This window comes from Salvelinus fontinalis, chromosome 25 (assembly GCF_029448725.1).
Source record: "Salvelinus fontinalis isolate EN_2023a chromosome 25, ASM2944872v1, whole genome shotgun sequence".
Lineage (NCBI taxonomy): Eukaryota > Metazoa > Chordata > Actinopteri > Salmoniformes > Salmonidae > Salvelinus > Salvelinus fontinalis.
In genome coordinates this window covers 28769988-29058345 of record NC_074689.1, presented here as the reverse complement: position 1 = coordinate 29058345, position 288358 = coordinate 28769988, and the positions used below count along the sequence as shown (strand labels likewise).

Here is a 288358-nt window from a genome sequence, read left to right as displayed (position 1 = left end):
TTGAAGAGGGGGATGATCGCGGCAGCTTTCCAATCTTTGGGAATCTCAGACGACACGAAAGAGAGGTTGAACAGGTTAGTAATAGGGGTTGCAACAATTTCTGCAAATAATTTGAATGATGTGGGCAGGACAACCTAAGCCAGTCCTTCTCAAATAGTGGGGTGCGCCCCCCTGGGGGGGCTCGGAGCTATGCCAGGCGGGGCGCGTGTGACCCCGGGGAACATGTCTTTTTTTGCCGCAGGGAGTAGGGTTTTTTTGCACCGAACAAGAGCACATGAGATATGAAGTGCAGACAACAAACCCTTAAGAGACACCATGGAAAAATATTTAACAGGGATGAAAAGAAAGGCGGAGAGAGACGAAGATAATGAGACAAACGTAAGTCTCCCGAAAGCTAAGACGAGGAAATATGACGACGCGTATGTAGCGCTTGGCTTCACTGTGACTACGGTGGGAGACGAGGAAAGACGGTGTGTTTACTGTGTCTAAAAATGTTGGCAGCGGACAGCATGAAGCCAAATAAATTAAGGTGTCACTTAAAGACATTACACCCCAATCCCGCTGATAAGCCGCTTGAGTTTTTTCAGCGAAAACGTGCAGAATATTGCCAACAATCGTCCCACTTTGTGAATGCTACTTCAGTAAACCAGCGAGCACTGTTAGCATCATATAAGGTGGCGTACCAAATTGCTCAGTGCAAAAAAAAACACTCCATAGCAGAGGAGCTGATACTACCTGCATCATTAGACATGGTCTCTGTCATGCTGGATGACGCAAGTGCTGCAAAAATAAAAACTATCTGTCTGTCCAATGACACTGTCGCCAGACGTATAAATGACATTGCTAATGATCTTAAAGAACAGCTGGTAGATAAACTCAAAGACAAACGTTTTGCCTTACAGTTCGTTGAAGCAACTGACAGCAACAAGGACTGTTTGTTTATCGCTTATGTACGTTTTGACATGACAAACTCCCTGTGTGAGGATCTACTTTTTTGTAAATATGTCAGAGACAGAGCCACAGCTGAAGAGCTATTCAAAATGCTGGACTGCTTCCTGACTGAGAATGGGCTAAAGTGGGAGAACTGCATTGGTGTTTGCAGTGATGGTGCACAGAGCATGGCAGGGATGAGAAAAGGACTTCGGGCACTCATCAAGAAGGCCTCACCTAATGCTGAGTGGTCTTGTATGTGTTCCATTTCCTAATAATTGCTCCCACAGTTGATTTCTTCAAACCAAGCTGCTTACCTATTGCAGATTCAGTCTTCCCAGCCTGGTGCAGGTCTATAATTTTGTTTCTGGTGTCCTTTGACAGCTCTTTGGTCTTGGCCATAGTGGAGTTTGGAGTGTGACTGTTTGAGGTTGTGGACAGGTGTCTTTAATACTGATAACAAGTTCAAACAGGTGCCATTAATACAGGTAACGAGTGGAGGACAGAGGAGCCTCTTAAAGAAGAAGTTACAGGTCTGTGAGAGCCAGAAATCTTGCTTGTTTGTAGATGACCAAATACTTATTTTCCACCATAATTTGCAAATAAATTCATAAAAAATCCTACAATGTGATTTTCTGGAGAAAAAAATTCTCATTTTGTCTGTCATAGTTGAAGTGTACCTATGATGAAAATTACAGGCCTCTCTCATCTTTTTAAGTGGGAGAACTCACACAATTGGTGGCTGACTAAATACTTTTTTGCCCCACTGTATGACCTCGCAGAAAAATTTTGTGATGAGAACTTCCTGGCAAAACTGGCCTACCCGAGTGACATAATTGGAAACCTAAATTAACTAAATCTACAGTTTCAAGGGAAAGATAAACACCTCCCTCAGGTCACAGACAAGATCAGCTCTTTCACTCGAAAGCTTGCAATGTGGGGCAGGCGACTTGATGAAGGAAATACTGATTCATTCGAGAACCTGCATGAATTTGTTGACACTACTGACTATGATGCCACCTCAGTGATTCCATATATTAAGGAGCATATTTCATCACTGATGGGATTCTTTAAAAAGTACTTCCCTGAAAACAGTTCCCAATATGACTGGGTGAGAGATCCTTTCAATTCACCAGCTCCAACTGGTTTCAGCTCTGCAGAGGAGGACCAGTTCAATGATATGACGTCTGACTCCACATTGAGACTGAGGTTCACATCACAGACACTGTGAATTCTGGCTGAGTGTAGAGGCAGTATCCACTCTTAGGGCAGAGGGCCATGGGCATTCTTCTTCCTTTTGCAACATCTTATCTTTGTGAGACTGGCTTCTCTGCTGTTGCTGCACTGAAGACCAAGTACAGGTCCCAGCTAAACATTGAGCAGGAGCTGAGAGTTGCAGTATCATGCTTCAAACCCCGCTTCGAAAAGCTGTGCTCTGCAAAACGTGCTCATTGTAGCCATTTATCCTGACTTCCTCATTTTGATTTTTTAAAAATCAGCACAAATTGTTTTATTCATTTTTGTTTTATAGGTCAAAGTGTTTCATATATTGTGCTCCCGAGTTAATGTTGCTGATCAATTTGAATTTATTATTATTTATTGATTATATTTTATTTTTCAGTATCAAATTGTCACGATTGTCTACTTCGTCCTCTGCCTCAGAAGAGGAGAGGCGAGAAGGATCAGAGGACCAATGCGCAGCGTGATAGTTTTCTGACATAATGATATTTATTAAAGTAAAACGAAACACGAAAACACTATAACAGACTACAAAACAAATAAACGATGTAGACAGACCTGACTTGAGAACTTACAAACTATGAAGAACACACGAACAGGAACAGACTACATAAACGAACGAACAAACCGAAACAGTCCCGTGTGGTGCAACATACAGAGACACGGAAGACAACCACCCACAACAAACAATGTGAAACAACCTCCCTATATATGGTTCTCAATCAGAGGAAAACGTAAAACACCTGCCTCTGATTGAGAGCCATACAAGGTCAATTAAACCTGACACTTAACATAGAACAAACAACACAGACTGCCCACCCAGCTCACGTCCTGACCCACTAAACACAACTATACAAAAGGAAAACAACGTCAGGAACGTGACACAAATGGTAAAAAAATAATTACAGTTTAAATAAGGCTTGAATTTTTTATTTTTTTTCAGGCAAATTGATGCACTTTAAGTCTTTTCTGTTACAGACTAAAAAACAATGTTAATAAAGTTATTCTTTGTTGTAAGTTGATCTATATTTCTTTCTTTTTTCTTTTTTGTTTTCTTTAATGTTAATAAGGATACAATGTTATGCAGAGGTGTACTTATAACAATTTTATAGACAAATTATACTATTTACAGTCGCGGCGGAGAGTTGGGGGCGAGAAATGTTTACTTCTCCCTGGGGGGGGGGGGCGTAACAGAAAATAATTGAGAAGCACTGATTTAAGCCAATCACCTCCTGCTGCAGAGCCTTTTTAACTTTGGTATGGATATTGACCCTCCCCAGCATATTCAGTCCTCCAAAGTTGGTATTGGTGTTGTCGGCAGAGAATGCCACAACTTTGTTTTGCAGGTTACATTTTGGGATGACCACCAGGATCTCAGCTGCAATTTCCTCTGCTGTTTCTCCTTTCAAGTCAACAAAATCAAGCAGTTTTGTTTCCACAGATGTGCTGCCATCATATATCTTACTCACTATGGCGTCACATTTTGTTCTAGCACATGTAAACTTTGGCTCATAAACCTTCCGTGTCAGTTGTGCTGTGCAGTCCATAGATCTGTAACTATGATTGTGTCGCATAGTGTGGTATGGAAAGACACCCTCCTGCACAGCTAAATCATTGTAACGGTCGTCTAGTGGTGTTATGCTGATGAAGGAGGACCCAAAAGCGACGAAATAGAAACAGAGTCTTTATTCCAGTCTTAGACAAAAACGATACTCCTGATATATCTAAGGTAAAAACAAAACAGGAAAACTGAAATCCTCTCGTCAGTAGAGATGAACGACTGGAGACGCGACCACTAGACACCTGCTCACACGCAGCATCTGATGAAGGCAAAAACACGATAGGGCGGAACAAGGACACAGAACAGCAAACATCAAACAAGAATCCGACAAAGACAGAAGCAGAAAACAGAGGGAGAAATAGGGACTCAAATCAGAGGGCAAAATAGGGGACAGGTGTGAAAGAGTAAATGAGGTCGTTAGGAGAAAGAGAAACAGCTGGGAGCAGGAACGGAACGATAGAGAGAGAGCGGGGGAGGGAGAGAGGGAGGAGGAGAGAGAGGAATAGAAAGAGGGAAAGAACCTAATAAGACCAGCAGAGGGAAGCACAGGGACAAGACATGAAGATCAAAGACAAAACATGACAGTACCCCCCCACTCACCAAGCGCCTCCTGGCGCACTCGAGGAGGAACCCTGGCGGCGACGAAGGAAATCATCAATCAACGAACGGTCCAGCACGTCCCGAGATGGAACCCAACTCCTCTCCTCAGGACCGAAACCCTCCCCATCCACTAAGTACTGTTGACCACGTCCCTGAGAACGCATGTCCATGATCCTCCGTTCCTTGTAAATAGGTGCGCCCTCGACAAGGACGGGAGGGGGGGAGGGAAGACGAACGGGGGCGCGAAGAAAAGGCTTGACACAAGAGACATGGAAGACAGGGTGGACGCGACGAAGATGTCGCGGAAGAAGCAGTCGCACAGCGACTGGATTAACGACCTGAGAGACACGAAACGGACCAATGAACCGCGGAGTCAACTTGCGAGAAGCTGTCGTAAGGGAAAGGTTACGAGTGGAAAGCCACACTCTCTGACCGCGACAATACCTAGGACTCTTAATCCTACGTTTATTGGCGGCTCTCACAGTCCTCCCCGCAGACGAAGGCAGACCGGTACTAAAGTCTAAGGCGATCTGAGACCATGGTCGAGAAGGAATGGGAAGCGGTCTAAGACGACCGGCATGAGGAGAGTTACCTGACTTAGTCTGCGCGCAGTCCGGACAAGCAGCCACGAAACGGCGCGTGTCCCGCTCCTGAGTAGGCCACCAAAACCGCTGGCGAATAGAAGCAAGCGTACCCCGAACGCCGGGGTGACCAGCTAACTTGGCAGAATGAGCCCACTGAAGAACAGCCAGACGAATAGAGACAGGAACGAACAGAAGGTTACTAGGACAAGCGCGCGGCGACGCAGTGTGAGTGAGTGCTTGCTTTACCTGTCTCTCAATTCCCCAGACAGTCAACCCGACAACACGCCCTTCAGGGAGAATCCCCTCGGGTTCCGATGGCGACAATCGATGAGAAAAGTAAGCGCAGGGATGGACCTTATCGTCAGACTGGAAGCGCTGGGACAGAATGGCTCCCACGCCCACCTCTGAAGCGTCAACCTCGACAATGAATTGTTTAGTGACGTCAGGAGTAACAAGGATAGGGGCGGATGTAACACGCTTCTTGAGGAGATCAAAAGCTCCCTGGGCGGAACCAGACCACTTAAAGCAAGACTTGACAGAAGTCAGAGCTGTGAGAGGAGCAGCCACTTGACCGAAATTACGAATGAAACGCCGATAGAAATTAGCGAAACCGAGAAAGCGCTGTAACTCGACACGTGACTTAGGAACAGGCCAATCGCTGACATCCTGGACCTTAGCGGGATCCATCTGAATGCCTTCAGCAGACAGATAATCATCGAGAGCCTTACGTTCGGAAGCCGACAGAGAGAATAATCTACCCCGAGGAGAAGTGGTCCCCGGATGGAGATCAATACAACAATCATACGACCGGTGAGGAGGAAGAGAGTTGGCTCTGGACGGACTGAAGACCGTGCGCAGATCATGATGTTCCTCCGGCACTCCTGTCACATCACCAGGCTCCTCCTGAGTAGAGGGGACAGAAGAAACAGGAGGAATAGCAGACATTAAACACTTCACATGACAAGAAACGTTCCAGGATAGGATAGAATTACTAGACCAATTAATAGAAGGATTATGACATACTAGCCAGGGATGACCCAAAACAACAGGTGTAACAGGTGAACAAAAAATCAAAAAAGAAATGGTCTCACTGTGGTTACCAGATACTGTGAGGGTTAAAGGTAGTGTCTCATATCTGATACTGGGGAGAGAACTACCATCTAAGGCGAACATGGGTGTGATCCTCCCTAACTCTCTGAGAGGAATGTCATGTTTCCGAGCCCATGCTTCGTCCATAAAACAACCCTCAGCCCCAGAGTCTATCAAGGCACTGCAGGAAGCAGCCGACCCGGTCCAGCGTAGATGGACCGACAAGGTAGTACAGGAACTTGATGGAGAGACCTGAGTAGTAGCGCTCACCAGTAGCCCTCCGCTTACTGATGATCTCTGACCTTTAACTGGACATGACATGACAAAATGTCCAGCAGAACCGCAATAGAAGCAAAGGCGGTTGGTGATTCTCCGTTCCCTCTCCTTAGTCGAGATGTGAACACCTCCCAGCTGCATGGGCTCAGTCTCTGAGCCGATGGAAGGAGATGGTCGAGATGCGGAGAAGGGAAGCCCCGCTGACGCGAGCTCTCTTCCCCGAGCTCGGTGACGAAGATCTACCCGTCGTTCTATGCGGATGGCGAGTGCAATCAACGAGTCCACGCTGGAAGGAACCTCCCGGGAGAGAATCTCATCCTTAACCTCAGCGTGGAGTCCCTCCAGAAAACGAGCGAGCAACGCCGGCTCGTTCCAGTCACTGGATGCAGCAAGAGTACGAAACTCTATAGAGTAATCCGTTATGGATCGATCACCTTGACATAGGGAAGCCAGACCCCTGGAAGCCTCCTTCCCAAAAACTGAACGATCAAAGACCCGTATCATCTCCTCCTTAAAGTTCTGATAAACGTCAGAACACTCAGCCCTTGCCTCCCAGATAGCTGTGCCCCACTCCCGAGCCCGCCCAGTAAGGAGTGATATGACGTAAGCGATCCGAGCTCTCTCTCCAGAGTATGTGTTGGGCTGGAGAGAGAACACAATATCACACTGGGTGAGAAAGGAGCGACACTCAGTGGGCTGTCCAGAGTAACATGGTGGATTATTAACCCTGGGTTCCGGAGACTCGGAAGACCAGGAAGTAGCTTGTGGTACGAGACGAAGACTCTGAAACTGTCCTGAGAGATCGGAAACCTGAGCGGCCAGGGTCTCAACGGCCTGACGAGCAGCAGACAATTCCTGCTCGTGTCTGCCGAGCATTGCTCCCTGGAACTTGACGGTAGTGTAGAGAGAATCCGTAGTCGCTGGGTCCATTCTTGGTCGGATTCTTCTGTTATGCTGATGAAGGAGGACCCAAAAGCGACGAAATAGAAACAGAGTCTTTATTCCAGTCTTAGACAAAAACGATACTCCTGATATATCTAAGGTAAAAACAAAACAGGAAAACTGAAATCCTCTCGTCAGTAGAGATGAACGACTGGAGACGCGACCACTAGACACCTGCTCACACGCAGCATCTGATGAAGGCAAAAACACGATAGGGCGGAACAAGGACACAGAACAGCAAACATCAAACAAGAATCCGACAAAGACAGAAGCAGAAAACAGAGGGAGAAATAGGGACTCAAATCAGAGGGCAAAATAGGGGACAGGTGTGAAAGAGTAAATGAGGTCGTTAGGAGAAAGAGAAACAGCTGGGAGCAGGAACGGAACGATAGAGAGAGAGCGGGGGAGGGAGAGAGGGAGGAGGAGAGAGAGGAATAGAAAGAGGGAAAGAACCTAATAAGACCAGCAGAGGGAAGCACAGGGACAAGACATGAAGATCAAAGACAAAACATGACAAGTGGTGAATAAGCGGACCAAGGCGCAGCGGGTGATGAAGATATAATGAATATTTATTAATAGAACGACGAAACACGAAAACTCAAACAAACTACAAAACAAATAAACGACGTAGACTGACCTAAAACATGAGAACTTACAAATACACGAAGAACGCACGAACAGGTACAGACTACAAACAAACGCTACAGTCCCGTGTGGTACGAACATACATACAGACACGGAAAACAATCACCCACAAACAAACAGTGAGAACAGCCTACCTTAATATGGTTCTCAATCAGAGGAAACGTCAAACACCTGCCTTTAATTGAGAACCATATCAGGCAACACATGAACCCCAACATAGAAACACAATACATAGAATGCCCACCCCAACTCACGCCCTGACCAACTAAACACATACAAAAACAAGAGAAAACAGGTCAGGAACGTGACAATCATATTCTTCTTGGGAACGCTCTACCTTCTTGAAGAATGTGGTGACCGAGGGCATACAAACACGGCCAATCAGAGGCTTTATGCTTTTTCGTCTGTTGATGTTTTACCACTGCCGTTCTTCCCCCGCTGCCAATTGTAAAAAGAGGAATTACAAAGATTGCTGTGAACCATTCTATCATCTTGACCTGAGCGTATAAATCCATATTCTCTCATGTGGCCATTAAAATGGCATTTTCCGTTTCTTGGAAAGAGGCATTGTACCTCCTCTGTCTGCTCTTCTTCACTCTCCTTGTGTCACTCTTCTTACTCTCTTAACTTTTTCTTCTCCAATCTCTCTCCTCTTTTCTTCACTCGTCTTCCTTCTCTTTCTTCCTTTCCTTCTCTTCACCTTTCCACCTCACTCTTCCACACTCTCCTCGCTTCACTCTTTTTACTCCCTTAATCTTTCCTTCTCCTTCTCCAATCTTAAATAATAAATAGTACACTATTAGATAAAATACTTTGGTTAACAGATTCCCATTGCTTGCCTCATTTTTGTATTTTATCTCAAAAACATTGTTTGGAACAATAAATTGGCGGGCTCTGTAATCATATCTTTATCGTTCCTCTATCTCATTCATTCATCCAGTCTTCCTCCTCTCCTTCCTCTCCACTCTAACAGAAAACATTAACATAATGTTATCCATGAAAATTTCAAAATATATTTTCACACTACTTATTACAATGCCAAACCATTAAAATTGTAATCTACAAATAAATATTCTCAATTAATTGTGCATTCATTTAATATAATAATATTTTCAAAATAGCCCATCCAACGCATGTGAACGTTTTTTAACCTAGCTACCACGACAGTAGCTAGCTAGCTAGATAACTAACTTAGTCGACATAGCTAACGTTAGATAGCATAACATATTTAAAACCTTTTAGAGCAGATAACCTATCTATATAATAAATTGTGACATAACATTGCTAGCTAGTATCTCAAACGATTGTAACTTACCTGGCTTGAAAAGACGTTTGTTTTGATGTTGTGGATTCACTTTGACACTTACTAGCTTCTGGCCATGTTTCCGCAGCAGTTTTCTCTAAAACTAGCGCAAGCAAGTAGTTAGTAGAAGAAGAGTGAATGAAGCTGCTTTAACAAGCAGCCCCCTCTGTTGGCCAAAACAAGCACAACGCGATAGTGAAGTCAACCGGTAGGCTCTGCTGCCTGGTCTTTCTTGCCATGTAAAATATGATTTCACTCTGTGGTCTGTTTTTAATGCACAGTTAAAAATGGGAACATTTCCGGGGACAGCTACAGTTGGGGACAGGGGGCGTCGGGGACAAAACGGGGACGTCTGGTCACCCTACCTAAAACATGTCTGTCAGATTTGTCTAAAATCCTGAATTAAACAAAAATGAGCAGGGTCAGCTATAACATAAGGACCCCTTATTCATGTCCTCATTACATGTATTGCAACAAGACCTCATGGTCTGCAAAGTTCTCTACTTCCTGATAGATTTAAACACACCATATTGGACTCGCCATGGTCACAACCTCAAATTGTCAACACCATCTGTCTGAGATTAAAATAAACTAAATTGCTTCACTTGAGTGAAGAACATTTTATTTTTGTCAAACTCCAGCACATTTTGTCTAACGTCAACTCCGTAAGTGTTGAAGATCTGATAGAATGCTTGTTTTTATTGGGGATTTTCTATATTTTACACATGTTTGTTTTGAACTTCTATTGTTAGAGGAAAACATGTCTGTTTTGAGTATCTGTTGTCAACTCTGTAAGTAGCTTGTCACCTCCGTCACCAATATTCTGAAAAAATGTTGTAACTGTTCTGCAACATATGCTTAATCAATTAAAGGGGCAATCAGCAGTTGCTGCATTCATTTTTGGACTTTTAATATGTACTCATTGATTCTTGAAGAATATTACTTTTAAATGCCTCGTGAGTTTAGTTCAACTGTTGTACCCTGTCAGAACCCAAAATATAAGCTTGTTTTCCTCCAATGTTTGTAAACAAAGTATGTAAAGAAATGCTATATACCCACAAAACATGGTTAAAACTATACTTTTGATATCATGGATGGTCAATCCTTGCATTCATAGCGGTGTTATTAAATTTGAAAGGGAAACAATTTCTCCAGCCTCATCCCTCAGCTTTTTACCGAACCAGGGGTGGGGAGACCGCTGTGTTATTGTATCTACTGCTGATTTACGCTTCAAACTATTTGCTGTGCAAGACCTAAGGGATAATGTTTGCTTTATAAATGTTTTATCTTCTAAATCGATGAAAACATGTCAAAATGCTAACGTAATTAGCTCTGGAGCATGTAATTGTGCTATAAAACATAAATAAGTTGAGATTTGTATTACATATTTCAGTAATCTGTTAGAATTAAACAATCAAGGCCTTTCAAAAGTTGTTGGAAAATAATTTAAAAAATGAAATGTGTTTTATAGTGTCTGACGAGTTTACATAACTCCAGTGGGTTGCGTTTTATGAAGAAATGAATAAATAGGTTGTTCCTTTGCATGGTGGGATAGCTCTTTGGTCTATCAAAGTATACATTTCAAATTATGTTAATATTAAGACATATTTTTGGGGGGGAAAGTTGACATGGAAAGTTTTTCAAGAATCCCTGAGCTCCTAAACATCCATTTTCTCTGTCCCTTAATGAATAATGTTGCTACTGTTTACTATCTGTGACTTTATTCCTAGTTATATGTACATATCTACATCAATTATCTTGTACCCCTGCACATCGACTTGGTACTGGTACCAGTACTGTTACTCATTGTGTATATGTTATTATTTTAATGTTGTGTTGAACTGCTTTGTTAATGTTGTTTTATTGTCACTATTTCCTTTGAGGGGCTACATTTTCTTTTTCACTCTGCGTTGTTGAGAAAGGGCTCGTAAGTAAGCATTTCACGGTAAAGTCTACACCTGTTGTATTCGGCACATTTGATTTGATTTGTTAGACCTTGTGACCAGATTTAAATTAAATCATCCAAGCAAGAAACATAGCAGACAGAATCACTCTGGCCTTCGCCATTGGTCATCTAGGCTCATTACACCCCTGCTTACTGTGGCAAAGTAATTAAGTAAAAATACTTTAAAGTACTGCTTTAGTAGTTATTTGTGGTGTTTACTTTACTATTTGTATTTTTTACTTCACTATATTCCTAAAGAAAAAGCTACTTTTTACTCCAAATGTTTTCCCTAATACCCAAAAGTACTCGTTACATGTTGACTGCTTAGCAGGACAGGAAATTGTCCAATTCACACACTTATCAAGAGAACATCCCTGGTCATCCCTGCTGCCTATGGTCTGGTTTACTCACTAAGAAACAAATAGTTTGTTTGAAAATGATGTCTTAGTGTTGAGGTGTGCCGCTGGATATCCATACATTTAAAAAACGACAATTGTGCCGTCTGGTTTGCTTAATATAAGGAATTTTAAATGATTCATACTTTTACTCTTGATACTGAAGTATATTTTAGCAATTACATATTACTTTTGATACTTAAGTATATTTAAAACCAAATACTTTTAGACTTTCACCCAGTAAAGTACTACTTGAGTAACTTTCACCTCTACTTGAGTCATTTTCTATTAAGGTATCTTTAGTTTTACTCAAGTATGACAATTGGGTACTTTTTCCACCACTAAGCTAACTAACACTTTGGCTTAATGAATAATGAGTTAAGGAGTTAATGAATGACTTGCTGTCGGTTGAGAACAGGGCTGTACAGTGTTTTCTGCAAGAAGTCAGGAAACCTTTTGAGAATGTTAAGCAAGTGCACAGTCCTGTTGGGTTTGAACAAGCGGCAGTGGAAACGGAGAGGGAATTGGGATTATGACGGTCTCCCTGTCCCTGCGGAGCGAGTCAAACAGATGGCAACAGCTGGCCAGGTTTAACCTGGGGGTGAAATCTGCTTGAGTTGAGCTCCACATGAGGTACCGCTGAGAGCATACCAAGGTCACACTCAATCACCCAGTATATATCATTACTCTCTACAGAGAGCATTATTGTATTAACAATGTATTAAAGAACTGACGCAAGACACGAGACAGCACCACATTAGCCATGCTCTTGGAATACTGGTTGCGTGTTGATGTGTTTGAACATACAGTAGAGCAAACCACTGTGGGTAATCTCTAGGTGAAATGAACAGTCCTAACACAGTACTTTCTGGTGTAAACATGATTTTGATAACATGTATGTTTACGTTGTATGTTTATCATATGTAGTGATTAAGGGATCCATTGGACTGTTGAAACATTACTTGAATGTGTTTCCTTCGTGCTCACTTACCTCACAATTTCAGTTCCATCTTTCAAGGATCCTGTTTTTGTTACCAAACCACCTAGCCTACATTATGTGTATCCACTATATATAAGGTATTACTTTCGGGGATTCAAGCTTAACGTCGGAGACCTGTTTACAGCTGAAGCGTATATATCTCAGGAGCCACATAGGAGCATGAACATGTGTCCACAAACACAACCAGGTGCACTTGTCACTATAACTTACCTTAAACCCAGACATCATGAATTAACTGAATAACAAGTCTTTCTGATGATATACTGTAGACGCTGTTGGGTTGTTTCATGTTTGAATCACAATGAATAAGTCAGAGCTCAGCTGGTGGCTGTGTCTGGAGAGAACTCCAAAGAAAGACTCCATCAAAACATTGCAATGAAAGATGAGTCGATTTGGCAGAGAAAGAGAGGCTGAGGAAATAGCTGGAGGATTGGCCGTAGAGTATTGTGCATTTTTTGGTTTACTCAAGAAATGAGTAAACCTTGTGCTTCTCATCACCTTTAAAATGTGTAAGTTGCACAAGACCATACATTCGCAACTGCCAATTACAGTGTGACAAATGGGGACAGAATTTAATTGACAGAGCTATTCATTTATGTGAGATAAAACAGGCTTACATTGTATAGAGCTCTGAGATCAAAAGACCACCTCAAAACTAAGACTGTTGTTATATAACTCAAACTATTTCTCTCTTTTGTTTCCCGTAATGAGTGAACCATGGAGTGATCTCTTGCAAACCATTCAATTAATTGACTCAAACACATCAAACCAACTGAGTGATATTTATATAGTTGAGCATTATAAGTATTTATTTACAAAACAATAGTTTTGTGAGGTGATATAAGGTGTTAGCGCCAAAACTTTTCACTGATCCGTGAGTGGATGTTGAATTAATATTGCCTCCCGAGTGGCACAGCGGTCTAAGGCACGGCATCTGTGCAAGAGGAATCACTACAGTCTCTGATTCAAATCCAGGCTGTATCACATCCGGACGTGATCGGAAATCCCATAGGGCGATGCACAATTGGCCCAGTGTCGTCCGGGTTTGGCCCAGGGTAGGCCGTCATTGTAAATAAGAATTTGTTCTTAACTGACTTGCCTAGTTAAATAATGCTTACATAAAAATAATAAAAAAAATGGAATGGAATTCAAAAATTAGCTATCAAAGATTAGGCTCTGTCTCCATCTGCTGGTTATAAACTGCCAATCCACTACTCCCCTTGTGTTGATATTGAATCGCATTTTCTTTTTTAGTAGGTTTAAGTAAAACTGAGCCAACACATATAATGCTGTATTTCTTGTAATAAGCATGTATAAACATTAAGGTTCATATTATAATCTATTTCTATGTTGTAATTTTTCAATGTTTATAATGGATTAAAAAAAGAAACGTCCCTTTTTCAGGACCCTGTCTTTCAAAATAATTTGAAAAAATCCAAATAACTTCACAGATCTTCATTGTAAAGGGTTTAAACACTGTTTCCCATGCTTGTTCATTGAACCATAAACAATGAATGAACATGCACCTGTGGAACGGTCGTTAAGACACTAACAGCTTACAGACAGTAGGCAATTAAGGTCACAGTTATGAAAACTTAGGACACTAAAGAGGCCTTTCTACTGACTCTGAAAAACACCAAAATAAAGATGCCCAGAGTCCCTGCTCATCTGCGTGAACGTGCCTTAGGCATGCTGCAAGGAGGCATGAGGACTGCAGATGTGGCCAGGGCAATAAATTGCAATATCCGTACTGTGAGACGCCATAAGACAGCGCTACAGAGAGACAGGACGATCTACTGATCGTCCTCGCAGTGGCAGACCACGTGTAACAACACCTGCACAGGACCGGTACATTCGAACGTCACACCTGCGGGACAGGTACAGGATGGCAATAACAACTGCCCGAGTTACACCAGGAACGCACAATCCCTCCATCAGTGCTCAGACTGTCCGCAATAGGCTGAGAGAGGCTGGACTTAGGGCTTGTGGGTCTGTTGTAAGGCAGGTCCTCATCAGACATCACTGGCAACAACGTCGCCTATGGGCACAAACCAATCGTTGCTGGACCAGACAGGACTGGCAAAAAGTGCTCTTCACTGACAAGTCGCGGTTTTGTCTCACCAGGGGTGATGTTCGGATTCGCGTTTATCGTCGAAGGAATGAGCATCACACTGCGTTACACCGTTACACCGATGCCTGTACTCTGGAGCGGGATCGATTTGGATGTGGAGGGTTCGTCGTGAGCTGGGGCAGTGTTTCACAGCATAATCAGACTGAGCTTGTTGTCATTGCAGGCAATCTCAACGCTGTGCGTTACAGCGAAGACATCCTCCTCCCTCATGTGGTACCCTTCCTGCATTCTCATTATGACATGACCCTCCAGCATGACAATGCCACCAGCCATATTGGTCATTCTGTGCATGATTTCCTGCAAGACAGGAATGTCAGTGTTCTGCCATGGCCAGCGAAGAACCCGGATCTCAATCCCATTGAGCACGTCTGGGACCTGTTGGATCGGAGGGTGAGGGCTAGGGCCATTCCCCCCAGAAATGTCCGGGAACTTGCAGGTGCCTTGGTGGAAGAGTGGGGTAACATCTCACAGCAAGAACTGGCACATCTGGTACAGTCCATGAGGAGGAGATGCACTGCAGTACTTAATGCAGCTGGTGACCACACCAGATACTGACTGTTACTTTGATTTTTACACCCCCTTTGTTCAGGGACACATTATTCCATTTCTGTTAGTCACATGTCTGTGGAACTTGTTCAGTTTATGTCTCAGTTGTTGAATCTTGTTATGTTCATACAAATATTTACACATGTTAGGTTTTCTGAAAATAAACGCAGTTGACAGTGAGAGGACGTTTATTTTTTGGCTGAGTTCATAACCGCCTAAACTGTATCTTATGTATCATCATCATCATCATCATCTTCTTCCTGCTGTGTGCTTTCCCTCAAGGCTTTATGAAGTCTGATCCAGAAGACCTCCTGGTCATGATCCTTCTTGGGCAACAACGAGTATGTTTTCCGACGCACCATCTTGCGTAACTGAGTGTAAGGGGAGAGACAGTCTGTCATCTCTTCGAGAAACATCAACAGAAGAACATCGTTCCCCTCACACAGAAATCTCAGACTGGCCAACTGGAGGTCCAGAATGCACCACTCGCTGGGGAGAAATTCTCGGGTCACCACGCAGGGCGTGCTTCGGGCGTTGTAGATGGCTGCTTCAATCTTCTCTAGGATAGCCGTGCCCGGGCGGAAATTGCAGTGGTGCAGGTACAGTCAGAATGGAGCTGATCCCAAAATAGTCCCTTCTAGACAAGCTACCAGCTCCCTCATCACCCACGACTCATCCTTGGAGCTGTAGGAGATGAAGGCGTCGTACTGGTAGTCACCTTTCCCTGCTGCCTTACGCCTCGAAGGCGAGTCTGCAGGAGGAGCAGGTAACTGATGTCAAATTTGGTATTGTGCCAAATCTCCACCAGGGCCATGGTAGTGTACTTTGTTTGTTTGTTCTTGTACATAACTGTTCTGTACTTTGTCATGTATTTGTATGTTTTATGTGGACCCCAGGAAGAGTAGCTGCTGCATGTGCAGTATCTAATGGACGCCAGGAAGAGTAGCTGCTCCATGTACAGTATCTAATGGACCCCAGGAAGAGTAGCTGCTGCATGTACAGTATCTAATGGACCCCAGGGAGAGTAGCTGCTGCATGTACAGTATCTAATGGACCCCAGGAAGAGTAGCTGCTGCATGTACAGTATCTAATGGACCCCAGGAAGAGTAGCTGCTGCATGTACAGTATCTAATGGACCCCAGGAAGAGTAGCTGCTGCATGTACAGTATCTAATGGACCCCAGGAAGAGTAGCTGCTGCATGTACAGTATCTAATGGACCCCAGGAAGAGTAGCTGCTGCATGTGCAGTATCTAATGGACCCCAGGAAGAGTAGCTGCTGCATGTGCAGTATCTAATGGACCCCAGGAAGAGTAGCTGCTGCATGTACAGTATCTAATGGACCCCAGGAAGAGTAGCTGCTGCATGGACAGTATCTAATGGACCCCAGGAAGAGTAGCTGCTGCATGTACAGTATCTAATGGACCCCAGGAAGAGTAGCTGCTGCATGTACAGTATCTAATGGACCCCAGGAAGAGTAGCTGCTGCATGTACAGTATCTAATGGACCCCAGGAAGAGTAGCTGCTGCATGTACAGTATCTAATGGACCCCAGGAAGAGTAGCTGCTGCATGTACAGTATCTAATGGACCCCAGGAAGAGTAGCTGCTGCATGTACAGTATCTAATGGACCCCAGGAAGAGTAGCTGCTGCATGGACAGTATCTAATGGACCCCAGGAAGAGTAGCTGCTGCATGTACAGTATCTAATGGATCCCAGGAAGAGTAGCTGCTGCATGTACAGTATCTAATGGACCCCAGGAAGAGTAGCTGCTGCATGTACAGTATCTAATGGACCCCAGGAAGAGTAGCTGCTGCGTGTGCAGTATCTAATGGACCCCAGGAAGAGTAGCTGCTGCATGTACAGTATCTAATGGACCCCAGGAAGAGTAGCTGCTGCGTGTACAGTATCTAATGGACCCCAGGAAGAGTAGCTGCTGCATGTACAGTATCTAATGGACCCCAGGAAGAGTAGCTGCTGCATGTACAGTATCTAATGGACCCCAGGAAGAGTAGCTGCTGCATGTACAGTATCTAATGGACCCCAGGAAGAGTAGCTGCTGCATGTACAGTATCTAATGGACCCCAGGAAGAGTAGCTGCTGCATGTACAGTATCTAATGGACCCCAGGAAGAGTAGCTGCTGCATGTGCAGTATCTAATGGACCCCAGGAAGAGTAGCTGCTGCGTGGGCAGTATCTAATGGACCCCAGGAAGAGTAGCTGCTGCGTGTACAGTATCTAATGGACCCCAGGAAGAGTAGCTGCTGCATGTACAGTATCTAATGGACCCCAGGAAGAGTAGCTGCTGCATGTGCAGTATCTAATGGACCCCAGGAAGAGTAGCTGCTGCGTGTACAGTATCTAATGGACCCCAGGAAGAGTAGCTGCTGCATGTACAGTATCTAATGGACCCCAGGAAGAGTAGCTGCTGCGTGTGCAGTATCTAATGGACCCCAGGAAGAGTAGCTGCTGCATGTGCAGTATCTAATGGACCCCAGGAAGAGTAGCTGCTGCATGTGCAGTATCTAATGGACCCCAGGAAGAGTAGCTGCTGCATGTACAGTATCTAATGGACCCCAGGAAGAGTAGCTGCTGCATGTACAGTATCTAATGGACCCCAGGAAGAGTAGCTGCTGCATGTGCAGTATCTAATGGACCCCAGGAAGAGTAGCTGCTGCATGTGCAGTATCTAATGGACCCCAGGAAGAGTAGCTGCTGCATGTGCAGTATCTAATGGACCCCAGGAAGAGTAGCTGCTGCATGTACAGTATCTAATGAACCCCAGGAAGAGTAGCTGCTGCATGTGCAGTATCTAATGGACCCCAGGAAGAGTAGCTGCTGCATGTACAGTATCTAATGGACCCCAGGAAGAGTAGCTGCTGCATGTACAGTATCTAATGGACCCCAGGAAGAGTAGCTGCTGCATGTACAGTATCTAATGGACCCCAGGAAGAGTAGCTGCTGCATGTACAGTATCTAATGGACCCCAGGAAGAGTAGCTGCTGCATGTGCAGTATCTAATGGACCCCAGGAAGAGTAGCTGCTGCGTGGGCAGTATCTAATGGACCCCAGGAAGAGTAGCTGCTGCGTGTACAGTATCTAATGGACCCCAGGAAGAGTAGCTGCTGCATGTACAGTATCTAATGGACCCCAGGAAGAGTAGCTGCTGCATGTGCAGTATCTAATGGACCCCAGGAAGAGTAGCTGCTGCGTGTACAGTATCTAATGGACCCCAGGAAGAGTAGCTGCTGCATGTACAGTATCTAATGGACCCCAGGAAGAGTAGCTGCTGCGTGTGCAGTATCTAATGGACCCCAGGAAGAGTAGCTGCTGCATGTGCAGTATCTAATGGACCCCAGGAAGAGTAGCTGCTGCATGTGCAGTATCTAATGGACCCCAGGAAGAGTAGCTGCTGCATGTACAGTATCTAATGGACCCCAGGAAGAGTAGCTGCTGCATGTACAGTATCTAATGGACCCCAGGAAGAGTAGCTGCTGCATGTGCAGTATCTAATGGACCCCAGGAAGAGTAGCTGCTGCATGTGCAGTATCTAATGGACCCCAGGAAGAGTAGCTGCTGCATGTGCAGTATCTAATGGACCCCAGGAAGAGTAGCTGCTGCATGTACAGTATCTAATGAACCCCAGGAAGAGTAGCTGCTGCATGTGCAGTATCTAATGGACCCCAGGAAGAGTAGCTGCTGCATGTACAGTATCTAATGGACCCCAGGAAGAGTAGCTGCTGCATGTGCAGTATCTAATGGACCCCAGGAAGAGTAGCTGCTGCATGTACAGTATCTAATGGACCCCAGGAAGAGTAGCTGCTGCATGTACAGTATCTAATGGATCCCAGGAAGAGTAGCTGCTGCATGTACAGTATCTAATGGACCCCAGGAAGAGTAGCTGCTGCATGTACAGTATCTAATGGACCCCAGGAAGAGTAGCTGCTGCATGTACAGTATCTAATGGACCCCAGGAAGAGTAGCTGCTGCGTGTGCAGTATCTAATGAACCCCAGGAAGAGTAGCTGCTGCATGTACAGTATCTAATGGACCCCAGGAAGAGTAGCTGCTGCATGTACAGTATCTAATGGACCCCAGGAAGAGTAGCTGCTGCATGTACAGTATCTAATGGACCCCAGGAAGAGTAGCTGCTGCATGTGCAGTATCTAATGGACCCCAGGAAGAGTAGCTGCTGCATGTACAGTATCTAATGAACCCCAGGAAGAGTAGCTGCTGCATGTACAGTATCTAATGGACCCCAGGAAGAGTAGCTGCTGCATGTACAGTATCTAATGGACCCCAGGAAGAGTAACTGCTGCATGTGCAGTAGCTAATGGGGATCATAATAAACTAAACTAAACATACTTTAGTATGGTCATATTAATGACTGGGGTGCCGTCCTTATCAAAATGGAGGCAGTTGTTATACAACACCAGTTGTTTCAGATTCACAAGACCTTGTCGAATTGCAGGAGTCAGTCTTTTGATATGGTTCCTAAATATATCCAGATAATCAAGGTTTTGCAGGTCCCGGAAGGATCCTTCCTCAATGTATATGATATTGTTGAGGCCAAGGTCCAACTTCAGAAGTCTCCTGAAAGATTGATTGGTGATGTATCTCATGACGTTACATTGCATGGAAAACTTTTAGGTTCTGTAGGTCACTGAAAGTATTTAGAATGAATTCACTTCCGATAATGGACGTCAAAAGGTTTCTTAAAAGGAGGAACCAGCTATGTTCACAATGTTTTGACTTTGCCTGACACCCCTTAAATCCAGCTGAACCTGATGATGATGAGCAGCATGAAGAAGAGACAGGATCTTGTCATACTTTCTTTCACAGCCAACTGCACCTAAATAAGGAAATACAGAAACGTAACACAAGCTAGTGATCTGTAAAAACAAGAAGATTAGTAAAACAATATTGGTACAATGTTTAAGCTAAAGACCAGTACCATCTAGTATACACATGCAACTGAAATAAGATCTAAATTGAGATTCAATGAGACAGAGACAGATCATTCAAATTCTAAGGTGGTAACATTTTCATAAGTGGTAACTTCATTGTAACATCCAGACAGGTGATCAGAAGGCTATGTGTTGGTAAATAACCCTATTTGCGATTATAACTTACCAGAACATGACGTTCTGGACACTGAGGTGGTGGAGGGGTTCGGCATCCCTCAAGCGGAAAAGGGCGGCAGGTAGCCTAGCAGTTAAGAGCATTGGGCCGGTAACATAAACGTCTCTGCTTCGAATCCCTGTGCTGACTAGGGCAAAAATTTGTCGATATGCACTTGAGCAAGGCACTTAACCCTAATTGCTCCTGTAAGTTGCTCTGTATAAGAGCAGCTGCTAAATGACTCAAATGTAAAGTAGATCCAGGGTAGGAGGTGTCCAAGCCTGCAGGACAGCCATGAGGATGCAGTAGGGAATGAGAGAACAAGACTGAGAAAGAGCTAAGCCCGACAACTGCACCGACCATTCAATTTCATTAAAACCTCCACTTGTTAGTATATGCAAAGGTACATTGGCAGTCAATACATGCACAAATGAGTCATACAGGCATGAAGCTATGAACACAGACAAATAGCAGGTCACAACCTTAAAACCTTGATGCAGAACAGAATTTCGCCCATTCAATAATTATGTTTGAGAAACGTTTCTAGCCCTAAAAGCCGAGTGACTTGAATTCTCCATCTCAGAATGTTATGTGGGGTCTCTTAAAGAAAATACAGTGACACATTGTGTTGTTGTTTTGGCTCAGTACTCCAGCACTTTGGATTTGAAATGATACAAGTGCAGACCGTCAGCTTTGAGGGTATTTTCATCCATATCAGGTAAACCGTTTAGAAATTACAGCATTTTTTGTACCTAGTCCCCCACCAACAGTTCTGACTGTCTGCCTGGTGGCCCGACCTGCCATAATGTGCTCCCCCCCCCCCCCCCCCCCCCCTCTCTCCATCCCTCTCTAGCTCGCTATGAAAGATGCAAGTGTTTGTGATCTCAGAAGTACAGCAACTACTCTAAGTACAGTCTCCTCCGTTAAAAAATTACTGAATCTAAGGAATCGAATCTTGACACCTAGAAATGGGAGTTGACACAGGGAGTCGATGTGCAAGGAGTCAAGGAATCCATTTTTTTGGAATCGACTCTCTATCAGTTGGAAAAATGGAAGAGAAAGTCAAGCGACAGCAGCAAAGTCATGTATGGCAATACTTTCAGAAGTTAAATGAGAAGTTGGTGAAATGCAAACTTTGCATGGTGGAATGAAGGTGCAGTAATGGTAGTACAGGTGCCATCTGAAAGAGACGCACCACGGAAAAAAAAAAGGCATTTTAAACATTAAAATATGTTTTCGCTCCATTTGTCACATCCCTACTATCAATCAAGTTAGAGTAGCTAGCTTGTCTAACTGCACCACATGGCCAAAGGTATGTGGACACATGCTCGTTGAACATCTCATTCCAAAATTCTGGGCATTAATATGAGGTTGGTCCCCCTTTACTGCTATAACAGCCTCCACTCTTCTGGGAAGGCTTTCCACTAGATGTTGGAACATTGCTGTGGGAACTTGCTTCCATTCTTTTTCCTGCAATTCCTCCAGATTGCAGGAAAAAGCTGTTTCAGGTGTTTGAAAAAAGCAAAATTCCTCCAGCCATCCTTAGATTTTTGGGGTGCATGACACCACTGCCCAGTAGACTACACTGCTGCAGGTATAGAAGTTACCTAAGTTATGGTACAGAAGTTGTGTGTGTGAGTAGCGACCCTCTGGTCTGGTGTATGTTGTGGTAAATATATTCATCCCATTATTATCTGCCTTTACGACCAGCAATTATTGCCCCTCGGGGATAAATACAGTTGATTGAATGAAATGTAATAGATAGTCCTGTGCAAAGGCCCTCAAAAGATGTACATATGTACAGTACATCTTACAAGAGCAGATACTGGACATGAACAAACATCCAAACATCATAGAGAAACCTCAACGGCAGCAGTACTGCTAAGCTCATGTATAGGAAAAGAAAGTAAGTGTGTAGCATAGGCAGGTTGTCTCTTCCCTCTAGTCAATAACTCGAAGCTGGAGGGCGTTCTCCTTCACTGGGCCCACCAAATTGAACAGGTGCTGACAGGGGGCGAGCAAATGAGGAAAGAGGACGATGATATAGGGCCCTCTGCTGAGCTGGAGCATTGGAGCAGCCGCATGACCACTTTTAACAGGTACCCATGCTCACTTGTCATGCCACCCACCAGAAGAATCCCCCCTTTTTCTGACAAGCTGCTCAGCTCCGCACTCAGTCTGTCTCAATACATAACCTTGAACACTCAAACATGTGTTCCAATGAATTCCAATAACCAACAATGCAGTTCAAGAATTACAGTTAAGAAAATATTTACTAAATATTTACTCAAATCAAATCAAAAAGTAACACAAGAAAATTACATAGCAGTAACGAGGCTTTATAGAGGGGGTACTGGTACAGAGTGAATGTGCGGGGGTACGGGTTAGTCGATATATATAATATATATGTTGTTTGGTTGAATCCACACTAGTCTATATCAAATATGTTATATGTTTTCTCAGCCTTATGGATGAGATCAAACTGCTTTTTGTGAAGAAAGTTATTGGAGTGCTGCAGGTGGCCAAGTCAAAGACACACATGACATGGACAGAGTTGGTCAGTTTCACCATCTCTCAAATGTTTCATATGAGGAGTCAAGCATTCATTATCAGTTGCATTCAGTCAATTTTAACACAGATATTTTGAATTCAAGCAGTAACCGAATGAAGTTTTAAACTTGACACTAACCTTTCGGATTGCAGTCTGTCCACACGTTTGTTTTCACCCATTAATGGTAATAAATTATGCTACAGAGTACAGTGAGTTTCACTGTAACTTTTTCACAGTTCAGTGGTGTTGTGTGTGAGCAAAATGAATCCATATAGAAATGTAACCTAAATCTGATCTGCTGTTGTGGCAAGTTAAGCAAAAGACAATGTGAAATACCTCCACACATTGAAGAAGTTATATGGCCCACTTGGAAAGTGTAAGAACATTGACATGACATCAGGGTGGGAATATGCAATAGGTTTATGAAAATACTGCCACATAATCTTCCAAGACTAGACATTCTAAGTCTTCTAAGACTAGACATTCTACGTCTTCTAAGACTAGACATTCTAAGTCGTCCAAGACTAGACATTCTACGTCTTCTAAGACTAGACATTATAAGGCTTCTAAGACTAGACATTCTAAGTCGTCCAAGACTAGACATTCTACGTCTTCTAAGACTAGACATTATAAGGCTTCTAAGACTTGACATTCAAAGGCTTCTACGACTAGACATTCTAAGGCTTCTAAGACTAGACTTTCTAAGTCTGCTAAGACTAGACAGTCTAAGTCTACTAAGACTAGACATTCTAAGGCTTCTAAGACTAGACATTATAAGGCTTCTATGACTAGACTTTCTAAGGCTTATCACTTTAGCCATTGGGTATAGTGCTATTGCAAAGTGCAAACAGTATTCACAGCCTAAACTTATGTAGTGTAAGTGTGTATGCAAATCCTTGAAACTGTGCATGCCACAAACTAACATAAGCAATAAGACAGCACTGCTAAAACACTGCACCTATCTATGTGGGTACATAGGTATTAGGAACACATTGTAAAGCGGGATCAACCAATTTGACAAGACATGTCACCGTGTATGACCTCTTCTAGACGAGCATGTTGGAACACATCCCCAGGCTGAGGAACAGCCTCCATATGATCCACAGCAGCTCCCAGCACTATAAGACCTCAGAGAGAATGACCTCTGTCTTCGTCAAGGTCAACAACCAGACTATCACACCCTGCAAGCCCTACCTATGCCAGGACGTGGCCAAGGTCTGGGATAATGACAGGTATTTATCCTAATATTAAAATATACAGTATGTGATCCCTGCAGGAATTGAACCCACAACCTTCGAGTTGCTAGCAGCCAATGAGACACACAGCTGGCTTTCTTCCACCGTGGTCCAAAATGAACAATGCTCTGCATTGAACAATGGACGATGCTCTACATTTCTTTAGCAGTTTTATTTCATGGTCGTCACAGAAACATGAGTGGGCATTATTAATGCCTTCAGTCTGTATGATCAGATTTATAACATTAACATAAAAAAATGTCCCCTGTAATGCAATTGAGTATTATATATACACAGTATGTGATAATTATACCAAATTATACACAGAAATATACCACATACTGTATGTCACAATGTGTGACAAATGAAACCCTGAATGAAAAATATTGATTTATTTCGCAATCTAACAAACTGCAGCTATGAAAACATTTCAACCTATTTCCATAAAGTAAGCAAGCCTCTGAGATCGATGTAGGGATGTTGGCCATTTTTCTGCACAGTCATGGTATTCAAGCAATGTAATAAGTCACCCAATAACTTCTTGCGGAAAGTGGTCCTACCTTCCAACTCAGACTTTGTAAACTGCAGTACCGTGCACAAAGATTTCAGGACTACTCTACTCTGCAAGATGTTGCTTCATTCATATGTACATTTGTCTAGAGGACATTCAAATGAAAGTTAATTATACATTTTAGCTTCTTTAATAAAAAAAGTTTTAATTGCACCTTTATTGAAAGATACACTATGCAGAAATCGATCCGCCATTTCCTGTTTGCAAAAATGCGTAATTTCAGTTTATGTGACAAAACAAGCAAGCTTAGTGTAGAGTATCAATGTACAATCTAAACCACTGGGAAATGTATTTTCCTTTACCAAAAAGTTTGTATTTTCAGCTGTTTGAAGCTAGTGTACAAAACTGAAAATAAAAGACAGATCTATGGCTTCTTAGGCGAGATTTCAATGAGAATGATAGCTCTAGAACTCACATTTCTATGTGAATTTGGTCAAAAAGGGGTCGCCCAAAAAGTTACATATTGCAGCTTTAACTAGGCAAGTCATTTTATCTTCCAACTAGTCGACATGACTGACATGGTGATTGCTGTAGTTGTTATGGTGACTAACATGGTGATTGTGTCACGTTCCTGACCTATTTCTGTTAGTTTGTTGTATGTGTTAGTTGGTCAGGACGTGAGTTTGGGTGGGCATTCTATGTTGTCTGTTTCTATGTTGGTTTAAGGGTTGCCTGGTATGGCTCTCAATTAGAGGCAGGTGTTTGGCGTTCCTCTAATTGAGAGTCATATTTAGGTAGGTTGTTTCACAGTGTTCATTGTGGGTGGTTGTCTCCTGTGTCAGTGTTTGTCGCACCATATGGGACTGTTCGGTATGTTTGTACATCGTCATTTTTGTGTAGTCTATTTTTCCCTGTTCATGCGTTCTTCGTGTTTTATTGTAAGTTCGTATGTCTAGGTTTGTCTACACATTCGTTTTGTTATTTTGTTAGTTAATTCAAGTCTAGTTCGTTTTCTGTCTTAGTTATTTTGTCGTGTCTTAATTAAATCATGTCATTTCACAACGCTGCGCCTTGGTTCAATCACTACTCCTCCTCTTCGGATGAAGAGGAGGATTACCGTTACAGATTGCTGTAGTTGTTATGGTGACTGACATGGTGATTGCTGTAGTTGTTATGGTGACTGACATGGTGATTGCTGTAGTTGTTATGGTGACTGACATGGTGATTGCTGTAGTTGTTATGGTGACTGACATGGTGATTGCTGTAGTTGTTATGGTGACTGACATGGGGATTGCTGTAGTTGTTATGGTGACTGACATGGTGATTGCTGTAGTTGTTATGGTGACTGACATGGTGATTCCTGTAGTTATGGTGACTGTCATGGTGATTGCTGTAAGGTTACTGTATATGTTTTTATAAAACTGTGCTAAAGTAAAGCAAAACTACAACTGGGCCAAGCAACTATTGTTGGCCCATATTATAGTATAATTACGTGGCATGTCTGTGGCATAAGTCTGTGGCATGTCTCCTTTCAGAAACAAGCTGTTGAGAGGAGTGCATACAGCTCAACCAGAGGGGTTTACTACAAAGAAAAATATATTATTTAGCCAGCTAACTTTGATTAAAATAAACTATAGATTTTCTGGTTCATGCTAAACTTAGATATGTGTTTTTGGTTGTTGAGTCAATTATACCATGCCTATTTCAAGGTATTATCAACAAACAAATATTTCTGAATATTTAGGCAAGTTAACTGGCTAATTCACTGAGGATGCTTTGTACAGTAGTATACCTCTCAGGAGTATTAGCTATGCTTCCAGAGGATGCGGGAGAAACTTCGAGACAAGCCCAACGACAAGCAGTTTGAGTTCAGGTAAACAAAACTAAAAACGAGTCTAGCTGGAGAAACCTGACCTAAGTCAAGTATACACTGTCAAATACTTAAGTTGCACTTCATTTCATTTGCTCTATACAATGAAACCAAAATAGGATTAGTCCCAAAAGTGCAAACACAAATGTATTCAAGTATTTTAAAGTACGGACAGGCTAATGACCTCTGTGTCACTGTCTGCAGTGAAAATGACATCTTTGGAATGTTAGACACATTCTGCAAGCGTCTGGAGAAGATTGCAGACCTGGCTTCCATTTTGAAAGACCTTGCATCTCTGCACATGAAAGTGGAGGGCATTGAGAAGATCTTTGTTCGCTATCAGACCATTGTGACCGTCACCAAGTCCAAGACCTACAGATGTAGTATCTTAATTTGATCACCCTGCTTAATGAAGAATATAGTGTTTTTGAGTTTTAAAAAGGCTTCTGAAGTTTGTAATTTCAGACTTGAAAAATGCATTAACCCTGACAAAAACGTGCATTAATTATAATCCAAATAATAATTCACATTTCCTGTTGCTGCAGGACTATTTTCCTGCTGTAACAAACTGGTGCAAATTAAAATCCTACATCTGTAGTCTATGAATTCTTTGAATGCTACTGATCCTCCTGTTTTCTCAGTAACTACAGAGTTCAAGTTCCAGATCCAAGGCCTCTTTCAGTCTCCCCAGTCATCGCTAGTGACCTAGTGACCATTTTTATTTGGACCATAGAGATTCTGATGTACAGTTTCTAGAGATTGATCATGACTGGTTATGTTGCATCTACTGCTGTACGTAACCCATTGTTATAACTGGCAAAGCAGCATTTTACATGTTTCAGTTATGATTTCTCCCGTTTGACCTCACTGAATTATTTCTCGACCATCAGGCTGTGCGAATGCTTGACCTCTAAGTTTGAGAATGGAGTTGGTAAGCAGCTGGACCTCACAGACAAATACATGGCAGCACTGCAACGCTATAGCCGGGACCTGGAGCTTGTCAAAAGTAAAAAAGTTAAGTAAAATACTTTAGAAAAATACCAGCTAATCAGCAGTTGTGTTCCATCCATAATACATTGTGTCATTCTAAGCAGTATGCTAGTGTAGATATTGGTACAGAGACTCATACGTCTCTGTTTGGCTTGAGATGAGGAAGGGGATCAGAAGCTATAAACAGATGGCCACCGTTCTTCTTGAGGTCAAGCTCCTGTACCGCAGAGGCTGGAGCCAAGCCATGGAGATGGCCTGTCACGGCCAGAATGCGTCGCTGCTCGTCAGACACTCATTTACTCGTTTTTACATTTACCCGACGCTCTTATCCAGAGCGACTTACAGTAGTTTTTGAACGGACATACAACCCTGGAGTTGGAAGAGCCATACTTTACCAACTGAGCCACATGGGTTAAAATAGGGGCTGTGTTTCATGTAGGCTTATCCTGGCGTGATGTTTTGATAACCATGTAAATCTCTCTCGGACAAGGTGACTTTATTATATTCAGCTCTATTTACTCTCAGATTTGAAAATGCTGATTAGCATCAAAGTAGACATGTCACGTTCGCTGTCCTCAAACTCCCTGTCATAAATGAACCAAGGTGCAGCATGGTAGGCGTACATCTTCTTGTCGCCGGAGGAACCGGACCGTAGATCGTCGCAGGAGGCTCTGGACTGAGAACCCCTGCTGAAGGCTCTGGATTGCCGCCCATCGCTGGAGGCTCCGGACCGTCTCAGGAGGTTCCGGACCTTCTCAGGAGGTTCTGGACTGTGAAACGTCGCTGGAAGCTCTGGACTGGGAACTGTCGCCGAAAGCTCTGGACTGGGAACTGTCGCCGGAAGCTCTGGACTGGGAACTGTCGCCGGAAGCTCTGGACTGGGAACTGTCGCCAGAAGCTCTGGACTGGGAACTGTCATCGGAAGCTCCGGACTGTGGAGGCGCACTGGAGGCCTGATGCGTGGCACCGTGCTGATGACACGCACCTCAGGGCGTGTGAGGGGAAGAGGCACAGGACGTACTGGACTGTGGAGGCGCACTGGAGGCCTGATGCGTGAAACAGGTGCACATGACACCGGGCTGGTGTCACACTCCTCAGTACGCCCGCTCTGCAGCACTCTCAACGCCAGCACCTCTCTCCGGAATCTTGCTTCGAGCTCCTCACTCGACTCCCTGACTGGCTCTGGTTCACCCCTCGGTTCCGCCGACCACTCTGTGTGCCCCCCCCAAAACATTTTTGGGACTGCCTCTCGGGCCTCCGTCGTGGTTGCGACTCCCGGAGTCGTCGTTGACCCTCCTTCGCTGCCTTCGCCTGCTTCCATGGCAGGGTCTTGTCCCCTGCCATAATCTCCTCCCATGTCCATGATGTCCTCCACTCGCTTTTCTCCCGAGCCCAGGATCCCTGCTCCTCATGAACCAAGGTGCAGCGTGGTAGGCGTACATATTATTTTATTTAAATGAACACCAAACAAAAACAACAAAATACTGTGTGCACACAGGCAACTATCTGTAGTTGCCTGTGTGCACACAGCTGTCTCTGACAACAGGTAGTTGTTACTGTAGGGCTTGACCAAAGGCCTACACACCTATTAGCTCTCCTGGAGTTGCTGCCTGCATCAGTGATTACGGTGGCAGATAGCCTAGCGCTTAGAGCATTGGGCCAGTAACCGAAAGGTCGCTGGTTCGAATACCTGAGCCGGCAAGGTGAAAAATCTGACGGCGTGACCTTGAGCAAGGCAATTAACCCTAGTTTGCTCCAGGGGCACCGTACTACTGAGACTGTAAAACAATAAATTTCACTGCACCTATACGGTGTATAGGACAATAAAAATATATATTTTATCAGTGACCTATTATCTATCAGTGATTATGATGAAACCAAACCCCTCCCCCACTCCAATGGAGTGTCACATCAGGCAGGTCCTACAGGCCTTGGCATCCACTGCCCTGCTAGTGCTGCCCGAAGATATGCCCATTTCATCCCAGACCATCCAGTGCCAAGCTGAGGACACAGTGAGGTCTGCTGGGTAGACACTGAGCATGTGAGTGCTGACTGAGCTCCACAAGTCACACAAAAAGGTCATATCCGCCTTGGTCACGGTTATGATTGACGCATCATTTGTTTGTGAAATCTTACAATCATTACATGGTTTGATATGGACTGGCAAAAGTGTCCAAAAGATTCATTGTCTCTTTATTTACCTTTACCAACAACCGTATCATTAATCAAATCATCAGGGTGTCATGTACTGCATACCATTGTTCTTTATTCTGTCCATACTGTTTACTTCATGTCTGAAATATATTTTCAAATAGCTGAACTGGAACAACAAACCACATCAGACAAGCTTTGTTTGAAAGGTTCTCCCACTTCAGATTTTTTTTTGACATATGTGAGGTTATCAGGGTTGGACTCAATTCTGTTTGGCTCAATCAAACCAAGACATGCAACAATTAAATTAAATTATACACATTGGCAACAGTTAGTTGCTTATGAGTACCACAACCACCCTAAATTGAAGTATTTTTTTCCAAGAATAATTTATATTTTCATAGCTCCAAGGTCATCCATTGATTCTGAGACAAACTTAGTGTGGTGAGCTCCAAGTACCCGTCGTACTTTTACCTGAGTCAACCACAGGTCCAGGTTCCTTTGCTCAAGGCCTCTATTCAGCTGGCCATTCCCATCATTGTCCTCAGGCACCAGTCTGAAAGACATCAAGGTACATCTTCACACATTTAAAGAGAGAGTTCACTCCAAAATCAACTTTCTACAATCTCCATCACAAGCATCTCCAGGTAGGATTCCTGAATTGTATTACTATCGGGTTTTTTCATTGTAATTACTCATTCCTTAAATATTGTTAAATATAATAATTTAAGAAGTGATCCAAATTGGGGTCTTTCTTTGTGCCACTCCATTGATTCCATTCAAGCCATTACAATGAGCCCATCCTCCTATAGCTCCCCCCTACCAGCCTCCTCTGTCATCAATAGTATTCACTGTGCAAACACTAGTCTGCACCATGAAAATTGGAAATTAGTATTGAATAGTTGTCTGTGGTTTTTACCTGTATTTTCAATATTCCAACAGGGCGATAATGTCCAAAGGTAAACAGTGAAAGAGGAAAAGACAGTGTGTCTCTAGGCCTACTTTAGTTCTTCCCTAATCTTGGTTACCCAGAAGCAAAATGATCTTGTGAAGGTTTGTTATTTCCTGTTTTATTCTGGGGGGGGGAATGCCGTTAACAATTGTGATTACCTTTGTACAAAGGAAGGAAACAAAGTCTCCTTCCTCGTGAATGGAAACTCTTTGGCCGTTTCATCTGTCCACGAGAAATTAGTTCTTCCCAGGACCCAGAGGAGCAGGTGAAAGCCTTCTTGGACACCAGTCCATCCCTCCCAGAGTTCACCACTCAAAATGTCTCCTACTCTGTAGGTGACATTCTCTCATTGTTTGAAAATCCCAAATTGTAGTCCCATTTAAAAATGTATTAAATGTTTGTATTTAAAATAAAAATGAATACATTTACCGCAGCAATGAGACTTGTATTGGCAACATCAGAGGAAAGAGATGAGAGCTTCTGCCTGTTTTAGTGTGACCTCTGACCCCTATCACAGTAATCCAGTAATAGTACCTCTACAGTATTACTTCAGGAGCTATGTTCTTTGTATGACTAGTCTTCCTCTGCTCACCTTATGCAGAAACTGGAGGCTCAGATTGAAGACTTGCCAGCCTTCTGCACCATGGGTTCAGTCCTGTTCCACAGACCACCTAATAAAGCTCTCCCTGACTCAGGAGTGTTGTGCCTGGACGCTGTGGAGCTGAGCTGAACAGCCAGGCCTCAGCCAACATATACTCCTTTGTGGACAGCTTAACCAAGAGGTTCCAGAGGCCTATCGATGACCTGGAGGATGTTTCCGAGAAGTAAGAAAGGCAGAGATCCGGATAGATGCCACCATCGGCCCCCTGGAGGAGTTGTTCTCCCTGCTCAACTGTAACAGGTAGATCTTCAGCGAAGGTCGACGGGCTGATGTACGCCTGGAAGAACCTTAATGCACTGGTGGGTGGAAAATTAAACCTCATTGGACAGGAAAAGGCGCAACGCTCGCTCATCATTAAAAAATATTTGTTTTATTAGGCAAGTTTAAAAGATTGATGTTTCGGCCTTCTTCAGAATAATCACTAAGGGAATGGACAAGTTCATATAGGGCATGGAGAAGACAATTAGGGAGAAAGCACCACCAGCTGAAGAGAGCTAATGAGAAACAGTGTGGTAGACCATACATGGTGGTACTGATGGTGTGGGGTACTATGGCCAATGTCTCCATCTAGTGATGAAATACAGAAGTGAACCAGTAAAAATCAATTGGAAAACTGGGCAAGCTTTTTTCAACTAGAGTAGGTGTAAATGGTATACAACCATTACTATATAATACATGTTGAAAATGTTGGGTATTTAAGCAGTAAGGCACAAGAGGGTGTGGTATATGATCAACGATGCAATCCCAGAGGTGCCTTATTGCTATTATAAACTGGTTCCCAGCGTAATTAGGGTTATGTTTTGTCATACCCATGGTATACGGTCTGATATACTATGACTGTTAGCCAATCAGGATTCAAGGCTCGAACCACCCAATTTATAATGGAAAATAAACAACTGGGCCAAGCAAATCTACAAAACATCAACAGCTTGAACAACAGTTAGTGAGCTCCCTCGCTCTTTGAGGTGGAGGGCCACTGGGCTATTGGGGTCAGCATGTCGAATGGCACTTCGCTGTTCACACATTCTAGTGTGCAACTAACTTGAGGTCTCTCTTACGTAAAATAAGCCCCACGGGCAGCAAATCACATTGCGAGAATTACAATCGATGGTACTTTAGATGTGTATGTCACGGCCCAAGCTGGGGTGCTAAAAACTTTTCATACATTTGGTGTACTAGCTTTGAGTACAATTTCCACAGTTAAACCTGCCATCAACTGTACGTCACATGTAAGTCATACGTCACATTTTCTCGCCTGATATTTCATTGTTCTTCGATTCACTTGTCATGTGTGAAGTGTGGTTATCTTGTAGCCTACCGAGGCAAAATATACAAAAATGTCTCAGGAATTTGACGAAGTTCAAGACTAACATACTGTATATACTGTAGAGTGTATTAGTTGTTGTAACCAACCAATACATATATTCTATACATTTTGCAGCAGAGGGCAGCAAATAACTGAGTATGTGATGGACATATCCTTCCTGCTCTCGCTCAAATTTATGCCAAGATAGTGGATAAAGGAAGATGTCCAACAACAACAAAAAAATCAGAGTTCCGGTCTGCTTAAAGGGTGGCTCTCCCATAGGCACTAATGCATTAGCAACTGTGACAATCTGCTTAGTTCATTGAATGTATATGAACCAGAAAAAAGGATGGAGTTAAATATCTGACTTCCACTCCTGTATCTGTTTGAGCTGTGCTCTGTATCTGAAACCAAAACAATGACTAAGACTCAACCTGTCATGAAGGCAGACCTACTGTCAGTGGTGGAGGCCTTCCAAACTCTGTCCAGACCTACTACTCTGACTATGACAAAAGGTATGGTACAGTAAGCATTCTTATTGAAAATGGGGCGGCAGGTAGCCTAGTGGTTATAGTGTTGGGCCAGTAACCGAAAGGTCGCTGGATTGAATCCCTGAGCTGACAAGGTAAAAAAAATTAAAAAAATAATCATTCTGCCCCTGAACAAGGCAGTTAACCCACTGTTCCCCAGTAGGCTGTCATTTTAAATAAGAATTTATTCTTAACTGACTTGCCTGGTTAAATGCAAAACATCTAAAAATAAAAGTCCACCCCAAAATCGACCTGTCCTGAAGCCACTCCTGCGTTGTCTTGGCTGTGTGCTTGGGGTCGTTGTCCTGTTGGAAGGCGACCCTTCGCCCCAGTCTGAGGTCTTGAGCACTCATCAAGGATCTCTCTGTACTTTGCGCCGTTCATCTTTCCCTCGATCCTGTCCCTGCCGCTGAAAAACATATCCACAGCATGATGCTGTCACCAACATACTTCACTGTAGGGATAGTATTGGCCAGGCGATGAGTGGTTCCTGGTTTCCTCCGAATGTGAAGCTTGGGATTCAGGCCAAATAGTTCAATCTTGGTTTCATCAGACAAGAGAATCTTGTTTCTCATGGTCTGAGTGTCCTTTAGCCTTTTGGCAAACTCCAAGCGGGCTGTCATGTGCCTTTTACTGAGGAGTGGCTTCCGTCTGGCCACTCTGTCCTGATTGATGTCCTGATTGGTGGAGTGCTGCAGAGATGGTTGTCCTTCTGGAAGGTTCTCCCATCTCCACAGAGGAACTCTGGAATTCTGTAGGAATGACCATCGGGTTCTTGGAGTGCTGCAGAGATGGTTGTCCTTCTGGAAGGTTCTCCCATCTCCACAGAGGAACTCTGGAATTCTGTAGGAATGACCATCGGGTTCTTGGAGTGCTGCAGAGATGGTTGTCCTTCTTGAAGGTTCTCCCATCTCCACAGAGGAACTCTGGAGCTCTGTCAGAATGACCATCGGGTTCTTGGTCTCCTCCCTGACCAAGGCCCTTCTCCCCCGATTGCTCAGTTTACTTTACTTTACTGACTTTATTGTCCCCATGGTGAAATTTTGTTGCAGTGTCATGTACACGTTTTAAAGTTGTGTTTAAACACAAAACAAATTGACAATACAACTTTCATAACAGTTACATACCAATAAAAAGAGACTAGCCTGCTGGCCTTACTGGGTCAATAGGAACATTAGCCTGCTGGCCTTACTGAGTCAATAGGAACATTAGCCTGCTGGCCTTACTGAGTCAATAGGAACATTATCCTGCTGGCCTTACTGAGTCAATAGGAACATTATCCTGCTGGCCTTACTGGGTCAATAGGAACATTAGCCTGCTGGCCTTACTGGGTCAATAGGAACATTGGCCCGAGCTATTTAGGAGGGATATCACACCTGGCACAAATGACTGTCTAGTTGTGTTTTTCCTGCTGAGGGGTGCCCTATACCTGCGCCCTGAGGGGAGTAGTTCAAAGTACAGGGGGTGGGGCTTGGGTCTAAAATAATTTTGTGAGCCTTGCGGAGGGCTCTGACCTTAAAGATCTCATCCAGGCCTGTCTGTTTGACTCCAAGTACCTTTCTTGCTGTGGTGATAATCCTTCTCAGCATATTTCTCTGGCTGACAGTGGCATTGCCAAACCAACAAACAATACAAAAAGTTAAAATACTCTCAATGAAAGATTTAATAGTCAGTATAGTACAGTCAACATTAAAAGATCCCAGCTTTTTGAGAAAGTACAATCTCTGTTGACTCTTTTTGTATATCAGGTCTGTAAATTTACTCCACTGAAGCTTATTGTCCAAGAGGACACCCAGATATTTGTATTCCTCTGCAATCTATATGTTCTGACCTCTGATAGATGTTGCAGAGGTAGGTGTTGTACGCTTCCTGAAGTCTATGCACATCTCTTTGGTCTTGTTAGTATTGAGGACCAAGTGTGATTCGTCACACCACTCTACAAAGTCATATAGGACCAGGCCATGATGTTCCTCGTCATTATGCAACAGGCTGATCAAGGCAGTGTCATCAGCGAACTTAACTAGGTGTCTGTCAGTATGGGAACTAGTACAACTATTAGTGTACAAGATGTACAGGAGTGGGGACAAAACACGTCCCTGAGGAGAGCCTGTGTTGGTGGTGCGTATGTCCCACACGTGCAGACCTACTTTGACCCGCTGTGACCGCTGGCTCAGGAAGTTCAACAGCCACAAAACCAGCCCCATATCTAAGGTGAAGTCCCGAATGGAGTCTGTGTGCCAGAACATAAGGCTGGATTGTGTTGAAGAAAAGTCAAACAAACAAAACTCTGACATGTGATTTGGCACCCTCTAGATGTCTATAGACCATGTTGAAGAGAGTAAGAATGGCATCATCAACTCCTCCGCTCGGCTGATAGGCAAACTGAAACGGGTCGAGAAGCTTCTGGATGGCACTGAGAACATGACTTTTCACAATTTTCTCAAGGCATTTCATTCCTAAGGATGTCAAGGCGACAGGACGGTAGTCATTCAGCACAGAGGGATTAGATGCTTTAGGAATGGGTATAATTGTTTCATTTTTCCACAATACTGGCATGTGTTGCTGGTCGAGTGAGGATTGGAAAATGTCTGTTAAAACACCAGCCAATTGTTCACTTATTTTGTCTGGACCTGGGCTTTTGTGTGTGTTATATCCCCTAAACAACTTCAAAACATCGGTCTGTTTAACAACAACCTTCTCAAAAATGTGTATTGTTGCTTCCATTTGTTTTACCTCCAACACAAAGTTGTCTGATTCAAATCTTGAGAAGAAAACATTCAGTTCATTAGCCATGTTCTGTCCCTCATGTCTCCCAAGGTCAGCACTGGTTTTTCCCCTGCCTATGTGGGGGGCACTAGCCATGGATTTAATCCCTTGCCAGGCCACCCTTGAGTTTCCTGAGGAGAGGGTCCTCTCCACCCTTTGCTTGTGTGCCTCCTTTTCCACCAGTATCTGTCTTTTGATCTCACATTGTACATCTCTTAAAGCCTGTCTAGTACCCTCAGCATAAACTGCCAGCTCTAGGAAGAGTCTTGGTGGTTCCAAACTTCTTCCATTTAAGAATGACGGAGGCCACTGTGTTCTTGGGGACCTTCAATGCTGCAGAACTGTTTTGGTTCTTTAGTGGACAACTAACCGATACAGCATTTATTTTCCACGCAAAGCTTTAGCTGAAAATGTTCTGGGTGGCACAAGGTAACAATGTTTAGCGTCTTCCTTCAACAGTATGACCAGAGCCATCTGTACTGTGGATCTGAGTATGACGTCTGGGTATGACTTCTGGGTATGACGTCTGAGTATGACGTCTGAGTATGACGTCTGGGTATGACGTCTGGGTATGACGTCTGTGTATGACGTCTGAGTATGACGTCTGGGTATGACGTCTGGGTATGACGTCTGGGTATGACGCCTGGGTATGACGTCTGGGTATGACGTACTAACCCCATGAAGACACTCTTTCTAAAATGTCTCACCAACACAGAAGAGGTTGGTGGCACCTTAATTGGGGAAGACAGGCTTGTGGTAATAGCTGGAGCGGAATAAGTGGAATGGTATCAAATACATCAAACGTATGGTTTCCGTTCCAGCCATTATTATGAACCGTCCTCCCCTCAGCAGCCTCCACTACACCTACAGTGTGGCTATAACAAGTTTCGAAGTAAAGCCCCTCTGCAGGTCATAGTTAGCCTTGGCCTTAAATATAACCATGTCATTCACTGTCTGTCAGTGTGTGAGGCTTCAAGACAGGTTCCACCCTGTATCTTAACTCCTATAATGGCTCTAGAGTTTCTTCCTAACTGTTTGCAGTTATCGGCACACATTCACTAGGGAACACACACACACACACACACACACACACACACACACACACACACACACACTGAGGGGATTAAAAAGTCTGTCATTCACAGGCAGTGAAATATGGATGACGAGGGAATGCCCCGGCATGTAAGACTGTGTGGCAGTGTGAAATAGAAACAGATGTACCAGTGAAGTCAAGGAACCTGATGTCACAGCCCTTTGTCCCATCAACTCTCAGAGGAACATGGTGTTTTTGGAGTCACATAACCACATGTGATCTGATATGACTGACTGACTTTCTTCTGTCCAATCTGTCATGAGCTTTTTAATAGATGTTTATCAAATGAACGTCCTTATTTTAGACCAGGGTTATTCAACTACCGGCCCTCAAGGGCTGAATAGACTTCAATTTTTCGACCTGGAAGTCTATTGTTAGATTGGTCAATGTCACTGATAGGCCAGAGAGTCAACACTGAATCAGTGTCTGATTTATAGGGGAAGAATGAACATCTGATTGTGTTCCTGTCCTCCAGGCCTGGAGTAGAATAGCCCTGAATTTAAACCAGAATATAATTTAAACCTAATTGATGTCAATTACTACCAATACATGTGTGTACTCTTGTACCGTCATGGCATCAGGACTCTATCACTGAGGAGGTAACTGTTCTCACCGTACCTGGACTAGAGGATTACAACCTGGAGGCAGCCAAGAAGATATTGGCATGTGGTTCGCCTCTGCTCCTGGACTGAAGCTATGAAGGACTTATTTTTAATTAACAAAGAGGTCATCCCTTTGAAGGTACACTACTCTGCAACCATGCACCCTTGGATGAAGGGAATATACAGTGGGGTCCAAAATTATTCACACCCTTGGTAAAGATGAGCAAAAATTACATAAAATAAATAATTCAAAGACTGAGATATATTGTACACTCAAAACATTTGGGAAATGATATTCCTTTATTCTAATACAATTATTTTTATTCTCAAAAAGGTAGTCGTCAAGATTATTGACACCTCTTTTTTTAATACCTTTCACTACCTCACCTTGCAAGGATAACAGCACTGAGCCTTTTTCTAAAATGTTTTATGAGTTGGAGAACACATTGGGATGAATCGTAGACCATTCCTCAATGGAGAATCCTCCCAGATCCTTGATATCCTTCATCTGCGCTTACAGACTACCCTTTACAATTCAAACCACAGGTTTTCAATGGGTTTCAAGAGACCGATATGGCCATTGCAAAATGTTGGATTTGTTGGCAATTAGCCATTTCTATGTGGATTTTGATATGTGCTTGGGGGTTATTGTCTTGTTGCAGGATCCACTTGAGGCCAAGTTAAAGACTCCTGGCAGAGGAAACCAGGTTTTTGGCAAAAATATCCTGGTACTGGGTACATTTCATGATGCCATTGATCTTAACAAGGGCCCCAGGACCAGTGAAAGCAAAATGGCCCCCTCTCTATCAGGAGCTGGAGTCAGAGCATGTGAAGCACTTGGAGGAAGTGACGTCCAACAAAATGAAGATGCAGGAGGATAGCCTCCTGTATAGACTGACCAGCACTGAGGGCCCTATAGGTGAAGGACAAGCCCCTCATCGAGGTCCTAATGGTCAGCAAGACCACAGCAGAGGAACTATGTTACAGGTACTGTTGCAGAGCTATTTGGGTTGTTAATTGGATTCGTTCTGACATTTGATTTTTTTCAAATGTATTTATTAAATTATAATTATTTGTGTACTTGTTTGTCATTTTACTGCATTGCTAGGGCAGGTTACATGTGTGTGTGTCTCCCTTCAGTCAAAATCTTTCAAGTAATGAGAAAATATCAAATCAAGCTACAATGTCAGATTTCCATTTACAGGTCCACATTTCCTTCCTATTCTGTCATATGATAAGTATGATACTAAAGGCTGCTTTGAAAGAGCATGACATTTTAAAATACATTTTTAGGCATCCCAATATGTTTTTCAACTAAGATTCGTGAAGACACAATAATCCAACAATGTACTTGAATTGTTCCAATGAGTGAGAAATGAACAGTGGCCGCTGAGAGGTAAATATCAACCTGGCCAAGGAGCAGTACTGTCCAGTGGCCACACGGGGCAGCATCCTCTACTTCCTCAAAGTGGAGATGAGCCTGGTCAACATCACATCATGTACCTGACCTCCCTATGTCAGTTTCTGGTCAACATCATGTATCAGACCTCCCTACGCCAGTTTCTGGTCAACATCATGTATCAGACCTCACTACGCCAGTTCCTGGTCAACATCATGTATCAGACCTCACTACGCCAGTTCCTGGTCAACATCATGTATCAGACCTCACTACGCCAGTTCCTGGTCAACATCATGTATCAGACCTCACTACGCCAGTTCCTGGTCAACATCATGTATCAGACCTCACTACGCCAGTTCCTGGTCAACATCATGTATCAGACCTCACTACGCCAGTTCCTGGTCAACATCATGTATCAGACCTCACTACGCCAGTTCCTGGTCAACATCATGTACCAGACCTCACTACGCCAGTTCCTGGTCAACATCATGTATCAGACCTCACTACGCCAGTTCCTGGTCAACATCATGTATCAGACCTCACTACGCCAGTTCCTGGTCAACATCATGTATCAGACCTCCCTATGCCAGTTCCTGGTCAACATCATGTATCAGACCTCACTACGCCAGTTCCTGGTCAACATCATGTATCAGACCTCACTACGCCAGTTCCTGGTCAACATCATGTATCAGACCTCACTACGCCAGTCCCTGGGCATCTTCGACTCTTCCATGGAGAAATCCACCAAGTCCCAGATCACCTCCAATAGGATCCTCAACATCATTGAGTTTATGAACTACTTGGAATTTCGATATACAGCTAAAGGCCTGTACGAGGACCACAAGTTCACCCTGCTGCTTGCCCTGAGGACTGACCTGCAGGCCAGGAACATCTCCCACAGCGACATTTATCAAACGTTCATCCACTAACCTTCATATTTGCAGACCTATATCACATTGACATCAGAGTTCTTACCTGCTGATGTGTTATGAATGGGGCTGATGTTTTCTACTTCCCAGACATCCAGCGTGGAAATGATTCCTGATAGATAAATACAGCAAACACTTTTGAACATCCCATTTGAATCGCTGTGGAGTCCATTTTGTAGAACCTGTTGATACAGTGGCATTTCCATAACGGAAACGAGTTTAATCCCAACCTGACTACTACCATATGTTTAGGATAAACTGTGGGGCCGAACTTTAACCAGGTCACCTATCTATGATTTTAAACAAGACAATTTCAACTTAACCCTTCAATTAACATATCATATCGATATCAGTATCGATATCAGTTAGTGTCTTTTGGAGACAATTGACTTGTCAAGAATGAAGTCTATCCCTTTGCTTTTATCACCCAAGTAGGGTAGTGATCTCATAGTGTCTCACATGCGACTTGGCCCACCCGCAAGGGGTGTAACTGAATATCTCAGACCTAGTTCAGCTTACGTCCCACTGCTGACTTTATGCATCCAGATCTATTTTAGCCCCCCGAATTTCCCTTCACACACACCAATGGCATTAGGACTTTGACTGCCATAATGTGCACCAGGTTGTGTTGCACTTCTTTTATTTATTTATTTATTTAAATGGAGGGGGGGAGGGTAGATCAGCTTTAATATTGCAGATAGATTGTAGTTTCTATCAATGTAGTTGTCTGCATGAATTCCAAACTCGTATATATTTATTTTATATATATTTTCCATTATTTGATATTATTATTATTATTATTTTCCCCTAACACCCCTCCCCCAATTGGAGTAAACTAATGGACAACAACACTAATGCTTCTACTTCCAGCTTAAACATACTATATACATTTCACAGACACAGTATATTTTACATGAGTTATTTTGTTGTTTTCAGTCCCACCGGTCAGCTCCACTAAATCCCTCCCATCTATCTCTGAATACCATCCATTTTTGATTTCTACTTAGTGATGAGGATGGTTAGCCGCCATACTTCCATCTCGTAATGAACCCACTATTTTCTCAGTAAATTCCCTATGAGTTGACTTCATCACACTCAGCCCCAATTTGTTACAAATTAGCAATGAATCGTTATATGGGAAACTTCATAATTCTCAGTATCTCTACTGTGTTTGTTACAGTTATTCAACAAAATAATTATTGACCCAGTAGTAGTAGGCATATTCACTGTGCAGAGAAGCATTACAGAAGATGCTATTACTTAAATTATACCACAGCATTGTTGAATACTCTGATTGGCTAGAAGGGCATACTAGAATAAGCATTAAAACCATATAGTTGGAAGAGATATCGGGACACCTTGCAATCATGATGCGATATGCACCTACACATGCAGCACGTACTTGTTACAAAGTTACAGAAAGCTAATCCAACAACCACACAAACTGAAATACATTGTAAACGCAGGCCCAACGAGGAAAAACGTAGCTATCAATCCCTTTGGATGAGTCTGGACTTCAGACCTTCTCACATCCCTGAGGTGTGTGTAATTCCCTGGCGATGCACAGTATATCGAGTGTTGATGCTTATGCAATGTACAGAACCTCAGGGTTTATACTTTACATGCACTACATGACCAAAAGTATGTGGATTAATATGGAGTTTGTCCCCCCTTTGCTGCTATAACAGGCGCCACTCTTCTGGGAAGGCTTTTCACTAGATGTTGGAACATTGCTGCAGGGACTTGCTTCTATTCAGCCACAAGAGCATTAGTGAGGTCGGGCACTGATGTTGGGCGATTAGGCCTGGCTCTCAGTCGGCGTTCCAATTCATCCCAAAGGTGTTTGATGGGGTTGAGGTCAGGACTATGTGCAGGCCTAACCCAGATTTGTCTGTTGGACTGCCAGATAGGAAAGCCTGAATCATCACTCCAGAGAACGCGTTTCCACTGCTTCAGTGTCCAATGGCGCCAGCTTTACACCACTCCAGCCGACACTTGGCATTGCGCATGGTGATCTTAGGCTTGAGTCCGGCTGCTCGGCCATAGAAGCCCACTTCACGAAGCTCCCGACGAACAGTTCTTGTTGCAACAGAGGATAGATCGGCAGTCCCGTTCTGTGAGCTTGTGTGGTCTACCACTCCGCGGCTGAGCCATTGTGTTGCTTCTAGACCTTTCCACTTCACAATAACAGCACCCACAGTTGACATGGGCAGCTCAGAAATTTGACAAACTGACTTGTTGGAAGGGTGGCGTCCTAAGTTGAAAGTCACTGAGCTCTTCAGTAAGGCCATTCTACTGCCAATGTTTGTCTATGGAGATTGCAAGGCTGTGTGCTCGATTTTATACATCTGTGAGCAACAGGTGTGGCTAAAATAGCTAAATCCACTATTTTGAAGAGGTGTCCACATACTTTTGTGTGTGTGTATATATAGTGTATATGTATAACTAGTTAGACAAATGGAATGCATCTCCTCCTCCCCGAGGAGGTACTTCCCTCGACCTGAACTATATGGAGCCCAAGCCGAACACAGGATGCAGGACATGACGTAGCTCGGCCTGGTCCATCTGTCCAGCGTGCCCCCCTTCACCAAGCTGCTGACCCAGGTCACCCACAATGACCGCTCCTGGAGGGCCTGGTTCGACGAGCCCACCCCCGAGGACGCCCTGGTACCTGACGGGTAGAAGACCATGCTGGACACCTTCAGGAAGTTATTGTTGATCCAGAGCTGATGCCCCGACCGTACCATCACACAGGTGGGTGAGCCTACCTGTTGTTATTTATGCCACACTTCCGAATTGAGTCAGAGTCTGCTTAATCAACATTTCCTGTGCTATCGGCAACAATCTATTTCAGTTTCAACAGAAGATTCTTATGTGAATGTGAAAAAGTTTCATTATCTATGTCTTCTGGTATAATATGTACATTTGCATATCTGTTTATTTCCGAGGTACTAGTTTGTATCTACCCCTCAAATCAAATGTAATTATTTCACTATATCAGCCAAGCTTGAACACATCTTTATGAATATTTCTTTGAGTCTAAATGGTGCCTTTAATCTTTTGTCGCAGCTACTGTGCCTCAGAAATAAACATTCACGAAATTATACCAATCAGTGACTAATTAGCTCTTATTTAAATCTAAATAAAGCCGATTGCTGAGTGATGTCATTTGAAAGGCCCATTTACTCGGTAACCATGGAAACTCTGGAGAGAGAGAGAGAAAGGCACAGGTGCACTGTAATCTTTTACAAATGCATCGTTACAGACAAGCACCTCCCATTTCGGTTCCAACTTGGGAGGGAACTATAAAAAGCTTCTCTGAAATGAGCGAACAGCTGACAGCCCACATAGCCAGAGATTACCAGTTCAAATCCCCCATCTCTCCTCAACCAAACCATTGGCAAGTTACACAAACCTGACTGTGTAGTGGAGTGGGTCCAAGTGCTTTAAACACTGAGCAAATGTTATGTGTCGGAAGAAATAACAACCGTTTGATGATACGATGTGCTGTATTGTGTAATCATAATTTGAGGTCAGGTTGATTATCTTTTCGAAAAACTATTAAATATGTATCAGTTTTGTCAACAGCATATGCTCCTTCCTGAACTGAAATGAATAGACATAACAGCAAGGTAAGGGTGGGGTGGTACTTTCCCACTTTTGGATAGCCAGAGGAACTAAGGCACTGAATTCCCATGTCAAATCTGATCTGAGCCCTCCACTTTCGAAATGCCACTTACGTAATGAGGGGAGGCAGCTTATTACATTTTGACACACAGGACAGGTGGAAGCTGAGCTTGAGGCCCTTTGCCAAACATCCTCTAAAGTAGGACTAATCCACAAACCTGAACCCTTTTCACACTACTGAGCCAAACCAGGCTAAGCCCAGCAGAGCTGTACTGGGCTGGCCTGGTCACTCAGCCACCACAGTTTATGGATCCATGCTGAAAAGAACAATGTGAAAATAAAATAGCTGAGCCAGTGCAGTATTGTCCATTTCTGCCCCCTACGGTGTTAATCAGGCACTGCATGCTCCTGAAACTGGGATGAAGTTCCCTCACAGTGTGGGTGCTGTAAACAAGCTGATTTTTAAATATATGTTTCATAGATTTAGTTAATGTTCTCCACACAGTTTATTCTCTTTTAGTCAGTGTTGAATTCTGTGGCTTCCCCCTTTGACAACACCTGTCTGTGTCTATTCTGCCAGCGCAAAGCGTCACGTTTCCAATCCTCTATATTTATAGAACACGACTCACACTACTGCACCCTATGCTCCTAGGCTGCAAATCCTCTGTGTTGCAGGCTGCAGATCCTCTGTGTTGCAGGCTGCAGATCCTCTGTGTTGCAGGCTGCAGATCCTCTGTGTTGCAGGCTGCAGATCCTCTGTGTTGCAGGCTGCAGATCCTCTGTGTTGCAGGCTGCAGATCATCTGTGCAACACGGCAGTTATTTTTCTTTAAGTTACTATTTACTATTGACCTTATCACCCTGAAATATCAACTTTTCACAAATAAAAACAGGTGGATTCAAACATGAAGATTTTTATTTCACTATTCTCTGTCATCTTAGACTATGTTAATGTTTTATGTCTACAGTTGAAGTCGGAAGTTTACATACACTTAGGTTGGAGTCATTAAAACTTGTTTTTCAACCACTCCACAAATTTCTTGTTAACAAACTATAGTTTTGGCAAGTCGGTTATCTACTTTGTGCATGATACAAGTAATTTTACCAACAATTGTTTACAGACAGATTATTTCACTTACAATTGTAACGATTTTCGTCGTCGGATGAAGAGTAGTCGAACCAAAGCGCAGCGTGGTAAGTGTTCATGTTATATTTTTATTAAAACAGAACACTAAATAAAAATAACAAAGAGAATGAACGAAAACGAAACAGTCCTGTAAGATGCAGCAACACAAAACAGAAAACAACTACCCACAAAACACAGGTGGGAAAAGGCTCCCTAAGTATGGTTCTCAATCAGAGACAACGATAGACAGCTGCCTATGATTGAGAACCACACCCGGCCAAACACATAGAAATAGAAAATATAGAACAAAAACATAGAATGCCCACCCCAACTCACCACCTGACCAACCAAAATAGACATAAAAAGGATCTCTAAGGTCAGGGCGTGACAGTAGCCCCCCCCCCCCCCCCCCCCCCCCAACGGTGCGGACTCCGGCCGCAAAAAGTAAACCTATAGGGGAGGGTCTGGGTGGGCATCTATCCGCGGTGGCGGCTCTGGTGTCCCGCTCCACCTTAAGCTTGGCCCACTTATGTGGCGCCTCTGAAGCGGGGACCCTCGCCACCGCAGCGGGCTCCGGACAGGAGGAAGAACCTGGCAGCCCTGGACAGGAGGGAGACCCTGGCAGCTCCGGACAGGAGGGAGACTCTGGCAGCTCCGAACAGGAGGAAGACTCTGGCAGCTGTGGATCAATAACAAATACAAATAACCCATATCATACCCCTATATCATAATCCATATCATACCCCATATCCCATATCCCCAATGACTGTTGTTTCTTTCATAACAATAACTCTCTTTCCATCTACTGTTCCTGTTTCCCTTTTATCTGGTTATTCCTACTGCTCTGCCTCTGCCTCTCTTTCCCCTCTGCAGGACAGGGAACCTTCTGAAAATCACTACTGTAGGTCTACTATGAAAGACTAAGTTGTACACCCTGTATGAATAAATAGATGAATGAATGAATAATTCACACATTTATAAATTACTTAAGAAATGAATTGATCAGTCAATCCATCTGTCAATCTAATGTGTGTTGGGTTTTATCCTTGCATGAGAGGTGTAAGTTTGGCCCCCTGGGCTGGAACATCTTCTATAAGTCCATCCAGACAGACTTCACTTCCAGCATGCAGTTTGTCCAGAACCACCTGGACGAGATGGGTGTGAAGCGTGGCGTCAACTGGAGCTGCCTGCGCTTTATTCTGGCCAATGTCCAATATGGTGGCCACGTCACAGACAACCTGGACAAACACCTTCACCCACGTGTGGTTCTGCGAGAGCACATTCGCCGACAAGTTCCGTTTCTACAAGGGTTATACTATACCCAAAGCCAAGAATGTGCTGGATTAGCGGCTCCACATTGAGACCCTGCTGCTGGTCAACAGGGAGGGGGAGCGGAGGGGAGGGGGAGTGGAAGGGACAGGGAGGGACAGTGGGGGAGGGGGAGTGGAAGAGACAGTGAGGGAGGGACAGTGGGGGAGGGGAGACTATAGAGGCCACTGTGTCAGAAGCTGGTCAACGAGATGCTGGACAAACTGCCAGCGGACTGTTCCACATGAGGCACCCAACCAGACATGGACAAGATTGGTAGTGTCAATCAAGGGTTGAGGTCAACAAACTATATTTATTGGCATTGTAAAGATCCCATATGTACCACAGATCAACTGAACAGCTGCATCAATAATAAGGTCCCCTGTACTTTGTTCTTCAGGTGACAGCTCATCTTCATGAACATCTTTCTGTGGCAGGACCTTGACCGCATGCAGCAAATCATAGTCTGAGTACCCTCACTGATCTGACACCGGCCATCGATGGTAAGTCTCTGAAAAACACATACAGTAATACAGAGATAATATAAAAAAGGAAATCTGTAATAAAAACAATTTTTCACACTGTACTGTGTAACTAACATTAGACAATATTTTCCTCTAGTCATCATGTTTTACCAACTGAATCCTTTGAGTCGCGTTTCAGTAGGTTTCAGGAAAAAAAACTTACCTGAGTACCATTAGAGATCATTATCATGTCTGAGGATTTGAGTGATGCCCCGGACAGCATGTATGATGCCCACATCCACAAGCTGGGTCAGAAGATCAGATGAGACTTGGCAATGTGGGCTTCTGGTTCATCAAGCTACTGGAGAGGAACCAGCAGTTCCCTACCTGGATCTCCACTGGACGGTTCCACCAGTTCTGGCCTACCGGTCCTGGCTCACTGGCTTCTTTAATCCACAGGTGAGGAATAAACGTTTATACAACGGGTGGGTCTAATCCTGAATGCTGATTGGTTAAAACTGTATTCCAGACAGTGTCTATTTCACAAGTTACCACCGTCTAAATCTGTGACGTTATAATACCTATTTACTCTGTTCCATCTGACTGTCTCGTCAGCCCAGCCAGGCAATTTATAAACTTGATCTCCACTATAAAAACCATCGAGATATTATCTCACATTTCTTATAGACTAACATTTAGTTTTCAACAGCAGAGATTTGTATAAACCTTGCCGTCTGTCTCTTCGACATTTGCAACATTGTTTCAATATTCAAATTCGATCTCCAGATGTCCCATAGTAATGAACATATCGGGAGTTGGGATGAGACAGACAGGGAGGCAGCTTTTCTCAGCCAGTTGAAATCATGAATCAGCATCATTTTTAAGGATATTTATGAAGAAATAGGGTTTTCTGACTGCCATGAGGCAGGAGAACACGAAGGTTTGTCATAGGGCTTTCTGACTGCCATGAGGCATGAGACCATGAGGGTTTGCCATAGGGCTTGCTGACTGCCATGAGGCATGAGACCACAAGGATGATCCTGGCCAAAGGCTGGGCCCTGAACACTGTTGTCCTGGAAAACGATGTCGCCTGGAGGATGAGGAAGGATGTCACGGCGCCGCCACCAGACAAAATGGGTGGAGTCTTCATCTACTGACTCTTCTTGGACAGGGGAGGGTGGGACCGGAAAAAGTCTAACTCACGAGTCGCCTTTGAAAGGTTACAAGAAACATCTAATCTTTCAATGGAAATGCTTATACACATTTTTGTTTTTCATTTATTAAACATATACTGAAATTATCTATCTTGGCTGACGATGCCAGGGTCAGCAAGGGATGAGCCTGTATCCCTGTCCCATGTATAAGAAACCTAGACATACAGACCTGATCTTCCTCTTAAGTCCCCTGACCACTGGATGCTGAGGGGAGTGGCTCTGCTCTGTGACTGAAAATGAGTGTGAATTTCACTTCAAAGTGGTAGCTTTTTTAGTTTGCACAAGTTATGGGTGGTGTGTGTGTGTGTGTGTGTGTGTGTGTGTGTGTGTGTCTCAACCACATACTGAGTACGATAATGACAATGTGTGTGTTTATCTCATTCCAAGTGATTTGTCAGAATTATACTCTATTGACGTACAAATGAATTGATTCATCAATAACAATATCATTTTGTGCAGCCAATTTACAATCATTTGCATTTTTATTAAACATATTTTCAAAGAATACCGGAAGATGGAAACAATGCAGTGGTCTTATAGAAAGGACTGTTTTTGAGTAACTCATCATCCCACCCTGGTGTTGTATCTGCTCAAGTGCTGTAGAAAAGATTGTTGTTTGATAGTCAACCTGTCATTCCTAACACCCGTATCCTAGACATCCACATAAATCAACCCCTCTATGACACGTGATGCTCTCAAAAAGCATTTCAATAGCATCATCTGGCATCATAGTAACAACTTTAGAACCTTTTTTTGGTCCCTCTTTATTTGAAGTGCATTTTATGAAGGCTTCATAAAGCCTTCATATAGGATTCATAAGAGCTACATAGATGCTTCACAAATCCTCATGCTCTATAAAGATTCATAATGTGTTATAACTGTGTAACAATCATCAATTTATTTGTTCACGTTTATTAATCTTTCATAGAGCATGAAATACGGTTACAGATTATTTGTGACCCATTTATGCCGTTCTAATGAAGACTTCATCAGATGCACTTCAAATAAAGCAGGGCCCATTTTTTAAATCATTTTGTAATAAAGCATAACATAGCAAACAAGGATGCCATTTCTTTATTTTTTGATTTTACAGTGCTATACTTTATGACGGGGTCATTGCAATTAACAAAGTGTGGTTGTCAAGTTGTTACAACACATTTATGGTAACTTAAAAAAGCTTTTGACTTCATGTAAAAAATGGCAACTATCTTGAGATATGTTGTGCTACAGCAAAACAGTTAGTCGAGTATTGCACCTATTATAGACCTTTTTAAACAGGAGAAAAGAACTGTGTTCATTAATATAGAAACAAAATCTACAATTAACAAGGTTATTGGACAATTGAATAAGATGATAACATGCACAATGTGTTACCTCTCCTTAGCAGCAGAGAGGCTTCATACATATTATATATTCCATGACATTCACTCTAGAGAATTACTCTCAACTTAAACTTAAAATAATATCTGTAAACATGCAAAATCACTCACTCTGTTGAAGCAAACAACTCTCAATAAAATGTCCTAGTAATGGCTTTATATAATAAACTACACTAGATGTGGAGCAGATGCATATATTTATGAATCTGCTTATGTCCATTTGGCCATTTGTATAACTAATATTTTTTTTTTACAATAAAAATGTAATATCCATAGATATTTGACATAATGCACATTAGTTTCTTCACCTACCAATTTGTCCATTCAATTATATATGCTATTTATATATGCTATTTATATATGCTTTACTCCTCAGACACCAGCTGATTGAGTTTTTATCTGCAAAAATTGCACAAGAAATTCTATTTAGACCAATTGAGACCAAATGCTCATCATTCTTCACTTACCTTTGCACAAAGACACTTTCCAGTCAAGTTAATGTTTTGTGTATGAAACATTAACCTTAATCAAACCATACCAAATTCCATTTCAACTTCCATCACTTCAATAGTTTAGCCTTAACATCCCATATTCAGCCTTTCAACATGCAAATTAAAGACAATTGAATGTCTTATGTATTATAATATGTTCTAAGTCTGTAGAAAATGTCCAATCGCACAAATTTGCTGTAATTCTTGTCAGTTTATTTGTTTTGCATGCTTGTGTTAAATGTAAGAAAAAATGACAAAAAAGATAGAAGTATATCTATATAAATCATTGAATTTCCAAAACAAAGACGACTTCAAAATGTTGTGTGGATTATATAACCTCATTGTGTTGAAACCCTAACTGCCGTGTTTATGGGACTATCGTTCACAGGACAATCCTTCAAAAAGAAAAAAATATGAAAAGAAAAACACACGTTGTTGTTTTCCATTTCATTGAACGCTGGTTTAGGAGAGCTGTTTAATATCATGCATTGGCACCTCCTCCTCTACGCCATCCTCAGCGAGCTTAGGGCTGATGGATTTGTTGCCCTTGGGGGGCGGGACGGGTGTGGCGTCCTCGGTGACCCCCACAGCTCCCTCCTGGCCCTCCGCCACAGTCCTCTCCTTCTTTAGTTTGGCTGGCACATGGCTGGCAATGGATTCCTTGAGCCGCGAGCCGGACTGCTTGAGCCTCTCCCCAGACTGGCGGATCTTCTGCCGACGCTCGGTTGATACGATGCGCTCACCCATCTGGCCAACCTTGCTGCTCATGTTCTCTTTCGTCTTTGTCATGTTCACGCGAGAGAAGGTGGACTTGAAGCTCTCCATGCGGGTTAGGCCTGATTTCTTTATCTTAGCGGCCGTGGACGAGGCTTCCTCCACCACCATGTACTCATCATCAGACTCAGGGGGGAGCTCAAAGTGGTCTGGCTCCACTTCGGCCACAGACGGTTTGGGCTCTTTGGGATCCTTGGTTTCTTTGGGTTCCTTTCCGGCTGACACAGCTGACACCTCACTGTCCCCCTGTAATGAGAACAGAAACCAGATCAAGTGTCATAAAACGAACTCAAAAGAATCAAATGGATTTACAAAAGCACTTGTGAGTCTGCCTGCTAGAACACATCTGTAATATCAAGTGGTAGCATTTGATCAGGTCTGAATAATGTCTGAGCACTGACAGAAGCATTGCAATAGTATTGAGCTGTAACACTTAGAAAATAAAGACCTCAAATAAAAGTCTGGATAGATGTTTGGAGGAGAATGGCAGCCATAATATTTCTGTCTGTGTCTTATTTGTATGATCTAAATCATGTTAAATAAAGTATCTCACGCCTTGACAATCCTGAGAAGGAGAGACCAATTGTTTTCGCTTAATGCCGCGGTTGCCATAACCCAGTTAAGACATTAGTTAATGGGTTAATGTTTCGTGTTTGAAATAAGAGCAGCCATTATGAAGACATTGCCAAGAATCATAAATCATTCTATTTTATGAATGACCAAAGAGTGCAGCTACAGTGCCCTCAGAAAGTATTCATACCCCTTGACTTATTCCACATTTTGTTGGGTTACAGCCTGAATTCAAAATGGATTCAATATTTATTTTTTCACCCATCCACACACAATACTCCATAATGACAAAGTGAAAACATGTTTTTAGAAATGGGTTTTTGGAAAGTCCTACAGAAGGACTTTGTAAAGTTGAAAATTAAATACAGAAATACATAATTTACATAAGAATTCACACCCCTGAGTCAATATATGTTGTTGATTATTGCTAGACAACCATTTTCAAGTCTTGCCATACATTTTTAAGCAGATTTAAGTCAAAACTGTAACTCGGCCATTCTTGGTAAGCAATTCCAGTGTAGATTTGGCCTTGTGTTTTAGGTTATTGTCCTGAAAAGTGAATTAACCTCCCAGTGTCTGGTAGAAAGCAGACTGAATTAGGTTTTCCTCCTGGATTTTGCCTGTGCTTTCTGTTTCTTTTTTATCCTGAAAAACTCCTGAGTACAAGCATACCATAACATGATGCTGCCACCACTATGCTTGGAAATATGGAGAGTGGTACCCAAATCTATTGGATTTGCCCCAAACACAACACTTTGTATTCAGGACAAAAAGTTAATTGCTTTGCCACATTTTTAGCAGTATTACTTTAGTGTCTTTTTGCAAGCAGGATGCATGTTTTATAATATTGTTATTTACAGGCTTCCTTCTTTTCACTCTGTCAATTAGATTAGTATTGTGAAGTAACTACAATGTTGTTGATCCATCCTCAGTTTTCTCCTATAACAGCCATTAAACTCTGTAACAGTTTTAAAATCACTGTTGGCCTCATGGTGAAATCCATGAGTGGTTTCCTTCCTGTCCAGAAGGACGCCTGTATCTTTGTAGCGACTGGGTGTGTTATACATAATCCAAATTGTAATTAATAACTTGATCATACTCAAAGGGATATTCAGTGTCTGCTGTAAGGTGCCCTTCTTTGCGTGGCATTGGAAAACCTCTTTGGTTTTTGTGGTTGAATCTGTGTTTGAAATTCACTGCTCGACTGAGGGACCTTACAAATAATTGTATGTGTGAAGTACAGAGATGAGGTAGTCATTCAAAAATCATGTTAAACACCATTATTGCGCACAGAGTGAATCCATGCAACTTATTATGTGACTTGTTAGGCAAATCTTTACTCCTGAACTGATTTAGGCTTGCCATAATGAAGGGGTTGAATACTTATTGACTCAAGACATTTCAGCTTTTCACTTTAATACATTTGTAAACATTTAGAAAAACAAAATTCCTTTTTAACGTGATGGGGTATTGTGTGTAGGCCGGTGATTTAAAAAAAATCTTAATTTAGTTTAAATTCAAGCTGTAACACAACAAAATGTGTGTCACGGTCCTGACCTGTTTTCTGTTAGTTTGTGTATGTGTTAGCTGGTCAGGACGTGAGTTTGGGTGGGCAGTCTATGTTTTCTGTTTCTATGTTGGTTTAAGGGTGACCTGATATGGCTCTCAATTAGAGGCAGGTGGTTTTCATTTCCTCTGATTGAGAGCCATATTAAGGTAGGTGTTTTCACACTGTTTGTTTGTGGGTGGTTGTCTCCTGTGTCAGTATGTATGTTCGTGCCACACGGGACTGTAGCGTTTGTTTGTAGTTCGTGTCCAGGTCTGTTTTCATCGTTTATTTGTTTTGTAGTTGATTCAAGTATAGTTCGTTTTCTGGCTACATCGTGTTTGTTGTTTTGTCGTGTCTTAAATAAATCATGTCATCATACCTCGCTGCACATTGGTCTTCAGATCCCTCTCTCCTCTCCTCGTCTGAGGAGGAGGAGGATTTAGAGTATCGTTACAGAACCACCCACCAAATTACCAGAACCAAGCAGCGGGGAAGAGGACAGCAACCGCAGAAATCCCAGGACTTGTGGACTTGGGAGGAAGAGTTGAACGGAGAAGGACCCTGGGCACAGGCTGGGGAGTATCGCCGCCCCAAAGCTGAGCTGGAGGAAGCGAAAGCTGAGCGGCGGCGATATGAGGAGGCAGCACGACAGCGGGACAGGTACGAGAGGCAACCCCAGAATTTTTTTGGTGGGGGGCTAGAGAGGAGTGTGGCTAAGCCAGGTAGCAGACCTGAGCACACTCCTCGGGCTTATTATAAGCAACTCGTCACTGGTCAGGCACCGTGTTATGCGGTTAAGCGCACGGTGTCGCCAGTGCGTGCCCATAGCCTGGTGCGCTATAGGGCAGCCCCCCGTAAGTGTCAAGTGAGTGTGGGCATCCAGCCGGGGCGTATTGTGCCTGCTCAGCGCGTCTGGTCTCCGGTACGCAGTTTCGGTCCAGGGTATCCTGCGCCGGCTCTGCGTGCTGTGTCTCCGGGCGCTGGGAGGGTGCAGTGCGTCCTATGCCTACGCTCCGCTCTTACCGGGCAAATGTGGGAGTGGAGCCTAAGGGAGAAGTGCGCGTAGTAGGCACTAGATCTCCAGTGCTCATCCACAGCCCGGTTCAACCTGTGCCTGCAATCTGGAGGGTACGGGCTGGAGTAGTATGCCAGCCTGGGGGAGTGGTGCCAAGGCTGCGCACCAGAGCTCCAGTGCTCCCCCACAGCCCGGTCCTTCAGGTGCCTTTTAACATCAAGCCTCCTGTAGGTCTCTCCAGCCTGGTGGGTCCTGTGGCAGCCCCACGCACCAGGCTGTCTCTCCGTCTCCTCCCTACAGGTGTGCCCGTCTGCCCAGCGGCGCCTGAACTGCCCGTCTGCCCAGCGGCGCCTGAACTGCCCGTCTGCCCAGCGGCGCCTGAACTGCCCGTCTGCCCAGCGGCGCCTGAACTGCCCGTCTGCCCAGCGGCGCCTGAACTGCCCGTCTGCCCAGCGGCGCCTGAACTGCCCGTCTGCCCAGCGGCGCCTGAACTGCCCGTCTGCCATGAGCCTGCAAAGCTGCCCGTCTGCCATGAGCCTGCAAAGCCGTCCGCCAGACCGGATCAGCCAGAGCCGTCCGCCAGACCGGATCAGCCAGAGCCGTCCGCCAGACCGGATCAGCCAGAGCCGTCCGCCAGACCGGATCAGCCAGAGCCTTCCGCCAGACCGGATCAGCCAGAGCCTTCCGCCAGACCGGATCAGCCAGAGCCTTCCGCCAGACCGGATCAGCCAGAGCCTTCCGCCAGACCGGATCAGCCAGAGCCTTCCGCCAGACCGGATCAGCCAGAGCCTTCCGCCAGACCGGATCAGCCTTCAGAGCCGTCCAGCCAGGACCAGCCTTCAGAGCCGTCCAGCCAGGACCAGCCAGAGCCGTCATCCAGCCAGGATCCGCCAGCCAGCCAGGATCCGCCAGCCAGTCCGGTGTTGTCCCTCAGTCCGGAGCTGCCGTCCCTCAGTCCGGGGCGGTCCCTAAATCCAGCGGGACCCATGTCTAGGGTTCCCAGTCCAAGGTCGGTGGCGAGGGTCGCCACCTTGAGGAAGACACAGAAGCGGGGATTTATTATGGTGGGATTGGGACAGCGTCCGGAGCCGGAGCCACCACCGTGGTCAGATGCCCACCCAGACCCTCCCCTAGACTTTTGGTGGTGCGTTCGGAGTACGCACCTTGAGGGGGGGGTTATGTCACGGTCCTGACCTGTTTTCTGTTAGTTTGTGTATGTGTTAGCTGGTCAGGACGTGAGTTTGGGTGGGCAGTCTATGTTTTCTGTTTCTATGTTGGTTTAAGGGTGACCTGATATGGCTCTCAATTAGAGGCAGGTGGTTTTCATTTCCTCTGATTGAGAGCCATATTAAGGTAGGTGTTTTCACACTGTTTGTTTGTGGGTGGTTGTCTCCTGTGTCAGTATGTATGTTCGTGCCACACGGGACTGTAGCGTTTGTTTGTAGTTCGTGTCCAGGTCTGTTTTCATCGTTTATTTGTTTTGTAGTTGATTCAAGTATAGTTCGTTTTCTGGCTACATCGTGTTTGTTGTTTTGTCGTGTCTTAAATAAATCATGTCATCATACCTCGCTGCACATTGGTCTTCAGATCCCTCTCTCCTCTCCTCGTCTGAGGAGGAGGAGGATTTAGAGTATCGTTACAATGTGGAATAAGTCAAGGGGTGAGAATACTTTCTGTAAAAAATAAATAAATGAGTCTAGCTAATTATGCATGTAATTCGCATGCAAATACATGCGTATATTGTTCTCACTGAATAAATTTGGGAGTTTAAAGGTGAACTGGGGACTATTAATAATACTCACACTGGCTGATATAGCTCAGCTATAGGCGGTAGAAAGCTAAACATATCACATCATAGCTTTTGCAACTTTTTACAGTGTGTAAGTAGCTTTAAGCAAGCTGTATCCGTTTCAAAGAGCAGCTTTATCAGTCAGGTAACTTGATGTCTAATATAATACAACAAATAAGTAAAAAAAATATACAAATGATTGGTTAAAAGTATCATGCTAAATCCTTACAAGTATTCAAGTTCCATTTATGGTTGACGAAGTTTGCTTGCAGAGCCTAATTCAGAGTTGCAGGGCTGTTCCAATATAGCTACGATATAATCACTATTAATGTACTGTATCATTTATATGCGTCTTGCATATTATGTGAAACCTGATGGTATCACCTTATTTTGCAGTCCCCTAGTAACCTGGTATTTGACTTAAAACCACAGGGTAACAGCTTACATATTTATTGCTACCAAGAACCATTGTCACCAAACTAGATACATGTTTTGAAGTAACTATTCGAAATTTCAATTTTTTTGTAACTTCACATAAAAAACACAGATAAATACCAGTAGTAATATTAAATAAATCGTGACATTTTCTATAAGGTCTTTTAGTACCAAGTGGTGTTAAAATGTTAGACAATTGATCCAGTCATCTTAGGTAGCTTTAATTACAGCATGACATTCCTTTTTCATAGAAGGGAGAGTATGAATTGAATCAGTTCATTTGATGCTGACTTCAAAGCATGTGCTTGATTCAACATTAGTATGTGACCCATGCCAAACTACATATTTTTCAGTGATTATGCGGCTGCCAGTGAATCCAGTTTGTCTATGGAAAAAGCATGTTGTTCTTTATATTATTTGACCTTCCCCTCTTATTAAAAAAAAATGGCTGCCAAAATCCACTACACCCCCATCCCTGGCTGCTTCATCCAAATCGTATCGTCATTGGCTATTTGCCACATAGTTTCTTGTTCTTGAGTGCAGCATCTAACCTTTCAGTAGACTGCAGTATATCTTGCGTGCTGTCAAGGCAACTTAGACCCTGAAAAACTCTGGTCAATGGTGGGCTTGCAGCTGTTAACTTTGAAGGCCAAAGTAAAATTAAGCCGGTACCATTCTGTCATCTAAAAATAGTCCATGCGTTGAATTCACTATAACACCCTCAATTTTATCAGATGCTTTCACCCCTCCTGTCTGTTATTTCTGTCGGCAAAATCTTAACTAAAATCCACAAGTTTTTAACAATTTACCACATCCTTCTACAACTATTGAGAGAATGATCCTCAAATAACCGATAATGAAGCCAGTTAGTGGATAAAGATGATAATGATTACCACCACTTGCTTCTCACACCATGCTTTTTGCACCAATGAAATTGGCTGGATGGGATTACCTGGTAGATAACAACCCGGAACTTGTTCTTGGCCAACAGTTCCTCCTGGGTGGTTTCCACCTTCTTGACGCGGATGTTCTGATTCTCTACCCGTACACGGACATCCTTGATGTGGCAGCTGACCTTGCGCGTCTTCTCCAGCAGCTTGTCCACTGTGCTGCTGGTGGCGGCATGGTTTACCGTCAGCTTCACCACGTCCTCCTGGATGGTCTTGACACTGTTCTCCAGCTCGAGCTGCCTCTCCTCCATACGCGTCTGGCACATCTGCACATTGTCGATGATGCCCGCCACACGCTCCAATAGCGCCATGATGGTCGCAGCATCATCCCCCACAGCCAGACCTAGTTTATCAGCCATGGTTGGTGTCTTCAACCACCGCGTCTCGGATCCAAAGGGAAAAGGTTGAGGTTAGAAATCCTATTTTTTCTTAGTGGTCAGTAGAAACCACAGAAAGGGTAACCAGGCCTCTAGGTAGCTTCAACCTGAGACTTGTCAGACCAGCAGGTGTTGGGTAGGGTTGGGTTGCTGGATCATTGGGCCATGGAGGGCAGCAGACACCTTGGCCAAAGAGACTCACCCTGCAACTGGTGCCTCACCCAGATCCAATGCACAAGAACATGGAGGCTCCACCTCTCTAGGGTGTGGGCAGCTCAGATACGAGAGGGCCGACACCGTCAGGCAGGGCTCAGAGTGAGAGAGTGACAGAGCGAGACATGGGGCCGACTTGTCATGCGTTCACCCCAGCTAAAAATACTGAGCGTAAAGTGACTCCTCTACATTTTTTGAAGATGTGTGGCTGGGATCATGGAAACCCCCTGTTCATTCTACTTTCATCTTCTCTAAGCGAGTTATAATTTTTCTGTTGCACCATTGGACAAAAATATACAAGCTACTGCTCTGAACGCCTACAGCACAATCAGGAACATGTCTTTAATTGGAAAAACCTCTCAATGGAGCTACCATTAAATACAGTAGACTTTTTATGCTAAGGTACACTAAGGTACATAACTGTTGCCCCAGTTAACATTGGTATCCAGAGGTCTATGCTGTCCCCTGGGCAGACCCCTCTGAGATCTATGCTTACCCCCCAGCAGACCAATTAGATCAGGGGTTGGGCATGCGTTCCAAGAAGTATGCTAGTATGGATGTTGGAACGTAGCCCAGGGCTCATGCACACTATGGGAGTGACATCACATGTGTGACCTTGTGGTACTGGATACAGACATAAAACATGAATCCAGCAAGATTACAGGCCTAAGAGTTCAATAATTGCTTATTCCCTTGTGTAATGTGTTTTGTATCTCTGTACTGCCTTTTATTATTAGAATGCATTCCAAGGGTATCTTTGGTTTGTAATTTGGTTTAAGAAGAGATACATAATTTTGTCTCTGCATCACTAAAGTGAATTTCTCTGATGAGGTGCTAAGCTCTTCTTCTACCCTTCTTTATTTTTAGGCCAGTCCGAGGGGACTTCCATGATTTGAGTATCTCAGTATAGCATTGGTAATATAACTCAAGTTAATCATCGTAAGATTATTATTGGTGCAAAGAATTTGACTCAATTCAGCTTGTCAGTAGTCAGAATCATCAGTAGGAAATGAGGTAAACTAATCAGTTACTTATTGATACATTAAGTTAGAAAAGGTGCTGGCAGGTAGCTTAGCAGTTAAGAGCGTTTGGCCAGTAACTGAAAGACTGCTGGTTCGAATCCCTCTGCCAGCAAGGTGAAAAATCTGTCAATGTGCCCCTTGAGCAAGGCACTTAACCCTAATTGCTCCTGTCAGTTACTCTGGATGATCTGCTAAATGACTAAAATGCTGGGAAATCAACAGATTCTAAGAAGTTGTGGATCCCTGCTGTAGATTGTGACTTTTTCTCTGCACACTGATTGGATATTGCAAACAATCAGTCACCTGAAATAGGATCGATATCTATTTCATGTGATACATTACAACTGAGTTGCAAGCAGATTGCAGGCAATTGTTGAGAGTGACACACCGAACGTGCAACCCAGGTGCAACTTTGTTTAATTAAACAAAGGATGTGTGTCGAATGAGTTTTCCTTCATTTAAATAGGTACATTGATTGAGAACGCATTCTCATTTACAACAACGGGATACGGCAGGGCAGAAGTGAACATTATCACTATTTATTTTCCAAAATACCGAAAGGTCGGGCTGGCTGAGTAGGCCCCCATAACTTAGCAACCTGTGCAAGGCATTCCTTCCATACAGGGAGGGGCTAGGCACCTTCATGGGGACTGGGTAGTGGGAAGGGGGCTGTCCAACTCCTAAAATGATGCCACCAGCTGCTGTCTATAATTAAACACTGGGTATATCTATAATTGCCCCGTCATAGCGGAGAGCAGGCTTACTTCATCCATATGAAATCTTCATCCATACGAAAGTTACTCACTCACTCACTCACTCACTCACTCACATAACCCAGTGTATATAATATCCCCAAATACCATCATCCATCTCATCTCATATCCTCGTGTTGTGCTCCTCCCAAGATCTCTTAAACGAAAGATTACACACCCGTTTTAAGCTAACACGGTTTTGAACTCCTCACATACTACGATAGGAACAGAGTCCTTGAAGGATTGGCTAATCCTGCCAAGTATCTGTAAATGTAATGTATGCCGAGAAGTGTGTCTGCTGTTAGCATGACTATCAGAGATACTTTTGTACCCATCAGCTTCGGACTTATCAGCTTCATACCAGTGAGCTTCGTACCAATCAGCTTTGTGACCATCAGCTTCGTACCCATCAGCTTCGTACCCATCCGTGTTGATTCCAAAAAATGATGCGTTGATTATATGAAAGGGTAATACACTTAACTTAATACTGTATATAACATAAATAATTATATTCGTTAAGTTCAATTTTTTTTATATACAACTGTCATTTAAAAATCTCTTAGATTTGAACATTGTCACCTTTTAAAAGTCACCCTAATCCTATTCATTAACATGGAATGTTTAGAGATATGTTGACAGTTATGGTCCAAGAGAGATACAGTGCCTTTGGAAAATATTCAAATCAAGTTTTATTAATCACATGCGCCGAATACAACAGGTGTAGGTAGACCTTATAGTGAAAGGCTTACTTACGAGCCCCTAACCGACAGTGCAGGTTCAAAAAATACAGATAAGAAATAAAAGTAACAAGTAATTAAAGAGGAGCAGCAAAAAATAACAACATATGCAGGGGGGTGCCGGTACAGAGTCAATGTGCGGGGGCACCGGTTAGTTGAGGTATTATGTACATGTAGGTAGAGTTAATTAAAGTGACTATGCATAAATGACAATAGAAAGTGGCAGTGGTGTGGAGAAGGCAGGGGGGGGGGGAAATGTGAATAGTCTGGGTAGCCATTTGACTGGATGTCCAGGAGTCTTATGGCTTGGGGTAGAAGCTGTTTAGAAGCCTCTTGGACCTAGACTTGGCGCTCCGGTACTGCTTGCCGTGTGGTAGCAGAGAGAACAGTCTATGACTAGGGTGGCTGGAGTCTTTGACAATTTTCAGGGCCTTCCTCTGACACCGCCTGGTATAGAGGTCCTGGATGGTAGGAAGCTTGGCCCAAGTCATGTACTAGGCCGTACGCACTACTCTCTGTAGTGCCTTGCGGTCGGAGGCAGAGCAGTTGCCATACCAGGTAGTGATGCAACCAGTCAGGATGCTCTTGATGGTGCAGCTGTAGAACCTTTTGAGGATCTGAGGACCCATGCCAAATATTTTCAGTCTCCTGAGGGGGAATAGGTTTTGTCGTGCCCGCTTCACGACTGTCATGGTGTGCTTGGACCATGTTAATTTGTTGGTGATGTGGACACCAAGGAACTTGAAGCTCTCAACCTGCTCCACTGCAGCCCCGTTGATGAGAATGGGGGTGTGCTCGGTCCTCTTTTTCCAGTAGTCCACAATCATCTCCTTTGTTTTGATCACGTTGAGGGAGAGGTTGTTGTCCTGGCACCACACTGCCAGGTCTCTGACCTACTCCCTATAGGCTGTCTCATTGTTGTCGGTGATCAGACCTACCACTTTTGTGTCATCAGCAAATTTAATGATGGTGTTGGAGTCGTTCCTGGCCGTGCAGTCATGAGTGAACAGGGAGTACATGAGGGGGCTAAGCACGCACCCCTGAGGGGCCCCTGTGTTGAGGATCAGTGTGGCGGATGTGTTGTTACCAACCCTTACCACTTGGGGGTGGCCCGTCAGGAAGTCCAGAACCCAATTGCAGAGGGAGGTGTTTAGTCCCAGGGTCCTTAGCTTAGTGATGAGCTTTGAGGGTACTATGGTTTTGAACGCTGAGCTGTAGTCAATGAATAGCATTCTCACATAGGTGTTCCTTCTGCCCAGGTGGGAAAGGGCAGTGTGGAGTGTAATAGAGACTGCATCATCTGTGGATCTGTTGGGGCGGTATACAAATTGGAGTGAGTCTAGGATTTCTGGGATGATGGTGTTGATGTGAGCCATCCCCAGCGTTTCAAAGCACTTCATGGCTACAGACTTGAGTGCTATGGGTCGGTAGTCATTTAGGCAGGTTACCTTAGTGTTCTTGGGCACAGGCACTATGGTGGTCTGCTTAAACCATGTTGGTATTACAGACTAGGATAGGGAGAGGTTGAAAATGTGAGTGAAGACACTTGTTAGTTGGTCAGCGTATGCTCGCAGTACACGTCCTGGTAATCTGTCTGGCCCTGCGGCCTTGTGAATGTTTACCTCTCTAAAGGTCTTACTCATATCGGCTGTGGAGAGCGCAATCACACAGTCGTCCAGAACAGCTGGGGCTCTCATGCATGTCTCAGTATGATTTGTCTCGAAGCGAGCATAGAAGTAGTTTAGCTCGTCCGGTAGGCTTGTGTCATTGGGCAACTCTTGGCTGTGCTTCCCTTTGTAGTCTGTAATGGTTTGCAGGACCTGCCACATCCGAAGAGCGTCAGAGTCGTTGTAGTAAGACTCGATCTTAGTCTTGTATTGACGCTTTGCCTGTTTGATGGTTTGTCGGAAGGCATAGCGGGATTTCTTTAAAGCTTCCAGGTTAGAGTCCCACTCCTTGAAAGCGGCAGCTCTAGCCTTTAGCTCAGTGCGGATGCTGCCTGTAATCCATGGTTTCTGGGGTATGTACTTACGGTCACTGTGGGGACGACGTCATAGATGCACTTATTGATGAATCCAATGACAGATGTGGTGTACTCCTCAATGCCATTGGAGGAATCCCAGAAAATATTCCAGTCTGTGCTAGAAAAAACAGTCCTGTAGCTTAGCATCTGCTTCATCTGACCACTTTTTATTGATCTAGTCACTGGTGCTTCCTGCTTTAAGTTTTGCTTGTAAGCAGGAATCAGGAGGATAGAATGATGGTCAGATTTGCCAAATGGAGGGCGAGGGAGAGCTTTGTATGCGTCTCTGTGTGTGGAGGTCCAGAGTTCTTTTTCCTCTGGTTGCACATTTAAGGTAAATGAGGTAAAACTGATTTAAGTTTCCTTGCATTAAAGTCCCCGGCTACTAGGAGCGTTTGGGTGAGCGTTTTCTTGTTTGCTTGTGGCAGAATACACCTCATTCAATGCTATATTGGTGCCATCCTCTGACTGTGGTGGTATGTGAACAGCTACAAAGAATATGGTTGTGAACTCTCTCGGTAGGTAATGTGGTCTGCAGCTTATCATGAGAAACTCTACCTCAGGCGAGCAATGGCTTGAAACTTCCTTAGATATCGTGCACCAGCTGTTGTTTACAAAAATACATAGACCTCCGCCCCTTGTCTCACCAAACGCCGCTGTTCTATCCTGCCGGTACATTGTATAACCAGCCAGCTGTCTGTTGATATTGTTGTCCTTCAGTCACGACTCCGTGAAGCATAAGATGTTACAGTTTTTAATGTCCCGTTGGTAGTTTAATCTTCCCAATAACTCGTCCATTTTATTGTCCAAAGATTGCATGTTTGCGAGCAGAATTGAGGGGAGTGGGGGTTTATTCGATCGCCGCCTACTCCTCAGAAGGAAGCCCGCACTTCGGGCCTCTCTTTCTCCGCCTCCTCTTCACGCAAATCACTGGGGTCGGGGCCTGTTTCTGAGGGAGCCGTATATCCTCTGCCTCGGGCTCGTCAGAGTCGTGAAAGAAGAAAAATTATTCTGCTAGTCCGTGGTGAGTATTCGCAGTCCTGATGTCTAGAAGTTATTTTTGGTCATAAGAGATGGTAGCGGCAACATTATTTACAAAAATAGTAAAAAAATAAGTTACAACCAACGCAGATAAACAAACATAAAAACACAATCGGTAGGGGGTACGTAAAACGTCTGCCTTCTGCTCCGGTGTCATTTTACTACCCCTTGTCAGACCCCTTGTCTTTTTCCACATTTTGTTATGTTTCAGCCTTATTCTAAAATGGATTTAAAAATAAGAATCCTCAGCAATCTATACACAATACCGCATAATGACAAAATTAAAACAGGTGTTAAGACATTTTTGCTATTTAAAAAAAAACATAAATACCTTACTTACATAAGTATTCAGACCCTTTGTTATGAGACTCGAAATTGAGCTCAGATGCCCCCTGTTTCCATTGATTGTCCTTGAGCTGTTTCTACACCTTTATTAGAGTCCACCTGTGGTAAATTCAATTGATTGAGCATGATTTGGAAAGGCACACACCTGTCTATCTAAGGTCCCAGAGTTGACAGTGAATGTCAGAGCAAAAAACAAGCCATGAGGTCAAAGGAATTGTCCATAGAGGTCTGAGACAGGATTGTGTCGAGGCACAGAACCTGGGGAAGGGTACCAAAAAATGCCTGCAGCATTGAAGGTCTCCAAGAACACAGTGGCCTCCATCATTCTTGAATGGAAGAAGTTTGAAACCACCAAGACTCTTCCTAGAGCTGGCCGCCCGGCCAAACTGAGCAATCGGGGGAGAAGGGCCTTGATCAGGGAGGTGACCAAGAACCGGATGTTCACTCTGACAGAGCTCTATAGTTCCTCTGTGGAGATGGGAGAATGTTCCATAAGGACAAGCATCTCTGCAGCACTCCACCAATCAGACCTTAATGTTAGTGGTCAGATGGAAGCCACTCCTCAGTAAAAGGCACATGACAGCCCACTTGGAGTTTGCCAAAAGGCACCTAAAGACTATCAGACCATGAGAAACAAGATTCTCTGGTCTGATGAAATCAAGATTGAACTCTTTGGCCTGAACGCCAAGCATCACTTCTGGAGGACACCTGGCACCATACCTACCGTGAAGCATGGTGGTGGCAGCATCATGCTGTGGGGATGTTTTTCTGAAGGCAGGGACATGGAGATTAGTCAGGAGAGATTCTTGATGAAAACCTGCTCCAGACTGCTCAGGATCTCACACTGGGGCGAAGGTTCAACTTCCAACAGGACAACGACCCTAAGCACACACCCAAGACAACACAGGATTGGCTTCGGGATAAGTCTCTGAATGTCCTTGAGTGGCCTAGCCAGAGCCCGGACTTGAACCTGATCAAAATTCTCTGGAGAGACCTGAAAATAGCTGTGCAGCAACGCTCCCCATCCAATCTGACAGAGCATGAGAGGATCTGCAGAGAAGAATGTGAGAAACTTCCCGAATACAGGTATGCCAAGCTTTTAGCATCATACCCAAGAAGAATCGAGTCTGTATCGCTGCCAAAGGTGCGTCTACAAAGTATTGAGCAAATGAACTGAATACTTATGTAAATGTGATATATTCGTTTTTAGATTTAATAAATTAGCAAAAATTTATAAAATCCTGGTTTTACTTTGTCTTTATGGGGTTTTGTGGGTAGATTGATGAGACGGAAAAATACAATTTAATAAATTTTAGAATAAGGCTGTAATGTAACAAAATATGGAAAAGGTCAAGGGGTCTGAATACTTTCGGAAGGCACTGTATGACAGAGACACTGTACAATAAGTGGCTTTGTCTACCTCTGCTGGGTTCTTGTGTTTACTGTGGTTCTAATGTTGAGGTCACAAATGTTATGGCTTTTTACAATACCAAGTAACCAGTGTTGGGGAGTAGTGAACTACATGTAGTTCAACTAGTAATTTAACTACATTTTGCAGTAGCTTGAGGGTAGTTTAACTCAATTAAAATCTTGGTAGTGGTTTCAGTAGTTAATTACTTATTTTGCGGTGTAGCTATCTACTGGAACTACATATTTTCTTTTGCAAAAAATAAAATAGAAATGGGTTAAGTAGACTAGAATTTCCCTTAATTCTCAGCAGCCGACCTGCCGAATCACAGTTTCAGCAGCAGACCTGCCGAATCAGTTTCAGCAGCAGACCTGCCAAATCAGTTTCAGCAGCAGACCTGCCGAATCAGTTTCAGCAGCAGACCTGCCGAATTCTTACTTGAATCATAGTTTTGGTATTTAATAGGTGAAATGGGCAAAAAAAACTGCAGAGTGATCTGTTATTGCAATTTGCAGTCTATGACATTTCAGATTTCGATGTGATAATTTATCACATAGTAGTTTGGATGTAGTGAACTACTTTTTCAAAGTAAAGTTAGTTAAGTCAACTATGTTGAGCTTTAGGCTAGCTTAACTTCTTCCAGTGTGAAGTCATTGGTAGCTTGGTAAACTATATGTTTCTTAAGGGGAGCTTTAGGCTAGCCTGTCTAGCCCCGGGGTTCCGCTAGAAAACAAAATAATAATTACAGGATAAGCTATTTCTCATATATCTCAGATAGGACCCTTGGATCTTTCTTACTTTTTAACTCCACATTGTTGGGAAAGGGCTTGTAAGTAAGCACTCCCACATTCCACTGAATATTTTTGAGAAATATTTAACTTTCACACATTAACAAGTCCAATACAGCAAATGAAAGATAAACATCTTGTGAATCCAGTCAACATGTCCGATTTTTAAAATGTTTTACAGCGAAAACACCACGCATATTTATGTTAGCTCACCACCAAATACAAAAAAGCACAGACATTTTTCACAGCACAGGTAGCATGCACAAAACCAACCAAACTAACCAAGAACCAACCAAACTCGGGAACAATCGTTGTTTGGTTTTAGAATGGCATTTTTCCCTCTCGAATGAGCAAGCAAAACTATCCAAGTGGCGCTAGGCTCTCCTTCGTCACCAAACGCAAAGAACGCAACACGTCTAAACTCCCGAAAAATTTCAATAATCTAATAAAACTATATTGAAAAAACATACTTTACGATGATATCTTCACATTTATCAAATAAAATCAAAGCCGGAGATATAAGACGTCTATAACGATTGCTTTTCAGAAGCCAATACTGGTGACCTTTATGTGCTTCCTGAACAAACGAATTCTGGGGTCATGTCATTCCAAGCTGTCTCTTTTGACCATAGAAAGAGATTGAGACCCCATTTCAACTCTCACAGCCTATTGACATCTAGTGGAAGGCGTATGAAGTGCATGTATAGTCATAAATCTCAAGCAAAATGATAGGGAGGGCCTGGAACAGAGCCTCGATTTGAGATTTTTCATTTTCTGACAGGAAGTTTGCTGCAAAATGAGTTCTGTTTTACTCACAGATATAATTCAAACGGTTTTAGAAACTTGAGTGTGTTTTCTATCCAATAGTAATACTAATATGCATATTGTACGAGCAAGAATAGAGTACGAGGCCGTTTAAATTGGGCACGATTTTCCCCCAAAGTGTAAATAGCGCCCTCTATCCTCAACAGGCTAGCTTAACTTCTTCCAGTGTAAAGTCATTGGTAGCTTGGTAAACAATATTTTTCTTACGGGGAGCTTTAGGCTAGCTTAACTTCTTCCAGTGTGAAGTCATTGGTAGCTTGGTAAACTATATTTTCAGAGTAGCTTACCCAGCACTGCAAGTAACCCAATAACCAGTGTAGTTCTCAGAATCAGAATAACATTGTGTGTATTATGTAATATGCACATATGTAATAATATTGTGTTATGTACTGTATCTGAAAAATGAGTTGGGTTTGACATTAACCCATTATTACTGTAACAATATTACAATCTCACAATAACATTACATGAATATAACTACAGACTTATTCTGGTTCTGTAATTGAACTATTTGTACTCATATGAAGACAACATGAGTGTTTGGAACACAGATATTTTAATACCACAAACGACATCACTAAACACATTTTCACAGCTCATGCAATATACAGAATCTACAATCAAATATGTTTACAACTATTTCATTAACAATAATACAAACAACATCAGAACATCAAAAACGACAAATTATATATAAAAACATTTAAATTAGTACCTAGTGGGAAAAAGTGTTCCATCCCCGGAATGGTATATTGAAAAGTAACCAAAACAAACTGTACACATCAGCTTATACCTCATTTATAGAAAACTGCATTTGGTATATCGTTGAATTTTGTAAAAACAAAACATAAACAAAGAAGTAAAATGTACTGAGAGAAAGTCACTAAAGCTGAAGCTAGGTGTCCAAGGTTTGTGTGCCTAAAGCTACCACCACCATCACCTAGCAAACAATGGATGATCAGATAAAAATAGCTGTCCTTTTTCTGCCCGTTGAAAAAAATTATAATGCAGCAGTCTGACAAAAAAAGCAGCAATAGCTACATATGTCCATAGGGGGGAGAAAAATAAGGCCCCATTATAAAAAAAATTATAAATGTCCATTCAAAATAAAGGAGGCACAAAACAACAGATATCAAAATGCGATCCATGAGGTGCAATCCAAAATGCATTAAAATAAAAAAATAACAAACAGCTACATCATCCTGGATGAAGTCCCAGAGGGAAAATGTCCCAGAGGGAAAATGTCCCAGAGGGAAAATGTCCCAGGTGTTGCGTTTATCTTCGTCCCCTCTGGTTTTTGGGACACCTCCTATTTTAAAAAGGGGAAAAAATGAATAAAACAAACTCTACATTTTGACTGCCCCTCAAAGTACAGCATTCTGAACTGTAGAACTTAAAGACATATGGAATGAATTACAAAATTAGCATAGTATGTATGCATACACTTTTGTCAAGTGACACACATTTGGCGTAGCATCTTCCAAAAGACTTTCAAAATCCTGCTACTGTATGTTGTTTACGAAAATGACATAAGCAGATGACATGTTTCTGTCTTTTATAAGCCTATCAGAAATGTGCTAATAAGATCACATAGGTCACTTTGGAGAACACACCCACCTTGTGAAACACATGACAACGGCGACGATGATGGCGATCTGTACGGCTCCGATGATGGCCGCTATGAGAACGTAGTGGAGTTTCTGTCCACTGGGAACCACGTACAGGATGTTGAAGTCTTGGATCTCCTCACACTGCTGGCCAGTGTAGCCTGAATCACACCTGAGAAGTCAACCAACCAGGTAGCACTTAATTTCATGATACAGAAATTACCAGGTGTTCACTAAGAAATGACACACACACAGTAATTATGTATGAATTAAGAAAAAAAGACACACAGAACACATCGTTGCTGTCAGATGAAAACATCATCTTCAAAACAGAAAAAACTGTCATATTTTCCCATTAACAAACATACAATTTTCAAACATAAGACACTATTTTGAATAAATGTTTACATTTGTAAAAATTTAGTTACAAGGTTTTCATTCGACAGCGACGATATGCAGGTAAGTAAAAAAAAAAAAAGGACACCACATTATCTTACCGGCATGTGGGGATGCTATACTTGATTTCACATTGGCCGTGTTCACAGAAGTTGGCGTAGTCCTCTGTGCAGGGGGTGGGGATCTCTCCATAAGCTCTATCCTCCCCTATGTCTGCCGTGTCTTTAAAGGTATAAAGAAAATCGCGGTCATTGATATTGTTTATATACATTTTAATGAGTGAGCTAGGCCTTGTCATCATTTGCAAATCAAATATAACTGAAATGTATCGTCGAGCAGAAATATTATAATATTAACAGCATAACATCACTATTCCCATATAGACAACATGAACCATGGTCTGAGAGATAAATCAACTACCGTAACAACATTATAACAGAGTGTGGTAAATGGGAGCAACCTTACCAAAAAGATCAGTCTTGCTTTTGCTACCATCGTCTTTGTCTTTTTTCTGCCCTTTTTCTGAAAACAAGACACATATTTGTGAGTGCAACACAGACATTGCCCAGTATTGCAACAAGGCCCTTTATCTACTTCCCCTTTAAGGGATAGCAGCATTTTAAATGTGAAATAATTCATTAGGCTACCTTAAAAATTATTTTTCTACTGTAAGAAGTTGAAGAGAAATTGAATTTGAGTGACTCAGGGAATCAGTGTTCCAGCTCTATGTTCTTGGAGTTGGAGAACCGTAATCATAAGGATTATACGACTGATCGTAAGAGGCCTGAAAACTGCCCCCACAATATTTTTATGGTCTCATCCCATTACTCAGTGCTGGCTTGATAGAGATAGTAATTTACATACATTTCAGCTCCACCTCAAGAAAAGAATATAAATACTATTTTGACTCTAATATAGTACATGTCCAACATTTGCAATTGCAGTAAGCTAGCATCATCATAAAAATACATTTGGTTGATCAACAAACCAGTTATATGATGTGGATTTTGTACAAGTAAGATACCTACCATTTCTATAACAAACTAATAACCTACAGTACTGTTTAGGATGCTCATTGACAATAAGACGACCATAGACAATGTGAGGGGTATGGCGGGTTTCTATTTTGGCCAGTTGCCGTAGGAGGCTGCTGGTAACTCTGGCAGACAGTTATTGTAATGCATGGAATCATTTGCAATGCTCATTTGCATTACCAAATGAAACAAATGACAGATAAGTGGTGAGTGGCTGGGTTTAACTTGAGGGGAATTTGGCCTGTTGAGATGTAGGGTGACACGGGCATGCTTCAGCTTCACTGCATTTAATGGCCCTCCTGCAACAATTGGCCAACTGCACCATCAGCAGAAATGCCTCGCAACTGATTTAAGAAGAGATAGACACGTACTGTACATAGGGGTCACATGACAAATGTTGTTAAAACACATATCAGGCTATGCACAACAATTACTATCTGGGAATGAATGTAATAACACCATGGTTGCCAATAATATCCCCATGGTTGTATACACCGTGAAATCCCACTATAGGAATACTATAGGAATATTGGAACAGCCATAACTAGTTATTAGGTTTCCACAGTGGGACGCATTCTATTCAAGTTTAGATTCATTCCATATGTGGGACAAAACAGTTCATTATTTGTGTAATTTGATATTTTAGATCTAGATTTTGAGACAAATTTCAAATAGGGCCATTTTTTGTTTGGTATGGCATCGCACTCAGATAAAGAACTACATCGGAAAAATGGCTTTAAACTGATTTTCTAATAAGAATGGAGGAACATTTTTGTAGTTCTCTGACCAGCTGGTTGCCCACATAATTATGTGCCCCAAATCCCAACTGTGTGAGATTTGGGTTCATGTTCGCATTGTAACATTAGTGTACAGAAGAAAGAACAATCTCAGGTCTTTTGATTTGAATCTCAAGCAAAAATATCCAAGATGGCGTAGCAGTGTAGACGTCTTTGTCCTGTCGTGTCCCGTGTCCCTTGTATATATCTTTTTACATCTTTTTCTTCGCATATCTTTTAAAAATACTTTCTTAAACCTCAACTTCTAAATACTCTCCTGCAACCCGCCTCACCCAATGTGGCGTGGATCTGCTTTTTTCTAAAGTATTTCTATTTACTTCTGATCTGGAATCCATCTACTGAAGATAGCCAGCTAACTGCCTACCAGCTATCAGTTAGCAAACCATTGCTAGCGGTCATCAGCTAACCTTTAGCTCGGAAAGCTCTCGCTAGTTCGAACAACGTGACTAAAACCAGAGCATAACGGACCTATTTCTCTCCATATCCCCGGATTCCTACCGCAAACTCTGAACATTTTCATCTGGATCTTCGCAACTAGCTAACCACAATCCCGGGTGACCACTCCTGGCTAGCGTTTCCATCCCGGAGCAAGCACCAATTAGCCTGAAGCTAGCCCGGCTAGGGCTCCTGTGCTACCACTGAAGCCCACTCCTGGGCTACAATATCCGGACCCCTTTACTGCCGGTACGGAGCACGGAACCCCGCCGATCCTCTACGACTGGAATACCGACATAATCTGCCCGAGGACTCCAACAGGCCCCTCAGGCGTGACGCCCGCTGAAGGCCCATTCTGCTAACCTACTAGGCCTGTTAGCTACCTAGAGCTACCTGGAACCCTACTAATTCCACGACTGGTCTATCGACGTCACCGCACGAAGAGGCAAAAACAGACTCCCCTCCCCATCGCGACGTCCCCCAAAGGCTAACTTGCCTGCCCCGGTCTGCTAACTGCTAGCTTATCTTGCAGCTAGCGCAGCCAGGAAGCTAGCACCAGTTAGCAAACACAATTCTACAATTCACAACCTCTCTTTCGCCATCGCTATCCGGCTTGGATTCTCTGTCGACACGACCGCGTCTGGTCTGCAGACGTGCCCTCAACCGGTGCCCTCAACCGGCCTCCGTCTGAGCAGACCACCCCCCGGGCTACTAACTTTAAACGCGTGCTAGCTTAGTGGAGGCCTCACTGCTCCATCTACGGCTGCCCCCTGGACACTATGATCACTTGGCTACATAGCTGATGCCTGCTTGACTGTCCATTAATTCATGGTACTCCATTCTGTTTATTTGTGTTTTATCTGTCGGCTCTGTGCCTTAACTCAGGATCTGTGTGTAGTTAATCCGACCCTCTCTGCCCAGTCGTCGCCATTTTTACCTTCTGTTGCTGTGCTAGCTGACTAGCTGCTGTTATCTCACCTGTTGTTTTAGCTAGCTCTCCCAATCATGACCTGCAATCACTTTATGCCTTATTGTATGTCTCTCTCAAATATCAATATGCCTTGCATACTGTTGTTCAGGCTAGTTATCATTGTTTTGGTTTGCAATGGACCCCGTAGTTCCACTCTCCGTACCTCTGATACCTCCTTTGTCCCACCCCCCACACATGCGGTGACCTCACCCATTGAGACCAGCATGTCCAGAGATACAACCTCTCTTATCATCACCCAGTGCCTGGGCTTGCCTCCGCTGTACCCGTGCCCCACCATACCCTGGTCTGCACATTATGCCCAGAATCTATTCTACCACGCCCATAAATCTGCTCCTTTTATTCCTTGTCCCCAACGCTCTAGGCGACCAGTTTTGATAGCCTTTAGCCGCACCCTCATCCTACTACTCCTCTGTTCCTCGGGTGATGTGGAGGTAAACCCAGGCCCTACATGTACCCAGTCACCCTCATTTGTTGACTTCTGTGATCGAAAAAGCCTTGGCCTCATGCATGTCAACATCAGAAGCCTCCTCCCTAAGTTTGCCTTACTCACCGCTTTAGCACACTCTGCCAACCCTGATGTCCTTGCCGTGTCTGAATCCTGGCTTAGGAAGGCCACCAAAAACTCTGAGATTTCCATACCCAACTATAACACTTTCCGTCAAGATAGAACTGCCAAAGGGGGAGGAGTTGCAATCTACTGCAGAGATAGCCTGCAAAGTTCTGTCATACTTTCCAAGTCTATGCCCAAACAGTTCGAACTTCTAATTTTAAAAATGTATCTCTCCAGAAATAAGTCTCTCACTGTTGCCGCCTGCTACCGACCCCCCTCAGCTCCCAGCTGTGCCCTGGACACCATCTGTGAATTGATCGCTCCCCATCTAGCTTCAGAGTTTGTTCTGTTAGGTGACCTAAACTGGGATATGCTTAACACCCCGGCAGTCCTACAATCTAAGCTTGATGCCCTCAATCTCACACAAATCATCAAGGAACCCACCAGGTACAACCCTAAATCCGTAAACATGGGCACCCTAATAGACATTATCCTGATCAACTTGCCCTCCAAATACACCTCTGCTGTCTTCAATCAAGATCTCAGCGATCACTGCCTCATTGCCTGTATCCGCCACGGGTCCACGGTCAAACGACCACCCCTCATCACTGTCAAACGCTCCCTAAAACACTTCTGCGAGCAGGCCTTTCTAATCGACCTGGCCCGGGTACCCTGGAAGGATATTGACCTCATCCCGTCAGTTGAGGATGCCTGGTCATTCTTTAAAAGTTACTTCCTCACCATATTAGACAAGCATGCTCCGTTCAAAAAATGCAGAACCAAGAACAGATATAGCCCTTGGTTCACTCCAGACCTGACTGCCCTCGACCAGCACAAAAACATCCTGTGGCGAACTGCAATAGCATCGAAGAGCTCCCGCGATATGCAACTGTTCAGGGAAGTCAGGAACCAATACACGCAGTCAGTCAGGAAAGCAAAGGCCAGCTTTTTCAAGCAGAAATTTGCATCCTGTAGCTCTAACTCCAAAAAGTTCTGGGATACTGTAAAGTCCATGGAAAACAAGAGCACCTCCTCCCAGCTGCCCACTGCACTGAGGCTAGGTAACACGGTCACCACTGATAAGTCCGTGATAATCGAAAACTTCAACAAACATTTCTCAATGGCTGGCCATGCCTTCCACCTGGCGACTCCAACCTTGGCCAACAGCCCCGCCCCCCCCGCTGCTACTCGCCCAAGCCTCCCCAGCTTCTCCTTTACCCATATCCAGATAGCAGATGTTCTGAAAGAGCTGGAAAACCTGGACCCATACAAATCAGCTGGGCTTGACAATCTGACCCCCTATTTCTGAAACTGTCCGCCGCCATTGTCGCACCCCCTATTACCAGCCTGTTCAACCTCTCCTTCGTATCATCTGAGATCCCCAAGGATTGGAAAGCTGCCGCTGTCATCCCCCTCTTCAAAGGGGGAGACACCCTGGACCCAAACTGTTACAGACCTATATCCATTCTGCCCTGCCTAGCTAAGGTCTTCGAAAGCCAAGTCAACAAACAGATCACTGACCATCTCGAATCCCACCGTACCTTCTCCGCTGTGCAATCCGGTTTCCGAGCCGGTCACGGGTGCACCTCAGCCACGCTCAAGGTACTAAACGATATCATAACCGCCATCGATAAAAGACATTACTGTGCAGCAGTCTTCATCGACCTGGCCAAGGCTTTCGACTCTGTCAATCACCATATTCTTATCGGCAGACTCAATAGCCTCGGTTTTTCTAATGACTGCCTTGCCTGGTTCACCAACTACTTTGCAGACAGAGTTCAGTGTGTCAAATCGGAGGGCATGTTGTCCGGTCCTCTGGCAGTCTCTATGGGGGTACCACAGGGTTCAATTCTCGGGCCGACTCTTTTCTCTGTATACATCAATGATGTTGCTCTTGCTGCGGGCGATTCCCTGATCCACCTCTACGCAGACGACACCATTCTGTATACTTCCGGCCCTTCCCTGGACACTGTGCTATCTAACCTCCAAACGAGCTTCAATGCCATACAACACTCCTTCCGTGGCCTCCAACTGCTCTTAAACGCTAGTAAAACCAAATGCATGCTTTTCAACCGTTCGCTGCCTGCACCCGCACGCCCGACTAGCATCACCACCCTGGACGGTTCCGACCTAGAATATGTGGACATCTATAAGTACCTAGGTGTCTGGCTAGACTGCAAACTCTCCTTCCAGACTCATATCAAACATCTCCAATCCAAAATCAAATCTAGAGTCGGCTTTCTATTCCGGAACAAAGCCTCCTTCACTCACGCCGCCAAACTTACCCTAGTAAAACTGACTATCCTACCGATCCTCGACTTCGGCGATGTCATCTACAAAATAGCTTCCAATACTCTACTCAGCAAACTGGATGCAGTTTATCACAGTGCCATCCGTTTTGTTACTAAAGCACCTTATACGACCCACCACTGCGACCTGTATGCCCTAGTCGGCTGGCCCTCGCTACATGTTCGTCGTCAGACCCACTGGCTCCAGGTCATCTATAAGGCTATGCTAGGTAAAGTGCCGCCTTATCTCAGTTCACTGGTCACGATGGCTACACCCACCCGTAGCACGCGCTCCAGCAGGTGTATCTCACTGATCATCCCTAAAGCCAAAACCTCATTTGGACGCCTTTCCTTCCAGTTCTCTGCTGCCTGCGACTGGAACGAATTGCAAAAATCTCTGAAGTTGGAGACTTTTATCTCCCTCAACAACTTTAAAAATCTGCTATCCGAGCAGCTAACCGATCGCTGCAGCTGTACATAGTCCATCTGTAAACTACCCACCCTTTTTTTACCTACCTCACCCCCATACTGCTTTTATTTATTTACTTTTCTGCTCTTTTGCACACCAGTATCTCTTCTTGCACATGATCATCTGATGATTTATCACTCCAGTGTTAATCTGCTAAATTGTAATTATTCGATTTATTGCCTACCTCATGCCTTTTGCACACATTGTATATAGATTCTCTTTTTTCTACCATGTTATTGACTTGTTTATTGTTTACTCCATGTGTAACTCTGTGTTGTTGTCTGTTCACACTGCTATGCTTTATCTTGGCAAAGTCGCAGTTGCAAATGAGAACTTGTTCTCAACTAGCCTACCTGGTTAAATAAAGGTGAAATAAAAATTAAATTAAATTGTATAAAGCTGTTGTAAGTAGGGGTGAACCTAATAGACTTAGCTATTACCATGTATAAAGCTGTTGTAAGTAGGGGTGAACCTAATAGACTTAGCTATCACCATGTATAAAGCTGTTATAAGTAGGGGTGAACCTAATAGACTTAGCTATCACCATGTATAAAGCTGTTATAAGTAGTGTAGTGTTAGCTAGCTCCATAGTTGTCTCTGCTGTCTTTGTATCTAAGATAATTGTGTAGTTTAGAGTAATTATCGAGGTTACCTAGCCAGTTATCGAGGTTACCCAGCCAGCTACACTTCAAACAAAGTCAACAACGCAGCCACTGCTAGCTAGCCTACTTCACCAGCCAGCAGTACTGTATCATTTTAATCATTTTAGTCAATAAGATTTTTTTGCAACGTAACCTTAACTTTCTGAACATTCGAGACGTGTAGTCCACTTGTCATTCCAATCTCCTTTGCATTAGCGTAGCCTCTTCTGTAGCCTGTCAACTATGTGTCTGTCTATCCCTGTTCTCTCCTCTCTGCACAGACCATACAAACGCTTCACACCGCGTGGCCGCTGCCCCTCTAACCTGGTGGTCCCAGCGCGCATGACCCACGTGGAGTTCCAGGTCTCCGGCAGCCTCTGGAACTGCCGATCTGCGGCCAACAAGGCAGAGTTCATCTCAGCCTATGCTTCCCTCCAGTCCCTCGACTTCTTGGCACTGACGGAAACATGGATTACCACTGATAACACTGCTACTCCTACTGCTCTCTCCTCGTCTGCCCACGTGTTCTCGCACACCCCGAGAGCTTCTGGTCAGCGGGGTGGTGGCACTGGGATCCTCATCTCTCCCAAGTGGTCATTCTCTCTTTCTCCCCTTACCCATCTGTCTATCGCCTCCTTTGAATTCCATGCTGTCACAGTTACCAGCCCTTTCAAGCTTAACATCCTTATCATTTATCGCCCTCCAGGTTCCCTCTGAGAGTTCATCAATGAGCTTGATGCCTTGATAAGCTCCTTTCCTGAGGATGGCTCACCTCTCACAGTTCTGGGTGACTTTAACCTCCCCACGTCTACCTTTGACTCATTCCCCTCTGCCTCCTTCTTTCCACTCCTCTCCTCTTTTGACCTCACCCTCTCACCTTCCCCCCCTACTCACAAGGCAGGCAATACACTTGACCTCATCTTTACTAGATGCTGTTCTTCCACTAATCTCATTGCAACTCCCCTCCAAGTCTCCGACCACTACCTTATATCCTTTTCCCTCTCGCTCTCATCCAACACTTCCCACTCTGCCCCTACTCGGATGGTATCGCGCCGTCCCAACCTTCGCTCTCTCTCCCCCGCTACTCTCTCCTCTTCCATCCTATCATCTCTTCCCTCTGCTCAAACCTTCTCCAACCTATCTCCTGATTCTGCCTCCTCAACCCTCCTCTCCTCCCTTTCTGCATCCTTTGACTCTCTATGTCCCCTATCCTCCAGGCCGGCTCGGTCCTCCCCTCCTGCTCCGTGGCTCGACGACTCATTGCGAGCTCACAGAACAGGGCTCCGGGCAGCCGAGCGGAAATGGAGGAAAACTCGCCTCCCTACGGACCTGGCATCCTTTCACTCCCTCCTCTCTACATTTTCCTCTTCTGTCTCTGCTGCTAAAGCCACTTTCTACCACTCTAAATTCCAAGCATCTGCCTCTAACCCTAGGAAGCTCTTTGCCACCTTCTCCTCCCTCCTGAATCCCCCCCCCCTCCTCCCTCTGTGCGGATGACTTCATCAACAATTTTGTAAAGAAGGTCGACGACATTCGTTCCTCGTTTGCTAAGTCAAACGACACCGCTGGTTCTGCTCACACTGCCCTACCCTGTGCTTTGACCTCTTTCTCCCCTCTCTCTCCAGTTGAAATCTCGCGTCTTGTGACGGCCGGCCGCCCAACAACCTGCCCGCTTGACCCTATCCCCTCCTCTCTTCTCCAGACCATTTCCGGAGACCTTCTCCCTTACCTCACCTCGCTCATCAACTCATCCTTGACCGCTGGCTACGTCCCTTCCGTCTTCAAGAGAGCGAGAGTTGCACCCCTTCTGAAAAAACCTACACTCGATCCCTCCGATGTTAACAACTACAGACCAGTATCCCTTCTTTCTTTTCTCTCCAAAACTCATGAACGTGCCGTCCTTGGCCAGCTCTCCTGCTATCTCTCTCAGAATGACCTTCTTGATCCAAATCAGTCAGGTTTCAAGACTAGTCATTCAACTGAGACTGCTCTTCTCTGTGTCACGGAGGCGCTCCGCACTGCTAAAGCTAACTTGGCTCTGTCATATCCTCACATGGTCTCTCCTATCATTGCTATGCAGACGACACACAATTAATCTTCTCCTTTCCCCCTTCTGATAACCAGGTGGCGAATCGCATTTCTGCATGCCTGGCAGACATATCAGTGTGGATGACGGATCACCACCTCAAGCTGAACCTCGGCAAGACGAAGCTGCTCTTCCTCCTGGGGAAGGACTGCCCGTTCCATGATCTCGCCATCACGGTTGACAACTCCATTGTGTCCTCCTCCCAGAGTGCTAAGAACCTTGGCGTGATCCTGGACAACACCCTGTCGTTCTCAACTAACATCAAGGCGGTGACCCGTTCCTGTAGGTTCATGCTCTACATCATTCGCAGAGTACGACCCTGCCTCACACAGGAAGCGGCGCAGGTCCTAATCCAGGCACTTGTCATCTCCCGTCTGGATTACTGCAACTCGCTGTTGGCTGGGCTCCCTGCCTGTGCCATTAAACCCCTACAACTCATCCAGAACGCCGCAGCCCGTCTGGTGTTCAACCTTCCCAAGTTCTCTCACGTCACCCCGCTCCTCCGCTCTCTCCACTGGCTTCCAGTTGAAGCTCGCATCCGCTACAAGACCATGGTGCTTGCCTACGGAGCTGTGAGGGAAACGGCACCCCCGTACCTTCAGGCTCTGATCAAGGCCCTACACCCAAACAAGGGCACTCCGTTCATCCACCTCTGGCCTGCTCGCCTCCCTACCTCTGAGGAAGTACAGTTCCCGCTCAGCCCAGTCAAAACTGTTCGCTGCTCTGGCACCCCAATGGTGGAACAAACACCCTCACGACGCCAGGTCAGCGGAGTCAATCACCACCTTCCGGAGACACCTGAAACCCCACCTCTTTAAGGAATACCTAGGATAGGACAAAGTAATCCTTCTAACCCCCCCCCCCTCCCCCTTAAAAGATTTAGATGCACTATTGTAAAGCGGTTGTTCCACTGGATATCATAAGGTGAATGCACCAATTTGTAAGTCGCTCTGGATAAGAGCGTCTGCTAAATGACTTAAATGTAAAATGTAAATGTAAGTAGGGGTGAACCTAATAGACTTAGCTATCACCATGTATAAAGCTGTTGTAAGTAGGGGTGAACCTAATTGACTTAGCTATCACCATGTATAAAGCTGTTGTAAGTAGGGGTGAACCTAATAGACTTAGCTATCACCGTGTATAAAGCTGTTATAAGTAGGGGTGAACCTAATTGACTTAGCTATCACCGTGTATAAAGCTGTTGTAAGTAGGGGTGAACCTAATAGACTTAGCTATCACCGTGTATAAAGCTGTTATAAGTAGGGGTGAACCTAATTGACTTAGCTATCACCGTGTATAAAGCTGTTATAAGTAGGGGTGAACCTAATAGACTTAGCTATCACCGTGTATAAAGCTGTTATAAGTAGGGGTGAACCTAATACACTTAGCTATCACCGTGTATAAAGCTGTTATAAGTAGGGGTGAACCTAATACACTTAGCTATCACCGTGTATAAAGCTGTTATAAGTAGGGGTGAACCTAATACACTTAGCTATCACCGTGTATAAAGCTGTTATAAGTAGGGGTGAACCTAATACACTTAGCTATCACCGTGTATAAAGCTGTTATAAGTAGGGGTGAACCTAATACACTTAGCTATCACCGTGTATAAAGCTGTTATAAGTAGGGGTGAACCTAATAGACTTAGCTATCACCGTGTATAAAGCTGTTATAAGTAGGGGTGAACCTAATAGACTTAGCTATCACCGTGTATAAAGCTGTTATAAGTAGGGGTGAACCTAATAGACTTAGCTATCACCATGTATAAAGCTGTTATAAGTAGGGATAAACTGTCGTGTAAATTCTAATTAATGAAGAGAGACATTGTTATTTCTTCAAACAATCAAACATTATTTTTGTTAAGAATTGCAATAATGGAGCTGGTCGACCCTACACTCTGAGGTGGAAGGTGAGAGCTCAAATGACACAAGAAGTGCAGGAACCTTATATAATCAGACTGTCTTATGCAAGCATATACAAAACACGTGATCTGTGTGTACATGTGTGGAGAAACAAGAAATCACTCTAGACATAGTTCCTCATAAATAAGCCAGCAAGCACCTTTTGTTGTCTGCCCAGATGATAGATGGTTTCACACATACACACCTACACATACACAAGCATGAACCTTTCGCTCAGCAACAGGCTAATACCAGGACAACAGCTTTATCAAGTGGTGTGCGGGATACAACACTTTGCTCTGCTTTCAGAGATTAACAGGAACCAGTTCATTCTCTTCTGACTAATAGGAAACCATATGTCACGCCGGTCAGCTCTTGGCTGTGCACACAGAACGAACCACAGGGACCTACTTCCCTAGTCAGGTTCCTATACTGAACACACAAGACAGGGTGAAACAGGCCGATATTAGTGCACACACATCTCTATCTTATGTGATCAAGTTTCTTTAACAATCTCAAACGTAATGCCTTAAGCAATTCAGTTTAAGGAAAGATATTTGAGTATACAAGCATCAGCAAGGTTTAACAGAAATTTCTCTCCCAGAACCTAATAGACTTAGCTATCCCCATGTGTAAAGCTGTTGTAAGTAGGGGTGAACCTAATAGACTTAGCCATCACCGTATACTGTAGTTTAGCATAGTGCACGGTCATAGTGAGAATCGATCAAATAATTGGAGTGGGGATCATATTTGAATTGCCCTTCCTGTGTTCACAACAGAGGCATCAGAGTTTGACATTAACTAGCCATCATATAGTTCACTGGCTGTGTAGAGTGATGCAGGGGAAAGTCCTGACTTGGAAGGAGGGATGTTTATATTAACACACTACGCATCAGGAATATCAGGACTGGCAACAGAAACACAGGGGAGGATATCTAGGACATTGTATTCAACATGAAGGCATTATATCATCGACACAAAAAATTGTGATTTGTTCTCTTTCCTTGAGACTGTGAAAAATAAATGAAATCCATCGAAAGCCCAATGTTTTTCCCCCCTGAAATAATCCTCTTTATAACACAATACAATATAATAATGCAATGTAATGCAATGCAGGGTAAATGCAGTATATTGGACATAAAATTACATGTTTCTAAATTATATTTTAAGATGAAAATGTGGCATTACCTGGACATCTCCCCAGATGCTTCACGTCAATCTTCACCTGCTTCAAGCATGATGCCTCTCTTACGTGACAGGGGGCACTGTAGGAGTTTCCGTCTGTTCCACACACCGGGTTGTCATTATGGCCACTGCAGTCAATGTTGCACATGCACCTGGGTGTCGAAGAAAACATTTATATAAACATCTGTTTAATGAACACTGTATGAACACTGTATTAACACTGCATTAACACTGTATGAACACTGTATTAACACTGCATGAACACTGTATGAACACTGTATTAACACTGTATGAACACTGTATGAACACTGTATGAACACTGTATGAACACTGTATGAACACTGCATTAACACTGCATGAACACTGTATGAACACTGCATTAACACTGCATGAACACTGTATGAACACTGCATTAACACTGTATGAACACTGTATGGACACTGTATTAACACTGTATTAACACTGTATGAACACTGTATGAACACTGCATTAACACTGCATTAACACTGTATGAACACTGTATGAACACTGTATGAACACTGTATTAACACTGTATGAACACTGCATGAACACTGCATGAACACTGCATGAACACTGTATGAACACTGTATGAACACTGTATGAACACTGTATGAACACTGTATGAACACTGTATTAACACTGTATGAACACTGTATTAACACTGTATGAACACTGTATGAACACTGCATTAACACTGCATGAACACTGTATGAACACTGCATTAACACTGTATGAACACTGTATTAACACTGTATGAACACTGTATGAACACTGTATGAACACTGTATGAACACTGTATGAACACTGTATTAACACTGTATGAACACTGTATGAACACTGTATTAACACTGTATGAACACTGCAACATTAAAAGCTCTAAACATACACCATCAATCAAACGGAATGGAATGTGACAACCCAGGACCCCAGTATATGGAGAAAATAACAGAAGATTTGAAAGGAGGACTAGCGGTCGCTAAGGATTCCGATAATTGGGACCCAAATAAAGAAGTCCCCCTTTCAGAAACGACTGGTTTCACAATAACATTCCTTTAAAACCAAGACGTTTTTCCAACAACTTTAGCATCCCACCAACTTTTTTCCACCTTTTCTTTATATCTGAACAGTGTTGCCGGTATCAAAGCCCAAACTTTTATTTCCGCAAACCGACCTAGCCATGATTGCGATAATGTTCTGCCTATGGCTTAGTATGAAATGTAGCCGTAATGCTGAGGCGGCATTGGCGCGCACTATGCTCTGGTTGCTAGGCAGCGCCCGTTACTACTATCCTCCTGGCAGTTGTAAACTTTGCGAGGCATGTCACCACACACACTGTTTTTTTAACCACAACTGGATGGATCCATAAATAATTACTGTGGGAATAAATATTACTGAATGACGAAAATACTGGAATAAAGTAAGCTAATGCAACTGAAGGCATCAAATTATTGGTTACAGGAACTCCAAAAGTCATCTAATTGTTAGAATACATTTGAAGCAATAGCAACTATTTCAGCAGCGTTTTGTGCTGCTTTGAGACAAGTGTGGAGATCAATCAATGTCATAATATTCTCCGTTTGGATATTAGTTAGGCAACAATTAGGCTGTGGAAATGTTAGCTAAATTGAGGTGAGTGCTGCTCATGATCACCTTGTCTAGTTGGTTCATTCATTAGCACTGGTCAGAACATTTTGCCAGCATGTTATGTAACTTAACAAGTGGATCATTTTTCTCTTCACTCACAGTCGCTTAGTGGCCTAGGCCTTCTCCTGACCAAAGTCCTGTGACTTGTCTAAATCAATCAATGTGATTTTGCTTCACTGAATATCCATCTGTCTGTATATTTGGTTAATTCTCTGGCTGGGTAGATAAGTGGAGGTGGTATAGCTCATCTATCACTGATCAGAAACATTTAGCATGCTGTAATGTAGCCTAAATCAACTGTAGGTCTATCACTGACAGAAACATTTAGCATGCTGTAATGTAGCCTAAATCAACTGTAGGTCTATCACTGATCAGAAACATTTAGCATGCTGTAATGTAGCCTAAATCAACTGTAGGTCTATCACTGATCAGAAACATTTAGCATGCTGTAATGTAGCCTAAATCAACTGTAGGTCTATCACTGATCAGAAACATTTAGCATGCTGTAATGTAGCCTAAATCAACTGTAGGTCTATCACTGATCAGAAACATTTAGCATGCTGTAATGTAGCCTAAATCAACTGTAGGTCTATCACTGATCAGAAACACTTAGCATGCTGTAATGTAGCCTAAATCAACTGTAGGTCTATTATTTTGCTCCAGCAACTCCAAAAGCCTGCAGAGTTTGTGAAATATAAACATGAAATTCACATGCTTTTGAAAATATACAATAGATAGATATTATTTTGGTATGGTGATGAAGATACTCTAAATGTAAGACACTACACCTGCTCCCTAACAAAGCGGAGTGAGGCCAGGAAAAATACAAAACGTGGATAATAAAAGCATGGGTTCGCTTTCAAAAGATCACCTTTTTTTATTTGACAGCAGTTCCACACGCTGCTGTTGTGTGATGCAAGTTGTATGGGGAAAGTATTATTTGTATTGTATTCTGTTATATTTCATTATATTCTTAGCCTACTGTAAAATATATGTGTGTTTACTGTGATCAGGGTAGTCTTGTCTGTTGACTGAACTAAATAACTTGATTTCATGTGCATGGCACAGCCATGTATCCTATAGGATGCACAGGCAAGTATTATAATTCAACTCAAAATATGCCATTCTAATCTTATAAAAACACATTTTATTAGTCTTATAATGTTTCTTAGGACCTGCCTAAAACATAATGGATTTCTTTGTGATGGTGAAAGCTTTTCCTGGAAAGGATGTGGCAAAAATGGACCTGTATGAATTAGGATCTAAAAAACATAGCCTGATTTATTTTATAGGCAACATACCGTGAAGTCTTTCTGTAAAGGGTATAATTCCAGAAGAAAGTACTCACAAGATATCCTCAGAGTCCACATCGCATTCTGCTCCAAACTTGCAGGTGCCACATTTTGTAGGCTTTTTCCCTCTGCCTGTGCCTGATCCTTCATCATCTGTAGTAAAGGAGTATAACAAAAATGTGCTGTTAGCTGTCAACAAAGTTAATATTGTTCCATTAGTGTTTGGATTTGCAAAGCTTTTCTTTTAGCAAGCTCTTTCTGTAACATTGTAACATGGGTTGGCAAGTCCAACTTATTAAAGTGAAGCAAGACCAAGTTACAGCACTATACCTCCGTCACCCGATCCGGAACTGCCATCTGTGAGTTAGAGCATAGAAAATGAGTTAGTTTCAGCTTAATCTAAATGAGTAATAAGGCAATGACTAGGGACAGTTTAGAGAGAGGAAAAAGTGATTGGTCTGCTGCATCCTGACACTCACCTGTAGAGCAGGCCCCTTCAGAGACCTGAGATATGGACTTCTGCTGCTTGCACGCTGCTCTCCTCATGAAGCACTCATTCTGGAAGGTGTCTCCGTTGGACCCACAAACAGAGATGTACTTCTTAGAGCACTGGAATACAACGGGTAATGGTAGGATTTTAGAGTTACTGAACCATCGTAGCCTAGACCTAACCATTTCTGAGGACAGGAACCTGAAAGCGCATATAACATTATTAATGCCTATAGACTTCAGAAATTATTTATAAGCAAATGCCATGCTAACGGATGGCTAAGGGTTGTGCCACATTTGGATAAACCATTCCTGCTTGCTTTCTTGCTCATAGTGATGGCAGTCTTATTTCACAACAGAGAACATGATAACATTTTTCCCACTGTGTTACTTACATGGAACTGGCAGACACATTTCAGGTCAGCCCCGTTCTCTCGACAGGTTCCCCCGTAACGACATGTTGCAGCATCACACACTCTCAGGTCACTCTTCTTCTCAGATGCATCTGTAAAACAGAAAGGTGTTCTTGTCAGCAAGGCAGTGAAATACCATTGTTTTACAAAGAAATGAAGTAGAGATATATTTTCCAGTTTACAATAAAACCATCTAAATATTTTTGACAATGTATCTAGTGTAGGCTACTAGTATCCATGTGATATAGCTTTTCTATCTTTGAGAATAACATATGAATAATTGAGCCTAAGCTCTATTTTTACTAAGAGTATATGAAATAGTGTGAAACCCTGTATAGCTATGCTTGTATAATTCATGTTCCAAAACACACCCTCAACTTCCCACTCAAATTTGTACACAAACACAGTATTTTCCCTCATTTGTATCTTACCTTAAATACAGTTAGCCTGGAATCCAAATCAATATGCTTTGTTTCACCATGAAACAGAGTAAATCAGTTAGGATTCCAGGCTAAAATCCAGTATGAACCAAAGTTAATTAACTCCTGGCAACTCAAGAGTTCACGGACACTCCTTCCAGTAATGACTTTCATCATTTGTATAAGCTCCAAAGCCAATAACAAGCTTCCTCTTTAGCCAGGAATACACTTGAACATCTCTCATACTGGGCAGTATTATTCAGAGGAAGAAAGAAAAATCAATGGCACTAAAAGAGCGAAGATGCGGGTCGCTTAGCAGCACGTAGCCACCGGACTGCTTCACCACAACACATCAATAGTAGTAATCTCATCACTTCGTCAATGAGTCTAATAATGAGAGATCTGGTACAGAGAGAGCTTAGCTACACATTGAGAAAGACAGTGCAATGTGCATTGTGCTACTGTCTCTGCCCAGTATAACTGGACTGAGAAATTTAGCCACTAGTCATTCGGACCATTCGGCCTTCATTTACAAATGCCTTGGCATTACATGATCACGGGAGTCCAAAGCCAAGTACGATCAACAGGGACCTAGATAGTTGACCAGAAATGATTGGAGGAGAAGGCAATGTGAGAATCTTTAATCAGGAGCTGAAGCACATTATGTGTAAGAAGCATCACTGATAGGATTGATGAGGATTTCAGGTAGACACGGTAGGCTTACCAGCACAGAGCCAGGTATGCCATCACAATGTGTACGGAATTATGTGTTATGTAATCCTGATATTTAGTGAAAACAAAGCCAGTGCTGTACAACCCGTAGGCGTTCAGTAAACTGTTTAATTCCCCCTGTTGACATGCACTTGCAGTATATTTCGTTTTTTCCCTAGCTTTGATAACTACAGCAGGAGTGGGAAATGATTGTTGTACTAGAACAACTCTAGGTTCATGGACCACCCTGAGGGAGAGTGTTTGACTCCGGAGGAAAGGTAAACACAGAGTTGTAATGGAGGAGTGAGAAGGCCTTCCCAGCCTTCCAGGCAGGTTGGACTGCAGCCATTTACATCCTCCTGGGGTCAACAGCATTATCTCCTAGCCTTCCTATCAACTAGCAGCACATTGGGAAAAACCCTGGCCTGTGAGATTTAGAGGGTGGTGGGGGGGAGACGGAGGGAGGGAGAGAGATGCGGAGAGAGAGGAAGAGAAACATAGGAGAGAGGGAAAGAAAGAGAGAGAAAATGAGAGGTGATGGGAATGGAGGAATCATACTGCACTGAGGTTTGACCTGAAGTTCCCTTCTGTTCTCGTTGCCAGTCCCCATGAGAGAGAACCATTTTCAACACACATGATCTGCAATAGGAGCTTTATGTTATCTTATTCCCAAGAGTCTTATTACCAAGACCTTCTCTGTTAGAGAAGGTCTAAAAACAGGAAGGCAATAGTATGCTGCTAATCCAATAGCTTGAGACAGGTAAACGTGCCACAGGGGCTAATAACCCAACCTTTGAACAAATGGGAGGCAAAGTAGTTCCAGGCCAAAGATTATCATCAGCCATTCCTAACAATTAGCTCCTCTTCTCAATAGACCAGTCTGTTACTGATAGGCAGTCCTGTGTAGCTCAGTTGGTAGACTATGTCACTTGCAACTACAGGGTTGTGGGGGACCAGTACAAAGAAAGAATGAAAATGTATGCTCTCACTACTAGAGGTCGATCGATTAGGATTTTTCAACGCCGATACTGATACCGATTATTGGAGGACCAAAAAAAAGCTGTTACCGATTAATCTGCCGATTTTTAACATTTATTTGTAATAATGACAATTACAACAATACTGAATGAACACTTATTTTAACTTAATATGTGATATCAATAAAAATCTATTTAGCCTCAAATAAATAATGAAACATGTTAAATTTGGTTTAAATAATGCAAAAACAAAGTGTTGGAGAAAAAAGTAAAAGTGCAATATGTGCCATGTAAGAAAGCTAACGTTAAAGTTCCTTGCTCAGAACATGAGAACATATGAAAGCTGGTGGTTCCTTTTAACACCAGTCTTCAATATTCCCAGGTAAGAAGTTTTAGGTTGTAGTTATTATAGGAATTATAGCACTATTTCTCTGTATACGATATGTATTTCATATACCTTTGACTATTAGATGTTCTTATAGGCACTTTAGTATTGCCAGTGTAACAGTATAGCTTCCGTCCCTCTCCTCGCTCCAACCTGGGCTCGAACCAGGAACACATCGACAACAGCCACCCTCGAAGCAGCGTTACCCATGCAGAGCAAGGGGAACAACTACTCCAAGTCTCAGAGCGAGTGACGCTTGAAACGCTATTAGCGTGCACCCCGCTAACTAGCTAGCCATTTCACATCAGTTACACCAGCCTAATCTCGGGAGTTGATAGGCTTGAAGTCATAAACAGCGCAATGCTTGAAGCATTGCGAAGAGCTGCTGGCAAAACGCCCAAAAGTGCTGTTTGAATGAATGCTTACGATCCTGCTGGTGCCTACCAGACTGCTCTATAAAATCATTTAATTATAACATAATAACACACAGAAATACGATCCATAGGTCATTAATATGGTCGAATCCGGAAACTATCATCTCGAAAACAAAACATTTATTCTTTCAGTGAAATACGGAACCGTTCCGTATTTTATCTAACGGGTGGCATCCATAAGTCTAAATATTCCTGTTACATTGCACAACCTTCAATGTTATGTCATAATTACGTTAAATTCTGGCAAATTAGTTCGCAACGAGCCAGGCGGCCCAAACTGTTGCATATACCCTGACTCTGCGTGCAATGAATGCAAGAGAAGTGAAACAATTTCACCTGGTTAATATTGCCTGCTAACCTGGATTTCTTTTAGCTAAATATGCAGGTTTAAAAATATATACTTCTGTGTATTGATTTTAAGAAAGGCATTGATGTTTATGGTTAGTTACAGTCGTGCAACGATTGTGCTTTTTTCGCAAATGCGCTTTTGTTAAATCATCCCCCGTTTGGCGAAGTTGGCTGTCTTTGTTAGGAAGAAATAGTCTTCACACAGTTCGCAACGAGCCAGGCAGCCCAAACTGCTGCATATACCCTGACTCTGTTGCAAGAGAAGTGACACAATTTCCATAGTTTAAAGAAATTCATGTTAGCAGGCAATATTAACTAAATATGCAGGTTTAAAAATATATACTTGTGTATTGATTTTAAGAAAGGCATTGATGTTTATGGTTAGGTACACGTTGGAGCAACGACAGTCCTTTTTCGCGAATGCGCACCGCATCGATTATATGCAACGCAGGACACGCTAGATAAACTAGTAATATCATCAACCATGTGTAGTTAACTAGTGATTATGATTGATTGATTGATTTTTATAAGATAAGTTTAATGCTAGCTAGCAACTTATCTTGGCTTCTTACTGCATTCGCATAACAGGCAGGCTCCTCGTGGAGTGCAATGTAAGGCAGGTGGTTAGAGCGTTGGACTAGTTAACCTTAAGGTTGCAAGATTGAATCCCCGAGCTGACATGGTAAAAATCTGTCGTTCTGCCCCTGAACAAGGCAGTTAACCCACTGTTCCTAGGCTGTCATTGAAAATAAGAATGTGTTCTTAACTGACTTGCCTAGTTAAATAAAGGTTAAAAAACATTTTAAAAATACAAAAACAAAAATGTTGAAATCGGCCCTAATTAATCGGCCATTCCGATTAATCGGTCGACCTCTACTCACTACTGTAAAATGCTCTGGATAAGAGCGTCTGCTAAATTACTCAAATGTAAAAATGTTACTCAACCAATGGTCCCAGTCTCTGTTATAAAGGCAGCTATCCCCCATCTCAGTCACCCTGTACATAAAGGACTATTGACCAAACAGCTAATTTCCTCATTAAAGTCACGCCCTGGGGGTCCTGAAGCTAGACGCTTTAAATACGGGTCCTGACCTAAAACTCCTCTGTAATCAAGAAATAGCACCACTGTATAGGATCAGACGTCTTCAAAACACTGTAGTAGTCAGAGAGCATTTACAAGCATTTCACCACACCCGCAATAACATCTGCTACACACGTGTATGTGACCAATAACATCTTGTTTTATTTGAGCAGGACCAGGCCTAGAATTCAGTCAAACAATATTGATCTTGACCAGCACTATAGAAGCATTAGTAATGTAAGTATGGTAATTATTGCTGTTTTACCAATATTTGTTCTTCAGAGACATTTTAGTCATTTAGCAGATGCTCTTATCCAGAGCGACTTACAGTAGTGAGTGCATACCTTTTATTTTCACTGGTCCCCTGTGGGAATCAAACGTACAACCCTGCTGTTGCAAGCACCATGCTCTACCAACTCGGCTACAGCAGAGCAGCAGTGCAGGTTCACAACAACCGCGCTTCCACTGAATTCAACCCAATCAATGCATGCTTTGACAAATCAAATCTGTGTTTCTCAGTGAAAGTGGGGAAATGCCACAGTATTTAAAGGGACAGTTAACTCCAAAATGTACATTTTGCCAGACATTTTTTTTTAGAAGTAGTCTAATGTCAGGTCAAGCTTAATCCACGTCCCACATTATCAGTTGTGTGACCTAGATCCAGCTAAATGCCTCAACCTGATAAACACACCGGCAGGAAATATGGTGCTTGTATTTTCCATTCAATTCTGAAAGGAATTTTACCCTTTATATCTGGGAGATTTATGGTTGCTAAGGTCACATCTGCTATGGGGTTTTCTGAGCCTGATCAGCACCCAATTATAGGTTGTTTTCATGAGCAGTGAAGAACAACCAGTACCACGGGGAAAAGGAATGGCTCTGTTTATTGAAGGAAGTGAATCGGGTGAGTAGCGAAAGTAAACAAATAGCTTAACACGAGGAAAACAACGACTATTGGTTTTATCAGGAAAGCTATGCCGACATGCTCTTCTTTATAAATCGGAATGCTTTGAAATGAAAAGTAAAACCCTAGGTTACTTAACGAATAGCATACATATAGGCCTCCTTTTAAAACAGACGCTATGGGAACAATCAGGGCAATTGGGATTAGGTAGAGGGTGGAAATATATCCACATTGTGTTTCCATTCATCTCTAATGTCATCAAGCATAGGCCAAATCATAGGTCAAATCTGGTTCCTCTCTAGATTTCTTCCTAGGCCACTTTAATAAATGGAACACTAGTCACTTTAATAATGCCACTTGAATAATGTTTACATATCTTGCATTACTCATCTCATTATATACTGTATTTTGTACCATCTATTGCATCTTAGCCTATGCCGCTCTGTCATTGCTCATCTATATATTTATATATTCTTATTCCATTCCTTTACTTAGATTTGTGTGTATTAGGTATCTGTTGTGGAATTGTTAGATATTACTTGCTAGATATTGCTGCACTGTCGGAACTAGAAGCACAAGCATTTCGCTACACTCCCAATAACATGTGCTAACCATGTGTATGTGACCAATAACATTTGATTTGATTTTGATTTGATTTAGGTTCCTGGATTTTCTAGGGAGTTTTTCCTAGCCACCATGCTTCTACATCTGCATTGCTTGCTGTCTGGGGTTTTAGGCTGGGTTTCTGTATAAGCACTTTGTGACATCTGATGATGTAAAAAGAGCTTTATAAATAAATGTGATTGATTGAAAGTCACACTGAATGTTGTCTTCCATCCAGATCATCCTGATGGTGGAACCACACACCCCAATTTGACCAATGGTGACACTGTATACAAACAAAAGTCATTACTCCTAACCAGGAAACTGAGCACTGGCAGTTTCCATTTAATAATGAAACACAACCAAAGAGAGCAGGACAATCCAGGGTGGGGTTCACAGAAGGAAATTATTTCCCTGCATGCACCTCACCAGAGGGGACAGATCGAGGCATCCCCCAAATACACATAGGCCTATCCAATCTAATTTCTCAAAAAACATGCATTGATCCACAGTGATTCCGCGTATGAAGCAGGGCCACTCAGTGCCGCATTTCCGACTAATTCAGACTAAGTGAGCATGATGTTCTTTGTCTGCTGGTCAAGGATGCCCAATTACCGAGCAGCGTTAATTCAGCAAGGAGGATAACCTACCTCCAGGGTCCTATGTAGCAAAAACACCAAGTGTTTGACAAACCCAAATTATTTCCCTATAAGAACTTGCTTTGTCAAAGTGAACTGATAAAGTAAATGTGTTGATACTCACCTAGGCAGCCCTTGCCTTTTCCTGAGACACATTCGCTGCTCTGAGAGTATGAAGCTCGTGCTCCATGCAGTGTAGAGACGGCCAAAAGGCAGAGGACCAAGGAGAGAAAACGGCCTGCGGAGGGTCCGTGAGATGAGAGGGGATATCCTCTGGACATGATGCTTACAATGCTGTGTAGAATGGACACACTGTCGTTTCCTATGTTTCCTAACCTATGCTTTTTTCAAATTGCAGAAATATTCCAACGAATCCACCAGATGTGTATGGACACCCAACGAACAAAACGCGATGTTATTTGCAAACGGTTTCACCCACGGCTAAAAAAAGGTTTCATCTCCAACGCAGAAAGGGGATTTTCTCCCAGGATAGCCATAGAAAAAACACCATTATCTCGGACTTTAGCACACAAATTGCATAAACCAAATGTCGGGTTGACTCTACTGGTCGCTCGACTGACCGTCGTACAGATAGGGTGTGCGATCATGGACTATTTTGACTGTCGCCTTTACCTTTGACGTGCCTGCCTTTCTCTAGTTTATCCCAGCGGAAAATATCCTTGGTTAAAATGTCCCTCCTTCATCAACACAATCCCAGCAAAGGCGAAAATACCCAGACAATGTCCCAATTTACCCAGACAATGTCCTAGTGAGGTTTTGTGTATCACCGTCAACAAAGGACTTCGGTGAAGCTTGGGGATCACATGACACGAGACCACCCCCATCATTGAAGCACGCTTTGCGATGGAGGGGCAATATAACCCCTTATAAATAAAATATGTGTGGGGAGGGGATTCCGATTGTACCCTGGTAGGACACGTTATAACACGACAGTTACTAATCCTGTATAAAGCCTACCACCTATGAGACCAGGCGGAGGTTACAGCCTAAATCTAAACTGTATTTTGTAACATGGAAATTAAGACAATTAAGCCTAAAGAAATTAGAATTATTACAATTATTTTTTCTTAAAAATAAAAAAAAATCTTCAAATGCAGGCCTTATGTGCTCTTTTACACAGATCAGAAAAGAAGGGGTAGCCTATATCTGGCAGATGGAGAATACGGATATAGATTTTACCAATCCATGTTCATGATTATTTCCAAGTCATGTTATTCTTAATTAACAAATTATATCCCAGATTCACAATTATACCATTTCTAAAAAGCTTTACATTCTAAACACTGATTATTATGACACTGTCTTTATATTAAACACACTGATTATTATGGTACTGTCTTTATATTAAAAACACTGATTATTATGGCACTGTCTTTATATTAAAAACACTGATTATTATGGCACTGTCTTTCAGTAGCAGTTTGCCTCAAGAGTAGCCTCACTAGAGGCTTATAACATGATTTTGACCATGGTTTATAACATGGCTTATAACATGGTTTATAACATGGCTTATAACATGGCTTATAACATGGTTTATAACATGGTTTATAACATGGTTTATAACATGGCTTATAACATGGCTTATAACATGGTTTATAACATGGCTTATAACATGGTTTATAACATGGCTTATAACATGGCTTATAACATGGTTTATAACGTGGTTTATAACATGGCTTATAACATGGTTTATAACGTGGTTTATAACATGGCTTACTTATTCAATGGCTTATTAAATGGCTAATCTCTATGGCTCACTCAGCCCTTATACGGCACAGTATATCATGTGGTGTTGGTGAGTACCACAGCAGCAGTGTCATTATTGATCCTGATGACGCAACCGCTCTTTCCATTTCATGTTTGGACTGCCCTTCAAAAGAAACATTGAAGGGTAGTCTAGCCTGTTTCAGAATTGTGATGTGCTTGCTGTGAATGTTCTTATTCCAAGAGCACAACACATGGTTTTGTTATAGTATTACCTAAGGCAAATCAGGACAAGTTTGACCAAAATATGGATTCCTTTTTTCGGAGTGAAGAGATGTGTCTTGTCCAGCTGTTTTTCCAAACTGAGTCAGCTCACAACTGCATCAATGAGCTAGGGCATCTAGGACTGGTGCAATTTAAAGATGTGAGTAAAAACAACTGCATCAATGAGCTAGGGCATCTAGGACTGGTGCAATTTAAAGAAGTGAGTCAAAACAACCACGTTTCCAGGAAAACGTATGGAAATGTGGTACGTACTATAGTAACTAAACTATGTTAACGGAAAGTTCTTTACATTTGAGGCTACTCGTCTAACCCTTTTATAGTATGACTTTTTCAATATTTTTCAAGTATTGGGTATTAGTAGAAGTTAACAAAATAAACACAGACCTTTGTAGTTGAAATAGCCCGTATTAAACCGAGCACAGTATGGCTAAAGGTATGAAGGTCAAATCCATTTAATTGCATGCCAGTCTAATACATATTGATTCCACCATGTACACTGGCTTAATATTGACACGTTGCTGTAAGTTGACATAATATAGAGTCATTAACACTGTTAGTTGAAATAATATAGAGTCATTAACACTGTTAGTTGAAATAATATAGAGTCATTAACACTGTTAGTTGAAATAATATAGAGTCATTAACACTGTAAGTTGAAATAATATAGAGTCATTAACACTGTAAGTTGAAATAATATAGAGTCATTAACACTGTACGGTAAGTTGTAATAATATAGAGTCATTAACACTGTAAGTTGAAATAATATAGAGTCATTAACACTGTAAGTTGAAATAATATAGAGTCATTAACACTGTAAGTTGAAATAATATAGAGTCATTAACACTGTAAGTTGTAATAATATAGAGTCATTAACACTGTAAGTTGAAATAATATAGAATCATTAAAGGAAAAAGTTGAACCCATCCAAATTCTTGTGCGTTCTAATGACAAATAACATGTGAAACATGGAGATACTGTGTTTTACATGTGTAGGTCTATTGATTCCCCCTCTCACATTAAGGTTAATATATTTTGCCTGTAAAAAGACTTCACAAAAATATTTCATTATGTTTGTGCACAAACCAACAATTACACGTTCACCATGCAAAAACAAACGGTTACTTTTACGCATACTTACTTTAATGCAATTACATAACTGATCGTATTAGAACGCGATTGATAATTTATGTGGTGGGAGGGGAGGCTGAGTTTAGATCTGTAGATGAGAACTTCAATTCAGTTTGGTTACAGTACTTAGTTCAGTGTGAGTTTTTGTTTTCTATTGAAGGTAAACACTTCACACAGAATATGAGAAAATAGTTTACACTGAAATCATTATGTGAACTGCAACTGAGGCTACTAACACCTAACACATGTCAACCAATTTAAGTATATATTTTCATATGTTTTAGCTAAATCCTGGAACAGTCGCCTTTCAGCGCAGATTTGTGAAGGAGGTGAAGAAATGTGAGGAGATGGAGAGAATTCTTCGTAAGTATGTGGTTTTTAAAGGAAGATTTAAATAGGAGTCTGGACAAATGCCCCTTCTAAATAAATACCTAGAAAATCCCCTCTCTAAACATTGGGCTCATTTCTACTAGGGTTCTTGGAAAATGAGGTTGTCAAATCAAACATCCCCATCCCAGCAGACTTTACCAGTGAGACAATACCTTTTCCACGAGATGTTCTGGATTTAGAGGTAAGACGCTTGCTCTCATAGTTGGTCGGCTTCTTTCCCAGCTGTGTCATCATTAGTTTGATGTAACTTGTTTATACCAAGTTAGGCCAATGACAACCATTTAATACAATAAACTCATTTTGCAATCCGCCTTTCTCCATGTATGTTAAAGTCTAGCTTAATTCATGTTATGGTATGGGAGGAAGGTTAGTGTTAGGACATAGACAAACGCACTACCAGGATGCACTTCCACACTTCATCCCCAGGTGGCAGCAGCAACCAGGTCACGGTCTGTGCTCTACCAGGAAGCCTTGATAAGCACTACAGGTGGTGCCAATCAGGATTGATTGGCAATGCGTGACGAGAGGCCTCTCGGCTTGTTTGGAGTTGTTTTGTGTTGGTTCACCTCTTTAGTTTAGGCATGCCTCTTTGTAGTTTTCTTTTTGTATATATTTACTTTGGGTCACCACTTTGAACGGATATTAATCTGGTTGGACTGGCCAATGATGGGAGTCATGGCTGAGCTGGCCCTGGACCTCAGGTAAGGTGACTGTCTTCTGGGCACAAGCACTGAACACCTGGTCGCGTATGCTTATGTCTCACATTTATGCACACATCAAATCAGGTTACAGACCATGTAGCTAGGCCTAAGACCCCTAGACATAACGAGTCAGGTTACAGACCATGTAGCTAGGCCTAAGACCCCTAGACATAACGAGTCAGGTTACAGATCATGTAGCTGTACCTAAGACCCCTAGACATAATGAGTCAGGTTACAGACCATGTAGCTGTACCTAAGACCCCTAGACATAACGAGTCAGGTTACAGACCATGTAGCTAGGCCTAAGACCCTTAGACATAACGAGTCAGGTTACAGATCATGTAGCTAGGCCTAAGACCCCTAGACATAACGAGTCAGGTTACAGATCATGTAGCTAGGCCTAAGACCCTTAGACATAACGAGTCAGGTTACAGACCATGTAGCTAGGCCTAAGACCCCTAGACATAACGAGTCAGGTTACAGATCATGTAGCTAGGCCTAAGACCCCTAGACATAACGAGTCAGGTTACAGACCATGTAGCAAGGCCTAAGACCCCTAGACATAACGAGTCAGGTTACAGATCATGTAGCTAGGCCTAAGACCCCTAGACATAACGAGTCAGGTTACAGATCATGTAGCTAGGCCTAAGACCCCTAGACATAACGAGTCAGGTTACAGACCATGTAGCTGGGCCTAAGACCCCTAGACATAATGAGTGCAGCAAACCCAGTAGGCTAGTTATGTTAATGTAACTGGTTTATACCAAGTTAGTCCAATGACTACCGTTTAACACAATAAACTCATGTTGGGATCCCCTTTTTCTCCATGTATGTTACAGTCTATCTTTGATAAACTGGAGCAGGAGCTGAAGGAGATCAACTCGAACCGAGACACCCTCAGGCAGAACTTCACTCAACTAATGGAGATCAACCATCTCCTGCAGATGACTGATGACTTTTTTGAGGAGGTAAATGACTGACTGCATTTGACTTATGTCCTCCTAACAAATACTGGGATGGAAAGAAGAATGTTATAAAGAATGATAGCATAAACAGTCCTGTTTCTTCTCATGTTGTACCTATAGGCTGAGTCCCAGCTTTCCATCTCTGAGCTTCCTTCTGAAGACTCGGTGTACTCTTCCAGGGTGACAAGCCGACGCACCAGTTACACCAGCACCAACGGACCCCTGAAACTTGGGTGAATTATTAGCCCAAGTTAGGCTAACCACAAAAAAAACACTGGAATTGGTTTAAAGTAGGGGTCACCACCATTTTCAGGTTGCTATCAGGTTGTAGAGACATCAGATAACCAAGTAAAGTATTTGATGCCTTCCTCTTCTATCCCCATGGCAGGTTTGTTGCAGGAGTCATCAAGCATGAACGTTTCCCTGCCTTCGAAAAGATCCTGTGGCGACTGTTTCATGGAAACTTTGTCCTCCGCCATGCTGAAATCAAGCCCCATGAGGAGGAGAACATGGCTGTAAGGAAATGGTTCACTAAAAAGCACATGTTCAAACATAAGGATCTCCTCTATTTAAAGGCAAACAACCATTAAACAAAAAGGTTGTTCATTAGCTTATAATTGCAGATGCGTGTTGAGTAACCAAACATTGTTTTATGCTCACAGGAGGATCCAGTGAAGAAGGATGTGTTCGTAGTATTTGTCCAAGGAGACCAGATCAGAGGAAAGATCAGAAAGCTATGTGATGGGTGAGTGAAAAGATCCCTTGAGTATGTCAAAAGCCTTGAAAATAAGTAAATTAGCAAAAAATATTAATATTATGTTCTACTTCAGGTTTCATGCCAGCATGTATCCATGTCCCAACAATGCGTACGCAAGAAAGGAAATGAGAACAAACGCCAACACACGCATCGAAGACCTTCGATTGGTAAAAGTTCATTATAGAATCCTTTGACAATGAAGTTGCTCCCGAACGGCACAGCAGTCTAAGGCATCACTACAGACCCTGGTTCGATTCCAGGCTGTATCACAACCGTCCGTGATAGGGCAGCACACAATTGGCCCAGCGTCGTTAGGGTTTGGCCGGGTTAGGCCATCATTGTAAATAAAAATGTGTTCTTAATTGACTTACCTAGTTAAATAAAGGTACGCATGCTAATACATACAGGTGAAGTGGGAAGTTTACATACACTACATTACATACACTTAGGTTGGAGTCATTAAAACTCGCTTTTCAACCACTCCACAAATTTCTTGTTAACAAACTATAGTTTTGGCAAGTCGGTTAGGACTACTTTGTGCATGACACAAGTAATGTTTCCAACATTTGTTTACAGACAGATTATTTCACTTAAAATTCACAGTATCACAATTCCAGTGGGTCAGGAGTTTACATACACTAAGTTGACTGTGCCTTTAAACAGCTTGGAAAAAGCCATAAAATGACGTCATGGCTTTAGAAGCTTCTGATAAGCTAATTGACATCATTTGAGTCAATTGGAGGTGTACCTGAGGATGTATTTCAAGGCCTACCTTCAAACTCAGTGTCTCTTTGCTTGACATCGTGGGAAAATCAAACCAAGACCTCAGAAAAAAAATTGTAGACCTCCACAAGTCTGGTTCATCCTTGGGAGCAATTTCTAAACACCTGAATGTACCACGTTCATCTGTACAAACAATAGTATGCAAGTATAAACACCATGGGACCACGCAGCCGTCAAAAGTTCTGTCTCCTAGAGATTAACGTACTTTGGTGCGAAAAGTGCAAATCAATCCTAGAACAACAGCAAGTACCTTGTGAAGATGCTGGAGGAAACGGGTACAAAAGTATCTATATCCACAGTAAAACAAGACCTATATCGACATAACCTGAAAGGCCGCTCAGCAAGGAAGAAGCCACTGCTCCAAAACGGCCATAAAAAAGCCAGACTACAGTTTGCAACTGCACATGGGGACAACAATCATAATTTTTGGAGAAATGTCCACTGGTTTGATGAAACAAAAATAGAACTGTTTGGCCATAATGGCCATCGTTATGTTTGGAGGAAAAAGGGGGAGGCTTGTGAGCTGAAGAACCCATCCCAACCGTGAAGCATGGGGGTGGCAGCATCATGTTGTGGGGGTGCTTTTCTGCAGGAGGGACAGGTGCACTTCACAAAATAGATGGCATCATGAGAGAGGAAAATTATGAGGATATATTGAAGCAACATCTCAAGACATCAGTCAGGAAGTTAAAGCTTGGTCGCAAATGGGTCTTCCAAATGGACAATGACCTCAAGCATACTTCCAAAGTTGTGGCAAAATAGCTTAAGGGAAACAAAATCAAGGTATTAGAGTGGCCATCACAAAGCCCTGACCTCAATCCTATGGAAAATTTGTGGGCAGAACTGAAAAAGCGTGTGCGAGCAAGGAGGCCTACAAACTTGCCTCAGTTACACCAGCTCTGTCCGGAGGAATGTGCCAAAATTAACCCAACTTATTGTGGAAGGCTACCCGAAACGTTTGACCCAAGTTAAACAAAGGCTAAGCTACCAAGTACTAATTGAGTGTATGTAAACTTTCACTGGGAATGTGATGAAAGAAATACATCTGAAATAAATAATTCTCTCTACTATTATTCTGACATTTCACATTCTTAAAATAAAGTGGTGATCCTAACTGGAATTTTTACTCGGATTAAATGTCAGGAATTGTGGAAAAACTGAGTTTAAATGTATTTGGATAAGGTGTACGTAAACTTTCGACTTCAACTGTACATTAAATGTCAGTAATATGTCAGGACTTTCGCTATCCTGCTTTAATTAGTCCTAATGTAATGTCACAGATGGAAGTAGAACAATATTTTAAATAAGAGGTTAGAGGGATTGAAGAAAACAAAACACTTTTCTTTCTGGTCATTAATCTTCTGTCAGGTCCTGAAGAGGACAGAGGAGTTCCGTGCGACTGTCCTGACTGCAGCAGCAGCCAACCTCCAGGAGTGGACCACTAAAGTAAAGAAGATGAAGGCCATCTATTACACATTGAACCTGTGTAACATAGACATCACACAGAAGCTGATTGTTGCTGAGATTTGGTGTCCAGTGTCTGACCTAAACTCTGTGCACACTGCACTGATACATGGATCAGTAAGTCTCCCAAACTTGCTTAAATGACTCAGCATTCAGGGTGTACATGCAGATTTTTTTTAAATGAACTGAGTGTGTTTATCTTTCTGTGTGTTGGTGCTCTTTTAACATTAGGAGCAGAGCGGCTCCAGTCTTAGCCCCGTCGTGAACAGAATCCAAACCCAGCAGACACCCCCAACATTCAACAGGGTTAACTCATTTACCTCAGGTTTCCAGAGCATCATTGATGCCTATGGGGTCGGCAACTATCAGGAAATAAACCCAGGTAACAACACTATCTCCTGTGTGCGCTTGATTTACATTGGAGTGTGCACTTTGGGGACTTCCATTTGATCACCCTGTTGCAGGAGAACATTCCTGCAATGCAGGAACTGTAAAACTTGTAGTGTATTTGAGGATTAAAAGGCTTCTGAAGTTTGTAATTTCCACATAAAAATTTCAGACTTGATTTTCCTTCTTGAAAAATGTATCTACCTCTACAAACATTTTCATTCGTTACAATCCACATTTCCTGTTGCTGCAGGATTATTTTCCTGCTGTAGCAAATTAAGATCCTACGTGTGTATTTAGAAGTATTTGACATTTTTTTAAATTAGGCAAGTCAGTTAAGAACAAATTCTTATTTACAATGACGGCCTACCCAGGCCAAACCCTCCACTAACCCGGACGACGCTGGGCGAATTGTGCGCCGCCCTATGGGACTCCCGATCACGGCCGGTTGTGATACAGCTTGGGATTGAACCCGGTCTGTAGTGATGCCTCTAGCACTGTAATGCAGTGCCTTAGACCGCTGCGCCACTCAGGATCCCTTAATGACACAATGTGACTGACCCAGATCTGATTAGCCTTTGTTTGTTTCCTTTTTAAGCTGTTGGTAATATTGTAAAGAATAAGAGAAGTCCCTCAAGTCGTTTTGGCAGAGATCACAACTATTGAAATCCTGTTCGAATGTGATATCTTTTCAGCTCCATACACCATGGTGACCTTCCCCTTCCTGTTTGCGGTCATGTTTGGAGACTGTGGTCACGGTCTCGTCATGACTCTGCTCGCTTTATGGCTGATCCTACACCAAGAACACTTCAGGAAGCTGAAGAACGAGGTATGAAAAGCACTCTGTCAGAGGATGGTCTGAGCCCTGAGGATGAATAGTATATGTCAAGTCAATTGTGTTGTTTAAGTGCCACTAGTGAAAAGTCAACTTTTGAAGCTGTAAATGTGATGTTGTACAAAATGTTAGTGGAAACATTTTTTTTTTTTTTTTAAATGAGGGTGTTACATTGAAAGACAATGCGGTGTATTGTTTTGACTGTAACGTTAGTTACTCGTCCCTGCAGCTGATTGACATGCTGGTGGATGGACGCTACATTATATTCCTGATGGGCCTCTTCTCCATATACACTGGCCTCATCTACAACGACTGCTTCTCCAAGTCCTTCAACATCTTTGGATCCTCGTGGAGCGTCCGACCCATGTTCCATCCACACGGACCGTGGACGTGAGTTTCCTCCTTTATTAAAGCTGTAATAGTATTGTAACAAATGAGATGGAATAAGAATGTAAATTGTTTGTTTTGTTCTTTCTCCCCAGTAATGACACGTTGCATGACTCTGGCCATCTTCATCTGGACCCCCTGGTGTCTGGAGTCTACTCTGGCAATCCCTACCCATTTGGTGTTGACCCGGTTAGTGTGTGCAAACTCTTCTAACCCCACATAGATTTGAGGGCAAAGTGTCAAATATATTTATCTCTATTTGCAGTTGTGAAAAAAAGTGAACAGCATTGTGTTACTGTTCATATCATGTCATGAAAAGTGCTTTTCTCTGCTACTCAGTAAGGTGGGCTTTCCTTCAGTGTATTTTAATCTGGGTTTTGTTTCTTTTGTGCATTTTATTTTATTGTGTATTATAAATGCTTGAGTATTAAGTTATTAACCAGCTGGGATGCAGTTACTTAACTTTTTTAATTAAAGATGATCTTATATACAATGTAACCTGATCCAACTTTTTCTATTTCAAACTGATGTCTGATACAGATTTGGAATATTGCATCGAATAAGCTGTCGTTCCTGAACTCTTACAAGATGAAGATGTCTGTTATCATGGGAGTGGCCCACATGCTCTTTGGAGTCACTCTGAGTCTGGTGAACTACATGTAAGTAAAGTGCTTTCCAGACAGGAAGCGAAACTCCCCAAGTTCGCCAAAATAGAGCAGATTCCTATTTTCTCCGCCAGGTGGCTTTCACGAGCACCGCCGACTACTCCTCCTGGATATAATTCCACCCCCGCCTAGCTCCTTTGAAAGTGAATAGGAAACTCTGTCGCCGCTTCCTGTTTGGCAAGCCCTTAATACTAACACAGAGGCAGGAATATCACTGTGATAATTACATGTAAGAGTAACAGGGTAATAAAGAAAAGTACATGTATTTTTGCCAGGAGAACTACAGTACTTACAAAAACACTGTACAGCATTGTTAAAGATAAACCAGTACACTGTCACTTAAAATGTAGTGCCAACTGATTGCCTCCAACTGTATCGTTTCATTGCAGATTCTTCAGAAACTTAAAGGATGTTGCGTTGCAGTTCATTCCAGAGGTGATTTTCATGCTCTCTCTGTTTGGATACCTGATCTTCCTCATCCTCTACAAGTGGTGTGTAGTGATGAAGTCTGAATCTGCTCCTAGCATCCTGCTCCTCTTCATCAACATGATACTCTTTGACTACAGCTCTGAGGGCACTGTACTTTACAGAACACAGGTACAATGGGTTTCTTCAACCTAAAATGTCATGGGTTCTTAAAATATAATTTGCCGGTTCATTTCCCAGATTGGAACACATATACATACTCAAATGTATGCACTCACTGTGCTTTAAGACCTTTGGATAGAATACTCTGCTAAGTGACATAATGTAATCATGTTTTTCATCCAAGGAAAACACAGAAATTGTTTCAATTTAATGTATGCATTTGGACACAAAAAAATGATAGATGCCCAGACGCAACATAAACCTGGCTATGCATTAAGTTCCAAGCAAAAACTGTAATTTTCTCATTTCTAAACATTTTATTATACAGAGACCTGTGCAAATATTTCTGGTGGTTGTTGCTGTGCTTATGGTGCCTTGGCTACTGTTTGCCAAGCCCCTGCTCTTGTATAGAAAACACAAGCTATCAAAGCTGGTAAGTCAACTAGATTAGAATAATGCATTTTAAAAGTAGACGTTTGTGATCAAAAGTATTGGATTGACAAGGCTGTTTTTTTATGTCAATGTGTACACTGTAAGTGACTGTTCTTGCTTATATAACTGCATTAAAATACATATTTTTATGAAAATTAATATAATGATTCCAACAGAAGCCCTCAACAAACAAGCTTCCCATGCAGGTTTTTGGGATCTCCAACCAAGAGGCTTCAGATAGCAGGAAAGAGAAGGTAAGTCACTTCTAAAACAAGTGTTTATAAATAAATATACATGGTCAGAAAATATGTTCTGTAATTTATCATAGTTATGTGTTTTGCAAATGCCATTAAATGTTAAAAATATAACTTTATTGTATTAAATAGCAATAATAAGAAATATTGTAAAAAATAAATAGAAAAAGAGCCAGAATCTCAATTGGTGGGAATGAAATGGAACAAGTCACATCCACTAGTGTTCTAAGGGATGAAAAGGGATCCTGGAAAGATCATACTCAATTTGTCTGCAGCAAAGTGATGAAAACTGTAGGTATCATCAGAAAGATTAGTGGTTTGGTTAATCAGGCTTGCTTCCTAAGTCTATACTATAGCTTAATTTACCCATATCTCATTTCCTGTAATATTAGGCCATTACATATGCCTCCTACCCAGACAAATTACTCATCATGCAAAATACAAGACTAGCCGCCTCCTCTAGTTACCTCGCTCCATCTGCACCGTAGTTAAATAAACTCGATATCGTGTCTATTTACAACATTAATGTACACCAGTTATTAACTTTCATCTACAACTACTCATACCTTCCAGACAGTTTACCTTTCAATGGATTCTTCCAGGTTCATTCTGAAATCCATCTATATAACACAAGACACTGCGATAACCTTCACCTTCCCTACTGCTACATCTCCAATAGTCAATTTTCTATCAGATACAGAGGTACCATACTCAAGCAAAGAAAGGGGGTCAGCCTGATGAACCAAACTACCCAATAATCCCCTCTGTAGCCTAACTCTCTCACTCTCTCTCACACACACACACACACACACACACACACACACACACACACACACACACACACACACACACACACACACACACACACACACACGCAGTGTTTCTTGTATACTGACTACATTATGTATAATTAATATGCTGTTTAACTAATTTCAAGAAATGTTTGTTTTTGTACTTATATTTGTGGTGTGGTTTTCATATCAGCACTTGTGGGCTTCCAACCTCACCTGCACACTATTTTTACCAGGTTTTTATCTCTACTGTTTTGTCTTTCACTTTTCTTTGGTGTGAAAAAAGCCTTTTCTCATTGCAGGTCAGTATGGCTGACATTTTCGTGTACCAGGGCATCCACACCATCGAGTACTGCCTGGGCTGCATCTCCAACACAGCCTCCTACCTCCGCCTGTGGGCTCTCAGTCTAGCTCATGCTGGTAGTGTATTATTCTGCACAACACAATAAAAGCTATATCCATGTGGCTGTTATGGCTATGACCTTGCCTCCGCTTGACTTTCTGGTCCCCATAGTGAAAAGGATGACATAAGATGGTGTATAGAGTAAACTTCAATAGCAATCATTCCAGGATTTAAAATAAATAAATAGTTACATTTAAGTCATTCAGCAGATGCTCTTAAGTGCCCTGCTCAAGGGCCATTAACAGGCTATTCAACTAATCGGTTCTGGGATTCAAACCAGTGACCTTTCGGTTACTGGCCCAATGCTCCGAACTGCTAGGCTACCTGCCGTCACCTGTTATGTTCAAATTCATTTAACTGTATTCTATGTTCCTGTGTATGTTGTCTGTGTAGAGCTGTCTGAGGTGCTGTGGAAGATGGTTCTGCAGGTGGCTCTGAGGGTCACCTCGGGGATGGGTTCTGTTCTGCTGGCAGTGACCTTTGCTGCCTTCGCTGTCCTCACAGTCACCATTCTCCTGGTCATGGAGGGTCTCTCTGCCTTCCTCCACGCCCTACGGCTGCACTGGTAGGGACAAGCGATACAAACACACATGCAAATGCGCACAATCACACATACACACCTGATATAGCCTTTGGATTCTGCAGCACTACATCCACGTATAGACCTTGAGCTTATTGACACAACTGAAGCAGCAATGATGTAAAGAATATAACAAGTGAATTACACTTGAGTGATATTTCCAAAGGTTATGTTTTTCTGTCTCATTTGTCTTTTACAGGGTTGAATTCCAAAACAAGTTCTACAAAGGATCTGGGTACAAGTTCACACCGCTTTCCTTCGACAGGATGAGAGACATGCAGTGATTTCAGATAGAGAAACGTGTTATTGCTACGAGTCCGTTCTCATATTCATTTATTGTTTATGTTGATATGTCTTTGTGTTAGTCATTGATCACATTAAGTTGTTTTCGGTATGTAGATCGTACTCTATAACTGTCGCCATGGAATGAAAAATCTGTGCAAGCAAGGTGCAGCATTTGCCACAAGATGGCAGCACACAATTATTAGTCAGTCATGGTTCTAAAAGTAGGCTACATTCAGCAACATAAGAATTGCCAAAAGAACACAAATACAAGGAGATTTAGATGAGCATCTACTTCCGGAAATGTCTAAAGAGTTGAATTAGATTAAAAAAACAATGAACAACATTTAGATCCAACAATAGTGTACAAAACATTAAGGACACCTTTCTAATATTGAGTTGCACCCTGACCCTTTTCGTCGGGGCATGGACTATACAAGGCCTCAAAAGCATTCCACAGGGATGCTGGCCCATGTTGACTCCACTGCTTCCCACAGTTGTGTCAAGTTGGATGGATGTCCTCTGGGTGGTGGACCATTCTTGATACACATGGGGAAACTGTTGAGTGTTAAACCCAGCAGCGTTATAGTTCTTGACACAAACCGGTGAGCCTGGCACTTACTACCGTACGCCATTCAAAGGCACTTCAATATTTCTTCTTTCCCATTCACCCTCTGAATGGCACACATACACAATCCATGTCTCAATTGTCTCAAGGCTTAAAAATCCTTCTTTAACCTGTCTCATCTACACTGATTGAAGTGGAATTAACAAGTGACATCAATAAGGGATCATAGCTTTCACATGGATTTACCTGGTCAGTCTATGTCATTGGAAAGAGCAGGTGTTCTTAATGTTTTGTACGCTCAGTTTATATCTGTGAAATGTCTTGGGATAGAGCAGGGAAATGTTATTCTGTTGTGATTGTCTGTAGGGATTCTTCTTGTACATGCTTAGTGCATTGAAATTCAAATCCCAAACCAATCAGTGTATCTGTTGCCTTGCAAGAGGTTTCATATTAAGAGTGTAATAATAGTGTATATCTTTGGGTTCAAGGGAAGTTGAACCCAATCCCTTCAGCTAAATAAATACTTTCTTGTATAAACTAATTGGTCCTAATAGGCCAAAGATTAAATTAGAGAGAGTAGATTTATCTATAGATTTGGTGGATAGATTAGTTAGTTGTGGATGTGCTACATTTGATCAATATCTTGTCCACCGTGCTTCTACACCTGCATTGCTTGCTGTTTGGGGTTTTAGGCTGGGTTTCTGTACAGCACTTCGAGATATTAGCTGATGTACGAAGGGCTATATAAAATAAACTTGATTTGAAGAAAGAACTGCATCATTACCTAAACATCAACATTAGAATGCTCCCTTGAAGGAACCACCATGGACTGCAGGCTAAATCTGCAGAGATATTTAGGCTAGTTGTTAAAGTAAAAACATTCAGTGTGAAAAGCAGTGTAAAAAAAACACCTTTTGCAGTGAAGAGAAACACATACGGTTTCAGCTCACTTCATTGCCTTTCAACCGCTTCAGGAAAGGCGATTCCCTGGTTACCTTGAAGAATAACAGTTGACCTACATGGCCACTGAGATTGCCAATAACAATTGTCAGCTACATAAAACATTTTAAAGAATCAAGTCGCACATTCATATTCATAGCTCAAAAAGGATGGTCACAACAAATACATTAACGACCATCTAAAGGCGGACCAAGTGCATTCAGCTATCAGTGACCAAGTCTATAACACAGCTGTGAAACCATACTGGACACAGTGGGTATCCTGGCACTTTCCCATCCTTATGTATGCCACAGTTTATTCTAAGCATTGCAGTATATGGCTGTGTTCCTTTGTCTTTGCAAAAAAGAGGAGGGTTGTGACTATGACGGTGATCTCAGAGACTGACTGCACAAGCGCTTCAGATGTTAATTAGACATTTATAAATCGTATTTTATTTCTATGGTACCAGGTGATCTTGTGCCAATACCTAGGAGTTCTGTCAACATGACTATAACACACAGCTTATTATTATTACTACACAACATTAAGTGTTGAGGTCAGTTCCATCCATTTACAAGCAATGTTCCCTCTACTTTTTTTTGGCCACTGAGCGAATGTCAGGTCTGCTGAGCGCAAACTTGAACATTGTGAAAATTCTGTGCAACTTCCGGCTCTCGTTTACTGTGAACACTGAGGCTGTAGCTGCTTTAAGTTACAGTTTTACAGTGAACACTGAGGCTGTGTCCGCTTTAAGTTACAGTTTTACTGTGAACACTGAGGCTGTAGCTGCTTTAAGTTACAGTTTTACTGTGAACACTGAGGCTGTAGCTGCTTTAAGTTACAGTTTTACTGTGAACACTGAGGCTGTACCCGCTTTAAGTTACTGTTTTACTGTGAACACTGAGGCTGTACCCGCTTTAAGTTACAGTTTTACTGTGAACACTGAGGCTGTACCCGCTTTAAGTTACTGTTTTACTGTGAACACTGAGGCTGTACCAGCTTTAAGTTACAGTTTTACTGTGAACACTGAGGCTGTAGCCGCTGTAAGTTACAGTTTTACTGTGAACATTGAGGCTGTAGCCGCTTTAAGTTAGTTTTACTGTGAACACTGAGGCTGTACCAGCTTTAAGTTATAGTTTTAAAAGTGGCCAAGTAGGCTATTTAGTCTATTTGATCATAATGCAGATCTACCAGAGTGGCCTACAATAAAAAAAAACAATGGAGAAAAACTCATCTCATAACATTTTAACATGGAAATAGCTGTTTTATCATTCAGCCTACAGTAGCAGCCAATGTGTGGTGTTCAATGTAGGTCTACATTCCATGAGACTTTTGAGAGAAAAAAAACATGCAGGGTTTGACATGAACCTGTTTATCCACTCGTCCTTCAGACAAGGTGACTGAAAATGTTTGATGCAAGAAACCACTTTATAAAATGTATTATTATTCCCATACCATTATTACAGAGAATCAGACAAATTATGCTATGCTCTGCCTATTGGCTACTTAGCGTATTCAAGACTGTCTCAAAATACCATACTGCCCCTTTAAGACAAAAAAAAGCTCTTTATCTGTAACCAGACTGGCTTTTCAAAGATGTCTAGAAATGTACATGTTTTGTAAATGGCACAGATCCATATATGGCAATGGTCTATTTGCATATAGGCCTACTGCAGCTCTGATTGGCTATGGTGCACTGGTCTGTGTAGAATATGGGACTTAAGTCGTGCCTGTCAATGCAATAGTATTCTACTTCAATGTGCTCTGCTCACAAGAAAATCTCAGCGCGCAGTTTAGAGGGAACATTGTTTACAAGTATTCAATGTAATAATATACGTATAATATTTTGTTTTATCTTTATGGAGTGTGCCATGGCCTGCCAGTTCTGGGTGTTTACTTAGCTCTGTCAAAACTGGAGAATAGATGACTGCCGGCTTTACCAACAACAACAAATTGTGCATTTGCCGTAAGTGCAAGTAGTGAGATGCAGGTGAAAGCAGGTTAATTGAATTGGGCTTTAAAAATTGTGTATTGAGTGTGAGAGCATGTGCCAACTCTTGGCCCTCATTCTTTATTCTCCTCCACTTTTCCCACTTACTTTTCCCACTTGTGCTTCATGCATGATCAAATCTCACTGAGGGGTCTCAACTTGAATGTTTTTGCACAGGTTTGAGTGAGTGAGTGAGTGTGTGCATGCGTGCGTGCGTGCGTGCGTGCATGCACACACACCAACGCCAGCGTGACAGTACCCTTACATGTTACTCTTGTTATTCTTTTTTTTTAAATAAAGAGCATGTACTCAGCCCTATAGGTGTGGATCAAGCTGATGTGCCTCAGAACCAGTTTATGTACTCAGCCCTATAGGTGTGGATCAAGCTGATGTGCCTCAGAACCAGTTTATGTACTCAGCCCTATAGGTGTAGATCAATCTGATGTGCCTCAGAACCAGTTCATGTACTCAGCCCTATAAGTGTGGATCAAGCTGATGTGCCTCAGAACCAGTTTATGTACTCAGCCCTATAGGTGTGGATCAAGCTGATGTGCCTCAGAACCAGTTTATGTACTCAGCCCTATAAGTGTGGATCAATCTGATGTGCCTCAGAACCAGTTTATGTACTCAGCCCTATAGGTGTGGATCAAGCTGATGTGCCTCAGAACCAGTTCATGTACTCAGCCCTATAGGTGTGGATCAATCTGATGTGCCTCAGAACCAGTTTATGTACTCAGCCCTATAAGTGTGGATCAAGCTGATGTGCCTCAGAACCAGTTTATGTACTCAGCCCTATAGGTGTGGATCCAGCTGATGTGCCTCAGAACCAGTTTATGTACTCAGCCCTATAGGTGTGGATCAAGCTGATGTGCCTCAGAACCAGTTTATGTACTCAGCCCTATAGGTGTGGATCAAGCTGATGTGCCTCAGAACCAGTTTATGTACTCAGCCCTATAAGTGTGGATCAAGCTGATGTGCCTCAGAACCAGTTTATGTACTCAGCCCTATAGGTGTGGATCAAGCTGATGTGCCTCAGAACCAGTTTATGTACTCAGGACTATAAGTGTGGATCAATCTAATGTGCCTCAGAACCAGTTCATATACTCAGCCCTATAAGTGTGGATCAATCTGATGTGCCTCAGAACCAGTTCATGTACTCAGCCCTATAAGTGTGGATCAATATGATGTGCCTCAGAACCAGTTTATGTACTCAGCCCTATAGGTGTGGATCAAGCTGATGTGCCTCAGAACCAGTTTATGTACTCAGCCCTATAGGTGTGGATCAAGCTGATGTGCCTCAGAACCAGTTCATGTACTCAGCCCTATAAGTGTGGATCAATATGATGTGCCTCAGAACCAGTTCATGTACTCAGCCCTATAAGTGTGGATCAATATGATGTGCCTCAGAACCAGTTCATGTACTCAGCCCTATAAGTGTGGATCAATATGATGTGCCTCAGAACCAGTTTATGTACTCAGCCCTATAAGTGTGGATCAATCTGATGTGCCTCAGAACCAGTTTATGTACTCAGCCCTATAGGTGTGGATCAAGCTGATGTGCCTCAGAACCAGTTTATGTACTCATCCCTATAAGTGTGGATCAATATGATGTGCCTCAAAACCAGTTTATGTACTCAGCCGGGTTTGGGTTAATTCCACAAATTCAATTCTAATTAAATTCCCTCTCCCTGTAAATTCCATTTAATTCAATTCAAATTCCAGGTCAGTCTTTGAATTCAGATATAATTCAACTTCTCAACTCTAATGTTAGGTAAATTCCGAGAATGTAACTCGTAATTAAATATTATCCCTTACAATTCCACAAATTCCAATTTGAATTTAACTCCCTCAGGCTTTCCGACTGATCATGTCACTGTTCAGATAGCCTAGCTACAGTATCCTGGAAATATAGAAATACAAGTTGAAATGATACTAGGTGTATTAATTCCATTAACTGAGACATTTACAATTCCAATTCCATAACTTCAAGAATGTTGAAAATAGAATGGAATTCAATGTAAATTCTGCACTTCATGAATAAATTGAAGAATTGTATTTGAAATGAATATGGAATTGACCCCCAACCCTGGCATTCAGCCCTGTAGGTGTGGATTCATCTGATGTGTGAAAGAGGTCTTGAAGACAAACTCGTCTTCCAGCATTGACCCAGTGTTTGCTCTGACTGACAGGATATTTCCAGGTGAATACCATGATTCACTCATTCCCTGAAAAAAGATTAACTGTCATTTTCTGTTGTAAAGTGTTAAGTACAGAGGCATGTTTGGGCACCGCTTTGTGAGTTTCTAAAGGAAAAAGTGTATTTAAGGACAAATGTTGTTTCGCAATGTCCATAAGAAGAAGAACTTCTGAGATGTGTTGTATGGTGTATCATATTACAGCAGGTCACATACTGCAACACATTTTGAACAAACAGGTCATCCCAACTGGTCAACTGGGGACTTTATTTTCCACTGGACTTCTCTTACCTTATCATACACTGCAGGTTGTGATTTGAACAAAACAATTGCATGAAAACATTCCGACAGAGTAGTTCATTAATTTTGCTCTTAGGCATCCCGTTGGATACTCACACTGGTTAGAACACGAGGTAAACCTGTTAGCATTATGATTCAGATGACCTTGGTTGGACAGTTTTTGTTTCTTAGCAATGTGGGATTATGTGTCCTTTACTACAGCCATTTCCCAGCAACTATAAGACAAGTAAATAAAATGTAAGACAGAAATATTTAAATAAGTTATCTGCACATTTCTTGGACATATTCTGTTTTAAATTGTCAATAAAGTGGATATTTCAGCCCAGATTTTCCGTCTGCAGGTCTTGAGTTTTTGCTTCCGCTCAGTGGTTAAGAAGGCACTTCCAAATTAATTTAATTCACTGTCACCTAAATGTACGAAAATAAGAAAGGTAACCCATTTGCCATAATGCTTTGTGTACTCAGAAATGCATAGTTCGCAAAGTAATTTGTTGCATATTGAAAGCTTTTTTAAACTCGAACAAACATAGTTTAATAATGCATTGTGCTTTGAAGGTCCAGTGAGTGCATCATGTTTACAACACAGTAGACCTCAAACTATATTTTATGTAAAGTCTGATTTATGAATAGTTTGTGATAACAGAGTGGCTTTTACATCAAATTATATTTGAAAAGATTTGGCATGGGCATGGGCCCTCGGATCCTCAAAAAGTTCAAAAAGTTCTCCAGCTGCACCATCAAGAGCAACTTGACTCGCTGCATCACCGCTTGGTATGGCAAATGCACCACCCTCGACCACAAAATGCTACAGAGGGTGGTGCGGACAGCCCAGTACATCACTGGGACCGAGCTCCCTGCCATCCAGGACCTCTATATCAGGCGGTGTCAGAGGAAGGCCTGAAAAATTGCCAAAGACTTCTGCTACAATCCAGCAAACAAACATACGCAAACACACACACATACTTTCATACTTATCATTGGCTGATGCTACTCGGTTCTTTATTTTACTATTATTATTATTATCTATCCTGATGCCAAATCAAGTTACCCTGCCTTTATGTACAATAATCAAAAATATAAATGCAAAATGTAAAGTGTTGGCCCCATGTTTCATGAGCTGAAATAGAAGATCCCAGAAATGTTACATACGCACAAAACGCTGATTTATCTCAAATATTGAGCACAAATTTGTTTGATAGTGATTTCTCCTTTGACAAGATAATCTATCAACCTGACAGGTGGGGCTTGTCCTGAAGCTGATTAAACAGCCTGGTTATTACACAGGTGCGCCTTGTGCTGGAGACTGTAAAGGGCTACTCTAAAATGTGCCCCACGGTGGCAGTGGGGTTATGGTATGGGCAGGCATAAGCTACAGACAATGAACACAATTGTATTTTATCGACGGCAATTTGAATGCACAGAGAAACTGTGACGAGATCCTGATGCCCATTGTCATGCCATTCATCTGCCGTCATCACCTCATGTTTCAGCATGATAATGCACGGCCCCATGCCGCAAGGATCTTCTGTACAAATTTCCTGGAAGCTGAAAATGTCCCAGTTCTTCCATGGCCTGCATACTCACCAGACATGTCACCCATTGAGCATGTTTGTGATATTCTGGATTGACTTGTAAGACAGCGTGTTCCAGTTCCCGCCAATTTGCAGCAACTTCACACGGCCATTGAAGAGGAGTGGGACAACATTCCACAGGCCACAATCAACAGCCTGATCAACTCTTGCAAAGGAGATGTATCACACAGCATGAGGCAAATCGTGGCCACACAAGATTCCGAATGGTTTTCTGATCCACACCCTTACCTTTTCTTTAAGGTATCTGTGACCAACAGATGCATATCTGTATTCCCAGTCATGTGAAATCCATAGATTAGGGCCTAATTTATTTATTTCAATGGACTGATTTCCTCATATGAACTGTAACTTTAAAATTGTTGCATTTCTATTTTTGTTCAGAATACATAGTATATTTACCTCAAATACCTGGTACCCCTGGACAGAGATATGGTACTGGTACTCTGTGTATATAGCTTCATTATTTGTGTATATTATTACTCTTGCGTTATTTATATATTTGTAATAATTGTGTTATCATTGGGAAGGGCTCATAAGCAATAATTTCACAGTAAAGTCTAAACCTGTTGTATTCAGTGAATGTGACAAATAAAATATGATTTGATATGATTTCAAAAAACATAAAACACTATCAAATCTAAAATCTTGCCTTTACACAAGTTTCAAGGAAAAGTGACAAGACCGGATGTGAATCACTGCTATACTCATAAATCTTAATGTTCTAACTGTGCTGTACAGTAACTCGATTCAACAAGGGCCCTTTACCATTGTAGCGCTAATATCTACTGGGAGGGGATTAGGTAATTTGCTTTGGCTGAGAATCACGTCCCACTTGTTTTTGTGACAACACTAAACTACAATGTGTTCAGACCTGTATAACCATAATCAAATGCATGATCGACAATAAACGCATATAATGCCCTAGTAGGGGGTGTATGTTGCCGCAATGTTATTTTTTTAATTTATGTAATGTTTTTAATCACTGTGTTGCATTTAGGGCTTTGTATATACTTGCTCTGTGGTTGCACCATCAGCCTGCCATTTCCTGAATCTCAAACAAATTGTCCAGAACAAGTGAATAGTATGCCCAACTGTTTTCATAACATTTGTCATTGATGTGCAATCTGAGTACAGTATTCAATGGTATGTCTGATACATCCGATTTGTTGTGTCATCCAAATCAAGTGATCCCTTGATTGAGGAAATTGTTTCATGGAGACTGGTGCTGTGTGGGTTTATATCAAAACTGCAATTGTATTGCTCTGCCATTTAAAATCCTGGTTCACACCTACCAAGCTATGCACAGACAGTACCTGTCTGACCTCATCCTACCCTCCTGCCCCACCCATCACTCCTCCAGGTCAGTCTCCCTTCAGCAGACTCACAGCAAACTAAAAACTATGGGTGACAGGGCTTTGAGATGTGTGGCTCCTCGGCTGTGGAACGCACTTATAGCCACTGTCAGGGCTGCAGAGTCTCTGGCCTCGTTTAAGACAAAAGCTAAAGACAAAGCTGTCCAGAAAAGCTTTCAAGGTCCTATGTTAATTTAGTTCTCCTGTCCACCGGATCTGACAACACCTGTATATAGCTTTGATTGTTGTCTATTTACAATGTTCTGTGTTTTGGATTGTTCTTATTATTATAATTGTCTTTCTGATTTTCTTCAGAACCTTGGGTGTGAGCGAATTTCTTTACAAATGAAATGTGTTATTATTATTATTATTATTAGTTTAGAATAATACTTAGAGATGTATGATCTTAATTTGAACCAGTTTGCTACAGCAGGAAAATAATCCTGCAGCAACAGGAAATGTGAATTATAATTAATGGACATTTTTTGTAAGGGTTGATACATTTTTTGTTAGGGCAAATCATGTCTGGCATTTTAAAGGGGAAATTACAAACTGTAGATGCCTTTTTAAACCTCGTTTCCTGACGTGCAGGAAAATTCTCAGCAATTTGACAGGGAGAGTACAGATGTGCGAAGGTAGACTACAGTAGCTGAGAGGAGAATTTAAACTAATCCTACCTGCCTGGAGCAGGAGGAGGGTGGCACTTGTGGTTTATTTGAAGTTACCTGCAGCATTTGTGATTCATGATGGCTTGTCAAATCTAGAGGTCTTCACCAGGTTTGCCTTGTCAGGATCTTATTATTTTACCATATGCAAATGAACAACCTGGTCTCAGAGCATTTTGAAGGATTCTGTACGTAAATCAGAGACACTCCATTTAGTATTATATGCTACGTTTCATATGGTATGTATTCATTTGTGGATGTCCATCGCACGAGTTACAATTCATATTATATGTTACGAATTTGTCAAATGTACAATATATTAAACATTTGCAAAAAGTACAATATTTTAAGAATTCTGCCTAGGTGGCGAATGTAGCTTGCTAATGTTAGCTAGGCTAGGGGTTAAGGTTAGGTTAGGGCTAAGTTTAGGAGTTAAATTGAAGGGTTAAGGGTAGGGTTTGGGTAAGGGTTAGCTAAAAAGGCTATGGTTAGGGGAAGGGGGAAGGGTTAGCTAACATGTTAAGTAGTTGCAAAGTAGCTAAAATGTAGTAAGTAGTTGAAAAGTTGCTAAAATGCTACAGTTGTCCGTGATGAGATTCGAACGCGCAACCTTTGGGATGCTAGATCTTCACGTTATATCCCATCACTTAAGTTACCATCTATCGTATGTAACCATACCAAACAGTATTATACTAATTTAAGTGTCCCGGAATTACATTTACTATGTTACATCTAGTCTATGAGACCAGGCTGAAATGAAATACAGAGTTCGTTGACCTGCTCAACAACAGATCCTGCCACTCACCATAGAAGGGCATGTTGTGATAGCCTGAGTCTGCATTTCACATCTGATCACCTGACGATGCACATTTTAAGGAATAAGACGGTGTTTACTGACATTCCATTGTGAGTGAGCTGAAATGTCATAATAACATAATAACAACAACAAACATCTTCAACAAATAAACTGGTGTCTTATACAATAGCTTGCATTAAAGTAGCCTGGGCATACCTAGTCTACTTTACAATACGAACATAAACAACCGAAACAACGTGTTATTTGAAGGTTTAAATATTTGAGGCAAAGCCTATGACTGTGAAAGGCAATGCTTGAAATAACTATCGACTTACCTGCATTGCTGTCGAACGATCCTCCTTCCGAATGACGTCAAAACAGTTGAAAGTTGCTCCGACTGCTATTCTAGAGAAAAAAGAGAGGACCCTTCGCAGGGAAAAGAGAGAGTGCCAGCGCAACTAAGTCCCACGCAAACAGGCTACACCTATTACCTCCCCCTGGACGTAAAACGGGGTTAGATACATCACACAAACTTAGTATTGTTCGTCCAAGACTATGGACAAGTTTCTCCTGCAATTTCATTGAATTTAACACATTTTGGAAACAATGCGACCTGGAACTGGAATAGTTATTGCTGCCTTGTTCAGCCTGGGCTGCAGCATGACACTGACAGCGGACAAGAAAGGTAAGTGTGAGACCGACTTTATCACGTATATGCTTGTGGGGAATTTGGTAAAAATGGGAAATTAGTAGGGAATAGTAGGCTAGTCTAGGCTAATTACTTGAACGAAATGATGGACAACTATGAATGACAATTCTTGTGGATATAACACGGTATAACATATACATGTTTTAGGAGACATCGACAGCATGTTGCCTAATACTGAAGAAGTTTCACATGATTTCAAAAGCAACTCTCTCTATGGATCAGTAGAAAAGGGTACACATTAGTATGTATGGCTGATACACTTAAATAAATTGCATTTAAAAAAAAACTTTTTTAAATGAATAGTATAGTATTGACATATGCAAGCTATTTAGCCTACCTTTCTGAACACCTTTCAGATATTTACATAGAGCTCTACAATGTTGTTCCTGTCACTGCATTACTGTCTTAAAGTAATTGTCCAGTGTTTCCAGATTTTTATTAAATATGACCTATAATTAATAAGAATATGAGTGAAATAGTTTTCCTTCCCCCAAAATGTAATTAAGTATGTTAAAAAGCATGTTTTCTGATGTTGGAATGGTGTGGGCGTATACGTCATTAAAAATATGTATGCAAGTAGACTGCTGATTGGCCAGCTCGTCCTCCTAAGGAGGATGACATCAACCTCTATCAGGAAATAGCAAGCATTTTTAAATAGTCTGTTTGAGATACAAGTTTGAGGTGGGTTTTTTGAATGGTTTTTCTCTCCAATTTATGATGAGTCAACAACATTATTAGTTAACAAAATATGAACTTTTTAGATTTTCACTGGACAGTTAATTTAAGTCCATTTCTAAGCAAAATAATAATTGTCATATTCTGAACAGAAACACAATAAATTAAGCAAAAGTTGTATCACACAGTGGTAAAATGCTTCACTCCTTACACATCAAACATTACACCTAAAACTTCAAATTAAAATGCAACAGTCATCTTTATTTATTTTTTACCCAGTGGCAGATAGCCTAGCGGTTAAGAGCGTTGGGCCAGTAACCAAAAAGTAGACTTAGAGCCGACAAGGTGAAAAATCTGTTGATGAGCCCTTGAGCAAAGCACTTAACCCTATTTTCTCCTGTAAGTCGCTCTGTATAAGAGTGTCTGCTAAATGACTAAAATGTAAATGTAAAAATGGACATAAGTAACCCACAAGGAGTTGCAAAGCTGCTGTGAGACTGTCCAACCCTGCTCCTTGTCTAAACTGTCTTGGCACATTAGCCACCCCTGGGAAAGAGGAGACAAAATCTGGTACGGTGGTGTGCCAAAGTTTGTCTCCAGTCCAGATGGTGGTCATGACAGACAGCTGTCCCCTATGGAGCAGGGACTGCCCCATGTCCCCCTGGCTCCCCTGTGGACCTCCACTTGCAGTAGGAGACCCTCTAATCTGGCCATAGTGTTAGCTGTCTGTCAAAACACAGCAGATTGTTTGCTAGCAGGTTGTGGATATGTGTGATCTGGTTGGGTTTTTGTTTGGGGGTGTTGGGCAAAAGGCAGTGACACATTTCCATTCTAAACAAAATGGATGGAGCATGTTAGTATATATTCTATTCTATTTTACATTTCTTGATTTAATGTGCCGTCATACGGATAGTGTTAAAAGACCACTGGTTAAAAATAGCAACATTAGACATATTTAGCAGTCATTTATAAACTGTGATATAGAAGAAAGAACATATTCTGCCGGGAAGAATTCACAGTTGTGTTTGATGGAAATGTAGGGACTTGGAAATTCTACAGTGAGCCATTATAAAGTCTGATTTATTTAATAATCTATTGAGCACCAGGGAAGAAAGATTTTCCTTTTTAGTTACTAAAATGGATGCAAATTGAGCTATATAATGCTGACATGATTTTCTTATATGTTTCTGTAATTAAAAGACCTCTCATCATGAGAGAAAATAATTGAGTTATTGTTCTTCTTTGAGTCAGAATAGCTGACTGTACCTTTTCTTTGTCTGGCCTGACACAACAGCTTCAACAAAAGGTATATCTTGGAAGGACCCTTGCTTAATGCCCACACCCAAATTATCCTGGTTTGTGTGTGTGTGTGTGTGTGTGTTTTATGTGTGTTTTGTGTGTGTTTTGTGTGTGTGTGTGTGTGTGTGTGTGTGTGTGTGTGTGTGTGTGTGTGTGTGTGTGTGTGTGTGTGTGTGTGTGTGTGTGTGTGTGTGTGTGTGTGTGTGTGTGTGTATGCCAATTAGTGTTAATCTTTAGTACATTGTCTGAATTTATAAGACTGTTCCTGTGTCATAAACTTGACTCCTTAGTAATGTTCCCTCTGTTTCCACTATAACACAGACTTTTAAGAAGACATGTACAGAATTAGCATAGTTAATAATAAGGATCATTATATGTCAGTGTAATTGTGGTCCGTTCTCAATATCTTTTAAGAATTCAATAACTGAGTGATAATAGCAGTGTAACAATGTCCTTGATAAAATGAACACAGTTATTTAATGCAAGTAAATAGATGGAAGGGAAATGTGCATAGAGTTGATTGGAAGACCCATCTCAAATTGATGTAAGGAATGTCTTGTTCATATGACACTGGTTCAGTTTATACCAGGGATGCTGAAGTAACATTTGCTGTTGTTTTGATTCAATGAATGTTATTGTTCTCTAAATCTCTTGCCAGACTCTCAATGGCAGCTGTCAGCATTTAATCGTAATTTTATTGTGATAAGGGACATCATGGGTTTTGTTTTGTTACGCCACTCCGCCTGTGGCCTCGAACAGTTTTAAATACAGTCAAATCAGCCAGCCATACAGAGCTCATCAGACCTATACACATTAGAATTACAGTCCTGCAAAGCTGTAGGAGGTCTTTAATGAGTCACACAGTCAATGTACCAGCTTTTAATCCATTGACAGAACTTCCAGGCAGTCGCAAACATTCCAGGTCTTTAAGAACCCTGCGGAGCATACTGTAATGGTGTGGTATTATGGCTCACTACAGGTCTCACCTATTGTACAGGGGAAGAGTTAAAACAGCACACCAGAGGGCACACAACTGATTTTGAATGATTTTATAGAATGAGAAGGTAAGGTGGAACTCGTTCCGACAGTTTGTGACGTCAGTAATTGGGTTTAAAATGGCCTTCAAGTGGACATCCTCTATATATCCTGTCTGTATGTCAAGTCTTTGTGTCTGGTTCGGGTGTTCATAAAAACACCTACAGTATCAAGTATCTCAGTTTGAAATGCAATGCTAAGACACTAAACTCTTGCCTTAATTGTGACCTTGCCTACTTGCGTATCAACAACACAAAGTTCTCACAAAACATTTGAACGAAAGCACTCCATTTGAGAAAAAGAAACATTTCTTTCTTTCTTCCTCAAGATTAGAAAATCAGTTAAAGGAAAACTCCAAAAGATAGTTTTTGGGTGGAGTTTTCCTTTAAGTTCGTCTGCCTCACCTGTTCCAAAAACGTGTGGCGTCATGTTCTGGACTGCATTTCCCGAGGCTCCATTTATGACAGTATTTCTACCCATCAAACTGTGCACTCTAACCCTAACTGGAATGCTTGTAACGCCTCTGTTTCAAATCATGAAAGTATGGGCTCTATTCAATCTGGATTGCTGAAGTGTAATAGAAATGTGAAGGTGTTTTCTGATTGAGCCGAGATGTGCGTTTACCGTGAATGCAGTCTCCGCTAAAAAAAACATTGCCTTTAAATTTCAATCATGCTGCAACGTTGTACTTCAGTGATACAGACTGAATCGAGGCCTAAGTATCGAAGTACATTGAAAGGTTTGAAAGGAATTTCAATCAACTTTTGTTTTTTTAAAAGCTCGATGAGTGAAAGATTTTGATTGGTATGAATGTCATTGACATTTTCTTTTATATGTTCTTTAGACCCCTATCTAAAGGACACCTTATCAGTTCGACTGGGGGAACCTTAATGCTAGAATCCTTAAACAATTACAAAGTGCCTCTGTTAACGTAAAAAGCTGAGGGACGGGCCTGGTGAAAATGTAACCACTCTCAAATTAAGACAGAGCTATGGATGCAAGGACTGACCATCCATGATATCAAAATTATAGTTTTAACCATGTTTGGATGCTATGCAGTGTTTGTTAACATTTACATTGTTTACAACCATTGGAGTAAACAAGCTTATATTTTGAGTTCTCATGGGCTTCGACCATTGAACTAAGCAAATGAGGCATCTATAAGTTATATTCTTCAAGAATCAATAGGTATACAGTGTATAATTCATTTCTAAGACCTCCCTCCACAAAGAGTTACAGAAAGAGGTCCCAGATATACGACACTATATGACAGTAAATTGAACAGCATCCAAGCTGGTCAACAAATAACTTAAATATTTGTTTTTCCTCTTCCATGACTTGGCTTTTATTGTTTTAGTGTTGTTTAGCATCGATTTCAATAATCTGCCTAAATACTTCAGTGTCAACAGCATTAGTTCTAATCAGCTATGTCTATGGCACAACAAGGGCACTGTCCAGCATTGGCATTTGGCTCTAGGGTCTGTCAAAATACTGTCTTCTCAAGCATACGTCGGCTATTCCCAGAACTACAAGTCCTCTCCAACCCAGAAGCCAAGCTTTCTCATTGACGTTTTCACAAGACTAAATCGATCTTTTGAGATAATTCACGTAAATCACTATTTACTGGAAATTGATTAGAAATCAATCCAAACACTAACATTTAATATTTGATGCCACATACAATTTCAAGAACAATGTAAATACAGAACGTGTTAGCCATTTAGGCATCATCTGTTATTGAGTGTGTGGAGAGTGAACAATGTTCCATTGATTTCAAGCCTGATTATCCAAATGTATCACCCAGGGGGAGGTCACTTGGGAGTTTGTCCACTCTGTAACACTTATCGGTGTTAGTCCAATATCTCACTAATCACAGCTGATCTGTTGGCTGAATTGCAATGGACTTATTTTGCTTGAAAATTACTGGACTCGTTATTGAAACAGCTCTGAAGTCTTAAGTCTTCAGAACAAAATTATACAATAAAGATGAAATTATGTTTACTGTAAAATTAAGAGTTTAATCATTTAGATTTAAAAAAAAAATTATACCCAACTGAAGAAAAAAAACAAGTGCGAACTCTGCACCTGGTGCAAACACTTCTAGATATAGGTCTATCTATTTGTACATTAGCAGACATAAATTTTTGTGTTGTCCCCTGTGCTTGATCTCATTATTTTAATTTGGCACATCATCAGAAAAGTAATTTATGGGACAGATCATGCTGCATTAGTTTTGTTTGGGAAAATACCACCCATTTCCCAGGAGAAGTACCGTATCCCTTAATAAACCAATGTCTCTGTTTAAAAAGATCATGGTCAGGCTAATATTTAACACGTTTGTTGATGTTGTACTTATGTCCAGAAATAACTACAGACATTGGTGTGTTAAAGTAGAACAGGAGTGTTCAACCCTCCTCCTGGAGAGCTGCTGGGTCTGCAGGCTTTTCCCCCAGTCCTGCTTTACACTCTGGAAAAGCTTTTTCCCCAGTCCTGCTTTACACTCAGGAAAGGCTTTTCCCCAGTCCTGCTTTACACTCAGGAAAGGCTTTTTCCCCAGTCCTGCTTTACACTCAGGAAAGGCTTTTTCCCCAGTCCTGCTTTACACTCAGGAAAGGCTTTTTCCCCAGTCCTGCTTTACATTCAGGAAAGGCTTTTTCCCCAGTCCTGCTTTACACTCAGGAAAGGTTTTTTCCCCAGTCCTGCTTTACACTCAGGAAAGGCTTTTTCCCCAGTCCTGCTTTACACTCAGGAAAGGCTTTTTCCCCAGTCCTGCTTTACACTCAGGAAAGGCTTTTTCCCCAGTCCTGCTTTACACTCAGGAAAGGCTTTTTCCCCAGTCCTGCTTTATACTCAGGAAAGGCTTTTTCCCCAGTCCTGCTTTACACTCAGGAAAGGCTTTTTCCCCAGTCCTGCTTTACACTCTGGAAAGGCTTTTTCCCCAGTCCTGCTTTACACTCTGGAAAGGCTTTTTCCCCAGTCCTGCTTTACACTCTGGAAAGGCTTTTTCCCCAGTAATGCTTTACACTCAGGAAAGGCTTTTTCCCCAGTCCTGCTTTACACTCAGGAAAGGCTTTTTCCCCAGTAATGCTTTACACTCAGGAAAGGCTTTTTCCCCAGTCCTGCTTTACACTCAGGAAAGCCTTTTTCCCCAGTCCTGCTTTACATTCAGGAAAGGCTTTTCCCCCAGTCCTGCTTTACTGTAAAGGCAGTCATTGTTGTTCTCCCCCTTAGACGAGAAGGAGCATGGATAGGACCAAGATGCGGATTGAGGGAAATAAGCCATCTTTTAATGAAAAACAGCAAACAAGACACTACAAACTACAAAACAACAAACGTGACTAACCTTCAACTGTCCTGTAAGGACACAGGAACAAACACCCACAAAACACCAGTGAAACCCTGGCTGCCTTTGTATGACTCTCAATTAGAGACAAACAATACACACCTGTCTCTAATTGAGAATCATACCAGGCCGAACACAAAACCCCACATAGAAATACAAACATAGACAAACCCACCCAACTCACGCCCTGACCAAATAAAATGAATACAAAACAAAGGAAAACAGGTCAGGAACGTGACATTTACATTCAGGAAAGGCTTTTCCCCAGTCCTGCTTTACACTCAGGAAAGGCTTTTTCCCCAGTCCTGCTTTACACTCTGGAAAGGCTTTTCCCCAGTAATGCTTTACACTCAGGAAAGGCTTTTTCCCCAGTCCTGCTTTACACTCAGGATAGGCTTTTTCCCCAGTCCTGCTTTACACTCTGGAAAGGCTTTTTCCCCAGTCCTGCTTTACACTCAAGAGAGGCTTTTTCCCCAGTCCTGCTTTACACTCAGGAAAGGCTTTTTCCCCAATCCTGCTTTACACTCAGGAAAGGCTTTTTCCCCAGTCCTGCTTTACACTCAGGAGAGGCTTTTTCCCCAGTAATGCTTTATACTCAGGAAAGGCTTTTTCCCCAGTCCTGCTTTACACTCTGGAAAGGCTTTTTCCCCAGTCCTGCTTTACACTCTGGAAAGGCTTTTTCCCCAGTAATGCTTTACACTCTGGAATTTTACTAATCAAGATACGAAGCTGATACTGGTGTGTTAGGACAGGGCTGGAGCAAAAACCTGCCTATCCAGTAGTTCTCCAGGAAGAGTGTTGGCCGCCCCTGGAGTAGAGATTCTCACTTGGCTTGAGTTTCAAGTATACTGTCATAACTTTGGTGATATATAGTTGTTTTCTTCAAATTGTCTGAATCCTGTCAGTATCAAAACAGGTTTAACTAAAATATACACTGTGTACACTGTGAATGTAGGGTCCTTTTTGAGATGTAATAGGAATTTTAGAAAACACTTAGTAGTATGTAGTAACAAATATGTAGTAACAAATAAACCATTATGCTATCTTATTTCATCTGAAAGGTGTTTCTGTACATGTATGTTCCACCTCCTTGTTAACTGCACTATTTCATTTAAAGCAGTCCTAATGTCATTTTCAAAGAAAAAGAATATAAAGCTGCAGGTACACCTTTCTGTCTCTGTTGGCAACATTTACTTAAAGGGGAACTTCTTTGTACTTAAAGTGGAACTGCTCAGTGAATAATATTCTTGTCTCTCGCTACGTACTCTGGGAGAGACAGGGAGACATCTAAAGCCTGATCTCAAAATCTCGAGTCCAAAGTGTTGTGAAATACTGGCTTGTGGGGGAAAACAAAAATCCTGTCGCTGGGTTGATTCTTCTTATGTGGTGTTGTTTTCATATGTAAATTATTCAGACCAGTCAGTCATGGTGATTAAATGCGAGACATTCACCCAGGAGAGAACAGATTTTGTGTTCCTATTGAGATAAGAAGCTACAAAGCCCTTCTATTCGTTAAGAGAGTGACATACCCCTCTTGCTGTTTCAGCACAGGTGTCAGAAAGCAGATTACAGTTTTTTTTGTGAAAGACTCAATTTAGACCCAATTCTTAGAATGAATCTGGATCTTAGATTACTATTGCGTAGTGAAACACACCTTATTTTTCACAAAAGACAGGAAATGAATCCAAAATAAAGTCAGAAGGGAGACAGCATGGATTATATGACAGTGAGTCTGTGAAGGAGTGAATGCATTTGTGACTTACTAGATGTGTGACAGAGTAAGCTAATTTGTTTGAAGATCTAATTAATTATGTTTCCTCAAACCAATTCCCTGCCATTTTACTCGTATGTTTGTTTCCTCCCATTTAAATCTTCCTTCCTGCTTTGACAAACAAGGCCTGTTTTTTTAATCCTCGTTGTCATGCCATGTTGAAACATCAGGGTCACCTGCCTCTGCCTCAGTTCAGTGTTGACTTTGACAGATTTCACCTTCCAGTCTTCACTGAGGTCATTTCCAGCAAAACCCAAATCAAACATCCCTGAACTGCCATAGCACGGGTGGGTCAAAGAACATGTACTGTACATAACAAGTGATAGATGGGTCACTTGACTCCTGTGCTTGATGTGGGAGGAGGAGAAAAACACTTTAGAATTTCTGCTCTGCTCTAGATCAGAATCAATAACGTTCTTGTGATGCTAAGTGGTGGGCTTCAATCTAAATTGTAAATAACATACTTTAAATCGTAAATCTGTTTACATACTGTAAATCGTAAACCCCATAGGGTTTGTTTGACCGATGTTGGACTTCATGAAAGTGATGTTCTGTATTTTAAAGTGATTTGCCAGGTTGCTAATATACATGTGTCATCAATTGTAGGGTCTGACTAGGGCATAGACACTAGACTGCAGCTTTGTTATTTTTACACTGATCCGAATGGTTGTGAATTGATGACCCACACTTGAGGTGAGGGATGTGCCAACAAGTGAAAAGTTGCCTTTTCTTGCAGGAAACGACCGATTCATTTGTGTTTATGTATGCATTGTGCATTGGTACAATAGTCATGCAACTTTACAGCATCAGTATTTCGACATTCGTTCCCGTTACAGAGATAATCTGGAATTGGTACATCCATTTCTGGCTTTAGGGGAATGCAGTTAAATGGTAGAGGAACAGGTTATAGATTATGCCTTAAAACTGATTATTGTAATCAAGTCAAATTAGCGTCACAGGAAAATGATTTCTCCTGATTATTTAATTTAGAAAGATAGTAGCGTGCTATGTAGGCCTGTGCATACTAACATGTTAACTTTGGTATTACTTGGATGCGTGCCAGGCACTAGCCAGGGCACTTGACTCTTTCTGCATTCAACAAAGTTAGCCATATCAATGCCTTGCCAATGCAAGACAACAACTAGTTAGCTAAAGCCAAAACAGACTGGCACCCAAGCTAGCCAAACACACCCCTATAATTCAACAGATGGTAAAAAAAACTCTAAAAAGACATTCGGAATTGGTACCACCCTCTATTCTTGCTGATACCACGTTCCCATAATAGACACAGAGAGAGTGATATATAAAGACCGTGGTGAAAGAAAAAGAGTGTTAAAGATAAAACCAAGGATTGAACGGCCAAACACAAAAAACGCGGTCGACAGCCTTTTGAATGAGGGTAAACAACAGAAAGTCCAAGTTCTCTGGCCTTGACAGGGGAACACAGGGGATAAATCTGTTGGCCAATTAACTGAGCCGTGTGCTGCTACTTCAAATGCAGTCCACTGCCTGCCACTGAGATTTACACGCTTTTCATCTGCGGGCTTTAGGGGAGAAAGAGTTCGATTTTAATCAGTCCACAGCATATTTATATTAGTGCCTCGTGGGATTGTTTATGCAAAATAAAAAAATAAACAGATCCTTTCAACACCTTTCATGCGCTGTCCACACAGCACCGGACCTGGGTTCTAGTAGTGTAAATACTTTTAAATAGTTTTAGCTGTGCTTGACTGAGCATACCTGGCACAACTGAACCAATGGAATAGCCCCAAAAGTGCCAACACAACCCATCATGCTCTCAAGGCAGGTTCAAGCAAACACTCAAAATATTTGAAAGATTTTAAGCACTATTTGAATCCAGGTCTGTTGTGCATACTCACTCAGCACGGTGGTTTGCGCTAACGTTATTATACCAGAGATAGCCAGGCTATCGGCCCATTCTCCTTAGAAGACCACCGATTAAACTACAGTAAAAATAGCACTTGAGGAGTGATTAAATTGTGTTCAGCTGTTGAATGCGGAATGAGGCAGCCGTCAGTTTGTTGTTTTATAAAGTTTTGAAAGTGTCTGAAAAAGTGTTGTATTGTAAACGTTTGGTTACTAGCTAGCTACCTTTTGATTTGGATCCCGTGACGCGGTTGGCATCAGTTGCTGGGACTGCTGCTATCTGTCCAGGGATCCTGCTGACCGAGGGTCTTTTGATGAGCTGCTATCAAGCTAGCGGGGTTTCCTTGAGGGCTTGAACGCAGCCCGCGACGTGGTTAGCCCTTGTGGCTGGAACCGTGGATTGTCCTGTGCTTGGGGCTGTCTACATCCCTACAGTTTGTTGCTGTTTCCATCTTCCCTTTGACCTGCCCTGTCCGGAATTGCGGGGTGTAACAGCATAGCCTACGTTGCTACCATTATAAAAACCAAATCCAGTGGGAGTATCGTTGAGGACAGTGGGGTCTCTATCACAGGTGAAAGATATTTTAAACAAACTAAAAGAGTTCTACAAGCAGTTGTTACAGCAATAAGAAAATAGCTTGTTGTGTTGTGTCCAAATACTGGTAGAGTCAACTAATAAAAGGATGGACGACCTGACCAGAGAGGTCCAGGACCTGAAGAACAGTTTGCAGTTCCCCAGGGTCAGCTCCATGAGTTTAAACAGGAGAACGAAGTTGACAGCAATCTGTAAGTCATTGAGTGAGGAGATTAGTTCTGTATGTGAATTCACGATATAGTTTCATATAAATTCCAAATAGTTTGCATAGTCAACTTACGCACAGCTCTAACACACACACTTACCCCACCAGACATGCCACCAGGGGTCTTTTCATAGTCCCCAAATCCAGAACAAATTCAAGAAAGCGTACAGTATTATATAGACATTATTGCATGGAACTCCATTCCATCTCATATTGCTCAAATGAACAGCAAACCTGGTTTAAAAAAATAGATAAAGCAACACCTCTCCCCTATTTGACCTAGATATTTTGTGTGTATGTATCCTTTATCTAACTAGGCGAGTCAGTTAAGAACAAATTATTATTTACAATGACAGCCTACCCCAGACAACACTGGGCCAATTGTGCACTGCCCTATGGGACTCCAAGTCACAGCCAGATGTGATACAGCCTGGACTTGAACCAAGGACGGTAGTGACACCTCTTTCACTGAGATGCAGTGTCTTAGACCACTGCACCACTCAGGAGCCTGAGTGATATGTAGGCTATGTGTACCGTTTTTAAATGTATATAGTTCTGCCCTGGAGCTGTTCTTGTCTATAAATGCTCTGTATTATGTAATGTTTCATGTTCTGTGGCTTTCACAAAAGCTAATGGGGATCCTAATAAAATACCCCAAAAAACGGTCACGGTCAGTAACACCCCAACGACCGGGTGTTACTATAACAGGGTTAAAAACAAGAATTTTGCAGGAATTGAATGCAACGTAACTGTATTATTGAGTCAATGAGGGGGGGGCTAATGGCTTTTATGCACTTTCCTTCGAATAAATGTATAACACCAATAGAATGGATTCACCTCAATACCACATACATTTGCATCAGCAATTGCTCCATAACCAATCATCCAGGTTCACAGTGGAAGAGATCTTTTAAAGAAGAGTCTTTTAAATCTCTCTGTAACCAATCTTGGGAAGGTAAACGCTGATTATGGTGAGCACGTCATGTATCTGCCCCATTTCTAATGCCCACTCTGTTAAGTCAACATAGCGTTTATTTACTCAGATTGCCCTAGACCTACACACTGATTTTATGGTCTGCATGATGTGAAATATCTAGTCATCTATAACTGTAAAAGTGAATGTAGAAACCCATGCCTCTAAAGAATGTGAGGGAAACCGCAGGGGAAGCGGCTTGTTCAGTCAGATCCCGCTGCTCAGGTATCATTTTGTAGGTTCAAACATTCAGATAGGCAAGTACATGCACTCAGGCCAGGGTGGAGCAGGCTTTTGCTCCAACCAAACAGTCACACAGCTGATTCAGCTAATTCACTTCCTTTCACTAACTATTTAACAGATTTGTTGTATCAGGTGTGTTACTGCTTTGACTAGAGGGAAAGCCTGCAGCCATACCGGCCCTCTGCGGATAAGAGTTTTGGGACTATTCCATTGGTTCCATTGCACCAGGCAAGCTCAATCAAGCTCAGCTAAAGTATTTGAAAGATTTGCTTGATTTGAACACAGGTCGAAATTAAATTAACTCGACACAGATTAGGTAATTAGTATTAACGTAATTCGGTGGATGCCGATAAGACCTTCACTAGTGCTGTAAGTCAGTAGGTGCAGATTCTAGACTCTTAATGTAATTCTTAAGGCAGGCTGTCCAGAGTCGCAGCAGGGCAATTGAGGCTATTTTTAATAGATTACGTTAGGGATATACTGTGGCAGGAGATGGGGTCAAGCATTCGCTATTATTAAATGAGATAGTTTGGTGCAATAAGGCAGCCCCAGCCAACTGGGGTGGCAGGTAGCCTAGGGGTTGGAGTGTTGGGCCAATAACCGAAAGGTTACTGGATCGAATCCCGAGCTGACAAAGTAATAATCTGTTGCTCTGCCCCTGAACAAGGCAGTTAACCCACTGTTCCCCGGTAGACCGTCATTGGAAATAATAATTTGTTCTTAACTGACTTGCCAAGTTAAAATATGAAAAATAATATGAGAATAGACTTAACACCATGGAGCTGAAGGGCAGACTGTATCATACACTATGACCACTGTTACTGTAATATACAGCCTACTTGCATCTTTAACTTAGGACCACCAAAGCTATCCAAACACCAGGTTCATGGTACAACACAAGAAGAAGTGTTATCGTCAATGTCCTACTGTCATTCTCTTAGGGCCCGATTCAGAGTTGCAATATACATGTGCAACTCAGACTTATTGTCAATTGGAAGACATAATTTAAGATGCCCTTAGATTGATACATGCCACAGGTGTGGGCATGTTGTGGTATGTATCAAGTATGGTGGTTGTGTTGTTTTTGTGGTGTGTCTGTTTATTTCACTTTCATATCTGCTTTGTTGTTTGTACTTACATAAAAGATTAAAATAGAGATGTTCAAGATGCCCTTAGCCATTTAGACAGCAGGACTGAGGGCAATTCAGCAAGATAGGACATTTTCAGCAGGAGCAATGAATGAAACAGGAAGGGACATTACTTTCCTTCTTTCTCCTCCCTCCTTCAGCCAGCAGTCTGAGAGACTGTTTAGAGACATCAGTGGTGAGTGGGCAGGCCAACCCATTTTCTGTGTGAATTGAAGGAGTGCGACTATGTGTTTCTGCAAGAGAGAGTGTCCTCTTGGGGTCAAGCATTCGCTATGACCCCCCACTCACTCCTCGTTCCCCCATCCCTCCCGCTCTACCATTGCGCAGAGGATACATGGCACAGACTCAGGAAATTCCACACTTCTCTGTGAGGAGGGAGCGGAGAGGCAGGAGCACAGGAGTGGGCAGAGGAGAACTCTGGAGGAGGAGAGAGGTCATCTGTGGACTGTATACGAATGGAAAGTATGACTTATAGTTTGTCTTGGTTCCCACTCTGCTACCCATAGTAGCTCAGAACTTGTATGGCAGCCTTACATTGCAACACATATTCTCACACAGAGGACTTCTTCCGGCAGTGAATATACAGTCTACAGTCTACACCCCCCCACCCCCCACCCCTCACATTGTATAGTGTTACAAAGTGGGATTCAAACTTTTTTTGTCATCTACACAAAATACCTCGGTCAAAGTGGAAGAAAAAGTATATATATATTTTTTAAAGATAATACACCTAATATACCTTGTTAAGATAAGTATTCACCCCCCTGAATCAATACATGTTAGAATCACCTTTGGCAGCGATTACAGCTGTGAGTCTTCTTGGCTACATCTTATAAGAGCTTTGCCCACCTGTATTGTGCAATATTTGCCCATTATTCTTTTTAAAAATCTTCAAGCTCTTTCAAGGTGTTGGGGATCATGCCTAGACAACAATTTTCAGGTCTTGCCATAGATTTTCATGCAGACTTAAACTGCCTTGTTGCGTACTGTACATATGCATATTTTGGAATATTTTGTTGATCCATCCTCAGCTTTCTTTGCACTTAGTGAGACTCTCATCTGTTTTTCAACAGGAAAATGACCCAAAACCCACTTCCAGGCTGTGTAAGGAGAGTGATGGAGTGCTGCATCAGATGACCTGGCCTCCACAATCACCCGACCTCAACCCAATTGAGATGGTTTGGGATGAGTTGGACCGCAAAGTGAAGAAAAAGCAGCCAAAAAGTGCTCAACATGTGGGAACTCCTTCAAGACTGTTGGAAAAGCATTCCACATGAAGCTGGTTGAGAGATTGCTAAGAGTGTGCAAAGCTGTCATCAAGGCAAAGTGTGGCTACTTTGAAGAACGGAAAATATAAAATATATTTTGATTTGCTTAACACTTTTTTGGTGACTACATGATTCCATATGTGTTTTTTCATAGTGTTGATGTCTTCACTATAATTATACAATGTAGAAAATAGTAAAAAAATAAAGAAAATCCCTTGAATGAGTAGGTGTGTCCAAACTTTTGACTGGTACTGTATACACTTTTACAGTATTTTGTGTAGATCAATGACCAAAAATTACAATTGAATCTATTTCAATCCCACTTTTTAATGCACCAAAATGTTAAAACAGTTCAAGGGGGTGTAGACATTCTATAGGCACTGTATGTGATGGGTCCCATAGCACTTGAACAGAAGGAAACTTGCTCACTCTCGAAACTATTCTAGTGTCTCATTTGGCCTTTCAGAGTCATCCAGCTGCAGCCTGTAACATATCATATTTGGAAATTGAATATAAACTCTAGGTCTATATTTCCAGCTAAGACAAATTAACTGCAATGCCTCATACAGCAAACATTGAACTTGCAATGTCAGCTAAATGAACTCATACGGTGGGTGTACAGAAGAAATAAAACGATTGAGATTGCAAAATCTCTCTCATATAGACCCCACCCAGTACAACACACACAGGAACTTCTTCCTATGCAGTCTGGCATGGCCTTGCAGTGGAGGCTTTCCAAGTCAAACAATCAACTAAAACCTGTTCTTCAGAAACAAAGCAGGAGGATCACAGAGAGCTAAACCAGAGAAGATAGCACGCTTTACATCACTGGAATCCAAAGTCATATTAGCAGTCTAATTTATCTTCTCATGCCCCATCTCTTTCACTTAAGGTTTTTAACTAATTGCTCTAATAGTCAACTGTGAACTACAGTCATTGAAAAAAATAGCCCTTGCACACCTACTTTGTGTATGTTTGAAAAAGAAGAAACCAGCATACTGGTGTTCTTGAATACTTCACAATTTTATTCAAATTGGAGCATATAAGATGGCCAGTGTGCTACGAGCAGCAGCAGAGTGCAGGGGAGAGTTTTTGTGAAAGGGAGGATGAGTTCAACACACTGGTGTGATTGAAGGAGTGGGAAGGGAGGATGAGTTCAGTGGTGTAAACTACTTAAGTAAAAATACTTTAAAGTACTACTTAAGGAGTTTTTTGGGGTGTCTGTACTTTACTTTACTATTTATATTTTACTTCACTACATTCCTAAAGAAAATAATGTACTTTTTACTCCATACATTTTCCCTGACACCCAAAAATACTTGTTACATTTTGAATGCTTAACAGGACAGGAAAATGGTCCAATTCACACACTTATCAAGAGAACATCCCTGTCATCTCTACTACCTCTGATCTGGTGGACTCACTAAACACAAATGCTTTGTTTGTAAATTATGTCTGAGTGTCTAAGACTATCAGTAAAATAAATTTAAAAAATGAAAATAGTGCCATCTGCTTTGCCTAATTCAAGGAATTTGAAAGGATTTATACTTTTACTTTTGATACTTAAGTATATTTTTGAAATTACATTTACTTTTGATCCTTAAGTATATTTAAAATTAAATACTTTTAGACTTTTAGTCAAGTAGTATATTACTGGGTGACTTTCACTCTTACAGGGGGGAGGGTACTGGAACAGGAGGGAGGGTACTGGAACGGGGCGGTGGGTACTGGAACAGGAGGGAGACTACTGGAACAGGAGGGAGGGTACTGGAACAGGAGGGGGGGTACTGGAACGGGGCGGTGGGTACTGGAACAGGAGAGGGGGGATACAGAGCAGGAGGGGGTGAGATACTGGAACAGGAGGGGGTGAGATACTGGAACAGGAGAGGGGGGATACAGAGCAGGAGGGGGTGAGATACTGGAACAGGAGGGAGGGTACTGGAACGGGGCGGTGGGTACTGGAAACGGAGAGGGGGGATACAGAACAGGAGGGGGTGAGATACTGGAACAGGAGGGGGTGAGATACTGGAACAGGAGGGAGGGTACTGGAACAGGAGAGGGGGGATACAGAGCAGGAGGGGGTGAGATACTGGAACAGGAGGGAGGGTACTGGAAACAGAGAGGGGGGATACAGAACAGGAGGGGGTGAGATACTGGAACAGGAGGGAGGGTACTGGAAACAGAGAGGGGGGATACAGAACAGGAGGGGGTGAGATACTGGAACAGGAGGGAGGGTACTGGAACAGGAGAGGGGGGATACAGAACAGGAGGGGGTGAGATACTGGAACAGGAGGGAGGGTACTGGAAACAGAGAGGGGGGATACAGAGCAGGAGGGGGTGAGATACTGGAACAGGAGGGGGGTACTGGAAACAGAGAGGGGGGATACAGAACAGGAGGGGGTGAGATACTGGAACAGGAGGGGGGGTACTGGAACGGGGCGGTGGGTACTGGAACAGGAGAGGGGGGATACAGAACAGGAGGGGGGTACTGGAAACAGAGAGGGGGGATACGGAACAGGAGGGGGTGAGATACTGGAACAGGAGGGGGGTACTGGAAACAGAGAGGGGGGATACGGAACAGGAGGGGGTGAGATACTGGAACAGGAGGGGGGGTACTGGAACGGGGCGGTGGGTACTGGAACAGGAGAGGGGGGATACAGAACAGGAGGGGGGTACTGGAAACAGAGAGGGGGGATACGGAACAGGAGGGGGTGAGATACTGGAACAGGAGGGGGGTACTGGAACGGGGCGGTGGGTACTGGAACAGAGGGGGAACTGGAAAGGGGGTGATACTGGAACAGGAGAGGGGGGATACAGAGCAGGAGGGGGTGAGATACTGGAACAGGAGGGGGAGATATACTAGAACAGTAGGGGGAGGGATACTGGACCAGTAGGGGTGAGGGATACTGGAACAGTAGGGGGAGGGATACTGGAACAGTAGGGGGAGGGATACTGGAACAGTAGGGGGAGGGATACTGGAACAGTAGGGGGAGGGATACTGGACCAGTAGGGGGAGGGATACTGGAACAGTAGGGGGAGGGATACTGGACCAGTAAGGGGAGGGATACTGGACCAGTAAGGGGAGGGATACTGGAACAGTAGGGGGAGGGATACTGGAACAGTAGGGGGAGGGATACTGGACCAGTAGGGGGAGGGATACTGGACCAGTAGGAGGAGGGATACTGGAACAGGAAGGGGAGGGTACTGTAACAGAAAGGGGGATGGATACTGGAACAGTAGGAGTGAGGGATACTGGAACAGTAGGGGGAGGGATACTGGAACAGTAGGGGGAGGGATACTGGAACAGTAGGGGGAGGGATACTGGAACAGTAGGGGGAGGGATACTGGAACAGGAAGGGGAGGGTACTGGAACAGAAAGGGGGATGGATACTGGAACAGTAGGGGGAGGGATACTGGACCAGTAGGGGGAGGGATACTGGAACAGTAGGGGGAGGGATACTGGAACAGTAGGGGGAGGGATACTGGACCAGTAGGGGGAGGGATACTGGAACAGTAGGGGGAGGGATACTGGAACAGTAGGAGGAGGGATACTGGAACAGGAAGGGGAGGGTACTGTAACAGAAAGGGGGATGGATACTGGACCAGTAGGGGGAGGGATACTGGAACAGTAGGGGGAGGGATACTGGACCAGTAGGGGGAGGGATACTGGAACAGTAGGGGGAGGGATACTGGAACAGTAGGGGGAGGGATACTGGAACAGTAGGGGGAGGGATACTGGACCAGTAGGGGGAGGGATACTGGAACAGTAGGGGGAGGGATACTGGACCAGTAGGGGGAGGGATACTGGAACAGTAGGGGGAGGGATACTGGACCAGTAGGGGGAGGGATACTGGAACAGTAGGGGGAGGGATACTGGAACAGGAAGGGGAGGGTACTGGAACAGAAAGAGGGGGTGTACTGTAACAGAAACGGGGGGTACTGGAACAGTAGGGGGGTACTTAGTGGTTAGGGTGAGGGAGCCATACATACACACTCGTATGTTGATTTAGTCAAGAAGCGAGGATGGTCTACGATTTTACTTATAATGTTATAATGTTTGTTCTAAGCCTAGGGGCTTGTAATTTTTTAAGTTAAAAGCGGTTTCTTGAAGAAGAACTTGCCTGTCTACCGCAAACCACAGCATGACTCACTGAAAAGCTTTCTCACAAGCTGCGTAAACAGCTAATATGAACCACAAGTATATCAGACTTATTAAATGATTTGTTTGGCTACATCCCCATGATCATGCTGTGAGCCCTGTTGTCTTATCCCAAGATAAATTACACAGGAACTGGCTATTCCCTAACCTGCTGCTTCACCTCTCACTGACTACAGCATCTGTCTCTAAAACTGTGCGTGTGTGTATCTGTGTGTGTCTGTGTATGTGCGTGTGCGTCTTCATTCAACTCATGATATCCTAGTACATGCTGCCTAACTCTACGTACCAGCGACAACCACTCCCCAAAGCACACACTACTATCTGAGAGACCTATGGATTGGTGAACATTTCCCCTTGGTTGTTGTGTAGCCTGCAGCTGTGTAAAGGTTAACGATGTGTCAACCTTTCATCTCCTCAGAACCTGTCCAACCTGTTGTGGAGATGTTCATATCTCACTTACACTGAGCGTACAAAACATTAATGACACCTGCTCTTTCCATGACATAAACTGACCAGGTGAATCCAGGTGAAAACTATGATCGGTTATTGATGTCACTTGTTAAATCCACTTCAATCAGTGTAGATGAAGGGCAGGAGACAGGTTAAAGAAGGATTTACAAGCCTTGAGACAATTGAGACATGGATTGTGTATGTGTGCCATTCAGAGGGTGAATGGGAAAGACAAAAGATTTAAGTGCCTTTGAACAGTGTATGGTAGTAAGTGCCAGGTGCAACGGTTTGTGTCTAGAACTGTAACGCTGATGTGTTTTTTACGCTCAGCAGTTTCCCGTGTGTATCAAGAATGGTCCATCACCCAAAGGACATCCATCCAACTTGACACAAATGTGGGAAGCATTGGAGTCAACATGGGCCAGCAGTCCTGTGGAACGCTTTCAACACCTTGTAGATGAATGTTTGTACACTCAGTGTATATCAGAGCTGACAGTCAGTCACCTGCACCTCAACACGATTAACTATGCCCACAGTAGGTTGGGTTTCCATGTTAATGTTCAGTGGGAACCTGTTTGGAATGTACGGTTCCCACTGAATGATGTCTCTCGTCCAGAAGTGAAACTCTGTTTCGTTCATTATGTAAATGACTTACTCATACAGCCAACATTCAAGCCAAAATTGGACGTAAACGATGAGCAACTAAACTTTCATAGTGAAATACATTTTCCCTTTAGCTGTGTCGTCCTGTGGTTTCAGTGTGTCAGGGGATCAGCAACAGGTTGACGCTGCTGGGGACTGTAGACGACCACTACAACAACCTGGTGAGGATGTACAGCAACTGTACCGTGGTCCTGGAGAACCTAGAGCTCACCTACATCCAGGACTACCACGACCTGTCCTTCCTCAAGGTGAGGAGATGGAGGGTTCAATTATAACACATTGTTTGCAGTGGCTTCCTATCCACCATTCTTATGTCCTAGCTCCTCTCCCCTTGCAGATCTAAAATGACGAGAGAAAATTGTGTATCAGTCATTTCAGTCCCTTTCTTGCCATGGCATCTAGCTCCTAGTTGAATGCACTGGCTGTAAATAACTCCGGATAAGAGTCTGCTAAATGACTACAATGTCAATGTAATGGTCCGAATAAAGCTTTTCTCTCATTTGTGCCTTTACTAACACCAACTGAACAATGATGGTATTGCAAACCTGGCATTACCTTCAGGGGCAACATGTATTCTGGAGATGGCTGCACTACTACTAGACCAAACTTTAACATCCTGTTAGCAATTATTTTCATTATTTCTATGGTGTTTTGCCCTCCAGTCCATTCAGGAGGTTGGAGGCTATGTTCTGATCGCCGTCAACAAGGCAGCCATCATCCCACTGGAGAACCTGCGTCTGATCCGAGGACACTCCCTCTACGACAACAAGTATGCCCTGGCTGTCATGTCAAACTACGAGAAGAACCACTCCTCTGTGACCCTTAACTACACACGGGGCCTGAGGGAGCTGATGCTGAGAGGACTGACAGGTTAGTGGGTGACTAGGGGGTCCACTTCAGTGACTGTATCCAGGATTCTGTCCACATCTGAGTGGGTCAAATACATTATATCATGTTATTTAAAGTACTTTGAAGTATTTGAGGTGCGCGTGATTTAGTGTGGAGTTAGAACTTTTGGGTCTATCCCATTGGTTCCATTGCACAGGCCAGAAAAATGACAACCTGAATGACAACCTTATCTCTGTACTCCACACATACAATTATTGGTAACACTTTACTTGACACCCAGTATCATAACACGTTACCCCACACATCAAGCAGTCCCAAAGTCGAGCAGTAAATTTCAACCACAGATTCAACCACAAAGACCAGGGATGTTGTTCAATGCCTCACAAAGAAGGGCACCTATTGGTAGATGAGTAAAAATAAAAGCAGACATTGAATATCCCTTTGACCATGGTGGTTATTAATGACATTTTGGATGGTGTATCAATACATCCAGTAACTACAAAGATACAAGCGTCTTTCCTCTTCTAAGTTGCTAGAGAGGAAGGAAACTGCTCAGGGATTTCACCATGAGGCCAATGATGACTTTAAAACAGTTACAGAGTTTCATGTGATAGGAGAAAACTGATGATGGATCAACAACATTGTAGTTACTTCACAATACTAACCTAATTGACAGGATGAAAAGGAAGCCTGTACAGAATAAAAATATTCCAAAACATACATCCTGTTTGCAACAAGGCACTAAAGTAACACTGCAAAAAAAAAAAAAAGTTTTTGTCCTAAATACAAAGTGTTATGTTTGGGGCAAATCCAATACAACACATTACTGAGTACCACTTTCCATATTTTCAAGAATAGTGCTGGCTGCATCATGTTATGGGTATGCTTGTAATCGTTAACGACTATGGAGTTTTTCAGGATAAAAAAAAACAAATGGAGCAAAGCACAGGCAAAATCCTAGAGGAAAACTTTCCACCAGACACTGGGTGACAAATTAACCTTTCATCAGGACCATAACCTAAACCACAAGGCCAAATCTACATTTGGGTTGCTTACCAAGAAGGCAGTGGATGTTCCTGAGAGGCCGAGTTACAATACTGACTTAAATCTACTTCAAAATCTATGGCAAGACCTGAAAATTGTTGTGTAGCAATGATCAACAACCAATTTGACAGAGCTTGAAGAATTTTTTAAAGAATAATGGCCAAAAGTTGCACAATCCAGATGTGGAAAGCTCTTAGAGTCTTGCCCAGAAAGACTCACAGCTGTAATCACTGCCAAAGGTGTTTCTACAAAGTATTAATTCAGGGGTGTGAATACTTATTCAAATTAGATATTTCTGTATTTCATTTGAAATAAATTGAAGAAAAAAATCTAAAAACATGTTTTCACTTTGTTGTTATGGGGTATTGTGTGTAGATGGGTGAGACAAAAAAAATCTGTTTTAAATTCAGGCTGTAACACAACAAAATGTGGAATAAATCAAAGGGTATGAATACTTTCTGAAGGCACCGGATCTGTCCTTCTATTTTGCACAGACATTCTCAAGGGAGGGGTAAAAATTGCCCACAATCCTTTGCTGTGTAATGTGGAGACCATCCAATGGTGGGACATGGTAAACAAGGCCGACAACCCCAGTATGGAGTTCAAACTGGAGAGCTATGGCCGTTACTGTAAGTATGCTAGCTTAATTTAAAAACAGAAACACTGTAAAGTAATGAATCCTTTTCTCAGTTGTGTTCAGTGGAATAATTTAGGGTTGTTGTTTTTCATTTGAAGCTTCTGTAATATTTATGTACAGTATGTTGCACAACTACTATGATTATTCCATATGATACAGATTTTGGGTTTGCATGGACAGGTTTTGCCATGTGTTACACTTGAGCAATAAGGCCCAATGGGGTGTTGGTATATGGCCAATATACCACGGCTAAGTGATGTTCTTAGCCACGACGCAACGTGGAGTGCCTGGACACAGCCCTTAGCCGTGGTATATTGACCATATATCACAACCCCGAGGTGCCTTATTGCTATTATAAACTGGTTACCAACATAAATAGAACAGTAAACAAGTGTTTGTGCATCATACCCGTGGTATATTGTCTGATATACACATGGCTGAAATGCCGTTTCATTCAATCAGCTTCCAGGATCCAAACTACCTGGTTAATAATAGTTTTCTATGAATGAGATCATTCAGAAGTTAAGCAGTGTTTTTCCCACCTGACAGGTGGCAAGTGTGACCCTGGATGCTACAATGGATCATGCTGGACACCAGGACCAGAGAACTGTCAAACATGTAAGAATACACTCTTCTCTACCTGAAATTAGCATGAGAGTAGTCACACAAAAACCTCACATGCTATTTCTCAACATTTTGTTGATGTTGAAAGTATTTTGTTGGTTGCTCATTTTCTCCCACAGACCCTTGCTCTCAGTGAAGGGGGTGTTCTGTTGACTGACTGGTCCTTATCTCTCTGTCTTCATCTCTCTGTCTATCCTCAGTTACCAAGCTGAAGTGTGCAGAGCAGTGCTCTGGAAGGTGTAGGGGTCCTAAACCAAGTGACTGCTGTAACGAACACTGTGCTGCAGGCTGCACCGGCCCTAGGCCTACAGAGTGCCTGGTGAGGGACTCTTCTGACTCCAATTAATTGATCATTTGCAAAAGTTATAATCACATAGGAAACACATCTAAAAGACAACAGGCAGACGACCCACTCCTGGGCTGCTCCACATTAGAAAACAGATATGGTTGACAATATTGCACACTTATTGTGATCCTAGTCTTTCATTCTTGTATTCAAAGGCCTGCAGAGACTTCCAGGATGATGGCACATGTAAGGATGCCTGCCCTCCTACCATGATCTACAATCCCAACACCCACCAGCTGGCTTCCAACCCTAACGCCAAGTACACGTTCGGGGCCACTTGTGTGAAGACCTGCCCACGTAAGGCCAATAGTGTCCATCTGTATGATCCATTATTAATACAGATGCACTCAGGGGTCTGCTCAGAAAGGTGCAATGTTACTGATCGCCCAGATAGAAATGTAAAGAACAGAGGCTTGTCTGTCAGGTAGAATTGGAAATTGTGCTAGATTTGTTACTTTCCTTTCTGCAATTTTCAGAACGTTTCACCTCACTTAATACAGCCCAGTTATCTAGACAACTCCACTGTACCTACATAGTGAAGAGACTTTTGCCTATAATTGGTTGGAGTGGTGAAGGTGTCTTTGGGTGACCCCTGACCTGTCCTGTGATTGGTTGTCTCTTGCAGATAACTATGTGGTGACGGACCACGGGGCATGTGTCCGAACATGCAGTGGCAACACACACGAGGTGGAGGAGAATGGTGTCAGGAGGTGCAAGAAGTGTGACGGAATCTGTCCAAAAGGTGAAGGGGGAGTGGTGACCAGTCAAACTGGGCAGTTTTGAGGCCCACCTGTTTAGCTAAAACCATTTTTTTTGTTTTTGCCTGTTTTGCATGTTATTTTGGCATTAATACGTGTGAAATATCAGTTTGCAAACATTGTAAAAACAAAACAAACAAAAAACACAATTGAGTTAATAAAGCCGCATACAAACTTGGTCGCTTTTTTGCTTTCTTGAGTAAGGGAGCTTCAAAATGCAGGTGTTTCAGCCTAGCTCAGTGCTTTCTGTGGTGGTTGGGCAGCCAGCGGAAAATACGGAGCATAGGTGTTAAGAATGTTCTTTAGTTGCGTCGTTATTGGCTGTGTTCTGTCACTCATGGGGACACCACGTCCCTGCGAAATCTACGGCTTGAGCTTGAAAATTCAAGCCCCTTGGGTGCTACAATAGAATTACATTAGAAGTGCCCATCCAAGAAGGCTCAAGGTCATTGGCCACAGATAAAATGATGTCAAATCACGTTGTATCTACAGTAGCTTTGATTGGATCTTAGCTAGAAAGCTAGCAGTCATCATCATGAATCAAGTCGACAATCTACTGGCAAATTATTTTCAAGCCTTGTGATATGAAGAGAAATAATGAAGAGAAATTATAGATAAAACGTATCGGTGCTCATTAGCCATTGGACATAAACATTACACAGCAGGTTGGAAATCGCAAATTTAACAACGAGTGGTTTGAAAGGAATCAGTGGCTAGCTGCAAGCATTGCAAAGCAATCACTAGCCTGCTATTCAGTGGAGTGGGTGTGTGGTCCAAGTCTGGGTTTAAGGGTCTCTTTTCCAAGCTTAAAAGGATAAACATTCAACATTAGCCATGCTGTCAATCCAGCATGACTTCTGCCGCGCTCAAAACAACTGGAAACTCGGAACTGGGAAATCTCAGACTTCAGTGAGTTCAAGACAACTGGGAACTCGGAAAAAAATTTGCTCCGACTGGGATTTTTTTTTTTGAACGGTCATCCAACTCAGAATTGCAAGTCGGGAACTCTGACCTCTTTCTAGAGCTCCAACCTGAAGATCACTGACATCATCATGATTCGACCTTGTTTTTTTCCCGAGGCTCCAGTTGTCTTGAAAGCACTATAAATCCAGAGAATGCCAGACTTCGATGACAAAGTTTGATGACAAAATTTGTCCAGGAAGGACGGCCGCGCTACCTGCCTGTTCAAGTGAGCACAAGGTGAGTCCAAAAATGTTGTGTATGCTGCTGCATAAATTATGTAATATGCCAGTAAGATATGTATACTGTAGCTAAGAAAGTAAAACTAAGTGTATGTTATGTAGTAAGCTGTTTGTAGCCCATGTGCCTCACCCTACTAATTTGGTCAATTTTTCCCCTCATAATTTAGCCTACTGTTCTGACTTGGTGGTGCACATGTAGCCTATAGCCTGTTTTAGAGAAATGTCATCATCGAATATTGTAAGAGCTTTCATTGTCTGCTTATATGCCCCCCTTTATTTATCTGACTTGCTGTATAGGGAGAATAATGTAAGAATGGCTCATGTTCTGAATTCTGTCGCTGTACATTTCAAAGTGCTGAACAAATGGTTATACTGACTACGTCCGTCCTAGCTCACGCATTAATGTCTTAATCGAAATTACGGATTGCATATTATCCGCTCGTCGTTCCCTTATGCCATAGTTTGCACATCTCAATTGTCAGTAGAAACCACATTTGTTTAAGCAAGTCAGCCATATCAGCTATGTTTTTTTAAAGGCAGTAAATGAGGCTGAATGAACTGTTTCGCTGCCAGGCAAGGCTCCGCTGATAGCCAGGTGTAGTAGTGGTAAGGTGTTGGGACTGCTGTTGGGACTCTGTTGTTGGGACAGCTTTATGTAGGCCCTAACAGTTTGTGGGCACCGTTTGTCACTGTTATAGTGCAATTAATGTATTGTTTAGAGTTGTGTTGTGTAGTGGCTTTGCTAGCATGCATTAAAAAAAATGGTGGGAAGTTTGCTCCACCAAGATTTACATGCTAAAATTGCCCCTGTAAAGGGGTCTGAATATTGCAAATGTAACTCTTTGTCCGTGGTAAGCTGGACAACATAATTGTACATTCTTTTCAACTTTGCTAGCCGTGTGGTTTTTAAACCTCATAATGTTGCATTAGATCGTCAATGATTTTAATGTTTTGGTGTTCTTCTCGTCTAGTGTGCAATGGACTTGGAATGGGGCCGCTTACTGCCGTCTTGTCAATCAACGCCTCTAACATTGATTCTTTCAAAAACTGCACCAAAATCAATGGCGATGTTTCAATAATTGGAACCTCTTTGAATGGGTAAGGAATAACAATAGCATTGTACAGCGTCCATGGGCTGTCCTAATATGGACACTGTAGCACTGAAACAAAATGCAATTTGCCATGTGTTCATTCAAATTAATTCAACTTTAAATGAGTGTTTGAACTACTTGTCTAAGATATGTGTCTTTGTAATTGCTTCTCTCAGTGATAGGTACACATTCACACCAAAAATGGACCCTGCCAAACTGGATTATTTCAGAACTGTGAAGGAAATTTCAGGTAGAACAAAGTTTAACTTATCTTCAATTGCTATGTAATTCAGCTGAGGGTAACCAAAGCAAAGATAATGCTTGATTAAATGTATTTTTGTTACTTCCCTAAAGGGTTTCTGCTCATACAAGCTTGGCCAAAGCACCTTGATTCTCTCAGTGCATTTGAAAACCTGGAGATTATCAGGGGAAGGACCAAACAGTTGTAAGTGTATCTCTGTCTAACGCTCTGCTATTGTAATGGCTATGAAACATGGTTTTTGGTGTGTTTTGTCAGTGGAGTACCGTTCATGATAGAAAGTAAATACTCAATAACCTAGGAGGTCAACCCTGGGCTGGGTTGAGAAACTCTGCTGTATGATATTATAGCAATGTCACAGAAACATTGTTCAATGTTACGTATGGGCTACAGTAGCAGTAAGCTAACATTACCTTCCCTCTTCCCATAGTGGTCAGGTGAGTTTTGCTGCCCTCAACGTGGCCCATCTGAAGTATCTAGGCCTCCGCTCCCTACGAGAGATCAGCGATGGCAACATTGTGGTGAAGAACAACCCCCACCTCTGCTACACCAACGGAGGCCACTGGAATGGCCTGTTCAGACTGGACAAACAGTTCGCAAGGGTGGACAACAACGCCAACATCAGCACATGTGGTAAGCAAGGACAAGCATCAAGTATAAACTCTGATCAACGCCTTTGCAACCACTGCTTTTCAAAAAAAAAAAAAAAAGGTTAACAATGGCCAAATGCTAACATTCATCCCAACAGCCATATACACATAGGCCACAGGTAGTTGCAGTTAGCTTAGCTACATAACATTGCCATTATTGGATATAAGCAATGTGGTTGTGGCTCTACTTCCACCCTCTGGTAGGTTAGATAGATTTTGAGCACTCAGCTTAGACCTAGCATATCCATTCAGATTTAACCTAGTCTAGTGGGTTGGGTCTAGGACAGGACTGTTTAATTCCGGTCCTGGAGGGCCGAAAGCGAAACACTTCAGTTTTTTGTTTCTACCTGGCAGTTAATTGCACTCACCTGATGTCCCAGGTCTGGAGAGGATATAAACCAAAAGTGTTTTGTCCCTCGAGGACCGACATTGAACAGTCCTGGTCTAGGAGTTGTTTCTGGATGGAGCCTATAGTCTTCCCCTCTCTTCCCTACAGCCCAGCTGAACAGTACCTGTGATGACATGTGCACTAAGGAGGGCTGCTGGGGGCCCGGTCCAACCATGTGTTTAACCTGCCTGTACTACGCCCGTAGGGGCCGCTGTGTGGGGGCCTGTCACGTACTGGAGGGGTGAGTTAACCCAACGACACCAAGGGCAATACTACTGATACTGCTCATATGTTGACTATATCTACTCGAGATGGAGGGTTGTGCTGTGTCAATGTTTTGATCGTTTTTCCTCGCCTTTCTCTTGCCTTTTCAGGGCGCCAAGAGAGTATGTGTTGAACAACATGTGCCTAGAGTGTGACCGAGAGTGTATGGTGAAGAATGGAACCGGAAGCTGCTTTGGATCTGTATGCTCCTTTAACTTTATATTCATCTGAATTGTCTCATCTAATTTAATTATTTTGACATTCAGGTGTGATAGCTATTGAGTTGTGTAACAAATTCTGAAAATTTGATGAGAATTCTGTGTGATTTGGCAAATATTGCAAAGTCAGCTGTATTTTCACTCAAGACAACAATTAGATCAACACTTCTAACCTCTGACCCTCCACTCTGAAGGGCCCTGACAAGTGTGTGGAGTGCACCCACGTCAAAGATGGCCCCCACTGTGTCTATCGGTGCCCACGTGGCGTTCTCGGGGACGTGGACAGGCCCATCTGGAAATACGCTGACAAGAACAGAGAATGTCAGCTCTGCCATGAGAACTGCACCGACGGGTAAGGCACAGTCTACACAGCGATCTCTAACTCCTCGTTGTAAAGGCAATGTCAGCCCTTTTTGAATGATTGTCTATTCAGAAACTATGATGAGTGTTTACCATGGTCAGGATTGTGTGAAGTAGTCACTCTGAGAATAGTATTCCCTCCTTTCTTTCTATAGATGCTCTGGACCTGGACTGAATGGCTGCAATGCCAGAGGGTGAGCGAGATCTTTCAAATAAAGCAACATGAAACCAGTTCGATTACAGATCTGTTTGTGCTGTTTGGTGTGACAATGACTATAGTAATAAACACAAACACATCTGGGATCAGGTTAACGCCGAAACCATATCATAGTGAAAGATCAAGATAGATCAAGTGCTAAGTGATCTAGGTTGATGTAACCTTATATAAGTCCATAAGTCCATAGGCAACAAAAGAAAGATCAATCAATCAACCAATCAAATGTATTTTATGAAGCCTTTTATACATCAGCAGTTGTCACAAAGTGTTTGATATCAGATGTTTTTATTAAGAAGCTAGCAGGAAACTCACCTCTTGTGTTGTTGCTGCTTTCCCAGTGGTCCCGTGCCGTCGGCGGTGGCTGCCAGTGTGGTGGGAGGCCTCCTGGTGTTTGTGGTCCTGGCCTTGGGTGTGTTCGTGCTAGTCCGCAGACGTCACATCGTCAGAAAGAGGACGCTGCGCCGCCTGCTGCAGGAAAGAGAGGTAACAGACAGAGACCACACTGCCAGAGGGAGGACACAAACTGTACTGTTCACAAACTGTATACTTGGGCATGCATCAGACATGGACACATATAGACTTAGTCACAGACGTGACACGCTCATGTTGATCATTCAACAAAAGGGGCCAACATACACGTTAACACCTTTACAGGGTCGCAATGACGTACAGTAGGTAGATAATTACACTTGCTTTGTTGTTGGTCCCATAGTTGGTTGAACCCCTGACCCCAAGTGGAGAGGCACCCAACCAGGCCCTGCTCCGCATTCTGAAGGAGACCGAGTTTAAGAAGATCAAAGTGTTGGGATCAGGGGCCTTTGGAACTGTCTTTAAGGTAAGCAGAGTGATCAATGCTTTTTTAATGGAGGTGGTTCAGACCGTGAATGAGTAATCTTACATGAGACCTGAAGACTTGCGTTCGCTCTCAACATGGTTGGGCTCAATTCAGAATTGAATTGAGAATGCCTCATAATTTCCAATTCAGTTCTTGAACTTGAATTGAAGTAGTAAACAGGATACAGAATTGTAATTCAAATTTGTATTAAAGGAAATATAATTTAATTCAGTGAATTTAAATTAAATGTAAATGCCTCTTCTATTCTATATGATGTGTAGTCTATACAAATATACAAACAATTGTATATAAAACATCAAATGTCATTATACACAATACCAGTCAAAAGTTTGGACACACCTACTCATTCAAGGGTTTTTCTTTATTTTTACTATTTTCTTCATTGTAGAATAACTAAAAAAAGTGTTAACAAAATCAAAATATATTTTATATTTCGAGATTATTCAAAGTAGCCACCCTTTGCCTTGACGACAGCTTTGCACACGCTTGGAATTCTCTCAACCAGCTTCATAAGGTAGTCAACTGGAATTTATTTCAATTAACAGGTGTGCCTTGTTAAAAGTTAATTTGTGGAGTTTAATTCCATCTTAATGCGTTTGAGCCAATCAGTTGTGTTGTGACAAGGTAGGGGTGGTATACAGAAGATAGCCCTATTTGATAAAAGACCAAGTCCATATTATGGCAAGAACAGCTCAAATAAGCAAAAAGAAATTACAGCCCATCATTACTTTACGACATGAAGGTCAGTCAATCCAAAAATTTCAAAAACTTTTAAAGTTTCTTTAAGTGCAGTTGCAAAAACCATCAAGCACTATGATAAAACTGGCTCTCATGAGGACCACCACAGGAAAGGAAGACCCAGAGTTACCTCTGCTGCAGAGGATAAGTTCGTTAAAGGTAACTGCACCTCAGATTGCAGACCAAATAAATGCTTCACAGAGTTCAAGGAACAGACACATCTCAAAATCAGCTGTTCAGAGGAGACCGCGTGAATCAGGTCTTCATGGTTGAATTGCTGCAAAGAAACCACTACTAAAGGACACCAGTAATAAGGAGATACTTGCTTGGGCCAAGAAACACAAGCAATGGACATTAGAACGATGGAAATCTGTCCTTTGGTCTGATGAGTGGAAATTTGAGATTTGTGGTTCCTCTGTGGAGATGGAAGAACATTCAAGAAGGACAATCATCTCTGCAGCACTCCACCAATCAGGCCTTTATAGTAGAGTGGCCAGATGGAAGCCACTCCTCATTAGGCACATGACAGCCCGCTTGAAGTTTGCCAAAAGGCACCTAAAGACTCTCAAACCATGAGAAACAAGATTCTCTGGTCTGATGAAACCAAGACTGAACTCTTTGGCCTGAATTCCAAGCATCACGTCTGAAGGAAACCTGGCCCCATCCCTACGGTGAAGCATGGTGGTGGCAGCATGTGGGGATGTTTTTCAGAGGCAGGGACTGAGAGACTAGTCAGGATCAAGGGAAAGATGAACAGAGCAAAGTACAGAGATATCCTTGATGAACACCTGCTCCAGAGCGCTCAGGACCTCAGGCTGGGGTGAAGATTCACCTTCCAACAGGACAACGACCCTAAGCACAAAGCCAATACAATGCAGGAGTGGCTTCAATTCAATTCTCTGAACGTCCTTGAGTGGCCCAGTCAGAGCCCGGACTTGAACCCAATCGAACATCTCTGGAAAGACCTGAAAATAGCTGTGTAGCGACACTTCATCCTACCTGACAAAGCTTGAGAGGATCTGCAGGAAATGATTGGAGAAATTCTCCAAATACAGGTGTGCCAAGCTTGTAGCATCCTACCCAAGAAGACTCGAGGCTGTAATCGCTGCCAAAGATGCTTCAACAAAGTACTGAGTAAACGGTCAGAATACTTATGTAAATGTAATATTTCAGTTTTTTATTTGTATAAATTTGCAAAATGTCTAAACCTGTTTTTGCTTTGTCATTATGGGGTATTGTGTATAGATTGATGAAGATTATTATTATTTTTTAAATCCATTTTAGAATAAGGCTGGAACGTTACAAAATGTGGAAAAGGGGGACTGAATACTTTCCGAATGCACTGTACATATAAAATATTGTTGAAACCATTTATTTACAGGAAAAACTCTTCAATGAATGATCAAGGAAAACAAAACCTGGATGTGAATATTCTACGTTATTATATTTCATTAATCACTTAAAATTGGTTAAATATTGGGAAAATACAACATTCCCAGAATGCATTAGTTTAATCCTCAAATTGATCCAGAGGCTTAGAAAAGGAGCCAAACAAATGAAATGGTTCGTGGAAATATAATTGGCTATTCTATACGCTAAGGTTAAAAGAGTATACTGTATGTGAACATTGTTTCCAGAGAAAAGTATCGCGATACTCATTAGTATCGTGGCAAGGAAACAAAACATGAAGTGGATTTAACTTCTTTAGGAGAACAGGCCTAATTATTATTAAACCTTTATTTCAACAAGGACCAGGAACAAGGAACAGACCAAGGTCTCTTTTACAGCTGGGCCCTGCGTCTACATGTTTACACATACACTTTAGGTACAATGATTCAAAAACTACACAAGTCAAACAAAACGATCACAGATAACACAAAAAAGTACAGCAACAGATTACATTTTCACACAGGTTATTCATGTTGGAAACAAACATCATTATGTTGTCATCCAGAGTCAAGTTTCTTTTCCAAGCTAGAGCACACAATATTTTACAAACAGCAGATTCTTAAAGGAACAAAGAGTTTGGTCTGCTTTGTGATTACATTTTTGGCATGGAAAAAATATTGCGCTACTGGTATCGTTCCAGACCTAATAAACGTGTGTTTTTTCTCCCCAGGGCGTGTGGATTCCTGAGGGAGAAAACGTGAAGATCCCTGTTGCCATTAAGGTGTTGAGAGAGGCCACATCTCCCAAAGCCAACAAGGAGATTCTAGACGTGAGTCAATTGTTTGTATAGTAGATATCCTGAATGAAGCCCAAGCGGTCAATGTTCCCTTTTAACTGCAGTTGGGCTGCGCTTTTCAGCAGATTGCCATATCATATTAATGTGGTTCCTTCCTGAGATGTTAAACACTTCTTCAGGCGTTGTGAGATCTGAAGATGACCCCCCTTCCCCATGTTTTCTGTCTTCAGGAGGCCTATGTGATGGCCAGTGTGGAGCACCCCCACGTATGTCGTCTGCTGGGCATCTGCCTGACGTCCACGGTGCAGCTCATCACCCAGATCATGCCCTATGGCTGCCTGCTGGACTATGTCAAGGAGAACAAGGACCTCATCGGCTCCCAGTGCCTACTCAACTGGTGTGTACAGATCGCAAAGGTGAGCAAACAGGAAATAACTGCTGTGTTAACTTACATTTGTGTCTTATTTCTGTATACAAGTATACTGTACCCATTACTTCTGGGGAAACAGAACCTTCTACAAATCCTTAGCAAGCCTCTGTCAAAGATGTAGCTACATTGTCAGTCAGTCTGGATCTGACTAACGCGACAAGTTGTTTGTAACTTATTTTGTACATAATGTTGCTGCTACCGTCTCTTATGATCGAAAATAACTCCTGGACATCAGAACTGGGATTATTCACCACGGACTGGAAGAAGCTTTTTCCTTTAACGAGTCCGACAAGAAAGATATACTGCTCTCCCAGGAACAGACCCAGATCCCCATCACTAGGGTACCTGGAGCGGCAGATTATTATATATATACAGTATATATATATTTACTTTTTACCTTGTCAGCTCGGGGATTCGATCTTGCAGCCTTTCGGGTTACTAGTCCAACGCTCTAACCACTAGGCTACCTGGGACTGCAGGTAGCTAGTAACTGGAAGGTTGCAAGATCGAATCCCCGAGCTGACGAGGTTTAAAAAATAATTATTTCAATTAAAAAAAAAAAAATCTCATCTTTTTAAGTGGGAGAACTTGCACAATTGGTGGCTGACTAAATACTTTTTTGCCCCACTGTATATAATAATAATCTGTCTTTCTGCCCCTGAACAAGGCAGTTAACCTACTGTTCCTAGGCCATCATTGAAAATAAGAATTTGTTCATAACTGACTTGCCTAGTTAAATAAAGGTTAAAAAAAATGTAATTGCATGAAGAAAAGACGGAGGAAAAGAGGACGCAGATCAGGCTGCCTTTTGAGAATCCATAGGCGAGCGTGTAAACTCTCATTGCCATCAATTCTACTTGCTAACATGCAATAATTGGAAAATAAAATGGAAGACCTACGATTACGATTATCCTACCAACGGGACATTAAGAACTGTAATATCCTATGTTTCACCGAGTTGTGGCTGAACGACGACACGGACAATATAGAACTGGAGGGATTTTCATTGCACCGGCAGAACAGAGAAGCTACGTCTGGTAAGACGAGGGGTGGGGGTGTGTGTCTTTTTGTCAGTAACAGCTGGTGCGCGATGTCTAATATTAAAGAAGCCTCGAGGTATTTCTCGCATGAGGTAGAGTACCTTATGATAAGCTGTAGACCACACTATCTACCAAGAGTTCTCATCTATATTATTTACCACCACAGACCGATGCTGGCACTAAGAGCGCACTCAATCAACTCTATAAGGCCATAAGCAAACAAGAAAATGGGCTCCTAGTGGCCGGGGACTTTAAAACAAGCAAACTTAAATACGTTTGACCAAATATGTGCAACCAGAGGGAAAAAGAACTCTAGACCGCCTTTACTCCACACAAAGAGATGCATACAAAGCTCTACCCCGCCCTCCATTTAGCAAATCCAACCATAATTCTATCCTCCTGATTCCTGCTTACAAGCAAAAACTAAAGCAGGAAGTACCAGTGATTCGCTTAATACGGAAGTGGTCAGATGGCGCGGATGCTACGCTACAGGACTGTTTTGCTAGCACAGACTGGAATATGTTCCGGGATTCATCCAATGGCTTTGAGGAGTATACCACCTCAGTCATCGGCTTCATCAATAAGTGCATCAACGACGTCATCCCCACAGTGACCGTACGTACATATCCCAACCAGAAGCCATGGATTATAGGCAACATCCACATTGAGCTAAAGGCTAGAGCTGCCGCTTTCAAGGAGCAGGACACTAATCCGGACGCCTATAAGAAATCCCGCTATGCCCTCAGACAAACCATCAAACAAGGAAAGCATCAATACAGGATTAAGATTGAATCCTACTACACCGGCTCTGACACTCATCGGATGTGGCAGGGCTTGAAAACTATTACGGACTACAAAGGGAAACCCAGACGCGAGCTGCCCAGTGACGCGAGACTACCAAACGAGCTAAATGCCTTTTATGCTCGCTTCGAGGCAAGCAACACTGCAGCATGCACAAGAGCACCAGCTCTGGATGACTGTGTGATAACGCTCTCCGCAGCCGATGTGAGCAAGACCTTTAAATAGGTCAACATTCACAAAGCTGCGGGGCCAGATGGATTACCAGGACATGTACTCAAAGCATGTGTGGACCAACTGGCAAATCTCTTCACTGACATTTTCAACATGTCCCTGACTGAGTCTTTAATACCTACATGTTTCAAGCAGACCACCATAGTCCCTGTGCCCAAAGAAGCGAAGGTAACCTGCCTAAATGATTACCGCCCCGCAGCACTCACGTCGGTAGCGATGAAGTGCTTTGAAAGGCTGGTCATGGCTCACATTAACAGCATCCTCCCGGATACCCTAGACCCACTCCAATTCGCATACCGCCCCCAACAGATCCACAGATGACGCAATCTCAATCACACTCCATACTGCCCTTTCCCACCTGGACAAAAGGAACACCTATGTTCAAGACCATAGTGCCCACGAAGCTCATCACTAAGCTAAGGACACTGTGACTAAACACCTCCCTCTGCAACTGGATCCTGGACTTACTGACGGGCTGCCCCCAGGTGGTAAGGTTAGGCAACTACACGTCTACCACACTGATCCTCAACACTGGGGCCCCTCATGGGTGTGTCCTTAGTCCCCTCCTGTACTCCCTGTTCACCCACGACTGCGTGGCCAAACACAACTCCAACACCATCATTAAGTTTGCTGACGACACAAGAGTGGTAGGCCTGATCACCGACAACGATGAGACAGCCTATAGGGAGGAGGTCAGAGAACTGGCAGTGTGGTGCCAGGACAACAAACTCTCCCTCAATGTGAGCAAGACAAAGGAGCTGTTCATGGACTACAGGAAAAGGAGGGCCGAACAGGTCCCCATTAACATCAACAGGGCTGTAGTGGAGCGGTTCGAGAGTTTCAAGTTCCATGATATTCACATCACCAACGATCTATCATGGTCCAAACACACCAAGACAGTCATAAAGAGGGCATGACAAAACCTTTTCCCCCACAAGAGACTGAAAAGATTTGGCATGGGTTCGCAGATCCTCAAAAAGTTCTACAGCTGCACCATCGAGAGCATCCTGACCGGTAGCATCACTGCCTGGTATGGCAACTGCTTGGCATCTGACCGTAAGGCGCTACAGAGGGTAGTGCGTACGGCCCAGCACATCACTGGGGCCAAGCTGCCTGCAATCCAAGACCTATATAATAGGTGGTGTCAGAGGAAAGCCCATAGAATTGTCAGAAACTCCAGACACCCAAGTCTTAGACCCCCCCCCCCCCTCCAAATTTGTTTTGTACACTGCTGCTATTCGCTGTTTATTATCTATGCATAGTCACTTCATACCTACCTACATGTACAAATTACCTGAAATTGCAAAATCTGGACCCCTACAAATCAGCCGGGCAAGACAATCTGGACCCTCTCTTTCTAAAATTATCTGCTGAAATTGTTGCAACCCCTATTACTAGCCTGTTCAACCTCTTTTTCGTATCATCTGAGATTCCCAAAGATTGGAAAGCTGCCGCGGTCATCCCCCTCCTTAAAGGGGGAGACACTCTAGAACCAAACTGCATTTCTGATAGAGTTCAGTGTGTCAAATCGGGGGGGGGGGGGCTGTTGTCCGGACCTCTGGCAGTCTCTATGGGGGTGCCACAGGGTTCAATTCTCGGGCCGACTCACTTCTCTGTATACATCAATGATGTCGCTCTTGCTGCTGGTGATTCTCTGATCCACCTCTATGCAGACGACACCATTCTGTATACTTCTGGCCCTTCTTTGGACACTAACCTTCAGATGAGCTTCAATGCCATTCAACTCTCCTTCCGGGGCCTCCAACTGCTCTTAAATGCAAGTAAAACTAAATGCAACCGAACCGAACTTCAACCGATCGCTGCCCGCACCTGCCCGCCCGTCCGTCCAGCATCCCTACTATGGCCGGTTCTGACTTAGAATATGTGGACAACTACAAATACCTAGGTGTCTGGTTAGATTGTAAACTCTCCTTCCAGACCCACATTAAGCATCTCCAATCCAAAATTAAATCTAAAATCGGCTTCCTATTTCGCAACAAAGCATCCTTCACTCATGCTGCCAAACATACCCTCGTAAAACTGACCATCCTACCGATCCTCGACGATGTCATTTACAAAATAGCCTCCAACACTCTACTCAACAAATTGGATGCAGTCTATCACAGTGCCATCCATTTTGTCACCAAAGCCCGCTTCATACTCATCGCCATACCCACTGGCTCCAGGTAATCTACAAGTCTCTGCTAGGTAAAACCCGCCTTATCTCAGCTCACTGGTCACCATAGCAGCATCCACCCGTAGCACACGCTCCAGCAGGTATATCTCACTGGTCACTCCCAAAGCCAATTCTTCATTTGGCCGCCTTTCCTTCCAGTTCTCTGCTGCCAATGACTGGAACGAACTGCAAAAATCACTGAAGCTGGAGACTCAAATCTCCCTCACTAGCTTTAAGCACCAGCTGTCAGAGCAGCTCACAGATCACTGCACCTGTGCATAGCCCATCTGTAAATAGCCCATCCAACTACCTCATCCCCATACTGTATTTATTTTTTTATCTTGCTCCTTTGCACCCCAGTATCTCTACTTGCACATTGATCTTCTGCACATCTACCATTCCAGTGTTTAATTGCTATATTGTAATTACTTTGCCACCATGGCCTATTTATTGCCTTACATCCCTTATCCTACCTCATTTTCACACACTGTATACAGACTTTTTCTTTTTCTACTGTATTATTGACGGTATGTTTGTTTATTCCATGTGTAACTCTGTGTTGTTGTATGTGTCGAACTGCTTTGCTTCATCTGGTCAGGTCGCAGTTGTAAATGAGAACTTGTTCTCAACTAGCCCACCTGGTTAAATAAAGGTGAAATAAAAAAATAAACATAAAAACCTCTAACCTGTAAATAGCCTCCACACTGACTTGGTACCGGTACCCCTGTAAATAGCCTCCACACTGACTTGGTACCGGTACCCCTGTAAATAGCCTCCACACTGACTCGGTACCGGTACCCCTGTAAATAGCCTCCACACTGACTCGGTACCGGTACCCCTGTAAATAGCCTCCACACTGACTCGGTACCGGTACCCCTGTAAATAGCCTCCACACTGACTCGGTACCGGTACCCCTGTAAATAGCCTCCACACTGACTCGGTACCGGTACCCCTGTAAATAGCCTCCACACTGACTCGGTACCGGTACCCCTGTAAATAGCCTCGTTATTGTTATTTTATTGTGTTACTTTTTATTATACTTTACTTTAGTTTATTTGGTAAATATTTTCTTAACTCTTCCTGAACTGCACTGTTGGCTAAGGGCTTATAAGTAAGCATTTCACGGTAAGGTCTACCCTTGTTGTATTCGGCACATGTGACAAATAAAGTTTGATTTGATTTGCTAGATTATTACAAATGGGAGCAAACTTTGCTTTCTTTGATACTCGCTCTGCCTTCCCACTATTTCAGGTGTAGTTAGGAATGGATGTTTAATCTGAAAGATTAGCTTAACCTCCCCCCACACACACACCCATCAACCTCCCAGGCCTGAGCAGCAGTCTCTTCCCAGCCTTAGTTGGGACCTTGCCTCTAGCTATACTTAGTCTATTTGTACAGTAAGCCTGCTGAGGGCTAATTATTGAATACACAGAGGTGTCTATCTGTTCGCAGCTTGTCTTATTGATTCTATGGAAATATGGCTCAAAGCAGGCATAAAAAGCTACAAAGGCTGTATTTGATAAATATTAGTGAATTAGGCATCTGAAGCTGTTTATTCCCCCCTCAAAGTAGACCTCCATGGAAGGTTATGTGTTGGGAGGTTATATGTTAAAGTTCCTGGTCAAAAGGGCTTTGTTTGTACAAATGCTTACCTCTGGATAAAAACTCATTTGCCTCATTTTGATAATGATAACCAGCGGTGGAATTTGGGGTGAAATACACTATATATACAAAAGTATGTGAACACCCCTTCAAATGAATGGATTTGGCTATTTCAGCCAAACCCGTTGCTGACAGGTATATAAAATCAAGCATACAGCCATGCAATCTCCATAAACAAACATTGGCAGTAGAATGGCCTTACTGAAGAGCTCAGTGACTTTCAACCTGGCACTGTCATAGGGTGCCACCTTTCCAACAAGTCAGTTCGTCAAATTTCTGCCCTGCTAGAGCTTCCCTGGTCAACTGAAAGTGCTGTTATTGTGAAGGGTGAAACGTCTAGGAGCAACAATGGCTCAGTCGCAAAATGGTACACGACACAGGCTCACAGAATGGGACCGCCGAGTGCTGAAGCGCTTAGCACGTAAAAATAATTTGTCCTCGGTTGCAACACTCACTACAGAGTTCCAAACTGCCTCTGGAAGCAACGTCAGCACAAGAACGGTTCGTCGGGAGCTTCATGAAATGGCTTTTGCATGGCCGAGCAGCCGCACATAAGCCTAAGATCACCATGTGCAATGCCAAGCGTTGGCTGGAGTGGTGTAAAGCTGGCCGCCATTGGACTCTGGAGCAGTGGAAACACGTTCTCTGTTGTGATGAATCACTCTTCCCCATCTGGCAGTCCGACGGACAAATCTGGGTTTGGCGGATGGCAGGAGAATGGTACCTGCCCCAATTCATAGTGCCAACTGAAAAGTTTGAAGGAGGAATAATGGCCTGGGGCCCTTAGTTCCAGAGAAGGAAAATCTTAACGCTACAGCATACAATGACATTCTGTGCTTCCAACTTTGTGGCAACAGTTTGGGGAAGGCCCTTTCCTGTTTCAGCATGACAATGCCCCCATGCACAAATCGAGGTCCACACAGAAATGCTTTGTTTGAGATCGGTGTGGAAGAACTTGACTGGCCTGCACAGAGCCCTGACCTCAACCCCATTGAACACCTTTGGGATGAATTGGAATGGCGATTGAGAGTCAGGCCTAATCGTCAAACATCAGTGCTATTGTGGCTGAATGGCAGCAAGACCCCGCAGCAACGTTCCAATATCTAGTGGAATCCCTTACCAGAAGAGTGGAGGCTGTTATAGCAGCAATCGGGGGACTAACTCCATATTAATACCCATGATTCGGCGAGCAGGTGTCCACATACATTTGGTCATGTAGTGTATCTGTGAATTCACCACTGTAAAATCAATAGGAATTCAGATCAAAAAAACATTTTACATGGCAAAATGATTTTCTCTTTGCACCTACATATCACCCCCAATTCTACTACTGATAATAATAATGGGTTGAATTTATACAATGCTTTACATTGTATGGAGGGAAACAAATGACCTCATCTACTACCACTGTGTATGTAGTGTCCATATCAGGACAGCCTCAGAGTCACAAGGAGTCTTTTGGATGTTGTCTGCAGGGTATGAACTACCTGGAGGAGCGTCACCTGGTGCACCGTGACCTGGCGGCCAGGAACGTTCTGGTGAAGACGCCTCACCATGTGAAGATCACAGACTTTGGACTGGCCAAGCTGCTCACCGCCGACGAGAAGGAGTACCACGCTGATGGGGGAAAGGTTGGAGCAGCCGACACCGCTCACCATTCCAATAGTCACATATATTTTTGTACAACACATTTAATTTCCCTACTGGAACAATAAACATTTAATTCAGTTAAACTTGTACTGGATGTTCAATGGATTTAACTGTATGAATAAAGTGAGTGAAAATACTCACTCAACCATGGCTGACCAATAATCTTTACTGCTAGGTGCCCATAAAGTGGATGGCACTGGAGTCCATCCTTCACTGGACCTATACCCATCAGAGCGATGTGTGGAGCTACGGTAAGTCCAACTGGACAAACAGTACAGCACGTATTTGAGGAAATAGTCAAATAAAGTGAACTTCTGAACAACTGCAGCTTCTGAAAGGTTTCCTGATGATGTTCCTGTAATGACAAACAAGGTGTGACATTGTGGGAGCTGATGACATTTGGGTCGAAGCCCTACGATGGCATCCCGGCCAGGGAGATCGCTGGAGTCCTGGAGAAAGGAGAGCGCCTACCTCAGCCCCCCATCTGTACCATAGACGTCTACATGATCATGGTCAAATGTGAGTGATGTGCGCCATAGATATATATGTATTGCACACACACACAAGGGGTTTGATGCCAGTCTTATTTTCCTTCAGGCTGGATGATCGATGCAGACAGCAGACCACGGTTCAGGGAGCTCATCTCGGAGTTCTCCAAAATGGCCCGGGATCCATCTCGCTATCTGGTCATTCAGGTAATTGAAAATATTATTATTATTATTATTCTATTAGATAGTTGCATCAACTCTTATTTCTTTGATGGGACATTACAGACGAGGTATTTGAACCCATGATTGTGACTAATTCACTTTCTGATAAAGGCAGTTGATGGCCGAAACGTTTTTACATAAGCAAAAATAAAATAAAGCTTTTAATTGAGAATGGCATCTATTTTATATCTAATTCACTTTAAATGTACATTTCAGGGAGATGATTGCATGTACCTGCCCAGTCCCACGGACTCTAAGTTCTACCGTAGCCTGATCAGTACATCAGAGGACATGGAGGATGTGGTAGATGCCGAGGAGTATCTTCTCCCCGACAAGACCACCCAGCACCACAACTCAGGGGTAAACACACACGTGCAAACAGACACACACACACACACACACACACACACACACACACACACACACACACACACACACACACACACACACACGGCTGATGTTTGAATTTTCGATCTGCTCACCACAGAATGGCCATCTGATGAGAGAGAACAGTGTGATCCTTCGCTACATCACAGACCCCACCCTCGGTGGTTCTCTAGAGAAAGACATCACAGACCCCACCCACGGTGGTTCTCTAAAGAAGGACATCACAGTCCCCACCCACGGTGGTTCTCTAGAGCAAGATCTCTCTGCTCTTCCAGGTACAGTACAAACTGTATCCATGGCGAGTTATTGACTTAACGTTCAACTTACAATAACACAAATGCATTGAGAGCGTAACAGTTCAGCAGCATGCATCATCACTGCTCTCTACTGTAAGCCTGGGTATTAACTTTTTTCTTACCGTATTCTAGAGTACATGAACCAGAACACCAAGCTCTCTGATGTCTTCAACCCCAACTATGAGGACCCCAGCGAGCCAGCCTGGGCTACTCGGACCTCCTCTGGGTACGACCCAGACAACAAGTTCTTCAACTCCCTGCCGCGCGTGCCGGAGGGACCCGAGTATCTCAACATGGCCCGCAGTACCCTCCCTCGCTCTGTATGTGAGAGCATGGACAACCCAGACTACCAGGAGGACTTCCTGCCTCAAGCCACCCCCACCAGTAGTCACTTCCTGCCCGCAGCAGAGAACCTGGAGTACCTTGGATTGAGCGCTGCTGTACACACCCCTGTACGCTAGAGGACTCCCCCACAGAACACAGGGGACAGTGAGGAAACTTGGATGGAGACAGATGTGGGACATCGGTGAGGTTTTGGAGGAATTTCTCATGTGGTTGTCCCTTTATTTCTGGAGGGAATAGGCTTCATGGAGATGTCAGCCATGAACTGATGCTCCTGGAAAACATGTTCTCTATTTCAAATCCATGGATCAACCATCCATTTAGATGACTTTGAGTGACTTTCCGATCAGAAGAATGAGCCAAAGCCTTGACATAACAATTATGTCATGCAAATAAATTTTACAGTCCGGGTCGAGTGTGTGGAACAGTTTTTTTGTTTTATTTGTCTTGCCATGAAATGTGAAGAGGACGGAGTAGACACAGACCGCTAAGGCTGGACACTGATGGACCGTGTGCTTACATTGTATTGTGGACATCATTCTTTACAGCTCTGTTCTCTGGTTGTACACACTTGAATGCCAAGACTCAATTTGGTGTAACAAGCTACCGGTAACTAACAGGGTCAATCCAAAGGCTTTTAGAAAATGACACAGATGTACAGATTGTGTAGATCAATGCGTCTCGCACAAGACAGTAAATAACTATTTAATCTAGGTTATTTGGGTTTCACGCTGTCTTGGAAAGATAAGACTTACCTCTTACTAGTATTAATCATTTAAATTAGGCCGTAGTAACCATAAAGACCTACATTTATGGCTCAATTCAATCTGGATCGCTGAAGCGTTACTGATTGCGGAATAGAAATGTAAAGGTCATTTCAAATCAAGCTGACATCTGCAGTGTTTACTGTGAATGCAGGGGACATTGCCTTTAAAATGTCAAATCACCCAATAAACGCTGAACTCCAGCGATGCAGATTGAATAGAGCCCAACATATGTGATAGTAACTTTGTTTTCTGATGAGAATCGTCATTGCCGTGGTGACAATATAAAGTAATACAATACTGAACAGGTACTTCACTGGAAGAGTACAAATATATACTATAAAGTACCATAACTACACAAATGTACAGCCAATGTTAACATATTGAATCTCTTTCGGGTTAAGGTGTTGATGCTGTATCTAGAGGTTATATTCTGCTACCATCAGTGTTCTCTCTTTACTTTCCTTAGATACTGAGGCTGATGGGGAAAGAAGCTCACCAAACAGTGTATGGTATTGAATGGTTGTTGCAGACGTTTAAGCTGAATTTAAATTGTTGTCTATAGCTGTTTATTACTATTGAAATGTTGGTGTCAGTCACAAGCCTGGGCTGACAATTCAATTTTGATTGTCTTTCTTGGACTTGCAATAATTGGGTCAGATATTCAAAAGAGCAATGTAATTAAATGTTTACACATAGTGACCTAGTAAAATGCCCTTTCCAGATTTTAAGCACAAATAATTGTCAACGTATTCTCCACTTAAAATGGCGTTGAATAGGTGTTAAATAATGTATATGTACTTTTGAATGTGCACTAGTTTACTTCCATCATTGTCAATAATGGATAAAACCTACTACTGTGAACTAAAGTATGTTAAGTGTTGGTTTTAGATTCACAATAGCTCACTGGCAATGAAGATACATCATTTGGGGAAAAATATGACTTATGCGGGTTGTTTGAAATGGAACATTGAACCCTAAAAATGTACAAATGCTAGAAATGTTTACAATACATAAAGCATACAGCATTATAAGGGTCTAGTTGAGGACGAGAACGTCAAGTGTGTCATATAGACTCTTCGCTCTTGTTAACAATAGATGTAGTCACAATGTTTGTGAAATTCCTTAATGACTAACAAAACCAAAATGTGATACATTGGTGGTTGTTTTAACAACCTATGATTCTGTCGATCTCTGAATTGCACATCCACATGCAAATTCACTTTCTGTTCATATGGTATGAAGGTACAATACCAAATCAAATGTATTTCACTAGAAGTTAGTCTTAAGCAATGTTAGGTTAGATACTTGTACGTAAATGAGCATTTCCTGGAAATCCCTTCACCGTGACTGTTATTGGTTCAAAAAAGGCAATGGAAACAGAGGCGGCTCATGCCCTGTTTTTGTGATTGTGTATGATAGTGGTTAGAAGTCTAATGCATGCAAGTAGAAGAAAGTTGGCAATTCAACTCAATCAAGCAGTTGGTAATTGTGAGACTACTACACTCTCTTTGAGCCAAAAGTGTTTGACACGTTACCATGACATTCTTCCTGTGTTTGTATACTGTATCTAGTAGTATTGTGTTTAGGAGATCACTTTCAAATTGTGCACTTCACACATTAAAAAAATGACACCGTTCCACTATGTCCTAGATGCTACGATGCTGTAAAATAAAGTTTAATCTACACTGTATGGGTTATTTATCAGGTTTTCCATCTGTAATAGAAGCTGACATGATCATTTATCAAACCATAAGCCAAGTTTGTGTTGATTAGGCAGAGGGACTACCTTGACTTGTCCAATAAGAAACACTCGTTTTCCTTTTCCGTTGCGTGCCCTAATGAACATGACCCAGGGCTAGTCAAAAGGACATTTTGTCAAGCAGAATAAAGCATGACATTTAATACAAAATTGATTGTTAGAGTATGTACAAATGACTTTATTAGCATGATTTCAACAATTTACAATAAGTTAAACAGGCTGTGGGATAAGATGAAATGTCACAGCTCAAACTGTTGCTTGCTTCATGAGTGCTTGCTCCCCGAAAACTTGCTTGAAGTATACCACGTGTTCCTCACAGTGCTCACCTAAAGGCCAATCAAAACAGAGTATTGGGTCAAAGGTCAGTCAATACACACCAGTGGCAGTTGGGTGGGAAGTGATTTATTAGCAGTTCATTCAATAATTTGTTATTTATTCCAAGTTTTACTTATTACCTACATGTTGGTTGTGTTTTTAGCATTGGTACCGACTGGGTCCTTATTAATTTATACTTTTAAAATGTATTTTTATTGGATTTTTAGACAGGTCTATGCTTTGCTCTGTCATGGATTTCAGTTTGCGTTGATAATGTTGGCGTCTATCAAAACCTGAAACCTATAGGAAACAGGTTCACAATCATTGATACTCTCCTACGTTGCAAAGAAACCATGCAACTAGGATAAATGTATTCATATGGATAAAAAAGCAATAGGAGCACACAACAGCAGGCGAAGCCAAATAAACTGCTTCAGCACCTTTCAGCATATGCCTGTCGTTCCTGGCTTAATAGAGTTATTATTTGGGTCAAGGTAATCTAATAGACAAATCACACAGAGGTTACACATTCATTATTGAAAACTATGGCGTTATCAACATTTCTACAACATTCTAGAGTCAATGTGTGAATTCTTTCTACGGTCATTACAAAGGAGTTAGTCAGACCAGAGCCATGGAAATACAGGAATTTAGTGTCACCCTACGCAGAGCCATTCCTTCCACCTATCGGTGCAGACAAGTCACGCTATTGGTCAAGCCACCAGACCTAAGACAATGTGGCTCTTGAGTAAGTGATCTCCATGGTGATAAGTAGCACACTACATAGGGAATAGGGAGCCATTTCAGCTGAAGCCCTAGTGTAGAGGTGTCACCTCACCTGGGTTGAAGCTGGGGCTGCCTCTCAGGCGCAGGTTCCTCTGCTCAAAGAACCGGAAGATGGTGTAGAAGAGCATCTGGTCGGCCGTCTGGAGCGCCGCGTCCAGGAACTTGCGAGCGGAGATGTTGTCGTTGCCTCCCACGCTGCGGATGAAGCGCAGAGCACCCAGCACCTGCTGTTTGGACAGGAGTACTTCCACGATCTCATCGTTGGCCGTGGACAGTCTCTGTCACACACACAGATAGATGTAGGACGTTACAGATCAGCATGTTAAACATGTCTATATGAGTACCAGGATTTATTGTTATAAGTTAGCCATGAATGAAGTTCACATGAAGGCTCCTTTCTTTCTATAATTAGTTGACAGGATTCTCTGTAAAAACAACCAATTCTACAAAGGACTTTGGGGATGTCCTGTGTGATAACCGATAGCTGTTTAAAATAGTCTGCATGTGTGTGTGACGCGTGCATCATACCTTTAACATGTCCAGGGAGAGCTGGTGTGCAGCGGGGTAAGTGCCTTCTAGAGACAGCAGCAAACAGGCCTTAAGACAATACAGACACTACAGATGTTCATTTCACAACCAATCAAAATAAAGATCATACAGTAGAACTGATCCAAGGTCTGCTCAACCAATGTAACAGAGAGTAAATAATCAACCAGCGCTACAGTAGCCTGGTGCCTTTCACTTCCAACAAACAGTTAGCTGGTGAGAAATGGGATCACAGGAAGGAGGTTCCCACGCATGATGTTGGATTAAATATTACATAGGAATTCACTTTCAAAGACCGGGGTAAAACGCATATGTCAAAAGGATTTTATATTGTTTCCATTGGAACAGGCAAATCTTATGACGTGCAGCTGAAGATAAGTATTTGACCTAGATATTTTCTGAAGCATTGCATCTTTAGAAGTAACAGCCTGCTAGCCCTTTGTGTTAAGAACTTTACCCCCAACTCCTCTGAATACCCAAAACCTACAGGATCAAACTACCATGAAATAGTTGCACTTTGTTTATAATAATTGAGCACTCACCAGAGGTTTAGAGTCACTGAGGACGTGGTACTGGAGGAACTGATGAAGCATGTAGAAGAGGCTGTGATGAACCAATGTCTTAATGACCAGCTCATACAGGTAATGCTGGAGGAGAAACAGAGGAGAGGAAAGTGGACCTTATATTTCAAACAACTCAACATCACAGTTCCCAATTGAAAGGTAATTTGATGACAATATGGCACAATAAATATGCAGAATCTACAGGAACCCAAAGCATACTAATGTAGCACTGACAACATGTTACAAGATGAAACAGTGTCATGCCACCATTATGCATAAAACAACACAAAACTCTGTTCTGATAGAGTCTCCCGAAAATACTTTTCTGCAAAGAGTACCTACCTGCACAGTGATCTGGACCTGGTTGAGTGAGCGGATGTACTCCATCAGCACAGCAATGATGAATTTGTGAGATACGTCCTGTTGGAGGGGTGAAACAATATAATGTTCAGTCATCTAACAGGCAATTCAGAAAAAATTACTTTCAATTCAAATAAGGCACCAGCACTACAGTAGCCTTGTACCTTTCACTTCCAACAAACAGTTAGCTGCTGAGAAATGGGATCACAGGAAGGAGGTTACGTCACCTTTTTCTCTGTGAAGGAGGACAGGACGTGTGTGTACATGTCGGACTGGTCGATAACCGCCTGCGTCCGGACAGGCCTCTCCCGAGCAGCGCTGCCTCGGCTGGGACCAGACTCCATAGCCTGAAAAAGATCAACAGGTACCAACTAGGGCTGTGGCGGTCACAACATTTTGTCAGCCTAAGATTATCAAGCCAATAACTCTGGTCTCATGGTAATTAACAGATTTAGCACCTCCTGGCTCCCACACGTAGCCTACAAGCCACTGATGCAGACCTTTGTAACATAAATCCATGTAATATTGCCTACACATTCACAATAAATCGTATTTATTTTAGACAGGTCTAAAACATATGAAGAAAATGTAGTCTATTTCAGAAGAACAGAACAGCATACTCTGTCCTTAGATCTGGCTAAGTCATATGGCTGTGGGCTACACTAGTTCATTTAGTAGACAATATTTGCTTATATTTCTGTGGCATTATTTTATAGTATGAAGAATACAATTGAACAAAGCTGAATAAAATAGAAAGGATATTTTCTCCAAATTATTTGAGTGCACACATGCGAATATTCTGTGTTGAGCGGTTAACAAGGACACATGTACTCCTATATGTTAAATTTAGAGTTATTTATGTAACTTTAGTTGTTCTACAAACGTTGGGCTATATGTTTTGATTTTTAATACATTGAAGGCTGCATGATACGACGATGATGATGATTTGAAAAAAAGTCACTTGAAAAGGCATGAGCTCTGCTTAGTTTTTTTTTGTGCAGGCTGTACACACTTCATCAGTTTCTCATTCACAATTTGACATGCACTTGAATTTCCCGGCGGCATCCCCTTTGTGTGTCCGTAATGCCCCCTAAAAAAAATCCATGCCTTTTGCAGCCAGTTGCCGTTGTGCCCTTGGGGTAAATATAATAATTATAATTCCCTTCTCCCGGAGTGCTGGGGGCTCCAAAGCACCTCTCACTCACATGGCTCTCCATCATGTGATCGGGTCTTTCTCACAGGCTAAAAGTGAGGACAGACGCTTTGAGGACGCAACTGTGCGCGTCCTTATCCAATTCCGAGGTGCATATTTAAGATATTGGAAGAAATGGCCGCATTTACTTTTCATCAGCCAACAAGATGAGTAGGCCTAACGAACAGCAAAAGCACTAGCCTATGTCAATCTACTATCTCCCATAGTACAAAGGTTGACCTATTATATTCTGTGCGAGAAATAAATATTCCAAACATAGTCTGGAACAGTTGTGGGATGCAATAGATCCCAAATTAATACAACCACTAGTATCAAAAACCTTTTTTACACAATGTGGCTCACGTAACAGATTAGAAAATTTAGCTTAAAATTGAATAAACTATTAGGCTATTTCTTCACATTATAAGCGCAGAAATGCGTACACGGCAGTAGGGTATAAGCGCGAATGTTCCATTAGCGGGAAAACACCATTATCAAAAGTGACCGCAAATGCGATTATGCATGTAATGCTTTAATTATAAAGGTACATTTATGGGGAAAACTATCTTCCCCAAACTTGAAACTCACACGATGCTTATATATGCCAGTTAAGCTCTACAGCCCTTGTAAAAGAGGATCAAATGTGCTTAATTTGAAGATGTTATTTGGCCACTTTAGTTGTGATATAAACCTTATCAAAACATATAGGCCTATAGGCTAGGCTACATGAGGTGTGCGACTATGATTAGAAAAAGTCGGGGTGGGGGGGGGGAAAGCTTTGTTTCTTGCTTCACGCTGGGAATCATTCACAAGTGATAATATATAATTCACAAGCTATATGCTAATATTGTCACCAATCAGACTATTCTTGATTTAATCTCGTCTTTACATATACTAAATAATATATATATGTTTTAAATTTGTTTTGATTTAGAATGGATCATTATCATGCACCTGTCTCAATATACTCCTGTTGTAAAGAGAAGCAATGTGCTTAATGTAAGGAAAGTTGAGAAATAAATATATTAGGTCTAGCCTATAGAAAGCTGATGGCCTCTATTAAAAAGAGGAGGATCCCATCACTCTGTTTTCTTCTGCAATTGCACAGCCTATAGAAATGTTGTGCAACATAAGCTCCTGGGCTCTCATGAAGTGTTTGATTAGATTTTCGATCAGAGTGATTAGAGGGACAATAGAGTGCTGAGTACCAGAGAGTTAGCAAGTTTGGTAGGCTACTAATGACCATCAGTAGCAGAGCTTGGAGAAGCCTAATTACCGTGACTAAACTTAGTCACATGGAATTTGACTGCCGGTATGGCGATAATAGGGTAGGGTAACAGCCCTAGTAACAACAAAGTCAAGTAACTGCAACAAACAGTGTATGGGCTACTGTCCTGATAATAGATTTGAGTTGTCCATATTACGGATTCAGTTGATTATATCCTCTTCATCCTTTTTGTTATTCAAGTTACAAGATCAAAGTGGTTAGACGGATCTACTAGTAAGATACCACTACTGTCCTAAATAACTTTTCACTTGTGTCACTTGACTTTGTTTCCAACATTAGGGCTGTTTTCCTAAAGAAGTCCTAAAGTGTTTGTTTTGTTTCCTCGATACTGGTATGGTCCTGACCCTAGTAGGCAGTACTCACCACAGTGTAGGTCTGCTCTGCCTCCAGGTACTCTTTGAAGACTTGGTTGAGTTTGTCGAACACTGTGGCCACCACTGGTAAGCTCCCCTTGTCTTCCCCGTTGAGCACTGAAACACACAGAGAAAGAGAGGCCTTGAGTGAACATGTTCACTATGGTTCAGGCTTCTCTAATCGTCTATTCTACAACCTTGTTATATTAGTGTGCTTCCTTCAGCGACGAACACAGTCTCCCCTATCTGTTTCACAAGGCAGTCTTACTTTGTGAGCACACGGACAGGATGACCATCTTGCAGTCTCGTCTGCGCAGGAGGAAATCGATCAGCTTGCCCTTGTCCTGCAGGAGGTTGACGGTGGGCGGCAGCTTTACCTGCAGATACCACTGATATCCTGAAACAGTGGGGGAACACACAGAACAGGTCAGACACCCTGAAACAGAGGGGGAACACACAGAACAGGTCAGACACCCTGAAACAAACAGAGGGGGAACACACAGAACAGGTCAGACACCCTGAAACAAACAGAGGGGGAACACACAGAACAGGTCAGACACCCTGAAACAAACAGAGGGGGAACACACAGAACAGGTCAGACACCCTGAAACAAACAGAGGGGGAACACACAGAACAGGTCAGACACCCTGAAACAAACAGAGGGGGAACACACAGAACAGGTCAGACACCCTGAAACAAACAGAGGGGGAACACACAGAACAGGTCAGACACCCTGAAACAAACAGAGGGGGAACACACAGAACAGGTCAGACACCCTGAAACAAACAGAGGGGGAACACACAGAACAGGTCAGACACCCTGAAACAAACAGAGGGGGAACACACAGAACAGGTCAGACACCCTGAAACAAACAGAGGGGGAACACACAGAACAGGTCAGACACCCTGAAACAAACAGAGGGGGAACACACAGAACAGGTCAGACACCCTGAAACAAACAGAGGGGGAACACACAGAACAGGTCAGACACCCTGAAACAAACAGAGGGGGAACACACAGAACAGGTCAGACACCCTGAAACAAACAGAGGGGGAACACACAGAACAGGTCAGACACCCTGAAACAAACAGAGGGGGAACACACAGAACAGGTCAGACACCCTGAAACAAACAGAGGGGGAACACACAGAACAGGTCAGACACCCTGAAACAAACAGAGGGGGAACACACAGAACAGGTCAGACACCCTGAAACAAACAGAGGGGGAACACACAGAACAGGTCAGACACCCTGAAACAAACAGAGGGGGAACACACAGAACAGGTCAGACACCCTGAAACAAACAGAGGGGGAACACACAGAACAGGTCAGACACCCTGAAACAAACAGAGGGGGAACACACAGAACAGGTCAGACACCCTGAAACAAACAGAGGGGGAACACACAGAACAGGTCAGACACCCTGAAACAGAGGGGGAACACACAGAACAGGTCAGACACCCTGAAACAGAGGGGGAACACACAGAACAGGACAGACACCCTGAAACAGAGGGGGAACACACAGAACAGGACAGACACCCTGAAACAGAGGGGGAACACACAGAACAGGACAGACACCCTGAAACAGAGGGGGAACACACAGAACAGGTCAGACACCCTGAAACAGAGGGGGAACACACAGAACAGGTCAGACACCCTGAAACAAACAGAGGGGGAACACACAGAACAGGTCAGACACCCTGAAACAAACAGAGGGGGAACACACAGAACAGGTCAGACACCCTGAAACAAACAGAGGGGGAACACACAGAACAGGTCAGACACCCTGAAACAAACAGAGGGGGAACACACAGAACAGGTCAGACACCCTGAAACAAACAGAGGGGGAACACACAGAACAGGTCAGACACCCTGAAACAAACAGAGGGGGAACACACAGAACAGGTCAGACACCCTGAAACAAACAGAGGGGGAACACACAGAACAGGTCAGACACCCTGAAACAAACAGAGGGGGAACACACAGAACAGGTCAGACACCCTGAAACAAACAGAGGGGGAACACACAGAACAGGTCAGACACCCTGAAACAAACAGAGGGGGAACACACAGAACAGGTCAGACACCCTGAAACAAACAGAGGGGGAACACACAGAACAGGTCAGACACCCTGAAACAAACAGAGGGGGAACACACAGAACAGGTCAGACACCCTGAAACAAACAGAGGGGGAACACACAGAACAGGTCAGACACCCTGAAACAAACAGAGGGGGAACACACAGAACAGGTCAGACACCCTGAAACAAACAGAGGGGGAACACACAGAACAGGTCAGACACCCTGAAACAAACAGAGGGGGAACACACAGAACAGGTCAGACACCCTGAAACAAACAGAGGGGGAACACACAGAACAGGTCAGACACCCTGAAACAAACAGAGGGGGAACACACAGAACAGGTCAGACACCCTGAAACAAACAGAGGGGGAACACACAGAACAGGTCAGACACCCTGAAACAAACAGAGGGGGAACACACAGAACAGGTCAGACACCCTGAAACAAACAGAGGGGGAACACACAGAACAGGTCAGACACCCTGAAACAAACAGAGGGGGAACACACAGAACAGGTCAGACACCCTGAAACAAACAGAGGGGGAACACACAGAACAGGTCAGACACCCTGAAACAAACAGAGGGGGAACACACAGAACAGGTCAGACACCCTGAAACAAACAGAGGGGGAACACACAGAACAGGTCAGACACCCTGAAACAAACAGAGGGGGAACACACAGAACAGGTCAGACACCCTGAAACAGAGGGGGAACACACAGAACAGGTCAGACACCCTGAAACAGAGGGGGAACACACAGAACAGGTCAGACACCCTGAAACAGAGGGGGAACACACAGAACAGGACAGACACCCTGAAACAGAGGGGGAACACACAGAACAGGACAGACACCCTGAAACAGAGGGGGAACACACAGAACAGGTCAGACACCCTGAAACAGAGGGGGAACACACAGAACAGGTCAGACACCCTGAAACAAACAGAGGGGGAACACACAGAACAGGTCAGACACCCTGAAACAAACAGAGGGGGAACACACAGAACAGGTCAGACACCCTGAAACAAACAGAGGGGGAACACACAGAACAGGTCAGACACCCTGAAACAGAGGGGGAACACACAGAACAGGTCAGACACCCTGAAACAGAGGGGGAACACACAGAACAGGTCAGACACTCTGAAACAGAGGGGGAACACACAGAACAGGTCAGACACCCTGAAACAAACAGAGGGGGAACACACAGAACAGGTCAGACACCCTGAAACAGAGGGGGAACACACAGAACAGGTCAGACACCCTGAAACAAACAGAACAGGTCAGACACCCTGAAACAGAGGGGGAACACACAGAACAGGACAGACACCCTGAAACAGAGGGGGAACACACAGAACAGGACAGACACCCTGAAACAGAGGGGGAACACACAGAACAGGTCAGACACCCTGAAACAAACAGAGGGGGAACACACAGAACAGGTCAGACACCCTGAAACAAACAGAGGGGGAACACACAGAACAGGTCAGACACCCTGAAACAAACAGAGGGGGAACACACAGAACAGGTCAGACACCCTGAAACAAACAGAGGGGGAACACACAGAACAGGTCAGACACCCTGAAACAAACAGAGGGGGAACACACAGAACAGGTCAGACACCCTGAAACAAACAGAGGGGGAACACACAGAACAGGTCAGACACCCTGAAACAAACAGAGGGGGAACACACAGAACAGGTCAGACACCCTGAAACAAACAGAGGGGGAACACACAGAACAGGTCAGACACCCTGAAACAAACAGAGGGGGAACACACAGAACAGGTCAGACACCCTGAAACAAACAGAGGGGGAACACACAGAACAGGTCAGACACCCTGAAACAAACAGAGGGGGAACACACAGAACAGGTCAGACACCCTGAAACAAACAGAGGGGGAACACACAGAACAGGTCAGACACCCTGAAACAAACAGAGGGGGAACACACAGAACAGGTCAGACACCCTGAAACAAACAGAGGGGGAACACACAGAACAGGTCAGACACCCTGAAACAAACAGAGGGGGAACACACAGAACAGGTCAGACACCCTGAAACAAACAGAGGGGGAACACACAGAACAGGTCAGACACCCTGAAACAAACAGAGGGGGAACACACAGAACAGGTCAGACACCCTGAAACAAACAGAGGGGGAACACACAGAACAGGTCAGACACCCTGAAACAAACAGAGGGGGAACACACAGAACAGGTCAGACACCCTGAAACAAACAGAGGGGGAACACACAGAACAGGTCAGACACCCTGAAACAAACAGAGGGGGAACACACAGAACAGGTCAGACACCCTGAAACAAACAGAGGGGGAACACACAGAACAGGTCAGACACCCTGAAACAAACAGAGGGGGAACACACAGAACAGGTCAGACACCCTGAAACAAACAGAGGGGGAACACACAGAACAGGTCAGACACCCTGAAACAGAGGGGGAACACACAGAACAGGTCAGACACCCTGAAACAGAGGGGGAACACACAGAACAGGTCAGACACCCTGAAACAGAGGGGGAACACACAGAACAGGTCAGACACCCTGAAACAGAGGGGGAACACACAGAACAGGTCAGACACCCTGAAACAGAGGGGGAACACACAGAACAGGACAGACACCCTGAAACAGAGGGGGAACACACAGAACAGGACAGACACCCTGAAACAGAGGGGGAACACACAGAACAGGTCAGACACCCTGAAACAGAGGGGGAACACACAGAACAGGTCAGACACCCTGAAACAGAGGGGGAACACACAGAACAGGTCAGACACCCTGAAACAAACAGAGGGGGAACACACAGAACAGGTCAGACACCCTGAAACAAACAGAGGGGGAACACACAGAACAGGTCAGACACCCTGAAACAAACAGAGGGGGAACACACAGAACAGGTCAGACACCCTGAAACAAACAGAGGGGGAACACACAGAACAGGTCAGACACCCTGAAACAAACAGAGGGGGAACACACAGAACAGGTCAGACACCCTGAAACAAACAGAGGGGGAACACACAGAACAGGTCAGACACCCTGAAACAAACAGAGGGGGAACACACAGAACAGGTCAGACACCCTGAAACAAACAGAGGGGGAACACACAGAACAGGTCAGACACCCTGAAACAAACAGAGGGGGAACACACAGAACAGGTCAGACACCCTGAAACAAACAGAGGGGGAACACACAGAACAGGTCAGACACCCTGAAACAAACAGAGGGGGAACACACAGAACAGGTCAGACACCCTGAAACAAACAGAGGGGGAACACACAGAACAGGTCAGACACCCTGAAACAAACAGAGGGGGAACACACAGAACAGGTCAGACACCCTGAAACAAACAGAGGGGGAACACACAGAACAGGTCAGACACCCTGAAACAAACAGAGGGGGAACACACAGAACAGGTCAGACACCCTGAAACAAACAGAGGGGGAACACACAGAACAGGTCAGACACCCTGAAACAAACAGAGGGGGAACACACAGAACAGGTCAGACACCCTGAAACAAACAGAGGGGGAACACACAGAACAGGTCAGACACCCTGAAACAAACAGAGGGGGAACACACAGAACAGGTCAGACACCCTGAAACAAACAGAGGGGGAACACACAGAACAGGTCAGACACCCTGAAACAAACAGAGGGGGAACACACAGAACAGGTCAGACACCCTGAAACAAACAGAGGGGGAACACACAGAACAGGTCAGACACCCTGAAACAAACAGAGGGGGAACACACAGAACAGGTCAGACACCCTGAAACAAACAGAGGGGGAACACACAGAACAGGTCAGACACCCTGAAACAAACAGAGGGGGAACACACAGAACAGGTCAGACACCCTGAAACAAACAGAGGGGGAACACACAGAACAGGTCAGACACCCTGAAACAAACAGAGGGGGAACACACAGAACAGGTCAGACACCCTGAAACAAACAGAGGGGGAACACACAGAACAGGTCAGACACCCTGAAACAAACAGAGGGGGAACACACAGAACAGGTCAGACACCCTGAAACAAACAGAGGGGGAACACACAGAACAGGTCAGACACCCTGAAACAAACAGAGGGGGAACACACAGAACAGGTCAGACACCCTGAAACAAACAGAGGGGGAACACACAGAACAGGTCAGACACCCTGAAACAAACAGAGGGGGAACACACAGAACAGGTCAGACACCCTGAAACAAACAGAGGGGGAACACACAGAACAGGTCAGACACCCTGAAACAAACAGAGGGGGAACACACAGAACAGGTCAGACACCCTGAAACAAACAGAGGGGGAACACACAGAACAGGTCAGACACCCTGAAACAGAGGGGGAACACACAGAACAGGTCAGACACCCTGAAACAGAGGGGGAACACACAGAACAGGTCAGACACCCTGAAACAGAGGGGGAACACACAGAACAGGACAGACACCCTGAAACAGAGGGGGAACACACAGAACAGGACAGACACCCTGAAACAGAGGGGGAACACACAGAACAGGTCAGACACCCTGAAACAAACAGAGGGGGAACACACAGAACAGGTCAGACACCCTGAAACAAACAGAGGGGGAACACACAGAACAGGTCAGACACCCTGAAACAAACAGAGGGGGAACACACAGAACAGGTCAGACACCCTGAAACAGAGGGGGAACACACAGAACAGGTCAGACACCCTGAAACAGAGGGGGAACACACAGAACAGGTCAGACACTCTGAAACAGAGGGGGAACACACAGAACAGGTCAGACACCCTGAAACAAACAGAGGGGGAACACACAGAACAGGTCAGACACCCTGAAACAAACAGAACAGGTCAGACACCCTGAAACAGAGGGGGAACACACAGAACAGGACAGACACCCTGAAACAGAGGGGGAACACACAGAACAGGACAGACACCCTGAAACAGAGGGGGAACACACAGAACAGGTCAGACACCCTGAAACAAACAGAGGGGGAACACACAGAACAGGTCAGACACCCTGAAACAAACAGAGGGGGAACACACAGAACAGGTCAGACACCCTGAAACAAACAGAGGGGGAACACACAGAACAGGTCAGACACCCTGAAACAAACAGAGGGGGAACACACAGAACAGGTCAGACACCCTGAAACAAACAGAGGGGGAACACACAGAACAGGTCAGACACCCTGAAACAAACAGAGGGGGAACACACAGAACAGGTCAGACACCCTGAAACAAACAGAGGGGGAACACACAGAACAGGTCAGACACCCTGAAACAAACAGAGGGGGAACACACAGAACAGGTCAGACACCCTGAAACAAACAGAGGGGGAACACACAGAACAGGTCAGACACCCTGAAACAAACAGAGGGGGAACACACAGAACAGGTCAGACACCCTGAAACAAACAGAGGGGGAACACACAGAACAGGTCAGACACCCTGAAACAAACAGAGGGGGAACACACAGAACAGGTCAGACACCCTGAAACAAACAGAGGGGGAACACACAGAACAGGTCAGACACCCTGAAACAAACAGAGGGGGAACACACAGAACAGGTCAGACACCCTGAAACAAACAGAGGGGGAACACACAGAACAGGTCAGACACCCTGAAACAAACAGAGGGGGAACACACAGAACAGGTCAGACACCCTGAAACAAACAGAGGGGGAACACACAGAACAGGTCAGACACCCTGAAACAAACAGAGGGGGAACACACAGAACAGGTCAGACACCCTGAAACAAACAGAGGGGGAACACACAGAACAGGTCAGACACCCTGAAACAAACAGAGGGGGAACACACAGAACAGGTCAGACACCCTGAAACAAACAGAGGGGGAACACACAGAACAGGTCAGACACCCTGAAACAAACAGAGGGGGAACACACAGAACAGGTCAGACACCCTGAAACAAACAGAGGGGGAACACACAGAACAGGTCAGACACCCTGAAACAAACAGAGGGGGAACACACAGAACAGGTCAGACACCCTGAAACAGAGGGGGAACACACAGAACAGGTCAGACACCCTGAAACAGAGGGGGAACACACAGAACAGGTCAGACACCCTGAAACAGAGGGGGAACACACAGAACAGGTCAGACACCCTGAAACAGAGGGGGAACACACAGAACAGGTCAGACACCCTGAAACAGAGGGGGAACACACAGAACAGGTCAGACACCCTGAAACAGAGGGGGAACACACAGAACAGGTCAGACACCCTGAAACAGAGGGGGAACACACAGAACAGGTCAGACACCCTGAAACAGAGGGGGAACACACAGAACAGGTCAGACACCCTGAAACAGAGGGGGAACACACAGAACAGGTCAGACACCCTGAAACAGAGGGGGAACACACAGAACAGGACAGACACCCTGAAACAGAGGGGGAACACACAGAACAGGACAGACACCCTGAAACAGAGGGGGAACACACAGAACAGGACAGACACCCTGAAACAGAGGGGGAACACACAGAACAGGTCAGACACCCTGAAACAGAGGGGGAACACACAGAACAGGTCAGACACCCTGAAACAGAGGGGGAACACACAGAACAGGTCAGACACCCTGAAACAGAGGGGGAACACACAGAACAGGTCAGACACCCTGAAACAGAGGGGGAACACACAGAACAGGTCAGACACTCTGAAACAGAGGGGGAACACACAGAACAGGTCAGACACCCTGAAACAAACAGAGGGGGAACACACAGAACAGGTCAGACACCCTGAAACAGAGGGGGAACACACAGAACAGGTCAGACACCCTGAAACAAACAGAACAGGTCAGACACCCTGAAACAGAGGGGGAACACACAGAACAGGACAGACACCCTGAAACAGAGGGGGAACACACAGAACAGGACAGACACCCTGAAACAGAGGGGGAACACACAGAACAGGTCAGACACCCTGAAACAGAGGGGGAACACACAGAACAGGTCAGACACCCTGAAACAAACAGAGGGGGAACACACAGAACAGGTCAGACACCCTGAAACAGAGGGGGAACACACAGAACAGGTCAGACACCCTGAAACAGAGGGTGAGCACCATCCGGAACAATGAAACAATGTTTCTGGTCCAGATAACAGACAGTAAGCCGGGACATAGCCGTCTATGGTTAGATGTCTCTGGTCCAGATAACAGACAGTAAGCCGGGACATAGCCGTCTATGGTTAGATGTTTCTGGTCCAGATGATTACAGACAGTAAGCCGGGACATAGCCGTCTATGGTTAGATGTCTCTGGTCCAGATAACAGACAGTTAGCCGGGACATAGCCGTCTATGGTTAGATGTTTCTGGTCCAGATGATAACAGACAGTAAGCCGGGACATAGCCGTCTATGGTTAGATGTTTCTGGTCCAGATAAGACAGTAAGCCGGGACATAGCCGTCTATGGTTAGATGTATCTGGTCCAGATAAGACAGTAAGCCGGGACATAGCCGTCTATGGTTAGATGTTTCTGGTCCAGATGATAACAGACAGTAAGCCGGGACATAGCCGTCTATGGTTAGATGTCTCTGGTCCAGATAACAGACAGTAAGCCGGGACATAGCCGTCTATGGTTAGATGTTTCTGCTCCAGATGATTACAGACAGTAAGCCGGGACATAGCCGTCTATGGTTAGATGTCTCTGGTCCAGATAACAGACGGTAAGCCGGGACATAGCCGTCTATGGTTAGATGTTTCTGGTCCAGATGATAACAGACAGTAAGCCGGGACATAGCCGTCTATGGTTAGATGTCTCTGGTCCAGATAACAGACAGTAAGCTGGGAAATAGCCGTCTATGGTTAGATGTTTCTGGTCCAGATGATTACAGACAGTAAGCCGGGACATAGTCGTCTATGGTTAGATGTTTCTGGTCCAGATGATAAAAGACAGTAAGCCGGGACATAGCTGTCTATGGTTAGATGTCTCTGGTCCAGATGATAACAGACAGTAAGCCGGGACATAGCCGTCTATGGTTAGATGTTTCTGGTCCAGATGATAACAGACAGTAAGCCGGGACATAGCCGTCTATGGTTAGATGTCTCTGGTCCAGATGATAACAGACAGTAAGCCGGGACATAGCCGTCTATGGTTAGATGTCTCTGGTCCAGATAACAGACAGTAAGCCAGGACATAGCCGTCTATGGTTAGATGTCTCTGGTCCAGATAACAGACAGTTAGCCGGGACATAGCCGTCTATGGTTAGATGTTTCTGGTCCAGATAACAGACAGTAAGCCGGGACATAGCCGTCTATGGTTAGATGTCTCTGGTCCAGATAACAGACAGTAAGCCGGGACATAGCCGTCTATGGTTAGATGTCTCTGGTCCAGATGATAACAGACAGTAAGCCGGGACATAGCCGTCTATGGTTAGATGTTTCTGGTCCAGATAACAGACAGTAAGCCGGGACATAGTCGTCTATGGTTAGATGTTTCTGGTCCAGATGATAAAAGACAGTAAGCCGGGACATAGCTGTCTATGGTTAGATGTCTCTGGTCCAGATGATAACAGACAGTAAGCCGGGACATAGCCGTCTATGGTTAGATGTTTCTGGTCCAGATGATAACAGACAGTAAGCCGGGACATAGCCGTCTATGGTTAGATGTCTCTGGTCCAGATGATAACAGACAGTAAGCCGGGACATAGCCGTCTATGGTTAGATGTCTCTGGTCCAGATAACAGACAGTAAGCCAGGACATAGCCGTCTATGGTTAGATGTCTCTGGTCCAGATAACAGACAGTTAGCCGGGACATAGCCGTCTATGGTTAGATGTTTCTGGTCCAGATAACAGACAGTAAGCCGGGACATAGCCGTCTATGGTTAGATGTCTCTGGTCCAGATAACAGACAGTAAGCCGGGACATAGCCGTCTATGGTTAGATGTCTCTGGTCCAGATGATAACAGACAGTAAGCCGGGACATAGCCGTCTATGGTTAGATGTCTCTGGTCCAGATAACAGACAGTAAGCCGGGACATAGCCGTCTATGGTTAGATGTTTCTGGTCCAGATAACAGACAGTAAGCCGGGACATAGCCGTCTATGGTTAGATGTTTCTGGTCCAGATAACAGACAGTAAGCCGGGACATAGTCGTCTATGGTTAGATGTGTGGGTGTTCTCACTCACCTTCGCTTGCACTGATGATGATGTCGGGTTGAAAGACGCTCCAAGATGAGGAGTCTGAAGGTCAAGGGAAGCATCCATGATCATCAGTAATACCACCACCTACCATTTCCCTGCTAGCTGTTCCAATTGACATTGACACCGTTTCATTGACAAGTGCCCGCCGCAGCTCATCTAGCTACTTGCGTTTCATAAAGGATACAGAGCTCACAAGGCACTGGAGGCTGGCTGGGTACAGCAGAAGGACCTATGGAGAAGTGAAGTTAGTTTCTGTCAGGGCTTTAAGAGACATAAGGAAGGGAGGGAAAGAGAGTATTCTAAAAGCGACAGATGGGAGTGAAGTGTGTGAAGGATGAATCAGAATTAGTTGGGTAACAGATAATTAAGATGTTTTATTTACATAATATGCTTATGTGAGATACTTGTCATTAGAATATATCTTTTTGGACTATAGTGTTGGCAGTTGCACTTTTCCCTAAGCTGGGGCTCAGTCACTTGGGGCCCAGAGAGGGGAGAGGTCAGGCTTGTCTTTCACATGTCTCTGGTGCTATGCAGAATATCAGAAAGGGAAGAGGACAGAATGGAACATTGTCTTCATATGTGAATGTGTCTTTACCTATTCTTAAACCATGTGAAGGGATGGCGTGATTAATGGGGAACCAATTACTTGTCTCCACAATGTCTGTGCGCCAGTCACTCCCTCCTTCTCCCATTGGGGGGAGGTATATGGCAGTGTCTGGAAACATTGTATGTCCTCTCTGATCTTACACGTATCCCTGGATAGTGTATGACCTAGAGGCTCACTCCCCTCAGTGAGCTTGTCCAGGAGTGGGGTCAAGAGGGGGTTTACTTGAGATGGGAGTATCTAGAGTTGATAATTGATATATGCCATTGGATGAGTTGGTGTTTTTGTACTATGAAGTACCAGGAACGAGATTAGAGCCTCGTCTGAGGGACCAAACTCAACGATAATTAATAGCGAATGTTATCTGGCTAAGGGATACTCCTTTCTCAAGAAAAAGTCTTTCTTTGTGAACAGTTCCTAAGATCTGTGATTCGTCATGTAAGTTGAGAGGGGTGTATCTTGGCTATAAAAGATCTTTACTTTTCTGTTGGTACTTCTCAACGGTTCTTTAGAAATAGTGAATTGTTGAAAGTCAAATGCTATTCCAAAGCTTATTATTATTAAAGATGTAGTTTAAGTGTTACTCTGACTGGTGTGTAGTTTGTAACTCTCCTCATTTGGTAAAGCAGAAATATGCCACCACAAGTGACAGAAAGATACGTCATGTCTCAGACAGACAGAATGACACATGGGTAGAAAGAGACACCTCTGTCACACAAGAGAGTGATACAATTACAACTGGAGTGACTGACAGGCAGACAAGACAGGCAAAGACACACATAGTCAGCCAGTCAGTGACCAAAACAGCCAAGCAGTTGGTAAAGTCTGGCCTGTCCATACACACTCAGTGGCCAGTTTATAAGAACACCACTCCGTTCACGGAAATGATGAGTCACGTAGCCGTGGCTTGCTATATAAAGCAGGCAGAAAGGCATCCAGTTACTGTTCGATTGAACGTTCCAGTGGGCAAAACCAGTGACCTAAGCGACCGGTTCAGAAACGGCCGGCGTCCTAGACTTTTCACGCACGACAGTGTCTAGGTTTAACCGAGAAAGGATGCTTTTTGTTTGTCGCACCAGTCAGTGGCAGTCCTGTACGTGAAAACACAGCTAGTTGAGAGGTGGAAAGAGAATGAATCGTGCACGCTAACAGGCTTGCCACAAACAGGCAAATAACAGTGCAGTACAACAGTGGTGTGCAGAACGGCATCTCAGAATGCACAACTCATCAGTCCTTGTCACGGATGGGCTATTGAGGCAGACGACCACACCGGGTTACACTCCTATCAGCTAAATACAAAAAAAAGCTGCTCCAGTGGGCAGGCGAATACCAACATTGAACAATTGAGGAGTGGAAAAACATTGCCTGGTCTGATGAATCCTGGATCCTGTTGCGTCATGGCAGTCAGGAATTGGCGTAAGCAGCATGAGTCCATGGCCCCATGCTGCCTGGTGTCAACAGTACAGGCTGATGGTGTAATGGTGTGGGGAATGTTTTCCTGGCACACGTTAGGTCTCTTGACAACCATTGAGCAACTTTTCCATGCCCCAAAGAAATCAGGCTGCTCTGAACACGCAAGGGTATCAGATCCAGTACTAGATGGGTGTATCTAATAAACTGGCCAATGAGTGTACATACATAGAGTACATCCAAGTAGCCTATACCTGTGAGGGGAATCCTGTAGGGGTGTATGGAGCGAGGAGGCAGCACAGGCTGCTGGACGTTCAGGGCACAGTCGGGCTCCTGCAGCTTGATGTCAAATATGATGGAGGTCTGAAATAAGACATTATCTACATCATGCCAGACTTAATGGGTTTGGACCCTGGATATGAAACAACACAACCGTAGTAGTAGTTTGCCTGTCTAACCTCAAGCAGGGATCTGCCTTCATTTTTTTTAAAACAAGGTGGTCCCCCTTTGGACTCAAGAGATATAGCATTTATGAACACCTGTAAAAAGTATTTTTCTGGAATCTAGAAAAACATACATACATAAACATAGTGGCATAGCACCCCTCTTAGATTCTTTGGTGAGAACCCTGCTCAAAAGGCTCCAATTGTCATTTCTTGCCAAAAGAACTCACCTGAGTGCTCTGATGATGCACTACCACCAGGTTATCCACCACGTTGAGGGCAAACTTCCCTGTGGTGTTGAGTTTTAACACGTTGGTCTTCTTACAGGATCCCTCCCTGGGAACAACATGTCATTAGGCCAGACGTAATTTACCAATTTAGCCCTTCAGGTATTCCCTATGTATAAATTACACCATGGATATTTCATTTCAAGATTGATCCAGTAAATATCTATGAGTAGCTTCTTACTCTAGCTAGTCCTTGTTTCTCTAGTTACACAAGAAACTCTGAATATAAGGACGATATGATTGCTGCATGACCATGTTAAGTTAGGAGGAATTTCAGCATGTTTAGAGGAATGCCCATTAGGAATATGCTAAATAAGATGTACCTGGGTAGGTGATAGAGGACCACCTCAGCACAGGGACTGTCGGTAGTTCTGGAGTGATGCTTCAGATACATTACATACAGCTGACCGTAACTACCATTAGAAACAAAGTGAACAACTCATTCAGCGTTCATACTGCTTCATACAGCCCAAAGGGCTTTTGCTTTTTGTTTGAAATTGTTACTTGAAAATCGAGCCAAAATGTGAAATATCAATTCAAAACAGTTACAAACTCACATGTTGGCCACAGCAATGTCCCTTTCTGACAGATTGAGCTTGGCTGGCTTGGGAACCACCGGGAGCTCGATCTCAAACTTGGACATTTTAGACATGGTCCCACTCTGGTGGGACAAAAAAAACAATAGGTTTGATGATTATATTTCCAACGACTTTAGGATGCTAATGCTTGCTCGAACATGAGCTTTTGGTGGTATATATATCGTGTCTTACTGTATCAGCAGGTGGACATCAGTTGTGACCACTTACTTTGAAGGCAAACGGCTGCAGCACATTGCCCTGGAAGGTGGTAGAGAGTAGAATGACTGCAGTCTCAGGACAGTACATGTACCAGTTCACATTGATGCTCTGACTCTTCAGCAGCTTCAGGCTACGCTTGTCAGGAAGCACCTAAACACAGAGAGCATCTCATTGACAACTTCAACTCAAATGAAAAACTGGCACAAGACTTTTTGTAGAACATTTTGAGCCTAACAGGCATCCCTGTTCAAATTGCAGTCTTCCTCTTTTCGTATTCCAGTATAAAGAGGTAACGTTACCAATCAACCTAATACTGTGCAGTACTGCAAAATCGGACAACTTTATTTCTCAGTCAGTGGTACATTAAGACATCTAGTGGTTGTAGTTTGAATTGAGTTGAGTCACACGACAATGTTTTAGTATAAGAAAGAGCAATACAGGGCAAACTCAATTGATAGTGCTGCGATCCAATAACCTATGAAACAAATCTAGGAGTGTGCAACTTTCCTGGTAGTGTATTCCTATCCTAAATCACAAAAACGACTGGCTTTATTACATATCACAAGAAATTTGATTAATGTGAAACATAGTTACCTGGTAGAACTCAATTCCCTGGTCAGTGATGAAAACGATTTCATTCCAGTTAGTCCAACAGAAGCCCAAAATACTGGCATTCTTCATCTGTCAATCAAAAAGGAGAACATAAAACAAATCACACCTATAGAAGATTGACTCATGCTTAGTTACAACATGAAGAAATTACAGTTAATTTGAACTTCAAACATTTGACACTGGATATGCTTGCATACCTTACATTCCTGTGAGAATTCCAAATGTGGATAATCCGGTATGAAGTTTATGAAATCCTACGAAAAAAAAAAAACTGAGGCATTTGGTCAGGCCATCAGCGTGGATAGAAAATACAATAATTGAATAACATTGAGCTGAGAATGATTGCTGTAATGCTTACCACAGATTTTGGTGTTCTCTGAACTGCCAAAATCTTATTTCCGATCGAAAACTTGATGCACTTCACCTCTCCTTTGTCATCCATTCTGTGAAGAAAATGTATATACTGCATAAGAGACCATTATCCAAGTTTATGATCATCATCGTCGCAATATATGCATCATCTCGTTACCTGAAGGCAACTGAGCTTTTGTCCTCTGGTCCTTTAACCACAACCCCAGTGGCACCCCCCGATCGCACCGCAAACACCTGAAGGAACAAACAGGGTAAATAGAGAACAATCAATATATAAAAGGATTTGGAGCCTGGTATACATTACATTAAGAGGACAGTGTAACTTCTGCCTGAAGCAATAGAATGAGGGTTACTGCTCATCTAATCTGCCTTGTTTAGCTGGTGAATGTACTGCCAGAGACATGCGTTAAATGTTGACTGAAGTTCACTAATTCGTCTACCTCCTTAATACCTACCATATTAATTAGCCATACTGTATGGCTACACTTTAGGACCTTCACCATGCTGCGACATGGGAATCAACAGTTTGACAGCCACCCTCATCAAAGCTAGTTCTACATATCCTTCTATATGTACTTGCGTTCACATAAACCAGCATATTGAAGTACCTTGCTGAATGTAAAATCAAGATAAAATATGATTTATTTAGCTAGCTATAATCGCGCTAACTAAGCATCTAGCTAGCTGTATCTGGAGTAACCACCATAGCTGAGCATATCCTTCTAGCTAGCCTTGGCTACTAACGTTAGTAACGTTAATGTACCTGTTTGTTTGCTTCGTCAAAAAACACATTGTTGACGCTTGAGGCATTTTCAAATTGCACAGGATTATCACAAAGTTCTAGGTAGTAGTGTTCATCACTCATTATGAACCTTTAGCTTTGCTGACTATTATGTCTTGCAGTTAGTTGTCAGTGTTTGCTCTGCATTTCATAAATTAATTGTCCAAAGCCTCTCTACGGCAAGTTCCGGTTTCAAAATCATGTGACAGTCACGTGAATCCCACAAGATATTAATGCCACACAGAACAATGACAGATATTTCACCGGATGTATAAATCTGAACGCTTGACGTGTCCACTCACTACAGCCCAGTGGCCGGCAGCGGGAGAAGATGGATTTTGGCCGACATTTTCTCATCGACAAAACATTTGATCTCAATACAGTTTCCGTTTTCTAAAACGAAAATATGTTATGAACTGAGTGGAATAAGTTTTGTAGACTTTACCCTTTGCCAAAACACTTTTTATATCGCGTTATTTAGGAGTGCAAAGGCGAATTGAGTTATTGCACACGCGCACTTCACAAAGTAGGCGTTCCCTAACGGAAATATACAGATGCCTCCTTCTTGTTCTGTCCAAAATGACACATTTGTTCCCATAGGAAACGACACTGTGGTCTCTTGGTTTAGTTATAAAAGTCTTTGGTAACGCAGTCTGTGGTATTGCTGCGTTCATGTCATGTCGAAAACTAGGGACCTCCGAGTTAAAAATGTAATTTGCGTAAAGCTTCCTAGCTGTTGATTCTGGTACCTCCCTGGTGGGAAACCCCGGATTCGACTCTACCGCCTAGGTTAGCAAGTCAGATATTTCCGAGTTTCCAACATGACATGAATGCGGCTAAACGCTACATTCAAAATAAAAGTCGATTGTCAAACTGAAATCGAACACTCAAATAAGATATAGGTGGTTTCTGCAGGCTTTTATACAAGTTGGACTGGCTAACTGAGTAATATTGACATGTTATAGTTACATATAGATTGCTTGTTGTATGTATGGTTTTATAACTCTTAGTTTAAGAGCAGTTTGGTGTCTCCTGTCAAGCTGCTTCTGCTCGATTTGTCCAGAGCAAAGTAAAATTATTGACAAAGCATAACTAAAATTTATGCCATTTATTTCCACCATTATATTGAAGATCACAGAAAACACAGTTCCCTTGTACAATCAATGCATCTCGGAACCAATGACATTGTGTCTTCATTCATGACTGCACCTTTCATGATTAAAATATTAATTGACACATACTAGGGCTCTTCACCAAATGTTGGATTGCAATTTGTTCCATTCATATAACGCAAAGGTCTTTTCATTCGAGCTCAGTTCACCTGTAAAGATAACTTAATGTCATAAATGCTGAATACCATCTAATTTTAAAAAAAGCAATAATTGTGTACGCATGTAGATGCATCCGTCATGTCCCCCCTTAGACGTCCCCATCCATTCCATCTACAATCGTAGTAATGGAATGAGATGTTGACATTTCATGGAGGTGTATGGGAGGCTTTTCAGCCCACTGCCCCCAGTGCAGCATCTTGGGATGCAGTGACCTTTCGACCTTGTGTCCCTCATTGTGATGAAAGACCTTTGGGGGGGTTTACTCGCCCATTCTCTCAAACAGAATCAACTGAACAGGATCCATGGAGCTAATCATGGTGTCTAACATCTCATCGTTAATCATCCTCGTGGTGTAATAGTGGAGGCCCCCCGTCGCTGGTGCTGGAGGAGTAGGTTCTCTTGCCCCTTCTCTGCACGTGGTCTTCATTCATCTTCTCCAGTGCCTCAATCTACAAAACGAAAAGTGAGGACAGTGTTAATACAAAAATCACAAAGACGTAGAGGAAAGTAACCCATCAACTTAATTATGTGCATACAGGTAGTCTACAAACTGTATGAAAGTAAATACTATAATCCCCGGTTTCTGGTAAGCACTTTGACAAAAAGCACTATATCTATACAATTTGATTTGATGGAATAGGGTCAAATTGTACATTGAACAAAAATAAGCGCAACATGTAAAGTATTGGCCCCATGTTTCATGAGCTGAAATAAAATATCCCAGAAATGTTCAATACGCACAAAAAGTTAATTTCTAACAAATTGTGCACATCCCTGTTAGTATGCATTTCTCATTTGCTAAGATAATCCATCCACCTGACAGGTGTGGCATATCAAGAAGCTGATTAAACAGCATGATCATTACACAGGTGCACCTTGTGCTGGGGACAATAAATGGCCACTAAAATGTGCAGATGTGTCACACAACACAATGCCACAGATGTCTCAAATTGAGGGAACGTGCAATTGGCATGTGGTTACGGGATTTTTGTGTTTAATGACTAAAATATGTATACATTTGACTTAGAATTTTAACTAAGCAGAATACTACTATGTTACTGTGAGAATGAATCTTATTATAATCGTAATGTTGAATGTTATATGTTCCTTGTTAGAATGGGTTTATCTTCAGACAGGCTTGAATGATGCATCTACCCAGGGAGGGGAAAGACCTTGGGTTGGTTGCAGATAGTTTAACAGGTGGCAGACAGTAATGAGAACTCTAACTATACTGCCATTGTATCCGAGAGGAGGATGGACATTAAAACCTATGACATCATCTTTATTATATAACCTGATGTGAAATGCATTATGATCAGTACTCGAGAATAAACGCTATTGATTGATTGATTTTAAGACTGGTTTCTGTCCATTTAATGCTGATAATTATCTTACAAATTCTTATGTATGGGCAGAGTGTTTTAATTGAATTTGTTGATAAACAAAGGAATTAAATTCCTTTAACACATGCTGACTGCAGGAATGTCCACCAGAGCTGATGCCAGAGAAGTTCATGTTAATTTCTCTACCATAAGCCGCCTCCAACGTTGTTTTAAAGAATTTGGCAGTGCGTCCAACCGGCCTCACAACCGCAGACCACCTGTAACCATGCCAGCCCAGGACCTCCACATCCGGCTTCTTATACGGGACCATCTGAGACCAGCCACCCGGACAGCTGATGAAACTGTGGGTTTGCACAACTGAAGAATTTCTGCACAAACTGTTAGAAACCACTTCAGGGTAGCTAATCTGGTGATCGTCATCCTCGCCAGGGTCTTGACCTGACTGAAGTTCAACGTCATAACCGACTTCAGTGGGCAAATGCTCACCTTCGATGGCCACTGGCACGCTGGAGGTATGCTCTTCACAGATGAATCACAATTTCAACTGTACCGGACAGATGGCAGAGAGAGTGTTTGGCGGTGTGAACAGAGTGCCCCATGGTGGCGGTGGGGTTATGGTATGGGCAGGCATAAGCTACAGACAAACAATTGCATTTTATCGATGGCAATTTTAATGCTCAAAGATACCGTGATGAGATCCTGAGGCCCATTGTCGTGCCATTCATCGCCCACTCATCCATCACCTCATGTTTCAGCATAATGCAGGGCCTCATATCGCAAGGATCTGTACACAATTCCTGGAACCTGAAAATGTCCCAGTTCTTCCATGGCCTGTATACTCACCAGACATGTTACCCACTGAGCATGTTTGGGATGCTCTGGATCGACATGTACAACAGCATGTTCCAGTTCCCTCCAATATCCAGCAACTTTGCACAGCCATTGAAGAAGAGTGGATCAACATTCCACAATCAACAGCCTGATTAACTCTATGCGTATGAGATGTCGAGCAGCATAAGGCAAATAGTGGTCACACCAGATACTGACTGGTTTTCTGATCTTCTCCTACCTTTTAAAAATAAAGAGCATCTGTTACCAACAGATGCATATCTGTATTCCCAGTCATGTGAAATCCATATATCGGGTTCTAATGAATTTATTTCAATGGACTGTTTTCATTATATGCACTGTAAGTCAAATCTTTGAAATTGTTGCATGTTGTGTTTATATTTTTGTTCAGTGTAGTATAAACATTTCCCACCCCAAAAGGACACTTCAGTGCATGATAGATTTTGCTGTGTGTGGGACTCTAGATAAGACAAGAGCTCACTTTAAACTGCCTGTAAAAGTTAGTTCTATAAATTCAACGCAACTACATGAATCTTCAACAGAGAAATAATACCCTCATAGGGGCCTCAATGTTTTCTGACCTGGGCAAGGAAGTCAGCCTCGCTGTCACCGCTGAGCTGCAGCCCAGACACAACATTGAAGAGCTCGTACACGTTCATGGCTTCCGACACCCCGCCCTTCTGGAAGAACTGCAGAGATGAGATAAAAACTATATCTTGTTATTAAAACCACCAGCGTGTCACTGATACAAAACCGGATGTAAGAATAGTGGACATATTTTGTTTTGACTGTCGCTCAGTTTCCAACACTTATCGTATGTTTTGAGGTGTGGCAGCTAAATATACAGGACCACATCCATTCAAATGTACCTGAACCCTTCCCTTAACCATTCAGAATGATCGACTAAACTCAACCCTTAACCATTCAGAATGAGTGACTAAACTCAAGCCTTAACGTTTGAAGAAATGGAAACGAGACAGCAGCAGGAGTAACGAAAACACTTCGAAATTTGACATTTGGAGAACGTGGAAGCACATGAATTCTGCAGTGAGACAGAGCTTGTTATGCAAATCAGGACTTTAGGCAATTTAAACCTACAGTACTTGCATCACTGTGAGCCAACTTACCGTAGCCACGTTCCTGCAGTCCCTGAACAGAAACTCAAGGCCGTGAGGGTGATTGGGCTCAATGGACTGACTTACATCAATCAACCAAACCTACATAAAACAAGATGATTAAATCACTCAGGTAAAATCTCATGCCAGAATTTCCAGTTAAAATTAACCATGAGGAATCAGGTATAAAAATAAGGTGTAGATTGACCCACCTGGATAAATAAAGGTTAGACAAACATGCTAAATAGCCTACCTTCCCCTGATGCCACAGCATGTTGTATTCACTCAGGTCAGCGTGAACAAGGTTACACTCCTGATACAACTGCTGCATCATCTACAAAGACAGACACACCCAGGGGTCATAATCCAGAATTATACTTCTCAGTCAGGGCGTGTTCTGAGGATACTCATCTCTTTGAAACTAGTACACACAACCAGATATTACTATGACGTACGTAAATACACAACATAAGTAACGTCTACATTTGTGCATGGCGGAACAGCAGCTGCACTCACATGAAGCACTTGGTAGTAGGCCCTGTTCATGTCCTCAGAGCCCAACATGGCTTCTTTAAGTTTGGGAGCCGGCACATGGTCCTTGCCAATGAACGACATCACCAGGATGTGCTTCTTCAGAACCACCACCTCTGGGCATGGGATGTCAGCCTTTTTCATACTGATGGAGTGGGGAAGAGAGAGTGAGCCGTAACACAGTTGGAGCATTGGAATCTGATATAAAAAATCAAATAAAGTTATTTGAACTGAGTTTTTAGATAAATGAGGTGAATTGGTGTTGGTCCATTTAAGTGACGTCACCACCACCCACCGAGCCAGGTTGTGCATCTCTTTCTCAGCCCAGAGGTGGATGATCTTGCGGGGATTCAGCTTGCTGAAGCGTTCCTTGAAGCGGTAGTCATCCTTGATGTACTTGTCGCGGTTCTTGAACTCATTGAGCGTGGTCTTGAAGACCTTGAGTACACACTCATCTGGGACAGCCTTCTCCTCCATGCTGGGGGAAAAAACAACAGTATTGGAAAACCTTAGAAACCAACTACAACTTAATTAACAGAGACATTTAGGGGGGCAGTTCTACACAAACTTTTAAACAAATACTACAACTATGGCAAATTAATCTACTGCTATAGTGTCTCTGTCAATCATGACAATGTAAATGTCATGACATAACTTCAGGCAATGAAAGTTCCTGATCTGACTCATCAGGCCAGGTGATAAATCGCCTTGGGTCAGTCAATTCAAGGTGTGGGTTCTTGCGACACAACTTGTCATGATGTCACCCTCACCTTCCCCCATTTGCGTGGAACACCACAGACTCCTTTCCAGTGCTGATGCAGCCGTTGATGTTCTCCAGAACGCCTGCGTTCACCATTTTGTACATGAGCAGACGGGTCCTTGGGTCCACTGCTTGTTCCTGTGAATGAAAAAAGGGAGAAAAGGACAGAAAAGAAAGCAGAAGTGGATAATCATGATGGAATTAAAATATATAAAAAATATTATACAGATCTGAACATGGCATGAGGCCATTTTGTTGTCATTTTCAAGTTATTTTTTGTATTGTCAATTCCTCCTTTTGCATAGACTCACAGCAGTGGAGTGCTCCTGTTTGTCATGCAGTCGGGCACTGCGACGCTGCTCAGAGTAGCAGTGTTGCTTCAGGGAGTTGTACACCTGGTTAGAGAGCTTCAGGTCCATGCCAAGCCCATCTCCCACATTGATCTCTGGGGCAAACTGGGAGGACAAGACAGAGAGGGAGATTTACAAAAAGGCTGACAGTTTGGGATATGTTCACATTAGTGTGTACACAAATTAAGCCACACATTTCAAAGCTAAATGGAGACAAATGCTAATGATGCTAATTACTACTCATACAATTTCCCCCATGTGTCTATCTATAGAACAACGCTGAACCAAGGCAAAAGGTGAACATGTTATCGCTCTTACATTGTCCATGCGTGCAGTATTCTTCCTGCCACACACAACCTCATCGTGCTTAGTAGTGATGTTCTTGCCTTTCCCAGTAAAGCCTTTTCTTGGAGTTGTCGTGGGCTTATCTGGAACACATTTAGAAAAAAGAAAAAGAAAAAAAAAGGTTGATGTAGTAAGTTTGACTATTGCTTTAACATAAAACAACCACCAATCAACAGCAACCAATATTTTATGCAGCAAGATGTTGACCCGTTACAAGTATAATGTAGATGTATTGGGCCTAGCATCAATACTGATATAGGGGTAAAATTATAAAGGGATGGACGTTACCGGCTTTGTAGGGGTCGTGGCGAGTGTCTTGCCAATCAACTTCATCCTCGGAGCTGTCGCTGTCCTCGTAAGGGTGCACCATGCGATAGTTCTCAAAGGAGATGGACACTGCAACAGTAAAGACCAATTATCTCTCAAATTCTTCATAATTCCACTACAGTTCATTCTTTTTTTTCTCTTTTTTTTTTACACATTCTAGAAACCTTGTCATGTTTACTAGGGTACAAAACACTTGAAAATGTTTTGATACGGAAAACTAAAATGAGCGGTCCAGGTGTTCTCTCCCCGTTTCAGTCTGTTATATAACGTTCAGTATCTAATGAAAACAACCCTTGTATTGTTCCAATACCAGACTTGTTCATAGGCTTACGTTTGCTATCCCCATTTAATTTTTTTTCTTCCGTGCGCAGCTGGGTGTCAAACTCCTTGTCAAACTGCATCTGCAGCATCTGAGCCAGCATCAGATCACAGTCCGTTTCTGGCTCCTCACCGGCATCCAGAGCAGCATTGGCACTAGAACACATAGGATATTGGACATTAACATGCCGTCCTACACCCCCACAATAACCTAATGTGAGTGCGGTGCTAGTTTCAATTGACACTGAAGTGCCTACACCAGTGCCTACGCTAGACAAGAGGGTGACCATGTCCTTTCAAGTTTTTATTTTATTTCACCTTTATTTAACCTGGTAGGTCAGTTGAGAACAAGTTCTCATTTACAACTGCGACCTGGCCAAGATAAAGCAAAGCAGTGAGACAAAAACAACAGTTAAACATAAACAAACATACAGTCAATAACACAATTGAAAAATCTATGTACAGTGTGGGCAAATGTAGAAGAGCAGGGAGGTAGGCAATAAATAGGCCAGAGGCGAAATAATTACAATTTAGCATTAACACTGGAGTGATAGATGTGCAAGTAGAGAGGGTAAGTAATAATATGGGGATGAGGTCGTTGGGTGTGCTATTTACAAATTGGTTAAAGTGAATCGACAACACAGACCGGTGGTGTAAGGGATAGGGATATTGATGGTATTATTATTATGGCACTTACTCTGGGGAATCGGGGAAAGCACTGCTTTCCTCATCCAGTTGCTTGGCCAGCTGCTCGCTCATGACGTCAGCGAGGGAGCATGGTGACACCACCTTGGTAGTGGTGGCGCCCCATGGACTCTGAAGGACCATACATTCAAATTAGCAAACAGAAATACAGTCCAACATGATGCTTCCCTTTGCTAACATATCGATGTACTCGTTATGTGCTTGAATAACTACTTGAATAAAGCAGTAGTTAACCAATTAGTTGACATTCTAAGCTAACTATACACACGTTAGCCACCCTGTCAATCACAAAAGCCAGGCCAGGGACATGCCGCGACTTGTCTAACATTAATATAGCTTGCTAGCTAATACGTTAGTTACTTATTCAGAATTAGCCAACGTTTGAAGCACGTCAGCCTGTTGGTTAACTGTTAGTCGCTATCAGAGTTGGCTGTTGATGGATACAAATGTGAATTAGCGCTACAGTAGATCGATTAATGTATGTCTGTAACGTTATTTAAAACTAATTTAGGTCACGTTAATCTGTCCTCCCCAAGACGAGCCTTTTAAGGCTTGGTTTTCGCCACGACCAGGGCCATATTACATGTCAAGAATGTCGGACTGATTAGCTAAATTAGCAAACCAACTCACCTTTGGTCCTTCTGCAGTGATCCCTATTTGATCCATGACAGCAGCCCAGAGTTTCAGTCTTTGACAGCAGCAGTAATTCAGACAGTCAGATGTCGAACTTGACGAGCAATAATCTTAGCTAGCAACACGTTTACGACGACAAACAGTCTCCTTTTTTCGTTTCCTGAATTAGACACGATAATGAAACCGTTAAGATGTGTTATCTTAAGCCAAATAAAAGTTAATGTCACTAATGAACAGATTTCTTTCTAAATGACAAGGATTTTACGAGAGCTGTAGAGCAAATTCTGCTTTGCGTTGTTCCAGAGATATTAGAAAAGGAAGAGAGAAGAAACTCAGCCGGGAATGAATAGAGCAACGTATAACGCTCCGCCCAGCAGACTGTTGACCAATCGCGTTCAGGTTGTTCTACTGCGTCACGCATTTGCTACACTATTCGTCAAAAATCCCTTCTAAAAGTCAAGAGTTTGAGTCGAGAAACTTGCTTATTTTCTTCAAAATAACGTAATTTCAAAGCTACACGATATTATAGAGAACAAGTTAATTATCTCATATCTCGAAAAAATATTTGTAATCTTGTACCTGTTGCTCACGCAATTCATGCTAATTCATGCTTTTTTGAACTAGCGCCCAATTAAGTCCCATTTACTCCGTGAAGGAGTGATATCGCCTAAAATGCACCAAGCGGAGAATTGATTTCAATAGAATTTCCCATCTCCTCAAAAGTATCTCTGGTTCTTCATCCTGAATAAGGAAATGACGTTTCGATCCTTCTTCGGGGGAAAAAGGAAACCAGCAGGTTAAACCAGGCGCATTGCTGTCATCTACAGTTCAATGTGTTTCCCTGCTCCTACCATATACGGTATGTGGCTCTAACCCTGCTCCTGAACAAAACTCGCCTCCTTTAAGTATAAAAAAAATGCCTCCAGTCTTGCAATTTTGTTTTTTTAAATGTATGTTATTCTTTCACAAGCATTTTTAATGCCAATTTAAGGTAGTATGTACATGAATGTATAGTTTAAGTGACTATGCATATAAGATAAACAAAGAGTATCAGCAGCGTAAAAGAGGGGTGGATGGGGTGGGATGGGGGTGGGGGGGGGGGGGGGGGGGGGGGGGGCGCACACAATGCAAATAGTCCAAGAAGCCATTTGATCACCTTGTTCAGGAGTCTTATGGCTTGGGGGTAAAAACTGTTGAGAAGCTTTTTTGTCCTAGACCTGGCACTCCGGTACCACTTGCCATGCGGTAGTAGAGAGAACAGTCTATGACTGGGGTGGCTGGGGTCTTTGACAATTTTTAGGGCCTTCCTCTGACACTGCCTGGTGTAGAGGTCCTGGATGGCAGGCAGCTTTGCCCCAGTGATGTACTGGGCCGTACGAACTACCCTCTGTAGTGCCTTGCGGTCTTAGGCCGTGCAATTGCCATACCAGGCAGTGATGCAACCAGTCAGGATGCTCTCGATGTTGCAGCTGTAGAACCTTTTGAGGATCTCAGGACCCATGCCAAATATTTTTAGTTTCCTGAAGGGGAATAAGCTTTGTCGTGCCCTCTTCCCGACTGTATTGGTGTGTTTGGACCAATCTAGTTTGTTGTTGATGTGGACACCAAGGAACTTGAAGCTCTCAACCTGCTCCACTACAGCCCCGTCGATGAGAATGGGGACGTGCTCGGTGCTCCTTTTCCTGTAGTCCACAATCATCTCCTTAGTCTTGGTTACGTTGAGGGATAGGTTTTTATTCTGGCACCACCCAGCCAGGTCTCTGACCTCCTCCCTATAGGCTGTCTCGTCATTGTCGGTGATCAGGCCTACCACTGTTGTGTCGTCATCAAACTTAATGATGGTGTTGGAGTTGTGCCTGGCCATGCAGTCGTGGGTGAACAGGGAGTACAGGAGGGGACTGAGCACACACCCCTGGGGAGCTCCAGTGTTGAGGATCAGCGTGGCAGATGTGTTGCTACCTACCCTCACCACCTGGGGGCGGCCCGTCAGGAAGTCCAGGATCCAGTTGAAGAGGGAGGTGTTTAGTCCCAGGGTCCTTAGCTTAGTGATGAACCTTGAGGGCACTATGGTGTTGAACGCTGATCTGTAGTCAATGAATAGCATTCTCACATACCTGTAGGTGTTTATTTTGTCCAGGTGGGAAAGGGCAGTGTGGAGCGCAATAGAGATTGCATCATCTGTGGATCTGTTTGGGCGGTATGCAAATTGGAGTGGGTCTAGGGTTTCTGGGATAATGGTGTTGATGTGAGCCATTACCAGCTTTTCAAAGCACTTCATGGCTACGGACGTGAGTGCTACGGGTCTGTCGTCATTTAGGCAGGTTGCCTTTGTGTTCTTGGGCACAGGGACTATTGTGGTCTGCTTGAAGCATGTTGGTATTACAGACTCAATCAGGGACATGTTGAAAATGTCAGTGAAGACACCTGCCAGTTGGTCAGCACATGCCCAGAGCACACGTCCTGGTAATCCGTCTGGCCCCGCAGCCTTGTGTATGTTGACCTGTTTAAAGGTTTTACTCACGTCGGCTATGGAGAGGGTGATCACACAGTCGTCCGGCGCTGGCAGAAATCGGCGCTGGCATTTCTAACCCACCGCCCCATTTTCTTCCTTGAGGACCCCATTATTAGCCAGATAATGACAGGCCCACAATGCAAAATATGGACCAGGCCATCTGGAATTTGCCAGAAATGTCAAATGGCCAGTCTGCCCCTGCGCAACTTGTCAGTTCTCACTGATCACACACATTCAATGTCCAGTCAGCCAGTCTTATATTATGCTCAGTTGAGCAGCCGTTCCTCTTATTTTATGACAAAAAAAACAGCATCCCCCTCTGGAACTCATATGCCACTGCATCATCATTTAACACTACCTTACTACTATCTCACACACACACACACACACACACACACACACACACACACACACACACACACACACACACACACACACACACACACACACACACACACACACACACACACACACACACACACACACACACACACACACTCAGTGTCACACACACTCAGTGTCTGTCTGTGGTTGTGATATTAAGGCTGTGATAGATGTTGTCATAAGGTGTGATGTCTTGATAGACAGACTCCTGTTGGGCGTCGTCATCATCATCATCATCATCATCATCATCATAAGGTTGGGAGGAGTATTGGTTCTTACAGGAAGCCAGTTTCACATTCACACACACAGCTTCTGTATTCTCATAAACATCCTAAAGAGAGGGAAAGGGGAAACAAAGTCACATGGGCATATCTACTCAAAAGACTGAATCTAGGGACTGTGGTTAGTGTGTCAACCTTTGGAGCAGATAGTAATCAGATCAAGGTAGTGGACAGAGTAGAGAAAAGGCCCTCACCTCATACACAGACTCAGACAGCCCTGTTTCTCTGTGTGGTTCTGCAGACCCTGTGGAACACATAACATGTCATACACACTCAGAGAGAGAGAGAAAGAGAGTGAGAGAGAAGGGGAGAGAGAGACAGAAAAAAGAGAGACAGAGAGAGCGAGAAGAGACAGAGAGAGCGAGAAGAGAGAGAGAGAAAAGAGAGAGAGAGAGAGAGAAAAGAGAGCGAGAGAAAATACAGAGAGAGAAAAGAGAAATAGAGAGACAGAGAGAGAGAGAAAACAGAGAGAGAAGAGAGAGAGAGATAAAAAAAAAGAGACCGAGAAAGAGAGATTGTTACTCACCCTGGATCCTCTTGCATCTGTATATTATGATGAGTGCCAACATCAACACAAACAGACTCACAGAAAAAGTCATCACAGTGAACGTAATAAACACATAGGTCCCTAGAACACAGGGAACCAACAAGCACAGCTACCATCAATTAACAGGTAACACATCAACACAAATTATAACCACTAGTGTTCTAATGGAATAGTGTCTGAATGATGTAGTGTTACTGTACTGTTGGTGAAGCCTGCTGATGATGGGGGCATTAGTGATGATGATGTTGATGCTGATGATAATGATGATGTAGAGGTCACTGAGGTCACGGTGGTGACTAGGGTCATCGGAGATGGAGACATTGTTGTTTCTGTTGGATAAATCAGAATGAGATCAGAAAATATCTCACATGAATTCAGTCAATATGAGTACATCAGTGGAGGCTGCTGAGGGGAGGACGGCTCATAATAATGTCTGGAACGGAGCTTCAAGCACATGGAAACCATCTATTTGATACCCTTCCAATGAATCTGCTCCAGTCATTACCACGAGCCCGTCCTCCCCAATTAAGGCGCCACCAACCTCCCGTAGAGTACATACATGGCTAGTGAAACATTCCACACTGAACAAAAATAAAAATGCAACACGCAACAATTTAAAAGGTTTTACTGAGTTACAGTTCATATAAGAAAATCAGTCAATTGAAATAAATAAATTAGGCCCTAATCTATGAATTTCACATGACTGGGAATACAGATATGAATCTGTGGTCACAGATAGCTTAAAAAAGGTAGGGGCGTGGATCAGAAAACCAGTCAGTATCTGGTGTGGCCACAATTCATGCAGCACGACATCTCATTCACAGAGTTGATCATTGACTGTTGGTTGTGGCCTGTGGAATGTTGTCCCACTCATCTTCAATGGCTGTGCCAAGTTGCTGGAACACACTGTCGTACACGTCAATCCAGAGCATACAAACATGCTCAATGGGCGACATGTCTGGTGAGTATGCAGGACATTTTCAGCTTCCAGGAATTGTGTACAGATCTTAACTACATGGGACCATCTATCATCATGCAGAAACATGAGGTGATGGCGGCGGATGAATGGCACGACAATGGGCCTCAGGATCTCGTCACGGTAACTCTGTGCATTCAAATTGCCATTGATAAAATGTAATTGTGTTTGTTGTCCGTAGCTTATGCCTGCCCATACCATAACCCCAGCGCCACCATGGGGCACTCTGTTCACAACGTTAATATCAGCAAACCGCTCACCCACACGACTCCATACACGCTGTCTGCCATCTGCCTGGTACAGTTGAAATCATGATTCATCCTTGAAGAGCACACCTCAAGCGTGCCAGTGGCCCTCGAAGGTGAGCATTTTCCCACTGAAGTCGGTTTTGACACCGAACTGCAATCAGGTCAAGGTGGTGAGGATGACAAACACATTTCTGACAGTTTGTGCAGAAATTCTTTGGTTGTGCGAACCCACACTTTCATCAGCTGTCCGGGTGGCTGGTGTCAGACGATCGAGCAGGTGAAAAAGACGGATGTGGAGGTCCTGGGCTGGCGTGGTTACACATGGTCTACGGTTGTTAGGCCTGTTGAACGTACTGCCAAATTCTCTAAAAGGACGTTGGAGGCGGCTTATGGTAGCGAAGTTAACATTAAATTCTCTGGCAACAGCTAAGGTGGACATTCCTGCAGTCAGCATGGCAATTGCACACTCCCTCAAAACTTGAGACATCTGTGGCATTGTGTTGTGTGAAAAAACAGCACATTTTAGAGAGACCATTTATTTTCCCCGGCACAAGGTGCACCTGTGTAATGATCATGCTGTTTAATCAGCTTCTTGATATACCACATCTGTCAGGTGGATGAATTATCTTGGCAAATGAGAAATGCTCACTAACAGGGATGTTAGGCTCACTAACAGGGACGTTAGGCAACATGCCTAAATGACTACAGACCCGTAGCACTCACGTCCGTAGCCATGAAGTGCTTTGAAAGGCTGGTAATGGCTCACATCAACACCATTATCCCAGAAACCCTAGACCCACTCCAATTTGCATACCACCCAACAAATCCACAGATGATGCAATCTCTATTGCACTCCACACTGCCCTTTCCCACCTGGACAAAAGGAACACCTAAGTGACAATGCTATTCATTGACTACAGCTCAGTGTTCAACACCATATTGCCCTCAAAGCTCATCAATAAGCTACGGATCCTGGGACTAAACACCTCCCTCTGCAACTGGATCCTGGACTTCCTGACGGGCCGCCCCCAGGTGGTGAGGGTAGGTAGCAACATATCTGCCACGCTGATCCTCAACACTGGAGCCCCTCAGGAGTGTGTGCTCAGTCCCCTCCTGTACTCCCTGTTCAGCCACGTCTGCGTGGCCAGGCACGACTCCAACACCATCATTAAGTTTGATGATGACACAACAGTAGTAGGCCTGATCACCGACAACGACGAGACAGCCTATAGAGAGGAGGTCAGAGACCTGGCCGGATGGTGCCAGAATAACAACCTATCCCTCAACGTAACCAAGACTAAGGAGATGATTGTGGACTACAGGAAAAGGAGGACCGAGCACGCCCCCATTCTCACCGATGGGGCTGTAGTGGAGCAGGTTGAGAGCTTCAAGTTCCTTGGTGTCCACATCACCAACAAACTAGAATGGTCCAAACACATCAAGACAGTCGTGAAGAGGGCACGACAAATCCTATTCCCCCTCAGGAAACTAAAAAGATTTTCGTTCAAATATTTTTATTGAACACACACAGGAATGGTGTATAGGTATGAAAGGCAGGTATACAATTTTTAACTAAACATAAAAGAGCAGACAGAAATAAAAAGATCCAGAGTTCTGGGTACAAAACAATTATTACAAAACAAGACATACAAAACAAGGACAGGTAGAAAGAAAGAGGGTGGGTGTCACCCCCCCTTATTCCCCCCCTTTATCCCTCCCCCCCTTATCCCTTCCCCTTATACCCCTCCCCGCTGCTCGGGTGGCGGTGCCAGCACGTGCTGCCCAGAGGTGGATTAAAATATTACAATGGAGAGTGCGTTAAAAAGTACAAATTCACAGCGCCGAATGGTCCAAGTAAGAGAGGAAAGGCTGCCAGATTTGATCAAATGTTAATAATTTATTGTTCAGAATATATCTAATCCTTTCTAAGTGTACAGTGTTTGCCAATTCGCTGAGCCATAATTTGGTAGTGGGCGCTTCCCTCTTTTTCCAGAACAACAAGATTAGTTTTTTTGCCGAAATGAGACTGTAAGAGATGAGTTGTTTTTGGGGGTTGGTTAGTCCGATTAGGGAATCAGACACTCCCAGGATTATCAGAAGCGGGTCTGGGTCAATTGAAGTCTCCAGAACTTCAGAGAGGATCCTAAAAATTCCACACCAGTAACCATGCAAGCTAGAGCATAGGGCAAAGCAGTGGAGAAGTGTACCCTGTGCAGCCTGACATTTATCACACAAAGGGGATGTATCAGGAAATATCCTATGCAGTTTGGTTTTGGAATAGTGTAATCTGTGTAATACCTTGAATTGTATGAGCCGATGTCTGGAGTTAATGGAGCAGGTGTGGATATACTCCAAGCTATCTTCCCAGTCTGCCATCGAAATGTCAGTCCCTAGTTCTTCCTCCCATTTTGCCTTAATGGCCTCTGTAGAGGGTGTGCTAACCGATTGAAAAGAGTCATATAAACGAGATATCAGTTTGTCTGAGGTGGGGGATGTTTTTATGCATCCAACTAAAAAGATTTTGCATGGGTCCTCAGATCCTCAAAAGGTTCTACAGCTGCAACATCGAGAGCATCCTGACTGGTTGCATCACTGCCTGGTACGGCAATTGCACGGCCTCCGACCGCAAGGTACTACAGAGGGTAGTTTGTACGGCCCAGTACATCACTGGGGCAAAGCTGCCTGCCATCCAGGACCTATACACCAGGCGGTGTCAGAGGAAGGCCCTAAAAATTGTCAAAGACCCCAGCCACCCCAGTCATAGACTGTTCTCTCTACTACCGCATGGCAAGCGGTACCGGAGTGCCAAGTCTAGGACAAAAAGGCTTCTCAACAGTTTTTACCCCCAAGACATAAGACTCCTGAACAGGTAATCAAATGGCTTCTCGGACTATTTGCATTGTGTGCCCCCCCCCCCCTCTTTTACGCTGCTGCTACTATCTGTTTATCATGTTTGCATAGTCACTTTAACCATATCTACATGTACATACTACCTCAATCAGCCCGACTAACCGGTACCTGTATATAGCCACGCTACTGTATATAGCATCGTTACTATTATTTTTCAGTCTTTTTACTGTTGTTTTTATTTCTTTACTTACCTATTGTTCACCAAATACCTTTTTTGCACTGTTGGTTAGAGCCTGTAAATAAGCATTTCACTGTAAGGTCAACTACACCTGTTGTATTCGGCGCACGTGACAAATAAACTTTGATTTGTGTGCAAAATTTGTGAGAATTAAGCTATTTGTGCGTATGAGAAATTTCTGGGATCATTTATTTCAGCTCATGAAACATGGGACCACACTTTAGATGTTGTATTTATATTTTTGTTCAGTGTAGTTAATTAAAGGGGTAGTTTCGATAATCTATCCCAGTCATTTGATATTGATACATGCAGATTTCTCTCTAATGCATACATATAGCATAAAATTACAGATTAGATTAGATTTTTGGATAAAATATACAGTACCTTCAAATCAAATCTTTAAGAGCTACACATTCTCATGCTATGAAACAGGTAGTGGGTACAGCAGAGAGGAATAAGCGAAGTGAGAGGGTTTACAGTTTGCCTAGTGGTTAGAGCATTGGGCCAGTCACCGAAAGGTTGCTGGATTGAATCCCTGAGCTGACAAGGTACAAATCTGTCATTCTGCCCTTGAACAAGGCACTGTTCCCCAATAGGCTGTCATTGAAAATACTTAACTGACTTTCCTGGTAAAATTTAAAAAAATATTCCGCCTAAAATACGTCCACAAAAATAAGAATTTTTGTACGGAAGTCAATGAGAGTGTCGAATTTGGTTAACATATTTTTTTATTTCAAATTTGCTACGTGAGGCTTATTTGATAGAACATACGTTTTGTAATGTAAGGTTGTTGTGCTGATCTAAGTGGACTTTATATCGGAAACAAACTAACAGACTTTATATCAGAGTTGATCCAGGTGTTCACAAGGGGATCTGCTCTCTCATTGGCTAGAATGGTCCCACCGGATTCTCGCCTCCTCCCGCCTGCCTTTCATCTTCGAGGACATGTGTTTCCATTGTTAGAGCTGTCACTAAACTACCTTGTCAAATATTATAGATCATCTTTGAGTGCAGGTAGGGGTGGGGTCACATGACTGAAAGGTTCGAGAAAAAACTTTTCACCTTTGACCTTAGATGAACCACAGAGTAGACATCCAAACCTCGATCGACACGGACGCCACACATATACATCCCAGAATCCTCTTGGGTCAGCCCAGTGATTGTCACGGTGAACACGTTCCAAAACCACATGGTTTCACATGTGAAATATCACATGTGAAATAAAATGTTACGTGCAAAATGCGGAAATTTCATGTGAAATCATTCTGTAAGGGATGTGCTGGACAAAGCGATTTTAGATACATTATATACAAATACACAGGAAACGTTAGTAAATTGTCATGAGTTTAGTCAATACCATCTGTATCTATCTGTCTTTAGAGTTTCATTGAAATTGTTAAATGTGCCTGTGTCATTTTTGTGTTGATGTTCGTGTAAAATTATGAAAAAAATACATGTATAAAAAAGGTAACTTACCTTTGACTACTCGCAGTCTGACTTCTGTATAGATGTCTTTCCCATATCTGCTCACCGCGCACCAGTATATCCCAGCATGCTGTAGGGTCAGTTTAGTGACATTCACAGTGAAGACTCTTCTCTTTATGTCATCATGCAGAGAAAAGCTGCCTTTCTTAGTGTGGTGAACTCCCAATTGAGTTTCAATGACAATATCAGAGTTGTCACAGCCCCTATTACAGAGGTACTTATTGTAATTCTCATACCCATGGCCATAGGAGCAACTGATCTCTGCTTCTCCTCCCTCATATCCTGATACTACGATCCCATCTGCAATAGATACACTCCACAGAGCAGCTGGAGAGAGACAACAAGTTCACATCAGACACAGATATGCCCTTTAGTTACTAGCTGCTTAGCAACTGCGACAATGTCCAGTGTTCTTCAAATAAGCTTTATGTTATGTTCTGTAGATATGATGATGAACTCACCAGAGAGGCTAAAGAACACTCTTCGAAGACTTGTCATGATAAACTGTTGTCCTCAATTTGTCTATACTGACTTTATTAAGCTGCTGTCTCCTGTCTCTCACCTTCAGATTACTCCTACTTCCTCCTAGTGAGGGTAGGTTAGCTAGTCTCTCTCTCTCTCTCTCTGTGTCTGTGTGTTATTCTATTCTCTCCGCTTCAGTGTGTGTCAACTTCTTTCTGATGGGGGACACCAGCCCTGCAGAACACACATCGTTGTTCACAATCATATAATGTGCATGTGTGTGTGTGTGTTATTTGTATACAAAGCCATTTATTGGTTCAAGAGTCAACTATTGAACAGCTAGGTACCCATTGTTTTACATTCAGCAGAAACAGATTTTTTGAAAGAGTCGCCAGTTCTGTACATAGGGAACCCATAAAAATGGACAACAATATATTTTTGTCTCCACCTGGGATTTTGTCAAATCAATCATTTAGATTTGTTTTAATCATGAAAATGTCTAATGTTGTAAAAAACTAAATCACATGGTAGGGTACTAGGGGGTAACTAGATTTCACCAAATTATTTCCCCAACACTTTCCCTGGTGCTCAACAAAAAATGTCCTCGGTGTCTTCATAACTTTTGGAGATGTTTAAACAAAACGATTTTGTGGTAAGTTTGTCTTTTTTTATTTTTGTTCTAGATATATTCCAATGAAGTTAGATCTATAATTGTTCTTTAAATATATAAGTAGGAAAGCCTTAAGATAAAAAATCCACTTGTTTAGAGAAAAAAATGTAGATAATTTTTGAGTAAAGTAGTATGTTGGATGAGTTTGTTGGGGGCAACTCGGCCCCCCCTACTATGGGGTAACTGGCCCCTAGGAGCTAGTTAGCCCTTTATGGTTATGAATGTGTTTCTATCTGTCAGACAATGACTAGCCCAGTTAGCGCTAGTTTATGCTAACTTGCTAGCTAGTAACTTCACTAGTGGTAAATGCTAGCCAGCTTGCTAGGAGTGCTAGCTAGAAACGTTACTGTTAATGTTACTTTATAGCCCTTTAGCTAGTTTCCACAGCATTTTATGTCATATAGCTAGATAGCTAACTTGGTTTTTAAGAGAGCTTTCTTTAAGAGAGAGCATCTCTCCCCGTTTTCAGTCACAGATGAGGACTAGATTAGGTGTGATCAGTGCAGGATGTGGGCTCATGAGTTGTGCTACAATAGCTGTGACCTATGTACAAATTAGAATGTGCAATGGCAGAGAATAAGAGAGTTGCCACATCAACGTTACACTGAATGATTTAAGAAAACTTGCTGTCCTTTTTGTGGTTTTACAGAGGTGCTTAATAACGTTTCATGTACACACTTTATTAGAATACATATGAAATGCACATTGTTATATTTGGTAACACATGGTTATTTTCCTTCGACTCCATCCCCATTCGATGTATTGTGTGTGGAGCAATGTCTACATAACGGTGCCAATTAAAAGCTCACAAAAGCTCTGACGAAGGATTTGAGGCCGATACGTAAAGCTTAATTAAGCGCAGTGATACCAGCAAGAGCCGTGCGTGCACTGTAAAAAAATGACATACCGGCTTAGTAAATATTGCAAAAGAAAATCTATGATTTTTACTTAAAATAATCGGTTTTTGGTTTTACTTACATTTTGGAATATAATGCTTAATTTATGTGTTGAAAAAGACTGGCATTTGTAAATCAAAATCCAAGGTAATATGCTGCTAAATTAGAACTAATATTTCTAAGTAACAACCAACAACTTAAAAATATATTATTCAAAGTATCATTATTATGTTGGACTGACATGCTAAATCTAGTTCTGTATGTCAATTGTGCTTGGAACATTTCAACGGACTTTGTCTTGATCTTTCTCCTCTGGAATGGTCATGTGGCAGGTAACGTAAGGATCTAATTTTAACTTGGAATGTAGTTTGGATCTCTTTACATATATTTTCGACAATTTCGAAAATATTTGTGGAAAACGTTAGATAATATTCTTCAAGTACGAAAAGCCTTTAGCTAGCTATATTGCCATAGCATGTTATATTTGCACGTTGATAAGCTAGCTAGTTAACGGCCGTGATGTCTATATAGTTAGCTAGTGGTGGGCATGCTACTAGCTAGTAAGTTAGCAGTGCATTTAATCGCCTTTGCGCTGTTTCTAACCTTTGCCATTTTTGTGTACGTTTTATATTAACCAAAATAGCTATGTAACATATTACCTACCTAGCTTACCAAAAAATGCATCGTCAGCAAACATTACAGTAGAACGGAACACATGGTTCCCTTGCAATTTAATATGTGCCTGCTAGGCAAGCTAGCCAGGCAGAGACAGGAACAAACCATACGTACAGTGGGGCAAAAAAGTATTTAGTCAGCCACCAATTGTGCAAGTTCTCCCACTTAAAAAGATGGGAGAGGCCTGTAATTTTCATCATAGGTACACTTCAACTATGACAGACAAAATGCGAGAAAAAAATCCAGAAAATCACATTGTAGGATTTTTAATGAATTTATTTGCAAATTATGGTAGAAAATAAGAAAACTCAAACTAACCCAGAAATGTAAACAGAATACACGGTACCCTTCGGACAGGATACGCAGGATATTTTTATTACAGTAACCCAACCGTGTGAATAATAGGTATTACATATATACATTTTTTTTTTTTTATCAACCAAATGGATTGAACAAGTTAGGCAACAAAAAGTTAACACGGAATTTCGGAAAATAAAACAGCAAAAGTTGTCGCCCAGGAAGGTATTGACAATGTGTGTCTTCCTTATTTTAGAATGAGATAGCATGTGGGATGTGTTAGTAATAATGTTTTAAGCTTATATATACACACAAAAATGATTGATTTTATCTTAATTCCGTAGGGATCAGGCGGCACATGCAATGTAAGATATGCAGTTTTTCTGCATTCTAACAAACATAACTTTTGAAGCATTATAGACTGAGGCATGGACATAATCAACCACTGCCCTGCCTCCACCCAGAATGTGTCTGTTCCTTCAAAACATGGGGTTCCTTTAATTAAGGTACATTTGTTGATGCAACATGCAACTGACAAGTCAGTAAGGCCAAGAGAGGTCTTTTCTTTTAAATGTGAAATTTGCAGAGCTTGCCGTTTCTGTTTCTGTAATCTTGGAGCCCACTCTATTGGTGGATTTGTAGAAAGTTTTAGTGCAACGCATGTCTGCAGGTTCTGTTTGGCTGAGCTATCTGAGATCCAGATAAAAGAAGTGAGAACTGGGGCATTCCAACCCAGAACAAAGCAGCAACATTCTGAACAAATACACACAGTTTTAGAAAATCCCACCGTAATACATTTCTATGGTGTGAAAAAGCAGTGTGCTTTGACTGAAACACGGACACATTTTGACGTGCTGTCTGGCTATCCACCAGATGTGCCGCATGACTTTTCACTGTTGTTTTATTTCTTTACTTACCTATTGTTCACCTAATACATTTTTTGCACTATTGGTTAGAGCCTGTAAGTAAGCATTTCGTATTCGGCGCACGTGACAAATAAACTTTGATTTGATTTGATTTTGGACGTTTATTATTACGAGATCTAGTAAGCAGCACTTGATATCGATTTCATGAGATACCCATGTTTGACATCATCCCGATTTGATAACATTTATGCATTTTTTCTTGACAGGATCACTATCGCTACAATCAAACAGAAATGTCTGCCAGGCTACGGGTCCTATTGGAAGGCCCTGATATCCGTAAGCTTACATTGCCTTCTGGAATCCCTGCTACTGTGGCTGAGCTTGGCACAATTGTGCAAGAGACATTTCAGCTTAAAAAATAATTTGTTCTACAGTACATGGACAGTGAATTTGGAGATCAGTTATTTTCTTTGCTTGATACTGAAGACCCTTTAGGATGAAGACACCATCAAAGTGGTTGACCTTGACCCCCCCTCTTATTACTTTACATGTACAAGAACTCAATAACATCTCCACAGAGACATGGGATGAGGGGCTCCCGTGGATCACGTGATACTGTGATATTGTCCTCTCCAGAAAGTACCTCTTCCTAACGCTCCAGTCTGTGGCCATCTGAGTTTGAAGTTCCTCGCTTTGCTTATGATACAGAGCTCATTCTTGAGGCAGCTAATGAAGCACACATGAAGGATGGAACACTATTCAACAATCTGTCTGTGAAATCAGACATCCTGGAAAAACAAAGGATCTTCCAGTTAACAGCCTATCCTTCAAGTCTACAAATTTGGCAGGTTGCAGAAGCTTTGGTAATAAAGTAGCCATGCCTTAAAGAGCCTGGGTCCTTCTCAGGCCTGTACGGATGGCAAACCAGTCTGAAGTACAAGATGGGCAATTACAGATCGAAACTGAGAGGAATTGGTTGCCCAGAACTGGAAGTGAACTCTGTCAAGAGAATGTCACCAGAGGACAGGCCCGTTGCCAAGAACATAAAAAAAAACTATGAAGTCGGAGGTAAATGACCTCCCACACCATCCTGCTAGAGAAACAGATGAGACCATGGAGAGAGAGCGAGTGGAGCTACTGGGAGAAGTACAAATACGTGACAACCACAACCTTGTGAGTGCCAAAATGGCAAAGACCTTCTCATATTGAAGACAAGATGTCATTCAGGCCCTTCCTGTGAAGGACTTCAAAGAAAGATGGCCAGCCCTGTTTGAGCCCACTCAGGTACAAAATACAGCTGAATGAAAATAGTCAATGTAAGTTTTTAAAAAAGTATATTGATTGAAATATTTTGTGTTGTCTTGACCTAATATTCTAAATCTACAATTAAATATGTATTAAAAGATTAGTCTGAACATTCTCACTATGCACGTGCTTTGGGAGGGGTTTCCCAATAGTATTCTGGCTCTCAGATCATCTTTTGTCCTTATCTGATCAGAATTCTCTCTCTCTCTCTCTCTCATATATATTTATATATTAAGGAAGAATTACAACCATTGCTCTTGAGTCCACCTTTATCCAGAAGCTGGACGAATTTACACCAAAACTATTTTTGTGTTGTTGCCTGTATTAAATGCAATTATTTGTTTAACATCATATTATAGTGCAACACCATCCAGGAAAGAAGAGACAGTGTGATCCGTGGCTTGATCATATACCTCTGCAAGAGGGTTGAAGACCTTATTACAGAATGGGATATTTTTGTATCCTTATTTATCTCTAAATCAGGTATCTTCCTTTCTTTCCCTCTCTCTCCTCTCAAGTTGCACAGCTAATCTAGTAGCCTAGTCTGTTATTTCTTTATTTTTTCACTCAGGATGCTGACGACACCATGATCCGAGAGGCCACTCACAAACTGTGGTCTAAACCCTACTCAGTAAACAGAGGTGCTAGGTGGTATAGTTGCTAGGTGGTATAGGAGCTCTTTGTAAGGTGAAGTCATAAGAGACATTGTCAATTCCTGTTTTTTTTTAAACGCTTTGTTTTCAAAACATACTCCATATGCACTAGTGGATATCTGAGATTAATTGTCTGGTGTAAGCTACCTGGATGTAACCTAAGGAGGCAAGGTGGAGTTATACCCAGAATGCTTATACCTGTCAAAATAATATGTCCATACGGGCTTTACTTGTGCATATGGAGTCAGGTAAGGGACAATTTGACATATTGTGTAACAATATGTGCAATGTATGTTTTGAAAACTGATGTTTTCATTAATCTAAAACAGTTTGAATGAGGTTGTATTTGAGCTAAAGTTCATATTGTGCTTTGTGTAAAGTCTATTAAGACAAATCGTTAATTTACGTTTCTGTTAAAATATTGCTTTGTTGTTAAGGGGCACACAGACCACCAGAAATGTCTTGCCAAACTGTACAAGATGTGAGGTCAAAATGCTAATCCCAAACTATCACCTAAACTTTATGCAGTTGTGAAGATCTAAAAGTATTTGTAGTCAGGTGCAAGCTATCTGGATGTAACTATACCTAAGGAGGCAAGGTGTAGTTATACCCAGAATGCTTACAGATGACAAAATACGATTGCCTAAGGAGCAGGGTTTAAGGGGCAAGTTGAGATTGAAGTTTAAAAATAAAGGTGTGTAAGTTTGAAGTTGAACACTGTTTTTTTTTGCATTTTCCCTTGTATAGAAATAATATTTTTTTGTAAATTATCCCAAGTATATTGAGGTAACTATTTGCATCAGCTTTTGAGTATATATTTCAGTAGTAGGAACCCAATTTAAATAAATTTTACTAACATGTACCATAAGTAACTGAGCAAAAAACATACTGAGTAAATTCAGCAAATTAAACGTACAATATTAGTTCTGTAACTGATTACATTAAGTATATCAAACCTATAACATTAGTTCTGGGACTTGAAAGATTTAAGCAGGTCAACTATTTTTTTTTGTTCTGAACCTAATAAAATTAAGTTGAATTTAAGAAAGTTTTGAGACCCAGTTAGTGGTTTGCACTTCATATATTTGAGTTTATAATACACTAAAAGCGAAGTATATTATACAAAAGGTCCTCCTTGTTGGATTTACTTAAAAAGCTGATGCAAGTAGTTACCTACGTTTTTTTTAAGTAAAAGGGGCACAATATTTTTTACAGTGCGGGTTTATTCTGGTTTTCTTTCAAATCAAATTCAAGAAAGAAAATCATTTTTGAAAAATGTCACTTGTAGTCTAGTTGGAATTGACTGAATTGAAATGGAATTGACCCCGTGAGTAGCCTAACCCATCCTATATACAGTACTTTAATAAATGATATATTATGCTTATTCTGGCATTGTGCAATAGGCTATAATAAATTACATTAGGCCTAGTGAAAAGGCAAAAACTAGGCTTACTTGTCAAATGGGGGGGGGGGGGGGGGCTAGCGTAAACAGGACAAGGGTGCGATGCGCGCGTCCTTCAGAACCCATATTCTAACCAACTAGGCACAATTGCGGCAAACGGAATTGATAGAAACGGCGTAATTTTTTTTATTGGAGGTTTGAAAATACCATTGGGATGAGAATAGCTTATGGTTTATGTCGTGAGAATGGTGTGATACTTTGCGGCACACGGCATTGAGCACCGCGGGGTGATTCGCCTCCTCTGTGGGTCTCTATCAATATGTTCTCAGTTTGTGTCCTCTTGGTCCGCCTCCAGGCAGAGCGCGTACAACCCTCATCGAAGCAGCTACAGCCGCGCATGGTCGCCAATCTGTCTCGTTTATGGGTCACAGCATCATTTTAGGCAGCCTTCACCGGAGGATAGCCAACATTTGGACAAAGCAGTCCCTTACAGGATTTCAAAGAACATTTTACCGGGTATTCTTTCAAAGAATTATTCTCCTTTTCCTTATTTAGGCCAACGTTTCCTTGCCAACTGGATATTTTGTCTTTCTTGAAACCCCTATGGCCAGTCTTTATCAATGAAATGATACGTCTGCTGTGCGGTCCTGCGCGTCATCGGACACCTGGCTGGTTTTACAGGGCGTGGTGTTCATGTAAGTATTTCATTTATCTTAATGTGGATTTATAAAATGTGTATAGAAAAATGATTTATCAATATGTGGCATGTTTTACGGGTACATGGCAGGTCGTCCCGATTCACATTGTGGTGGGTGCAGAACGTCATGTGACGCAATTAATCCCTGAACGGCAGATGGATGGAATAGGTATTTTTATTATTGAGCACTGGCATAATATTTGTCGCAGCGTTTGCCCCATCAATTGGTGAGCATCACAGTCATCGATAACCTGCTTGTGTACCAGCTTGCTATACGTCAGTCTTGCTAATGATCCTTATTAGTAACATGTACAAAAATAATACAATACGGTTTATGATAATAGCCTAATAATTATTATTAGTGTTATTACATAACATTCATGAACTCTTTTGTTAATCATATTTGAGTTTATCATATAAAATGCATATATGATTTGCCTACATTTTGGCACGCTTCATTTTAATGAATGCAAATGCGTGCCTGTTATAATTGAACTCTGATCTGATGACTATGCACAACAAAATATAGCTCATGGGTTTCTCCATGAAGTCAGCAATACCCGCCGGTGTCTGTGTATGTCATTGAAATGGTCAGCCCTTATGCATGTCCCAAACCTGGGCACTGTTGGAATATTTTTTTAATTTTTAAAGGGATTTTTCCTTCCTCCCTTTTCCATGGAATATCTACTGATCTGACATGATTTGATCTGTAACAGATACCGTGCTTGATTTGGGCAGGAGCTCAACGGAACTGAGTACCCACACCTCAACATTTCTACTGCTTGAGCTCCTGCATTATAGAATATTAGCTCAAAAGTCTTGTGGAGCTCCTGCACCTTAATATAACCAGTGCAGGCACCCAAAATGAGTACCTGAACCTACTTCAGTCCAAGTCAGCACTGAATAGATATGAGGTGGAAACACTACTTTCTCCTATCTATACTGAACAAAAATATAAACTCAACATGTAAAGTGTTGGTCCCATGCTTAATGAGCTGAAATAAAATATCACAGAAACTTTCCATATGCACAAAAAGCTTATTTCTCTCAAATGTTGTGCACAAATTTGTTTACATCCCTGTTAGTGAGCATTTATCATTTGCCAAGATAATCCATCCACCTGACAGATGTGGCATTTCACGTTGCAGATTAAACAGCATTAGTTACACAGGTGCACCTTGTGCTGGGGTGCACTTGTGTAAGGCCACTCTAAAATGTGCAGTTTTGTCACACAACACAATGCCACAGATGTCTCAAGCCTTAAGGGAGCATGCAATTGGCATGCTGACTGCAGGAATGACCAACAGAGCTGTTGCCAGATAATTTTAATGTTAGTTTCTCTACCATAAGCCTCCAACGTCGTTTTAGAGAATTTGGCAGTATGTCCAACCGACCTCACATCCGCAGAGAACGTGTAACCACGCCAGCCCAGGACCTCCACATCTGGCTGACGAAACTGAGGAGTATTTCTGTCTGTAATAAAGCACTTTTGTGGGGAAAAACTAATTCTGATTGGCTGGGCCTGGCTCCCCAGTGGGTGGGCTGGCCCAACCATGGCTGCGCCCCTGCCAAGTCATATGAAATCCATAAATTAGGGCCTAATTTATTTATTTAAAATGACTGATTTCTTTATATGAACTGTAACTCAGTAAAATCGTTGAAATTGTTGCATCTTACGTTTTTTTTTTGCTTAGCTTATAGGCCTACTCTAAGGAAGACAGGAGAAAGGATGCATGCGATTAATTTTCAAACGGGATCCTGGGATTTGTGCACTGGTGGACCAGTTATGCTAAACCTCTCTGTCTTTCTAGGCTAGACACTACAGGAGACACAGATCAGGTGTTGTACTGGAGAGACACGTGTGCCGGCTAGACGCCACTAACAGCAATGTGCTGTACAGCAATCAAGACTGTTTCCTAAGCAGGTGTAAACAATAGTAGTTATCCAAAACAGATATATAGAGAGTGTGAACTTGACAAAAAAAAATGACTCACTTGCAAGCGGGCCTGAGCTCTGAGACTACGGAGAAAGCTCGGCTGGAGCTCAACGAGAACCCCGACAGCCTCCACGCAGATATACAGCAGGTGCGCGACATGATCGTGACGCGCCCCGACATCGGCTTCCTGCGAACGGACGACGACTTCATCCTGAGGTTTCTGCGGGCGCGCAAGTTTAACCAGGCAGAGACCTTCCGGCTCCTGGCCCAGTACTTTCAATTCCGCCAGCAGAACCTGGACATGTTCCAGAGCTTCAAGGTGGACGACCCGGGAATCAAACGGGCGCTGATGGATGGCTTCCCAGGAGTCTTAGAAACACCGGATCAGCACGGCCGGAAGATACTCATCCTTTTCGCCTCCAACTGGGATCAAGGCAGGTCAGTGTACAGATATTTTAGTAAGCACATTTGTCTCAATAAAATGGCTTCAGTGATGTCTCACTGAAATGGCTTCAGTGATCTAATTGTTTCATTAATCAAATAAGCAATTGTGCTCTAGCTACTGATTGATACTGATTTGATAGAATACTTTGGAACATTTAGTTTGGAACAAAATAGCAAAACTCACTTGCCCAGAAACTTTACTCCAGCCCTTGTCTGGACAATGTCAATGATCAGACACATTAGAACAGAGCAAGAACAAAAATAATAGAATTATTGTAATAGTCTTGATACAGCACAGGGCTGCATTGTTCTGGATTTTATCCCAATCAGATGTTTCTTTCTCTCTCTGTGAAGGAACTCTTTCACAGACATCCTCCGAGCCATCCTCCTCTCCCTGGAGGTTCTCATAGAGAACCCAGAACTCCAGATCAACGGCTTCATCTTGATTATCGACTGGAGTAACTTCTCCTTCAAGCAGGCTTCCAAGCTCACGCCCAACATCCTCAAACAGGCCATCGAAGGCCTGCAGGTAGGCCTAACCAGGGTTGTGTTCAGTAGGCATGAAACGGAACAAAACAGTCTGAAACAGAGTGAAACAGGGAGGTACTACAGAATCTGATCTTGTCCAATAAGAAACACTTATTTTCATGTTACTACGGTGTGCCCTAATGAACATGACCCAGCACTGACTGGATTGAATCGGCCCAAAGCAGATAGATGTTGTAGCTAGGTAATAAGCATGAAGTTGAATATACAGTAGTCATGGTTGTATAGTACAGTTGGATTGTACTGTACAGCTATTATGTAGACATTTTCTTGAGGTAAATTGTGCTGACTGGTTAGCTGTAGAGAGAAAAGGTGGAAAGTGATGAGTATCATCAGCACATTCCCACTGGGCGCTCACTGGTAGAACCAATGTTTTTTCCACATAATTTCAATTAAATTACATTGAACCACGTGGAATATATGTTGAATTGATGTCTGTGCCCAGTGGGTTGTGTCCTGATCATATAGGGTGGCAGGTAGCCTAGCGGTTAGATCGTTGGGCCAGTAAATCTAAGATTACTGATTCAAAAACCAGGGCTGACAAGGTGAAAAACCTGTCGATGTGCCTTTGAACAAGGCCCTAATTTGCACAGTTCACTGTACATATCTGGTGTAACAATTTTTGTTACTGTACTGAATGTTGAAATTAAGATGGATTGTATGGTTTTAGTCTAATCTACAGCCACATGTCTCTATGCTCTGGTTTGATTATTCAACCCAAGTCTATTCCACTAGATGTTTTGACCAATGTATTATGTGGAGCCATCGCACCCTATATGGCCGACTCTACAGTTAACTTTTTTATTGCATCATTTCAGGGTTCTTTATCAGTTCTAAGAACAGAGACAGATAGACGGCGTATCCTGCCTTGCAGTGTAGTCTATATGTAGACTACACTATATGACTACCAGTAACTAAAGATTTCTATACAATATGATGATGATGATCCTCACATTAGGCCTACATACCGATGGGATGTCCTGTTGCTAAGTAACAAGGTGAAGCACAGCGGTTAGTGTATGCCCTGATTTTAAATACTATGATAATCAGACAGTGAATGCTGTGGACACATTATATGTGCAGATCAACAAGAAGACAGTGGATATATCAGGGAATATATTAATTTGAAGTTAACTACAAATAGATGGTTAGCCCAAAAGTGTTGTGAAAACACCAAACGCTTATGGCTTATGACGGAATTATTTAGCAATGGCCATGATACGTCTGAGACGTACAACCAATCCGGTAGCAGTATTCCGCTTTACATCAAACTCTATTTATTTTTAAAAAACGCTTTCATAGAATGAAATCCTATGAGATGCATGATTGAATGACCCAGCAGCCTTGTATTTACAGTTGAAGTCGGAAGTTTACATACACTTACTCCACACATTTCTTGTTGACAAACTATAGTTTTGGCAAGTTGGTTAGGTCATCTACTTTGTGCATGACACAAGTCATTTTTCCAACAACTGTTTACAGACAAATTATTTCACTTATAATTCACTGTATCACAATTCCAGTGGGTCAGAAGTTTACATATAATAAGTTGACTGTGCCTTTAAACAGCTTGGAAAATTCCAGAACTGACGCCATGGCTTTAGAAGCTTCTGATAGGCTAATTGATTAATTTGAGTCAATTGGAGGTATACCTGTGGATGTATTTCAAGGCCTACCTTCAAACTCAGTGCCTCTTTGCTTGACATCATGGGAAAAGCAATAGAAATCAGACAAGACTTCAGAAAAAAAATTGCAGACCTCCACAAGTCTGGTTCATCCTTGGGAGCAATTTCCAACAATAGTACGCAAGTATAAACACCATGGGACCACGCAGCCGTCATACCGCTCAGGAAGGAGATGCGTTCTGTCTCCTAGAGATGAACGTACTTTGGTGCGAAAAGTGCAAATCAATCCCAGATCAACAGCAAAGGACCTTGTGAAGATGCTGGAGGAAACAGGTACAAAAGTATCTATATCCACAGTAAAACGAGTCCTATATCGACATAACCTGAAAGGCCGCTCAGCAAGGAAGAAGCCACTGTTTCAAAACCGCCACTGCACATGGGGACAAAGATTGTACTTTTTGGAGAAATGTCTTCTGGTCTGATGAAACAAAAATAGAACTGTTTGACCATAATGACCATCGTTATGTTTGGAGGAAAAAGGGGGAGGCTTGCAAGCCGAAGAATCCCATCCCAACCGTGAAGCACATGGGTGGCAGCATCATGTTGTGGGGGTTCTTTGCTGCAGGAGGGACTGGTGCACTTCACAAAATAGATGGCATCATGAGGTAGGAAAATGATGTGGATATATTGAAGCAACATCTCAAGACATCAGTCAGGAAGTTAAAGCTTGGTCACAAATGGATCTTCCAAATGGACAATGACGCCAAGCATATTTCCAAAGTTGTGCCAAAATGGCTTAAGGACAACAAAGTCAATGTATTGGAGTGGCCATCAAAGCCCTGACCTCAATCCTATAGAACATTTGTGGGCAGAACTGAAAAAGTGTGTGCGAGCAAGGAGGCCTACAAACCTGACTCAGTTACACCAGCTCTGTCAGAAGGAATGGGACAAAATTCACCCAACTTATTGTGGGAAGCTTGTGGAAGGCTGCCCAAAACGTTTGACCTAAGTTAAACAATTTAAAGGCAATGCTACCAAATACTAATTGAGTGTATGTAAACTTCTGACCCACTGGGAATGTAATAAAATAAATAAAAGCTGAAATAAATCACTCTACTATTATTCTGACATTTCACATTCTTAAAATAAAGTGGTGATCCTAACTGACCTAAGGCAGAGAATTTTTACTAGGGTTAAATGTCAGGAATTGTGAAAAACTGAGTTTAAATGTATTTGGCTAAGGTGTATGTAAACTTCCAACTTCAACTGTACATGGTTTTGTCATGGGGACTGCATTGTTGGTCTTACACTGCAATCATTAAAGGTGTCAATTGCAAGGGTGAAAGGGACATGTCCAAACAATGTGCTGTTGCAGTACTGCACACTGTAGATGGCTAGCACAGTTTCAAACAGCAAGGAAAATCCTCATAATCAACAATCAATATATTTAAGCAACAAGGCATGAGAACCTGGGGATTATTGTGTGAAGGAGCAGCCTTTAGGAGTGTGTATTCATAATAATATTCAGTTTCGGGGGCTATTACTTTTATAAATGGTTGCCAACATATATTTAAAAAAAATTAACAACATGATTTCATTAAATGTTATTTTAATGAGTAAATGTTTTTTATTTCATCCTTCCAGCATACAATATAGTCTGGGCAAAAGCCAGTCGTTTAATTCTGATATTCTGAAGTTGCTCGCCAAACAGGTTGTCCCTTCTTTCGTTCTAAGCAATGCGCTTGGCCTGCTCCCCCCAGTCCATTTTGCTGCAGGCTACTGTACTGTCAAAAACCTTTTCAATAAAAATGGAATGCCATTTCATTTAGCTATAATAGTAGAGAAGAAAGAGGAACTGGGTTAGCCTACCATTTCATTATTTTTTTAATGCTATTGAATTTCTAAAGTCTCTATTGCAACTAAAATAAAAGAGAGTGAGCAGAGTTTATGAAAGAATATTTAGTAAAACATATATAGCAGTATTTGAGTATCTCAACCTATTTTCCCCTCCCTGCTTCACTACAGGACAGCTTCCCTGCTCGCTTCGGTGGGATCCATTTTGTAAATCAGCCCTGGTACATCCACGCCATGTACACCATCATCAAGCCTTTCCTCAAGGACAAGACAAGGAAAAGGGTAATTGCCTTTTCACTGCTTGGTCACTTTCTCTAACCCCTACCCCTCCCTTTTTTTCTATCCATTCCGTTATAACTGCCTCAGTTGCAGTCCTATTGAATGTTCTGGTAGAGGTAGAACACGAAGCCAGATAGAGAGATGTCGTTAAATGCCTTTGCTAGTTGAATAAAATGAAAGGTGACACAAAGGGGATGTATAATTTAGTACTTCATCCTTTCCTCGGGGTAGTGCAGGTTAGATCAATGGAAAAGCTAAAAGCTATTTTGTAATACAGCTTCCTTCAAAGAGTTTAATTATTTTTGGGAGGGGTGTATGATTACACTGGTTAAAAAGGGGAAGTAAGAGAACAAGAATTGTGTATAGTTATGAAATGTATTGGCCAGGGCTCCCATAAAATGAGAACCCCTGGATAAATAAAGAAAACATTCTTCCCAACAGATTTTCCTCCATGGGAACAATCTCAACAGTTTACACCAGTTAATTCTACCCGATTGTCTGCCGTCCGAGTTCGGTGGCACGCTGCCACCGTATGACATGGGCATCTGGGCGCGGACCCTCTTAGGGCCCAATTACAACGACGAGACGGAGTACACACTCACCTACGACGCCCTCCACGTCAAAGACAACTATGGTGGTGGAGACAAGGAATGTGCCGACAAACTTCTGAAAAGGTGAGCTACAAAAAAAGGTGGCAAAATTGAAGTAATTTTCAAGCGGGAAAATATCCATGGGAATATATAGGATGTGGGAATTTAATGGAATGCTTAGATGATTCCCCTCCTTTGCAACCCTAGCTACAGTATAGCAGTGCAGAAAGCTAACAAAAAGCTTAACAAAGTTAGAGAACACAAACGATCAATCCAGAGCGGTCATTCTTCTTCGTTAGTATAGACATGCCGATTGTTTGAAGTCTGTCAGGGCAATTACGCAGTCCAAAGACTTTCAGATAATGACCGCTATGGGGCTGATCACTGACTAGTGTATGGCCTAAGAATTACCCGTTTCAGTACGTGGTCATTACACTTGCGATTTTCCGACTGCTGTCTCCTAAACAACTCACTCACTCAAAGACCCACTGCAGTTTGCCATTAATTCTCGCCCCCCAGCTAAAAAAAAGACTCCTCTCTGAAAGAAAGGTTACACCCGAGCTATGTATAGAGTAGTGGAAGCTGCTGAGGGGAGGACGGCTCATAATAATGACTGGAACGGAGCCAGTGGAATGGCATCAAACACATGGAAACCATATTTGATGTATTTGATACCATTCCACCGATTCCGCTCCAGCCATTACCACGAGCCCGTTCTCCCCAATTACGGTGCCACCAACCTCCTGAGGTGTAGAGGTACTGTATATGGCTCTGGGTAACATTTCTTTTAGGTTCAGAGCTATTGGACATCGTGCCCTTTTACAAGCTAAAGGCTTATCTATAAGACTGAGCATGAATTAATACAGTATACAGTACTGTAGATGGATGCTCTGTCCTAAAGCAATGGGAAAACAGAACATCTTTGAGAGACGAGAGAGATATCTAAAAAGCATGCAGACTCTCTCCCATCTGCAATCAACAGAAAGCCATGTAAGATCAGGTCTCGGGAGAGTGGGCTCCTTGGAATTGGTTTAATTAAAAAAGCACGAGACCCTCTTCCTGACCCCAGCTAGTGTCTGCTCCAATCCCAGGGATCCCCAGTCTCATTCGCTTGCCACGATAACACGGGATGACATCTGGAGGGGACGGGGCGTAGATGGGAGGTTGGTGCAGCGAGCATGAACCAGCTCCCGTTCATCATGTTGATTGAATAGATTAGGGTTCACACTATATGACCAAGCTGCAAAGTCAAAATTGACTATATTTTGAAAATGTATTAGCACTGAAATTAGCTTTTAGTTCTTAATTTAATGGTTAGGGTGAGGCACATGGTTAGGGGTATGGTTGAGTTTAGGCTTTCTTTTCAAATCTGATTTGTTTGGAGAAGCTGTCATACGACCGGCTTTGTAGCTTGGCCCAATAGTGACAACCGTTGATGAGGGATACTGGAAATGCTTGCCTGTTATTGGTCATCGTTGTCATTAGTGCATCCTGTTATCATAGTAGTCATGAGACATGAGATGGCATGAGCCCATGGATGCAACGATCAGATGGATAAAACAGATTATTGAATCTTGGGTCGTTTGTGGGTTGGTTGAATATGCTTAATGTTCTATGATTAGATCAAGGAGGGCTTGTTAGCCTTTGATTGCCTCTGTTTTGCTCCAGTGTCGACTAAGTAGGCCATGTTGCCTGTAGTCCTACAAGGCTGTGCAGCAGAAGGGCCTGACAGATGTAAAATGTAAGAGAGAGTAAGGCTGCTAATGACCAGTGAAGGACATCCTCCCAGAAACAAGATGGCAGAATAAACTCACCTCACTGATTGTACTGACTAGTAGAATTTTGCTACGATTTGCTTTGCAAAGCTCCAGATGTAGAGACCCTGCTATATAATCCATTATAAACTGGGTGGTTCGAGCCCTGAATGCTGATTGGCTGAACTCTGTGGTATATCAGACCGTATACCGCCGGTATGACAAATCATTTATTTTTACTGCTCTAATTACATTGGTAACCAGTTTATAATAGCAATAGGGCACTCCGCATTGCGTCATGTGTAAGAACAGCCCTTAGCTGTGGTATATTAGCCATATACCACACCCCTTCTGGCCTTATTGCTTAAGTTGAATAGGTTGACCGATGCATATACACTGAGTATAGAAACATTAGGAACACCTGCTCTTTCCTTGAAATATACTGACCAGGTGAATCCAGGTGAAAGCTATGATCCCTTATTGATGTCACTTGTTAAATCCACTTCAATCAGCGTAGATGAAGGAGAGGAGATAGGGGCGGATCCTTAAGAGGTTCACCTTTTTTTTATTTAAATTTTTCACCTAAAATGACATACACAAATCTACAGCCTCCCGGGTGGTGCAGTGGTCTAGGGCACTGCATCGCAGTGCTAGCTGTGCCACCAGAGTCTCTGGGTTCGCGCCCAGGCTCTGTTGCAGCCGGCCGCAACCCGGGAGGTCCGTGGGGCGACGCACAATTAGCATAGCGTCGTCCGGGTTAGGGAGGGTTTGGCTGGTAGGGATATCCTTGTCTCAGTATGTAAAATGTAATAAAATGTATGCACTCTACTGTAAGTTGCTCTGGATAAGAGCGTCTGCTAAATGACTAAAATTTAACTGCCTGTTGCTCAGGCCCTGAAGCAAGGATATGCATATTCTTGGTACCATTTGAAAGGAAACACTTTATGGAAATGTGAAAGGAATGTAGGAGAATAACACAATAGATGTGGTAAAAGATAAGACAAAACCAACCGTTCTTTTGAATTTTTTTGTACCATCTTTGAAATGCAAGAGAAAGGCCATAATGTATTATTCCAGCCCAGGTGCAATTTAGATTCTGGCCACTAGATGGCAGCAGTGTTTGTGCAACGTTTTAGACTGAATAGAAATGGAAAGATTCATTAGATCAAACTTTTGTCTCAAGACTTCCCAAATGTACCTAATTTGTTTATTAATAACTTTTCATGTTAAAAAATTGTGCACTCTCCTCAAACAATAGCATGGTATTCCTTCACTGTAATAGCTACTGTAAATTGGACAGTGCAGTTTAACAAGAATTTAAGCTTTCTGCCAATAGGTGTCTGATATGTCTGTGTCCTGGGCAATGTTCTTGTTACTTACAACCTCATGCTAATCACATTAGCCTACGTTAGCTCAACCTTCCCGTGGAAGGGACACCGATCCCAAAGAAGTTGAAGGATTTTTAAGCCTTGAGACAATTGAGACATGGATTGTGTGCCATTCAGAGGGCGAATGGGCGAGACAAAAGATGTAAGTGCCTTTGAACGGGGTATGGTAGTAGGTGCCAGGCGCACCAGTTTGAGTGTGTCAAGAAATGTAACATTGCTGGGTTTCACACTCAATAGTTTCCCGTGTGTATCAAGAATGGTCCACCACCCAAAAGACATCCAGCCAACTTGACACAACTGTGGGAATCATTGGAGTCAACATGGACAAGCATTCCTATGGAAGCTTTCGACACCTTGTAGAGTCCATGCCCCGACAAATGTAGGGATATTCTGAGGACAAATAGGGTGTACATAATCCGTGAAGCTCTATGTATGTTTTATAAAAGATTATGGAGAGGCTTTATTAAGCCTTATAAGCTATACTTCTACATTGAGATATAACGTGAATTGGGACCTTTCACTGACATATAAGCGTTTCATTTTGAGAGTCGCATTCAACTATATATTTGAGGCAAAATTGAAAACATTCTATTAAATACTTTATTTATCATCATGTTAAATCTGATAGATATTAAACAAAGCTAATTTTGGAATATCTCAGTACTCTCAATGCGACAGGACAGGAGACAGAAGGACATGTGTGCCACTGTTTGTCTTTCTGTCCTTCCTTCCTTCCCTTAGCAGAGAGAGTTCTGGGTAGGCTCCATTTCCACCGGCTGGTGATTTTAATCAGTGGGCTTACAAGGGGAGATGAGAGGAGAGCTAAGCTCCCACACTGGTGTTAAACAGCACGGAGTAGGGATTTAGACTTAGCCCCATCGGTTTTCCCCCATAGCTGGGTCGTTAAGGTCATCTTTAATGGACCAGTCATAACCTAGCATGTTATAAGTACTTCCTGGTAGCTAAAGGAGACAAGAACAGAGGCTTTGTGATGACGCATGAAAATGAGAGTAGAGAAGAGCACAGGGAGGAGTGTTTATGGACGAGGGGTATTACATCATGCATTTTACCATTGGCAGTGTGCTACTTTCCTAATCTGGATTTCCCCCCAAAATGGTTGGTTTTCAGTTTGTGTTCAGACATAAGGGGGGGGGGGGGGGGGGGGCGGTGATCCATTCTTAGTCTTACAATGTATTATAACCACATAATGCATCCTACCAACAGATACAGTATGTCTACAGTTCTCTCTTTGATCTCCATTACCCTAGCCCCTGCTGGACTTTCTCCATTATACTGAGTATAGTAGCCCACCTGTGTCTTACAGGAAATGACCATCTCTTACTGTTGTTTATCTCAGGTCCCAGTCAGCCGTGGAGCCGGGTACCCTACGACAAGCAGACAGGGATAACACGGCACAGCCGCTCCTGGCTCTGGACTGATCTCTCCTGTCCGTACATACTGGAGCCAAACACCTCTCATTAGGATTCCAACCCCACTGACTCCAAAACCTAAATCTGAACTTTGAGAAAGTCAAAAACTGACTCGAAACCCTTGTTCACGTGGAGCTGCTGTACTGAAAACCTCTCATCTCTTGACTCTGAGCCAGTGGCAGTTTCAGTTCAGGACCTTCAAAAGCTGTGCCATCCACTTTCACGGGCAAACCTGTCCGTCACCAGCCATCCAAATCAATGCTGATAGGAGTAGAATGATTAAACGAATGTCAGTGTTACCAGTACAACTAGGAGGGACCGACTGACCGAGTTAAATGTCAACGTGTCTCGAGAACAAAATGCCAAACTGTATCTTACTGTTTTAGGGGATGTCGTTTCTATGAAAGTCAATATATTTCAAGATTGTATATTTATCAGGGCAACTGCACTATCAGTGTGACCTCCATCGAACTGCAATGTATTTAAGTAATCTTTAAAAGAATGTATAGAAAAAGCATTTTTAGTCGTGTGCTAATTACGTGTGTGAATGTTCAGGTTGTCATTGAAAATCCCACAAAGGAATAGAATTTCAAATGAGAGGAATCAGCGTTACAATATACAAACTAAGCTACCTATGTATTTAATGCAACTACACAACATTCTGATCACTTGACACCATTTTGACCAAATTGTTTAATTTACTGAAAAAAAGCTTTACAATTATTCAATGCAGCTGATTACAACACACAAAATACAATTGAAAGAAACATGACTTACTTGGCAGGCCAGTTACAACAGTTGGAACAGCTCAGTGATTTCAACACCATAGAAGTATTAACTTCATATCTAAGATGAGTGATAGCAATTCATAACAGAGGACCATAAAAGGTGAAATCTCAAACGATGTGGCTTTGTGAAGGTGCTGGATTTGTTACTCTTGTAACTAAGGGAATCATTTGAAGCATGGAGGAGGTAGCTTGAATGTGTCATTGTCACAACACAAACTGATAACCACAAATACCCCAAGACACGAATGTCCATGACCATGTTAATCCAATGAGCCTAAGGTTTTGACACCATCCCATTGGATTATGTGTTCACATGCTCCTCTGAAGTAGGGGTAAAATTATGTTACCCAAATTTCCCCCACATATTTCTCGTTTGGGACCTCAAACTCGTAGTTGTGACGAGTCCCTGGGATTGCCAAGAATTTGTCAGTCCCGAGTTTCTAATAGCACATGAACGCTGCATAATACCACCGGTCTGATTTGGACATGATATATATGTTTTATTGTCACATACACCGGAGAGGTGCATTTCATTGCTACAGTGAAGCTGACTACCAATGTCCATAGAGAATGATTAAATAACATATCTAGAAGAACATGCTTTGGCATTTTTCTTTTGAATATCAACAGCATTGGTCAGGCAAAGCCCCTCTAATCAGCTCTGCTATACATGGAATGGACCAGACCTGGGTCTAATACTTTCAAGTATAGCCTATGCTTGATTTAGCCTGTGGTTCTTCTTTTAGGGACTATTCCATTGTACATGGTAAACTAAATTAAGCGCAGCGGAAGTACTGGGAAGTATTTGACCAAGGTATGGAATGCCGTGTGACAAGTCTTGCATACATTCAACATGCTCCTGCCGAAGTTTTAAACAGGGAAATTGTAATTTTATAAAACATAAAATGTTTATGTATCTGACAAATACATGCCTTCAGTCACATGTTCATATTCGACACATTTAAGAATGTAAATACACACATTGTAAGATTTGAAATGACAAAGACAAGCCTGTTGAGTAGAATGTGTGCGCTCCTAGGTCAAGGCGCAGTTGAAAATAGTGTATATTGTTAGCGTACAAAAATAAGATGTATCAGTCAAGGTTCTTGGCAATATTAATTCTGCAATAAAAACATTCTTGGCATTGTGATTTCCTATTCATTGATCCAAAGAGACATGCGAAAATCCTACAAGTGAAATGGAATGTCCTAATAAGCAGTGTGTCTGTATTGCAATTTTCCCCCCCAAAATACAGTAAGAGGCAGGTTACTTTATAAAGTAATGGAAATTACAGGACATATATTCACAAATCACGTTAGAGAAACAGATTTAGGTTCCCACTTTTCAGCTAGCAGAAGTTTAGCTAGCTTAGCAACATCTTAAAAAGGGATAGTTTTCTGTATTTTAACCCATATCATTTACTTATCTCTAAAGTAATCAAATACATTTTCTTGAGGTAAGAAATGAATTAAGATCGGGGTAAACACCTGAAAAACTATCCCTTTTAAGTATCAGTAAGTGTCCAACAGTAACGTCAATAACTGCAATAATACAGCTTTGCGCGTTTACCATATGTTAGGTATGTTTCAGACATATAGCACTTTGGTTCCCTAATGAAAAACAAGAATGCACTTGCGACAAATTTACAACACAACCTACATGATATTCAACCCACACCTTACCGTTCTTAAAAAAATTCACATTTATGCCTAAAAACCTACTTGGCGAGTACCACAGTTAGCAGTCAGTGTTCCCAAGGGCTGTTGTAAGGCTTTTTCCAATCTGAGAGGGCCTTTAGTAACTCTTCAAGATGGAGCCAAAATGGCACCATGGACTGAGCAGAGGCAAGTGTCACAATTGTCCCGTTTGACCTAAAATGGCTGGCTGTGGGGTCAATACTTGTGAGGGAATGGGTTGACAGATACCTTGGACCTGTCAGTCAGTCTGTCGGACAATCTAAATGGGGGAAAGAGTCTGCCGTTGGTACTGGGTGAGCTCAGGGTGCCACACGTCCACGATGAAGATGAGCCGGTAACTGTCGGCGTCCTGCCACACCTCATGCTCAAAGGAATCATCAAAGATGAGCACTTTCCCCTCCTCCCAAGCCCTGGAAGAGAACAAAAAACAAACCATAGCCTTTCTGTTAATGAAGCCACATGGATGAGTTTATAAGTCCAATGGCAGCTCCTCCAGTTAGTTTGGTATAAAGCTGAGGGATGGGGCTGGGGAAACGTAACCACTCAAATTCATAGGCGGAGCTATGGACGCAAGGACTTACAGTCCACAAGATCGGCAAGATAACGTTAAAGATATTTTGCAGCAATACTTAGTCTTGAGTGATATTAAGTACTGAGCACTCATATGATAAGTCTCACACCGTACCAAAAACTAACAAGTGGGCGATGTTATTAGATGTAAAAAGGCTTGACGTTGATGGCAGTGGAAGGTGTTACCTGGTATCGTTGGTGCACCTGATCTTGCAGCCCGTCTTGGGGATGACCAGGCCCAGGTGCATGCGCAGGCGACAGTTGGTGGGTCCTGTGTGGGGCCAGACGTGAGTACCAGGCTGCATCACCGAGAACTTGATCTGGAGCCCAGAGAGACAGAGAGAGAACGAGAGAGAACGAGAGAGAACGAGAGAGAACGAGAGAGCAAGAGAGCGGGGCAGTCATACACCCAGAGAAAGTGAACACATCTCAAATTAAAGTATTAAAATTAAGTATGTTAAAAAAAATATATATATAACTTTTTTTTTTATGCAACCTATTAGCTCAAAGGCACATTGGCCAGCCACATTCACAAAATACAAACGTTTCCTATTTTTGCAACAGAAATTGAAAGAAATTAGTGCCTTTGTAACTCCATCCATCTCCAGTAGGAGCCTGCAGGGCCTATACTGTCTGTCCATCTATCCTCCCCTGCTCTACAGCAGTGCTGGCTGGCTGGCTGGCTGGTGTGATGCCTAATAGTTGGCATGTCATTCACATCTGTGGAGGGGTGACCTACCTGTCCTCTCTTGCAGCCTATAGCCTCTGGGAAGCGTTCCAACAGGCCACAGGTCTTTGGAACACTGCGGCAGGACTCCCCTGCCTTCTTGCCTGCATGACCAGGAGAGAGAAACAAGGAAATAGAGGCCAGGTCCAGACACCACTAACCCCTAATCCTAAGGCACTTTTTTATTTCAATTAACATTTACATTTACATTTAAGTCATTTAGCAGACGCTCTTATCCAGAGCGACTTACAAATTGGTGCATTCACCTTATGACATCCAGTGATTAAGTTTGGTGTATTTGTAAGATAGGAACTTGCCAGGTGCTAGTTGTGAAGGGTTTGATTGGTTTACCTTGCTGCCAGAGGGTGAACTGGCCCCACTCCCCTTTTTCTCTGAGGTTCTCCTCCTCTGGAACAAAGAGGCCAGTTGTTTTATCCATCACAGACTGGGCCTCGTCCCTGATGATCCTCCAGTTCCTCTCCAGGGTCTGTTCCATAGACAGAGTTAGGACACGTTATTATATTTCTATGGTCTTCCCCAGGTAAAGCAAACGGGATAAATGGTCAGCTTTATGCCAGTTCAAAACTCAAACGAAGAAGAAAGCTACTTTAAGACGCAGGCAGCCCTCTATGTTCAATCAATCAATCGAATATATTTTATAAAGCCTTTTTTAAGCAGTTGTCACAAAGTGCTATACAGAAACCCAGCCTAAAATCCCAAAGAGCAAGCAATGCAGAAGCACACAGCTAGCAAAAACTCAGTTGAAAGGCAGGAACCTAGGAAGAAACCTAGAGAGGAACCAGGATCCGAGGGGTGGCCAGTCCGCTTCTGGCTGTGCCAAGTGGAGATTATAAGATTACATTAGGGAAAGGGGGATACCTAGTCAGTTGTATAACTGAATGCATATAACAGAAATGTGTCTGCCGCATTTAACCCAACCACTCTGAATCAGAGACATCCAGGTCTTCGGCGCCCGGGGAACAGTGGGTTAACTGCCTTGCTCAGGGGCAGAACGACCATTAAAGCCAGATCGTTCTTCAGATGTCCCTGCCCACGCTGTCACAAAAGTGATCAATGGAACAGAGAGGAAGTACTCTCTCTAGGCTTTATTGAACTCGGTGATATTGATCTATCAACTAGCAGAGAGAAAAGACAACCAGCTGAGACATTATCATGTCTACCATCATCTGTACCTTGACTAGATCCATATATCCAGTGTCCTTGGGCGTCCACCATGGCTGAGCTTTGAGACCGTCCACATTGTAGAGAGATCGCTGCCATACGGAGGCAAAGTGACCTCTCTGGTGCCCTCTCTCATACCACTTGTAGGCCTGAGAAAGGAGAAGACCATAGTGCTTGTAGTATTCAAAAACCAACACATTGGAACTCTCACACAGTATTTTCAAATGCTCTGTTTTTTCTTATTGTCAGAAGAAAAGGAGTAATCACGAGAAGTCATACTGTTACCATAAGTTACTCTCTAGTGAATACTGCTGGTGTTGAGTCAGTATTGGTGTAAGCTTGGTGTCTGAGTTAGATCTTAACTCACACTGTCGTCTCCCATTCTCTGTAAAGCGTCTCCGAGGTGGAAGTAAAACCTGCCGTCGTCTGTGCCAGGGTCTCCTGATTCCAAACCATCCTGCAGTGCAGAGAGAGGGGGTTCAGTGCAGAGAGGGGGGGTTCAGTGTAGAGAGAGGGGGTTCAGTGTAGAGAGGGGGGGTTCAGTGTAGAGAGGGGGGGTTCAGTGTAGAGAGGGGGGGTTCAGTGTAGAGAGGGGGGGTTCAGTGTAGAGAGGGGGGGTTCAGTGTAGAGAGAGGGGGTTCAGTGCAGAGAGGGGGGGTTCAGTGTAGAGAGGGGGGGTTCAGTGTAGAGAGAGGGGGTTCAGTGCAGAGAGGGGGGGTTCAGTGTAGAGAGAGGGGGTTCAGTGTAGAGAGGGGGGGTTCAGTGCAGAGAGGGGGGGTTCAGTGCAGAGAGGGGGGGTTCAGTGTAGAGAGAGGGGGTTCAGTGCAGAGAGGGGGGGTTCAGTGCAGAGAGAGGGGGTTCAGTGCAGAGAGAGGGGGTTCAGTGCAGAGATAGGGGGTTCAGTGCAGAGAGAGGGGGTTCAGTGCAGAGAGGGGGGGTTCAGTGCAGAGAGAGGGGGTTCAGTGCAGAGAGAGGGGGTTCAGTGCAGAGAGAGGGGGTTCAGTGCAGAGAGGGGGGGGGGGTTCAGTGCAGAGAGGGGGGGTTCAGTGCAGAGAGAGGGGGTTCAGTGCAGAGAGAGGGGGTTCAGTGCAGAGAGAGAGGGTTCAGTGCAGAGAGAGGGGGTTCAGTGCAGAGATAGGGGGTTCAGTGCAGAGAGAGGGGGTTCAGTGCAGAGAGAGGGGGTTCAGGATCAAAAGAGTGGTTTGAATCTGTGTGATCATGATTCATGTATTATTTATAAAACACACAGTACTTACCCTGAGGAATGGGATGCTCTCTGCTATCTTGTTTTCTGATTTGAGGATGAAGCCGTAATGGACTTTAGCAAAGCCATCACTTGGTGCAGTGGCCAACACCTACCGCGGAAACATCATTTGAAATGAATTGTTAATCAAACAATGACACTCATTGAAGCTTCCCTACTGAAAATGGACACATTTCATTTACTTATAATCTTGCAAATTACGATCACATTTCAATTGTGTTTGCTGAAGCACAGACATGGGTGAAAAAGTGCAACACAATAGCAATCCATTTTCTACACATTATTTTACCAATATGGTGACGACTTTGGCTCACCTCCTCGTAGACCCTCTTGGCACTCTTGTTGTCTCCGATGAGTAGGTGGGCCACGCCCAGATCGTTCTTCAGGGCCACGTCCTCAGGGAAAATCTGTACCAGTTTCTCCAACGTGGCCAAGGCACCCCTCATACGACCTACACCAGAGAGAAAGAGGGAGTCACCCTATGTACAACCAGACTCCCCAGTAATCTCAATTAGACTAAATATTCCAAAAATACTGGAGTTATAAAAAATATATAATCAATTAAATCTACACGAGAAAGACAACCACTACAACCCCTTTTCCATCCATCTGAGTCAAAAATGGTATTCAAACTAAGTACACAGGAGAAATGGACAGTATAATATCCTCTCTCCAGCATGCCGGGACCTGTGCATTACCTAGGAACTGCTGACGCTCAGCCCGTTTCTTCAGTGTGGCCTTGATGAGGTCAGGTGTGGCGTTGGGCAGCTCTGATGCCTCCTTGTATGTGCCGATGGCCTTCTGCAGCATGTCGTTGCTGAGCATCTTCTCTGCCAGGCCATCCTCAGCCTGAACTCACATAGCACACACAATGAGTCACACAACATTTCAGGTATTTTCCCTATTTGTACATGTGTGCAATTTGTTTATAATCATAGTATACAGTATTTAAGTGTTTTGTTAAAGTGTAAACACTAAGTGTTAAAAATGTTAAACGGTTACAAATTGTTAAACCAGTTTAAAAAACAGGAAAATTGAGACAGTCGTTCTCACCAGGGCTTTCCCATAGCGACATCTGGGACTCTGGGGGTACTGCAAAACTAGAGTTTCAAAAGCCCGGACAGCCTCTTCCACTTTCCCCTGGGTGGTGAAACAAGACAACAGATCAGCATTGATTCAGCCAATTACTTTCACGATAACAACATGTTCATTAAATACCTTGCACAGGCTTATAAAGAGGACAACATCAGACTACCTTTTTACGTAACTTCTCAGCAGCGTCAATCTCCGTCTTGATCGTTTTCTCAAATTTATTCAGGAGTTTGGGCTTCTTCTTTTTGGCTGAAACGAAGAACAGAATCTCACTGAGGGATTGGCTGGATCATCCCAACCAATCATTCCAACCAGGGGCGGCAGGTAACCTAGTGGTTAGAGTGTTGGGCCAGTAACCGAAAGGTTGCTGATCGAATCCCCGAGCTGACAAGGTACAAATCTCTCGTTCTGCCCCTGAGCAAGGCAGTTAACCCACTGTTCCTAGACCGTCACTGTAAATAAGAATCTGTTCTTAACCGACTTGCCTAGTTAAATAAAGGTTAAACAACAAAAAAATCTAAGTGTGTGTGGCTGCAACCTCAGCATTTGACTATTGTATGCAGTTTCTCAGAGAAAATGGCAGAGCACACTGTAATCATGGTTATTTTCTACTCTGAAGTCACTTCCAGATGCATCGCTCATTGTGGCTCATTTCAATGACATCAGTATTCACAATTAAATGCTTGACACAGCAACATCACTGGCAGGGATAAGTGGGAGGACGATAATGTCGACTGAGGACAATAACTACAATAGGGTGTGAACAACCCTCCTGCAGAGCTTTGGCGTGTGAAGGGTTTTGCTCCAGGCCTACAATTAAACACCTCAAGGTCCCTGAGGAGGAGAATTAGTAGGTGTGTCAGAGTAGCGGTGGAACAAAACCCTGCGGGAGGGTAGCTCTCCAGGTGGGTCGACCACCCGTTGCTATCTTGCTTCTGTAAAGCTCATGTCCGCCATAAAAATATAGATAAAATAAGCAATTACCTTTTTCTTTAAGCTTATCCTTGGGCTGCTCCTCAGCATTTTCTGAAAGATATACAAAATGGAAGAAAATGACAGCTAGACAAATGAATGCTATCAACATACTGTGGCAGCACAAATAACAAATACTGAATAAAGATTTTCAGATCCATGTAACTAAAGCATGGTCTAAAAAAACATTACAAGATTTTCAATAGTTCTTATAGAGAAAGACACATTAAAGCCCCAAGAACAGATCTGGTTAAAAAAGCAGAATGATTTTCTTGGAAAAAACAAAAGGTTTATATAAAGCATTATATTGAGAATAAACTGGTGTCCACCAATACAGTAAAGAAAACAATAAACGCCAACAGCAGCAAACCAATGATTTATATATAGTATACACTAGATGACTGTGCTGAAGCCTCCATCTTGGCACTCCCCTACCATTAAATGCATTTATTAATGTCTACATTGGTTTTTGCCATGTTTATTCTATTACAGACACCCTACTTTTAAATTATATTATGTGAGCTAAATGTAAAAAAATTATATATATATATATATATATATATATATATATATATATATATATATATATATATATATATATATATATATATAAAAATTTTACGTTTAGCTCACATAATATAAAAAAAATATATATAATAATCCTAAAAATTATATATAATTTTTATGTTTAGCTCACATAATATAATTTAAAAGTAGGGTTTTTTCTCATATATATGTATATAAATAAACAATAAAACATTTTCCTCAAAGTATATTTTTTGAAAGTTCTAATGTTACCCACTTCACCCAAAACAAAAAAATACATGTCATTTTGTCCTTGAAACATTTAATAGAAATACTGTAGAATTCCATTCTTAAGGACTGCTTGTTCTGTGGAGGGCCAATTCTCTCACTGACCAATACATAGCATTTACAATCCAGGGTTTACAAACACTCTGCAATAATAGACACTTGACATTGTAGAGGTCTGTTTTTTCATGACGTATATCGACTGCATTTGTACAAATCTCACAGATCTCAATAAAACTGACAGGCCTGATGAAGGACTGATAAAATGGTACGCAACCAGGAATAAACTGAAGAATTCATTTTAAGTTGTGACCTGAGCTTACATTTCTCAGCAGTGATGTAAGGTGATTATGTCACAATTTACTAGGCCTATTGGATACAGGCCATAGGCCAGGGATCTGGGGGGCTTTTTAAAGTGCACTCCACACTTCACCTTCAGACCAGTGGGTTTTTCCCCTACTGGTGTCTAGGTAGGATTCCTCACACCACAACATTGTCCTTGCAGTTAATGACCACAAGAGGATGCTGATGGGCCGGTTTATCAGTCAAGGCTTATTTAAGAGGAACCGAGTGACTTTGATACCTAGTCATGTAGTGATACACGTCTATTGAACATCTTACAGCCAACTGATTAATGTCAACAAGTGACAATTTCTTGAATTAGTTTTTCATTCAGGGGGTGTTGCAGCAGCTATGGGAACTACCCCCAAAAACATCCGGCACAAATGTTTACTGAGCATAAAGCGTGAACGTGTGTGTTGTTGGTGTGCCGACGTTCTGAATCTCCCTATGGTGTTTCGTCCTCTACCACCACTGGCTCCTCAGCTACAATCCACACGTACAGGTGAGCAGGTACACTGCACGTACAGTAAGAAATCAACACTATTCACAGGAGCTCTAAGTGAGAATGTTCCTTTAAAAAGCAATGGTTTGAGACTATGGTATAACACGTGTTATACTCCTAACCTTTCAGTTCTGGGACAAACTCAGCTTCCAGTTCTGGAACAGATTCCTCATCAGCCTCCGGCTCCAGAACAGATTCCACGTCAGCCTCCGGTTCTGGGACTGATTCAGCCTCTGCATTGTATCGCAGTTGTACTAAAGATTAGATTTCAGTGCCATATGTAAGATTGGGGACTTCTCTAAGATATTCCATTGGTGTGTGTTGTGTGTGAGACAGAGTGTGTGTGTGTGTGTGTGCATCAGCAACACACCTGTTTCCTTTGTCTCCAGGGAGCCTGGTTGGTCGTTGTATTGCTTTGACTCTTCTGCAAGACAAGCAAATAAACACGTCATAAATACACTAAGTAGACAGACCATTGACAACGTCTAATAAAACACACTATCACCAATGGTCATATTGAAACGTTTAAATGTAGAATCAGTACTGTAGCTTACCTACTGTCTGCTGTGGCTGTGCCTTCTCAACCAATTCTGAAAATATACATCCAAAATTGATTTAGTACAAAAATATCTGCTTAGTATTCAGTGCAAGGTTACAGTTAAGACCAGTTAACCATCGGAGAAAGCAAGGAAGGACATTAGAAGAGTCTATTTGGCCAATGAATAATCAAAACATTCTGAATCTCACCTCCTTTCATGTCAATGGCATTGTTTTCATCCTCTAAAAAAATAAATGCAAAACAGACTCATGTAAGTATGAATGAGTTAAAGACACATGGTAAAACAAAACTGAAGACATACTAACCATAAGGATGTGTTGCTTCATCTCTACTATCATCTAAGGAGAGACAGGACAGAACATTTAAAAACGTTAACTATCATGCTAAAACACAGAGCAGCTTAGAAGGGTACCGGTACGATAAGTAGTAGGGATGTAACGACTCTGGATTCAAAATGTTTAAGATGCAATCGTATCGGTCCATTGACCCCAAATCGATCCAAATGTAGCGGTCAGAAAATCGACTCAAACTTTACTAAAATGTTTTGCTTATATTACTTTCTTTCTACCTTCTGAAAATGCGTCATCTTTTGTGACAACTGACGCGTCCTCTCCATCAGTGTGGAACTGAGCACGTAACTGTGTTGAGTGTCATTGATCTACATGTCATTTTGCATGCTGAACAGCCCTAGGCCAGGGTTCCACAACTGGTGGCCCGTGGTTCTCTTTGGCCTCCCCAAGTTCTGAGCAAAACATTATCATAAATATATACAGTACCAGACAGAAGTTTGGACACACCTACTCATTGCAGTGTTTTTATTTTTTCTACATTGTAGAATAATAGTGAAGACATCAAAATGATTAAATAAACACATAACCAAAAAAAAAGTGTTAAACTCAAAATATATTTTATATGTGAGTTCTTCAAGCTGGTTGAGAGAATGCCAAGAGTGTGGAAAGCTGTCATTGAGGCAAAGGGTGTCGACTTTGAAGAATCTGAAATATAAAATATATTTTGATTTGTTTAACACTTTTTTTTTGGTTACTACATGATTCCAAAAGTAAACACCCTTTGCCTCGATGACAGCTTTCCACACTCTTGGCATTCTCTCAACCAGCTTCATGAGGTAGTCATTTCAATTAACAGGTGTGCCTTATTAAATTAATGCATTTCAGCCAATCAGTTGTATTGTGACAAGGTAGGGGTGGTATACAGAAGATGGCCCTATTTGGTAAAAGACCAAGTCCATATTATGGCAAGAACAGCTCAAATAAGCAAAGAGAAACAACAGTCCATCATTACTTTAAGACATGAAGGTCAGTCAATACGGAAAATGTCAAGAACTTTGAAAGTTTCTTCAAGTGCAGGTGCAAAAACCATCAAGCTCTATGATGAAACTGGCTCTCATGAGGACTGCCACAGGAAAGGAAGACCCAGAGTTACCTCTGCTGCAGAGGATCTGTTCATTAGAGTTAACAGCCTCAGAAAACACAGCCCAAATAAATGCTCCACAGAGTTTAAGTAACAGACACATCAACTGTTCAGAGAAGACTGTGTGTGAGTCAAGAAATACAAGCAATGGACATTAGACCGGTGGAAATCGATTCTTTGGTCTGATGAGTCCAAATGTGATATTTTTTATTCTAACTGCCGTGTCTTTGTGTGACGCAGAGTAGGTGACTGGATGATCTCCGCATGTGTGGTTCCCACCGTGAAGCATGGAGGAGGTGGTATGATGGTGCTTTGCTGGTGACACCATCACGATTTATTTTGAATTCAAGGCACACTTAACCAGCATGGCTACCACAGCATTCTGCAGCGATACGCCATCCCATCTGCTTTGCGCTTAGTGGGACTATAATTTATTTTTCATCAGGACAATGACCCAAAATATACCTCCAGCCTGAGTAAGGGCTATTTGACCAAGGAGAGTGCTGCATCCGATGACCTAATTTGAATCTCAAATATATTTTGATTTGTTTAACACTTTTTTGGTTACTACATGATTCCATGTGTTATTTCATCATTTTGATGTCTTTACTATTAATCTACAATGTAGAAAATAGTAAAAATAAAGAAAAACCCTTGAATGAGTAGGTGTGTCCAAACTTTTGACTGGTACTGTATCTAATAATCTTAAAACGGGAGAGATGCACATCTCTAATGAGTATATAAATGTATATTTATTGAACCTTTATATAACTAGGCAAGTCCGTTAATAATAAATTCTTATTTACAATGACGGCCTACCCCAGCCAAACCCAGATGACGCTGGGCCAATTGTGCGCCGCCCTACGAGTCTGCAAATCTCGGCCGGATGTGATACAGCCTGGATTCGAACCAGGAACTGTAGTGACGCCTCTTGCACTGAGATGCAGTGACTTAGACCGCTGCGCCACTCGGTTACATTACGAGTATGTATCAGAGCCCATTTTGTGATTTATTATAACATGTTGTGCTAGCCATTGCTTTAACATAGCATGTGATTTATAATTGTTGTCACATTTCATTAAGAGAAGATGTAAAACATACCTGGGATAAAACCATCTGATATCGGGGGGAGAGGGACAGCAGCTGAAATGACATTGACATGAAGCTTGAGGAAGAGAGAATAAATACTGAAACTTGGAAAGCAGTCACACCATACTGTACAGCAGAAGCTTTTTAACTAGGGTTAAACTGAGCTTGATGGTATTTCAAACTAAGCCGGTTTGCAGTTATGTGCTTAGCCTATTGCTGTTGTGGCCATTGACAGCTACAGTATGGTTTTATTGGCAGGTAGTGGGCCAATCCAGTGCTTCCCCATTATTACTTTTCCCAGGCGGATCGTATCAGTTTGTGCAGTTTCCAGAAATGCTCCTGCTACCTTTTCGGGTGGTTCTCAAGGCCCCCAAAGCAACATCCAGGGCCTAGTTAAAAAACATTTTCTATGGGAATAGGAGAGGGAGCACTGGGCCAAGCAGGTTACTGGTCCTGCCATTGCTTTGACCTCTCCAGCCCTTTCAGAAGGATGAGCCATCACAGTGGGTTTAAAAGGTATGGTATTAAATGAACGGAGCCTAGCAATTCCCACATCTTTCCAAAGGTATTATCATAACATGTGCGGCAGAGCAATCTCAATACAAAAACAATCAATAAACATTATGATAAGATCTCTGAATAGCAGCTTTTTATTGAATTCCAAATCAGGATGATAAGACCGAGTTACACGAAAGAATGGATAAGAGGCCGGTGCCGACCGCAAAGAGATTTAGTATCCATCCAAAACGGAACGGGCCAATGGTTCTTCTATGGGTTCAATCTTTGAGGGCTTGCAGAGATAAAAGACAGCCAAAGTTGAAATTAGTATAATTTTTTATTGATCAACGGATGTGTAATGTCTTCTTCAGGCATTTGATCCGTCTCTGTGTGGCCGGGACCAACGATTCTACATGACTGAGGTGAGTGGAGAGAAGAGCACTACAAGCTCTCGACTACCTCTATCATTCACTATTAGTCTGAGTCACACAAACCTTGGATTTCAGATTCCACATCCGTGTTCTGAGATCCATCAACTGTTATGAGTAACGACATTAAAAAAGGTCAGTGGATAGGCTGGTGAATGTTACAGTCTGATGGTTAAGACGGAAAGAGAAAATATACCATCTTACCATCATCATCAGGAGGAGTGGGGACAGCATCTGGAAGGAACAGACAGGACATGTATTGCTATTGCAAATGGACAGAAACCAATTATATTCTGTGATTCCATTATTCTGCAATGAAGCACAGCAACAGAGTGAATGGAATGTATTTGTCTGAAGAGTCACAGTACACATATCTCCCCACTGAAACGCATATCTCCCCACAAACTGTATGCCAACAGACTGACATGTTGATGGGACTATGCTTAGCTACACATGGAGGAAATGGAGCAGCAGTTGATATAAACCATGATGACAGTTTGTAGCAGGTGATAATGATGTTTACATTCATACCCTGGTGGGATTGGGACAGACAATGTTTTATCAAGAGGGGTATTCACCTTCCTCTACCTGGACAGCAGCCTCAGAGAGCCTCAAATGAGCCTGCCTTAACCTCCAGTTTCCCCTCAAAAAATTCCTCAGAGGTAGCTTCCGATTTGACTAGAGCTCCCTCAGCATTCAGACTCTCCCCTTCAGAGGCCTGCAGCTCCTGTGATGGGGTCGGTGGATGCTGCTCTTCTTCCTCAGTCCTCTCTGTTGTCTGGACTACTTCCTTAACAATGGGCTCGGCTCAAAAGTTGAATTTTACAATCCAAGGACATTCGTTTAGGGCAGGGACTATATCCTTATGAAGACATGTTTGTCAAAACGCATCTGTCGTAAGTGGGAGTTTTACCCTCTCTTTGAGATACAAACCACAGCTTACATTCATTTTTAGACTAGTTGACAGTACTGCATGTCCAGGCAGTGTAGCACAACTCCTTCATAATTTGTCATTGTAGATGTATGGGGTTCTGCTGGCCGGGTTCATGCATACGTTTTTTCATTCAAATATCTTCCTATTGTGACAGTCGCTGACCAAACACCAACGTCATGCTAGAGAATGTGTCCTGGTTGTGGGTCATTCCACGGGTCCTACAGTGCAAACTCTGCCCATCACATTGAATGAGGATTTCCAACACAACTATACTAGGTGGTGTTATAAGATGTTTATCTGGGTAACGAAACATTGTAGAATAATAGTGAAGGCATCAAAATTATGAAATAATACACATGGAATCATGTAGTAACCAAAAAAGTGTTAAAGAAATCAAAATATATTTTATTTTTGAGATTCTTCAAAGTAGCCACCCTTTGCACACCCTTGGCATTCTCGCGACAGCTTCATGAGGTAGTCACCTGCAATACATTTCAATTAACAGGTGTTCCTTGTTAAAAGTTAATTTGTGGAATTTCTTTCCTTCTTAATTCATTTGAGCCAATCAGTTGTGTTGTGACAAGGTGGGTGTGGTATACAAAAGATAGCCCTATTTGGTAAAAGACCAAGTCCATATTATGGCAAGAACAGCTCAAATAATAAATTCAAATTTTGTTAGTCACATGCGTCAAATACAACAGGTGTAGACCTTACAGTCAAATGCTTACCTACAAGCCCCCAACCAACAATACAGTTTAAAAAGAATACAGATAAGAATAAGAAATAAAAGTAACACGTAATTAAAGAGCAGCAGTAAAATAACAATAGCGAGACATGACAGTCCATCATTACTTTAAGACATGGTCAGTCAATCCAGAAACCTTTCTTGAACTTTGAAAGTGCAGTCGCAAAAACCATCAAGCGCTATAATGAAACTCGCTCTCATGAGGACCACCACAGAAAAGGAAGATCCAGAGTTACCACTGCTGCAGAGGATAAGTTCATTCGAGTTACCACCCTCAGAAATTGCAGTCCAAATAAATGCTTCACTGAGTTCAAGTAACAGACACATCAACAACTGTTCAGAGACTGCGTGAAATCAGGCATTCATGGTCGAATTGCTGCAAAGAAACCATTACTAAAGTACACCAATAAGAAATGCCAAGAAACACGACCAATGGACATTAGACCAGTGGAAATCTGTAATTTGGTCTGATGAGTCCAAATTTGAGATTTTTGGTTTCAACCACCTTGTTTTTGTGAGATGCAGAGTAGGTGAATGGATGATCTCCCCGTGTAGTTCCCACCATGAAGCATGGAGGAGGTGTGATGGTGTGTGTGTGCTTTGCTGGTGACGCGGTCTGTGATTTATTTAGAATTCAAGGCACACTTAACCAGCATGGCTACCACAGCATTCTGCAGCGATGCTCCATCCCATCTGGTTTGCGGTTAGTGGGACTATCATTTGCTTTTCAACAGGACAATGACCCAACACACATCCAGGCTGTGTAAGGGCTATTTGACCAAGGAGAGTGATGGAGTGCTGCATCAGATGACTTGGCCTCCACAATCACCCGACCTCAACCCAATTGAGATGGTTTGGGATGAGTTGGACTGCAGAGTGAATGAAAAGCAGCCAACAAGTGCTTCAAATGTGGGAACTTCTTAAAGACTGTTGGAAAATAATTCCAGGTGAAGCTGGTTGAGAGAATGCCAAGAGTGTACAAAGCTGTCATCAAGACAAAGGGTGGCTACTTTGAAGAATCAAAAAAAAAAAAAAAAAAAAAAATTCACTTTTTTGGTTACTACATGATTCCATATGTGTTATTTCATCATTTTGATGTCTTTATTATTATTCTACAATGTTGAAAATAGTACAAATCAAGGAAACCCCTTCAATGAGTAGTTGTGTCCAAACTTTTGACTGGTACTGTAGCTGTAGGACAGGACAAATACATTTTCTGTTAACAAATAAGCCCAGAGGGCTTCAGTTGAGTGAGAGTTACACCCACTCTAACCTGTCCTCGAAAAAAATAAAAATCTGGTGAGGATATGTATACAGGCATCGTTGACATCACGGTAATTTTTTCAATGTAATATCACATCCTCATTGTCTCTTGGTAAGGCAAGATGGAACAAATCACATTATGCATCTGTGTTTTTGGGGTAAGATGAGTATGTTTGTGTAAGTAAGATAATACCTTCCTTTATGCAATATGAATGGACACTAAATTTGTTCCTTGTACGAAATTCCTGAAAAACAATCACTCAAGAAGGAGTGGTCTTACCTGGTTCTTTCACAGCAGATTCCTCCTTGGCTTCCCTCAGCAACACAGAAACCGGCCTCTCCTTCAGTCCTGTTAGTTTGGAAATGTTCATGTGGGCACGTGAAACATTAGGTTAAAAAAATATGCCATTTCTCACCACCACACAACTCTAGAAATCCAATCTCGCCTAGTCTATTTGCAATACAGACAAAACAATAACTATTTCACAAGAGTATCAATTTCAACTGTCAGGAATACGATTGATTTAAATACATTCATATGTTACAAGAAGTGAGAATAACCAAAGAATTAGGTATTTTGTAGAGCCCGACCGATATATTGGTTCACCGATATTATATTGTACCGATATATCACTATCACCCGATCACCGATATTCTATAAATAGGATGACAAAAGGGAATCTCTTATGTGAACACTTGGTCATTCTCATCACGTGTCATTATTCTCACAATGTAAGAAATCATTATCTGAAGCATAGTTATTAGATAATTGCTCTTTGGATGGCAATTTATGAGAATTCAGTGTAGAAAAATGTCACTTCTTATTTCCCTGCAGTAAAAAAATGGTTTTGTCTTCCTCCCCAAAAAAATCTGTATCGGAACCAAACAAACATATTGATTGGGCTCCAGTTTTTTAAACCATAAGGCCAATAAATGAAAGCATAGTTTCTATAAAGATGAAGGGAAATGAAATGAAAGAAGTCATCAACAGTGCACAACTGACTTGGGTTTACAGTTTGACGTAACAGTGCCTCATCCAGCAGGTATGGGAACACTTCCATGGGCCATTAGTCACACAGATGGATATGACATCCTGAACTATTAACCCCCTCCTACCTTGTTTGGTTATTTTAAGGGGATCCTTTGACAGTCCTGGCCATGCCCTAAGCAATGTCAACATTGACAGTTTATCAATCACATATCAGGGCTAGTGGCAATCTGAGCGAATAGGGCACTATTCCTAATGTAAAGAACAAAATATGTACTACATGCTTGAAGATGAAACACGTTGGGGTTGGGCTACAACATTTTGTATGAAAGTTGCTATAGATAAAGTAGTTATTGCTATTGAAGGAGCACACGCCAATTTGAGAAGTGATCTTTAATAATCAGAGGCTTTACATTGAGGACACAAGCTTTCCTTATCAGGTATCATTGCATTTTGGACCAAAAAATAAGTCAGAAATTATATGACTCAACAAATAACTTGAAATTGGTGTTTCAGCAGTACTACCAGTACCTGATAAGATTTATGCTTCACCAAATCAAGAAAAGGCCAACATATAATTATGAAAATACACCTCAGCTGTTTCAAACACAAAGACACAAAAACAAAGATTCTAAAAAAGGTAGTCTTTTTTTCTGTTATCCAATTTCTAAATAATACCTTTACAGCAATAAAACACAGTACAGGTAGGATTTACAACTGGTAAATGGCAATAACAGTGCTCTAAAAAGAGTTGGTAGGTTGTTCCACCCGGAGAGTGTCACCCTCTCACTAAAAAGGCATAATCTAGTATCTACAAAAAAAATATATGCACAGCCTGGTTTTATAAGGCTTTTCACATAATATGCAAAGAGGTGCTCAGTTTTTACTGCAGATACATTTCTCTCTCTAAAGGACCAATCTTATTGTCGTCACACACAAAAAAAACTACAATAGCTAGCTACCACAATACATATTATTTAACTAGCATATAAGTGGAAATCGAGAACTGATAACACACAGTTTACAGTTAACAATGAGTCTATAGCGCTCGTATTTAAATCTGTATTTAAGATAGGTATTTTACAGACATTTCAATTCACTGAGAAACATCTTATACTAACACAAATATCTCTGATTCATTTTCAAACGGAGAAGAAAAAAACCCCACTTCAAGCAAATGATCATACTTCACGTCTCTAGTCTGAAATGGATCTTTCTTCACGTCTCTAGTCAGATATTGTTTTTTCTGTCATTATCTTTTGACATTATTATGACATTACCACTTGTATGTTAGAAAATGGTAGGATGATGTAAATGTTTGTAGCAAATAAAAAATACACACAAATATGCTAGTCGTTGCTCTTATATTGCATTGTAACTCGTTTTAAGTAGTGTACAGACATTCAGTGACTTGCAGGGTACAAAAAGTACACAAATGAAAGAAAGACAGATACCCACACACTAATGAAGGCTTCTGCAGTTGTAATGAATGCTCCCAGAGTTTCTGTGGCAGCACTTATCAGTGCGGAGGTACCAATTTTTCTTGTGTGGGCAGAACTGAAAAAGCGTGTGCGAGCAAGGAGGCCTATGAACCTGACTCAGTTACACTGGCTCTGTCAGTAGGAATGGGCCATTAGTGCTACTTCACAATAAATTACAGCCATGGTTGATAGTTGGCCTGTTAGAAAAACTTCCAGGAATACCTAGTGTAGCTACCAGTCCCCTTCGCTTTAGGAAGGGACTAAAGATGTAGCACAGTAGTTAGCAATACAATGCGTGTGAAAACAGTGGCATAAACAACAATGCAGTTGTGTGAGCAAATTTGACCACGTATCTTATTAACTACTCACAAGGTAAGACAATTGTAAGCTCTACCGTTAACCAACTACTCAAACAAGTAGCTTTACAATAGCCACCCTGTTCGTCCGCTAACCCCAAATCTTTAAAGTATTATTCAGGAATTACACCTAAGAATGCGAAGTTGTTCTGAATGCAAACAATTTTAGCTTTTGTCTCCATTGGTGTCAACATGGATGGTTTTTGGGGGTCATTAAAAATAGTGTATTTCCTCAAACAATGTTCAATCGACATACCTCGGACCATTGTCCACGCCCCAGAGAAATATGGTCTGATGTAGAATCTAAACTCAACGTCTCCAAAAATATGGCTGATGATTTTATTCATGAATGAATGAAAGATAACCTCACATTTTGGGTAGAGCAGACATTTCCATATGTCTGTGTTAGCTGCATGTGTGACATAACTCCACCAGTCCTATTTATGATATAATTTACAAAAATTATACATTATTTTAAATTTTTATCGAAAAACACTTTGTATTTTTGAGTTTAACCACAATATTTGTTTTATTATTTTTTCAGGTGGATTAAACTGAAATTTCAACCAACTTTCTGAGGTTTGTTAAAAAATTTCATTTTCAAATAACCGAAAGTGAGCAGTTGTAATCTGAATAAAGGGAAAAAGGTCATTGTTGAACATGGGGTGAGACATTCTCACTAATTTACTAGAGAACCATGTCAGATTTAAGTATACTTTTTGTATGACTGATGTCTTTAGTGAGAGGTCTAATGCTTTAATATTTAATCATTTCTGCCCTCCAAATCCATATTCGTTATATAAGTAGGCCCTTTTAATTTTGTCTGGCTTGCCATTCCAAATAAAATATATTTTTTTGTTCATATAATTTAAAAAGCAGGTGTAAGCAAAACCATAAGCAATGCCGATAGTGGACAACCTTGTTTTACTCTTCTAGACAGTTTAAAACTTTGAGATGTAGCCATTATTTACTATTTTACACCTAGAGTTACTATACATGACTAACCCATTTTATAAGAGATTCTACAAAATTGAAATATTCTAGGCATTTATATATAAACTCCAGTCGTACTTTATCAAAAGCCTTTTCAAAATCAGTGATGAAAACCAGGCATGGTTTCTGATATTTCATAGTATTCTATTGTTTCCAGTACTTATATTATCTTATATTATCTCCAATGTATCGTCCATGTAAAAAACCTGTGATTAGGATGAATAATATCTGACAATACCTTTTTAATTCTATGCGCAAAGCATTTAGCTAGAATATTTGCATCACAACACTGAAGTGTAAGAGGCCTCCAATTTTTTAAATGGACTGGATATTTATATATACACACACACCACTTGGATCCTGTTTCAGTAATAATGAAAATCAGACCTTGTTGCGTGTCCGATAATCTACCGTTTATATAGGAGTAATTAAAACATGCTAATAACGGTCCTGAGTATATAAAAAAAAGTTTGATATACTTCCAGCCCTGGAGTTTTCCCAGCCTTAAAGGCTTTAATTGCATCAAGAAGTTCCTCTGTAATTTGTCCTTCACATGAGTCCTTCTGTACAGATGTTAATTTTACATTATTAATACGAAAAAAATCCATACAATTAGCTTTGGTTAGTGGAGATGGAGGAGACTGAAACGAAAACATATTCCTCAAAGTACTTTACTTCCCCTTTCAAAATATAATTTGGTGAATCATGCGTTACTCCATTTGTAACAAGTTTTAATACATGTTTTGGGGTAGCATTTCTATTGAAGAATGTTGAAGATTGAAAAAGAATTAGGTGCATTTTACCCATATTCCATCCAGTTTGCTTTATTTTTTATAATATATTACACTGGATCTTTCTTGAATAAGTTCCTCCATTTCTTTTTGTTTTTCCTTTGTTAATATGGACTCTTGATCTAAATTACTTTTGTTTCATAGATGAATACTGAATTCCATGGCCTCTAAAGGCACATTTAAAAGTGTCCCATACAATAAGGGGATCTGCTGTTCCTATGTTATGTCGGAAAAAGTCAGTTATAAATTATTCTGTCCTAGTTATAAACAAGTTATCATCCAGTAGGCTTTGATTAAATTTCCAATATCCCCGCCCACGTGGAAATTCTGTAAGAGTAATATACATGCCAATTGTGTGATGATCTGACCGCATTCTGTCCCCTATCAACACTTTTGGTGCCAGAGAGAATGACATAAAGTAATCAAGATGACTAGCTTGATTAAGCCTCCGCCATGTATATTTCACTAGGTCAGGGTATTTAAGCCTCCATATATCCACAAATTCCAATATATCCATGGCATTCATGATTTCTTTAAGTGCCTGAGGATGATAGTTTGTAGTGTGATTAACTTTACGGTCCATAGGAGGTATTTAAAACCGTATTGAAATCCCCCACCATAATAATGTCTAGTGTTGCTTGTAGAGTTGGTAAATTCTTATATATACTTTCAAAGAAGCTTGGATCATCATTATTTGGACCATATAGGTTAATAAGTCATATCTGTTTATTGTCCAATAACATATTTAAAATAATCCATCTACCTTGATGATCTGTTCGGACAATTTGCACATTTGGATTTAAATTACTCTTAATTAATATCATCACCCCTTTTGAATTTCTTTGCCCATGGGAGAAATATATTTATTCCCCCAGTCCATTTTCCACAAAACTTCATCTAAAATTGTTGAATGAGTTTCCTGTAAACAACAGATATTATATACCTTCTCTTTTAGCCAGGTAAATACTGATCGTCTTTTCTTATTATCTGCTAAGACATTACAATTACAACTGGCTATACTTATCTCACAACTTACCATAATGAGACAAAGGTTTCAATTCTATTTTTCAAAATATATGGTTTGTAAAAGTACCATTAAAAAGTAATATGATGATTGAGTGTCTGTATAGCTGTACCATGATATTTGCATTGCTACTAAGTAAACCTCCAAATAGGTCCCCACTATTCCACCTGCTAAAAGCCCTCCTCATCCCGAGTTGGGTTGTCATCCCAATGGCCGGCAGACCACCCTCGACCCCCTGTATCCCATAGCCCCGGGGAGACCGGGACCCATTCTTCGAAAAGAACACACAATGCCACCCACAGAACAGAAGCAGATCAACCGCCAAATACATTTCCATTGCCCTCACCTCGATTTGTATTATATATAATTAGCTATTAATATTTGTAGTAATGTAGGCAATTTATGCAAAGGATTTTGACCTCACACCAGTCTCGCCATTACCAAAATCACATTATGGCAAGCAATTATTATATTAGTAAACAATTATTGTGAATCATCCTATATTGTCCCTAACGTCTTTTACTCCCTCGCAACAGTTGTGGGATACACCTTGTCATGACATAGCCCTCTTTGGGTACAGCGCGCACCATCCCCCTCTCTTTCTCTCTCACCACCTCTCTTCCCCCTACACCCAGGCTGTTTTATCGCAGGTAATAAATTCCTAGAGGAGTCTCTCTCCTCATGGCCATGCAGTATAGAGAGAGACATTCACAGGAGAACAAAGGAACCTCTTCCACATACACTCTCAACACCTTTCCCCCCACAACAACCACAGACTCAGATTCTCAACAGCTGCATCATCCCAGAGCCCAACTCAAGAAAGGTCTTGATTTATGAATGCATATACAGTTGCAGCGTCATGAGAAGGCCTGCAAAACGGCGCAAAAAAATGGGCAGAAAATGGGGAGATTTGACTAATCATTGTCACATCCTAGATGGAGGTCAGATATACCCCCTTCCCCTGAAACCCACACATGGTCCCCCGTAGTGACCATATTCCCAAGCATCTCCGTGCAGTCAGACCTTTGATTTTGTGCCACCAGGGCCACAATAATATGATATGCCCCCTCTCTGAATGTCCGAGTGTGACTCTCCCCATGGGTTACTGCAGCTAGTGTTGCCAGCACTGCTACTGCCTGGGTGGGGGCACCACATCGGAATCCCCACCGGCTAGGTACAAGGTCGTCAAGGTTTTCATTAGCAGCTTTGAGAATTTCCCTGTATATTATGCTCTCCCATCAGGAGGCTTTGCAGGACCAACCTTACCAGGCAGGCTCAGAATCTTGAGGGAGCGGTGCTGCTCCAAGAAGGTCTCTGACTGCATTTTGGCTGCATACAGGCCGCTTACAGCAGGCCCATAAAACAGATTGTGACTTCTCCTTAGTATCTGGGTCGTTCAGGTGGGTGTCTAGGGTATAGAGTTGTGGACCGTTCCATCAATATAGGACCATAAATAAATAAGATGTATAATTTATTGAAAAAAATGTTGTTCCCATGATAGGACAATAAATAAATTAGATGTATAATAATTTTTTTTAAACGCTGTTCCACCATAATAGGACAATAAATACATGTATATCCCTCATCTGCACAACATTGAAAGTCAAGCTCACAGAAATACATTGGTTCTGGGATATGCAACCATTTACTTTCTCACTCAATACCACACTTTCTCAAACACCGAAAAACATACTGTGCCTGCTAATAACTGAGTTTTTATCGCCACCATGTTGAATTAGTGCTTTTGTGTTCCAATTAGTTATATCTGAAGATAGAAAAACTATATTTGTTGTATTATTACAATCCATAACTGGGCTAGAATTGTGTGTTTCATTATTTCCCTTCTCTGAGAACTTTGTCATTTTTAAAATAGTCATGGGTCTTTGTCTCAACCACTGGTTATCAATGTACAGTTTATCAGCCACGTTAGCTACGCGTTTCCCTTTCAACCTATTTTTCTTAAATTGGATACAGCACTTTACGCCGTTCTGCAATTTCCTTCATGAACTGGTCATTCGTGCCTATATTCGTGCCAGCAAGTCTTTTACACAGGCTTTTAACCATTATTTTATCTTTAAAGAAAGCAAATTTGGCAACGATTGGGTGTTCATACCTCTGCCCGAAGCGGTGTACACGTTCGAGTTGGATTTTGTTGATAGCTTCGCTTGGGATCTGAAGCGCTGTAAGGAGGAACTTCTACTTCCTTCTCTTGGACACCTGTAAGTACCAGGTTCTCTAATGGATCTAGTCTGTATGTCAAGTAAGGCTTCTCTCAGAACGATGTTCTCCTTTTTAAGTTCATTAACTTCGGTTTGAATCTTATTGACTGTCCCTTTTAGCTTGTTTGTCTTTCTCCAATGTCCCAGCTTTTTCGTCACTCATCTCGAGGCTAGCCTTTAACTCATTTATATCCTTACTGACTAGTTCAAGTATACCCAGTTTGTCATTTATTGATTTTAACAGATCGGTTTCGACCTTTCCAATTCCCGCTGGTGAAAATATTAAATTGTCTGTCTGTAGAAGAGTAACCTTTTCGTTTTGAAATAAGTTCCCGTCTTACACTCCATCATGTTTGGGTGTTGCTTGTTTTCGTAATATTTGTCGATACACTTCTCTAGTCATATGATTTGTTTTATGTTATCCAGATTGAAGGTTATTACCCACCAGATTGTATAGTGCTAATATTTAGTCTAACTTACCGACATTGAATATTACGTTTTAATCTTGAGGTGGTCTAAACAGCTGTGTTCAGTCTGCCATCTTGGAGACTATGAGAGTTAGTTGGTCAATTCAATGGAACACTATTCCCGAGGAAAACCAATACTGCGTGGATGTTTGAGTCTGATAAATCTGAGGGCGACGTTGGGAAAAAATCTTGGGTATTGAGTAGACTGATCCCCCATTTCATTGATCCCAATCCTTATGTAAAGCTGTACAGTGCAATATGACTGTCAATACACACAATAGGCAGACTGTGTGAAATCACCTCCCCAGTCACAGTCCCGCGATAAGAGCTACAATGCTAATATTTACGTAAACTCTTCAGTTGTGTTCTGTGGTTTCACTGAGTAGACTGATACCCCGTTTCATTGCTTAACATTATCTAGCCTAAATATGGCATGATTCCACCAATAAACCTCCTGCATCACTTTCAAAAGAGGTATTTTTATTTTGAAGGCAAACCGCAAATTCCACTATTGTGCCTAATCCTCATTGTGGCTAGCTTCACAACAGATAACCCAGTCCAGTCGAGTGTCACTAGCCAGATGAAGCTAGCTGGCTGCTTATAACGTTAGCTTTGGGCAACAGGGTGAAGTAGCTGGCTAGCTATTTATTTTCATGAACTGAAGTTCAATTTCAATTGGTGAACAACAAGTGGGTACCTAGCTAATACTTACAAGGATTCCTAAATCATTGCAAAGAATAATGAAAATGACTGCAGTTTCTACTGGTCATTGTTTTCAGGCTGGTTGTATTGGTGCTAGCTAGGTACCAAGCTAAATCTAGCTACCCCAGAAGTTTCAGTCAAACAAATAATGATTTATTACCAACGCTGTATTGTAAGCACATCGTTCGTGGCCGGTGTTTGCTTGTTTGCAGACTTTGTACAGCTTTGACAGTGCTACTGATAGTAGTGGTGGCGCTTGGCTTGCACGTGCAAATACAGAACACACAACATTCTATAATAGAACTGTGTTATTTGACCCATCAAAGTGTTATTTGGCGTTTATCTTTTTTGACACGCAAAGACCCAAATGGCGTTCCATAGTATGTTGTGAAGCTAATAGCAGTGACGCTATTACTGGGTAACATTTGTACCGGTGCTCGATCAGTCGGTGAAAGCCAACATCACCCACAACAGAGAACGGTTGATTGTCAAGGGCAAAGAATTCCATTATCTTGGCGTTAATGGATTTCGCCTTTAAGTTGTCTCGCTGAAATTTTATTACTCTTTCAAATGACTGCTCGACTTCTTGACTGTTCGATCCAAACAGCAGACATTGTGGGCTAGGTTAGGAATGGTGTGTTGCACGTGAAGTGCAACATTTTATGTGGCGTCATTACGTCATGTACCTACATTATATAGGTATGCACGTCAGCTTTGACATGTTGGCATTTTTAGCTAATATCGTCCGATTCCCGATATGTTCACCGATATATCGTGCATCCCTACTCACAACCATTAAAATAAGTAGGTTGGCTTTTCTGTTTCTGGAACCTCCAATCTTCTCCGCTAACATTTTTTCAGAGGACAAATAGAAAGGTGAATAAGCGTGTGTTAAATCAAGAAGAATTGATCATGCTATTCCAGAGTACATCATCACTCCAAAGTCAACCTCAGTCTCTGAAAACAACTAAATTAATCAAAGTGCGCTGCCTAATTCCTTGTCTTTCATAACACAAGCAATGAGACACAAATGTAACAACTATATCTATCTATCTATATATATATATATACACACACACAGTGCCTTCGAAAAGTATTCAGGCCCCTTGACCTTTTCACATTTTGTTACATTAGTCTCATTAAAATTTTATTGAATACAATACCCTATAATGACAAACGCGAAAACAGCTTTTTAGAAATAAACAAAAAAGGACAAATACCTATTTACATAAGTATTCAGACCCTTTGCTATCAATCAATCAAGTTTCTTTTATATAGCCCTTCGTACATCAGCTAATATCTCGAAGTGCTGTACAGAAACCCAGCCTAAAACCCCAAACAGCTAGTAATGCAGGTGTAGAAGCACGGTGGCTAGGAAAAACTCCCTAGAAAGGCCAAAACCTAGGAAGAAACCTAGAGAGGAACCAGGCTATGAGGGGTGGCCAGTCCTCTTCTGGCTGTGCCGGGTGGAGATTATAACAGAACTATGTCAAGATGTTCAAAAATGTTCATAAGAGACTTGAAATTGAGCTCAGGTGCATCCTGTTTCCACTGATCATCCTTGACATGTTTCCACAATTTGGAGTGTTAAATTCATTTGATTGGACATGATTTGGAAAGGCACACACCTGTCTGCATAAAAGGTCCCAAAGTTGACAGTGCATGTCAGAGCAAAAACCAAGCCATAAGGTCGAAGGAATAGTCCGTAGAGCTCCGAGACAGGATTGTGTCAAGGCACAGATCTGGGGAAGGGTACCAAAAAATGTCTGCAGCATTGAAGGTCCCCAAGAACAAAGGGCACTCCATCATTAAATGGAAAAAGCTTGGAATCACCAAGACTCTTCCTAGAGCTGGCCACCTGCCCAAACTGAGCAATCGGGGGAGAAGGTCCTCGGTCAGGGACCAGATGGTCACTCTGACAGAGCTCCTCTGTGGAGATGGGAGAACCTTCCAGAAGGACAACCATCTCTGCAGCACTCCACCAATCATGACTTTATGGTAGAGTGGCTAGACAGAAGCTACTCCTCAGTAAAAAAAACACGACAGCCCGCTTGGAGTTTGCTAAAAGGCACCTAAAGACCCTCAGACAGAAACAACATTCTCTGGTCTGATGAAACCAGGGTTGAACTCTTTGGCCTGAATGCCAAGTGTCACGTCTGGAAGAAACCTGGCACCATCCCTACAATGAAGCATGGTGGTGGCAGCATCATGCTGTGGGGATGTTTTTCAGCGGCAGGGACTGGGAGACTAGTCAGGATTGAGGCAAAGATGAACAGAGACCATTGACGAAAACCTGCTTCAGAGCGCTTAGGAACTCAGACTGGGGCGAAGGTTCACCTTCCTAATCACAGTGCAAAGACAACACACAAGTGGCTTCGGGACAAGTCTCTGAATGTCCTTGAGTGGCCCAGACAGAGCCTGGATTTCAACCCAATCGAACATCTGTGTGAAAATAGCTGTGCAGCAACACTCCCCATCCAACCTGACAGGGCTTGAGAGGATCTGCAGAGAAGAATGAGAGAAACTCCAAATATAGGTGTACCAAGCTTGTAGCGTCATACCCAAGGAGACTCGAGGCTGTAATCACTGCTAAAGGTGCTTTAACAAAGTACTGAGTAAAGGGTCTGAATACTTATGAAAATGTGATATTTCCATTTGTAAAAAAAATGATAAATTAGCAAACATTTCTAAAAACCTGTTTTTGCTTTGTCATTATGGGTTATCATGTGTAGATTGAGGGGGGGGGGGGCGATTTAATCAATTTTAGTATAAGGCTGTAACGTAACAAAATATGGAAAAATTCAAGGTGTCTGAATACTTTCTGAATGCACTACTGAGATGCCATTGTGCCTTGCAAAAGCCTGCAGGAGCTGCAGTTTGTCTTGCATCATACAAATTCACAGTCTAACCAAAACTTGAATTGGGCAGGATTGTAGAGGAATAGGTTGGCTACCTCTGGATGGAGAAAACAAATTAACAGTCTAATTTAAAATTGAACAGTTAAAATTAATCCAGCCCCTCTACTTGCACAACTTGAGTCCGAACTCAGGTCTTCGTTGGATACACACTAGCTAAAACTCCTATTTTCTCTCTTGCTCTTCAAAATGAGGCAACAGTTTATTAACACAAGCTAATTAAACCACAGTTTTGACTGAGGTGTTGCATGTGGTTTTGTCTACTATACTTTGCTTCCAGGTCAAAACACCACGTGATTGATACAATACAAGTGTTCTACCTCTGATCCCTGACTGCTGAACAGTCTGTCAAAAGGCGTTTTCAAAATCCCTGGCAGACACGCAAACAGAGCCAAGGGTCACAGTCCAGAGAAGGTTGATTCTCACACAGTGTGTCATGTCATGCCCACCAGAAATTAATTGTCTTAAAACACACACGGACAAACAAACAGGACAATTTTATTCCCAAAGGAGAATAAAATAATTCTGGAAAGTAACTAACACTTGGAGAGACCTTTTGGTTTGGACTTTTTTTCTTGGAAAAACAAAAAAAAGAACCATTAGCTACAGTGACATATTTCGACATAGTATGTTTTTTTAAAGGACGCAGGGTCATGTGAGAGTTGAGCAACAAACAAAAAATGTTGGCCAATGACAACACGCACAGGGAGCGACCAACCAGGAGGAAGTACCTTTTTTCAGCCTTTCCATTTTGAGAGCATGAACTTTGACCTCTTTTCCATCTAACATACAAACAAAACCCAAAAAGAAATTAGAGACAGCATGGACCATGTCGGAGGGGACTGTATGTGCCAATTTCAAAGAGTGCATCATAGCGCCAATTTGACACGATCGCTCAATCAATATCAAACAGAAACCAGTCACTTATTCCCATCCTGTACAAAATGCATAAAATACTTAATCGATGCCCATAACCATTGACAGTGCCCATGCTTGTAGACAGACACTAAATATAAGAGTTCAATCAACATATTTATTCCATAGACAGATGTTCAAACTACCTCACAACATAAAATATCTGAACACTGCATTTTGTTTATGTCAAGATATTAAATAGGCTAGGCCAACATCTTGCAATATGCCTACTTAAAATGGCCTAAAATGTTGTCCCTCTAGTCTGAAACAGAAATACACCCTCTTAGTCACCATGACCTTTGGTAAATAAAAACTGAAAACAGTCCGAAACCCCTCAGTAAATACTTAGCCTACATGGCCACAAGTCAACGTGGACGACATTCCCAAACTCTGGGGTTCATGCTGACCTTTATGGGGCTGTTTAGCAAGAGATGGGTGAAGTTCGGGAACTTCTCTTCAATCCAATAATAGCATAGTGGTATATTAGCAGTTAAACGTTTAACAAACATAAGTACCAAAACAGTAGTTGCACATTCAGAGAATAGTCCCCGCTCAAGTGGTCATTCACATTGCATCATTCCAACAACACACTGTGTTACCACTTCCCATATGTAAGCCTAATAACATCGAGTCAAAGGAATTTAAGAAAATCAGTCTTCCTAGACCTACTGCTGGGGTAAAGAGGCGACTTCTAGACTTAGTCTTAGGACAGACAATGCAAATAGATACAGCACGTTTTGAATTAAGTTTACATTACTACTACAGTACAACAAGCTAGCTAAACAAAGGTGATCAACACTGACGTCATCTGTTACTGCAGTTCATGCAGTTTTTATACTCAGTATCTAACGTTGCTTTGCTTAAAAAGCTATATGACATTTTTAAAATTCAAATTGAACTAGGAGTCACCTGAATTGCAACATCCAATGTTATCAGAAGCGTGAACAGTGTTATGTAGATGGTGAGTGGATGGTTATATAGATAGAAGAAACGGAAATTACAGTAAAAGGAATTACTGTAAGGCTTAAGAGTAAAGATTAAGTGATTAATTTACATTAAAAAATTAATTACAACTAAATGCGAAACACAGTTGAACTTGGACAAATGAAAAGATTAGAATAGCACAAAGGATTAATTCAGGTCAGAAAACAGATGAGCAAAGAATTAGTGCATCACAATGACGGTGAGAAGTAGATTGCAGAATCTTAGAAAAAGTACAAAGCATAGTCCCAAAAGTCCAGGTCAATATTCCCAACGGCAAGCACCATTGCAGCAAGGCCAAAGTCGACGAGGACAAAAACATAATATCCTTATTTCAGACACTCTTTTCACAGAGTCCTTCATTTGACAGGATCAGCGCCAGATTCAACTTCCTCCAGTTAGAGATGAGGGGAGGGGGGGGGGGTGAGGTGACCTTTGGGTGACCTTAGACCTCACCCAGTAGACTAGTCTCCTTCTGCTCCTTGTGGACGGCAGGCTAGGAGTCGAACGCTCAGGAGCTTTTGGCTATTGATCCTGTAGGTCTAATATAACGCCCTGAACCCCACCGTCATTCTGGGACGTACCAGCATCACCCTCCTCCTCCTCCTCCTCATCCTCCTCTGCTGTCTGACTCTCTGGAATCTCTGGATCCTTCTCTACGGGAGGAGTGATCACATCATAGAGAAACGTGAAGAAGCCGTAAAACCAATCAGAGCCCTCCTCGGCTAAAATACCGAAGATTTCCTCTAGGGAATCTGCGTTTTCATTAGTAATTTCACCGCCATCTTTGGTCAAGCCTGACGAGAGAGAGGAGAAAAACAAGGGGGAGAGAAGAGGAGCGAGAGGATGGAGAGAGGGAAGAGAAATGAATAAAGTGGATGGTAATGCAGGAAAGAGGCGTATAAGTCGAATAGAAGAGCGCCAAGAAAATACCCCCCTTTAATAGTTGAGTGTAGCTCTCGAAAGTGTCGAATTATGAAATGTCATTGCCAGCTATGTTCAGGGATTGTGGTCGGTAAGGTACAGTCATTTGTTCTGGTCTTTGATTGGTTTAGTCTTTATTAGTCCCTTTATTTATTAGGATACACAGGACAAGAGCTATTAGGCTAGGCATTGTGGGAAATGAGAAGTGTCAGTAATAAAGCAGTATTTTTGATACTGTACATGCGGCAGGTGACCAACGTTGCAACAACCATAAGTAATATTGTTGGTTTTCAGCACAGAAGAACTGTAGACTGTCGAAGTCAAATAAGGCTGTGTAGATGCTGCCACAGGACTTCAAGCTCGTTTGAGCCGTATACTAAATTAAATAGCTACTGCTGAACAACTCTGTGCAGGAGTACTTACATGGAACTATTTGTTTATTTTAAGTTTTAGTACCAATTCATAGGGAAGTTTTAACGCCACCCCCTTGAGTTTTTCCCCATTGAAGTAAGCTCTAAGTAAGCTGTTAAGTTCATGGCACTGGTACTCAAACACAAGAAAACCAAGTCAGTCATGCATGAGTAACATTTTAGAGGTCACAAAAAGGTCATTATTAGAAAATGCACTTGCCGAGTAGTACTTTGGCGTCCTCCACATCGAAGTCGCCGTCGCCATCTGCGTCATACGCTGAAAGTTTACCTACAAAAAGGGAATAGTCTTAAAGTCATATCATAAACAATGTTCAGAGTACAGTCCTTTCCACAAATGAGCCTGTTCTTGGCCTTTCCATCAAAATCATTGTGTGTGTGTGTGTGTGTGTGTGTGTGGGGGGGGGGGGGGGGGGGTGGTCTAGGGGACATACACTTCCTCTAATTACAGACAGTTAATAGGTCACTGGGATTCTTTAATGTGACTCTCCTGACTTTAATGATACTTCACTACTTGCCAATGAAGTCATACTATGGTGTTCAGAGTGGAACCGTATCATATCTACAGCTCAGCTCTGAATTCCTTCTGTATTTCTGAGAGGGAAGTTGTGGTCATGGTGATACTGCTGAACTGCAGCAGTATATATACATATATATATTAATAAAGCGGCAACCACCCGACTAGCCCTAGGCGTACCACAGCCGAACACAGGCAGCTTGATATAGCCAACAAGTACACCCCCTGGATAGGACGCTAGTCCGTCGCAGGGCCTTGATGAAATGAAGCTATACCTTCAATCCAATGAATTTGCTTCTTCAAAATCAGATGAGAAATAAAAAAACATTTAGTATGAGTCGAAGCCTAATAAATAAAGGGACTAGTAAAAACAAACCAATCAAAAGACCAGGAAAAGAAACATCAACAAGCCATGCAATATACATGCCATTTAGCAGACACGTTAATCTAATTTACAGTCATGCGTGCATACATTTTCACATGGGTGGTCCCAGAGGGAACATCAGCAAGACAAGTATATTGTACTGCATATTGTTAAATCATTATTTTGAGGCATACTATAAATGTAACCTATTCAAAACTAATAACAGATAGAATTGAATATTGGTGATACATGCAAGTAAAGACCATACCTTGTAAAACCTCTGAAAAGTTAAAACGGAATTCCTTTGCCCTCTCTGCTTTGCAAGATTAAAAGACACACAGGAGCAGTTTGTTTATAGGGACATCATCAATATCAAAAGTTAATGAAACAGTGTCAGTATTACTTCATGTTACACATATTAAATTGGGTACTAAAATGTAATGTTTAAAAACATTTTTACAAAACCCTCTTACTAATTTCAATAGGAATACCTCTTTCCCCCTTAAATGTTCTTCTTCATAAGGTCATGGCCTTCTGTCAGTAACAGATCTCTGTCTAAACCACATAATGCCTTCTCCGAATCATACAGGAAGTAAGTGGCGTTCTCATGAGCCTACAGAAAGCTTTGTGGTCAGAACATCATCTATAGGGGATTACTCAATTTAGGCTAAACACTGCAGGTTGAAATGTAGGATACAAACGAGGGATGCACGATATAGCGGTAAGCATATCGGAATAGTCGCTAAAAATGCCAACATTGGCCCGATGTCTAGTTTAATGCCGATGTGCAAAAATCGATGCCAAAGTTGACGTGCATACCTATATAAACGTAGGTAGACGACGTAATGACGCCACAAAAAATATAGCGCTAACATGCAACACAGCATTCCTAACCTAGCCCACAATGTCTGTGCGGCTCGAGCAGTCAACAAGTCGAGCAGTCATTTGAAAGAGTAAGAAAAAGGGTTTACGTGAAATGTTACAGACAGAGCTGGAGAATATGGAAACGAACACAGTGACAGCGCACACCGAGGAAGAGAAGCCACGGACACAGAGTTGAAACTTCACTGCTTGACATGTATGATGAAATCCTGGTTGAGACTGAACAAATGAAACAGCACAGCAAGTAAGTGAAATAAATAGGTTTTGATTATGTTTTACTGGTAATGGGGACATTTGTAAATTCCAACAAAATAACTATTTTTTTCGGTCAGTGTGTGTGTTTAAACTATTTAACTGTACTAGAATGCTTAAAAAGGCGGTGGTTATTTGTATCGCGTTTTTTAGCAAGGAACATTTCTTATCGGTGCATCCCTAATACAAACAGAACCCAATGCCCTAAATTTTACATGATATACTGTATATTGCAATATATACATTTTGTAACGTTGTGCATTTTTATATTTAAATCAGATATAACTTAATTCTCATCTTATTGTAACACAAAAAGGCAAGAGTTTATCAGATAACGCTTTATTATTTACAGCCTGTTGATACTTAGAAATTACTTGTTATTAAAAGAGTAGCCTGATTTAAATAATACTTTCATGGTAATTACACTTTGGTTTCTTTGAAATACCATGTTTTGGTAGTTAGTAGTTACCGATAGTGTGTAATTCTTTGAGGTGAGTATTGTAACCACAAAGGTTCCTTTGTGAGTAACATGTCAATACCAGGTACCAGCTTAAAACGGGCTGTAAAATAAAGCATTACTGTTTATCATAGGGCTGTGGGGAGGTCAGGTGACTCACCGATGACGTTGTCGTAGTCCACCAGGTCAAACCACACCACGGCCACGGAGCTCCACACCCCCAGGAGAGCCAGCACCATGAACCAGGTGAAGATCTTTGTGCTGCTAAAACCACCACCACTAGCAGCAACAGTAGCCTCCGCTTTCACACCATTCTTATTCACCACTGCTGCAGGCTTCACCTCTGGAAAAGAAAGGACACAATGAGTAGGTTAATCATTCTGACTGGAACATAGGCTACCGGGACATATCTCAGTCATCCTGACTGGATCATAGGCTACCGGGACATATCTCAGTCATCCTGACTGGAGCATACTGTAGCCTATGCTACTGGGACATACAGTGCCTTGCAATAGTATTCAGACCTCTTGGATTTCTTCACATTTTGTTGTTACAAAGTGTGATTTAAAAGAGATTGCAATCTTTTGTCAACAATCTACACAAAATATTATGCCATGTCAAAGTGGAAGATTTTTTTAAACATATTTTTTTAAAGACTACTTCAAATGAAAGTTGTGGCATAAGTACTCAGCTCCCTGAATCAATACATGTTAGAAACACCTTTGGCATCGATTACAGCTGTGAGTCTTCTTGGGTAAGTCTATAAGAGCTTTGCACACCTGGATTGTGGAATATTTGCCCATTACCCTTTTAAAAAAAACGTGGAACTCTGTCAAGATGCTGGGGATCATGGCTAAACAGCAATGGTCAGGTTTTGCCATATATTTAAGCAGATTTAAGCAGACTGAAGCAAGTTTTTCTCTAGGATTTTGCCTGTGCTTAGCTCCATCCAGTTTATTTTTATCCTGAAAAACTCCCCAGTATTTGCCGATGTCAAACATACCCATACCATGATGCAGCCACCACCAAGCTTGAAAATAAAGAAACAGACACTCACTTAGTGATGTGTTGGATTTGCCCCAAACATAAGGATTTGCATTCAGGCCAAAATGTGTGTTCTTGCACTGGCTCAATGCACACTCACTAGACTCTACCCACACACTCACTACAGAGAGTCCAACACACACACACCTACTCTGTTTATTATCATCCTGATTGCCTAGTCACTTTTACCCCTACCCACATGTACATAATGTATTACCTCAACTACCTCGTACCCCTGCACATTGACTCACTACCGGCACTCCTTGTATATAGTCTCATTATTACTTTGTGTGACTATTTGCTTTTTTGCAAATTTGTCTTTTTAACTTCTCTTGGGTAGGAGGCAGCATTCAAAATTTTGGATGAAAAGCATGCCCAAATTAAACTGCCAGCTACTCATCCCCAGAAGATAAGATATGCATATTATTAGTAGATTTGGATAGAAAACACTCTGAAGTTTCTAAAAATGTTTGATCGATTATTTACGTTAAAAATACCTAAAGTTGTATTACAAAAGTAGTTTGACATTTTTTGGCAAAGTTTACAAGTAACCTTAGATATTTTGTAGTCACGTTTCACAATTTGTAACCGGTGTTTTTCTGGATCAAATGCACCAAATAAATGGACATTTTGGATATATATCGACGGAATTAATCAAACAAAAGGACCATTTGTGATGTTTATGGGACATATTGGAGTGCCAACAACAGAAGCTCGTCAAAGGTAAGGCATGAATTATATTTTATTTCTGCGTTTTGTCACGCCTGCAGGGTTGAAATATGCTTCTCTCTCTTTGTTTACAATGGTGCTATCCTTAGATAGTAGCATCGTTTGCTTTCGCCGAAAAGCCTATTTGAATTTTGACATGTTGGCTGGATTCACAACCAGTGTAGCTTTAATTTGGTATCTTTCATGTGTCATTTAATGAAAGTTTGGTTTTATAGTAATTTTTATAGTAATTAATTTGAATTTGGCGCTCTGCATTTTCTCCGGCTTTTTGCCAAGTGAGACAGTAGCGTCCTGCCTAAACTCAGATTTTTGGATATAAATTTCTGTTTTGAATTTGGCGCCCTGCAGTTTCACTTGCTGTTGACGAGGTGGGACGCTACCGTCCCACATACCCTAGTGAGGTTAACTCTGAATAAAAAAAAAAAAAAAAATGGTACCTTTATTTATACAGGTTTTTCTCATTGAGATAACATCTCTTTTCCAAGAGAGACCTGGTCCAATAGCAGCAGGGGGAACAACGTTTCAGACAAAACAACTTAAATACACTAACACAACATTAAACAAAATCTATAAAAAACACACACAGTACAACAAAAACATTTGACGTTACACACGAAAATGTTGACTAAAAACAGCTGGCCTAAAGACAATTACACTCTTCTATGATATATACATCGATCAACTCCACCAACAAAAGTGGATCATCAAATTTTAAAATGTTCAGGAAAGAATTCCAGTACCATGGAGCTAAGAAACCAAAACTATTTCTAACATGACGTGATCTAATTTTTGGTACTGTTAGAAGCAAATGAGAATGGGACCGTAATGATACTGATATTTATTTACCGACCTGACTAAAAAAAGAACAGAGATAAAATGTCATTTTACCCAATATGGCCTTAGAAATTAGTGTATGCCAGTGTTTAAGCCTACGCAGTGTTTAAGCCTGGTCAATGACGACCAGTCAACAGTGCTGTAGAGATCACAATGATGTGTTAGACATTTGACACTGAATCAAGTGCTCTCAGGGTAGTGGCTGAGGCCTGCATATATACAGTGCTGTGAAAAAGTATATGCCCCCTTCCTGATTTCTTATTTTTTTGCACATTTGTCACACTTAAATGTTTCAGATCAAACAAATTTTTATATTACACAAAGATAACCCAAGTAAACACAAAATGCAGTTGTGTATTTATTAAGGGAAAAAAGCTATCTGAACCTTCATGGCCCTATGTGACAAAGTAATTACTCCCCCCTTGTTAAATCATGAATTTCACTACCCACACCCAGGCTTGATTACTGCCAGACCTGTTGAATCAAGAAATCACTTAAATAGAACCTGTCTGACAAAGTGAAGTAGGCCAAAAGATCTCAAAAAGCAAGACATCATGCCGCGATCCAAAGAAGTTCAGGCGCAGATGAGAAACAAAGTAATTGACATCTATCAGTCTGGAAAGGGTTACAAAGCCATTTCTAAAGCTTTGGGACTCCAGCGAACCACGGTGAGAGCCATTATACACAAATGGAGAAAATTTGTAACAGTGGTGAACCTTCCCAGGAGTGGCTGGCCTACCAAAATTACCCCAAGAGCGCAGCGACAACTCATCCAAGAGGTCACAAAAGAACCCACAATAACATCTAAAGAACTGAGGGCCTCACTTGCCTCAGTTAAGGTCAGTGTTCATGACTCAACCACAAGAAAGAGACTTGGCAAAAACAGCATCCATGGCAGAATTAATTCCAAGGCGAAAACCACTGCTGACCAAAAAGAACAAAGGCTCGTCTCACTTTTGGCAAAAAACATCTTGATGGTCCCCAAGACTTTTGGGAAAATATTCTGTGGACTGACGAGACAAAAGTTGAACTTTTTGGAAGGTGTGCGTCCCGTTACATCTGGCGTTAAAGTAACACAGCATTTCAGAAAAAGAACATCATACCAAAAGTCAAATATGGTGGTGGTAGTGTGATGGTCTGGGGCTGCTTTGCTGCTTCAGGACCTGGACGACTTGCTGTGATTGATGGAACCATGAATTCTGCTCTCTACCAAACAATCCTGAAGGAGAATGGCCGGCCATCAGTTCGCGACCTCAAGCTGAAGCGCACTTGGGTTCTGCAGCAGAACAATGATTCAAAACACACAAGCAAGTCCACCTCTGAATGGCTTAAAAAAACAAAATGAAGGTTTGAGTAGCCTAGTCAAAGTCCGGACTTGAATCCGATTGAGTGGCGTGACCTTTAAAAGGCGGTTCATGCTTGAAAACCCTCCAATGTGGCGGAATTAAAACAATTCTGCAAAGAGTGGGCCAAAAATCCTCCACCGCGATTTGAAAGACTCATTGCCAGTTATCGCAAACGCTTGATTGCAGTTGTTGATGTTGAGGGTGGCACAACCAGTTATTAGGTTTAGGGGGCAATTACTTTTTTTTTTTTTTACATAGGGCTATGAAGGTTCGGATAGTTTTCCTCCCAAAATAAATCAAATCATCACTTAACTGCATTTTGTGTTTACTTGTTAAATGTTTCAGATCAAACAAATTTAAATATTAAAGTGTGACATGTGCAATAAAATAAATCAGGAAGGGGGCAAAAACTTTTTCACAGTACTTGTCACGCCCTGGCCTTAGTTATCTTTGTTTTCTGTATTATTTTAGTTAGGTCAGGGTGTGACATGGGGGATGTTTGTGTGTGTTTGTCTCATCTTGGGTGGTTGTATTATCTAGGGAGTTTTTGTAGAGTTCATGGGGTTGTGTTCAGTGTAGGTGTTTAGGTAAGTCTATGGTTGCCTGGAATGGTTCTCAATCAGAGACAGCTGTCTATCGTCTCTGATTGGGAGCCATATTTAAGGCAGCCATAGGCATTAGGTAGGTTGTGGGTAATTGTCTATGTCTATGTTGCATGTGTGCACGTAGTTTGTATAGCTTCACGATCGTTTTTTGTATTAGTTTGTCAGTGTTCTTCAGTTTTGTCTTCGTTTTATTAAAAGAAGATGTATTCATATCACGCTGCGCCTTGGTCCACTCTTTCACGTAATGACGATCGTGACAGCACTGTATAACATCACTAAAATCTAAAAAACTGCCAGTAATGTACATCGTACCAGCTCCTTCCTGGCCTCAAAAGAAAAACAAGCCTTATGCCGGTAATAAAAACCTATTCTCAGCTTTGTTGGGAATGGGCTCGTAAGTAAGCATTCCACGGTAAAGTCTACACCTGTTGTATTTGGTGCATGTGGCAAATACAAAATGAATTTGATTCCTTTGCAGTATTTCTTTAGTGCCTTGTTGCATACATGTTTTGGAATACTTTTATTCTGTATATATGTATTATTCTATTCACTCTGTCACTTAGGTCATTATTGTGGAGTTACTACAATGTTGTTGATCCATCCTCAGTTCTCCCACTGAACTCTGTAGCGGTTTTAAAATGATCAATGGGATCATGGTAACATCCCTGAGCAGTTTAATTCCTGAATTGCAGCTCAGTTCAGATGGACGATTCATGTCAACCCCTATTATTTCAGAGTCAGTCCATGTAACATGTGATTTATTAAGCCAAACATTATTTCTGAACTAATTTAGGCCATATTTTAGTTTATTTGTTATTTGTTTATGCTAATGTTTCTTCCACTATGACATTACAGAGTATTTTGTATAGATTGGTAATCCCACTTTGTAACGCAATAAAATGTGAAGAACTCCAAAGGGTCTAAATACTTTTACAAGGCACTGTATCTCATAGGACATAGATATTTGCTAACTGGATATATCGCAGTCATTTTGACTGGGCATATTTCAGTCATTGTGATTGAGAATTCTGAAAGAAAGTCAGTCTTTCCCCAGATGCTAGGGGTTAGTGAGCGCTGATCTGACTAAGAGGAGGAGTGAGGGGGATGCTGCAGTCCAGGTAGAAAATAACCCTGCCTGGATCAAATGATGAATGACAGAGGAAGGTAGTAGGCCTAAAGGCCCCAGACACTGACTGGTTCCACAGGCTGAACTCAAAGTCGGCCATAGTAGGGCCAGGCAAGTCACATTTTACTTTGACAGATACAAGTTGTTGTTGTGCCTCTGAAATACAAGATGTCCCTGTATGAAGTCAAGGGGTGTGAATACTTTCAGAATTATTCAGAAAGTCACCAGAGCCTTTAACTTTTTCCACATTTTGTTATGTTTCAGCATTATTCTAAAATATATGAAATTATTTTTTACCCACTCAATCTACACACAATATCCCATAATGACAAAGCAAAAACAGGTTAATACATTTTTGCAAATTGTATAAAAAAAATATATAATATATATATATTGAAATACCTTATTTACAAGTATTCAGACCCTTTGCTATGAGACACGAAATTGAGCTCAGGTGTATCCTGTTTCCATCGATCATCCTTGACGTTTCAACAACTTGGAGTCCACCTGTAGTAAATTCATTTGATTGGACATGATTTGGAAATGTGCACACACTTGTCTATATAATAGGTCCCACAGTTGACAGGGCATGTCAGAGCAAAAACCAAGCCATGAGGTCGAAGGAATTGTCCGTAGAGCTCCGCGAGAGGATTGTGTCGAGGCCAGATCTGTGGAAGGGTACCAAAACATTTCTGCAGCATTGAAGGTCCCCAAGAACAGTGGCCTCCATCATTCTTAAATGGAAGAAGTTTGGAACCACCAAGAGTCTTCCAAGAGCTGTCCGCTCGGCCAAACTGAGCAATCGGGGGAGAAGGGCCTTGCTCAGAGAGGTAACCAAGAACCCGAAGGTCACTCTGACAGAGCTCCAGAGTTCATATGTGGAGATGGGACAAACTTCCAGAAGGACAACCATCTCTGCAGCAGTCCACCAATCAGGCCTTTATGGTAGAGTGGCTAGACGGAAGCCACTCCTCAGTACAAAGCACATGACAGCCCGCTTGGAGTTTGCCAAAAGGTACCTAAAGGACTCAGACCATGAGAAACAAGATTCTCTGGTCTGATGAAACCAAGACTGAACTCTTTGGCCTGAATGCCAAGCGGCACGTCTGAGGGAAACCTGGCACCATCCCTACGGTGAAGCATGGTGGTGGCAGCATTATGCTGTGGGGATGTTTTTCAGCGGCAGGGACTGAGACCAGTCAGTGTCGAGGAAAATATGAATAACCTGCTCCAAAGCGCTCAGGACCTCAGACTAGTACCACGGTTCACCTTTCAACACGACAACGACCCTAAGTACACAGCCAAGACAACGCAGGAGTGGCTTCAGGACAAGTCTCTGACTGTCCTTGAGTAGCCCAGCCAGAGCCCAGACTTGAACCTGTTCTAACATCTCTGGAGAGACCTGAAAATAGCTGTGCAGTGACACTCCCCATCCAACCTGACAGGGCTTGAGAGGATCTGCAGAGAAGAATGAGAGAAACTCCAAATATAGGTGTACCAAGCTTGTAGCGTCATACCCAAGAAGACTTGAGGCTGTAATCACTGCCAAAGGTGCTTCAACAAAGTACTGAGTAAAGGGTGTGAATACTTATGTTTCATTTTAATTTTGATACATTTGCAAAAAAAATCTAAAAACCTGTTTATGCTTTGTCATTATGGAGTATTATATTATTATTATATATATGCAGGTTTAAAAAATATAAATTTAAAAATATCAAAATGTGTATTGATTTTAAGAAAGGCATTGATGTTTATGGTTAGGTACATTGGTGCAACGATTGTGCTTTTTTTCGCGAATGAGCTTTTGTTAAATCATCACCCGTTTGGCGAAGAGGAAGTAGCATGGCTATTGACCTTTGCCTCTTCGGAGTCTGTACGGGAGTTGCAGCGATGAGACAAGACTGTAACTACTACCAAATGGATACCACGAAATTGGGGAGAAAAAAGGGGTAAAAAAAAAAGGGAAAAAAGGATGTACTCTAAGGATTCCATTGATTCTTCCCAACGAGCTGTTCTTGTTAATGGGGAGAATATGATAGTTGTGTCTTCAAGTATCTTGGTGTCATTTTGGACTCCAACTTGACATGTAAGAAACATGTCCAACTTTAGGTTTATAAGACATTTCCTTCCTCTGGAGGCCGCCAAACTACACTGCTCAAAAAAATAAAGGGAACACTTAAACAACACAATGTAACTCCAAGTCAATCACACTTCTGTGAAATCAAACTGTCTACTTAGGAAGCAACACTGACTGACAATAAATGTCACATGCTGTTGTGCAAATGGAATAGACAAAAGGTGGAAATTATAGGCAATTAGCAAGACACCCCCAATAAATGAGTGGTTCTGCAGGTGGTGACCACAGACCACTTCTCAGTTCCTATGCTTCCTGGCTGATGTTTTGGTCACTTTTGAATGCTGGCGGTGCTTTCACTCTAGTGGTAGCATGAGACGGAGTCTACAACCCACACAAGTGGCTCAGGTAGTGCAGCTCATCCAGGATGGCACATCAATGCGAGCTGATGGCAAGAAGCTTTGCTGTGTCTGTCAGCGTAGTGTCCAGAGCATGGAGGCGCTACCAGGAGACAGGCCAGTACATCAGGAGACGTGGAGGAGGCCGTAGGAGGGCAACAACCCAGCAGCAGGACCGCTACCTCCGCCTTTGTGCAAGGAGGAGCACTGCCAGAGCCCTGCAAAATGACCTCCAGCAGGCCACAAATGTGCATGTGTCTGCTCAAACGGTCAGAAACAGACTCCATGAAGGTGGTATGAGGGCCTGACGTCCACAGGTGGGGGTTGTGCTTACAGCCCAACACCGTGCAGGACGTTTGGCATTTGCCAGAGAACACCAAGATTGGCAAATTCGCCACTGGCGCCCTGTGCTCTTCACAGATGAAAGCAGGTTCACACGCACATGTGACAGACGTGACAGACGTGACAGAGTCTGGAGACGCCGTGGAGAACGTTCTGCTGCCTGCAACATCCTCCAGCATGACCGGTTTGGCGGTGGGTCAGTCATGGTGTGGGGTGGCATTTCTTTGTGGCCCTCCATGTGCTCGCCAGAGGTAGCCTGACTGCCATTAGGTACCGAGATGAGATCCTCAGACCCCTTTTGAGACCATATGCTGGTGCGTTTGGCCCTGGGTTCCTCCTAATGCAAAATGCTAGGCCTCATGTGGCTGGAGTGTGTCAGCAGTTCCTGCAAGAGGAAGAAGGCATTTAATGCTATGGACTGGCCCGCCCGTTCCCCAGACCTGAATCCAATTGATCACACGCGTTGCATCACGCGTACGAACATCCCTTAGCCGTGGTATATTGGCCATATACCACACCTCCTCGGACCTTATTGCTTAATGGCACCACACTGTCGGTTACCATTCAACACTTCTGAATGAAGCAGTTAAGCAGAACCATTAGCCTACCATTTATAAATCCCCTTGACCCCATCTAGGATTTCTTTAGCCAATATGGCTTCTTCACAGATGGGCTCCTCCATCACGGGTTCCTCCATCAGGGCAGATGAAGTGGGATCCATGATGAGAACTCCTTGATTTTCCCCAGTTTCTAACAAATCCCCCCTGCCTGAATGAGGCGTAGAGTGCCCACTTGGACAGCTGGAACTCAATACTGGCCAAACTAGCCCAGGGGACTATTTTTTAGAGCCGTCAAACAAATATGGGGAGGACATGCCGTGTGTGTGTGACACTAATCTGCCATAGCCAGATAGGACACAAGAGGGACTGTGCAGAACAAGGTACGCACAAAGACATTGCAGCAGAGTTGGCACTTGTCCAAACACAGACAACATGACAGTTGCCTGTCAGTTGGTCTTTAGAGAGGATCTGGTGCAGAGGTTGAAATTCTCTTGAATTTGAGCACATTGCAGTACAGCATTTAGAAATAGTTGTACAGTAAAAAAATGTGTGTAAAGTTGCAGCTCATGACTAGGCTGACGCACCCATTTTGGTGCTATACGGGCACTACCATCTTCTCACTAGATGGGTGGAGTAGTGTTTAATCGGCTTACAAACTTCCAACCATTTAACCTAGTCTAAATATGTTGATACCATACCTTAACGGAAGACACTGTGCAATACATGGCACTCTCTTGACTGCTTCCAACAATGGGGCACGCAATATGCTAGTTGCCATGATACAGAAGCCATCAATGCAATTTGAAACGTCACACTCATCATTACACACGCAGTGTACACAACATATTGAGTTGCACCACGTTTTGCCCTCAGAACAGCCTCAATTTGTCAGTGCATGGACTCTACAAGGTGTCGAAAGCATCCCAACGGGACTTGGTCTTTTTATTAGGATCCCTATTAGCTGTTTGCGAAAACAGCAGCTACTCTTCCTGAGGTCCACACAAAACATGAAATAATACAGAACATTAATATACAAAAACAGCTCAAGGACAGAACTACATCAATTAAAAAAAAGGCCCACGTAGTCTATATATTAATACACACAAACTATCTAGGTCAAATAGGGGAGAGGTGTTCTGCCATGTGGCGTTGCTTTATCTGTTTAAAAAAAAAAAAAAAAAGGTTTGCTGTTTAATTGAGCAATATGATAAGGAACAGAGTTTGTTCTGGATTTGGGGACTGAAAAGACCCCTGGTGGAATGTTTGGTTGGCTAAGTGTGTGTCAGAGCTGTGTGTAAGTTAACTATGTAAATCATTTGGGATTCAACACATTAATGGTTCTAATAAAAAGAAGTGATGCAGTCAGTCTCCCCTCAACTCTTAGCCAAGAGAGACTGGCATGAATAGTATTTATATTAGCCCTCTGATTACAATGAAGAGCAAGATGTGCCACTCTGTTCTGGGCCAGCTGCAGCTTAACTAAGTCTTTGCTTGCACATGGCTGGACAATTATCAAGATATTACAAACCTAGACCCTGCAGGACTTGATTTTTGGAGTGTGGTGTCAAAAAAGCAGAACATCTCTTTATTACAGTCAGACCTCTCCCCAGCTTTACAACCACTGAATCTATACGTTTTGACCATGAGAGTTTACAATCTAAGGTAACGCCAAGAAATGTAGTCCCCTCAACTTGTTCAACAGCCACACCATTCATTACCAGATTCAACTGAGGTCTAGAACTTAGGGAATGAGATTTGCACCAAATACAATGCTCTTAGTTTTAGAGATGTTCAGGACCAGTTTTATTACTGGCGACCCATTCCAAAACAGACTGTAACTCTTTGTTAAGGGTTTCAGTGACATCATTAGCTGTAGTTGTAGAGGCGTATATGGGATTCTGTCCCATGTTGACTCCAATGATGCCCACAGTTGTCAAGTTGGCTAGATGTCCTTTGGGTGGTGGACCATTCTTGATAGACGCGGGAAACTGTTGAGCGTGGAAAAACCCAGCACCATTGCAGCTCTTGACACACACGCCTGGCACCTACTACCATACCCCATTCAAAGGCACTTCAATCTTTTGTCTTGCCCATTGAAGTAGATTTAACAAGCGACATCAATAAGGGATCATAGTTTTCACCTGGATTCACCTGGTTAGTCTGTCATGGAAAGAGTTCCTGACACACAGTGTATTTCAGCCATCATGACTGAAGACTATAACGACTTCCTCTAAGGCCATTGGCTAATCTTCATGTGTTTATAAAAATATAAAGGTTATCGGCTAATCATAATTTGTGTTAACCTAATAATCATCATCCTCTTTTTCAATAGGCGAGTGCATCAGAGTAGTAGGTCCATAAATGGCAGCCAAAGAATTCGGCAACAATCTGTCTAACAAAGGATGTTACAGGGCATGGACCATGAAGATGAACAACTGTCATGCATACGCACGCACACCTGCAATATTTTTCTGTGGTTGATGTTGCCTTGGCAGTTGTGACACCCTAGTGTAGATTCAGTGTCTCTTTCCCAATACCAGCACAAACAACCCATTGAGTTCACAGCACTGCAAACAGGGCCAAGCATTAGTAGGCTATGCCTTCCAATCAGATATTACAATCACAGTGCATGTTGACTTTTTATAATAGCATCACATGCAGTGCAACAGATAACTTCCCATGTCTTTGCACTTCTGACTGAAATCCACTTATAGTGGGAAATACTTGCTAAAAACTTAGCCAGTTTGTGCAATGAAAACACAATTAAAATCCATGCATTGACAGTTCCTTGTTATAAGTAACTATTACACACCAGTCACAACACAGGACACTTTTCACTAGTTTAGACTCAGTCCTCAATTAAGACACTCTTATTCTAAGATAATTTAAGTGTAGGCTAATAGTGTGAAAAATGTTATGCAACCCTTTAATGACACAAAATCCATGAAACAGTTATCTGGTAAAAAAAAAATGTAAATAAAAAAACGTCTATGCGTGCACAGGGATAGTCTGGATGAATGACATGGTGTGCACTGGGAATATGGAATAATTTGATGACCATTCCCCACAGGCCAACATAGCATCATTCACATTCATCATCATTTGAGAAGAGAGAAAAACGAAGCCTAAACCAACACAGAAGACAAATAGCTAAACATATAAACTCCCTTCTAAATGTACTGAAGACATTAACTAACCCGCTGACACAGTGGACAACAGTGAACGTTAGCAGCGGGGCTACATTGTATCATTGTAACAGTACCTAGTTGCTACATTGTATCATTGTAACAGTACATGTTGCTACATTGTACCATTTTAAAATAGATTCTGCACAATTGGCTCGAGGAAAGAACATTATCAAATACATTATTCTTTGCCTGGTGGTCGTGCAGTTGCATAACTGGCAAATACATATTTAACTAGCTAGACTTGCACAATCATTTAGCGCACGAGCTATGCTGTTAGCTAGTTAGCATTGGGAAGGGTACCGACCTTTTTTGGCTTGGTTTCTGAAATTCTTCCTTGGAGCCATTGTAAGTGCGCGGATGCTGACTGTTCAAATAATTGGCCTGTAAACTCCCTTCTTGTTCCCTAAATTAATTTCTGATACCACCTTGATAGAGATAGCTTCCTATTACCTACTATTCCAACAAAATAATGTCCTCATGGATACTGACTGACAAGCTAAAGTCCATGGTAACCAGTTTACTATTGAGTGATCTTAAATTCCGCCAGTCCACGACAGGGAATGAAAGATGGGCGGAGTTTTCGGCAGATAATTTTTCGTTGTAATTCAACCGCTTGGACCAATACTTGTTGGGAGTGCCCAGAGATTTCCGCCCTGCAGTTTTGATAACAGCGAAAACGTGGCAAAGTGTCCCCTGTCTATCGCGACATCTTCACATAACATAAACATCAAAGTGGTTTAGGTGGCTTCTGAGTGGACCTGGAAGGGACAGAGAGGGCTATATAGTATCCAACCTGAGACAGGCGGGGATTTCTCTGCCTGAGTCCCTGATGGGGATGCCTGCAGTATCTTCTGGGGGGTTAAATCCAGTTATGTATTTAAACTCTGGATTGTAAAATGCTATGTATTGGCCAGTGAGAGGCTATGAAGCCACCGATCGGCCATATTGCCACTCCCCAGAAGGAGCAGTCCTTCATGGGAATAAATGGAATTCTACAGTATTTCAATTAAATGTATTTTTGTATTGTCTGTTGTAGTGGGGACAGTAAAACTAGAACTTTCAAAAATAGTTATGTTTATCTCACATAATATAATTTAAACGTATGCATTAAGGTGAAGGCTTGGGCGGTATCCAGATGTTCATATTGTCATACCGGGATTTACGGTATTCCCAGCAAAGCACACAAGGGGCGCTAAAAATGCAAGAAAAGCCCATTGGGCCTCTATTACCAGAATGCTAACAAAATTATCACTAACTAAAAGCGAAATCACAGATGCTGTTAGCTAAAGGCTAACGAGCGAAAACGAACATGAACTAATTGCAAAGACAAGCACATCCAGCTCATAAAGTTATACAAGCATAGCTAGGCGCTACCGAATGTCATTTTCGGCGAGTGTTGACATTTATAAGCGACAGTGAATGAGAGACATTGTGCAAATGAACAAAGTTGTCATGCATGCTTTTCTGAAGAAAGAGCAGCATGTGTACACGGACCAGATGGGAAAATAACGGAGACAAAAAATCTAAACGCTAGTAGGAAGCACAATAAAAACAAAAGACAGCTGTACAGATACCTCATCCAGAGCTCTTTGACTTCTGGAAGAAAGCAATTATGAGATATCTGATGGCAAACATTTATTAGTGAATTGCATGCAAGCGTAACTTCATCAACTCGTGCGCCACACAACAGACTCACTGATAGAACGCTATGGCCTCACCAGCATGCGTTCTCTTATTGTGCTATTTACAAACAAACACGTGACTGGCTCAACTGTTCTGGGGAACTACCGTAAACGTAATAATTTAAAATAATTTGACAGATGAAATGAACGCAATCTAAGGTTTTGCACAAGTTGATAACAGGTAATAACTAAAAATGTCTCAAAATATTCACATTTATAGAAAAACTTCAAAATGAATAGTTTTGATGGTATTTATAGTATAGAAAAACCTTCCTGTGGCTTTTTCCAAATACCCCTGGTATACAGTATACTGCCCAAGCCTATTAAGTTGTCTGTAATAGAATAAACATGGCAAAAACAAATGTAGATGTTAAAAAATGCATTTCTATAGCTTCCAAAATATTTTCTACATTGATGGGGGAGTGCCAAGATGGAGCAACGTTGGCTTCAAAACAGCTCCCGGTTTGTCATCTAGTGTATATATAAATAATTGGTGGTCAGATCTAACCATGCAGGGTTCCCCAATTGGCGGCCGTGGCCCCAATTTCAAATATTATATCTGTTTGGACTTCTTGCTGTCAATTTGCAGTCTACAAATTATTTGTAATTATGTTCAAGAAATAAATCGTCCCTGATGGGCTCCCTGGAAACAATCTGGAGATATAGATCAAGAGAGCTTCAGGGATGACTATACAATTGCAAGAAATGTCTTATATATACACATACTGTATAGTTGAGCATTTACACATACTTGCAGATGTACAGACCCACAGATGACAGAGCTCAGACCATGACAACTGCACTCCTGCTTCCAGCAGCATTTGTATTCCATGACAAATATCATATTCCACATTGCAAGTGGTAGCCTTTTGTGTACTGGAATTCGGCAATGTGATTTCTGATCTTAAGTCTCTGATCAATGCAATTCATCTTCCTCTGAAATTCAAAAGCATGTTATTCTCATTGTCATTTTGGCTAATTTATTAAGCGCTTATGCACCCACAACATAAATTAAATTACAATCAGCACTTCGATAAGCGATTGTGGATACAGAGGCATATCATTCTTTAGTAGCTTTTTTTAATGTAGAGATTATTCAACAACCAGTTTCTTTAGGATTAAAACCAAATAAATTCTTTATTATAATACATTTGCTATAACACTGTGAAATTCACATTGTTGGAGTTTGAGAGCAGTCTTCATTTCGTTGGCATAAAAAAAAAAAAAAACGTTTTGGGAATCTCCACTTTCCTCACGAATATCCCCCCATAAACTTTGTCAGTGTATAATGGATATAGGCCGATTTAGCAGCAGACTGTCATGGGTAATGCCAATGACAACAATTTAGCTTTGCTCTCAAATACAGTACAGTAGCCTATAAACATCCTGATTCAGTGGGTCCTTTAAATCGAACATACCTGTTGCTTCTTGACATTTGTGATTTTAATGATTGATTGATTTTTTTTTACATGAGAAAGCACCCTTTTGAAAATAATATAGGTTTGCTAAAAAAAAGGAAATATAATGTTCCTGATGATCAGAAGTACAACTTGTGCCAAGTTGCCTATAAAATATGACAGTCTATTTACAAAAAGAAAGATAGGTTCAGTAATTTAATAACAGTGTTCGCTAAAGAGACAGTATGGGGAATGTGTACTTGTATGTGTCCATTTGGTGAGAGAAGCTTCGCACAGCAGCTTTCAATATATCAGTCAGTTGCCAAACTGAGGTAACGGAGGAATATCACACAAGCCATACAATAAACATCGTCATGTCTTTGATTGGTTTGAATGGTCGCCTGACTATCCAGAAAATGTTCCTCAATAAACCCTTTCCTAACCATGGACGAGGATGAAGGGTGGTGATAGGTGGTCGGAAACAAGCATGTTCTAGGAATGTATGGGGTGGAGACCCCAACAAAAACTGAAACATACTCATGTCACAAAGTGAACCCCCAAGCATAGTGACTTTCTCAAACTGGTTGTCACGCCTTCTCTCTCGGAAGATGGGCATGTCAATAAAAATCTTACTTACAAAAAAGGAAAAAATAAATAAAAGGAGGCAAGGAAACGTCATAAAATAAAACCTAAATGACAAAGAACCTTAAAATGCCCTGGAAATGTCTTCAGTCCATTCACTGTACACAGTAACAATAGTTACCCTCCTTTCTCCTTGTGTGTTCTGGCTGATTGGAGAACAGTGATTATTGTGTGACACTCTGGCTACGGACCAAACAAATGCTTTCTGAGAGGTTATAGGCTCTAACAAGGAGTCGTTGAGCACAGGTTTGTGTTACTAACACATGGATCTGGTTGGATGAGTTTGAACAGTCCATGTTTGGTGCCAGAGGAAGGTGGTGGTGGTGGTCAGGATAGCACAAGATGACACCGGTGACCTCACGTGGACTTCTGCCGATAGTGAAGGGTTAGGTCTCCGCCGCTCTTCCAGATAAAATGCTTGACCGTCCGCAGGTCCATGTTGGGATCCAATACCTACAGACAACGAAAAGTGGGACATATATGAATACATTTTAGTCATTTAGTAGACGCTCTTATCCAGAGTGGAGTTACAGTTAGTGTATTCATCTGAAAATAGCTAGGTGGGATAACTTCATATCACAGGCATAGTAAGTACACTTTCCCTCAACGAAGTAGCTATCAGCAAAGTCAGAGCTAGAAAAGGGAGGGATTGTTTAAGATACTCTTTGAAGAGGTAGGGTTTTTGTACAGTAAGCTATACAGTACCTGATCCTGACAGAGCAGCTCAATCTTCTCCTCGGCCAGCACGGCCACGTCCTCCTCCTCCTTCTGCTGCTCGCTGGGCTTGTCGTTGTTCCCCGAGGCCCCCGTCTGAGACTCGTTGTCCAGGTTGATGATCTTCTCGTATACGTGCTCCATCACCTTCCTCACCTGGAGCATGTCGCTGGCTGACAGACGGTCCCTACGGAAGAACCACAACGTTGGAACATAACTGCAAGTTTAGAACATTGATAGGTGAGATAAATAGTTCAAGTGAAATGATACCATTAGGAAAATGTGTTTTGCAGGGAAGGATGAACAAAGAACAATAATAGGAACAGAAAAACAGATTGTCGTACAAAATGTTGTACTTACTTCTTTAAGGTTTTTGCACCAGAGGAAGAATGAGGCTGGAGGTAGAATGGGATTTTGTTGAATTTGGGCATATTTTTCTAAATCACAGGGAAGAATCATACATGAGAACCATATTGTATCAACGCTACACAATTAGCAATAATACTGTAATGTTAGAAGATATATATACAGTACCAGTCACGGAGGTGTGTGCAAAGCTGTCATCAAGGCAATGGGTGGCTACTTTGAAGAATTTCAAATATATTTTGATTTGTTTAACACTTTTTTGGTTACTACATAATTCCGTATGTGTTATTTCATAGTTTTGAGGTCTTCACTATTATTGTACAATGTAGAAAATAGTAAAAATAAAGAAAAACCCTTGAATGAGTAGGTGTGTCCAAACTTTTGACTGGGACTGTACATGTATTATATTTATCATTAATAATAAGTCGAGAGCTCACATCCACGGTGATGTCGATGACCCACTGTGGCACGGTCTCGTTGAGCAACATGGACTCAGTTTCACCACCTGAGTCTCGACACAACAACCTGGAGAAAGAGAGGGCCGGGTGGGTGGGGTTTGCACTTCTGGGACTATTCCATTACACCGGAAAAAGCTTGATTGAGCGCCGCTTAGGTACAGTATTTCAACGAAAACCAGTACTATTTCCAACCATGTCTGACTATGACAGGGCGGTTTAGCACAGACTTCAGCAGCATGGATGGAAAATGTTCATTTTTCATGTACTCTAATGCTGTGTATTTTACCTGAACAAGGTCCTTCCCCCTGCCTCTCCAAAGATGACTGGCGTGTGAGGGGGAACATGGAAGTAGCCGTTACCTTTCTGTATCCTGCTCTCATGCTCCCCGTTCACTGAAGACACACACACACACACCATCAGAACATACACTATCACTGAGATTTAATTCAACTCAATAATGTCAGAAGAATATCAAAGGCTGCCTGTATTATACTTTATATTATTATTATATACATATTATTACAGTTGTATGTGTAAGTGTGTTTTTCAAGTGTTAATGTCAGGTGCACAAGTACAGTGAAATGCCTTTTTTGCAAGTGCGTGTGTGTGTGTGTGTGTAACAGCGCACCATGGTTCATCTCGGTTTCTTCATCCATAGGGTTGACGTGTGTCCGGGGCCAATACTCCAGTAAGGCCTGCAGCAGCAGTCCACCCAGGTTCACTAGAAGAGAAGACCACTCTATACGGACGGTACTGCACATATGGGACCATATTCACTTTGTGTGGGTAAAAAGTCCACTTGATCTTGCAAGGCAGTACATTTCATTTTAAAAAGCGCTCACATTTGGGATCAGCCCCATCAGGACTGGAGAAGCCTGCATCCTTGGCCGACACCCACGCAGCAAAGCAGTCACTCTCATCCAGCGTGATGGTCAACATCTACTCAACGGAATTTGTGCATTAAAATGAAGGCAAATCACTGTCCTACCTATTGCTATTACTGTCCAAAGCGTTACAATGTAAAAAAAAAGAAGGCAGGATCATCTTACCCCAGTCTTAAGATCCACAGAGAACCAGTTTGGCACATACACCATTTTAAACCTCTTTTTAATCTCTTCGTCAAACTCCATCTTCCCCAGGTCTTCCCCTTTACACGCCTGAATGAGGACAAGAGGTATTCAATCAAACAAAATGGCAAACGATGGAGAGATGGCAGAGAGATGAAAGATGGCAGAGAGACGAAAGATGGCAGAAAACCCAAATGTAAAACACAGAAGGCAATGGGCACGCACCTTTAAAATATCCCAGTATGCAACGTTGTTGTTGGTATCTTTGGTTAGTATATGTCTCTTGTCGTTCAGAATGTGGCATTGAATAATGCTGGCTCCGCCTAGTGGACAGAAATACACACGACACCCATTTATGCCTAGAACGTTCAGTGTACAAAACATTAAGAACATCTTCCTAATATTGAATTGCACCCCCCCCGTTTGCCCTCAGAATAGCCTCAATTCGCCGGGGCATGGACTCTACAAGGTGTCACATGCATTCCACAGGGATGCTGGCCCATGTTGACCCCAATGCTTCCCACAGTTGTGTCAAGTTGGATGATGTCCTTTAGGTTGTGGGCCATTCTTGATACACACGGGAAACGGTTGAGCGTGAAAAACCCAGCAGCGTTGCAGTTCTTGCTACAAAAATGAAATCTTTTGTCTTGCCCATTCACCCTCTGAATGGCAGACATAGACAATCCATGTCTCAATTGCTTCAAGGCTTAAAAGTCCTTCTTTAACCTGTCTCCTCCCCTACACTGACTGAAGTGGATTAAACAAGTCAATAAGGGATCACAGCTTTCACCTGGATTCACCGGGTCAGTCTGCCATGGAAAGAGCATGTGTTCATAATGTTTTGTACACTCAGTGTACAATATCTATCATATTCTAAATACCAGAATTTGCAATACAAAGACTGGGAGACTTACGAAGTTAAATGTTTACCTTTAACAACCTGCTCGGGCTGTGTGCAGAGAGGCGTCAGGGGAGTAGTGCAGTCGTTGTCGTAATCTCCAGATGCTCGGAAATTGTGAATGCCCTTCAGAGACTGCAATGAATCATGACAGGAAACATAAATCAGGGAGTGAACATTGCATTAAAAGTATACAGACACAAGGTTCTCTTAGAAGAGACACATAGGCTATACGGAATTATTTGTTTCTACTTGTGTTATATCCAGTATAATTCTACTTCCATGTAATATTAACACATCAATTACTCATAAAACCTGTTGTTCCACTCCAGCTATGATACTTACCCATTTGTTGACGGTGGACTTGGTGGTGGAGACCCAGAGGGCCGTGGGGGGGTCAGCTGAGCGGTCCAGCTCCATCTGAACCAGGGAGACACAGAGCAGCCTTCACTTAAAGGTCCAATGCAGCCGGTTTTAGCTCAATTTCAAATCATTTCTTGGTAACAATTTAGTACCTTACTATGTTTGTTTTAAATTAAAACTGTAAAAAATAAATAAAAATAGCTTCTTAGCAAAGAGCAATTTCTCAAGCAAGAATTTTGGTGATGTCACCAGGCAGGCCAAAACTCCATCCCACCAAAACAGGCAGAAATTTCAGATGGTATTTTCAAACATCTCTTACACTAAAAGGGCATTATCATCACTTTCACAATTGCACAGTATTATTCCAACCTCATAGTGTGTAAATATATATAAAACATAGGAAAATACACATTTTTGACTGCACTGGGCCTTTAAGGCTGAGATAAGAAAAAACATTGTATCATTATGACTGGACTGTATAGGGCTCAAAATACTTCACTCCAATAAACATCCAGGCCTAATATCTACAACTGCATTTCCCAGCATGTCCTTTGCTCAGAGTATCCCAGTAACCACACCCCTCTCACCTTGAGGACGGGGGCCTTCTCCTCACAGACGAGCATACGGAGCTCTGGGTTCCTCAGGTCGGTGCAGTAGATCTTGCGGTCGCGGCCACCAGAGTAGACATGTGTGAAGGCCTCGTTGACCTGTAGGGCCCATACGCCCTCATCGTGCACACGGTAGGTGGCGATGCACCGCTGCTGCCCCAGCGACCACAACCGAATGGTCCCGTCTGAGCTGCCCGAGAGACACTGGGCGGGAAAAGAGAGCTGTAACATTAGGAAGGCGAAATCCCAGTTGAAAATTTCAGGTTGGAGGCTTCCCTCGCAGTTTATTCCCTGCTGATTCCAGAAATACTCCAAATTGTATTTTTTTCCCCAAATGTAGTCCTTTGTTCCTATATGAAAAATAAGGCTTCCACAAAAGAGTACCAGTGGCTGACATTTTTAAAGGTGAGCGACAAGATTAGATTTTTAAGGGCCATCCTTACCTGAGTGCCATCCCTGTTTAGCAGTAATGATTTGACGTTGTCTGTGTGGCCTTTCAACTTCATCAGTTTGGCACAGGTTCGAGGATCCCAAACTCTCAGTACCTTTAAAAGGACACATTCACTCTTTATGAGGTATATGGGAAAAAAACATAGTTAATTTCGAATTGCCAAACCAAAAAATTAAAAAACATATGTTAAGGTTTTTGTTGGTGGCACACTCGTTCATGGTGTGTGCCACCAACAAAAACTGGCAGTAATTTAGTTAATAGACCAATGAGAAAGAGAGTTCCAAACCTCTCGGCCAATAACAGCTAGTTTTCCCCTCCCCATTCAGACCACTCCCAGAAATTGCTCTTTGCTAAGAACCTATTTTTGTTTAATTTTTGACAATTTTAATTGAACAATCACAGTAAGGTACTTAATTGTTACCCATAAATTATTTGATATTGAGATTAAAGGTTCAAAGCAGCCATTTTAACACATCTCACTTTAGAAAATGTCAGTAAAATAAATCAGCTTCAGTTAGCTGGAAGTATTATACCAAATGTCATCACACCACTGGAAACATTAAGAATATATCAATACAAATGTGATTTAAGAACCCACCTTTTCGGTGGACCCTGACACAATGACAGTGCCCATCTGATTCATAGCCAGACTGTAGATGGAGTCTTTGTTCCCACTCAGTGAGGAGGCTGGGAGAAGATAATAACAGCATAGTTACAACACTCTGACTCAGACTTCTGGTTAGTCAGTGGCACTTAAAGATACCCATCATTCAAATTGATGTGTACTTGAGGACATTAGCAGTGTTCGAATACCCATACTAACATACTGTATACTACATACTTAATGCGTATATACTAGCTAGACATCTTACAACTACATTAACAATGTCAATTGAGAACGCACAACGACTATACCACTTAGCTAAGAATGACGTGAATAATCAAGTCAATAAACGTTGGGTAGTTAGATAGTATATAGTTAATATACTGGCAAGTTTGATGTATTAGTAGCCAACTACCTTTAGGTAGCTAGCTAACATAACGGTACATACAAGCAACTGCTGTAATTATATGCTGTTTGTAAGGCTAGTGTGGCTAACAAATTGTCAGCCAACTTAAGGTGTAACGTAAGTTATTTGAAAAGGCAGTACTTTATTACATTGCTCAACATTTTCTTAACATTTGTCATAAGTAGTTAAAGCAATTCATTTGTATCCGCTCTCGTCGGACTTCGGCTGCGTCTTTAAATCTGAAAATGTTGTGAAGACCTGCTCATTTCTGAAGAACTGCATTATGCACAGAAAGTGTGTCTACTGCTTGTATACTTCGTATTTTGGTGAATTTAGTACGACATCTGGAAACTTTTGGCATACTAACTATATCCATATTATGACCAACAAGCCTACTACATACTCAATTTACGTCACAAATAGTAGGTTAGTGAGGTTAGTATGAGCATTCGAACACAGATATCATCTTCAACGAGCGATTCCTCCAGATATACAGTACATCTATCTATGTCTGTACAGTATATTCCAAGTAGTCCAGTGAACATTTAAAATACTCAGTCCAGAGTGTGCCTATAACATGCTAGCTGAGATATGTTCATTAAGGCATGCAATAGAAAACATTTGAAAACATTTTGCAAGAGGAAAATAAAATTAGCATTTCTTATTGGAGCCCAGGTAATCCCTCCCCCGGTTAGTCCTTTTTTTCAGTTTGGTGCTGAATGAACATGATCCAGATGAGAGAGCATACTCACTGGTGACGGTGTTATTGGAGGCAGTCAGTGCTGTTAGTGTGTTGACGTCCCATAGGAAGATCTGTCTGTCCAGCCCAGCTGAGGCCACCAACTCCTTGTCCTTGGCATAGGCTAAGGCTTTGACATAGTCCTGTACAGACAAAACCATAGCGTTTTGATTCCAAGTCTCAGTGCTTTTAAAATTAGATTTTGGTTCCAATTAGGCTGAAGCACATATCTTGAAATGTGCATGCTAAATCTAATGCAGCTGTAGAGAAATAAAGTTGCATCGTAACTTTCGCTTTAAATATGCATTGATCTCAAACGAAGATGTGTGAACACTGAAGTTATGGGTACTTATCTCAAGATAGCATTCAGGCCTTTGTGATGACACTTGAAATGGGATAAGAGGTGTGGTATTTTGGAGCTATCAGTATACAGTATGGTATTGCTTACCTTGTGTGTTCGCAATGTGGACATGCAGAATCCCTTATGCGCATTCCAGACTTTCACTGTGGTGTCTGAGGAAGCAGATATCACTGGAATACAGAGTGAGATTATTCAGACACAGGAACAATAGGAAAAGGTAATATGGCTTTAAAAAGCGACAAGATGACAATTTATTTATAAAAATGGCTTGCAGGCTTAACTGTACCAGACTGCAAAAACATTCAAAATATATACAGGGCCTTCAGAGAGTATTCACACCACCTGACTTTGAATTTGAAATGGATTAAATTTAGATTTTGTGTCACTGATCTACACACAATACCCCATAATCTCAAAGTGGAATTATGTTCTCAGAAATTAAATAAAAATACAAGTTGGAATGTCTTGAGTCAATAAGTATTCAACCTCTATTTTGGCAAGCCTAAATAACTTTAGGATTTTTGAATGGCTACCCCATCACTGTACCCCACACATAATCATGTGGGACCCTCAGTCAAGCAGTGGATTTCAAACACAGATTCAACTACACACACCAGTGAGGTTTTCCAATGCCTCGCAAAGGGCACCTATTGGTAGATGAAAAAAGAGCAGACATTGAATATCCCTTTGATCGTGGTGAAGTTATAAATGACACTTTGGATGGTGCAAGGCCAACCACTGGGGAGCCAGGCCGAGCCAATCATAATGAGTTTATCCTCACAAAATGGGCTTTATTTCAGACAGAAATACTCCTCAGTTAAATCAGCTGCCCGGGTGGCTGGTCTCAGACAATCCCACAGGTGAAGAAGTTAGATGTGGAGGTCCTGGGCTGGCGTGGTTACACATGGTCTGCGTTTGTGAGGCTGGTTGGACGTACTGCCAAATTCTCTAAAACAATGTTGGAGGCGGCTTATGGTAGATAAACATGAAATTCTCTGGCAAGAGCTCTGGTGGACATTTCTGCAGTCAGCATGCCAATTACAAGCTCCCTCAAAACTTGAGACACCTGTGGCATTGTGTTGTGTGACAAAACATTTTAGAGTTGCCTTTTATTGCCCCCAGCACAAGGTGCACCACCTGTGCAATGATTATGACGTTTAATCAGCTTCTTGATATGCCGCACCTGGATGGATTTTCTTGACAGGGATGTTAACAAATTTGTGCACAACATTTTTAGAGAAATAAGCTTTTTGTGCTGATGGAAAATTTGGGGGATCTTTAATTTTACTTCATGAAACATGGGACCAACACATGTTGCGTTTATATTTTGTTCATGTTATGGGTATACTTGTCATTGGCAAGGACTAGGGAGTTTCTTAGGATAAGGACTTTGCATAGGCAAAGTCCTAGAGGAAAACCTGGTTCAGTCTGCTTTCCAACAGACACTGGGAGACAAATCCACCGTTTAGCAGGACAATAACCTAAAACGCAAGGCTAAATATACACTAGAGTTGCTTACCAAGACAACATTGAATGTTCCTGAGTGGCCTAGTTACAGTTTACGTAAAAACATCTATGGCAAAACTTGAAAATGGCTGACTAGCAATGATCCACAACCAACTTGAGAGAGCTTGAAGAGTTAAAAAAATAAAATAAATTGGCAAATATTCTACAATACAGGTTTGCAATGATCTTAAGAGACTTAACCAGAAAGACTCACAGCTGTAATCGCTACCAAAGGTGATTCTAACATGTATTGACTCAGGAGTTTCAATACTTTTAATCCAAAATATATTATAGATTTTTTTCTTCTACTTTGACAGAGTATTTTGTGTAGATCGTTAACAAAAAATTACAATTAGATCCATTTAAATCCCACTTTGTAACAAAGGAAATGTGGAAAGTCAAGGGGTGTGAATCCATTCTGTAGGCACTGTACAAGCAAATATCCATAAAACGGTTTTGCCAATTTGCATGTGATGGATATGTCCTAAAATGTAGTTGTGTTTCAGTGATCATTTTTTAATAATAAAAAATATAGGCTATCCATTCTGACGGGTAGGGCTCTGTTCTCAGAGAATTTCTCAGAGAACTTAAAACTCGGGCTTAACAAGTCACACTGACTCACATGTCTTCCCATTGCAACAGAGGACGATGTCATTGACCCAGTCCGTGTGGTGTTCCATCGATGCAATGTACGGGTCCTGCTGCAATAAATAAGACTTATGCTGCAATATCAGTGGGTTTATGCAAGTATTCTATGACAATCAATTACAATAACAGCACAACAAAAAGCTTGGCGCTTTTCATTCGAACATTGACCATGGATATTGGTCTGTACATCTATACATCTGACATATAAGCTCTTTCTCAATTTTTCTTTACTTGACACCTCACATCTCCCCCATATTGGAGAAGAAAGTCAGAGGGGCAGGACCTTGGAGTCTCTCCTCCAATACAGCTGGGGGAAAAAGTGATAGGATGCAAGCAATCAACACATTTTGACTTTATGGCTGTGGAATCTGACTTTGTGGCTGTGTTATTTAGCGGAAACTATCACAGTGTGACCTAGAGTGAAAGGGTTCAAAGGGTCAAGATAGGATGGCATCCTGACAGATTAAGTGTGTAGGTGACGGACAGGTTACCTTGTGCTGGTTGACGCTCCATATCCTAATGATGGAGTCTCGGCCAGCTGTGAAGAGGCGGTTCAAGGCCGGGTCGAGCTGCAGGGCGTTCACCCCATTGCGGTTATACTTCTCCACCTCATCCCTAATCACATAGGATACCTGCACAGAGAATTGGATATGAGTGCAATTTGAACCACATAACAAAATGAAGATGGATTGGGATTGTTTCTGGTGAATCCTTGACATTGATTTTACTGAGTTACATTTCATATAAGGAAATGAGTCTATTTAAATAAATTCATTAGGCCCTAATCTATGGATTTCACATGACTGGGAAAACATGCATCGGTTGGTCACGGATACCTTAAAAAAGGTAGGGACGTGGATCAGAAAACCAGTCAGTATCTGGCGTGACCTCCATTAGCCTCATTGATTGGTTTGGGCCGCGACACATCTCCTTCGCATAGAGTTGATCAGGCTGTTGATTGTGGCCTGTAGAATGTTGTCCCACTCCTCTTCAATGGCTGTGAGAAGTCTATGGATATCGGCGGGAATTGGAACACGCTGTCGTACACGTTGATCCAGACCATCCAAAATATGCTCAAAGGGTGGCATGTCTGGCGATACATTAGAGGTCGACTGATTAATCGTCATGGCCGATTAATTAGGGACGATTTCAAGTTTTAATAACAATCGGTAATTGCCATTTTTGGACGCCGACTATGGCAGATTACATTGCATTCCACGAGGAAACTGCATGACAGGCTGACCACCTGTTACGCGATTGCAGCAAGGAGCCAATGTAAGTTGCTAGCTAGCATTAAACTTCATATAAAAAAAAACTATCTTCACATAATCACTAGTTAACTACACATAGTTGATTATATTACTAGGTTAACTAGCTTGTCCTGCGTTGCATATAATCAATGCGGTGCCTGTCAATTTATCATCGAATCACAGCTTACTTCGCCAAACGGGTGATGATTTAACAAATGCACAATCGTTGCACCAATGTACCTAACCATAAACAACGCCTTTCTTAAAATCAATACACAAAAGTATATATTTTTTTAAACCTGCATATTTAGTTAAAAGAAATTCATGTTTGAAGGTAATATTCACTAGGGAAATTGTGTCACTTCTCTTGCATTCATTGCACATAGAGTCAGGGTATATGCAACAGTTTGGGCCGCCTGGCTCGTTGCGAACTGGCCTGCTGGAGGTCATTTTGCAGGGCTCTGGCAGTGCACCTCCTTGCACTAAGGCGGAGGTACCGGTCCTGCTGCTGGGTTGTTGCCCTCCTACGGCCTCCTCCACGTCTCTTGATGTACTGGCCTGTCTCCTGGTAGCGCCTGCATGCTCTGGACACTACGCTGACAGACACAGCAAACCTTTTTGCCACAGTTCGCATTGATGTGCCATCCTGGATGAACTGCACTACCTGAGCCACTTGTGTGGGTTGTAGACTCCGTCTCATGCTACCACTAGAGTGAGAGCACCGACAGCATTCAAAAGTGACCAAAACATCAGCCAGGAAGCATATGAACTGAGAAGTGGTCTGTGGTCACCACCTGCAGAATCACTCCTGTTTTGGGGGGTGTCTTGCTAATTGCCTATAATTTCCACCTGTTGTCTATTCCATTTGCACAACAGCATGTGAAATGTATTGTCAATCAGTGTTGCTTCCTAAGTGGACAGTTTGATTTCACAGAAGTGTGATTGACTTGGAGTTACATTGTGTTGTTTAAGTGTTCCCTTTATTTTTTTGAGCAGTGTAGTTTACGGATTTGACCATATTAATGACCAAAGGCTCGTATTTCTGTGTGTTTACTATATTACAATTACGTCTATGATTTGATATAGCAGTCTGACTGAGCAGTCGTAGGCAGCAGCAGGCTCGTAAGCATTCATTCAAACTTTCCTGCGTTTGCCAGCAGCTCTTTGCAATGCTTGAAGCACAACTCTGTTTATGACTTCAAGCCTATCAACTCCTGAGATTAGGCTGGCAATACTAAAGTGCCTATTAGAACATCCAATAGTCAAAGGTATATGAAATACAAATGCTATAGAGAAATAGTCGACGCATCATAATTCCTATAACTACAACTTCTTAACTGGGAATATTGAACAACCAGCTTTCATATATTCTGAGCAAAGAACTTAAACATGAGCTTTTTTACATGGCACATATTGCACTTTTACTTTCTTCTCCAACACTGTGTTTTTGCATGATTTAAACCAAATTGAGCACGTTTCATTATTTATTTGAGACTAAGAGATTTTATTTATGTATTATATAAAGTTAAAATAAGTGTTCATTCAGTATTGTTGTAATTGTCATTATTACAAATATATATATTTTTTTAATTGTTCGATTAATCAGTATCGGTATTGAAAACTCATAAATCGGTCGACCTCTAGTATACATCCTTGTGACATGGGGCCGTGCATTATCATGCTGAAACATGAGGTGATGGCGGTGGATGAATGGCACGACAATGGGCCTCAGGATCTCGTCACGGTATCACTGTACATTCAAATTGCCATCGATAAAATGCAATTGTGTTTGTAGCTTATGCCTGCCCATACCATAAGCCCACCATGGGGCACTCTCTGCACTCTGTTCACATCAGCAAACCGCTCGCTCACACGATGCTATACACGCTGTTTGCAATCTGCCCGGTACAGTTGAAACCTGGATTAATCCGTGAGGAGCACACTTCTCCAGCGTGACAGTGGCCATCGAAGGTTACGACACTGAACTGCAGTCAGGTCAAGAACCTGGTGAGGACGACGAGCACCCAGATAAGCTTCCCCGAGACCGTTTTAGAAATTCTTCAGTTGTGCATACCCAGTTTCATCAGCTGTCAGGGTGGCTGGTCTCAGACGATCGAGCAGGTGAAGAAGCCGGATGTGGACCACCCCCATATCCACATCGAAGGGACAGCAGTGGAGAAGGTGGAAAGCTTAAAGTTCCTCGGCGTAAACATCACAGACAAACTGAAATGGTCCACCCACACAGACAGTGTTGTGAAGAAGGCGCAACAGCGCCTCTTCAACCTCAGGAGGCTGAAGAAATTTTGCCCGTCACCTAAAACCATGACAACTTTTACAGATCACAGCCTGGTACGGCAACTGCACCGCCCTCAACCGCAAGGCTATCCAGAGGGTGGTGCGGTCTGCACAACGCATCACCGGGGGCAAACTACCTGCCCTCCATGACACCTACAGCACCTGATGTCACAGGAAGGCCAAAAAGATCATTAAGTAAACCAACCACCCGAGCCACTGCATGTTCACACTGCTACCATCCAGAAGGCGAGGTCAGTACAGAAGCATCAAAACTGGGACCGAGATAGAAAAACAGCTTCTATCTCAAGGCCATCAGACTGTTAAATAGCCATCACTAACTCAGAGGCTGCTGTCTACATTGAGACCCAATCACTGGACACTTTAATAAATGGATCACTAGTCACTTTAAATAATGTCACTTGAGTAATGTAAGATATGTAAACATTATTAATATCACATGTACAGTTGAAGTCGGAAGTTTACATACACCTTAGCCAAATACATTTAAACTGAGTTATTCACAATTCCTGACATTTAATCCTCGTAAAAATTCCCCGTCTTAAGTCAGTTAGGATCACACCTTTATTTTAAGAATGTGACATGTTAGAATAATAGATAATAATTTATTTCAGCTTTTATTTCTTTCATCACATTCCCAGTGGATCAAAAGTTCACATACTCAATTAATATTTGGTAGCATTGCCTATACTTTGTTTAACTTGGGTCAAATGTTTTCGTGGAGCCTTCCACAACCTTCCCACAATAAGTTGGGTGAATTTTGGCCCATTCCTCCTGACAGAGCTGGTGTAACAGAGTCAGGTTTGTAGGCCTCCTTGCACGCAGACACTTTTTCAGTTCTGCCCCCACATTTTCTATAGGATTGAGGTCAAGACTTTGTGATGGCCACTCCAATACCTTGACTTTGCTGTCCTTAAGCCATTTTGCCACAACTTTGGCAGTATGCGTCGGGTCATTGCGTCAAAGACCCATTTGCGACAAAATTTTAACTTCCTGACTGATGTTGCTTCAATGTATCCACATCATTTTCCTTTCTCGTGATAACATCTAATTTATGAAGTGCACCAGTCCCTCCTGCAGCAAAGCACCCCCACAACATGATGCTGCCACCCCCGTGCTTCACGGTTGGGATGGTGTTCTTCGGCTTGCAAGCCTCCTTTTTCCTCCAAACATAATGGTCATTATGGCCAAACAGTTCTATTTTTGTTTCATCAGACCAGAGGACATTTCTCCAAAAAGTACAATCTTTGTCCCCATGTGCAGTTGCAAACCGTAGTCGGTCTTTTTTATGGCGGTTTTGGAGCAGTGGCTTCTTCCTTGCTAAGCGGCCTTTCAGGTTATGTCAATATAGGACTCGTTTCACTGTGGATATAGATACTTTTGTACCCGTTTCCTCCAGCATCTTCACAATGTCCTTTGCTATTGTTCTCGGATTGATTTGCACTTTTCACACCAAAGTACGTTCATCTCTAGGAGACAGAATGCGTTTCCTTCCTGAGTGCTATGACGGCTGCGTGGTCCCATGGTGTTAATACTTGCATACTATTGTTTGTTCAGATGAATGTGGTACCTTCAGGCGTTTGGAAATTGCTCTCAAGGATGAACCAGACTTGTGGAGGTCTACAATAATTTTTCTGAGGTCTTGGCTGATTTCTTTTGATTTTCCCATTAAGTCAAGCAAAGAGGCACTGAGTTTGAAGGTAGGCCTTGAAACACATCCACAGGTACACCTCCAATGGACTCAATGTATGTCAATTAGCCTATCAAAAGCTTCTAATGCCATGACATCATTTTCTGGAATTTTCCAACCTGTTTAAAGGCACAGTCAACTTAGTGTATGTAAACTTCTGACCCACTGGAATTGTGATACACTGACTTATAAGTGAAATAATCTGTCTGTAAACAATCGTTGGAAAAATTATTTGTGTAATGCACAAAGTAGACGTCCTAACCGACTTGCCAAAACTATAGTTTGTTAACAAGACATTTGTGGAGTGGTGGAAAAACTAGTTTTAATGACAGCAACCTAAGTGTATGTAAACTTCCGACTTCAACTGTATATACTGTATTTTATACCATCTACTGCACCTTGCCTATGCCGCTCACCCATCGCTCATCCACATACTTATATGTACATATTCTCATTCACCCCTTTAGATTTGTGTGTATTAGGTAGTTGTTGGGGAATTGTTAGATATTACTGCGCTGTTGGAACGAGAAGCACAAGCATTTCGCTACACTCGCATTAACATCTGCTAACCATGTGTATGTGACCAATAAAATTTGATTTGAAGGTCCTGGGCTGGCGTGGTTACACATGGTCTGCAGTTGAGGCCAGTTGGACATACTGCAAATTCTCTAAAACAATGTTGGAGGTGGCTTACGGTAGATAAATGAACATTCAATTATCTGGCAACTGCTCTGTTTGACATTCCTGCAATCAGCATGGCAATTGCACACTCCCTCAGAACTTCAAATCAAATTTGAGACATCTGTGGCATTGTGTTGTGACAAAACTGCACATTTTAGAGTGGCCTTTTATGGTCTCCAGCACAAGGTGCACCTGAGAAATGATCATGCTGTTTAATCAGCTTCTTGATATGCCACACCTGGCATGTGGATGGATTATCTTGGCAAAGGAGAAATGCTCACTAACACGGAAACTAATCCGTGTTAAAACTGAAACTAATCAAGTGTCATAAATGGCTTGTAAACACTGGTAATGTATTGGACTGGTGAGTTTTTCAGGATAGAAAATGAATAGACACAATCCTAGAGGAAAACCTGGTTCAGTCTGGTTTTCAGACACTGGGAGTTAAATTCACCTTTCAGCTGGACAATAACCTAGAACAAAGCCAAATATACACTGAAGTTGCTTACCAAGACAACATTGAATGTTCCTGAGTTGCCTAGTTACAGTTTTGACAAATGGACTTGACAAAGCAACCAACTTGAGAGAGCTCGAAGAGAAAAAAATAAATAAATAACGGGCAAATATTGTACAATCCAGGTGTGTAAAACTCTTAAAGATTTACCCAGAAAGATTCTAACATGTATCGACACAGGGGGTTGAATACTTATGTAATATATATATATTTCATTAATATTTTTAATACCATTTTTCTTACACTGACAATATAATATTTTGTGTAGATCCTTAAAATGAAGACAACTAAATCCATTTATCCCAATTTGTAATAACAAAATAAGTTTAACGTCAATGGGTGTGAATACTTTGAATGTACATACAAACTAACATTATTGAATGGATACAGAGTAAATCATATTGTATCAGAGGACAAGGACACTAACTTGTTGAACATCATTGAACATACTGCATGCCATCATTCGTAAACTGGTTGCATACCACATTGCTAGCTAGCTAAAGGGGATGTGATTTCTAGCTAACCAGCTAGCTCGTGATGTGAGGGTGGGCGCGGGGGAAATCTTCAATGTCTCTAGTTAGCTGAAATAACAACCCCGCACGTTCACGTGCAAATCCCTTGACAACCCATTAAACACGAGACACGGTCTCGGTCAACCGAATTGAGTAATTTGCAGCGGCCAGCAGAATTTATTGAGTAACAGCAAGCTAAACTAGCTAGCTCTCTGCTAGTAATGCCAGAGCCGAGGGAGGAGTGACCGGCGGCACTTGCCCGCCACACGTTGAGGGTTCGAAGACATCGATGGATGAGCAGGCAAAAGATACATTTCCGCGGTTAAGTATCGTGTATGAATGAAAATTGAAAAATCTTTACTCTGCACGCAACTGCATGACAAGATAGATACATTAGTGATTTACCTGGACTTTTCTCCGCCCAGCAGCATTCTGCCTGTGATGAGTCGCCATTTTACATGATGACAGCTCGACGTCACTTCCAGAAGGCGGTTGTCCCTAGTTACCACAGCCACAAAGTCATAAACCCCGCCTATTTCTAAAATGTTCACGTTTCAAGATCAAATTTCAGTTTGAAGTGGTATTTTAGTCAAACATACAGGATACGCACAATCAGGGTTTGGGAGTAACGGTAACTGTAATCCGTTACGTTACCAGATTGTAATCAGATTACAGATACCTTTGAAAAACTAGATGATTTACTTCGAGGATTATTTTTAAATTCAGAAAGGATGTTTGTGAGAGAAAAAAATATTTGACACTTCTCTGTTTTCTCTATGACATTCAAATCAGCATTGAAAACAAAGCCCAAATTATTCCAATTGAGCGTGTCTGACCACAAGTCAGAGACCACTATGATTAAACACCAAATGTAATTGATGGATCGCGGGAAAAGAGCAGGAATAGGCTTTTGTAGGCTACAGTCCAAGCTATGTCTTCCAATGGTGTGACTGCTGTCGACATCCAAATATTATCCAATTTGAATAAACGCTTGGAAGTACGGATGAGAGCAGTGGTGTAGTCTATGGCGATACGGATATCACTTAATATTGATATCTACATAGCGCATTGATGTGAATCACACTGCTGCTCTCTCATTTAGCTACATGCTCAAACTTGCACACTTTTGATAGACTTAAAGGGGCAATCTGTATTAGCTACATCCATTTTTGGACTTATAAAGTATATATATTCATGTAATGATATAATTTAATCATATTATTATATGCAATAGAAAGCGATGGGTTAGAAGAAGCCTACATAACCAACCCATAAAGTAACATTTAACATCCATATATGGACAGATATGTAAACTTTAACATTGATTTATCCTGCAATAGATGTAGTTCAATTGGTAACATACATTTTTGTCTTCTTCTAATGCCGCTTAATGGGAAAGTAATCGAAAAGTAACTGAATATAATCGGATTACGTTACTGAGTTTGGGTAATCCAAAAGTTACTGATTACAATTTTGGACAGGTAACTAGTAACT

At 42.4% G+C, this 288358-nt stretch overlaps 10 protein-coding genes across 21 annotated transcripts; 4 read left to right on the top strand and 6 right to left on the bottom strand.

The window, feature by feature from the left end:
- Window positions 1–48050: 48050 nt before the first annotated feature.
- Window positions 48051–57257, bottom strand: LOC129823080 (caveolae-associated protein 4a-like). Its single transcript, XM_055881810.1, has 2 exons — window positions 56542–57257; window positions 48051–50477 (listed from the first exon to the last, which is right to left on the bottom strand). Exons 1-2 carry the CDS (start codon window positions 56896–56898, stop codon window positions 49920–49922), a joined length of 915 nt encoding a protein of 304 aa, XP_055737785.1. The 5' UTR covers window positions 56899–57257; the 3' UTR covers window positions 48051–49919.
- Window positions 57258–66607: 9350 nt separating this feature from the next.
- On the bottom strand, window positions 66608–91669 carry tmeff1b (transmembrane protein with EGF-like and two follistatin-like domains 1b). The gene is made up of 10 exons (XM_055881809.1): window positions 90934–91669; window positions 84292–84401; window positions 83887–84016; window positions 83738–83764; window positions 83464–83560; window positions 80454–80602; window positions 68539–68595; window positions 68175–68295; window positions 67688–67849; window positions 66608–67379 (listed from the first exon to the last, which is right to left on the bottom strand). The coding sequence occupies exons 1-10, from the start codon at window positions 91088–91090 to the stop codon at window positions 67346–67348; spliced, it is 1044 nt and encodes a 347-aa protein (XP_055737784.1). The 5' UTR covers window positions 91091–91669; the 3' UTR covers window positions 66608–67345.
- A 1032-nt stretch (window positions 91670–92701) lies between these two features.
- Window positions 92702–106893, top strand: si:ch73-173p19.2 (V-type proton ATPase 116 kDa subunit a 1). The gene is made up of 20 exons (XM_055881808.1): window positions 92702–92958; window positions 94232–94310; window positions 94421–94518; window positions 95878–96006; window positions 96124–96236; window positions 96392–96518; window positions 96666–96748; window positions 96834–96927; window positions 98912–99124; window positions 99239–99389; window positions 100090–100223; window positions 100459–100619; window positions 100712–100805; window positions 101157–101275; window positions 101671–101878; window positions 102198–102302; window positions 102478–102555; window positions 103649–103766; window positions 104143–104314; window positions 104529–106893. Exons 1-20 carry the CDS (start codon window positions 92842–92844, stop codon window positions 104611–104613), a joined length of 2478 nt encoding a protein of 825 aa, XP_055737783.1. The 5' UTR covers window positions 92702–92841; the 3' UTR covers window positions 104614–106893.
- Window positions 106894–115408: 8515 nt separating this feature from the next.
- LOC129823074 (melanoma receptor tyrosine-protein kinase-like) lies at window positions 115409–160299 on the top strand. The gene is made up of 27 exons (XM_055881801.1): window positions 115409–115693; window positions 135528–135679; window positions 136094–136301; window positions 137819–137953; window positions 138511–138579; window positions 138786–138904; window positions 139087–139228; window positions 139557–139673; window positions 141863–141989; window positions 142159–142232; window positions 142337–142427; window positions 142672–142874; window positions 143388–143520; window positions 143654–143744; window positions 143956–144113; window positions 144277–144315; window positions 144677–144821; window positions 145051–145173; window positions 148052–148150; window positions 148348–148533; window positions 155933–156088; window positions 156283–156358; window positions 156480–156626; window positions 156705–156802; window positions 157034–157177; window positions 157305–157479; window positions 157633–160299. Exons 1-27 carry the CDS (start codon window positions 115615–115617, stop codon window positions 157959–157961), a joined length of 3615 nt encoding a protein of 1204 aa, XP_055737776.1. The 5' UTR covers window positions 115409–115614; the 3' UTR covers window positions 157962–160299.
- LOC129823077 (uncharacterized) lies at window positions 115700–130383 on the top strand. The gene is made up of 2 exons (XM_055881806.1): window positions 115700–129353; window positions 129965–130383. The coding sequence occupies exon 1, from the start codon at window positions 121018–121020 to the stop codon at window positions 121927–121929; it is 912 nt and encodes a 303-aa protein (XP_055737781.1). The 5' UTR covers window positions 115700–121017; the 3' UTR covers window positions 121930–129353; window positions 129965–130383.
- A 219-nt stretch (window positions 160300–160518) lies between the features above and the next one.
- rmc1 (regulator of MON1-CCZ1) lies at window positions 160519–182545 on the bottom strand. Of its 2 annotated transcripts, XM_055881802.1 has the most exons (20): window positions 182285–182543; window positions 181679–181755; window positions 181508–181592; window positions 181347–181403; window positions 181132–181218; window positions 180547–180687; window positions 180298–180401; window positions 180064–180153; window positions 179684–179789; window positions 179265–179373; window positions 177178–177222; window positions 176979–177032; window positions 166040–166168; window positions 165782–165888; window positions 163166–163285; window positions 162921–162998; window positions 162558–162662; window positions 161998–162066; window positions 161522–161747; window positions 160519–160694 (listed from the first exon to the last, which is right to left on the bottom strand). In XM_055881802.1, exons 1-20 carry the CDS (start codon window positions 182384–182386, stop codon window positions 160615–160617), a joined length of 1971 nt encoding a protein of 656 aa, XP_055737777.1. In that variant the 5' UTR covers window positions 182387–182543; the 3' UTR covers window positions 160519–160614. The 2 variants fall into 2 exon arrangements, with proteins under 2 accessions (XP_055737777.1, XP_055737779.1); XM_055881804.1 differs by lacking the exon at window positions 180064–180153 and having other exon boundaries at window positions 182285–182545.
- Window positions 182546–183395: 850 nt separating this feature from the next.
- On the bottom strand, window positions 183396–191253 carry LOC129823076 (serine/threonine-protein kinase RIO3-like). The gene is made up of 13 exons (XM_055881805.1): window positions 190907–191253; window positions 190269–190387; window positions 189585–189727; window positions 189215–189322; window positions 188900–189009; window positions 188543–188686; window positions 188242–188369; window positions 187767–187949; window positions 187457–187616; window positions 187194–187274; window positions 186953–187042; window positions 186407–186514; window positions 183396–184082 (listed from the first exon to the last, which is right to left on the bottom strand). The coding sequence occupies exons 1-13, from the start codon at window positions 190940–190942 to the stop codon at window positions 183969–183971; spliced, it is 1524 nt and encodes a 507-aa protein (XP_055737780.1). The 5' UTR covers window positions 190943–191253; the 3' UTR covers window positions 183396–183968.
- Window positions 191254–207759: 16506 nt separating this feature from the next.
- LOC129823072 (clavesin-1-like) lies at window positions 207760–222131 on the top strand. Of its 3 annotated transcripts, none has more exons than XM_055881800.1 (7): window positions 207760–208351; window positions 208444–208522; window positions 210165–210727; window positions 211088–211262; window positions 214930–215040; window positions 215479–215711; window positions 220127–222131. In XM_055881800.1, the coding sequence occupies exons 3-7, from the start codon at window positions 210339–210341 to the stop codon at window positions 220206–220208; spliced, it is 990 nt and encodes a 329-aa protein (XP_055737775.1). In that variant the 5' UTR covers window positions 207760–208351; window positions 208444–208522; window positions 210165–210338; the 3' UTR covers window positions 220209–222131. The 3 variants fall into 3 exon arrangements, with proteins under 3 accessions (XP_055737775.1, XP_055737774.1, XP_055737773.1); XM_055881799.1 differs by having other exon boundaries at window positions 208444–208580; XM_055881798.1 differs by lacking the exon at window positions 208444–208522.
- Window positions 220878–267621, bottom strand: LOC129823071 (aspartyl/asparaginyl beta-hydroxylase-like). 6 transcript variants are annotated; one of them, XM_055881792.1, is made up of 25 exons: window positions 267299–267621; window positions 254909–255091; window positions 253426–253470; window positions 252479–252547; window positions 237373–237441; window positions 234355–234384; window positions 234217–234258; window positions 233237–233278; window positions 231010–231042; window positions 230893–230925; window positions 230700–230735; window positions 230516–230569; window positions 230268–230399; window positions 228504–228545; window positions 227683–227768; window positions 227481–227567; window positions 227126–227276; window positions 226742–226878; window positions 226420–226518; window positions 225531–225620; window positions 225175–225312; window positions 224333–224468; window positions 223994–224085; window positions 223441–223574; window positions 220878–223094 (listed from the first exon to the last, which is right to left on the bottom strand). In XM_055881792.1, exons 1-25 carry the CDS (start codon window positions 267336–267338, stop codon window positions 222944–222946), a joined length of 2151 nt encoding a protein of 716 aa, XP_055737767.1. In that variant the 5' UTR covers window positions 267339–267621; the 3' UTR covers window positions 220878–222943. The 6 variants fall into 6 exon arrangements, with proteins under 6 accessions (XP_055737767.1, XP_055737768.1, XP_055737772.1 ...); XM_055881793.1 differs by having other exon boundaries at window positions 230268–230378; window positions 267299–267620; XM_055881797.1 differs by lacking the exon at window positions 230268–230399 and having other exon boundaries at window positions 267299–267620.
- Window positions 267622–269639: 2018 nt separating this feature from the next.
- On the bottom strand, window positions 269640–287360 carry LOC129823070 (WD repeat-containing protein 48-like). 4 transcript variants are annotated; one of them, XM_055881787.1, is made up of 19 exons: window positions 287270–287360; window positions 280396–280536; window positions 279879–279957; window positions 277838–277920; window positions 277403–277532; window positions 276239–276327; window positions 275633–275755; window positions 275169–275393; window positions 274564–274638; window positions 274251–274353; window positions 273546–273643; window positions 273303–273410; window positions 273096–273192; window positions 272882–272974; window positions 272540–272645; window positions 272233–272320; window positions 271790–271866; window positions 271421–271616; window positions 269640–271168 (listed from the first exon to the last, which is right to left on the bottom strand). In XM_055881787.1, the coding sequence occupies exons 1-19, from the start codon at window positions 287315–287317 to the stop codon at window positions 271073–271075; spliced, it is 2055 nt and encodes a 684-aa protein (XP_055737762.1). In that variant the 5' UTR covers window positions 287318–287360; the 3' UTR covers window positions 269640–271072. The 4 variants fall into 4 exon arrangements, with proteins under 4 accessions (XP_055737762.1, XP_055737765.1, XP_055737763.1 ...); XM_055881790.1 differs by having other exon boundaries at window positions 275633–275734; XM_055881788.1 differs by having other exon boundaries at window positions 279879–279954.
- Window positions 287361–288358: the final 998 nt, after the last annotated feature.

Excerpts from the sequence above, each read along its gene's own strand:
- LOC129823077 (XM_055881806.1), top strand. The coding sequence starts at position 121,018 with ATGTCTCTGTTTAAAAAGATCATGGTCAGGCTAATATTTAACACGTTT.
- LOC129823076 (XM_055881805.1), bottom strand. The coding sequence starts at position 190,942 with ATGGATCAAATAGGGATCACTGCAGAAGGACCAAAG. Across the intron at positions 187,275-187,456 it reads CCTACTACCAAGTGCTTCAT|ATGATGCAGCAGTTGTATCA; the intron begins GTGAGTGCAGCT and ends CTGTCTTTGTAG. Across the intron at positions 186,515-186,952 it reads ACTGCAGGAACGTGGCTACG|TTCTTCCAGAAGGGCGGGGT; the intron begins GTAAGTTGGCTC and ends TCATCTCTGCAG.
- LOC129823074 (XM_055881801.1), top strand. The coding sequence starts at position 115,615 with ATGCGACCTGGAACTGGAATAGTTATTGCTGCCTTGTTCAGCCTGGGC. Across the intron at positions 144,114-144,276 it reads CATGAGAACTGCACCGACGG|ATGCTCTGGACCTGGACTGA; the intron begins GTAAGGCACAGT and ends TTCTTTCTATAG. Across the intron at positions 157,178-157,304 it reads CCCAGCACCACAACTCAGGG|AATGGCCATCTGATGAGAGA; the intron begins GTAAACACACAC and ends TGCTCACCACAG.
- si:ch73-173p19.2 (XM_055881808.1), top strand. The coding sequence starts at position 92,842 with ATGGATTCCTTTTTTCGGAGTGAAGAGATGTGTCTTGTCCAGCTGTTT. Across the intron at positions 96,007-96,123 it reads CTGATGACTTTTTTGAGGAG|GCTGAGTCCCAGCTTTCCAT; the intron begins GTAAATGACTGA and ends TTGTACCTATAG. Across the intron at positions 96,519-96,665 it reads ATGAGGAGGAGAACATGGCT|GAGGATCCAGTGAAGAAGGA; the intron begins GTAAGGAAATGG and ends TTATGCTCACAG.
- LOC129823080 (XM_055881810.1), bottom strand. The coding sequence starts at position 56,898 with ATGGCTGATAAACTAGGTCTGGCTGTGGGGGATGATGCTGCGACCATC. Across the intron at positions 50,478-56,541 it reads TCCGGGTTGTTATCTACCAG|GGGGACAGTGAGGTGTCAGC; the intron begins GTAATCCCATCC and ends TTCTCATTACAG.
- LOC129823072 (XM_055881798.1), top strand. The coding sequence starts at position 210,339 with ATGACTCACTTGCAAGCGGGCCTGAGCTCTGAGACTACGGAGAAAGCT. Across the intron at positions 215,041-215,478 it reads AGGACAAGACAAGGAAAAGG|ATTTTCCTCCATGGGAACAA; the intron begins GTAATTGCCTTT and ends TCTTCCCAACAG. Across the intron at positions 215,712-220,126 it reads GCCGACAAACTTCTGAAAAG|GTCCCAGTCAGCCGTGGAGC; the intron begins GTGAGCTACAAA and ends TGTTTATCTCAG.
- LOC129823071 (XM_055881792.1), bottom strand. The coding sequence starts at position 267,338 with ATGGCTCCAAGGAAGAATTTCAGAAACCAAGCCAAAAAAG. Across the intron at positions 225,313-225,530 it reads AGAGAATGGGAGACGACAGT|GCCTACAAGTGGTATGAGAG; the intron begins GTGAGTTAAGAT and ends CTCCTTTCTCAG. Across the intron at positions 223,575-223,993 it reads TAGGCTGCAAGAGAGGACAG|ATCAAGTTCTCGGTGATGCA; the intron begins GTAGGTCACCCC and ends TCTGGGCTCCAG.
- LOC129823070 (XM_055881787.1), bottom strand. The coding sequence starts at position 287,317 with ATGGCGACTCATCACAGGCAGAATGCTGCTGGGCGGAGAAAAGTCCAG. Across the intron at positions 273,193-273,302 it reads CTGTGGATCTTAAGACTGGG|ATGTTGACCATCACGCTGGA; the intron begins GTAAGATGATCC and ends TCCGTTGAGTAG. Across the intron at positions 272,321-272,539 it reads GGGGGAAGGACCTTGTTCAG|GTTGTTGTGTCGAGACTCAG; the intron begins GTAAAATACACA and ends CTCTTTCTCCAG.
- tmeff1b (XM_055881809.1), bottom strand. The coding sequence starts at position 91,090 with ATGTCCAGAGGATATCCCCTCTCATCTCACGGACCCTCCGCAGGCCGT. Across the intron at positions 84,402-90,933 it reads AAAAGGCAAGGGCTGCCTAG|ATGCATCTGAGAAGAAGAGT; the intron begins GTGAGTATCAAC and ends TCTGTTTTACAG. Across the intron at positions 68,296-68,538 it reads AAGCAAGACTGATCTTTTTG|ACACGGCAGACATAGGGGAG; the intron begins GTAAGGTTGCTC and ends ATACCTTTAAAG.
- rmc1 (XM_055881802.1), bottom strand. The coding sequence starts at position 182,386 with ATGAGTGATGAACACTACTACCTAGAACTTTGTGATAATCCTGTGCAA. Across the intron at positions 180,688-181,131 it reads AGGGAATTGAGTTCTACCAG|GTGCTTCCTGACAAGCGTAG; the intron begins GTAACTATGTTT and ends CTCTGTGTTTAG. Across the intron at positions 163,286-165,781 it reads CAGAGCAGACCTACACTGTG|GCTATGGAGTCTGGTCCCAG; the intron begins GTGAGTACTGCC and ends GATCTTTTTCAG.